The following is a 244,475-nucleotide window of genomic DNA, read 5'->3' on the forward strand; positions in this document are numbered from 1 at the left end:
AAGCGTTTGTAAAACAGTGGACTAACTGGTCGCCACGTCCAGCTCCGATATAACAAAAAATATACTGGACATCATATACGTGTTTCAATAATACCACAAACCGGTGTAAACCACGTGTACCTTTAAAGGGATGGACAGAAGCCACTCTGATTGGTTGACACTACGTTTGGACAAAAAAAAACACCCACATGGTAAGTGCAACCTTTTTTGCACAGTGCCATGCATTGCACTCAGATCCACCCAAGGTGGCGTTGCATCCTTTGCGTAAGTCCTTTGTGTGTCCACCATCTTAATATGGTGTTTCAGGTGTTGGACACAGTAGTTTGTTTGGGTATTTTGTTGGGATTTGGGATGACTGCATATCAGCACATCTGGAAAGCTCTGAATAGTTATGCAGGAACTTTCACATGTCCTTGGAAAGACAAATTGTTTGTGAAAGTTGTTGATCCCGCAGGGAGAGTGCTGGAGCACCACCTTACTGAAGGTAAAACAAAAACCTGGAAGAATTACTACTCAATTGATTTGTATTATAACCTGGCAAGAACAGGTCACATGTGAATACCCAGCAAGGGTCAGTGCAAACACGCTCGCCATACAGGAGAATCCCCGAGGAGAAAAGTTGAAAGTAACGACAGAGACGCAAAAAGGAAGGCAACGACAGAGATAACACATATATATAAAGAGGCACAATTAACATGGAAATCTCCCAGGATGCAACACAAAGTCACCTCCTTTGTATCGTCTCTGAGGCCTTAAGGGTCGACTGAGACGTACGAGTCTCGTGGGGATCCAGTATGATGCCTGAGCTCGAGAAAGGACGGCGGAGAGATGCAGTCAACCTTATGTGGTGACTTAATAATCACACACACATATATAGTTTCTCACGCTGGCCCGTCTTGCTCCAGTTGTGTGTCTTCATCATATTTTGCTGACCTGTATGTGGAAGAGTTGACAGAGGTGAGCGCACAATCTCCCGGCGCCCAAGCACAGAGAATTGAATCACCTCTGAGCTGACCTGCTCATGGTGACGGCGTGCCTATCTGCACCCCGTGCTGTCAAGGCGACCGCTCAAGGCAGACAGTGCCCATGAGTGGCCCCCGGGTCTGCAGCTTCTCCGCTTCATCTGCCGGGCAACATGACAACCTATACAAGGCCCTGTCAAACACATGATTGACATCTCCCCGCCCACCGCAAGCAGGATTCACCCCCGGCCTGTCAAATTACCCCAGAAGCCAGGCAGGCGACCGTATCTGGGCTCACCATTTGCTCACACATCACCCTCTGCACATAAATACTACTCTTGTTTAAATGTGAAAAAAGTTGTCTGTGTACACGTACGATTTAGTATCCAGGCCAAAGTTGGTGAAAAATATTTTGAGAGTAAAATCCAATATTTGGAGATGAGAAAACTAGTGTAGCTGCAAAAAAGTAATGTCCTCTTGATAACAGTGCATTTTATATTGTATATATACAACCCCTGGCAAAAATTATGGAATCACCGGCCTCTGAGGATGTTCATTCAGTTGTTTAATTTTGTAGAAAAAAAGCAGATCACAGACATGACACAAAACTAAAGTCATTTCAAATGGCAACTTTCTGGCTTTAAGAAACACTATAAGAAATCAAGAAAAAAAGATTGTGGCAGTCAGTAACAGTTACTTTTTTAGACCAAGCAGAGGGAAAAAATATGGAATCACTCAATTCTGAGGAAAAAATTATGGAATCACCCTGTAAATTTTCATCCCCAAAACTAACACCTGCATCATATCAGATCTGCTCGTTAGTTTGCATCTAAAAAGGAGTGAACACACCTTGGAGAGCTGTTGCACCAAGTGGACTGACATGAATCATGGCTCCAACACGAGAGATGTCAATTGACACAAAGGAGAGGATTATCAAACTCTTAAAAGAGAGTAAATCATCACGCAATGTTGCAAAAGATGTTGGTTGTTCACAGTCAGCTGTGTCTAAACTCTGGACCAAATACAAACAACAAGGGAAGGTTGTTAAAGGCAAACATACTGGTAGACCAAGGAAGACAAAGCGTCAAGACAGAAAACTTAAAGCAATATGTCTCAAAAATCGAAAAATGTACAACAAAACAAATGAGGAACGAATGGGAGGAAACTGGAGTCAACGTCTGTGACCGAACTGTAAGAAACCGCCTAAAGGAAATGGGATTTACATACAGAAAAGCTAAACGAAAGGCATCATTAACACCTAAACAGAAAAAACAAGGTTACAATGGGCTAAGGAAAAGCAATTGTGGACTGTGGATGACTGGATGAAAGTCATATTCAGTGATGAATCTCGAATCTGCATTGGGCAAGGTGATGATGCTGGAACTTTTGTTTGGTGCCTTTCCAATGAGATTTATAAAGATGACTGCCTGAAGAGAACATGTAAATTTCCACAGTCATTGATGATATGGGGCTGCATGTCAGGTAAAGGCACTGGGGAGATGGCTGTCATTACATCATCAATAAATGCACAAGTTTATGTTGATATTTTGGACAATTGAAAGGATGTTTGGGGATGATGAAATCATTTTTCAAGATGATAATGCATCTTGCCATAGAGCAAAAACTGCAAAAACATTCCTTGCAAAAAGACACATAGGGTCAATGTCATGGCATAGGGTCAATGTCAATGAGCAGATCTGATTTGATGCAGGTGTTAATTTGGGGGATGAAAATTTACAGGGTGATTCCATAATTTTTTCCTCAGAATTGAGTGATTCCATATTTTTTTCCTCTGCTTGGTCTAAAAAAGTAACCGTTACTGACTGCCACAATCTTTTTTTCTTGATTTCTTATAGTGTTTCTTAAAGCCAGAAAGTTGCCATTTGAAATTACTTTAGTTTTGTGTCATGTCTGTGATCTGCTTTTTTTCTACAAAATTAAACAACTGAATGAACATCCTCTGAGGCCGGTGATTCCATAATTTTTGCCAGGGGTTGTATATATATATATATATATATATATATTGTTATCAAACACTTGTGTCAAACAAATGTAATCACGGCTTGATGTTTTACAGTTTAAAGATAAGCTTTATTATAAAAAACTATAAACATAACCAACAACCAACTAGCACACACCTGCCAACATCTGAACATACCAATGTGGGACACCCACACGTGGCCGCAAGCACCAAGGGCGCAAAGCATAACTAGGGATGTCTGGGGGCATTCCCAGACCCACACAACTGTAGGACTAATGGGCATCCTGCATACACCCATGCAGGACGCGGGACACGGGTAAATACCTGGATTGTCCTGCCCCAATGTGGGAGGGTTGGCTCACGCTGCCTTCACTTTCATTGGCAGTCACCATTTTGCAGTGCTTAGCATTTTCGTAAAACATATTTCTCATCTATTCGTGTCTTTTTTTTTTTATGTAAAACACCCACCCTGATTAAACATATGAACTCAGCTGGTTGACTAGCAAATATGGATGAAATGAAAGGCTCATATTATCGTATCATACTGGTTGATATTATTGGTTAATCGATGTGCAGTAGTGGTTGGACTCTACTTTCGACGTATATACACATAGCGGTGGTTGTTTAGCATGAAAACAAAACTGCATTTAACTGTAAAAGGTAGCTATTAAATGATTTCACACTATATGATCCTTTATGGTTGTACTTTAATCTCTTTAATCTGCCCCTAATTGTCATATTGCGGGTCATAAAAAGTAAGACTGGTAGCTTATTGTGCAGTGTCTAAATAATGTCATATTCTTTAGTGACTTGTGCTTTTTTCTCCATCCTTTTGTGAGTGATTTTGTTGCCGCTGCAGGGCGGTCTGATCACGCACCGCTCCTCATGATACGTAGCGTCTCCCACGTTGTTGCCTTACCTGCAGCGGACAGACATTACTGCACAAACATGCACACAAATGCACATACAGAAAGCCACAAGCACACAAAAAGAGGGTCCCCGCTGTGAGAAAAAGAGCTACAGTACTCCCTACATCAACAGTGGCCTAGATAAACACAATACGCACAAAAGAGTCGCCCCATGAAAATAACCCTCCATCTAAGCATCACTGCACTTATCTACTCATAAACATAGGGATAAATCAATTCAGACAGAAACACTTTTTTTCTCTCCCTCACTCTCGTTTGAAATTACAGCTGTGGGACCAAAGCTAGCATGATAGCATAGGTCAAATTCACTAACCTCCTCTCTCCATGGCAACAGTCGAGCTCTTAGAAAAAAGAAAAAAAAGAAAGAAAGAAAAAAAACCTTGCTGTGGTTTGTTGAAGTAAATGTGACATGTTTTTCTATGACCTGTGAATATGTGTGTCAAGTGTGTGTCTTTGCGCGTGTTTCACAGCAACACGAGAATGCGCTCAGGCATGTGCACGAGATCTCCGCTACCTATCGCAGCGTCTCTATTAGCATTACAGCATCTCGGAGCTTTGTTTTACTCTGACCTGTATAATCAGTGTCACATTAACAACACAACAAATCAAATGCTGCATTCTGGCCTCTCAAACCATACATGTGCACGCACACGTGCACTCTCCCTGTGTCCTTGTTCTTGCCCCCAGATGGCCACCATACTCTAACAAATAGATGCTAATTAATATGACAACTAATGATGACACGACACAGAAAAGCGCATAAATTGTATTATTATTATTATTATTATTATTATTCATAAAGGAGAAATTAATTAAGAAGAATTCTTTTTGCTCTTGGTGTCACGGTGAAAACAGAAAGATTTATTATTATAAAAAAAATATGTATCTCTTAAAATTAACATTTTTAAAAATGGCTTTAATTTGAAATTGTCTCAAAATACTACCTAACACATCCTTATTTTTCTTTTAGATGAAGGTTTCCGCTGCATTTGCAGAATACGGCTCCAGATAATCAGTGAATGTTTCAATTATTTGTACAATCAATTGATCATTTCTTATCCAATAAAATATAGAGTAGAAATAAATTCATCCAATTAACAGTGTAAAACTTAAAAATATTTACACAGCGTCAGAAATGAGGTGAAAGCATAAACTCTTCATATTGTGTAAAAGTGGAACCAGTGAAATGAGGTTTTCATTTCCCTTCAGGAATGATTTAAATCAATGATTTAGATGAATTCTTATAATTTGCAGTTGATTCTTTGTTGATAAACAAAGCAGTCAGCTAATCATTTCAGTGCTATGTAACAAAAAAACTTACATAATTAATGACCGTTTTAACAGAACATATAACTCATCTTGAAAGAGGTAAAAGGTACCAAGATGTATATGTGTATATACAGTAGGGACAGTAACCAGTAAATAATTAAGTGATCAACATTATATTATTCGAAAAACAGTGGGATTGCCCACCCAAAAGGATTTAGTTTTAAAGGTAAATAGCAGTCGCACATGATGTTTATTTTGTTTGTTTTTATTGTTGTTTTTTTTTTTTTACATTGCTTAATTTTTATTATGTTATTTGATATGTACACATTTTTCAGCATTTTTACAGCATCATTCCTTTATGGCTGTTTTCTTTTAAATCATGCGTAATTTTTTTTTCACAGTTCTGTAAATAAAATACAATTTAAATCACATTTAATACTGTGCCACATCAAGATGCAAGTCCATACCCAATCCACTGAAACCCAATCCACTGAAACTAAGAGTGAACAGGAGCACCTGTATATATATATATATACATACAATTTTTTTTTAATTTGTACAAAATTAGAAATTAACTTTTTCAGGATAATCTTTTAAGCAAAAAAAGATGGATGAAGACAAAGCCAAACCAAGGTTTTAAATATTACTTTAACATTAGATATTGCCAATCAATGGCTCACTGTAAATTTTTAATCATGTAGTGATAAAAAAAATTCAAAGGAAAGTTTCAGTTGTCATTTGACCAATACACAATAAAAAACAGCTATGAATCACTTAAACATGTTGCATTTTACTTGCATGAAATTTATTTTACTAGATTTAAGTAAAAAAAAAAAATATAAATTACAAGATTTAATTTAATTTGAATTTAGTTCAGTTATTAAATTTATAGCTACTGTGATTGGTGCATCAAAAGTTACTTGAAGAGAAGAAAGCAACCACTAAAAATTTAAAACGTGAATCAACATGCACATATTTGCTGCGAGATAAGCAGCAGTGTCGGATAAAACTAAGTAAATTTAAAATAATAAAACATCTCCAATCTACCTCCTGTTTGTGATGTGGAAGAAGTCAACATTCGCTGAGCTCCTTCCACTTTAAACACTTTGGTGTTTTGAAAAAAAAAGTGTAGGGGGGTGGAAGAGATGAACGGAAGGAAGAAATTGAGAAGAAGGAGAGGAAGGAAGGGATAAAAGACAGATGGAGACAGATGGGCAAAAAGACAAGTGCGGAAAAGACAGACGGAAAGAAAGAGCTGAGAAATAGCAGGAGAGGAGACGGAGGGCTAGATGGAGTGAGGAGAAGGAGGCGTGCTGTAGGAGATCCAGCTGACATTAGCGGGCGAGTTTATGAGATGTGATGATTAGCCAAATCCTGCTAATCAATGACGCATTCACACGGGTTCCTGCTCTGATGCTAACGCCCTGCTACACACTAATTGGTCTATTCTGCCGCAAATATAGAGCTGCTGTTTCCCACTTCACCGTAAGCAATGTGAGCTGACACGGGGGCACACACTCAAACACGTGTCATACATACTCACATACTTTACATCTGTGGCCCCGCAGTACGGAGCAGATTCTGGTACATAAAAGGTCAAATTGAGCCTGATTCAATTTGAGCGAGGATGAGAAGCAGAGGATCCTGCTCTTCCCGCTCTAACAATAAGGAGAGAATGGGACCCCAGAGTGGGCCAATCGAAACACGGGGGGGTGGGTAGGCAAAGTGAGAGAGAGAGAGGGAGTCCTAAATTCAATTTCATTTTGTCGAGCATTTAGATAATGTCTTCTAATGTAATGCCACGGCCGTGGGTGGATCCACAGAATGCGCTGCAGTCGCTAATGACAATGTAGCTGCAGCGCGACCAACATCTAAAGCCAGGTGCTGCCCTGAACGTAACATCAGGAGATCCAGAACCTGCACTGAAAACAGAGATTGTTGGACCAACCTAATAAAGTGCAATGCTCAAATTAATTAAATTAATCCAATTTAACTCAAGTCATATTTATACCAACTTGTTAACTTACATTTGCCAAACTTAATTCATTTGAATTTTACTAATTAAAAGCAACTTAATTGTGTTTTCTATTTTTTCCACTGTGAACCTATATTAAAACTAATGCATGGTACAGTATAGGCTTGGTGCACACAAAGAAGTACAAACAAACAAAACAAATTTTCACCCTTTTGAATTTTACCATTTTAAACTAATTACCATTTACAGCAAAATCAGACCGTAAAAGTTAACTCCCTTCCCTAATTCCAACAGTATTACTTTGCTAGAACTGGCTATTTACCTGACATCAAAGTGTCCTTTACCAAACCTGTCTTGAAGAACAGATGTTTTGAAAATTTCTTATTACCCGAGGACAAAATATGGCCATCAGGTATTGCAAAGACTTTGCGTCCGTCCATCCGTACATCCGTCTGACTGTGCTCAGCATAACTTCATTCATATTACTGCCAGGATTTTCAAATTCACGGGCAACATTCTTGGGACACAGACCTTGGACAAGTTCAAAGATGGTTAACCTTGACCTATTCTAATGGGTCAAAAGGTCACATTCTTTCTACACAGTCTTTCATTGATTAGACATTCATACGGCCGAGGGTATATTAGCATTGTGTTATATTTTTATTATTTTATTTGCAAAGCATTGAGCAGTAGAAATCAGTTCAAGTCCTCCAGGCAGAAACGTATTTTGGTGCTGTGGAGCTTTGAAAACCATGACCTTGTGCCCATGGCATCCGACAACAGCGACCAGACACAGGATCAAACTGCCGAGGCAGACCTGCAGGACACTGCCCGTGACACTGTTGCGGTGTCCACAGAGGGGTCACAAGGGTCCCCTCCAATCATCCGAACCAGGTCAGGCAGACCTGTCATTAAGCCAGATAGACTGGAGTTGTGAAGCTTGAGTGTTGAAAACAAACCAATGTGAAAAAAAAAGAAAAAAAAAGAAATGTTGTATGATTGTATGTTGAATGTTATACTAAGTGATCTGGTGATGTAATAGGGGGAAGTTTAAAAGAACCAGAAATTGGTTGTATGTTGATTTCAGTGGCCTACAGTTAAAGTTAAAGATGGCCTAAATATATATGTGGGACTAATAAGGTTACCTTCTTAAAGCCCCGGTCACAACCCACCGTGCGTTTTTTTTTTTCGCCGTACGTTTTCTGCAGATGCCACAGCCACTACGTTTTTGTGAAAACGAACGGAGGCAGTAGCAAGAGGAGGGAGGGAGTACGTTCAATGCACATCTCTAGGAGTGTAACGATAAAGAGAGTTGATAATAAAGCAGTGTGTGTGTGTGTGTGTGTGGGGGTCGCTTTTCTTTTTTATGAGCGGGAACGGAGCAGCAGGTGTTTTTCGGCGTCGGCAATGCATGAGCATGTCCAGCCTGCAGCGGTCAGTTGTACGAGTGTTTACTTACCTCGAAAAGTTACAGCTAGTTATCAGACTGAAGCTGTGGAGTGTGTGTGGCTGACGTTTGGAAATAAAGTCCAAGTTCAAGCGAGAAGCTGCGTCGTGCATGCAAGTCTGTCGGCCTCCATAGTATGTGGCGAATGCCGTAATCCGTACTGCCTACGTATGGATTTGGTTAATTCAACAGTAATTGAATGAAAATGTGCTGCTCTGAATCTGTACTGAGGCAGTACTCGCAACGTGTGTCATCTGTACTGCTGATGAATCCGCAGGCTGACCGCAGCGAAAGTTCTGCATGCACTAAAACCTTTACGGCGTATCTGCGTGTGTCTGCGTGCTCCTAAATTCGTACTGAGGCAGTACTTACGATGTACGGATCTCCAAATTTAGCCCACGTTTTTGCAAGTAGACTGCACGCACGTGCAAGTATGGTGGGTTGTGACCACGGCTTAACTGTAAGAATGTGTTTCACAGTGGTCAGCATATTGTGTAAGCATCCAGAACAGAATCTTATAGGAAGTAAACTCAAGGGTGATAACTGTAAGGTTAACAGGTTAATACAAATGAAGTTATAGTCCAATGTTCAGTTAAAACAGTTCTCAGAAGGGGAGATGTGGTGTGATCTATGTGTAAACATATGCCAGGACACTAGGGGGCGGACTTACGGGGGTAATTCCTGTATGTTGCATAGAGATGCATGGGTGTTTTATGTTCAGCTGAATAGTGTGGCAGTAAAGTGCAAGGTGAAAACCCAGTCTCATCATTCTTCATGTTTTATAAAGGAACCCAACTCGACATTTGCATGGCCGTGCGCAACCGGGTTATTGCTAATATTCCGGTTATGAAAAGGTTATGAAAGGGTTATTGGCTGCATCTAATAGTCTGCTGGACTATTGTAATTCATTATTATCAGGTTGTCCTAAAAGTTCCCTAAAAAGCCTTCAGTTAGTTCAAAATGCTGCAGCTAGAGTACTGACGGGGACTGGCAGGAGAGAGCATATCTCACCCGTGTTGGCCTCTCTTCATTGGCTTCCTGTTAATTCTAGAATAGAATTTAAAATTCTTCTTCTTACTTATAAGGTTTTGAATAATCAGGTCCCATCTTATCTTAGGGACCTCGTAGTACCATATTACCCCATTAGAGCGCTTCGCTCTCAGACTGCAGGCTTACTTGTAGTTCCTAGGATTTGTAAGAGTAGAATGGGAGGCAGAGCCTTCAGCTTTCAGGCTCCTCTCCTGTGGAACCAGCTCCCAATTCAGATCAGGGAGACAGATACCCTCTCTACTTTTAAGATTAGGCTTAAAACGTTCCTTTTCGCTAAGGCTTATAGTTAGGGCTGGATCAGGTGACCCTGGACTATCCCTTGGTTATGCTGCTTTAGACGTAGACTGTGGGGGGGTTCCCATGATGCACTGTTTCTTTCTCTTTTTGCTCTGTATGCATCACTCCGCATTTAATCATTAGTGATTGATCTCTGCTCCCCTCCACAGCATGTCTTTTTCCTGGTTCTTTCCCTCAGCCTCAACCAGTCTCAGCAGAAGACTGCCCCTCCCTGAGCCTGGTTCTGCTGGAGGTTTCTTCCTGTTAAAAGGGAGTTTTTCCTTCCCACTGTAGCCAAGTGCTTGCTCACAGGGGGTCGTTTTGACCGTTGGGGTTTTTCATAATTATTGTATGGCCTTGCCTTACAGTGTAAAGCGCCTTGGGGCAACTGTTTGTTGTGATTTGGCGCTATATAAAAAAAAAGTTGATTGATTGATTGATTGATCTAAACGTACTCAGTGTAAAATAGATTAATCAGTTCTTGGCCCTAAAAAGAACAGTGTTTTCATTTTTTAAACAGCATTTCATGCATAAAAGGCAGACAAAATGCAAAGAATGGGCATAGTTAGGGTGACCAAACGTCCTGTTTTCCCAGGACATGTCCTGTTTTTACATCCTGTCCTGGCCATCCTGGTTTTTTTTTTAGAAAGTGATGTAAACGTCCTGGTTTTCATTATTTTTCATCTTTGGACATTGTTGATGAAACGTCTAGTATTATTTGAGTATGGGAGCTACTAATTGCCAGAACTATAGGCGGAATGGAACTGGAACAACTGGTAAGTTGGCAGAGTGGGTAATTTTTGCTTACATTACATGGTGCGTCAAAGCTAACAATCATCTTAACAGTTTATCCTCATAATATGTGCTTTTAATTTGGTGAGTTACAAGATGATAGCATTTGTTTTTGAGTTGTTGAATTTGTTTTTGAGTTGTTGTATTGTTGTGTTAACAATGTTGAAGCGATCGATGGACTAATTTAGTCACTCGCTGCATTACATGGAAAGGCTTTTTCAATGATTATGACAACATGCTCTGAAAAACTTCCACAAATTTGCTACTAATGATATAACCTTCTTCTTTCTCAAGAATAATCTTCTTCTCTCTCAACATCTTTATCCATCTCTGTTCACCGAGGTCGAGCACTTCATTAATGGTTGAGCACTGCTCAGGGACTTGTTCAAGGACACCTCCACGGTCAACTGGGAATCAAACCCACAGCCCTTCAGTTAATGGCCCACCCACTCTACATTTGGAGCTTCAATTGCCTCTGTATCATAGAATAAAACTAAATATTAACCCTATGAAATGTACGTGAAGGCCTCGCTGTGGAGGCTGGTTGGTAGTCATAATATTGTCAGAGCGTTCTCAAGCTATCTTACACATGTCGCGTCCACGCCAACAAACATGATGAGTGGAGGTCACTGCACTGACAGAACGGTTCACTCACACACGACTACTTAAATATTAGCATACAGAGCCTGTGTCTTTTTGTGTCGGTGTGATGCGATCGTGTTTATGGATGTAATTATGCGCAGAGCGACTGTTTGGGGTAAACACAGTCGCAATTATTCGTTTAACCTGCGAGACTGTCAATCCCGCTAAAACGTGGTGCCAGTGCCGGAGGAGAGAAAGCGACACAAACACACAACCGTGGCATTCAACAACAAGAAGGTGTACATTTAACTCAAATGAGTCAAATTCTCAATGCTGTCCATTAGGACATACTGAAGGAATCTGATTGCGCGTATCACAAAAAAATGAGAGTTAATGACTAAAGCCGACAAAGGAGGCAGGAGACGACTCAAACGTACAGTCTGCAAAGAAATAATGACAATTAGGAAATGGTCTCACAATATATATTAGGTGTCTCAAAGTGAAATTGCATGTGCATGGTGGGGGGGGGAGGGGGGGGGGGTTTGCATATCAGATACTTTGACAACATATTAGACAAAACATACTTGTGGAAAATTTCATATTTTTGCAGTAAATAAATACAATAAATTTCCATCTTTCTCCATGTCTGGTCTGGGAGCATGTGGGTCAACACATTCACCACACTATGCAACCGCCTTGGGTCCTGGATGGCAACCACCCAGGCAAACAACAGGCCCATCCCCACTTCTCGAAACTAACCATGTGTCTCCTGCAGCCAAATAAAACTTGGGCGTGTCCCGGGCCTTCTCCAGCCGCTACACGCCGGATCGTGCACACAGAAATGCGCCACGTGCAAAACGCTGTAGCTGACGTTCCCTCACAATGCAAGTGATACTCCTCAATAAAGTCTCCTTAAGGAACAGTTCATTTGACGAAAAGTCATTCCAGCAGTACCCAAGGATCCACAGAAGAGACCGAGTACGTTGATCATAAATACAGTAGATATCAATCTCTCTTTTACGAGTACACACAGTAGACCAATATTTTTACACAGTACTGCTGCATTTACATGTGCATCAATACAGTCTGTTGTTTTCACTGCTGCTTAAGTTAAGATACTTGATAGAAGCTTGTGGAAAACACTTGAATTCAGCACTAGTTTATTCATGCTGATCCACACAAGTGAGCATTAAAGAGCTACAGTGAGCACGCTTATATGAGACACTGAAATTTCCAGAACTTTCAGAATATTCTAGTCAGCATATGCACAACACAAGGAGCATTCTAGAACATTGCAAGAAGTTCACAACACTGTAGAAACTTGCAGAATAGCCGATAATACAAAGAACTTCAATAACTGTTGAGTCCCTATTTTTTTTTAGCATTGTCATTATAGCCAGGAAACAGTAGTGTACAAATTAAGAAAAAAATTAAAAATATGTCAAATGTGTGACCGCTTTTAAGCTTTAAAAATATTTTCAAAATATTAATGAAAATTAGATAGCAAAATTACTAAAATTTACAAAATAAATTCTCAAAACTACATAGGGTGTGCAACAGTAATGTAAAATCAAATACTTTGGTACCTACGGGCACATTTTTGTCACTTTCTTTCTGTTATCTTAACTCTGGAACTGAGCTCTGTGATGGACTGGAACCCGGTGCGCCCTGCCTGCACGCCAACATAACCTCCAGTCCCTCCACAAATCTGCACAAAGTAGAAGAAAACCCAATTAATGGAACTCCATATGCATTCAACATATTTTTTTTTATTAATTAGATGTGACATTATCGTGCAACACAGTATATTATTGTACAATGTTATATTCCATTCAAATCCTCAGATGTATTTACTAAACATCACAGTACTGCAGTTTTACGTTGATATAGAGATTATAGATTTATACATCAAAAAGTGATGAGATCTTAAAGCGTAAACTACATCTCACAATAGTTTGCGAGGCACGTTAGGCCTTCGCCTTAAGCCCTATTCTCACATTCACAGATGCCAGACAGTCACAATTTGAGACCTTGCCCTTGAAGAGTCCTGGAGGTTGTCTGTGATGTTCCGTCACTGTGTCATGGTCTTGTTTTAACCATCTAAGGATTTTCAAGGTGTCTGAAAATGTCTGACTGTGTCATAGCTATAGCTGTCAAATGTCATAGCTAACATCATTTTCGGTTCTATTTGGGAAGCTAACGTTAATACACACTTTTGTTTGCATTTGTTGTTATATGTATTTGTTGTTACGACCGTTATTGTAGGGTGAAGCAACGCTATTGTGCTTCATACGCCAGTTACCAGCTTTGTTCAGCTTTTGGCTAGCAAGGTGCGCTAGGCTAGTTAACGGCTAAATTAACGGTAGCTCATCTGGCTATAGTTAGCCTACTTTCGGGATTTGCACTTTTATTTTACATGGTGTAGATTTTTAATGGTTCTTCCATTTAAACGTTTTTTAATAGATAGTATCTAAGTTTGGGGTTTCCATTAGAAAGCATGAAAGTATGGAATTTGTCTTCCTATAGTAGCAATCCATAACCTAGCTAGCCAGATGAACTTTAGATAGAAACCTAAAACATATTACATCATAGCTTCTGTTTCTATAATAACATAACCAGATTTATATCTTAGCCTACTAGCTATAATTTAGTTTTACAACAAGTCTACAGACTAGGTAGATGTATACTTCAATTTCTCCTGTATGAACACTTAGGATTCAGGAGCTAACCGCTATAATATTATGTAGTAACCATATTTCTTATATATGTTGTTTACTGCCCTCATTGTGTTATAGCTTTTAAACCTACCATCCCTGGTTCTCAACACCAAGCACCTAAGTGGCTCAGTTCTGCTAGATATGGTATACTACGGGCGTGTTACGGTTGTTTTTGCACATGGCATGGAAGTTGGATGTGTTACATCATCAAGCTAAGTGCATGATCACATGCGCAGGCAACCGTAATCTTAACACGCTGGCTTCTGAAGGGTATTGACAATGTGAAAACAAGGCTATATCTTTTTATCATCTGATTGCTTTTATCATACTGTATAAACACCTGATTGGCTGCCACCACTGGGTAACAGATCATGCTAAATTCAGAGCTGCAAAAACCTGAAAAAAAATGAAATAACAACAAACATAAATAGCAGCTTATGGCTGCCCCCAGAGATATTTATTGAAAGATTCTAAGATCACTGAAAAAGCCCATTTAAATCACAAATCCTGAAGATCCTAGTGGTAACAGCAAAGCCTCATAATGCAAAATGCACCAAAATATTGCAGCATGCTCTCAATCACTCTCTCTCTCTCTCTTGCTGTATTTCCAGTCACAGACAGGTAAATAATGTTATCAGCACAGATCACCAACTCAGCAGATCTCAACCGCCATGTCACCGATGATAACTCAGCGCGCGGACAGAGTGAGGGAGTTCTGTGGCCCTTGTCAATAGGACATTAAGGGTTTTGGCACTAATGACCAGTGTCGAGATAAGAGAGAAGAGGTTAATGTGTTGCTGTGGGTGATCAAGATAAGACCAATTCTTCCAAGCCTGCGGACAATGAGACTGTGAGAGAGAAAGAATATATTTTTTAACAAAAAAACTACTGGAGGGGAAAAAATGTTTTCTTGTGTCTTCACTTTACCTTCCTAAAGTACATTTCCATCAAACAACTTCAAAATGTTCACGGGAGACTCACGCTCATCATCCTATCAGGCTTGGTGATGGAACAAGTGCATGCATGCACATCCAGCCTCATTCCCACAATGTGCTCACGCACACGTGCAAGTTACAGTCAATACCCAGGCAGTCTGGTCTTTCTCTGTGCTGTGGAGTGAATGGGTTATCAGAGCAGCTCTAAAGAAGAAGTGAATATACGACCCTGTCTTCCAAACAAAAGCCTTTTGTTTGGAAGTGCTCTTTGTGCAGGTCAGTATATGTGTGAGTACATATGGATGCAACACCCACAGTATGTGTGTGTGTGTGTGCACGCTTCGATGCATGCTGTGCATCAGGAGTTACTTTCAGTTTGTTGTGATTACCGTTTCAGCTTGAGTAGATAATTACCGACTACTTGTTTGAGTCATTTATTAAGCAAAAATGAAAAGGTTTGACTGCTTATAACTTCTCAAACATAAGCGTGTGATCCTTTCGTCTCCTTGATGTCACTGTAAGTTAAATATTTTGGGGGTTATTGTAAAGGCGTAAGCAGACTGATGGGGGGGGGGGGGGGGTGTGCAGATGTAGCATCATGCAGCGTCGTGACGACACCAAGTTGATGCAACATAGCGCCGAGTTGATGCAGCCTAACGCTGCAATACCGTGAGGGATGCAAAGGGCAAAACAAAAAATTAAACCAGTGGGTCAGTTCTTGCAAGTTAGAAGAAATTGTAGTTCTATCACGGACTTCATGTCAAAAGCAGCCTGTCTAGCAACTCTGTTTGAACAACGTGGTTATAGTAAAATTGATATTGGTAAAGCATGGGACAGAGCTCTAAATACTGATCGTGCCTCTTTACTTAAGAAAAAATCTAAGTCTTCTTCAACATCTAAATTGTTTTTTTCTACCTGCTATACTCCATTTGTGGGAAGAATAAAAAACATAATTTATAAATATTGGCACATTTTGAAGAGTGATCCCACACTTGAAGACATCTGTGTTGAACCGCCTAAATTTATATTTAGGCGTGCCCGAAATATTCGTGATAGACTTGTTCATTCAGATATGATCATTCCCGTCTCAACTGCCTGGCCCTGCAGCCCACCAAAGGGTTTCTTCAGATGTGGTAATTGTGCACATTGTTCAAATTCCACTAATGCTTCATGTTTCTCTCATCCTCGCACTGGTAAGCAATATCCTATTTCTTTATTTATCAATTGTAATACTACTCATGTAGTATATATTTTAAAATGCCCTTGTGGATTGGCATATATTGGCCAAACAAAACGTCAACTCAAATTATGGATAGCTGAACATAAAACAGCAATCCGTACTCAGAATTTAACCTATGCCATGGCAAGGCACTATAAACAGGCCGGTCATGGCTCTCCAGCATCTTTAAAATTTGGGGGGATTGAGAGAATCATAGCTCCACCCAGAGGTGGCGATATTATTAAAAAACTCTTATGTAGAGAAGCATTTTGGATTTACATGTTAGGCACTTTGGAACCTTTTGGTCTAAATGAAGATCTAAAATTTACTTGTTTTCTTTAATAATTGTTTTTTAGTCTGGTTTTAGTTTCGTGCGTTTTGGGACAGTGTGATTCTAATCATGAATCGATTACTAATTGAGTGAGTGTTGTGTCTGACGGATGGGCATGCCCCTTTGGAAGCATCAGGGCACCTGCTTCTTATTAGTATTTAAGCTGTACCATCTCTGTCTTTGCAGGACTCTGAGGAAGATGTGACTCTCACATCAAAACTTTAGTCCCATGTACATTTTTGCTTTCAGCGCCTTATTAAATTCTCTGGCACTTATTTCTGTGTTGCACCAGTTATTTTTTTCTTTTAAAAAATTAAACGTTAGATTTTTTTTCTACGTCGAGCACAGGATGCAGAAAGGAAGTAGTTTTCACGCAAGTTGAGGCAATGTAACGGTACGTAACGTGTCTGGATGCCACAACCATACAATATAACACTACCTGACGGCAATTTATGATTCCTGCTGTGCTCCATTGCTGCCGAGCTATAAAATATGCAGGATTGTTGACAAACTTTTTATACCGTGTACACAATGCAGTAAAACTATACGGCTCAAAGAGCACATGTGAACAATTAAAGGAAAAAAAATACTCATTACAGCCTGGCTGCAGCTCCTCACACTCACCTCCTCAAGTTCTCTCACGATTGTGTTAAATAAAGTCCATTAAGTCCTGCTCACAGACTGATTGCCAGCGACAGGACATGTCCACATCCAGTATACTCCTCACGGAGGACATCTCCACGTCCACTCACGGATGGCCCCGTGTGTGCGAACACCGGCTGCAGCTCCGTGGCCAAAGGAAGAATGATAAACTTTAACAGAAATCAAAGCGCACACCTGCAGCGCTGCACAAGAAGGAATCTAAACTATAAGAGAAATCAATCAATCAATCAATCAATTTTTTTTTATATAGCGCCAAATCACAACAAACAGTTGCCCCAAGGCGCTTTATATTGTAAGGCAAGGCCATACAATAATTATGTAAAACCCCAACGGTCAAAACGACCCCCTGTGAGCAAGCACTTGGCTACAGTGGGAAGGAAAAACTCCCTTTTAACAGGAAGAAAACCTCCAGCCGAACCAGGCTCAGGGAGGGGCAGTCTTCTGCTGGGACTGGTTGGGGCTGAGGGAGAGAACCAGGAAAAAGACATGCTGTGGAGGGGAGCAGAGATCGATCACTAATGATTAAATGCAGAGTGGTGCATACAGAGCAAAAAGAGAAAGAAACAGTGCATCATGGGAACCCCCAGCAGTCTACGTCTATAGCAGCATAACTAAGGGATGGTTCAGGGTCACCTGATCCAGCCCTAACTATAAGCTTTAGCAAAAAGGAAAGTTTTAAGCCTAATCTTAAAAGTAGAGAGGGTGTCTGTCTCCCTGATCTGAATTGGGAGCTGGTTCCACAGGAGAGGAGCCTGAAAGCTGAAGGCTCTGCCTCCCATTCTACTCTTACAAACCCTAGGAACTACAAGTAAGCCTGCAGTCTGAGAGCAAAGCGCTCTATTGGGGTGATATGGTACTACGAGGTCCCTAAGATAAGATGGGACCTGATTATTCAAAACCTTATAAGTAAGAAGAAGAATTTTAATTCTATTCTAGAATTAACAGGAAGCCAATGAAGAGAGGCCAATATGGGTGAGATATGCTCTCTCCTTCTAGTCCCCGTCAGTACTCTAGCTGCAGCATTTTGAATTAACTGAAGGCTTTTTAGGGAACTTTTAGGACAACCTGATAATAATGAATTACAATAGTCCAGCCTAGAGGAAATAAATACATGAATTAGTTTTTCAGCATCACTCTGAGACAAGACCTTTCTGATTTTAGAGATATTGCGTAAATGCAAAAAAGCAGTCCTACATATTTGTTTAATATGCGCTTTGAATGACATATCCTGATCAAAAATGACTCCAAGATTTCTCACAGTATTACTAGAGGTCAGGGTAATGCCATCCAGAGTAAGGATCTGGTTAGACACCATGTTTCTAAGATTTGTGGGGCCAAGTACAATAACTTCAGTTTTATCTGAGTTTAAAAGCAGGAAATTAGAGGTCATCCATGTCTTTATGTCTGTAAGACAATCCTGCAGTTTAGCTAATTGGTGTGTGTCCTCTGGCTTCATGGATAGATAAAGCTGGGTATCATCTGCGTAACAATGAAAATTTAAGCAATACCGTCTAATAATACTGCCTAAGGGAAGCATATATAAAGTGAATAAAATTGGTCCTAGCACAGAACCTTGTGGAACTCCATAATTAACTTTAGTCTGTGAAGAAGATTCCCCATTTACATGAACAAATTGTAATCTATTAGACAAATATGATTCAAACCACCGCAGCGCAGTGCCTTTAATACCTATGGCATGCTCTAATCTCTGTAATAAAATTTTATGGTCAACAGTATCAAAAGCAGCACTGAGGTCTAACAGAACAAGCACAGAGATGAGTCCACTGTCCGAGGCCATAAGAAGATCATTTGTAACCTTCACTAATGCTGTTTCTGTACTATGATGAATTCTAAAACCTGACTGAAACTCTTCAAATAGACCATTCCTCTGCAGATGATCAGTTAGCTGTTTTACAACTACCCTTTCAAGAATTTTTGAGAGAAAAGGAAGGTTGGAGATTGGCCTATAATTAGCTAAGATAGCTGGGTCAAGTGATGGCTTTTTAAGTAATGGTTTAATTACTGCCACCTTAAAAGCCTGTGGTACATAGCCAACTAACAAGATAGATTGATCATATTTAAGATCGAAGCATTAAATAATGGTAGGGCTTCCTTGAGCAGCCTGGTAGGAATGGGGTCTAATAAACATGTTGATGGTTTGGATGAAGTAACTAATGAAAATAACTCAGACAGAACAATCGGAGAGAAAGAGTCTAACCAAATACCGGCATCACTGAAAGCAGCCAAAGATAACGATACGTCTTTGGGATGGTTATGAGTAATTTTTTCTCTAATAGTTAAAATTTTGTTAGCAAAGAAAGTCATGAAGTCATTACTAGTTAAAGTTAATGGAATACTCAGCTCAATAGAGCTCTGACTCTGTCAGCCTGGCTACAGTGCTGAAAAGAAACCTGGGGTTGTTCTTATTTTCTTCAATTAGTGATGAGTAGAAAGATGTCCTAGCTTTACGGAGGGCTTTTTTATAGAGCAACAGACTCTTTTTCCAGGCTAAGTGAAGATCTTCTAAATTAGTGAGACGCCATTTCCTCTCCAACTTACGGGTTATCTGCTTTAAGCTACGAGTTTGTGAGTTATACCATGGAGTCAGACACTTCTGATTTAAAGCTCTCTTTTTCAGAGGAGCTACAGCATCCAAAGTTGTCTTCAATGAGGATGTAAAACTATTGACGAGATACTCTATCTCCCTTACCGAGTTTAGGTAGCTACTCTGCACTGTGTTGTTATATGGCATTAGAGAACATAAAGAAGGAATCATATCCTTAAACCTAGTTACAGCGCTTTCTGAAAGACTTCTAGTGTAATGAAACTTATTCCCTACTGCTGGGTAGTCCATCAGAGTAAATGTAAATGTTATTAAGAAATGATCAGACAGAAGGGAGTTTTCAGGGAATACTGTTAAGTGTTCTATTTCCATACCATAAGTCAGAACAAGATCTAAGATATGATTAAAGTGGTGGGTGGACTCATTTACTTTTTGAGCAAAGCCAATAGAGTCTAATAATAGATTAAATGCAGTGTTGAGGCTGTCATTCTCAGCATCTGTGTGGATGTTAAAATCGCCCACTATAATTATCTTATCTGAGCTAAGCACTAAGTCAGACAAAAGGTCTGAAAATTCACAGAGAAACTCACAGTAACGACCAGGTGGACGATAGATAATAACAAATAAAACTGTTTTTTGGGACTTCCAATTTGGATGGACAAGACTAAGAGACAAGCTTTCAAATGAATTAAAGCTCTGTCTGGGTTTTTGATTAATTAATAAGCTGGAATGGAAGATTGCTGCTAATCCTCCGCCCCGGCCCGTGCTATGAGCATTCTGACAGTTAGTGTGACTCGGGGGTGTTGACTCATTTAAACTAACATATTCATCCTGCTGTAACCAGGTTTCTGTTAGGCAGAATAAATCAATATGTTGATCAATTATTATATCATTTACCAACAGGGACTTAGAAGAGAGAGACCTAATGTTTAATAGACCACATTTAACTGTTTTAGTCTGTGGTGCAGTTGAAGGTGCTATATTATTTTTTCTTTTTGAATTTTTATGCTTAAATAGATTTTTGCTGGTTATTGGTAGTCTGGGAGCAGGCACCGTCTCTACGGGGATGGGGTAATGAGGGGATGGCAGGGGGAGAGAAGCTGCAGAGAGGTGTGTAAGACTACAACTCTGCTTCCTGGTCCCAACCCTGGATAGTCACGGTTTGGAGGATTTAAGAAAATTGGCCAGATTTCTAGAAATGAGAGCTGCTCCATCCAAAGTGGGATGGATGCCGTCTCTCCTAACAAGACCAGGTTTTCCCCAGAAGCTTTGCCAATTATCTATGAAGCCCACCTCATTTTTTGGACACCACTCAGACAGCCAGCAATTCAAGGAGAACATGCGGCTAAACATGTCACTCCCGGTCCGATTGGGAGGGGCCCAGAGAAAACTACAGAGTCCGACATTGTTTTTTGCAAAGTTACACACCGATTTAATGTTAATTTTAGTGACCTCCAATTGGCGTAACCGGGTGTCATTACTGCCGACGTGAATTACAATCTTACCAAATTTACGCTTAGCCTTAGCCAGCAGTTTCAAATTTCCTTCAATGTCACCTGCTCTGGCCCCCGGAAGACAATTGACTATGGTTGCTGGTGTCGCTAACTTCACATTTCTCAAAACAGAGTCGCCAATAACCAGAGTTTGATCCTCGGCGGGTGTGTCGTCGAGTGGGGAAAAACGGTTAGAGATGTGAACGGGTTGGCGGTGTACACGGGGCTTCTGTTTAGGGCTACGCTTCCTCCTCACAGTCACCCAGTCGGCCTGCTTTCCCGGCTGCTCGGGATCTGCCAGGGGGGAACTAACGGCGGCTAAGCTACCTTGGTCCGCACCGACTACAGGGGCCTGGCTAACTGTAGAATTTTCCACGGTGCGGAGCCGAGTCTCCAATTCGCCCAGCCTGGCCTCCAAAGCTACGAATAAGCTACACTTATTACAAGTACCGTTACTGCTAAAGGAGGCCGAGGAATAACTAAACATTTCACACCCAGAGCAGAAAAGTGCGGGAGAGACAGGAGAAGCTGCCATGCTAAATCGGCTAAGAGCTAGTAGCTACGCTAAGCTAGCGGATTCCTAAAAACACGCAAAGTGAATAATGTGTAAATAATTTAGAGGTGATTCAGCAGGAGTGCTTTAGTTAAGGCACGTAAAGATTACACTGGAAAACAAATCGTAATCTAGATAACTAGATCAATCTAACTGCGCAGATTAAACAGCTAACAGATACAGAAAAACACCGCTGTGCTCCGGAACAGGAAGTGATACAATACCGCAGTGAGAGCCAACCACCAGTAGAGGCAATCAGAGGGCACACTTGCAGCGCTGCACAAGAAGAAATATAAATTATAAGAGAAATCAGAGCGCACACCTGCAGCGCTGCACAAGAAGAAATCTAAACTATAAGAGAAACCAGAGCGCACACCTGCAGCACTGCACAAGAAGAAATCTAAATTATAAGAGAAATCAGAACACACACCTGCAGCGCTGCACAAGAAGGAATCTAAACTATAAGAGAAATCAGAGGGCACACCTGCAGCGCTGCACAAGAAGGAATCTAAACTATAAGAGAAGCACACACCTGCAGCGCTGCACAAGAAGGAATCTAGACTATAAGAGAAATCAGAGGGCACACCTGCAGCGCTGCACAAGAAGGAATCTAAACTATAAGAGAAATCAGAGGGCACACCTGCAGCGCTGCACAAGAAGGAATCTAAACTATAAGAGAAATCACAGTGTACACCTGCAGTGCTGTACAAGAAGAAATATAAGCTAGGACACACATCTGAGCGCACACCTGCAGCGCGGAACAGGAAAAACGATAAACCAGAAGAGAAATCAGATAAGACAAATCAGTATTAAAGAATATTAACTCCTGGAAATAACATATTCTGGCTTTTTCTAATGTATAAACTCCAACTGCATGTCCAGGCAGTCTGCTCTCAAAGTAGTCTATTGCACAGGTCGCATAAGCTTTTTGGCAGTTTTTTAAAATTCATTTGAAGTATGCCTCAATCACTGGCCCAAGCAGAGGGTCACTCCCTTGAGTCTGGTCTGTTTGAGGTTTCTTCCTCAGAGGGAGTTTTTCCTTACCACTGTTGCTCTAGGGGTTAGTAAGGTTAGACCTTACTTGTGTGAAGCGCCTTGAGGCAACCTTGTTGTGATTTGGTGCTATATACAAGATCTATTAGAAAAGTATCCAACCTTATTATTTTTTTCAAAAACCATATGGATTTGAATCACGTGTGATTACATCAGACATGCTTGAACCCTCGTGGGCATGCGAGAGTTTTTTCACACCTGTCGGTTACGTCATTCGCCTGTGGGCAGTCTTTGAGTGAGGAGTGGCCCACCCTCTCGTCGTTTTTTCATTGTTTAGGAATGGCTCAGACTGCTGCTTTGTTTGATAAAATTTTTTTTAAAAACTGTAAGGCACAACTGAGTGGACACCATTCGATAAATTCAGCTGGTTTTCGGTAAAAATTTTAACGGCTGATGAGAGATTTTGGTCTGGTAGTGTCGCCGTAAGGACAGCCCACGGCGCCTGACGGCGATCTGCGCTTCGAGGCGGCAGCGTCATCTCGCCGTTTCAAGTTAGAAAACTTCCACATTTCAGGCTCTGTTGACCCAGTAAGTCGTCAGAGAACAGAGAACTTTCAGAATAAGTCGGCATGAGGAGTTTATTCGGACATTCCATTGTTAACGGACATTTTGTAATGAAAGAACGTGCAGGCAGAGTCGCATGTCGGGCCAGACCCGACCGCGGGGGGTCGCGACAGGAAAAACACCTCCGTGTTGGAAACCTTAACGGTCAAGTTGGAACATGCCCAAGCTGTTAAACAATTTCTCAGTTACTCACTTGTTGAAAGCCATCAAAAGCCGCCTGAATTTTACAAATGGTTTTCAACACGGAGGTGTTTTTCCTGTCGCAGCGCACACAGATTTGCCAAGTCATCACGGAAATGACTCTGCGAATTTGCGCGCACGTCTTTCATTAAAAAATGTCCTTAAACAGTGGAATGTCCGCATAAAGTCCTCATGCCGGCCTCTTCTGAATCTTCTCTGTTCTCTCACGACGTCCTGGGTGAATTAAGCCTTAAATTAGGATGTTTTCAGGTCAAAACAGGTCGACGACGGCGCCTGGAAGCGCTGCACGACGTCCCGCTCCGTGGGAAGTCCTTACACCGACAGAAACACCCCATAATCTCTCATCAGCCGTTAAACTTTTCACCGAAAACCAGCTTAATTTCTCGAATAGTGTCCACTCGGATATTCCTCACAGGTCCAGAAAAAATTTTGATAAAGCAACGCACGCCGTCTCGAGCAGCGTGTGAAACAAAGGAATTCAGCCGAGAGGGCGGGACCACATCTCACTCAAGGCCTGCCCACAGGGGAAAAAACTCACGCATGCGCACGAGGGTTCAAGCATGATTGGTGTAATTGCACGTCATTCAAATCCATATAGTTAAAAAAAAAAATGAAAGGGTCGGTTTATTATCTAATAGACCTCGTAAATGAAAATAAATTGAAATTGAAATCACTGGATTTGCTTGTTTTCACCCAAGGAGATGTTTTTGCTTGAGTAAAGTATGTAGGATTGTATATATACAAAATATAAGTAAGTATGCTTGAGTTCTGTGAGGATATTATAGTGAAATTTGGCACATGAAACTCTGGTGCCACCTAATCACAAACCACATCGGCTGCCAAAATTTTAGTTGAAGGAAAAAAAAAATGGTGTCTAAAGTGGAGTCTACTAGCGTGCAAGAGAGTCATCTAGTTTGATAAAATCCTGCTTGACATTGGAACATTTGGAACATCAACTGTTCCAAAAGAATCAAAAACCTATAATGTGATGAATGGTAAAAATATGTTCCATTCAAAGAGTTAACTTGTAGTAACTTCTAGTTAGCATGCAACAAGCTCAAAACTGAATTGTTGTAGCTCATAAGGAAGACAGTATTTTTTGGTACATGTTCAGCTGATGTACAATGATTTTTCTCCAAATGGAACTTTGAATGATGCTTCATTTAAATGTACAGTCCACAGGTTTTTCTAAACCGTGTGCCCTTTTACCAAAATGCCGATTTATCCTTAGAGGTCATTCAGAATATACTAAAACAAAATTACCAATACTAATACTATCTTGCCAAATGTGTGTTTGACAAAAATGAGGGTTCTCAAGCTTGCTGGCCTGCACTAACAACTAATAGACAGTGTTGAGTAGACAGTGTCTACAAGGGCAATCACAGATTCCAAGTGTCTAGTAGACAGTGGCTACAGGAGCAATAACTGATTCCCAATGTCTAGTAGACAGTGGCTACAGGGCCAATAACTGATTCCCAATGTCTAGTAGACAGTGGCTACAGGAGCAATAACTGATTCCCAATGTCTAGTAGACAGTGGCTACAGGGCCAATAACTGATTCCCAGTGTTTGGTAGACAGTCGCTACAGGAGCAATAACAGATTCCCAGTGTCTAGTAGACAGTGGCTACAGGAGCAATAACTGATTCCCAGTCTCCAGTAGACAGTGGCTACAGGAGCAATAACTGATTCCCAGTCTCCAGTAGACAGTGGCTACAGGAGCAATCACATATTCCCAATGTCTAGTAGACAGTGGCTACAGGAGCAATAACTGATTCCCAATGTCTAGTAGACAGTGGCTACAGAAGCAATAACCGATTCCCAGTGTTTGGTAAACAGTGGCTACAGGAGCAATAACTGATTCCCAGGGTCTGGTAGACAGTGGCTACAGGAGCAATCACAGATTCCTAGTGTCCAGTAGACAGTGGCTACATGAGCAATCACAGATTCCCAGTGTCTAGTAGACAGTGGCTACAGGAGCAATAACTGATTCCCAGTGTTTGGTAGACAGTGGCTACAGGAGCAGTAACTGATTCCTAGTGTCCGGTAGACAGTGGCTACAGGAGCAATCACAGATTCCCAGTGTCTAGTAGACAGTGACTACAGGAGCAATCACAGATTCCCAGTGTCTAGTAGACAGTGGCTACAGGAGCAATCACATATTCCCAGTATCTAGTAGACAGTGGCTACGGGAGCAATAACTGATTCCCAGTGTCCAGTAGACAGTGGCTACAGGAGCAATAACTGATTCCCAGTCTCCAGTAGACAGTGGCTACAGGAGCAATCACATATTCCCAATGTCTAGTAGACAGTGGCTACAGGAGCAATCACATATTCCCAATGTCTAGTAGACAGTGGCTACAGGAGCAATAACTGATTCCCAATGTCTAGTAGACAGTGGCTACAGAGCCAATAACTGATTCCCAGTGTCCAGTAGACAGTGGCTACAGGAGCAATCACAGATTCCCAGTGTCTAGTAGACAGTGGCTACAGGAGCAATAACTGATTCCCAGTCTCCAGTAGACAGTGGCTACAGGAGCAATCACATATTCCCAATGTCTAGTAGACAGTGGCTACAGGAGCAATAACTGATTCCCAGTCTCCATTAGACAGTGGCTACAGGAGCAATCACAGATTCCCAGTGTCTAGTAGACAGTGGCTACAGGAGCAATAACTGATTCCCAGTCTCCAGTAGACAGTGGCTACAGGAGCAATCACTGATTCCTAGTGTCTAGTAGACAGTGGCTACAGGAGCAATAACTGCTTCCCAGTGTCTGGTAGACAGTGGCTACAGGAGCAATAACTGCTTCCCAGTGTCTGGTAGACAGTGGCTACAGGAGCAATCACAGATTCCTAGTGTCCAGTAGACAGTGGCTACAGGAGCAATCACAGATTCCCAGTGTCTAGTAGACAGTGGCTAAAGGAGCAATAACTGATTCCCAATCTCCAGTAGACAGTGGCTACAGGAGCAATCACATATTCCCAGTGTCTAGTAGACAGTGGCTACAGGAACAATAACTGATTCCCAGTGTCTAGTAGACAGTGGCTACAGGAACAATAACTGATTCCCAGTGTCTAGTAGACAGTGGCTACAGGAGCAATCACATATTCCCAGTGTCTAGTAGACAGTGGCTACAGGAGCAATCACATATTCCCAGTGTCTAGTAGACAGTGGCTACAGGAGCAATAACTGCTTCCCAGTGTCTGGTAGACAGTGGCTACAGGAGCAATAACTGCTTCCCAGTGTCTGGTAGACAGTGGCTACAGGAGCAATCACAGATTCCTAGTGTCCAGTAGACAGTGGCTACATGAGCAATCACAGATTCCCAGTGTCTAGTAGACAGTGGCTAAAGGAGCAATAACTGATTCCCAATCTCCAGTAGACAGTGGCTACAGGAGCAATCACATATTCCCAGTGTCTAGTAGACAGTGGCTACAGGAACAATAACTGATTCCCAGTGTCTAGTAGACAGTGGCTACAGGAACAATAACTGATTCCCAGTGTCTAGTAGACAGTGGCTACAGGAGCAATAACTGCTTCCCAGTGTCTGGTAGACAGTGGCTACAGGAGCAATCACAGATTCCTAGTGTCTAGTAGACAGTGGCTACAGGAGCAATCACATATTCCCAGTGTCTAGTAGACAGTGGCTACAGGAGCAATCACATATTCCCAGTGTCTAGTAGACAGTGGCTACGGGAGCAATAACTGATTCCCAGTGTCAAGTAGACAGTGGCTACGGGAGCAATAACTGATTCCCAGTCTCCAGTAGACAGTGGCTACAGGAGCAATCATATATTCCCAGTGTCTAGTAGACAGTGGCTACAAGAGCAATAACTGATTCCCAGTGTCTAGGAGACAGTGGCTACAGGAGCAATAACTGATTCCCAGTCTCCAATAGACAGTGGCTACAGGAGCAATCACAGACTCCAAGTGTCTATTAGACAGTGGCTACGGGAGCAATAACTGATTTCTAGTGTCTGGTAGACAGTGGCTACAGGAGCAATAACTGATTCCTAGTGTCTAGTAGACAGTGGCTACAGGAGCAATCACAGATTCCCAGTCTCCAGTAGACAGTGGCTACAGGAGCAATCACAGATTCCCAGTGTATAGTAGACAGTGGCTACAGGAGCAATAACTGCTTCCCAGTGTCTGGTAGACAGTGGCTACAGGAGCAATCACAGATTCCTAGTGTTTGGTAGAGAGTGGCTACAGGAGCAATAACTGATTCCCAGTGTTTTGTAGACAGTGGCTACAGGAGCAATAACTGATTCCCAGTCTCCAGTAGACAGTGGCTACAGGAGCAATAACTGATTTCCAGTGTCTAGTAGACAGTGGCTACAGGAGCAATCACATATGCCCAGTGTCTAGTAGACAGTGGCTACTGGAGCAATAACTGATTCCCAGTCTCCAGTAGACAATGGCTACAGGAGCAATAACTGATTCCCAGTCTCCAGTAGACAGTGGCTACAGGAGCAATCACAGATTCCTAGTGTCTAGTAGACAGTGGCTACAGGAGCAATAACTGATTCCTAGTGTCTAGTCGACAGTGGCTATGAGAGCAATAACCAATTTCCAGTGTTTGGTAGACAGTGGCTACAGGAGCAATCACATATTCCCAGTGTCTAGTAGACAGTGGCTACAGGAGCAATAACTGATTCCCAGTGTCTAGTAGACAGTGGCTACAGGAGCAATAACTGATTCCCAGTGTTTTGTAGACAGGGGCTACAGGAGCAATCACAGATTCCCAGTGTCTAGTAGACAGTGGCTACAGGAGCAATAACTGATTCCCAGTGTCTAGTAGACAGTGGCTACAAGAGCAATAACTGATTCCCAGTGTCTAGTAGACAGTGGCTACAGGAGCAATAGCTGATTCCCAGTCTCCAATAGACAGTGGCTACAGGAGCAATCACAGATTCCTAGTGTCTAGTAGACAGTGGCTACAGGAGCAATAACTGATTCCCAGTCTCCAATAGACAGTGGCTACAGGAGCAATCACAGATTCCTAGTGTCTAGTAGACAGTGGCTACAGGAGCAATCACATATTCCCAGTGTCTATTAGACAGTGGCTATGGGAGCAATAACTGATTCCTAGTGTCTAGTAGACAGTGGCTACAGGAGCAATAACTGATTCCTAGTGTCTAGTAGACAGTGGCTACAGGAGCAATCACAGATTCCCAGTCTCCAGTTGACAGTGGCTACAGGAGCAATCACAGATTCCCAGTCTCCAGTAGACAGTGGCTACAGGAGCAATAACCGATTCCTCTTCTCTTTCCGTCAGTCTGTGCTGCAACATGGCGGCCTCCGGGGGGGGGGGGGGGGGGGGGGGGTGCTGCTCCCATGGAGATATGAAGATCTCATTCTAAGCTCATGAAAACAATTTGTTGTTGCAGGTAATTATACACTAATGAACAAATGGTTATGAATGCTATTAAATGGGTACAAATGGAATACCATTTGTAATAATAACACCCCGAAAATCCTACACACTGTGGCTTTATTCCATTAAACATGGTTGTCATTTGGGTATTGGAAAAAAGTGTAAACCTCTAACTTTAACAAATAATAGTTTTTAATCCTTATTTTGCACTATTAAAACTTAGGTGGGTGATCATAGCAACCCCCCCACCCCACCCCACCCTGCACTCCCAAATGCTTGCTTCAGAAAATCCTGGCTACACACAAGTCACTGACTTTAGATCTAAGACTATATTTTTTAATGTGTTCTGACATTTTAAGAAATAAATGATTATTAAAGCGTTAAGTGTTTACACCAATTCAGGCGTGCCCACATGTACCAACACACAAACATGTACACAAAGTGTCACACTGACACACAAACCACATGCACACACACACCTTCCTCCCTTTGAGTGAAAGTAACATAAAATGGTTGCCCCCCCCCCCCCCCCCCCCCCCGCCTATCTTTGTGGCCGGCTGGGTCGGCTGACATTTGGACACTTGTCAATCATCTCTTTCAATAGGCAAACGGCAGGAAAAATGGAGTCAGGGGGTCAGCAACTCAGTGTATCGCCATGGCAACAACTGCACTGAAGTTCATAGCCTGCTGGGACTGTAGTTCTAAGTGTGCACACGCGTGTGTGAGCGCGAGAAAATGTGCGCGCGCCTCCTTGTGTGTCCAATTGTTCTCCATCAGCCAGAGGCAAATACTCCTCCTCCCCCATTTTAGCTCTTCCACCTCTCACCCTGCACCCTCACATGCAGTTTTAGCCTTTTCTCCTTCCTTCCATCTCACCCCCCCCCCCTTTTTTTTTTCCTTATTACGTTCTTACTCCAGCTGGCAGGTCAAGGAACAAACCTCTGCAGGATGTAGAGCATCCAAAATAAAAGTGCTTAACCTTTCAACACCTTGCCCTCTGTCCTTCACCTTTTTTCCTCTTCCTTGCCTGCACCATCGTCCACTTTCCCCCTGTTCTAAATTGGCTTTCTCTTTTTTAAAATAACCCTCCACCTCTTCGTCACAGCACCCGTTCACATTTGTGCAAAGTGCAAATTATACACTGACAATTGGGGGGTAATTAGCTTTCAGCTAACAGTTAGCCAGTGTTTCATAAGACAAACATTAGCTATACCAAGCTAACGTCAGCGGCCTGATGGAATTTTCAACAACATTTAGTGGTAAGGTTTCACACGGCAGCCCATGCAGTACCCTGCAATTCTGTTCTTGAAAAGGTCATGGGTCAGGTCACCTTGTTTACAAAGGTACCAACATTAATGTGCACTCCCACGTGTCTTTCCCTGTACAGCAGCGCCAGGGAGAACTGTGCAGCTAACAACATGGAGTCGGCTGTACGAAGAGCATTCAGAAGTATAATGAAAAATCGTACTCACCTGGGGGTCTGAAATCCTATTCCCCTTCAAAGTAGTCTCTTCGGGACTGCACACACTTGTCCCAGTAATTCTGCCTTTGTTGGCAGCATTTATGGAAGGCCTTTTTTGGAATAGTGTCCAGCTCAGCCCAGTCACACTTTTATTTTTCATGATACCATCACAAAAAAATGTAATGCATTTCCTGACGGGGTCAAGTTTCGGTCATTATCTTTAACCCTAACCATAACTTGTCACCCCAAATTTCGTGATACTATCACGAAATACTTTTGTGACACCGTCACAAAATGTTACATTTTTGTGACGAAATCACAAACTACTATATGAAAGTCACTTTTCGTGATGTCATCACATTTTTGCCATGTGATTGGGTTGGCCAATTCCATTGCATTCTGCATGATGTCTTCTTGTGAATCAAATACAGTCCCTTTTAGTGTTGTTTTGATCTTGGGGAACAGCCAAAAATCAGAGGGAGCCATGTCAGGAGAGTATTTTCATTTCATTTATATAGCACCAAATCACAACAAAGTTGCCTCAAGGAGCTTCACACAAGTAAGGTCTAACCTTACCAACCCCTAGAGCAAGTGCACAGGTGACAGTGGTAAGAACAAACTTGCTCTGATGATTTGAGGAAGAAACCTCAAGCAGACCAGACTCAAAGGGGTGACCCTCTGCTTGACAAATCACAGAAGTGTTGTATTTGGAAAGGAAAGTCTGAATCAGCTGAGAAGAATGTACAGATGCGTTGTCACACCCACAGATCCAGTTGTTTGCAGCATACATCATCATGAAGGTGAGATCGGGCCTCCCGTTAATACTCGTTATCAATATTTTGGGCTTCTGCTGCATACTGGTAAAGTGTGTCGGTAGCATGTCCCAAGCAGAGGGTTAGCCCTCTGAGTCTGGTCTGCTTGAGGTTTCTCCTCACATCATCAGAGGGAGTTTTTTCTTACCACTCTCGCCTGTGTTCTTGCTCTAGGGGTTGGTAAGGTTAGACCTTACTTGTGTGAAGCACCTTGAGGCAACTTGTTTGTGATTTGGTGCTATATAAATGAAATAAATTGAATTAAATTGTACTCATGATGCGCCACCGCACCTGAGTCAAAGGAAACACCCAATATGACTTTGACCTTGCTGTGCATCTAGTGCACTTTCTTTGTCCTCTGTGATGCTGGATGTTTCCATTGTGATTTTCAACCTATGTCTCATCACTAGTGATAACAGTGTTCAGGAAGTCAGGGTCGCTGTCGGCTCATTCCAGCATGTTGTGCAAGATATACAGACGTAGTTGTTTCTGCTCCACCGTCTGTAGCTGCGGCACAAATTTACCTGGCGTGCCTAAATCCCCATCAAAATGTAGGCTAACACTTACAAACATGACCTCTTCAGTCTCCCTTGTCTTCCCTTCTCCACTGGGAACAAAAAAAAAACTGCACTTTTCACGACTTGCTACAGTGATTGCAGCCGAAAACCAAAACAGTGCACCATTTTTCCGTTAGAAGTGATGCTGTGTTTGTGCAGGCTGTCCCCGGAAGTGGTCAAATCCCGCAATATCACGCAGAGGTTCAAACGAGACTGCGCTCCCCCAATCTATTTCAGAACCTCAGGAAGTTAAAAGAAAACTGTTTAAAACAAGCTAACTAACTACATACGTTAACCTTCTACAATATCCTTTAGATGGCGCCACACATTGGCCTACAGAGTTGAAAACTATTTGAAATCATGGGAGTGAGTCAGGCACACAAGATGTTTAATTAGCATTAAGGAATGCACTTTAGAGGTGCCTGAAATCATATTACAAGGTTTTTCCTGCCCATAATGTGTGAAATACATATCCTAAGTCTGAATTAATTCATTTTTTTTCTTTTTCTTCTTTTTTTACCCACTCACGCCCAGGACCCCATGTAATGCTGTGATGCACATTTAATTTATTATTTATTTATTTATTTATTTATTGCTGTGTACGCTGTGCCCCAGAAAACACCACTAAGGCTGAGCAGAGCTGCAGCAACGTACTGCGCCCCAAAAAGTATTCACAGCGCTTCATGTTTTCCACATTTATGTTACATTCCAAAATGGAGTAAATTCATTTTCCCCTCAAAATTCTACTCACAACACCCCATAATGGCAATATAAAAAGGTTTTTTTGAATTTTTTTGCAAATTGATTAAGAATAAAAAACTATTAAATCATGCGTACATAAGTATTCCAGCCCAGTCTCATAAGTTTTTTGTGTGCTCCCTTCACGAAATGATTCAAATTTTTGTGATGTTTTTTTAAACTTACTATTACTAACCCTACCCCTAACCCCAACCCTAGCCTCAACCATAACCTAAATCTACCCTAACCATAACTCCCCCCCGCATCACTTTTAATTTTGTGCAGCCATCACGGAATGCATTAGAATAAATTTGTGCTGCCATTATGAACATTATGCACTGACAATATCACAAACCAATGTATATTTCATGCTGCAGAATCACTAACTGCCGTGAGACTGGGTTGAGTATTCACACCCTTTGCTCAATACTTTGTTGATGCACCTTTGGCAGCAATTACAGCCTCAAGTCTTTTTGAATATGATGCACAAGCTTGATGCACCTGTCTTTGGTCAGTTTTGCCCTTTCCTCTTTGCAGCACCTCTCAAGCTTCATCAGGTTGGATGTGGAGCGTCGGTGCACAGACATTTTCAGATCTCTCCAGAGATGTTCAGTCAGATTCAGGTCTGGGCTCTGGCTGGGCCACTCAAGGACATTCACAGAGTTGTCCTGAAGACACTCCTTTGATATCTTGACTGTGTGTTTATGGTTATTGTCCTGCTGAAAGATGAACCACTGCTCCAGTCTGTGGTCAAGAGCACTCTGGAGCAGGTTTTCAACAGGGATGTCTCTGCACATTGCTGCATTCATCTTGCCCTCAATCCTGACTAGTCTCCCAGTTCCTACCACTGAAAAACAACCCCACAGCATGATGCTGCCACCACCATGCTTCACTGTAGGGATGGTGCCTGGTTTCCTCCAAACCTGATGCTTGGCATTCACACCAAAGAGTTCAATCTTTGTCTCATCAGACCAGAGAATTTTGTTTCTCATGGTCTGAGAGTCCTTCAGGTGACTTCTGGCAAACTCCAGGCAGGCTGCCATGTGTCTTTTATTAAGGAGTGGCTTCCATCTGGAGCTCTGGCAAAGTGGCCATCGGGTTCTTGGTTACCCCCCTGACTACGGCCCGTCTCCCACCATCACTCAGTTTAGACAGGCGGTCAGCTCTAGGAAGAGTCCTGGTAGATCTGAATCTCTTCCATTTAGGCCACTGTGCTCATTGGGACCTTCAAAGCAGCAGAAATGTTTCTCTGCCCTTCCCCAGATTTGTGCCTCAAGACAATCCTGTCTCCTAGGTTGACAGACTATTCCTGTGACTTCATGCTTGGTTTGTGCTCTGACATCCACTGTCAACTGTGGGACCTTATTTGTAGACAGGTGTGTATCTTTCCAAATCATGTCCTATCAACTGAATTTACCCCAAGTGTACTCCAGTTAAGCTGTAGAAACATCTCATGGATGATCAGTGGAAATAGGAGGCACCTGAGCTCAATTTTGAGCTTCATGGCAAAGGCTGTGAATACTTATGTACATGTCATTTCTTAGGTGTTTTATATATATATATATATATATATATATATATATATATATATATATATATTTGCAAAAATAAAAAAAAAACAAAAAAAAACAAACCTTTTTTCACATAGTCATTATGGAGTATTGTGTGTACAAATTTGAGGGAAAAATTAATTTAATCCATTTTGGAATAAGTTTGTAACATAAAATGTGGAAAAAGTGAAGTCCTGTGAATACTTTCCGGTTGCACTGTATCTGGAGGCTGTGCCGCTGTTGGTCTGTTTATGGAATGAATATGAAGGATAATTTGTGTTCTCAGTCAGGGAAAATAGCTCAGATTGAGGCGACGAGAACAATCCACTGACCTGTTTACTGAACACTTATCACAGAGCGCTTCACCGGCACTATTTGTCCTCCTGGGGATCCAGCAGCCACACACCAACTCCCTCAACACAACTTTAATGACAGAAAGATGAGACACGGCAGCAGCTCCACAAAGAGGAATTTAATAAAATCACCCAAATGGTTTGAAAAACCTGTAGCTGTGGCAATGTACGTCTCTCATGAAATTGTTTACATTATGGCCGCAACTACTCATTATTTTCAAAATTCACTAATCTGTCGGTTATTTTTTTGATAAATTGGTTAGATTATTAAATGGTATAAAATATCTTTTTTAAATGCCCATCAATATTTCTCAGAAGCCAAAAAGACATCTTCAATTTATATGACCAAATTCAACAGATGGATATAGTTGACAGACATTCTGACACAAGAAGCAGTGGCCTTGGTAACCGCCAGACCTCTGCTTTGAAAATGAAAAATCTGATAAACCAGCTCCACATGTATCTTAAAAACCGCACATACATTGAGAGCAGAGCAGCCTAATTTCTTTCCTTTTAAAGTATAAATTATTCTGGATTATTCTGGGGGAGCTAAAGGCCATAAGTACATATTTATAAATTACATCATTACAAATCATATTTGATAAAAAATTGGCATCCTAAAATTAAATTCAAACTAATACATTTACTCCTAGTTAATAGTGCTTACAGTGACTTTTTTCCCCCTCTCAACATAATTTTTCAATTTCCATGGTGGGCCAAAACATAGGGAGCACCGACTAAATGTGGTCCACGTGCCCCACGTTGAGCAGTTTTGATTGAGATACATAGGGAGATATGTAGTTCACTTTGTCTTAAAAAATAAAATTAAAAAAATCCTTCCCTGCAAGTTGTGATGAGTTTTGGAACCATGCTATTTGACTTTAAAACATAACTGATGTTAATCAGGCAATAGTTTACTTCTGGGCTTTAACACACTTTCTCTCTCTCTCTCTCTCACAGGCCCCATTCACTGTGTACCTAGCTCCCCCATCATCTTCAGTGTCTTTTTCTGTAGCTCCTAAATTCTTTCAGAATCCCGTCTGCTGGCTTGTGTGAACTTGCAACCGTGTTATTTGTGTTATAAAATGCCATCAGTGTTAAACAATCTAAAATATTGGTTTGTTGGCCATGTGAGGGCAGATTTCAAGGTTTTGATTTTGACATATAAAACATGAAGTAGTTGTGCTCTTCCTTATCTTGCTAAAGTGGCTTTATGTACCGGCGTGTGCCCTCCAGTCTCAAGGTGCTGCTTTGGTTTGGAACAGGCTATCAGCCAGTAACAAACAGGCAGACATATTTGAAATTTTCAAATCATTTTCTAGTGTTTATAACTGATGAACTAGTTACGCCCACCAAGGACGTAATAAAATCATTGGCATTTATTTGTCAGTCTGTTAGCAGTATTACGTCAAAACTACTGGACGGATTTTGAAGAAATTTTCACCAGACAGAAATTAGGCCATAGAAGACTCCACTGAATTTTGTAGGTGATCCAGATCCAGATCCTGGATCAAGATTTCACTTTATATATGCTTTGAAGGATTACGTCAAAACTACCTCACGGATTTTGATTAAATTTTCACCACATATAGATGTTAGGCCATGGAAGACTCCACTGAATTTTGGAGGTGATCCGGATCCAGATTGGCGGACATAAAAATTCTCAGTTTGCTCTTGTTCCAAGTGCATTGTAATTTATTCTTTATAATGACCAACAGTATGTTGTTGGTTTTATCATCTTGCGCCTCAGTGAAGTAGCAAAAGCAGGACATTGTTTTCACTGGCACGCACGTGCGTGTGTGTGTGTGTGTGTGTGTGTGTGTGTGTGTGTGTGTGTGTGTGTGTGTGTGTGTGTGTGTGTGTGTGTGTGTGTGTGTGTGTGTGTGTGTGTGTGTGTGTGTGTGTGTGTGTGTGTGTGTGTGTGTGTGTGTACAAAATAACTCAAAATGGCATGACAGATTCCCTTTAAACTTGGTGGTGGATATTTAGAGGTGATTAGATTTTGGAGTCTTTTGGTCAAAGGTCAAGGAAAACATGGTCTTAAAAACACCTTTTTTTGTACATCTCAAAAACCAAGACATGTAGATGGGTGATCTAAAACATATATTGATCAGCAAAATAATTGTGATTGATTAGAATGAATGACTTCATAATGAAGTCACACAGAAGTCATATGATGATGTCATGCAGCTTCAAAAACATCATGAGAGACATTTGTGTCATGGCGTGTAGATTGTGTAGGGTATGCAACGGTCTTCTGATGTCTTTTATTTGACTGGTTTTGTTGTTTGTTTACAAATATGTGTTTTAATGTTTATCTAAATTCGGTTTTAATTGTAAAGTACTTTGTATGCGTTTGAAAACGCTTTATAAATATACTTATTTAGTAATAATATGAGCTTCGTGCCGTGCAAATCCGGTGTCACAGACCGAACAGTCCCCCTAAAAATCGCTCCCCCCGATGATGCGGTTCACAGATTAACACCTCGTTTCTGCTTCAAACTGCACTCCAGTCATCATCTGTCTCAGCGACAGATATCTGAAGCTTTTGTACAACAATCATTTCCACATAAATTCAGCATTATTTCATCATAAAAGGCGGCAGAAGCGATCAGAGTGCCACAGCTAAATGAGCTGCTAGCTGATGCGCTCACTGCACGTCAGACATTTCAAAGTGTCAGGGAATTTCATCTCGTTTCTGCTTAAAACAGCCTTGTTTCTGCTTAAAATTGACTTTAGAATGATTTAAGAGGTTTTACCTTTATCATCTGATGGTTAATAATCCCATTAATCCATTTGATCACTTTGGGTGAAGAGACTCCGTCTCAGATGTGCTGCTGCTGGCTGAAATGACACATGCACAGATGCAAAAGGCGGACCAATTTTTTAGGGGCGGACCGTTCGGTCTGCTACACCGGAAATGGCACAAAAAATCTGCCCATAGGGGAAAAAGCCACAAACCGATGGTAGATGAAGCCACAAACCGGAAATGGCACAAAAAAAATCTGCCCATGGCAGATGAAGCTGCAGGGGGTAAAAGCGCTGTAATTAGGGGGTCTGGGGGGTGGAGCCCCCGCAGAAGCTGAAAGGCAAAAAAAGAAAAATGCTTAAAAAGGTGGGGGTCCTGGGGGGGGGGCTCCCCCAGAAGCCAAAGGGGGGAAAATATATATATATATATTTTTTAAGCTGGTGGGGGCACATCCAGAAACTGAAAGGTTTTAGCCATGCTCATACTCCATCGAAGCAATTCCTAAAAAAAAAAAAAAAATGACATGGTGAGATGCTGAAGACCTTCGCTCCTCATGTCAGTGACATATACATATTAATAACAGTCATAAAATATTTATGTGTATAGCACTTTATGATAGCACTTGCCAATATCTTTGCAAAAGAACAACGGTTCAAGTCTTTAGGGTCCCAGTGTCGCAGACCAAACAGTTCCACCCTAAAAATTACCCCCCACCTCCACTGTGCATGCGTCATTTCAGAGCTCAGCCACTTGTCTAAGATAGAGTCTCTTCACCTAAAGCGATCAAATGGATTAATGGGATTATTAACCATCAGTTGACCAAGTAAAACCTCTTAAATCATTCTAAAGTCAATTTTAAGCAGAAAGGAGGCCGTTTTAAGTAGGAACGAGGCGATATTCGCTGACGCTTTGAAATGACCGACGGGCAGTGAACGCATCAGCTAGCAGCTCGTGTAGCCGCGGCGCTCTGATCGCTTCCTCCGCCTTTTATGATGAAATAATGCTGAATTCATGTGGAAATGATTGTTGTACAAAAACTTCAGATATCTGTCGCTGAGATAGATGATGACAGGAGTGCAGTTTGAAGCAGAAACAAGGTGATAATCGGTGATCCGCGGCTAATGACGCATGCGCAGTGAAGGCAGGGCGGACTAATTTTTAGTGGGGGACCATTCAGTCGGCGACACCGGTGCTGCCTGTCTCGCTGTATGGTTGCGAGACTAAAGGGACGACTGGATGTCTTTGGTACTTGGTCTCTTCGGAGGATCCTTGGGTATCGACTTTGTATCAAACGAGTGTGACTAAGAGAGACTATGATAAGTATCACTTGCACTGTGAGGGAGCGTCAGCTGCGACATTTTGGCCATGTGGCCTGTGTCTGTGTGTGTGAGATCCAGTACACAGGTGTTGAGGACCCCAGCAGCTGGAGAAGGCCAAGGGGACACCCATGTTTCACCTGGCTGCAACAAATAGATGACTATTTTAGAGATGTGGTAATGGACCAGTTGTCTGCCTTGGTGGTTGTCATCTGAGATCCAAGGCGGTTACGTGGTGTTGTGGATGGGGCAAAGTGCAGCACAACTGCATGCTCCCAGACTTGACTTGCTCTTTACGGAGACATTTCTGAATGCACTTGCTTGTGCTCTCTCTCTCACGGATCTTATTCAGTGTGTACCTAGCTTATCGCCCTCACTTTCTTTTTCGAGTGCAGCTAAATTCATACAGAATCCATTCTGCTGGCTTATGTGGATGTATGACATGTCATTTGACTTTTAGAATGTAACGATTCGTGACTGTTTTCTTCTCACATTTGATACATTTATGAGCGTGCACTCTCTCTTTCGCGGATCCTGTTCACTGCTTACCGAGATCAACCATTTCAATTAAGTTCAGTTTATTTGTACGAGGTCTATTAGATAATAAAACGACCCTTTTATTTTTTTTTTAACTATATGGATTTGAATGACATGCGATTACACCAATCATGCTTGAACCCTTGTGCGCATGCGTGAGTTTTTTCACGCGTGTCGGTGACGTCATTTCCCTATGGGCAGGCCTTGAGTGAGATGTGGTCCCGCCCTCTCGGCTGAATTGCTTTGTTTCACATGCTGCTCGAGACGGCGCGCGTTGCTTTATCAACATTTTTTCTGGACCTGTGAGGAATATCCGAGTGGACACTATTCGAGAAATTAAGATGGTTTTCGATGAAAAGTTTAACGGCTGATGAGAGATTATGGGGTGTTTCTGTCGGTGTAAGGACTTCCCACAGAGCAGGACGTCGTGCAGCGCTTCCAGGCGCCGTCGTCGGCCTGTTTCGACCTGAAAACATCCTAATCTAAGGCTTAATTCACCCAGGACGTCATGAGAGAACAGAGAAGATTCAGAAGAGGCCGGCATGAGGACTTTATGCGGACATTCCACTGTTTAAGGACATTTTTTAATGAAAGACATTCGGGCAAATTCACCGAGTCGTTTCCGTGACGACTCGGCAAATCTGTGTGCGCCGCGACAGGAAAAACACCTCCGTGTAAAATTCAGGTGGCTTTTGATGGCTTTCAACAAGTGAGTAACTGAGAAATTGTTTAACAGCTTGGGCATGTTCCAACTTGCCCGTTAAGGTTTCCAACAGAGGTGTTTTTCCTGTCGCGACCCCCCGCGATCGGATCCGGCCCGACATGCGACTCTGCCCGCACGTTCTTTCATTACAAAATGTCCGTTAACAATAAACTCATGCCGACTTCTTCTGAAAGTTCTCTGTTCTCTGACGACTTACTGGGTCAACAGAGCCTGAAATGTGAAAGTTTTCAACTTGAAACAGCGAGACGCTGCCGCCTCGAAGTGCAGATCGCCGTCAGGCACCGTGGGCCGTCCTTACGGCGACACTACCAGACCAAAATCTCTCATCAGCCGTTAAAAATGTTACCGAAAACCAGCTGAATTTATCGAATGGTGTCCACTCAGTTGTGCCTTACAGTTTTGAAAAAAGTTTGAACAAACAAAGCAGCAGTCTCTGAGCCATTCCTAAACTATGAAAAAATCGACGAGAGGGTGGACCACTCCTCACTCAAAGACTGCCCACAGGCGAATGACGTAACCGACAGGCGTGAAAAAACTCTTGCATGCCCACAAGGGTTCAAGCATGTCTGATGTAACCACACGTGATTCAAATCCATATGGTTTTTGAAAAAAATAATAAGGTCGGATACTTTTCTAATAGACCTCGTATAGCGCAAAATCACAGCAATGCTGCCTCAAGTCGCTTCACTCGTGTAAGGCCCTTTTCCTTCTCTTTCTTTTTAAGGTATGACTGCCTTATTTGACTTTTAGAATGTAACCACTATGATGGCTTCCTTCTCTGATTTCATACTTTTCTGTGCTGGAAGTGTCTGTCGGTCCTCCTGACAGTCACATTTTCGTGACTTTTTTTTTTTTTTTTTTTTTTTTAACTATTTCTAACCCTCTCCCACTCCTGATCTACTCCATCAAAGTTCATGAGATGTGAACTTAGCTCATTGGCTGCCCTGATAGCACGGTGGAGTGACCTTGTTGCCTCACACCAAGAAGGTCATGGGTTTGATTCCCACCTGTGGCCTTTCTGTGTGGAGTTTGCGTGGGTTTTCGCCGGATGCTCCAGTTGCAGATTAGGTGAACTGAAAGCTTTATATTTGTCCAGGTCTCCCTTGCAAAAGAGGTCTCCATCTCAATGAAACTAACCTGGTTATATATATATATAAATAAAATATTAAAACGATACCTCATGCTTCATGTTAAAAATTAGTCTGATGTAAATGCAAAGCTCCGTTAACTTGGTGAGTTACAACATGATTTTTTTTTAATTATTGCGTTAAAAACCTGGATGCCATCGACTCATTTTAGAGTCACTGTATATTTTTTACAAAGATACATGCCTAGACTTTTCCAAATCTTTTTTGGGGGGCTGTATACTACATTATCAAATTTGAATTCATGTAAAGAACCTTTAAAAAACACATTAAGTCACTATACTGTTGGAATATAACAGTTTTAATCCAGAAACCAAGATTTTTAAACTCTTACAGCTAAACCTGAGACATTTTTGCTCTGTTTGAAAAACGCAATAATGGCGCCTTTAAACTAGTATGAAGCATTGTTAAAATGGGTTAAAACACATCAAACTAGCATATCCTTCATGTAGAAGAGCTTCAAACTTGGATTTTCCCACTTGCACATTCTAAAAAAATATATAAAATAATAATAATTTTAAAATTTGTATTTATTTCCCACTCACGCAACCTTTACTGGGGGACAAGACACGTAATCATGTAATCTGCGTGTAGTCTCAGTCTACCCAGCTGTAAAAATAGGTACCAGCCTTGTCTGGGGAAGCAATGTGAGGCATCATTGTAAAGTGCTTTGAGCATCTGCTGGATGGGAAAAGTGCTACAGAGATGCAGTCTGTCCATCCTTCCTACTTAATTGAGTTCTGTCAACCAGTCCCACAAAAGCCTTTCTGCTGTGATAGTTTAAGACACCTGAAATCTGAAGTTGCATTAGATTTGAGCCCCCCCGGCACCTTTTTTGGCACTCACGAAAATTGTTTAAAAAAAAAAATAAATAAATAAAATTATTGGCTGTCATATTTGAAATGTCTCTTAAACTATATTCTGTTTTTCCTCATCACACTTTTTTATGTGTATAAGCCAATATCTAAAAGTTAAAAAAGAAGAAATTAAGTGATGTATCAGTGCAATTACAAAAAAAAAAAAACAAACACTGGGTGAATGTTAACAGTTTTCTTCCTTCGTAGTGTAACTACTGACTTTTATGAGTCAAATCTACTGCTAATAGCTGTTTGATGTGGATTAACATGCTCCATTACCCTAATGTACCAACACTGCCAGAATCACCATAGCACACATGCATGTGCACACACACGCACACACACACACACACACACACACACACAGACACACACACACACACACACACACACACACACACACACACACACACACACTGCTCCATCCAAATCTCCCCCCTCACAACTTCATCCAGCATTCCCATCAATGGACACGAGGCCTGACTGGAATGGCCTAATTCTGGGGGATAATTCATGGATAATTTTGGGATAATCTCCAGCAAACCATTCGGAGCGCTGCCACCCAGTTTGCCCGCAGCCTGATTACCAGCCTCAGAAAGCCAGACACTTGTACTGACCAGCACAGCCAGCAACCACTTTGCTGCCTGCAAATAAACACAAACAAACAGGCACCTCCAGAAGGGGAGCATGCAGTGTGCAGGTCACTGAAGCACACCATTCTGAAGCATATCAATGCAGACAGAGTTACACTGGCTGTGATTGCCACCTTGTGGCCACATGAAGCTTGTCTTTAATTATTTTATTTTTTTTATGTTTTCCCTCAGAAAAGTCACTTTCTGTATGTAGCTGCTACACTGACTGTTCAAGGTGGAAAAATAATAATAATAAAAATAGTGTCCAAATATTTGCACTTCTGATCAACCTTCAAACAGATGGGTGCTTCTTGTTAAATATGAAATTTAAATGAAATGACTTTTACCTTTTGGAACCACTGACCTAAACAAATCAATATGGCTTGTGAAATATCCTTGCAGGCCAAATAAGCCAGTAGTTTGACCCCATTGCTTTAAATTAGTCTGCTTGCCGTTTAGTCCAAACAGCATTTAAACAGTGTTGCATCTGTGTAACCCTTATGTGCACATAAATGCAATGTTCTCCTTAAGATTTTTGCATTGTTAAGATGTTTAATAGCTGAATGCATGCAAGCTGACAGTATCTGCAAGTTGTTATTTGGTGATCAAAACTACATGTTGGTGAGCAAAATGTCTGAGGTGCAGGAAGAGCTGTAGTCTCCTTTCATCTGCTGATAACTACTGACATCTAGTGGCTGCACCCAAAACACAAAGCTGACATTAATTGAGTTTAAAAAGCAGTATAATCCTCATAGAAAATATTTCCATCTCCTATCATTTGTACCTTAAACAGCATTTTCTGAATCTTTTACTGCACTTCTAAGACATCCTATGACATGTCTACAAAACTGCATAAACATGTATAGAAATGAGTGTGTGAGTTTGATACACAATTGAATTCTTTTTAAATAAAGCCTTAAACTAGCAAAAATGTAATTTGTTTAAACAGAATATGACTTATTTGAAATGAACTATTAAAACATATCTAGCCTGAGAGTTAAATAACTGCTTGTCATTTGGGGAGCACTGAGACATATTTGAAAGTGTTGCTTTGATTAATCACAAAACTAAATGTCCATTACTTATACAATTATTCTGTAAACAAATAACACAAACAGCCTTTAATGTGAATGAGTTGGGGTAGCTAGCTAGTTAGCATTAGCATGGCAACTACACAATAAATTACATATAAAGCAATGTATAAAACATAAACAAACATATATAACATAAAACAGACATGCCAAAGAAACAGAAGAACAAAAAAGGCGCAAGAGGCATATAATAGTACATTAGTTAGATTATTTTTGTTGTTAAATGCTGCATAACATTTACTGCATAAGCCTCTGTGGAATGATGTGAGTAGTCTGAGTGGAAAAACCTTTCCTGAGGTGCAAAGTAGGATTTATTATGGTGGTGGGTTTTTTTGTTTGTTTGTTTTTTCCTTGTTGAAGTTAAAAACTTTATATTTAATGCAGCAGAATGCAAGCATGAGTTACTACTGTGGTGACAGTGTTATGCTAACTTACCGTTTCATGCATGACATGGTGGCAACCCAAAGGTAGATAAACTCACGAAGAAAGTATTTGTACTCTCTCATGAATAAATTGAAATTATAATATGTTCTCAACACATTTTAAACGTTGGAAGGGCATAATTATATTAAACAACTTTAAAAAAAAACAACAAAAAAAAACGATAGCTTCCATAAGCTAGCATAGAGAGCGACTACTTGAACTAGCTAGAAGAGGAGAGTAACTCATCAATAAGAAAGCCTTATTTGTGCTACCAGTATTGTATAACTGAACAAACTGCTAGTTCATTTCTGAGCACTTTAATTGAAGTGAGATGAGGCTTCCTGTGTGGTTAAAATGAACTAACATCTAAGAAGTCTGTGCACCAGTATTTTTGGTGAATGAAAAGTTCACATTAGTTAATTTGCATGTTAGCACTAGTTAGCAGGTAATGATAGCCAAGTAGCTATAGACAACTTTAGCTGCACTGATCGTGTTTTGGTTATTGAGGCTATACAGGAGTCAGTTTTTAGCACCCACACACAGGTCACCAGTGTCAGAGTCATCGCCCAGTCTGCAAAAATATGCATTAATCAGTTTACCGAGCTTGTTAGCCTTAGCTAGCTTGGAAACATGCCGGTCTTGCCAATTCCCCACCACTTTACTCATTTATGGGTTGACTGGGAGTTCGGCGGAGTCACATACTGTCAAGATGGCGATATTTAGAGGTACTCCACGTGAGCTTCAAAGATGCTTTTCAGAAAACCAATGGGTGATGTCACAGAGGGTTTGTCCAGTGTATATACAGACTGTGTGCAACACAGACAGGTGGACAGTGATAACAAATCAATCAGAGGACACCTCCATTCAACTTCATCATATTGTGTATTTACATATTGAACATAGTTGCAGTGTGATGGCATTGGTGCAAGTATGTAAATTGTTAACACTGGTTAAGATCCACTTTTACTGGATTTGTTGGCAATAACACTCACATTGTTTGTACCATAACTGTTGTATTGCTGAGAAAAAGTTGCACATTGTAACCAACTTTGATCGGTATTACGTGATGCAAGCAAATTAAGTGGACGTCATCTCAGACGTGAGATTACATTATTCTTTTACTTTATGTACGTGCAGTCCAAATATTTTTAGTTTTTTCACAGGGTGCATGCAAAAACAGGTGTCTTTGCAGAGGTACTCACCACAAGTTCAAACATCTTGAGCTCCAAATCAAGAAAACCAGAACTGTTTTGAGTTGCATTAAGTTTGTATTGATCATGTCCTCAATACCATCTTCTTTACTCTGTTATCCCAAAAAGCTCTTAAAAGGAAGCAAGTGGAGGAAGTAGAAGAAGAAGAAGAAGAAAAAAAAAAGAAAAAGACTTTCCTGAATTCAGTTTCCAGTGCTCTTGCTGTGGGTAGATGTTAGGATCCCCTCCACACATCCAGCACGTTTGGATCCTCGTTGTGCAGAGAAACTCACTTCTTCAGAGTTACGCTACGGTTAAAGGTCCTCAACTCGTCAAAATAACTTGCAGCGGCAGCGATCAACTGAAGCGTCCGAGAGGCACGACGCCTCACCTGTACTTCCCTCGGCCATCCATCGTGTCTCCAGGCGGTGAAAACCATCCTGTCAGTTTTATACTCCTGCACTGTTCTGCTCTCCCCTCGCCTATGACACACTCAGTGCTCCATCTGCACTTGACCAATCCACTCCATCAGCTCTACCACTTCTCCACTCCACAGATTTGCACAGTGCAACCTATTCCATTTTCACTGCACTCTCCCTCACTTGTCATCCATCGCCGCCGTACCGGTCACCTGTAGTACTCAAAACCATTTGCCAATCTCCTGCTCTCGTCGCCTCGTTCTTATCTGGTCTATCTCTCCTGCTCCCCTCATTTTCACCTCCCTCACTCACATTTAGTCCTTTCACTTCCTCTGCCCAGCCATTACCAATTTTCTCTGACCCGCTATTTACGTTAGCCCCTACTCTTCCTCCTCGTGCTTGCCTCTGCCGATCCTCCTTATATATCCTCAGCCTTCGCATTGCCTTCTCCCCATTCCAGCGGCATGAATATATTATTATCTACACAATGGGTCCTGCTTATTGTTTATGAATTACCAGCCTTGCGGCCAAACAAAGCCTATTTTCATAAGAAACCTCCATTTCATTTCAGCTCCAATTAGATTGGGGGGCTAAAGAATAGGAGTCCTCAGGCCTCAGCCCCTAAGGATGGCAGGTCCATTCAGCTTCATTCAATGGGGCCTTATTGCTTTCCCATACAAAAGAGCACGTGGAGGGGCTTTCAGACTGAAACACCAACCAAAAATGACTGGGAGACAGTACTGTACAATAACAAATCTTTAAAGAAAGGACACTGAGTGCTTATCCTCCCATCCATCAATTCATCCCTCACTCTCTGCTTTCTTTTTCTTCTCCTCCTCTGTTCGTATAATGTAAGACCTGGACATTAATGACAGACAGTTGAAAGAGAAAGGGAGTGAAAGAATGAGGGGAAGAAAGAGGCAAAGCAGCTCAGTTTTTCACAATACATGTCAAGTCTAAATGATCACTGGCTGCTGAATAGACAGAGGGAAGGGGAAAAGAAGTGAGCGTGCGTGTGTGGGTACAGCTGATTGATTCCCTGCTTTGAAAAGAGAAGGGAAAAAAAAGGAGAGAACACAAGAGGGAGAGAGGAAGACCTTGATGCTTTTTCTGAGCTTCACAATAGTCGGCGGAGGAAGCGGGAGGGGGCTGCGTCTGAGTCGTATTGTGGCGGGCCCGCTCTGACGAGCTGTCAGTCTGTCCCGGGAAAAAGAGACTGAGAGACTGAAGACGGGCTGAAGCAGGTCAGACACGTGATAACACACGTCTGCCTCTCTTAAGTCATGAGTTTTTCCATCTGTGAGATACTGAAGAATGTCGCCATAACGCTTCCTGCTCCAAACGCATACCTCAACCTTAAAAATCAGACATTCAGTTTCACGGGGTCAGATTCCGTCCACGCAGTCAGGTCAGAGCCACTTTATCTGCTCAGATCAGCTTCTCAGGACGACGGCGAATTGCACCTTTGTTTCTTGAATATTCATTCAACGAGAAACAAAGGGAAGCTGTTTTCATTGCTAAAGAGCGGATAAGGTGAGAGTCCCAGTGAAAAGGTTGACATCTGCTGTTATTCCTGCAACAACGGCAGCAGAATGGGATCATCGCCCTACAAAGCTCGTTATTACCGTTATCAGAGCCCACAATAGAATTCAATGAGGTGGCGTAACCACGCACACAAACTTGTGTCACATCAAAGACAAGATTGCACAATAAATGAAAAGTTCACATCTGCATTTTCAGATGACTTTCAAATGCATTTTCATTTCTATTGCATGTTCAGATCAAGTAATATAATAGTAATGCACGTTCAGAATAAAAGGAATCTAGTCCAGATTCATTTTTAATTTGGGAGTGTATCTGGATAAAGGGACAGAACTGGGACATTTTTAAAGAATGTGCAGGATAACTTGTTTTACTAATGAATCCAAGTTCAAGTCCGACCACGATAGACATATGATGCAGGACATTAAGAATTCAAGGTTTTCTCTTATTACAATTTCTAAAATGACCATAAATTATCACTTTTAATTACAGCTTTCTGTTACCTGAGGCACCCAAGTGGTAACATAACTAGGGTTGCCACCCGTCCCTTAAAATATAGAATTGCCCTTTATTTGACAATTAATTGTTGTGTTCCGTATTTTCATAAATGTCACACTCACACACACTCATCAAAAGTGAATAATGAACAAGATAAAATACAGGAAATATTAAGGGGCTAAAGTCATCTCTGCACTTTGTGTCAGGTCCTGTAGCGAGAACCCGACACGAGGTACAGCGGATAGATCTGACTTTCACGGCTGCATCTCCATGTGTCCACCTTTCTGGTCCTGTCACAGGTTGCCTGGCATGTCTACACCTGAAACTCCACCACATCCAAAGAAGAAAAAACATTTGCAAATGGGCCGAAGTGAGTGGGAAGAGAACCCCTGGCTTGACAGCGTTAGTGTCAATGGGCACAAGGCAAACAAGTATTTTTATTTTTTTATTTCCTATTAAAGTAAAAACATCCTCACTTTAAAGATTAAAATTATTGGTCTGTTTTCCTTAATATTTGTGTTTATTATTGCAACTTCAGTGACTGCAGTTTACTATTAACAGTTTTGTGTTAATAAAGCACTTAAAGCTTTAAGTATGACAAACTGCATTTTTCAGAATTAAATATACCACACCTTGGGTGGTGGTAGTGGCCCTGAGGAGCCGTGGTGGACATCCTTTATTTTCATTTCTAAAAGGTGGCAACCCTAAACATACCACACGGCAAAAATGTAGTAGCTGGCATTCTCTCACAATGGAAACATCCTCCTTATCAGAGTCTCCTTAACTAACCATTCATTTGACACAAAGTAATTCTAGCAGAGACCAAAGTACCAAAGATGTCCAGTCATCACTTTAGGTCACTGGTTGGTGTCCCAAGACTGACAACTACACAGTAAGACAGAAGCCCCAGGACCTAGAAGACTTGGACCTTTGTTCTCCTGCAAAGATATCAGCATTGCCAAACACCTCTGTCCAGGGACCTCAAGAGTCCCCAAGTTCTTCCCAGACATCTCTTGAGGCTGCGGATTCAGAGACGTGAATGTCTCTCTAAGTTCAACACTTTTATGACACTTCTGATGTTAAGGAATTCATTGAAAGCCTGGATCTTAAGTCTTAATCGAAGATCATTACAAACCCAGACACTCTGATTCCCCACTCAGCTTCTCTAGTAGTGCAATCCTGGAATGATACCATGATCTGTAGAGTCAAGGTTCGAAAACTAGAGGTGGGTGGATCGATCCTAATATCGATACCAACGCTGGTATTGATACTGAACATTCCTCATGTAAAAAGATCGATACTCAGGCTTTTTTCTCTCCCACACGCACTGACTGCTGCACACGCAGATTCATCAAAGTCTACTCTGTAAGAGTAGCGCTGCGCTGTCACACAACATGGAGCAGCACACTCTTGTATTGTGGTTTGTCAGCCCTCTACGTAGGAGATTTTGTTTTAAGTTGTGTTAAGTGATATTTTTTTAAACAAAAATGTTGATGTGATAATAAAGTATTTTGTTGTTACGTGCAATGTTTGGCGAAATTCTATCCTAGGTCTTTTGGATCCTTTGGATCTATGAAGCTTAAATATGAAAAAGTATCGGTATCGGCAATACTGGGCCTGTATTTAATTGGTATCGGATCAATACCAAAATTCCCAGTATCGCCCACCTCTATCGAAAACCTTCACTGCCACAACAAAGCCACCGTTCTCCTCAACCCTACCAAACTCCCCGTCCATGCACATGACTGAGCAGTCGAACGTTAATTACGTTTGACGATATTTCTGAATTTCACTTATTACACATATACTAAGGTGAGACATAATGTTTTTGTTGTGTGTGCATGTTAGACTTAAAAGCAAACAGTTCACAACCAACCTTCTAAAAACAATTTTAATTCTCCTGAAGGTCAAAGGCTCATATTTTAGCAGTATTTACATTATAGAATACATTTTCCCTATCTTTCTTTTGGAATGCCAGAAAGAAGGTCAAACTGTAAAGTGGTCAAACAATGCAATGGTTAAAAATTAATGCAAAAGGTTTGTTTACCTAGCAAAGGCCTTATGACAGGCTAGAAAGACACCAAGCTGGAAGTCAGGGATAACATATCCCCACAATTTAAAAAACATTAAATAAGATTACATAATGGCAAGATTCCAGTTCTCACGCATGCAGTCTAGGTGACGATGAACACGATTAAAGTGCCACATACTAAGTACCACCTGATAGTGTACCTCTCCATGACTGTCAACAAAGTCCTCTAATTGCGGTTTCCGCATTACAGCTAAAATACACTGATGAATATTGGAGGTACCACGCTGAATATTTATGATGTCCATACCTTCTCCGTTTGGTGTTTTAGGAATGTTATTGAGGAATAGAATGTGCAGTTTGTTCCACACCACTTCCCAGTAATTCCCAGCTCTTCCCAGACTGGAGGTAAGAACAAACACATCCGCACACAGATGCACCCTTGCTCGCCCAATCGCGCACACAACCTCAACGTGTGAGCAAAGCCACGTTTCGTTCCTCGACTCCAAGGCACTCCACTTCGTCACAAGTTTGTCTCATCCCACACGGGGTCATTTATGCTCTTCAGCACCCTTCTCACAACCTTCTGGAGATCCTTCCGTGCTCTCTGCTCTTCTTCCATCGATCTTTTCATCTTCTTGTTGTCCTGGGAGAAAACATACTCTTGTCATTTTGGATGTTGGAAGTGGAATCTCTGAAACATCCCATCCTACGCCAGACTCACGAACCATCATTATAAACATTCACCTGTTTTAGCTCTTGAACTTCATCCCTCAGGGCGTACACCACATCCACCAAGCTCCTTCAAGATAAAGACATTGACTGGTTAATACATCAGTGCACATAATTTGAATCTTTGTGAGGATGCATTTTGTTTTGGTAGAGCATTTGGACCAAACTTGATGGAATGACTGCGATTTAGCCAAAGTGATTTGGAGAAAAATTGGTTGTAAGTCAAAATCATAAGCTGAGGTCAAATTTTGGGCTCAGTGACTACACATGCACACTCACAGACACAACACTAATTCTTAACTCAATGAGGAATATTTACTTAGAATGGCTATTACATATGACGAATTATACCTGTGGTCGCACACTAACATCAGAAGTCCTATCTATTACCTTTCTGCTGGTAATAATAAATTTAATTTATAATGCACTTTACATTTACAATAAATCTCAAAGTGCTACAGTAATTAAAAGGAAAGATTGATCAAAACAGAAAAAAAGTAGGCAGATTATTAAAGCAATCATTGAAACATAAAGTAGTATCCATCCATCCATTTTCTTCCGCTTTATCCGGAGTCGGGTCGCGGGGGCAACAGCTCAAGCAAAGCCGCCCAGACCTCCCGATCCACACACACCTCCCCCAGCTCCTCCGGGGGAACCCCAAGGCGTTCCCAAGCCAGCCGAGAGATGTAATCCTTCCAGCGTGTCCTGGGTCTTCCCCGGGGCCTCCTCCCAATGGGACGTGCCTGGAACACCTCTCCAGCGAGGCGTCCAGGGGGCATCCGAAAAAGATGCCCGAGCCACCTCAACTGACTCCTTTCAACGTGGAGGAGCAGCGGCTCAACTCCGAGCTACTCCCGAGTGACCGAGCTCCTCACCCTATCTCTAAGGGAGCGCCCAGCCACCCTGCGGAGGAAACTCATCTCGGCCGCTTGTACCCGCGATCTCGTTCTTTCGGTCATAAGCCAAATCTCTTGACCATAGGTGAGGATCGGAACGTACATCGATCGGTAAATCGAGAGCTTTACCCCCCTACTCAGCTCTCTCTTCACCACGACGGTACGATACAGCGACCGCATCACTGCAGACACTGCACCGATCCGTCTATCGATCTCACGCTCCATCCGTCCCTCACTCGTGAACAAGACCCTGAGATACTTAAACTCCTCCACTTGAGGCAAGGACACTCCACCGACCTGAAGAGGGCAAAGCACCTCTTTCCGGTCGAGAACCATGGCCTCGGATTTGGAGGTGCTGATTTTCATCCCGGACTCTTCACACTTGGCTGCAAACCGCCCCAGTGCACGCTGAAGGTCCTGATTTGACAAAGCCAACAGAACCACATCGTCCGCAAACAGCAGAGACGAGATTCTGTGGTTCCCAAACCAGACCCCCTCTACACCCTGGCTGCACCTAGAAATTCTGTCCATAAAAATAATGAACAGAACCGGTGACAAAGGGCAGCCCTGGCGGAGGCCAACGTGCACTGGAAACAGGTTTGACTTACTACTGGCAATGCGAACCAAGCTCCTGCTGCGGTCGTACAGGGACCGGATAGCCCTTAGCAAAGGACCCCGGACCCCGTACTCCCGGAGCACTCCCCACAGGGTGCGCCGAGGGACACGGTCGAATGCCTTCTCCAGATCCACAAAACACATGTGGACTGGTTGGGCAAACTCCCATGAACCCTCGAGCACCCGATGGAGCGTGTAGAGCTGGTCCAGTGTGCCGCGACCAGGACGAAAACCACACTGCTCCTCCTGAATCTGAGGTTCGACCATCGGTCGAATTCTCCTCTCCAGTACTCTGGAATAGACCTTACCGGGGAGGCTGAGGAGTGTGATCCCCCTATAGTTGGAACACACCCTCCGGTCCCCCTTCTTAAACAGAGGGACCACCACCCCGGTCTGCCAATCCAGAGGCACTGTCCCCGATCGCCACGCAATGTTGCAGAGGCGTGTCAGCCAAGACAGTCCCACAACATCCAGAGACTTAAGGTAGTCAGGATGGACTTCATCCACCCCAGGAACCTTGCCACCGAGGAGCTTTCTAACCACCTCGGTGACTTCTGCCTGGGTAATGGATGAGTCCGCCTCTGGGTCCCCAGTCTCTGCCTCCTCTTCGGAAGACGTGACGATGGAATTGAGGAGATCCTCGAAGTACTCCTTCCACCGCCCAACAACATCCCCAGTCAGGGTCAACAGCTCCCCACCTGCACCGTAAACAGTGCCGGTGGAGAGCTGCTTCCGCCTCCTGAGGCATCGGACGGTTTGCCAGAATCTCTTCGAGGCCGACCGATAGTCCTCCTCCATAGCCTCCCCGAATTCTTCCCAGACCCGAGTTTTTGCCCCTGCGACCGCACGGGCTGCGGCACGCTTGGCCTGCCGGTGCCTGTCAGCTGCCTCTGGGGTCCCACCTACCAACAAAGATAAGTAGGACTCCTTCAGCTTGACGGCATCCCTTACTTCCGGTGTCCACCACCGGGTTCGGGGACTGCCGCCGCGACAGGCATCAGAGACCTTGTGACCACAGCTACGAGCGGCCGCATCAACAATGGAGGTGGACAACATGGTCCACTTGGACTCCATGTCTCCAACCTCCCCCGGGATCTGGTTGAAGCTCTCCCGGAGGTGGGAGTTGAAGACCTCCCTGACAGAGGGTTCCGCCAGTCGTTCTCAGCAGACCCTCACGATACGTTTGGGCCTGCCAGGTCTGACCGGCTTCCTCCCCTCCCAGCAGATCCAACTCACCACCAGGTGGTGATCGGTCGACAGCTCTGCCCCTCTCTTTACTCAAGTGTCCGAGACACGTGGCCGAAGGTCAGATGATACGACTACAAAGTCGATCATCGACCTCTGGCTCAGGGTGTCCTGGTGCCATGTGCACTTATGGACACCCTTGTGCTCGAACATGGTGTTCGTGATGGACAAACTGTGACTAGCACAGAAGTCCAACAACTGAACACCACTCAGGTTCAGATCGGGGAGGCCGTGCTTCCCGATCACCCCCCTCCAGGTCTCACTGTCGCCGCCCACTTGGGCGTTGAAATCAGAACCTCCATGACCAGTGAAAGATCAAGGACCGAGACGTCGCCCGGTATGGCGGAGCCGGGGTCCTACCCTGGAGCCAGGCCCGGGGTTGGGGCTCGCGCGCAAGCGCCTGGTGGTCGGGCCTTAGCCCATGGAGCCCGGCCGGGCTCAGCCCGAAGGAGCAACGTGGGCCCGCCCTCCTGTGGGTTCACCACCTGCAGAGGGGGCCATGGGGGTCGGGTGCAGAGAGGATTGGGTGGCGGTCGAGGGCGGGTGGCCCAGCGGCCCGGTCCATGCTCACAGCCCCTGGCTGTTGGGACGTGGAATGTCACCTCGCTGGGGGGCAAGGAGCCTGAGCTTGTGCGGGAGGTTGAGAGATACTGACTAGAGATAGTCGGGCTCACCTCCACGCACAGCATGGGCTCTGGTACCCAACTCCTGGAGAGGGGCTGGACGCTTCATTTTTCTGGCGTTGCCCACATAAAGTAGTAAAAATTTAAAAATCAATTAAAACATCGGGTAAAAAGAAAAGTTTTAAGGCCCTTCTTGAAAGATTCCACAGTCACATGATCTTTCACCTTAGGTGACCCTGAAAGGTCAAACTCAAAATCAAAACGGTTTAACTCAATCTGTCTGAAGCCAATATGCCTTAAGCATGGTAGGACTGTGTGTTAGGTGAAGACGAAGTAGTTAAATTTTGGATAGACTAAATTTTGGACAAGACCACACGGAACCAAATATTATAACATCACAAAGAATGAATTTGCATTACTTGGTGTCAGACACGTAAGGCACAGGTGTTGCCTTCTTTGAGTCCCCCTTCTTGTTTGTGCACATAATTTGGTTTGGTCAAGAATGATTTGCAATGTTAAAAAATAAATAAATACAACAAAATAAACAAAATTTCTGGTAAAGTAACTGAAAATTAAGGAAAAGGAGGTGAAATATGTGTCATCTTACTTGTCTTCCACTGCACTCTGTCCATTGCGACTGGGATCCTCCAGTAGAACTTTCTCCTCACCGGAGATGATCACATGCAGTCCTGTTTCCTTTAGCTGCCCTGTTTCAAAACAAAAGACTTCTCATCGATTGTCTCATTTGGGGGTATGGTGGCTCAGTGAATCACCACTGGTAACTTTCTCCTTCAGTCCTGAGAGAGTTATTTAAAAGTTCATTCAAAAACAACTGGACAATTCATCACTCATCCAAGTGACCTCTTCGGTTTAAATTTAGAAGAACTTTAAAAGGTAAATGGACTGCATTTCTTATAGAGCACTTTTCCATCTGATGCAGATGATCAAAGGGCTTTACAATGATGTGTTACATTCGGCAGTTCACACATGTGATGTACAGTGCTCAACTGCACACCAGGAGCAACTTGAGAATTAAGGACTTTGCCCAAGAGACCTTACTGATAGGCATTGTCTGACATTCAGAAACTGAGGATCGTCTGGTCTTGAGCCCTCTTTAACTTCTAGACCATCACCTTCCTCAAAAAGTGAAGAAGTCACCTGAACAAGAACAAGAAGAACAAGGCAACAAGAAGTCTAGTTGCTCCTGAGTAAACTTCTAGAAACCCCCTACCTGGTTAACTGAGAACCTTCACCGAAAAGTCTTGATTGGAGAGATTGAGAAGGCAAGAATCCACCACATATGCAAGAAGGAGTGTGTTAGTAATGCACAGATCAAACATCAGGAAAAAAGTAATAGGAAAGTAGGAAAAAAATAGAAATCCATTCACAGTACACATTCCTGGATCATTTCATTTTCTGAACACCTTCAGGTGTCATTTTCACCAAATCATAACAACAGAAGGGCCACAATTCTAACAAATCACCAGGATCCCAGCATTTAACAAAGGACAGATTTATTTAAAACTCATGATACAGTGTTGGGACTTGTTCACTTCAGACGTATAGAACAAATACACTGAAGGCGTCGTTTGCAGATAAGACACGGTCACACGTGTGAACTGAACACAGCATTAGAGCACACAGGACACTGTTGGCAAGCGGCAGTTTCTTCACCCTGCCTGTCCCAAAGTTTGAATTAATTTCATAAACCACAAAATACACCTGTCACAAAGTATATCACATGATATAATGACAGTGATATTCTCAGCTCAAATACTCAAGTTTGTTTTCTTGCTCTGAGACGGCTAGTATTTACAGAAAAGGTTATGTGCTCTTTTTATTTTTAGTTCTGAAGTTAGATGAGCAGTTCAAATAGAAATGACCCTGTTATCTTTTTCCCCACTTCAATGCTCACAAAACACTAAATGTGAGCATTTACACTATGGATGAGCTTTACAGTAACACTGAATACTTAAGTCTACCTTTAGAATTATACCATACACACTATAGGCAACAACAATCAAAAATACAGAATTAACAGATTCTAAACCCACTCACCCATTTGCATGATTGTGCAAAATTACACTCCATGTCATAATTTCAGGGTAAACTTTTATACAGATCAATACAGTTCAAAGGCAAATCTTATTCTTCTTCCAGGGATCATTTTGTAAACACTGCCATACAGAATAAAATATTAATTTAACAATTCCGTATACAAAATAATAAATACCATCAAGAAATCATTTCAGAAACATGTCGTAAATAACACGGACCAATATATCCCATGTGTCGCTCACATTGCTCTAAGAGGAGACCCAAAGTGGAAGCCAACCTGTACTTATTATACCATTGTTGGAAAAATACTTCTTCATAAAAATAGTCATAAATGTACGAGATGTTTGGGAAGCCTCACAAACCTGACAATGCAAAGTTGTGTCTACTTTATGAAGCTGTAGAATCATTGCTAGCTTGTCGTAATATGCTAAAATACTGACAGTAATTTAGGTGGCAGGACATATACTCTGTCCTATTATGGAAAGACATTCAAAACCAGTATATCAGTGCATCTCTCAACCTCCAAGCATACCCAAAGGAAAAACAAACCCAAAATCCCCTGTAAATAAAGATGGACTGCAGGAAGGCTCCTAAAAAAGTGAAACCAAAATACCTCCATCACCCTCTAGTGGCTGGCTGAAGTACAAGGTATTAGCCCTACAACATCCCCCATGTAAATCAAAGACACAAATCATAATAAAAATTTAAAGTACACACACAACAGATTTTTCACCCACAAAAATTTGTGGGCTTTGTTTTTTGTTTTGTTTTTTGTCACTCCAGTCACTCACATTTCTCAATATTCATCTTTCCAATATTTTACATCATTATTTACTAATAATCTGAAGGTGTGACTGGGATATATTCACCACATAAAGCCAGATATGATGGACAGACACTCACAACCAAAGTGTGGGTTCAGCATCTGCTGCTTTCTAAATAAGTAATTTTATCATCGATAGAGAAGTCAGAGGATTAATTTGATCATTTTGTTTTCCACCACAGAGGTTACATTTTCTCTCTTTTGTTTGGTTGTTCGTGTTTCTCTATTTCAGCAGGATTACACAAAAACATTAAACTTTGCAGTGAAATGAGATGGGTTTTTTAAACAAATACATACAATGTGAAAAACTAAAGAATTTCAATTTGTCATAAATTCCATAGCAGTTCAACTGAGAACCAACTATATTTTAATGGGGTGGGCAATATTACGAAAAATTAATATCACTGTACTTTAAATTTTTTGCAACAGTGATGGTTTTTACGTCACAGTATTACCTTTTGTTCACATTTTAGGAGGGGTAGTCTGGCCAGTCCCTTTATGTAAATATAAAAACATTTTGATCATGTATTAAGTACACAGAATGTGTCATTGTCAACTTAGTGCAGCAGATAACAGAATATTTACAGAGGAATCCTTCAAATCTGGAAAGAAGCACCAAAGTTGGCACAAATACTCCTTAGACATTACTCTTTTGAAAAAACTGAGTAGCCACTTGAATTTTCAGTAGGCGGCCAGGTAGAGGTCAATTGAAGAATTACACAGGGGTCAAAATTTAAAAATGTTTCAATCATATTGAAAGCTATACCACATTATTTGTCTGATCACAACGATACAAAAAAGGTATAGTTTGGACTATCTATGACTGAATGTTATGGAGTTATGGGGTAAAAACAGCAAGAATGGTAACAAAGGTCAGCATTAGTTTGTACAGGGGTCAGATGTTAAAGTTGCTCAGGAGAATGTCTGTGAAAAACACTCAGAACTGTGGCACTGTGGCAAGATGCTTTCCGTAAGATTAAACCTCAAGCACATTAAAATTTAAAATGTATACAAAAACAACCGCTTGTGCACTAACTTAAATAATTTTACTTTAATAATTATCTCATTTAAGCAAGGTTAACCTGAACTATTTTCATTTTCAATTCTGCTCCTTCAAAGTTAAAATCTGGAAGAAAATTTTCAAGAATTATAAATATTTTTTGCTTTATGTTTAACAAATCTGTAGCCGTTTAACTAACACTCCTTAAGGTTTAATCGAGGCTGCAGTGCAAAAGCCGAGTGGTTCACACAACATAATCACCGTTTAAACCATATTTCCGTGACCGGGAAGTTATGTCTTCATGTAAAAAATTACGTTATAGCCAGTTACATCTATAAGAAAAGTATTTAACAGCTATTTTGATTCATGTGGAGTTCAGCAAAATGGGTGTGATGACACCTCTGATCATCACATCCTCAGAGTGCTGATCTGCCAAAATAATTATTGATTTTCCAAATTAATGGACATATGTCTTATTTATTTTTTTATTTCATCTGCATTATTTCTGCTGTTGTCACTGAAAAAGTATTTCTGCCTGTTCTGTTGTGGTGCACTATCACACCAGTGATAACTATGATACTGGTGTACCAGATGGTTGACTGCCTCTCTAGTTTGAATCTCCACATTTTAAGTCCACATGGATTATTTTATACTGTTATGTGATGAGTTGTATGGCTTTCAATTGCCAGATGGACTTTTTTTTTTTTTTTTAACAGTTTATTTAATAAAACTACACATGGTCAGACTTTATTTACAGTCTCTGGCTGAACATGAGATGAATGGAAGCCTGTTGTGTTCTGATTTTAATCACACTTTATATTTTGGAGCTAGAGTGAATTATACTTTCAAACTGGGTCTATTTTTGAAATTCACACACATCTGGTTCAGGTATGATTTCTGCCAAATTTTTATTTTTTTAACAAGTGGACACCTCGACTTAAAAATAAATAAATAAATACATACATACATACATTAAATAATCAGATCTTCCTGTAAGCAGCTACATCTTCAGATGGGCAAGCGTTTCACAATCTTTTCAATTTATCAAGCATAAGTCATGTGGTGTGCAATGAAAATTCTACTTAGGACAAGTTTTAGAATGTCAGTATTAAATTAATTCTTCCAGTCATGGGGGAATATGTGTCTGAAAATACATGTGTGTGTATGTATCTGTGCTATGTTTGAGTATAAATACTCCAAAACTAAATACTGAACAGAACTCAAATGGAAAACAGAAGACACTCCTTCCTCAATTACATCTGAATATCAGACAGGAAAAGCTCAGTCCCCATCTCTCCCTCTCCAGGTTCTCTGTCCCATATATTCCACCCAATTACCCCCCATACATCCACTAACAGAGACCCACATTAACGGTCATTGAAGGGGAGTGGGCACATTCAAGATAAATAAACAAATATGCATATTTACTGCATGATAAATATGGAAAGAGAGAGGAGGCACATAAAAGAGGAAAGCGGCGAAGGCATTACGGAGATGCGTAAATCATTTTGTGACTAGCTGTGAAAAAAAATTAAATAAAAACAGATAAGTTAACAAAAAAAAATTAACAAATAGAAAATAAATAAATAAATTTTAAAAAGTTTCTTTAATACACTGAAGAGAGAAGAGGTAAACCCGCTGTACGTTACGTGACAATACAGCGCTGTAATGCTGTACGTTTCTTTGCGGAGGAGTTTAGTTCTGGTGAGAGATGCAGCTCTTACGCGGCACTGTACCCATCCTATAACTGTGGGTGGTCCACACGGAGTCATAGTCAGAGTCCTCCGAAAGGTCAGAGGTCAATTCTGGCCGTGACACGCTGCTACGGCGGCCTGGCGAGTCCACACAGGACCGGTCCACGTCAGCCAACACGTGGTTGTGCATCAGGTCAGTGCCCTGCCAGGCTGAGGTGGGCGGGGCAAGGTATTGGTGACATGTGTTGGAAGCCAGGAAATGATGGATGACAGCATGAAGAAGTGACAGTACAGAAAAGGGAGGAGGAGGAGGCGAACAACGTAACATGATAAAAGTGAAATGTGGGATGATGGATTCAATTAGAACAGATGGAGTAATTCATTGGGGACAACACATGAGGATTTTTTTTTTTTTTTTTTTAGAAATAATAAATTAATGGAATAATGCCAAAGAGTGAGACATGAAGGAGACAGAAGAAGAAGAAGAAGAGGATACTGTTAGCTGAAGTAGGTCAGAAAACCAGTGTTAAAGAAAGGCACTGAATAACAGATTACAGATGCAGAAAGCTCGAATATGAACTTTCAAACACGCATGCACATGTGTAAGTATGACTGCATGTTGTCTTACTGGAGTTGAGAGTCTGCCTGGTTTTGGCGCTGGTACAGTACGCCTCAATAACTTTCAGGATCTGGGCGTCTTCTTCTAGAGCAGCTGTACCTGCAGACATGAGTGGACAAAATAACTTCCCAAAATACTGGCAATGTCGCCACTGAGCTCCCCATTTCTTTTAAAATATACAAACTAAACATCCAACTACAGTTCCAGTATTTTCGAAACATCCTGACAGAAGTAAATTGCATTCGACTGTGTTGCATTTCTGGTGTGAGGTGATTCAGGTGGAAGTTTTGCTGAGCTTTTCTCAAGCATAGTTTTGTTTTAGATTTTCAGGAGAGACTTTGCAGTGTCTTGATGATGCCTTGTCAGATGGTTCTGCAGGCTGCTACAATTTTTCACATCTGTGTTGCAGCTGCTCCCCCTCTAGCTGCCACCTTATTGTGGTGGGGGAGTTTGCGTACCCAGATGATCCTAGGAACTATGTTGTCGGGGGCTTTGTGCCCCTTGTAGGATCTCCCAAGGCAAACAGGTCCTAGGTGATGGGTTAGACTAAGGGCAGTTCAGAACCTCCATGACCAGTAAAAAAATCAAGGACCGAGACGTCGCCGGTATGGCGGAGCCGGGGCCCCACCCTGGAGCCAGGCCCGGGGTTGGGGCTCGCGCGCGAGTGCCTGGTGGTCGGGCCATAGCCCATGGGGCCCGGCCGGGCTCAGCCCGAAAGAGCAACGTGGGCCCGCCCTCCTGTGGGTTCACCACCTGCAGAGGGAGCCATGGGGGTCGGGTGCAGAGAGGATTGGGTGGCGGTCGAGGGCGGGTGGCCCGGCGGCCCGGTCCATGCTCACAGCCCCTGGCTGTTGGGACGTGGAATGTCACCTCGCCGGGGGGGAAGGAGCCTGAGCTTGTGCGGGAGGTTGAGAGATACCAACTAGAGATAGTCGGGCTCACCTCCACGCACAGCTTGGGCTCTGGTACCCAACTCCTGGAGAGGGGCTGGACACTTCATTTTTCTGGCGTTGCCCATGGGGAGAGGCAGAGAGCTGGGGTCACATTGCTTATTGCTCCCCAACTCAGTCGCCATGTGTTGGAGTTCACTCCAGTGAACGAGAGGGTCACGTCCCTACGCTTTTGGGTCGGGGACAGGTCTCTCACCGTTGTCTCGGCCTATGGGCCGAGCGGCAGCGCAGAGTACCCGACCTTCTTGGAGTCCCTGGGAGGGGTACTAGATAGCGCTCCGACTGGGGATTCCATTGTTCTCCTGGGGGATTTCGACGCCCATGTGGGCGGCGACAGTGAGACCTGGATGGGGGTGATCGGGAAGCACGGCCTCCCCGATCTGAACCCGAGTGGTGTTCAGTTGTTGGACTTCTGTGCTAGTCACAGTTTGTCCATCATGAACACCATGTTCGAGCACAAGGGTGTCCATAAGTGCACGTGGCACCAGGACACGCTGAGCTGGAGGTCGATGATCGACTTTGTAGTCGTATCATCTGACCTTCGGCCACATGTCTCGGACGCTCGAGTGAAGAGAGGGGCAGAGCTGTCGACCGATCACCTTTGCCCTCTTCAGGTCGGTGGAGTGTCCTTGCCTCAAGTGGAGGAGTTTAAGTATCTCGGGGTCTTGTTCACGAGTGAGGGACGGATGGAGCATGAGATCGATAGACGGATCTGTGCAGCATCTGCAGTGATGCGGTCGCTGTATCGGACTGTCGTGGTGAAGAGAGAGCTGAGTAGGGGGGCAAAGCTCTCGATTTACCGATCGATCTACGTTCCAATGGTCATGAGATTTGGATCATTACTGAAAGAACGAGATCGCGAGTACAAACGGCCAAGATGAGTTTCCTCCGCAGGGTGGCTGGGTGCTCCCTTAGAGATAGGGTGAGGAGCTCGGTCACTCTGGAGGAGCTCGGAGTCGAGCCGCTGCTCCTCCACGTCGAAAGGAGTCAGTTGAAGTGGCTCGGGCATCTTTTCCGGATGCCCCCTGGACGCCTCGCTGGAGAGGTGTTCCGGGCACGTCCCATTGGGAGGAGGCCCTGGGGAAGACCCAGGACACGCTGGAGGGACTACATCTCTCGGCTGGCTTGGGAATGCCCTGGGGTTTCCCCGGAGGAGCTGGGGGAGGTGTGTGTGGATCGGGAGGTCTGGGCGGCTTTGCTTGAGCTGCTGCCCCCGCGACCGGACTCCGGATAAAGCAGAAGAAAATGGATGGATGGTGTTGCAGCTGACAAACACTCTGACTTTTATCTCGTTCACAGTTTTCCATTTGCAGTTTGAAAACAGACTCAGAGTGTCTGACTTCATCTCAGTAAATTGTAGCCTTTGTCTCAACTGGGTGTCGAGTAGGGTTGTGCATCACTCAACTTAAGTTAAACGGCAATGACAAGTTTGCCGACCTTGACTCTGCGGGTGATGCTGCGATCTTTGTCGATTCAGGGGATACCCATATTGCAGCACTTAAGAAGCTGAGTGAGGAATCTGTGTCTGTTTATGAATATCCGTTCCTATCAGTACTGTGCAAAGCGCTGTGCTTTTTCATTTGTTTTGCAAGTTTTCTTGTGTCCACATGTAGAAAGACATCTCTCCTGCCAATGTGCTGTCTCTATAATACACAAATATACTCTGTGCGTGTGAGTAGGTGCATGCTTTGAAGCAAACCTCAATTTGTTCAGGAGGTTGGGAAGGTTTTGGCCACATTTAAACGCACACTCAAATATGCTCCATGCAGGCACATGTTTTGATGCAAACCTTGATTTTTACAAGAAGGTGGGAGTAATTATTATTTTTTTTTTTGGCTTTGTAGCACCATGGACAGTGACCGGCACATTTCATGCAGTCCACAAACAGTGCCTCATTGTTGCCATCCAGGACGTGGGGAAGTTACGTAGTGTGGTGGATGCAGCAACAACCAGCTGCACATGCTTCCAGACCTGAGCTGACCTGACCTGCTGCTTAACCCCAAAACAAATCTCAGCATTTGATTTTCACTTTCTAGCTGCATGGTTTATAATTGCTTTTCATTTTCTCCTTTGGCTTTGTACATATCAATCAACATGACTGAACAAATGGAACACCCAACTTGACTTTTAGTGCTAATGTACAAATAAGGCCACAATAAACTTGAAAAAACAGGAAGGTATTTTTTTGTTTTTTTCCAATGAGATCAATCACTACAATAACTGCAGTTGATGGGCTATCACACTACAAAAGCTAAAAGATTTCTGTTAAATGAAACAAAAACAACAAAAAAAAAAAAACTGTAAGACGAACTACAGCACAGACTCAATACTGGATCACAACTACAATCGCAATAATCACAATTTTTAAGCCATCCCTATTCATGAGCTCACATCCTTCACATGTGTACCGTTGTCACTCCGTCCAACCCAAGTTCATCCTGAGATGTAAATCTGAAGACTGAGTTTTACTTACTTTTCCTCACAGTAAATTCTTCCTCAGACTGTTTTCTCTCAGGCTTGCGTTTGGGAAGAAGTTTCTTCACACTTTTAGGGCTTTTACTGAGATCCTGCACACAGAGATAAAAAAGAGAATATTCTGAGATAGTACAAAAGTCATGCCATAGTATAACTTGACAAATGTTTGTTTGTGACAATTTCCCCCCAGATGCTTGGGCCAATTTCCATCAACCAAACTTGCTAAGTGCATGAAGGCCAACCCCAAAATTGCCTTTAAGGTGTTTGTTTTGGCAATAATCACAGTCGTTGGGTACAAATTTTGGTTCATCTGTTTGTTGTCCTACTCCTCCCACTTCCTTTAACCAATTTCCAACAAACTTGATATGTGGATAATGGTCAACCTCAGAATTGACAATGAAGGGTCTGTTTTGGCAAAGGTGAAGGTCACTGACAACAAATGTCAAAATTATTATTTTCATTGGCATATAACAAACTTGGCACACATGACATCATGGGAGGGCCAGAAAGTGAGTAAAAGAGGTAGGTTTTGGAATTGCCCAGGTGACATAAAATTTACCAAAGGTCAACTGGGGTCAAGATCATTAGGGTAAAAGGTCCAGATTGAAGTTTTTCCAATGTCATTTGCACCCATCTTAACACACACATCGAGGTGGGTTGTGGAATTGCCCAGGAAAGGTCCAGTTTGCCAATAGTCAATCTCCTTGGGGTCAAAAGTCAACATTTGTCTTTCACTGCAATTGAGATCAAATGTGGCACACAGGGGTGGGTCCCAGAATTCCCCAACATTATCAAATTTACCAAACATGAATTACTTGGGTCAAGGTCACATCAACCTCTCTGTTAGCCAACTCATCCCACATCATTTTGCTGATTTCACGAAAGTTGGTACATCAACGAAGTTTGACCTTAAAATTGCCGTAAAAAAAATTAATTTTGGCAAAGGTCAAGGTCAATTTCATTGTCAACCCAATCTGAAACAATGTAACACATACTTATGTGGATTTCAGAACTGCCATAGCAAAGACAACCAGAGGTCAATCAATTGATTGGCAAACCTTTTACTGTCTTCATGCCCATGGGTACATACAGGAATATTCCCTCACCTCCTTGTAGCAGAGGGCAGCAGAGGGCCGTAAAGGGGGTGCAGGCCGCAGGCAACTCAGGCTCCAAGGTTTGGGGGTGTTGGGAGGTTCCAGAGGGCCCCACATCATGGTGCTGAGAGAAGTTCCGTGAGACGAAGGATGCGGAAGGGTATGGTACGTGGGGGTCACGGTCATGCCCCGTCCCTCCGCATGCCGGGATGGGGTAAGGGGGTGAGATGGCAGCTGAGGAACAAGACAACAGGGCCTATGTTATTTATATTATTACAATGGATGACTCTACTCCTCGAGTGATTTTAAGGGGTCTCTTTGTGCAAAATTCAGTAATCTACAGTATGAACATGGCATAAATGACATTTCAATCCTATCTGTACTGTAAGTGGTCATTGGATGCTGACTGTGTGGCAGGGCACGGTCAGTGCTTTGTGGCTGGGTGCTGTGGCAGCAGTGTGTTTGATCTGTCTGGTCAGGTGTTCCATCCAGTCCTGCAGGTCCTGTTCGTTGCTACACACCACGTGAATACGGTCAAACATTGTTCCTGCAGAGACAGATACAAATTCAGTTAAAGTGTTATACGCAAATGAATGAATGAACAGAATAAAGCAGAACATCTTATCCAAGCTAATGAAACCTTACCAGTGAGTTCAAAGGCATTTTTGTGAGCTTCACAATCTTCTAATTTGGTTACAGTCATGCTGGCCAGCGGCAACTTTCCCTGAAGATTGAAATCAATACACAACCATGACCTTGCACTAGCTAAGGACTAAGAGGGAGGGGGGCAGTGGGGGGGGATCTGAATATAATTTCATCTCTCAGTTGTGAGTGAAAGTATTCTGACCTGGAATATAAAGCCACTCATCCTGGGGCTAGCAGATAGTATGAGGAGTACGTGAGGGAAGAGCATGAGGTAACGCTCGCTTTTTTCCTGAACAATCAAAGAGATGTGAAGAAACAAAGCTGTTCAAGGAATAGAACAATAGAACAAATAAAACAGGAATAAAAGGAATCAAACAGAACAAAAGTCATGTATTTAAGGTCATAAATCCATCCACTTTCCATAAATCCATCTATTTTCTACCAATTTGAGAGATCAAAACTGGTCAAAGAGGCACAACAGGGAAAAGTTTTCTTTGTTTAAATGTGACCTTTAGTTGAAATATTTAAGAAAAACATTTGTACAAACTAACTAGAAGCATGTTTCTACTACATAAATTCGTGGTAGTACGGGAGTGTAGGGAGTACAGCAAGCCAAATCCCTGCTCCGGGGTAGGTACTTCTGAGAGGCCCACATTTAGTGGGGCTTGATGCTGATTGGTTGTTAACTAACATGGAAGAAGACAATGATAAGTGTCAAGCCAGACTAGCTAAACAAGCGCAAGAGCAGAAGAATTGAAAGTGACTGATGGAACAAAGAGGAAATACAGATGTTGGCGGACAAGGATCACCAAGGACTTGGACACAAGGAAGAATGAGAAAATTTAGATTTTTGGCTGAAACTATGACAGAGTTACATGTAGCTACAGGAGCCTGGTGAGTCTTCTCCACACTGGAGACACAACAGCTGAGAAGGCCAATTACAGGACATTCCCGATCACCATAGTATTTCTTCTGTTTTTCTTGTTGCTTAATGCTGACAAATTACACTGTATTTGTTGTCTTTCTGATGCCTGATTGTTTTTTTTGTTTGTTTTTTTTCTTTCTGTTTGAAGTGCGGCTCCATCCAGAGATGGGTGTGGTGTCTGTTTTCTGTAACCCTCCTGTCCTGTGCACCAGCAACATTTCCTGTATATTTGCTTTGTAAATTGTTTTGTAAATAGTGTCTGTGGCATGGCCCAAGCAGAAGGTCGCCCTTTGAGTCTGGTCTGCTTGAGGTTTCTTCCTCAAATCATCAGAGGGAGTTTTTCCTTACCATGGTCACCTGTGTGCTTGCTCTGGTGGTTGGTAAGGTTAGACCTTACTTGTGTGAAGCACCTTGAGACAACTTTGTTGTGATTTGGTGCTATATAAATGAAGATAAATTGAAACTGAAAATTCCAGTAAACATTCCCCACATCCAGAAGTAGGTCCATCGGTGGAAATGCACAGTTTTATCAAATCTAATAAAGTTCTGGTCATCATTTAGAAAAATAAAATATAAATCTCTTTGTAGTTTTGATGAATCTTGCAACCTTTAGATAAACGGGGACTAAAACATAGCCGCCCTGGTAATTTGATGAACTGGCACATTCACAACTTTTTGTTAGCGGATTAGCTTTTCAGCTAACTCCAAAAACCATCAGCGGACCAATTAGTTTCCGATAAATTTAGTACCAATAACTTTTAGACCACTAATGCGTTTTTACATAGTAATGGTGAAACACATTTATCAACCCTGCTGGCTCCTGTCTGCTATGTATTTTGCAGTAGTGAGGCACCTAAAAGGAGCTGAGCTCAACTATACCCCAGCAGAAGGGGCCTGGCTGCCAGGCTGCCACAAAAAACAAAAGTCATTACTCTTTACATCATGCTGTGCAAATATAACACATATCTTGTCATTTTAAAATAATGCACCAATTCTGAAGTTTTGAACGTATTAACATACAGAGATCCAAACTGCATGCATTTTCAGTTTTGCAAAAGTCTTTTTAAACAAATGAAAAAAATGACATATTTTATAAATACACATTTATTAGTAGAAACCAACACACACATTAAGTTTTGTGTTGGTTAAATGAATCAACCAATCAGTGATCACAGTCTCAGTTTACCCATAATGTAGTTTGGCATCTGTGTGTTAATATGTTCAAAACTTCAGAATTAGTGCATTATTTTAAAATTAAAAGATATGTGTTATATTTTCACTTTGTACAAATGACAGACTTGACATTAATGTACTTAAATTTCACTTTGTACAAATGACAGACTTGACATTAATGTACTTAAACTATCCGGATTCATTTGGTTTATAAATCAAAACCATAAGTCAAACCTGCTTTCCTTTTCAAGACGTCAGCTGGACCACTGTATGCTGTCAAGGTAAATGACGCTTCCCTACAGCAGTGGGCAGGGTGCACAAAGACAGAAGTGCTGACTCATTGGCTGTGTTTGGGTTTGTGATCGCCTTTGATTCTATCAATCAATCAATCAATTTTTTTATATAGCGCCAAATCACAACAAACAGTTGCCCCAAGGCACTTTATATTGTAAGGCAAGGCCATACAATAATTATGTAAAACCCCAACGGTCAAAACGACCCCCTGTGAGCAAGCACTTGGCTACAGTGGGAAGGAAAAACTCCCTTTTAACAGGAAGAAACCTCCAGAAGCGTTGGCGGTGTTTAAACTCAAAATCGGCTTGTCAGTAGCTGAGAGTGTACCGGAGACAATGCTGAAAGTTATCGGTTACGGTTAGCTGTAGCTTTCAATAAATTTTTTGGTGGTTTATTGGTTAAGCATTATAAAAGATAACTTTTCAGTTAGCTGATTAGCGGTTATCAAAGCTAACTTTTTGGTTAGCTGTGCCCACAACTGATCATTGCCAACTTAACAACATTTTGATTATTGGTGACTTTAACATTCATATAAATAAGCTCTCTGATCCCCTCGGTAAATCATTTATGGAAATCATGGATGCATTAGGATTTCAGCAGTTCATTCATGGTTCAACGCATATCAGTGGTAATACTCTGGATTTGGTTCTTGCACATGGCCTTGCTGTCACAAATATCGACATCCTGCCTCTTGCATCAGCGGTCTCTGACCACTCGCTTATTAGGTTTACAATTACGCTGCCACGTTTAGTGGAGCAACAACCTTGCCTATCATTGCGGCGACAAATTAAACCTTCAACTTTGACGGAACTCGAAGCAAGACTACCTGAAATCCTAACTTCAAGCTTGATGAAATTTCAGTCAGTAGACAGTCTTGCAGATAGCCTGAATTTAGTGCTAAAAACCACACTTGATAAGATTGCGCCTCCTCTATTAAAGCCACGCCTTCCCAAAGCACAGACACCCTGGTTCAATAGTTATTTGCATGACCTTAGGAAGAAGGCTAGAGGGTTGGAACGGAAATGGCATAGTTCCAAACTAGAGGTGTTTCACCTTGCGTGGCGTGAAGCTATTTTAGATTATAAGCATGCTTTATTGGCTACGAAGCAGGCATATTATTCTGAATTGATCAACAAAAACAAGCATAACTCAAAGTTCTTGTTTGATACGGTGGCATTTCTTATTCATGGACAGCCACCTGTTGGTCATTCTCCTTTTTCAGCACAGGACTTTCTGGACTATTTCGAAAAGACAACAGAAGATATTAGGTTGAGCACATCTCAGCATATTTTGGTTGAATCATTGTATCCAGCTACTGAGCTGGGGACTACTACTGAGGTGCTACCTAGATTCACGGAATTTAACAGTATCTCACAAGGTGTGCTGACGAAACTCGTGATGTCTACTAGAAGCACAACTTGTTTATTTGATCCTATACCAACAAAACTGTTTAAGGATCTTTGGCCCATTCTTGGGCCGACTGTGCTGGAAATTGTTAACCTTTCTTTAAACTCTGGATCTGTTCCAAATTGTTTTAAATCTGCCGTGGTTAAACCACTACTCAAGAAATCTAATCTTGATCCTGGTGAATTGAAAAATTATAGGCCGATATCAAATCTATCATTCTGCTCTAAAATTCTGGAAAAGGTGGTTTCACGGCAGCTTGTGGACTATCTTACTGAGAATGACATTTTTGAGCCACTGCAGTCTGCTTTTAGAAGACATCACTCCACAGAAACAGCACTTATTAAAGTAGTTAATGATCTTCTGCGAGCAATGGACTCGGATACTACTACAGCATTGGTGTTGTTGGATCTCAGTGCTGCGTTTGACACAGTTGATCATCATATTCTACTTGATAGGCTAGAAAACTGTTTCGGGATTACTGGAACTGCTCTTGTGTGGCTGACGTCTTATCTGTCTGGTCGTTCCCATTGTGTTTGTGCAATGACACTACCTCTGACTTTAAGGGCATGAAGTTCGGGGTTCCGCAGGGATCCGTTCTGGGTCCCTTGCTTTTTTCCCTGTATATGGCACCCCTTGGGAACATTTTGCGGCGTTTCGGGGTTGCTTTTCATTGTTATGCTGATGATACTCAGTTGTATATGCCGATAGCTGCTGGAAATCCTGTCCACATAAAATCTTTACAGGACTGTCTTGCAGCAGTGAGAAGTTGGATGTCTAGCAACTTTCTACTTTTGAACTCTGATAAGACTGAAATGATGGTTCTTGGCCCAGCAAGACATCGGCACCAATTTGATCAGCTGGCGCTTAGCCTAGGTTCATGTGTTATACATCATACTGACAAAGTGAGGAACCTTGGGGTAATCTTTGATCCTACGTTGTCCTTTGACCTCCACATTAGGGACATTACGAGGACTGCTTTCTTTCATCTGAGAAATATAGCAAAGATTCGCCCCATCCTGTCTATGGCTGATGCTGAGACTCTGATTCACGCATTTGTCTCTTCTAGATTGGATTATTGTAATGCTTTATTTTCTGGTCTGCCGCAGTCTAGCATTCGAGGACTTCAGTTGGTGCAGAATGCTGCTGCCAGAATTTTGACACAAAGTAGAAGGTTTGACCACATTACTCCCATTCTGGCATCCCTTCATTGGCTACCAGTTTCTGCCAGATTGGATTTTAAAGTTTTATTGTTGGTTTATAAAATTGTTCATGGACTGGCGCCTTCCTACTTGGCGGACTTGGTTAAGCCCTACGTACCTGCGAGGCCTTTGCGTTCGCAGGGCGCAGGGCTTCTGTGTGTTCTGAGGATGAACAAAAAGTCTGTGGGGTATAGAGCCTTCTCCTACCGTGGTCCGGCTCTTTGGAATGATCTACCTGCTGTTATTCGGCAGTCTGACACGGTGGAGATTTTTAAATCAAGACTGAAGACCCACTTTTTTAGACTGTCTTAGCATTAATTTTTTAATCTGTTTGTGTTTGCTTTGTAATTTCTTTTTATTCTACTGTGTTTTATCTTTTAACTGTGCTTTTCTTGCTTTTAATTTTGAATTTAGATTAATTTGTGTTGTTGTGAATTATGTGAAGCGCCTTGGTGCGACTTTGTCGTGATTTGGTGCTATATAAATTAATAAATTAAATTAAATTAAGGACTTTAGCACTAAATTTAGCGACTATTCAGACCCATCTTGCGACTGGTTTTTTCCCCCCAGACAGGCTGGTTCCCGCCTCCTCCTTTGGATGTTTATTTTTTGCCACAAAAAATTCTATTCATAAATCATTTTTAGCCCAAGTGTTAAGTGTTTCTTCACTGACACAAAATTAAAGCAGAACAGCACAATAATAAATAAATGTTACAACTGCCTGTGTGTCACGTCACTTCCGGCCAGATTTTTTCTTTGTCTAAAACAAATCACTGCAATAAATACCAGACTTAAGAAAACTAAAGTAAAAATAAACAAACAAACAAGAACGCCAACAACTTACAAAAAACACCTAAGTAACTCTGCTAGTGTCTCTTTTGGGCCACTTTTTTTGGTTCCACGGCAAAGAATCAACAGAAGAAAGTTCATTTGTATTTCTAAACATATTTAGGGTGTCTTTTATTCACTTTCTGGCCCTTCCATGATGTCATTACTCTCTCCTACACCATCAATAACAATTACATGCACATGGCCAATTATGCAAATTTGGTATGACGCCATTTAGCGACTTTTAGAACATAGCGACTTTCCTTACTGAGGAGTTGTCAACAGTGGGCACATTTACATAACACATGTTATGCATGTGAATAGTTACAAGTAAGACTCAAAAGTCAAGATATTATTAGTTTTTGCAAAGTGAAGGAGGTAAATGTTGTTTATACCTCTGATCCAGGACTTTGAAATATAGCCGGCTCATGTAGAGCACAGATCCCAGGGTCCTGATGTCATCCCCCTCCCATAGCCGGATGGACTCTGTGAGGATTTGCAGCTCCAGCTCCTTGCGTTTCCGCACCTCCTGGCACTGCGCCTGGCAATTACAAACAGGACACTGCTTAAAGACCTGCTGATACCATTGACATATATGTCAGGTCACAACCTCAGTGAGACTGTGTGTGTATCTTACAGACAAACTTCTGAAAGATGCCATGCACTTCTGAATGTCTGCCCTGTCTGGATGACTCTCCTGAAATGGAAAGAAACACACATATTTTTTAAAGTAAACATCACAACACAAACATTGACACAGACGTTTACTCAGACGCACACCTCCATGTGTCTCTCCAGCTCTTTCAGTAAGGTGGGATACTTGTCAAGTCTCATAAATGGTTTACTGAGGCCTGTGGTCAGGGTGAGGATCCCAGGACTGACTGCACCCCTCCCCTCCATAAACTCCCCCAGTGGCTCACTACAAGAAAGCAAAAGATACATGAATTTACTTATCAAGCCATGTTTTTTTTGTTGTTTTTTAAAATCAGTCTTAAAACATTCCTCTTTGACAAAGATGCATAAGCACGAATACTGGGCTCACGAACTGGGCTACTCTGAGAATTTGCTGGATCCCCAAGACGTTGCAGGATATCACAGCAAGCCTACACACAGGTACTGCAAGTGCTGGCGCACAGCAGGGGTGGAAACTCTTGACTTCTTTCCAGTGAAGACGTGTTCATCAGCGATGTGTTCTGGCTTTAATGCTGTTCAGTGCTTGCATGGACTAGGTGTTGGACAGAATTGTGGAAACCAGCAGTTTTGGTACCGTTGTTGGCAAGAAACAGTTTACTGACCTTCACTTTGCAGATGATGCTGTGATCTTTGTGGAATCAATGGACATCCTTATTGCAGCACTTGTGAAGATGAGTGAGGAATTAGGCTGTCCAGATTCGTGACTGTTCTGGATTAAGACTAAAATCCAGGCTTTCAATGACTTCCCGGACTTGGTCATCAGAAGTGTCTCTGTATGTAGTGAAGGTGTTGAACTTGTGGAGAAATTCACTTATCTCAGCAGTGACATTCATGTCTGTAGATCTTGATAATTGATATAAGGAGATGCCTGAGACGAGCTTAAGGAGTCATGTAGTCACTAGACAGAGGTTTTTGATGATGCTTGCATTTTTTTTTTTCCCAGGAGAACAATGTCCAAGTCTTTAGGGTCCTGGAACTTTCTCACTTAGTGTTTGGTTGTGATATCTAGACACTAATCAGAGACCTAGGCCGACGACTAGATGTCTTTAACACTAGGTCTCTTTAGAGGATCCTTGGGTACTGCTGGAATAACTTCATATCAAATGAGAATTTAGGGAGGCTAAGATGAGGAATATCACTTGCATTGTGAAGAAACATCGGCTAAGACATTTTGGCCGTGTGGACCACTCCTGTGGACATGAACCAGTATGCAGGTCCCTCAGTGTTGCGAACCCAAGGAGCAGGAGACGGCCACTGAGATGCCCACTTATCACCAGACAGACAGATGGCAACTTTATCAAACGTCAGGTTAATTTGAGCTTCAGTCACGTTCAGCTGACAGCAGATGTTAAAGTTATTTTTCAACACCAATACAAACCCAGTTTAAATGACTATTACAATCTGAAAAAAACAAAAAAACAAAACACACACAACCAACACTCAAACTGAAACACCCATGAGATAGACTTGACAATACTGTAATCTGTTTTTTTTATAAGCACACATAATGAAAATCAATACTTTTGTGCACACTTGTACTGTATGTAATGGCGCATGAAGCCACAGTCACAATAATAAATTCCAATAAACAATTTTAGGAACACAATAAACATGAAGCCCAGTCCAACCAATGTCATGAGAATTCAAATAGATAACACTGCAATTTTGTATTAATTTGCTAACAAATTATGCCTTTTATAATCTTTCTTTGAGATACATTCACCCTAATCCACTTGCTACACACGTGCATGCACATGCATGCACGCACACACACACACACACACACACACGCCAAAAGTGTTTGTTTTGATCAAAAAAATGTATCTGGTCAATAATCCCTTTGTGTCTCAAACAGCTAGCTGCAAATGCATTCACAATTCCAAACAGCAGGTTGCTGCAATTATAAAACTAATATAAAGAACACCATCAGTCACATTTCCTTAAAATAAAATAAATCTATGCCTACGTGATATGAACTGCCTCGTTTATTTTTTGCTGGTGGAAAACAATGAGTGAAAAGTGAAACTGGATGAAGTTGTTACCTGTGCTGAGTGAGCACATTAACAGCACATGGGTGGTTGGAGCAGTAACCAACATAAAGAGCCTTCACCTGTGGCACCAAGTTCAGGAATAACCCGCCAACTCTTTGCTGGCTCTCTGGTAGCCTAAAGAATAAATAACAATAAATAACTAGCGTTGAAATCAAATAATGAACATAGGGCCAAAGAGATCTAATGGCGTTCTTTGAGGTAACCGTTGGCTATTATTGCCCTGGCAGAGGCGTACACACTCAGTGCCTTTGTAGTTGATTTAACTGCTGTCAAAAGCATACAGATTAATTCATTAGTGTTTAGTGCTACATCACCTGCTAACATTCAGCCATAACTCATTCACGGCACATTTGTACAAAGCAGAGGTGTGACAATTGGTTTTCATTTTGACTTGAGACTTGCAGATTCATGTCTTGAGAGTGACTTGATGGTGACTTACCTCTGGTACAAAAAATCTAAACATACTGAAGATGATTTTTAAGGCAAAGAAGTCAAGTGCTTGGTGATTATTAATATTACTAATAAAATCTTCACACCCTTTGGGTTTTAAACATTTTAATGACATCAAAATATTTTAAAAAGCTATTATTATTATTAATGTTATTAATAATAATAATAAAATTAACAATAATTGCAGGCTTCTCTATGTTACAATTTCAAAAGAAGTATTAATTTAAACTCATAGTAACAACAAATCTCTACAACATAAATTAAATAACATCAATCCTAAATAATGGAATGCGGAAGTATGGGCACCCTTTTGTACAATACAAGAAAGCCTCACTTTCAGAGTCATGTTACTTAAGACAAGTCAAGGGATGGATACATTAACATTTCCAAGTCACTGAATATATGTCTTAAGGTGCCGTGACACTTGCATGACTTTGATCCGCGCACTTGCACGCACTCTGCCGTGCAGGACAGTAAACTCGTCTCAAACTCATTGTAAACTGCTCGCGGCTTCGTACACGTGCTCCAAAAAATTTTTTTGAAATGTTCAAACTCTCAATCATGCATTGATAACGTGAACTTCAAGTGAACCCATCCATCCATCCATCCATTTTCTTCCGCTTTATCCGGAGACGGGTCGCGGGGGCAGCAGCTCAAGCAAAGCCGCCCAGACCTCCCGATCCACACACACCTCCCCCAGCTCCTCCGGGGGAACCCCAAGGCGTTCCCAAGCCAGCCGAGAGATGTAATCCTTCCAGCGTGTCCTGGGTCTTCCCCGGGGCCTCCTCCCAATGGGACGTGCCCGGAACACCTCTCCAGTGAGGGATCCTTGGGGCATCCGAAAAAGATGCCCGAGCCACCTCAACTGACTCCTTTCGACGTGGAGGAGCAGCGGCTCAACTCCGAGCTCCTCCTGAGTGACCGAGCTCCTCACCCTATCTCTAAGGGAGCGCCCAGCCACCCTGCAGAGGAAACTCATCTCGGCCGCTTGTACCTGCGATCTCATTCTTTCGGTCATGAGCCAAATCTCATGACCATAGGTGAGGATCGGAACGTACATCGATCGGTAAATCGAGAGCCTTGCCCCCCTACTCAGCTCTCTCTTCACCACGATGGTCCGATACAGCGACCGCATCACTGCAGACGCTGCACCGATCCGTCTATCGATCTCATGCTCCATCCGTCCCTCACTCGTGAACAAGACCCCGAGATACTTAAACTCCTCCACTTGAGGCAAGAGCACTCCACCGACCTGAAGAGGGCAAAGCACCTTTTTCCGGTCGAGAACCATGGCCTCGGATTTGGAGGTGCCGATTTTCATCCCGGACGCGTCACACTCGGCTGCAAACCGCCCCAGTGCACGCTGAAGGTCCTGATTTGATGAAGCCAACAGAACCACATCGTCTGCAAACAGCAGAGACGAGATTCTGTGGTTCCCAAACCGGACCCCCTCTACACCCTGGCTGCGCCTAGAAATTCTGTCCATAAAAATAATGAACAGAATCGGTGCCAAAGGGCAGCCCTGGCGGAGGCCAATGTGCACTGGAAACAGGTTTGACTTACTACCGGCAATGTGAACCAAGCTCCTGCTGCGGTCGTACAGGGACCGGATAGCCCTTACCAAAGGACCCCGGACCCCGTACTCCCGGAGCACTCCCCACAGGGTGCCCCGAGGGACACGGTCAAACGCCTTCTCCAGATCCACAAAACACATGTGGACTGGTTGGGTGACCTCCCACGAACCCTCGAGCACCCGATGGAGCGTGTAGAGCTGGTCCAGTGTGCTGTGACCAGGACGAAAACCACACTGCTCCTCCTGAATCCGAGGTTCGACCATCAGTTGAATTCTCCTCTCCAGTACTCTGGAATAGACCTTACCGGGGAGGCTGAGGAGTGTGATCCCCCTATAGTTGGAACACACCCTCCGGTCCCCCTTCTTAAACAGAGGGACCACCACCCCGGTCTGCCAATCCAGAGGCACTGTCCCCAATCGCCACGCGATGTTGCAGAGGCGTGTCAGCCAAGACAGTCCCACAACATCCAGAGACTTAAGGTACTCAGGATGGATTTCATCCACCCCAGGAGCCTTGCCACCGAGGAGCTTTCTAACCACCTCGGTGACTTCTGCCTGGGTAATGGATGAGTCCGCCTCTGGGTCCCCAGTCTCTGCCTCCTCTTCGGAAGACGTGACGATGGGATTGAGGAGATCCTCGAAGTACTCCTTCCACCGCCCAACAACATCCCCAGTCAGGGTCAACAGCTCCCCACCTGCACCGTAAACAGTGCCGGTGGAGAGCTGCTTCCGCCTCCTGAGGCGTCAGACGGTTTGCCAAAATCTCTTCGAGGCCGACCGATAGTCCTCCTCCATAGCCTCCCCGAACTCCTCCCAGACCCACATTTTTGCCTCTGCGACCGCACGGGCAGCGGCACGCTTGGCCTGCCGGTACCTGTCAGCTGCCTCTGGGGTCCCACCTACCAACAAAGGTAGGACTCCTTCTGAACATATTAACATACAGAGATCCAAACTGCATGCATTTTCAGTTTTGCAAAAGTCTTTTTAAACAAATGAAAAAAATGACATATTTTATAAATACACATTTATTAGTAGAAACCAACACACACATTAAGTTTTGTGTTGGTTAAATGAATCAACCAATCAGTGATCACAGTCTCAGTTTACCCATAATGTAGTTTGGCATCTGTGTGTTAATATGTTCAAAACTTCAGAATTAGTGCATTATTTTAAAATTAAAAGATATGTGTTATATTTTCACTTTGTACAAATGACAGACTTGACATTAATGTACTTAAATTTCACTTTGTACAAATGACAGACTTGACATTAATGTACTTAAACTATCCGGATTCATTTGGTTTATAAATCAAAACCATAAGTCAAACCTGCTTTCCTTTTCAAGACGTCTGCCTCACAGCTGGACCACTGTATGCTGTCAAGGTAAATGACGCTTCCCTACAGCAGTGGGCAGGGTGCACAAAGACAGAAGTGCTGACTCATCGGCTGTGTTTGGGTTTGTGATCGCCTTTGATTCTATCAGAAGCATTGGCGGTGTTTAAACTCAAAATCGGCTTGTCAGTAGCTGAGAGTGTACCGGAGACAATGCTGAAAGTTATCGGTTACCGGTTAGCTGTAGCTTTCAATAACTTTTTTGGTTTATTGGTTTATTGGTTAAGCATTATAAAAGATAACTTTTCAGTTAGCTGATTAGCGGTTATCAAAGCTAACTTTTTGGTTAGCTGTGCCCACCACTGATCATTGCCAACTTAAGGACTTTAGCACTAAATTTAGCGACTATTCAGACCCATCTTGTGACTGGTTTTTCCCCCCAGACAGGCTGGTTCCCGCCTCCTCCTTTGGATGTTTATTTTTTGCCACAAAAAATTCTATTCATAAATCATTTTTAGCCCAAGTGTTAAGTGTTTCTTCACTGACACACAAAATTAAAGCAGAACAGCACAATAATAAATAAATGTTACAACTGCCTGTGTGTCCCTTGTGCTCAAACATGGTGTTCGTGATGGACAAACTGTGACTAGCACAGAAGTCCAACAACTGAACACCACTCGGGTTCCGATCGGGGAGGCCGTGCTTCCCGATCACCCCCCTCCAGGTCTCACTGTCGCCGCCTACGTGGGTGTTGAAATCCCCCAGGAGAACAATGGAATCCCCAGTCGGAGCGTTATCTAGTACCCCTCCCAGGGACTCCAGGAAGGTCGGGTACTCTGCACTGCTGCTCGGCCTGTAGGCCGAGACAACGGTGAGAGACCTGTCCCCAACCCGAAAGGCGTAGAGACGCGACCCTCTCGTTCACCGGAGTGAACTCCAACACATGGCGACTGAGCTGGGGAGCAATAAGCAATGCAACCCCAGCTCTCCGCCTCTCCCCGTGGGCAACGCCAGAAAAATGAAGCGTCCAGCCCCTCTCCAGGAGTTGGGTACCAGAGCCCATGCTATGCGTGGAGGTGAGACCGACTATCTCTAGTCGGTATCTCTCAACCTCCCGCACAAGCTCAGGCTCCTTGCCCCCCCAGTGAGGTGACATTCCACGTCCCAACAGCCAGGGGCTGTGAGCATGGACCGGGCCGCCGGGCCACCTGCCCTCGACCGCCACCCAATCCTCTCTGTACCCGACCCCCATGGCCCACTCTGCAGGTGGTGAACCCACAGGAGCAAGTGAACGTTGCACAAACAATTCAAAAACCTAACCCTAGGGCCTAACCCTATGTTAATCCCGTTACATTTTTTTTCTGATAAAACAGTATGTGCACACAAGCACATGCACACTCCTAAACATCACAGATAAGAATGTTTAATGAAAATATTTCATGGTAACATTCATTTGTGCACCATTCAGCACTGATTCAAAAGTCAATGTAGTTCCACAGTACACCACTAGATGCCCCTATGTTTTATTATAAAGCAGCTACATTAGGAAGCTGTGCATGACGGGAAGGACTAACTTGGTACAATCCTCCAATGACTGGACAATTATCTGCTGAAAGGTGCTGATCTCTTCCAGGTTCCCCAAAATCAGAGCCACATCTGAGCTGCTCAGTCTGGAGGAAAAAGGACAAAGAAAAGAAAGCAAAACCGTAATGAAAAAAATATATACATCATGATCCAAACACCACAGTATTTGTCATTTCATTTCCATCTTTGTCTGCGAGTCCTACTTGTCACTGCTCTGAAGAGGTCGTAGGTAGTTTGTAAGGAGGCTCTGAAGTTCCTTGGAATATTCAGTCTCTGTTTCTAAGATGTTCTGCAACACCTACAGACAAAAAAAACAATGTTTGCTATCATCCCATCCATCATACACGTCCCAGAGAGTTAAGATATGATGACTGCAGAACTGTTCTTACCAAATTGTAATACGTCTTGCTGATTGCAGAGGTGTCAAAGCCTTTGGGTGGACTCTTAAGGGTACCAGATTTAGGGGATACTTGTTTATCTGGAACCAGAGAACTCAGTTAAAGCCCTAATAATCATACTTATGTCTACTTAAAAGACAGCAAGACACAATCTCTCTTCTGTATTGTTATAGGATCAGGAGACAATCACTGATCGAAACATCTCTAGAACCTTCCATGCAGGTACCCACCAGTGCCTTTAACTTCCCGGACATAGTTGCTAGGAAACCAGCCGGTCTTGCCGTTGAGCATCCCTTCCACCAGCCACCCTCCTCCTGGCGAGTCACACTGATAATGTCACCCTTGTTAAAGGTGAGCTCATCCTCGTTGGTTTGCTGGAAGTTGAAACGTGCTTTGACCAGCAGCTGCTGTCCACTGTTTTCTGACATGTCCTGTAAGGAATCAGGAAGACACGTAAGCATTTAGTGGGGGAGTTGTGATGTCATAAGACAGAAGTAAGTCTTTGATAGACAACAGAAAGACAAATGTACGTGAAATCCATCAATTTTAAAAAGTTAAATATTGTTCAATCTTCACCAGTTGTTGGAATCACAGATTTTTCAATCATTGCTTTGCACCAACAAGTTGGAACTAAATTAGGAATTATACTGAACTTAAATTATTTGGTCGTGCAGCAAGTTTCCTGGTTGTATTTAGACTTTGCTTTGAGCATCGTGTAAGTCGTTGTGTAAATTCAGAGTGACACCTGCTCCCTCTGTCGAGGTGTTTTGAATAATGTGAGCTCTAATTTGTAGTTTTATTTTTTAATTTTGTTTTCCTCTCAGCGCTGCTTCACGTTATGTGTTAATTTAATCCCCGAGTTGCTCCCGGTGTGTAGTGAGCGCCTTGCATGGCAGCACCCTGACATCGGTGTGTGTGTCTGTGTGAATGTGAGGCATCATTGTAAAGCGCTTTGAGCATCTGATGCAGATGGAAAAGTGCTGTATCAGTCAGTTTACCATTTGCCTCCTCCGTCTATGGATTTGTTAAGATTTGACATTTCTTTATACAACACTGTTGAACAGAGTGAAGCACAGATACTAAATATTTTTTATTTTTCCCACAATGCACCCAGTGACCTAGATGTCACTGTGTGGGCTGTCACTCAGTCAGCCATGTGACATTTCACTTTTGAGCGAGATAAGTTCAGTTGTAGTGGCTTGACTGAGACAAATCCTGGTATATTTATTATGCATAGTGACCCCAAGAAGCCGATTGATTTTGGTGTCAAAAGGTCAAAGGTCAAGGTAATTGGCCGTGCATTGTAAAAATCTTGTGAGTGCAATAACTTCTTTCCTAATTGCTGGATTGCTACCAAATGTGGTATGTGTGTTAGGCATGGTGGCAGAAGCCTATTGATTTGGGGACAAAAGGTCAAAATCGCTCAACTGCACTTTGTAAAAGTCTTCTGCAGAAAGGCATCACTTGTTAATTGATAATTATCAATGTTTGCCCATGGCACTGAGTTGGTGCAGAACCTGTGCTTTTTCTTAAGTGGCACCTACATGGACAAAATTAAACCTTTGTCCTACCTCAATTTAACCCAGATGCTACATCAACAATGTTTGCATTATGGAATAAAATCAGGGCATTAACCAGTATTAGGGCTGAAAACCTGTGTGATTTGCTAGTCAATCAAACAAAAATTAATAAACATTAAAAAAAATGCACCCCATACGGTACTCGTTTTTGATTTTCTCCAGTGACATTTGGGTACTTTTTAGTGGGTATAGATAAGTGCAATGGTATTTTAACCATTTCCCTGAAGTGGAAACCAAATTATTATTATTATTTTTAAATAGTGTTTATTTTGTGTTCAGTACACTCATCATTTACACTCCTACTCAATTTCTAACACTAAAAATTACATTCTATCCTGTAAGGACAAACCTGCTAAAACAAGAAGCATGAATTCTATTTAAAAATAAATACACAAAGATAGAACCCTTTCTGTGCAAACCCTAATGCTGCATTGACATGTTGGCTGCCAGCAGCAGACGGTAAACCGGATGATCTGTCGTTTTCAATGAAAGGATGAAGGAAGACCGTCACTCATGACTTGCACTGCGACACCACTTGCCCATCAAAAGTTACAATTTTTCAACTTTAACCGCCTGCTGTAGTGATAAGGACAAAGATAAAACAGAATTTGGTTTAATGGCGAGGAAAGACGGCGTATGAATGTTAGAAAAATGTGAATAATTTATGTGATTTACAAAGAGTTGTATAGTCTCACAAAAAGTGGACTTTTTGAGGAACCATCTGAGCCAGCTTTCTGTTTTAACAGGACATTGTGCAAAATGCTAAAACTGTTGGATCTTTCAATTATATAAATTACTGTCAGTCTCATTGACACTGAAGAATGACCACACCTCAAGTCATCACCTAACAGTGATTCCGTTATAACAACCAGTATGACGGTTTTTTTGTACTGTTAAAATGTGAAGGCAGCATATTCATCATAATGCTGTTCACAGTGGAATAATGATCACTGCACTGAACTGATTTTGGATTATTATCCACTATTACAGTGGACACAGTAACAAACACATACTGTGATATAATCCAACAGAAACTCTAATTAAAATATAAGAACTCTCATTTCCTTTAGCTGATTTATTTGTTCTTTGCTTGTTTCAGTTAAAACTTACTTATTTTTGTGCAAATCTAATGATGGAACAAGTTAAAATTCACTTAACTGAGAAAATTCATTTTGAGCTTTTAATATGATGATAATAATAATAATAATAATAATAATAATAATAATAATAATAATAATAATCGTGATGTTGCAGAAGGGGGGAAGCTTTTGAAAATGCAGACTAAAATTGGGCATTCTAGGGGTACCCAAAGGGGAAAAGCCAGGTACGACAGCCCAAGTCCCTTCATCATGTCCAGAAGGCTGGGGAAGTTTGTTGAGTGGGCAATCTCATTCTGGGTTAGCCAGTACATGGCCCTCAGTGAGGCAGTCAGAGTCCGTGGACATTTTTAAGTCGAGACTTAAAACCTATTTTTAATTCTCTTTCTTATGAGTAGTTTTTATTTTGTCATGTTTTATTCTTTTACTTCTGTTTTTAATTAGGTATTTAATTTTTTTTTATTATTTATTTATTTTAATTTTTTATGTTGAACTGTTCTGTGTGAGGCACCTTGAGACGGCTTTTGTTGTAATTTGGCATTTTATAAGCTGATTAAATTGAAACTGAACAACATTTTATTGAGTCTTAAAGTAAATAAATATGAAATTGGTAACTGGATCCTTAAACTCTGGACATAATAAACTCTACATGGTGGATCCTTGATCTCTGGACATAAACAGAAATAAAATCTGTTAGTTTATGTCAAAAGCATTTCCTTTCAGACATTATTACTGGCATGAATGTCTTTCCATACCTATGAGCTGAGCTCTACAGCTCGCTGTGCTGCAGGTCAGGTTTATAAAAGAATGCCGGACATCTCATTTTGGGAGGAAAAAAATGTTTTAGTCGATTGTAGTTTATTGTCTGTATTGCAAAGTTTGTAAGAGGTGTCATTTTATTTAAAGCGGTGATTCGTTTTGAAGTTATTAATTCCGAGCGGACTCTATCTCAGAGAGACAGAGTCAGAGAGCCGCGCAGTGTTTGAAGCTCGTTTCTCGACTGCAACAAGACAAGAGTCCCAGTTAGTGACTTTAATCCACACAAAAGTGACTCATGATATTTTAATGGCTTTCAGAGGGGTTAAGAAGCGGACTTACCGCTTCTGAAGAGCAGTGAATCAAAGAGCCACGAGCCATTGAATCGAAGCATTGCTTCGATTCACGCTTCAAACTGGAGTCGCGCTGCAGAAACGGTTGATTACAGACGCTGTTTTGAAAGTCGTAATGGTCCAAAATAAGTGTAACGGTTCAAAATTATAGTGTAACGGGCCATAAAGCAAGTTTGCGCTAGCTAGAACCCTGATATATTATCTAAAAAAAAAAAGTCCTTACAGCTCACTGAAATTTTGCCTTTCAAGTGATTGTCTTCTCAAGTGTAGCTTAGAGAGTTTGATGACAATACTTATAGATTTTGTGTTTTTGCAGTGTAGAAGTCTATTATTCAACTTTTCCATGGTGTAGTGTTGTAAAAAGCAAACAGAAATTGCAGTAAATCATTACATCATATTTCCAATACTTGAGAAATGTAATGCATATCCAGTCACCCCAAGTATCATGATAGTTTGTATCTAATCAGGAGATACGTGTATCATACCAGCCCTAAACTCTTCCGACATCTACACATCTTTACATTGTAAGCACAACGCTCATGGTTATTGCGTGACTGTTCCTCTCAAGGCTGTGTGTCCACCTGTAGGCCTTACCAGACTGCGGAACTGGTTCTGCACCAGCTTAGAGGATCGGCTCAGTGAAGCCTGGGAGGACAGAGACTCAAACGACTTAATGCGGTGGGCCGAAGAGTAACGGGCACACACGGAATCACTTCCCACGCCGATATCTGTACAAGGAAGACAAGATACTCACAGTCAGAACCCAAATACTGCTCACTTTTATTCCTGATGCAGACACTGTATACGTACCTGCAGTCACTTTGTTCAGAGCAACCAGACTGCTCAGCACCTTTGAGAAGTTTAGCCCCAATAGCAGGTCACTGGCCTCAAACGGCTGAGGGCGAGAGAAAGAGAAACGTGGCAAAATCAGCCTTTTTAAAGCAGGTCTGTGTCATCACTTGGCCACGCTGCCAACGGTGACAATCAATCGATAACTCTCGTTATCTTTACCGAAGCAGTGGAGCAAACACGAGCTCAGCAGACACGCTGATGGCTGGAAGGCACTGAAGCAGCAGTTATATACGCTACTGGCGGATTTAGATTAAAACGGGCTGGAAACATCTCACACAGCACAAGAGCAAATTATTTCTACTAGAATACTGAGGCACCACTTTTAGCTCGAAAGGAAGTGTAAACAGCGTTCTTACTGTTTGCTAACACTTCACAGCGGTAAATAAATGACACAAAGCAACACAAATAAACTGAGTGAGTCCTAATTAAAAGCAGAAGGTGCATTCATAGAGCACCAGCCTGTCATGTTATAATTACTGTATTAGCACTGCCAGCAAACAGACACCAGCTCAGACTGTGATGCCACACTCCAGTGAGAATCACACCTCAGGGCTGGTTTTTACTTCTACCCTGCTGCATGTCTGCACAGAAGAGAATTATGGGTAATCAAACAATGCAGTTGCTTCTAGCTGTGCATGCATGCCAACTTTCAACAGTGTGGCATCTCTGCTGCACGACAAAAGGAGATGATTGGTTGAATTTAGCACTGTGGTCAGGTGATGGGCTTCAAACACAACAAAGCAACAGAGCAGATGGAGGAGCTCAAGATGAAACAGACAAAATCGCACCCCTCCCCCATAACTATAATATTCCACCTAAAATGGACAACAAATTTGAAATATTTAACATTCCCGAATTTGACTTTTCAATCACTTCTAGAATGAAAATGCTTACATATGGTTTTGGAAGCTAATTTGTAAATATCTATAAAGATTTAGGGTTAGGATATGGCTTTGGGTTTAATTTCTCAGAATTTTTTATTTATTTTTTCTGGAAATTTGAATAATACACTTGGAACCACGCAATGGCTTTGTGCACTTCTGGAAGTCTTGCACAGTAGCAGAATTCTAATATGATCCAGGCCCAATCTGGATGTGCTCACTTTGGGCTTCTGCTAACTAGATTTTCTGATAATTTTATGGTAGGATCATGTTGTACTGCCCCCAGTGGTGGCGAACTATTTAGGCAATCAGACAAGCAACCATCTGCATACATTTTAGTCCCACGCCATTCTCTAGGACTGGATGAATCTTTTCCAGTAAGGAGAGAGCAACACTTGCTGCCAAACCCTGTTGGGATGTGAATCCAATGTCCATACTTCAAACAGAGGAAGCCGGACAGCATAGAGGAGACCCACATAAACACGTGAAGAACATGCAAACTCCACATAGGAGGAAGTGTCAGTGAGCACTTTTGGCAGAAGAAGCATTCATGTCTCTGGGTCCTTGGCCTTTGAAATTGAAAGACATTTGGGACGAGCTTATAGCATCATGAGGTCACTGTATTTGGCGATGTTGATATCTTTGCAGCAGAATGAAAGTCAAAGTCTTTCAGGTCTTGGTGCCACCTATCTTGCTGTATGGTTAGAAAACTTGGACACTCACCAGTGACCTAAAGCAGTGCCTAGAGGTATTTGGTAATATTTGTCTTTGGGGGATCAATGGGTGCTGCTGGAATGCCTTTGTATCAAGTGAGAGTCTCTTAGGGAGACTAAGGGGATGGGTATCACTTGTGCTGTGAGGGAGCGTCAGCTTTGATATTTTGGTCATGTGGCGAGTTTCTCTGTGCATGATCCATCGCATAGTGTGCTGGGGTGTTGAGGACCCCAGTGGCTGGAGAAGGCCAAGGAGACTTCCACGCTTCACCTGGCTACAGCAGACAGTAGGCATGGGCCGGTATGAGATTTGGACGGTATGATAACCGTGGGCAAAAATACTGCGGTTTCACAGTACTATGTATAGTTTTAAAATGTGCTTTAACAACATTATGGCTATTTGCATATGAAGCGCATGTGATTCAGGTGCACTAATTGACGCGATGTCTACAGCTGTGAGCACTATACCACTGATAACATTAGAAAAAATACCAAAATAATAGTCACTCTTTTAGACATGTAGCATCTGCCCCGTAGGAAACATGGCTTACTTGCTTAGGGAGAAACGTGACTGGAATAAGGTCCGGAACTGTGGATGCTCAATACTTGGCCCAGCTTCACCAACAAAGTGCTTGGAATAGATGTATTTGTCCTTCTTGACATGTTTTTGGGAGAAATTTGGTCGACCACAAGCAAGACTCGAGTCCACCACTTGTACTTCTCAGTGGTTTCAAAGATGGGATAAAGTTTACTCCTTCCATGAAAATTCAGTATGGTATGTCTTCTATAATATATTCTAATTCTAAAGTAGAACTCTACTAGTGTATACTAAGGTGTATCTAAATATCTAAAAAAAAAAGAAGAGTATAATAGAAGAGTAAAATAGAGTAATCCATGTAATCAAGCAAAGTAAATTAACTAAAGTAAGTAAACCATGTAATCCTTTGCGGGTATCTTGAATCGCACTTTCGTCCGACACAGGCCATAGCTATGGTGCTTTGTTGCCACCGTTTTTGGCTTGAAGGGCTATTCTGCAGAAAATAAAACGAAAAAGCCAACTTGGTCCTTTTAGACGGAGGGAAAAGTTCAGTGCAGGCTTCGCCTCCTTCAGCCATGATGCAGAGCTAGCTAACGTTAGCTGCCTGTTTGTAAACAGAGACAGAGGTACGCGCCAGAGGTGGTTTTGATACTGTGGCTTTTTCATACCGCGGTATACCGTGAAACTGGTTATCAGCCCATGTCTAGTAGACAGACAGTTATGTTAGAGAGGTGGAATGGACCGGTCGTCTGCCTGGGTGGTTACCCTCCAGGACACAAGGACACAAGGCAGTCCCGAAGCGCAGCGCTACGGCTTGACCCTAGACTTGACTTGAGTGTTGGAACAGTCACACACTGCAAACTTTTCATCGCCACCTTTGCAAACCAGTACTTAAAGAATATATATTACAACTACTATAAGTGCAACAAACCAAAATTCTCACCGACTTCTTGGTTAGTGTGAATTACACAGATTGAACCTCTGTTGGACACAGTCAATGTCTTTTTTTTTTCCTCGCTCACTTCCTGCTTCAGTGATTACTTCCTCTCGGTCCGCTGCTCTTCTGCGTGAGTGACTGTGAGATACGAGTCACTTTCATCTTCTGCTCTGATTCCAGATATGCCTTTGGGTAATGTGCGTTTCACAGTATATGTACTCCTAAGTGTGCGCACACAAGCTTCTGGAAGCCTCACTGCTCTTGATGACCAGCCATGTGAAATCATCCTTTCTGAATGAGCCTATACGCTTAAATGGGATTGAAAGTGCAACTAATCTTGTGCAGTTTTGTTTTCAGTTTTCACAAACCTTCGGCGAACACAAAATTCAGGTTCTTCCACCATATTTACAGCCACCCCGACAGATTTGCAGAAGAAAATTATCCACATTCACAGTGAAACATGATGATTGGTGTGACATTAAACATTCATGACTAAAGACAACAAGCTTCAACACGTCTGCACGAGCTCGGCGTCACTGTCAGGTAATGATGCCTCAGAGCAGGATGAGACAATAACACAACACCCCTCTGTGACTCAGCAAGCTCAAACAAGGCAACATATTGCTGCCACACTTGTCATAATTGAGGAAATCAGTGTTTACCTTCACAGGCGCTACTACTAATGTTCAAAGCGTAAAAACACAGATATGGTTTGGTAGCTGGGCCACATTCATGAATGAAAATGTTTGAATTAGTGCAGCTCAAAACTGGCTGTTAAAAAAAAAAAAAAAATCAGTGGGCTTGTCAAGCCTAACATTAAGGGCCCTATCACACACCTGGGGCAAAGCAGTGCCTAGCGCAACATAAGTGTCAACATAAGCTGGTTTACAACCAAGAAGTTGTCAATTTCATGCCCAGTGCCCCATGTTGTACAAATAGCAAATGCACGTGCTCATCCGTGCACCCACAGGTGTGTTAGTCTTAAGCGCGGTGCTGAAGGTAGCAGAAACTACATCCTTTCAGAGAATCCTTGGATACTGCTGGAAGGATTTTGTATCAAATGAGCGGGTGACGCAGAGAGTATAAGATAAGGAGTATCCCTTGTATTGAGATGGAGCATCAGCTTCAAAAATTTGGCCATGTGGCACTTTTCTTTGTGTATTATCTAGCACATAGGTGCCTGAGCGTTGAAGACCCCAGTGACTGGAGAAGGCCTAGGCAATGCCAACGCTTCACCTTGCTGCTGCAGATAGATCGTTATTTTACAGAGCTGGGCTGGCTTTTGGGTTCCATCTTATGGTTTCAACTCAGGCTTCTGAGCGTAGAACCCACCCATTTGTAATTTCTGTACACTTGCATACATACTCACACATGGACAGAGACTGAAAACATGTTCCCATCTCCCCCGTACCCCTTCCCGTCCTCATCCCACACCCCATCCCGGCCCCCACTCACGCCACTCCCTTCCCCCTCTGGGGTGCTGCACAGTTTTAGCTGCTGTAGGTCCCCGTTCTACCCCAAGCTGGCGGTGGGGCGACTACATGTTGCTGCGGCTCCCCCCACACTCACATCGCCTCAATTCGGAAAACGGACTGTTTCAAGTTTAGTGCACATAAACTATGTCAAATGTATATGTGCTGTCTTAATTCTGATGTGTGCCATTATTACGGTAAACAAGCAATAATTGTGGATTAATTGCTGTATCTTGTCTGTGGTAATTTGAGTGTGGACGTAATCTCATTGTTGTTGCACTCGTGTAATGACAATGACAATAAATCTCATCCATCCATCCAGATTTGCTGTGTTCTCTCTATTGGAAAGAAATGTAAATATGAATGAACTCGGTGTCAAACTATAATGCAGCTCTCTCAAACCTTGAAGTATAATAAATTAAAAACAAAGAAGTGACACTTTAAGTACATAATCATTGTTACAACTCAAATCCATTGGGCAATGAGCATAACTAAAAACAAAACCACATTTTCCACTGCAGCAGCTGTGTGGAGCAAATGCCTTCATTGTGTAATGTTCACACTCTCACATTGCTCAATGCATGTATGAATCTGTGACTGATTCCACACATAAATAAACGTCAAGTTTCAAGAGATCTAGAGGAGTCATCGGAAGTCACGTCCTCTGTATCACTTCCTGTGCCAGAAGATATCAGGTATTAAGAGTCAGTAGTAGCAGCTGAGTGTCGCACTTTGTCAAAAGCGCCCCAATTGGTAAATGTATCAAAATTAAATGTGGAACTCTCTATCTGTACATGTAAACACAGCAAGGATAACTTCTGGAGAGTCGGTCAACAGTTAATCTTCAACCCGTCAAAAAGATGTAGGTTAGGACTGTATTAACACATGATCCGTCTTTCTCAAATAGACAGTTGTCTATCAGAACTCAAATTTGCATAGTGCAGTTATTAACACATTCATGCATTTTATAATTACTTCTGACATACAATTCTGGTGAAATTATTAAATTAATATAAGGACTAATTAATATGTGTCACATCCACCCAAACCAAAATGACCAGTGCTAACTTCTAATACAGAAGCAGCACTGAAGATAATAACAACAAGAACTTTATTTATGTCACATGTTCAATGCCTGTAGCCTCAGTAGAGAGAGACACTGACAACAAAAAAAAAGAAAAAAGAAAACACTGAGCTGTATTGTTGGACTCGGTTGGTTCAATGACACCTCTATGCACTGGTTAATACTTAGCCTTAAACTGCACGCTGTCCTCATTTTGCTTTAGAATGTGGAGGCATTCTCACAGCCATGACTAGAATATGTTCAGCACTTCTGGAAGAACATGTATTAACAGATGAGTCCATCCACAATAGCTACTATTGCCCTAACTTAGGCAGTTAAAGTGTTCTCCAATTTGTTTTGTCAGAAACATTACGTAGATATTTTTTTTTTTTGGGGGGGGGGGGGGGGGGGGGGTCCTTAAGGCACTTTTTATTGACAAATAACAGACCTGCAGTTCCTGAATGTTTTATCAGTAGGGATGGGTATCGAGAACCAGTTCCTTTCGGGTATCGTTAAGAAATGATTTCATCCACCGACATCAATAACCTTTTTACTTAACGATTCCCTTATCGGTCCTTCAGAGTGGCTGTTGTTTTTGGGGGTGTTTGTCAGGAAAATTATAATTTCTCTACATTGATTACAGATCCTGCAGCGGGTCTGTAATCAACTTTTCTGCAGCGTGGCTTTGCTTTGAACCTTGAACCAATAGAAGCAGTGATTCGCAGATTGAAGCAGTGCTTTGATCATTGCTTCGTTGATTAATTTTTTTCTTTCGCTTTCCCCCGCTAAAACCCTAAAGAGCATATGACTGTGTGTATTATTTACCTTTTTTATGTTAAACCGACCTGTTATGGTTTTCTGAAACAGTTGATAGATGTATTTTATAACTTAATAACGGGACCGATGCTAACACATTAGCATGTCTATGGCAATTTCAATGTTAAAGTTAGCATTAAGCAGTTGCAGCTGTCAAGTGTTTGTTGTCGTAAACGAGGCAAATGTATTACAAATTGTAATATTTTTTTAATTTATTTTTGCTTATATATTAATAATAATAGCAAGCACAACAATAATAGTAATAATAACTAATCTAATGATTATATACAATTTTAGAGAAAGAGACAAAAAGAACCTGAATAAAAACACAACAGAAAATATAAAACCAACTAACAATGAACATACATAAATAAATAAATACATACATACAGAAATAAATAAGTGTTTCCTGTGAACACCTAGTGACTCTTACACCTGTATTTCATCCTTGTCTTATTTAAGTTTAATGACAGTTGTTTCGGTCAAACCGTATTTCAATGTGTTAATTTCTTCGGTGATTTCCTCCAGAACTATCTGCCAAGCTAGAAAACTGCTGCATCCTAGTAAGAGCAAAATACTAGTGGAATGAATATGAATAAGGAAAGTTTTGCTTTTTTTTCTCACCAAAATGGATGCTGCACTCACTGCAGTTTATTGTCTGGAATAGTCCCAGATTGCATTTCAGAGCTTCTAGAATTCAAACATTTTCGTGCAGGTGGTGTTGGGGGTAATTTTGGGTTTCAGCTTTTTTTGTTTTTCACCACTTTCACCCCGATAAGAGAATAAGGAGTGTTACTGTCGCTTTAAGGACGGCCCCCAGCGGCTGTGGGGCGCGCTACGCTCCGAAACCGCCATCGACAGGCTGAACGACCATTTCTTTTCTAAACGGATGGCTGTCTGGATCCGTGACCATCGTGTGCCATTTCTCTGGTTATCACAAGAGCTGGACATCAACCATTTTCCGGCAGATTTCACTTTTAACAAGAGATTTTGTCATGGAAAGCCGAGCGGAGGCTTCGCGCATCACGATGGATTCGCTACTGGAGCGAGACAAAACCACCTCCGTTTTGGTCTCAGAGGATGGCTTTGAGATGGCGTTCAGACAGCTGTTTTTCCATCGAGTGATTATCCGAGAAATTGTGGATGTGCCTGGACATGCCAGAACATGTCCCGTGAGGCTTCATCACGGCGCTGCTGTGCGCCATGCGGCACCGCCGCGACACGCGAAGCCTCCGCTCCTCTTTCCATGACAAAAACTCCTGTAACAGTGGAATGTGCCGTTCATTTCCAAACTGGACGCTGTGTTTTATCCAGGACGTCGTCTGACTAGCACAGGAATTGTGAAAAGATGTGGACATCAGCACATTTTCGGCACATTGAGACAGACGTGCGGAGGAATTCCGCGCGTCGCGGCGGTGTCGCATGGCGCACAGCAACGCCGTGATGAAGCCTCACGGGACATGTTCTGGCATGTCCAGGCACATCCACAATTTCTCGGATAATCACTCGATGGAAAAACCACCGACAGCTGTCTGAACACCATCTCAAAGCCGTCCTGTGAGACCAAAACGGAGGTGGTTTTGTCTCGCTCCAGTAGAGAATCCATCGTGATGCGTGAAGCCTCCGCTCGGCTTTCCATGACAAAATCTCTTGTTAAAAGTGAAATCTGCCGGAAAATGGTTGATGTCCAGCTCTTGTGATAAACAGAGAAATGGCACACGATGGTCACGGATCCAGACAGCCATCCGTTTAGAAATGAAATGGTCGTTCAGCCTGTCGATGGCGGCTTCGGAGCGCGGAGCGTCCCACAGCCGCTGGTGGCCATCCTTAAAGTGACAGTAACACTCCTTATTCTCTACCAAGCCCGTAACATTTTCACCGAAAGCCAGATAAATTTTTCTAATGGTTTCCAGCTGCCAGTCTCTAACAGTTTCTGAAAAAATTCTGATGGGAAAAAAGCCCAAATCATTCTGCCATTTCCTGACAATGAAAATCCGACGAGGGGCTGGACCACTCCTCACTCAAAGCCTGCTCACAAGCGAATGACGCAACCGAAAGGCATGGAAAAACTCACGCATGCGCACGAGGGTTCAAGCTTGTCTGATGCAATCACACGTGATTCAAATCCATATGGTTTTTGAAAAAAATAATAAGGTCAGATACTTTTCTAATAGACCTCGTATGGTAAGAAAAACCTCCATCTGGCATTTTTTGATGATGAGAAGAGGGTGACCATCTGCTTTGAATATACTACTAATAACAAAACAAAGAACAACAAAGAAATGTTACACATGCAACCAAATACTTAGTCCAGTGGTCGCATGAACCAACTGTCCAGACAATCAAAATATCATGCAACCATGAAGTGGAACACAATTTGGATTATGATAGTCAGCTGGCAGTTCGGTTCCTTAGAAACATTCCCTAAAGATCCATATAATTCCCCAAAGTCCTCCATATGTCCACATGCAGTCCCCTGACCTCTAGTATTGCTGGTCCTCTCACAGTCCAATGAAGGTATGGCCAAACCATACGAACAGTAGATCCTAGCATCCACGCCTTTCTCAACATCCCAGCAATGGTCGGTAAGGCGATCCACACTCACAGACAGCAAACTGACAGAAGCGCCCATTCACCCTATTGAGGTTTCAAATCCCACAAAATCTCAGAGTTTGACGCTCTGTGAGATGTCATTAACATTGAGAACTGCACTGAGTCGGGCTGTTAAGGCTACAATTTAACCGCTGCACACGGACAACATCATTATCATCGCAATATAAAACTCTTTGTATATTGTGCCTAAAACTCTCGTGAATATATTCTGTGGGTTTATAGATGTTGTTATTGTCTTTGTTTTATGTAAACATGAGAGAAGCTCAGGTTGTTTCTTTGTTATTTACAGTGGGAGTTGATGTGAGCCGCGATCGCTTCCTCTTCATGTCATTTTGGGGGAAAGTGAAGTTTGCTCTTTAACGTCCTGCTTACTGTCCTTTACAACACTGTTTATCCTGTTTTTTCCAGAGTTATATATATGTCTGAAATTCGGTCTGCATTTATGAAGTTCCACGCAGGTTAAACGCAGCAGACAGAATATTTTGAATATTTGTTTTAGCAAGTTTTCAGGCTCTCATGCATGCAGTCTCTTATTAACGTGATGAACGGCATAAAAAAATGACATTTTGGTAGTATAACGTTCATTTGCAATTGTTGTCTTGTGGTTTCTACATGTTGTTTAGACTGCAGCAACTCTCTGGCGCGCAAGGGATTATGGGATATCTTGAATGAATGGTGGTGGTCCTAAGTACATTCTTTGTTATATTATTTATCAAACAGTCAGTTGCATTTTCTGGTTTTCCATTCTACATTATTTTAAACATAATATGCAATCTTTAGGTTTCGAGTTTTGGGACCAAGCCAAAGCTTTGCATTTTGGTGCAGAGCGATGTCATCATGTTCTAACATCTTACAGGCAACTAATCAATAATAGTTAGCTGCAGCCCTTATTGCTTAAACTTTAAATTATTATAACACTGTAATTACCAGGTTAGGATTCACCAACACGGTCATTTGTAGAAACTGGGGAAGCAGTTTGGGGGCCAGTGTGTTCTGGATGAGGACAATAAACCCACTCAGGAGCCTGAGGACAAAGCTGTGCATTAATTAGAAAGCGTAAACATGAGCCAAGCCTTTAAAGCCGTAAAGTTTAGACTTAATGGGAAAGTGGGACACGCTTTGTGTGGGTGATTTTTCTTCCAAAGAGTATGAACGAAAGTGGACAAACGACGGTGGGTGACTCTGTTGTCGGTCAGAACCTTTTGTTTATCGTTTTCCTGACGTCACGCAGACTCGTTGTGTAAAAACCGTTCGGTTTAAACGATAAGAGTTTGAGGCACTTACCTCGACGCGGAACGATGCGCAGCCTTTGAGAAACTCCTTTATGTTGCTCAAACACTCGCCGTCGTTCTTGGGTTCTTGGTAAATCTGAAAAGAACCGAGACGCCGGTTAGACAAACTCCTCCGCCGTTCCGCCTCCCACACTGCGGCTCTCCCGCTGCTTATTTGCGTTTAAACGTGTCCTGTTTGAGACACATTTGTATTGCATTCTCCCTGACACCGGGACCGTGACACTGAAGGACACTGAACAGTTAAAAACAAACAAAAAAAATCTTAAGAGAAGAAGCGGACGAAGCTTTGGTAGTTATTGGGTGGAGGGAAGTGACGTCAGCAAGGAGGAATACTCTACGTTGTGGCGTGTTGGTTCCGGGGTGTCACCAGAGGGGGCGCTGATGAGTTCCTTGCTGCAATCACTGTGGAGCTAAATCAAGGCCAAAAGTTTTGTAATATGAAAATAAAAAAAGATTGAAAAAATAAATTTTGAAACTGAAATTAAAGTTTTGTAATCTGAAAATAAAAAAAGATTGAAAAAATAAATTTTGAAACCGAAAATTCAATGTTTGTTCTTGAATTTTATAATCATTTAAAAAATATCAAAATAAAAATAAGTGTAAGATATATATTTTTCAGTTTAAATACATTTTTGATTCAGCTCTATTTTTTGATCAAGTAATTTATTTTCATTCATATTTCTTTTTTGCACCTTCAGATCTTTTTTTCACTTTCAGATCTTATTTTTTCAGTTTCAAACTTTTGGGCCCGTTCTGGCATGGGAGGGCGTGGCTTCGATTGAGAGGGGCGTGGAATTGTGAGTGACAGCAGAGCAATCAGTCCTCATATGATGATGCTTTCAGGAAAATCACCCTCCCAAACCCTGACAGCAGTTTTGGCTGCAATCAACTGATCACTGATTTTTAAAAAAAACTGATCAATGATTTTTACCTGGAAAAAAAAGAAAGATTTTTACACGAGACCATGTCTGTTCTCAACATAAATCCAGTCCTATTACTGCCAGAGTCTTCAGTATTCAAAGATGGCTAACCTAATTTTAAGAGGTTAAAAAGTTGCGTTCTGTTTCATTGTTCTGTTTTTTGTTTTGAATGGCAGGAGTGACAGCCAATCAATGGCAAGTCTCTGTAAAACCGCTTCATTTATGTGTTTATGTTTCACATATATTCTGTAAAAGCTAGCGAGAAATAAACATTTCAAAAACTGAAAACACTGTTTCTGGAACCTAATAACACCAATGAATTAATTTACAAGACATTTAGCAGATGTTGCATCACAGGCTAGCTGCAACCCATTTTGTTTGTGTCTAAATATAACCTTTTTGTCATATATTATGCAAAAGCTAGCGAGAAATCAACATTTCTAAAACTGAAAATGCTGTTTTTGTGACCTGAAAACACCTCTGGAGTGATTTACAAGACATTTCATGGACGTCAGCGTGCATGCTAACTTCTGCTAACTCAAATCTAGAACTGCCGCTCTTGCCAAAACCTCATAAACATGAATATTGTTTATGATTGATTGATTGATAGAGGGGGTTTATTGAGCATGTACAAATTGTAAGTACGACAATAGGATCTTAATAGTTAATGTAAATTATATATATATATATATATATATATATATATATATATATATATATATATATATATATATATATATATATATATATATATATACTTTGCACTGGGATACCAATTAAACAACTGCAAATTATAAAGAAGACCGTGCTCATATATGGCCAGGGCATTTTAGCATCACATTATATTTACAACTCTTCCAGTCTTCAAACTAACAACAAAATAATGGTAGCAACCTATAAAAAATCAAATATGTGGCAAATGTAGTTCCCCTCATACTAGTAGAGGTACCTGTCTTCGCTCAGGTGAAGAGTAGTTAACAAGTTTTAAGGGTTTTTCATAAAATTAATTAATTAATTAATGCAAGCACGTCACTGGAATCAATATTGTGGTTTTCGGCTATAAATAAACAACAACACTCAAAGTTGAGTCTTTTAAAAGCACTGAATGATTTTTCTAAAACTATCCAAAGTTGTGCTGTTTCCTCATAGTGTTAAGCTATTTAATGTACATTTTTGATTTCATTTTATTGTTTCATGTTCTGTATTGTATTGACTTATAATTATTAATGCCGTGATTCCACAGACTTGTGGTGGCGGTATACGCACCTTTAAAGCTGGTTTGCAATCTGCTGATAAACACACAGAAGAAGAAGATGTTTTATTTGTTTATAAGTTTATTTTCAGACTATGGCTGACGACCTGACCAAGGTGAGCACCTTAAAGCAGTGATTAATGGTTGATGCAACTGTTCATGTCTTGAAAATGATGTCATCTTTTCAAAGTTAATAGCATCACATAGTCCGAAGCTAAAGGCTAACATTAGCATGACCGAATGGCTGCTTTGTGAGTATTTTATTACAAATATCTGTAACAATGGTTTGTTGTGTGGTTAGCTGGCATAATGGATCAATGAAGAAGTATGTGCATGGCTTTTGGTGTCAGCGTAAACAGACAGAAAGCCACTACGCCAAGAACACCACCTTCACTACGGACAAACATACAGACACATAGCCACACACATAAAGCAGTGCTGTCAACCGTCCCATATTGGGCGGGACAGTCCCGGTATTCCTCCCTGTGTCCCGTATGAGTGTGTGCGTGATGGCCATTAGTTCTGCAAGTGTGTGGGTCCGGGCACGCCCCAGACCCCCGTAGTTACACTTTGTGCCCTTGGTGCTCGTGGCCACGTGTGGGTGTCCCACATTGGTAAATTCAAACGTATGAGACGGCTACAGTGTATAGGATTTCGTGCCATCTAGTGGTGAGGTTGCAGAATGCATTATGCCATCATGTGTCATGATATTGCTTCCTTCCACCTTATTGCTTATTTGGCAACATGGATTTGTATGTATGAGCCTCTATTTCACAAAAAAATGAGGGTTCTCAAACTGTTTAGCCTGCACAACCAGCACACAGTGTATATGGGAGCAGCTCCTGATGTAAAGTAAGTCCCTTCGGCTGCTCCCTTGTTTGCACTCAGGGTCGCCACAGCAAATCCAAGGTGGATCTGCATTTTGAATTGGCACAGGTTTTATGCAGGAAGCCCTTCCTGACGAAACTCCACTTCACATGGAGAAATGTGGCAGGGGTGGGATTTGAACCGGGAACCTTCTGCACTGAAACCAAGCGCACTAACCACTTGGCCACCACCCCTGTCTTTTTTTAAATTCAGTCTTCCAGTCATGCAAATTGCAAAACTTAGTCAAAATACAGTGGGGGGAAAAGTATATAGTCAGTCCCTGATTGTGCAAGTTCTTCGACTTAGAAAGATGAGAGAGGTCTGTAATTTTCATCATAGGTAAACTTCAACTATGAGAGACAAAATGAGAAAAAAAATATCCAGGAAATTACATTGTAGGATTTTTAAAGAATTTATTTGTAAATTATGGTGGAAAATAAGTATTGATCCGTGTTAAGGGAAGAATGAACGGGGCCATGTATCATGAGATTTTAAGCCAAAACCTCCTTCCATCAGTGAGAGCATTGAAGATACAACATAGCTGTTATTTCTACCTGGTTCTTTTTATGTAGAATTCTGCCTCTTACCAAAAACCAAACCACTGTATTCCTCATTTTGAGTTTATTCAAGGTCACGTTAGAAACCAGGCCCGGGACCCTCACAGACAGTGTCCATCTTGTGAAAGGCCCCTAAAATGAGTCATACAACACTTTTTATACCTTGTGGGTGTTAACATTGGTGTGGTTTAGTCTCACATTTCTAATGCTACTGGCTCTCACCAACAGGGGGAGCTCTCCCTGTGTCTGAAACTTGGACAGATAATAGAGTAAAACTTAACATATTTCTCAGAACTTCCAGACAAATAACACAAATACTTAATAGCTAACATCAAACAAAGAATTAGCACAGATATTATCTAACAGCAGGGTCTTCCAGCATGACAATGATCCCAAACACACCGCTCGGGCATGAAGGAGTGGCTCTGTAAAAAGCATTTCAAGGTCCTGGAGTGGCCAAGCCAGTCTCCAGACCTCAACCCCATAGAAAATTTGCTGAGGGAGTTGAAAGTCCGTGTTGCCAGGGACATCACTGCTCTAGAGGAGATGTGCATGGAGGAATGGGCCAAAATACCAGCTACAGTGTAGGCAAACCTGGTGAAGACTTACAGGAAACGTTTGACCTCTGTCATTGCCAACAAAGATTATGTTACAAAGTATTGAGTTGAACTTTTGTTATTGACCAAATACTTATTTCTCACCATAATTTACAAATAAATTATTTAAAAATCCTACAGTGTGATTTCCTGGATTTTTTGTTTCTCATTTTGTCTCTCATAGTTGAGTGTACCTGTGATGAAAATTACAGACCTCTCTCATCTTTCTAAGTAGGAGAACTTGCACAATCATGGACTGACTAAATACATTTTTACCCCACTGTATGTCCCTTTGGAGCTACTGTATCAACATGGCGCTGCGGTATAGCGACCTCCATGAGGTAGCCTGCTCCTGCGTATATATTAAGGGTTCATTCTAAGCTTGTGAACCCACATTGATTCATAATTCCCTCTGCATCTGGTCTGCTTGAGGTTTCTTCCTCAGTATCATCAGAGGAAGTTTTTCCTTGCCACTGTTGCCTGTGCGCTTGTAAGGTTGATAAGGTTAGACTTTGCTTGTGTGAAGAGACTTGAGGCAGCTTTGTTGTGATGTTGTGCTATACGATAATATTAACTAAATTGAAATGATGTTGAATTATGCACTAATGAACATCTGTTCATTTGTGCATAATTAGCCATTGATGTTTGTCTACTGCACTCCTCCAAGGAGCGGCTTCTAGCATTATCTTCCCTACACACAAGACAATCCATACTATTCTCGTTTTTGGTCCCCCAATAGGGGAATGAGCTATACTATCAGAGCAGGGGTGTCCCTCCCTACTTTCAAGAAGCACTTCCAAAAGTACCTCCTCTCCTAACATCTCCAACAACCCTAACATGACTAACTCACACTAACCGTGCACTCCTTTTCTCTCTCTACCTTTCACTGCCTTCTCAAATTTGAGTCTCTGGTATCAGCTTACATTTTTGCATGATGACTCCATGGTTTGCATGTTATGTAAAGATGGTATTCACTATTATACTGAAGCCTCCTTTCAACTGTAGCTTGATTGCAATTTTTCACTTGTAAGTTGCTTTGGATAAAAGTATCAGCTAAAGTGAATGTAATGTAATGTGCAAACTGAAACACTCAAATAAATCCGTTTTGGTCACCGCTGAAGAGGCATTCTATGTCATAATCAGTGTCCAGGAGCACGAGGAGGATCTCTTCAGACCTCACTAAATGTAAATAAACTTTTTAAGATGAACATTTTTTTGGACAGTAACTGCAAACAAACTAGAATCATACTTTTTTCTGTTCTTGTTTTGCATGTTTGAAAATTCTTTGTTGTACTTTGTCTATTTGATCTTTCTTATTGTTAGAATGGCCTAAGCAGTGGGTCACCCAACCGAGTCTGGTCTGCTTGAGATTTCTTCCTCAGAGAAGGCTTGAAAGAGCTTTTTCCTTACCACTGCTGTTGCGACCTAATCGCGGATAAACAGTTGACATATATATGTTGCCACATAGGCAACAGTGGTAAGGGGGCTACTCAGGGTGTTTGGTAAGGTTAGACCTGACCCTTGTGAAGGGCCTTCGGGCAACTTATGTTGTGATTTGGTGCTATATAAATAAACTTATTTGCCTGCCTCGCAGCAAAAAGGTTGTGGGATTGCTTCCCACCTGGTCCTTTCTGTGTGGAGTTTGCATGTTCTCCCTGTGTTTGTGTGAGCTGTCTCCAGGGGCTCCAGCATCATGCCAAATTTGTCCCACTGTGAGATCTCGCAAAGCTTTGAACACTGCAAAATAGCTCTGAACATGCCAGATTCGTCCCCCTCACTCCTCTGTCAATCATGAAGCGAAGTAAAAGTTGTAAACGCTGCATTCTTCTTACTTGAGCAAGGAAATGTAAACTCCGTTTCCCAGGCATTGTGTTGCCTCAAAGACAGTCAAATGAATCAAAATGACTGTTCTGGTGACTCTACGTGCACACATGTGAGATTTGGCCGGGCGTGCATGTGCAGTACCAAATATCGGGACAGATTTTGCAAGGGACAGATGTGGCACGATACCGGCTTTCCTCTCACTTCCAAAGACATTGGTGACGTCCGTCGGTGTGCATGCAAGTGTGAATGTGTTTGTCTGTCTATATGTGGCCCTTCGACAGACTAGTGTCATATCCAGGGCGTACCCTGCTTCACACCCTGTGACTGCTGGGATAGATGCGAAAAGCGGCGTGCAAGTTTCCGGTAAAGACGAGAGCAACGGCAGGCACAGAAGGTGCCCATTTTTTGAGTGATTCCCCCAAAATAACTGGTCTGAAAAGAAAGAAAGTGGTTCATACAGGTCATTTTTGTGCTGCTCCATTGTGCAACAGCTTATTTGGGAAGGATATATTGCTTGAGATCAAGAGATTATACTATAGAGTCCCATGCAAAGAACCACAGAGATTACAACAATTCTCAGAGCAAACCGGAAATTGTTCCTTGCGGATCTCTGACAGAAATTGAGTACTCAAGATGTTGCAATATTTCAAAATGCAAAGCCATTAGATATTTATCTCAACATTTTGATTATTGTATCAAAATAGTGAAATAATTAAACCAAACTTGTTTTAAAAATGAAGTATGCAATAACATGTATTACATTAAAATATTAGTGTTCATTGTTTCATTTAAAATTAATTAGGACAATTTTTACATTTATTGACAATTTTTATATTGCTGACAATTTTTGGATTTCTGGGCAATTTTTTATATATTTCTAGGCATGCATGATGCATTTTACGTACTAGTGTACACGTTTTATCACACTAATAAATGAATTATGAATAATTAAATTACTCGCCCGAAATGTCATGGAAAAGTGGGGTGTAAAAATGTATTTTATTTTATTTATTTATTTCAGTCTTAATTTTATGTAGGTATTTGCTGTCATTATGGATCACTAACACAGAATCCGTTATTTTGTGGCAGAAGGACCTGTCTGTCTGCAGCGCGTGGTTGCAGACGCAGGCGCAATTGCTCTTTGCGAGAAGCGTTCTGAGGTTTTAATGTTGACGGACACAAACACTGCGCTGTTTCTTTAAATCAGAACATCGCTGCGCCTTTGCAGTCAATGGCGGCCCAGTCTTATGTTCTGTGTGCACCAGGCATCCTGATGTGCGCTGTCAAAGTCCCACATAAAACCCACTGTACTGGATTAAAGAGCAATTTAACGCCGGGAGGCTGCAGTAAAACATGTCAAACAGGGCCTCCAGTCTGAACACAACAAAGAATATTGATCCATCAACGGAATATCGGATGCTGCGTGTTTTTACGCACTGGAAACGGCAGCAGCTTTTTTTTTTCTGTTCTTATTTTACGCGCTGTGCACTGACATGTGCAGCAGCACGGTGCCGTTTTCGTAGACAATAACCCGGGTTGCAGTTGACCTATAAAAGACGTCGCCTCATGGACTACTGGGCAGAAAGAGAAGCCAGACAGCGAAACGCATCGGTGACACGGTTCCGCGCTGCGCACAGACACGCGGGTTGTTTTTTAAATCTATTTATTTATTTTTATTTATTTATTTATTTTGCTTACTTTTTCCGTGGAGCCCGGGCTGAGACGCTCCAGCAGTCTACATAAAACCACCCCATCCTTGAGGGAGGTCTGCAGAAACGCTTCAGGATCCGAGATGGTCTTCTTTGGCGATTCCAGCACCCCGAGCGTAATCAGCCATGTAACCGTCTGTTCCGCCGAATTCATGTCCAGTCACAGCGGATTCGATGCAACAAAGCGGCTGTTTGCGCGTCAGCGGCCTCGGCGAAGCGTTAAAACAGAAACATGATTAATCCGAGGTGATGCGGGAGGCGCGGACGAGGAGCGGAGGCAGCAGGAGAGCCTCCGCCTCGGTGGATAAGGATGACGGCTGCCTTGTGGAAATTCAGCAGGTCTGGTTTCCTCCCCCCCGTGCGTGTTGTTGGCTTTTTTTTTTTAACCCCCTTAACCTGTCAAGCGCGGTCGGCTGTGATGCGCCAAGGCAGTGCACTGCAAGCGCGTCACAGCTGCCAGCCACGCGCCCTCTGGATGACATCACGCACAGTGACAAGTCAGTCCGACCATTTAAGACATCATTTGATTTTGTGAAAGCTGCTGTCTGTGGCAGCTTCAAAATAATAATAACTAGTAATAATAAAAGCCGTTATTATAATCAAGGTTGGGTAGGATTACTTTGAAATGCAATTATGCCAAATCTTGTGAAATATTCTTATATTTTGAAAGACTTTTTTCTAATTTTTTGGAGCTGTAGGCCATAATTATCAAAAATATATGTAATGAGTCTGTATATATATATATATATATATATATATATATATATATATATATATATATATATATATATATATATATATATATATATATATATATATATATATATATAAACTAACTTAGAATACTGAACTCATGATATTCTAATTTGGTGAGATGCAGTACCCTATATTTTGTGTTTCTTAAATAATTGATGAAGTCCAATATATAATCCATTACTTGGAAATGTTCTTGTTTTTGGAAATCTGCACTCTTCTTATCCTAAATGTGTTGACTGACTAGTAAATTGTGTGCAAACATGTTGTCTTAAACTACGCTGTACTGAAGTTATTCCACATGATGAAAACAGACAAAGATTACATTAACGTAGACCAAGCTTCCCACCTGTGGCCTTTCTGCTTGCATGTTCTCCCTGTGTGCACCTGGGACGTGGAGAAGACCGTCTGGGAGGCCCTGGCACGGAGCCCGGACCCCGGAACTGGGCCGAAGAACAAACTCTACGTCCCACCAGAGGCCAGGGCTGCTGTCTTGGATTTCTGTCACGGTTCTAAGCTCTCCTGTCATCCGGGGGTGCGAAGGACCGTGGCAGTGGTCCGGCAGCGCTTCTGGTGGGCATCCCTGGAGGCCGACGTCCGGGAATATATCCAGGCCTGCACCACCTGTGCCAGGGGCAAGGCAGACCACCTGGTCCACCATGTCGTCCGTCTGCATGGGATACCCACCGACATCGTCTCTGATCGTGGTCCCCAGTTTTCCTCACACGTTTGGAGGAGCTTCTGCCGGGAACTGGGGGCCACCGTGAGCCTCTCGTCCGGGTATCACCCACAGACCAATGAACAGGCGGAACGGGCTAATCAGGAACTGGAGCAAGCCCTGCGCTGTGTGACGTCCGCACACCCGACGGCCTGGAGTGAACATCTGGCCTGGATCGAGTATGCACATAACAGCCAGGTGTCCTCTGCCACTGGCCTCTCCCCATTTGAGGTGTGTTTGGGGTATCAGCCCCCATTGTTCCCCTTGGTGGAGGGAGAGGTCGGTGTGCCCTCGGTCCAGGCCCACCTGCGGAGGTGCCGACGGGTGTGGCGCTCGCCCGTTCTGCCTTGTTGAAGGCCCGGACGAGGGCGAAGACCCATGCAGACCGCCGGTGGTCCCCGGCCCCTGCTTACCGGCCCGCGCAGGAGGTGTGGCTATCCACAAAGGACATCCCTCTCCAGTTGGACTCCCTGAAGCTCAAGGACAGGTACATCGGACCTTACAAGATCCTAAAAATCCTCAGTCCTGCCGCAGTGAAGCTCCGACTCCCAGCTTCACTGCGGATCCACCCGGTTTTTCACGTGTCACGAATCAAACCTCACCACACCTCACCCCTCTGTGCTCCCGGACCGGCGCCGCCTCCTGCCCGGTGCGCCGGCTCCTGGACGTCTGTCGGATGGGCCGCCTGGACTGGGAGGGGTATGGCCCTGAGGAACGCTCCTGGGTGAAGAGGAGCTTCATCCTGGATCCGGCCCTCCTGGCCGATTTCTACCGCCGCCACCCGGACAAGCCTGGTCGGGCGCCAGGAGGCGCCTGTTGAGGGGGGGGTCCTGTTGTGTGGGCCGCCTGAAGAGGAGGTACTGCTGGCCCACCACCAGAGGGCGCCCTGCCTGAAGTGCGGGCTTCAGGTACGAGAGGGCGCTGCTGCCACGGACACAGCCGGGGGTGACAGCTGTCACTCATTATCTCTTGACAGCTGTCACCCATCTACTCTACATCATCTCACTCCATAAAGACCGGACATCATCTCCACCTCGTTGCCGAGATATCATCTACCTGTGAAGGTAATATCCTCAGCCAGAAACTAACTGTGTCCTAGTCTGAATTCATTTTGCAGCTGCTTTCCTGTGGAGTGCCTTATCAGTGAGGTTGGCGTAATCCGCGACGGCTTCGCTTCACACCCCAACCAGATAAGTGTTTGACAGGAGCTGCACAAGTGTGTGTTAGAGGTGGAGGTGACTTTCCACCTTCTGACTGTTTTTGTTACTGGGTGTGCACACACCCACGTCTCATTGTTTGTGCTCCTCGCCAGCAGTACCAGATCCGACAGTCGGGGACGGTGATCACCTGGGAATTCGGGACTTGGCGGCTCCAGTATTCACCGGGTTCTGTGGCGGTGGAAATCGTGTGGTTCCGGCTCTTCTCAGGACAGACGTCTTCTATCCTCAAGCCTGCCCACACGTCACTTTTGTGGATTGACTGCTATTAGATTCTGTGATTGTCTGTATATTCGTTGTGCACATTCACAACATTAAATTGTTACCTTTTGGCTCATCTATTGACCGTTCATTTGCGCCCCCTGTTGTGGGTCCGTGTCACTACACTTTCCCCAACAGCACCTGTTATATTTTGTCTTTATGCGTTTGTAGAGGTTGTGTGCATGTTTATTTTATTTTCAAGATGACTGTTTAACATCTGTCAAGGCACAACAGATAAAAAATCATCATTGGGTTAACTTTGACTCATTTACAGTCATTTTTCTGTTGTTTCATGAATGTTGTCCCTATTAAATCAATAAATGGAAACAATCGTATTGGAGTTTACCATATTGTATGATAACTGCAACACACCACAATTAATTTATTGTCCATTCATTCTGTTTTTTGTTTGTTTGTTTGTTTTGGGGTTTTTTACTCTGCATATTCCTATTAAACGCAAAGGAGACAGGGAAGTCTGTTTAATCTGGTCTGAATTTAAGTTAAAATAAAAATAATCCTATAGACCCACAACGGGGAACTTTGCCATGTTACAGCAGCAAAGGGATAGTTACAGAACAATTACGCAAAGCATGCTAAGTAATAGGTAAGAGAAAATAATTACAAAAAAAAAAAAATGCAAGTCAAGTACTGTGCAGGAATAACAACAATATATAGAGTAAATACACTATTTACAAGCAGAAAAAAACAGTTAAAATTACTGCTTGGTATTATTGCACATGAATTATCAAGTAATATTGTACATGAGTGTCCAAGTATTGTTGCACAACTTGGCGTAAAACATAGGGTGTGTATTAAATCATATCAGTGTATCATAGAGTAAAATAACGTAATCTTACAGTACTAGTCACTGGTTGTGTAATGTAAAGTAAACCTTCACTTCTCCCTCTGGCCACATGGTGGGGCTCTCTGCCCACTCTAAATTCTTTTGAAAGCAATCTGCATTTATGGACTCAGACAAGCTGCTTCCACTTCATGCAAAGTGTGAACACCATCAGGGTATGACGCACCTCTAGGTGACCTAGCTGTACACAAACTGAGCTGCACACTGAGGAAGCAGCAGCAGGTTCGGTCCCACTAACAAACTCTATCATCTACAGCGATGAGCACTCAGGAACAGCGGCGGCTCCAGGAGGTTTTTCTTGGTGGGTCGATGTGACGATATGAGTATTTAGTGGTGGGGCAGCATAATTGGGAGTACATGGACAAATATGTATTTTAATGTGAACTTCAAGTGCCTTGTTCTTAGAAGTTATTTCAAACATACAGTCCAGTCCATAACTATTTGGACAGTTGTGCATGTTTTTAAATGTTTGTTTTTGTAAACCACCACCATGGATATGACATATAACAATCAATATGCACTTATAGTGTAGACTTAGCTTTAAGTCAAGGGGTTTTGTTGTGAAAGTGTAGTGACACGGACCCACAACAGGGGGCGTAAATGAACGGACAATGAAAGGGTCGAATATAAACACTTTACTGTTGTGAATGAGCACAACCACAACACAGAGGAATGTGAAATTTTGCAAACAGTCAATTACAAGGGTGACGTGTGGGCAGGCTCGAGGATAGAAGACGTCTGTCCTGAGATGAACCGGAACCACACGATTTCCTCCGCCACCCAACCCGGAGAATACTGGAGCCGCCAAGTCCCGAGTCCCCAGGTGGCCACCGTCTTCGAAAGTTGGATCTGGTACTGCTGGCAAGGAGCAGAGACAATAAGATATGGGTGTGTGCACACCCAGTAACAACAACGATGGAGAGTCCACCTCCACCTCTAACACACACTTGTGCAGCTCCTGTCTCAACACTTATCTGGGGGGGTAGTAAGACGAAGCTGTCGCCGGTCACACCAATCTCCAGATAACACTCCGCAGGAAAAACAGCTGCAAAAACAAGTTCACTAAACAAAGTCAATATGACACAGATCAAGGCTGAGAACGTTACCTTAACGGGTCGACAATATCTCGGCAATGAGGTGGAGATGACGTCCGGGTTTTATGGAGTGAGATGATGAAGTATGGATGGGTGACAGCTGTCAGGAGATAATGAGTGACAGCTGTCACCCCTGGCTGTGTCCGTGGCGGCAGCGCCCACTCATGCCTGAAGCCCGCACTTCAGGCAGGGCGCCCTCTGGTGGTGGGCCAGCAGTACCTCCTCTTCTGGCAGCCCACACAACAGGACCCCCCCTCAACGGGCGCCCCCTGGCGCCCGACCAGGTTTATCGGGGTGTCGGCGGTAGAAATCGGCCAGGAGGGCCGGATCCAGGATGAAGCTCCTCTTCACCCAGGAGCGTTCTTCGGGTCCGTACCCCTCCCAGTCCACCAGATATTGGAACCCCCGGCCCATTCGACGGACGTCCAGGAGCCGGCGCACTGTCCAGGCCGGCTCCCCGTCAATGATCCAGACAGGAGGCGGCGCCGGACCGGGAGCACAGAGGGGTGAGGTGTGGTGTGGTTTGATCCTGGAGACGTGGAATACCGGGTGGATGCGCAGTGAAGCCGGGAGTTGGAGCTTCACTGCGACAGGGCTGAGGACCTTGAGGATTCTGAATGGTCCGATGAACCTGTCCATCAGTTTCAGGGATTCCACTTGAAGCGGGATGTCCTTCGTCGACAACCACACCTCCTGCCCGGGCTGGTATGCAGGGGCCGGGGACCGAAGGTGGTCTGCATGGGCCTTGGCACTTGTCCGGGCCTTCAACAAGGCAGAACGGGCAGTGCGCCACACCCGACGGCACCTCCGAAGGTGGGCCCGGACCGAGGGCACACCGACCTCTCCCTCCACCACGGGAAATAATGGGGGCTGGTACCCCAAACACACCTCAAATGGGGAGAGGCCGGTGGCAGAAGACACCTGGCTGTTATGTGCATACTCGATCCAGGCCAGGTGGTTACTCCAGGCCATCGGGTGCGCGGATGTCACACAGCAGAGGGTCTGTTCCAACTCCTGGTTGGCCCGTTCTGCCTGTCCGTTCGTCTGTGGGTGGTACCCGGACGAGAGGCTCACGGTGGCCCCCAGTTCTCTGCAGAAACTCCTCCAGACTTGAGAGGAAAACTGGGGACCACGATCCGAGACAACATCAGTAGGTATCCCATGCAGACGGACGACGTGGTGGACCAGGAGGTCTGCCATCTCCTGGGCCGTCGGGAGCTTCGGGAGGGCCACGAAGTGGGCCGCCTTGGAGAATCGGTCCACTATCGTGAGGATGGTGGTGTTGCCCTGGGACGGTGGGAGGCCCGTGACAAAATCCAGGCCGATGTGGGACCAGGGGCAATGAGGCACAGGAAGCGGTTGGAGCAGTCCTTGGGACCTCCTGTGGTCAGCCTTGCCCCTGGCGCAGGTGGTGCAGACCTGGATGTACTCCCAGAAGTCGGTCTCCATAGATGCCCACCAGAAGCGCTGCCGGACAACTGCCACAGTCCTTTGCACCCCTGGATGACAGGAGAGCTTGGAACCGTGACAGAAGTCTAGGACCGCAGCCCTGGCCTCTGGTGGAACGTATAGTCTGTCCTTCGGTCCAGTTCCCGGGTCCGGGCTCCGTGCCAGGGCCTCCCAGACGGTCTTCTCCACGTCCCAGGTGAGGGTGGCCATGATTGTGGACTCCGGAAGGATGGGCTCCGGTGGATCCGACAGCGCAGTTTTGACCTCGTCTTCGTGTACCCGGGACAAGGCATCCGATCTCTGGTTCTTGGTCCCGGGGCAATAGGTGATCCGGAAGTCAAAACGCCCGAAGAACAGTGACCAGCGGGCTTGCCTGGGGTTCAGCCGCTTGGCGGTCCTGATATACTCCAGGTTCCGATGGTCAGTGAAAACCGAGAACGGCACAGACGCTCCCTCCAATAGGTGTCTCCACTCCTCAAGAGCCTCTTTCACCGCAAGGAGTTCTCGATTGCCGACGTCATAGTTCCGTTCAGCCGGGGTCAACCTGCGAGAAAAGTAGGCACACGGGTGAAGAACCTTATCAGTCTCTCCGCTCTGGGATAGCACAGCTCCTATCCCTGAGTCAGAGGCGTCCACTTCAACCACAAACTGGCGGCTAGGGTCGGGCTGCACCAAAACTGGCGCAGTAGAGAATCGTCATTTCAGCTCCTTGAACGCGGCTTCGCACCGATCCAACCAGGTGAAGGGGACTTTTGGAAAAGTCAGGACTGTCAAGGGCTAACTACCTGACTGTAGCCCTTAATGAACCTCCTATAGAAAATTGCAAAGCCGAGGAACTGTTGCAGCTTCCTACGGCTTGTTGGTTGGGGCCAATCTCTCACCGCTGCAACCTTGGCCGGATCAGGGGCGACGGAAGCGATGGAACTCGCACTTCTCGCCCTTCACAAACAACCGGTTCTCCAACAACCGCTGCAGAACCTGACATACATGCTGGACATGAGTCTCAGGATCCAGAGAAAAGATGAGTATGTCGTCCAGCTTGGAACGTCGCGGGGGCATTGGTGAGGCCGAACGGCATGACCAGGTACTCAAAGTGACGTAAGGGGGTGTTAAATGCCGTCTTCCACTCGTCTCCCTTCCGGATCCGAACCAGGTGGTACGCATTCCTAAGATCCAACTTCGTAAAGATTTTGACTCCATGCAGCGGGGTGAACACGGAATCTAACAACGGCAACGGGTATCGGTTGCGAACCGTAATCTCATTCAGCCCCCGTAATCGATGCATGGACGGAGTCCGCCATCTTTCTTGCCCACAAAAAAGAAACCTGCACCCATCGGGGAGGTGGAATTCCGGATCAGCCCAGCAGCTAATGAGTCCCGGATGTAGGTCTCCATTGATTCGCGCTCAGGACGTGAGAGGTTGTACAGCCTGCTGGACGGGTACTCAACGCCCGGGATCAAATCAATGGCACAATCGTACGGACGGTGCGGGGGAAGGGTGAGTGCCAAATCCTTGCTGAAGACGTCAGCGAGATCGTGGTACTCAACCGGCACCGCCGTCAGATTGGGAGGGACTTTGACCTCCTCCTTAGCCTGTAAACCGGGAGGGACCGAGGATCCTAAACACACCCGATGGCAGGTTTCGCTCCACTGAACCACCACCCCAGACGGCCAATCAATCTGGGGATTGTGCTTCAGCAGCCACGGGAAACCCAAGATCACGCGGGAGGTAGAAGGAGTTACAAAAAACTCTATCTCCTCCCGATGATTTCCAGACACCACCAGAGTTACTGGCTGTGTCTTGTGCGTGATTAAAGGGAGAAGGGTGCCATCTAGTGCCCGCACCTGCAGTGGCGAAGGGAGCGCCACCAGAGGGAGCCCTACTTCCCTAGCCCATCTGCTGTCTAGCAGATTCCCTTCCGACCCCGTGTCCACCAGTGCTGGGGCTTGAAGGGTTAAATCCCCGCTCAGGATTGTAACTGGGAGTCGGGTGGCAATATGTGTGTGTCCCACGTGAATGTTATGACCCCCCCCCCCTTATCCCAGTCTCTAAGGGCGAGTGTTGTCGTTTTGGCTGTTTGGGGCAGTTTTTCTGTATGTGCTCTTTTGAGCTGCAGAGAAAACACTCCCCGCGGACCAGCCTCCTCATTCTGTCATCTGTTCTCATTTTGGCCCTGTGCGTATCCCTAGCAATGTCAGCAGGGGGAGCTGTAGCCACACGGAGCGTTGAGGCTGTGGATCGTGGGGAGGGCGGAACCTTTTCGGGCCCAGAAGGGAGAGGGACGGCGCGTACCCGGTCACGTCCTTCTTCTCGCTCCCGACGGTGTTCCTCCAACCGATTGTCTAACCGTATAACGAGATTGACAAGCCCATCTAAATCCCGCGGTTCTTCCTTCGCTACCAGGTGCTCCTTCAGGACCGACGACAGTCCGTTTATGAAGGCGGCGCGGAGCGCAACGTTATTCCAGCCGGACCTCGCAGCCGCGATGCGGAAGTCGACTGCATACTCGGCTGCGCTCCGGCGCCCCTGTCTCATTGACAGCAGCACTGTTGAAGCAGTCTCTCCTCTGTTAGGGTGATCAAACACCGTTCTGAACTCCTCACAAATCCAGTATAAGTGGTAAGGAGCCGTGAACTTTGCTCCCAAAGCGCTGTAGCCCAAGCGCGTGCCTTACCACGAAGCAAGTTAAATACATAAGCCACCTTACTGGCGTCAGACGCGTACATTACGGGACGTTGTGCAAAGACGAGCGAACACTGCATAAGAAAGTCCGCGCACGTCTCCATACAACCCTCGTACGGCTCTGGGGGACTTATGTATGCTTCAGGGGATGGTGGGGGGGTTCGTTGAACGACCAGTGGAACATTTATATCCGGCACCGGGTCGGCAGGAGGAGGAGCCGCAGCAGCGCCCTGATCGCGTGCTTCCACCTGTGCGGTGAGAGCCTCCATCCTGCGATTAAGGATGACGTTTTGCTCGGTCATCAAATCCAGCCGAGCGGTAAAGGCGGTGAGGATTTGCTGCAACTCACCGAGCACGCCTCCTGCAGAAGCCCGTGCACCCTGCTCTTCCATTGGCTGTCCAACAGATGGGTGACGCCCCTCGGGATCCATGACGCTGGCCGAGATATCCTGTTGTGAAAGTGTAGTGACACGGACCCACAACAGGGGGCGTAAATGAACGGACAATGAAAGAGTCGAATATAAACACTTTACTGTTGTGAATGAGCACAACCACAACACAGAGGAATGTGAAATTTTGCAAACAGTCAATTACAAGGGTGACGTGTGGGCAGTCTCGAGGATAGAAGACGTCTGTCCTGAGATGAACCGGAACCACATGATTTCCTCCGCCACCGAACCCGGAGAATACTGGAGCCACCAAGTCCCGAGTCCCCAGGTGGCCACCGTCTTCGAAGGTCGGATCTGGTACTGCTGGCAAGGAACAGAGACAATAAGATATGGGTGTGTGCACACCCAGTAACAACAATGATGGAGAGTCCACCTCCACCTCTAACACACACTCGTGCAGCTCCTGTCTCAACACTTATCTGGTGGAGTAGTAAGACGAAGCTGTCGCCGGTCACACCAATCTCCAGATAACACTGCGCAGGAAAAACAGCTGCAAAAATGAGTTCACTAAACAAAGTCAATATGACACAGATCAAGGCTGAGAACGTTACCTTAACGGGTCGACGATATCTCGGCAATGAGGTGGAGATGACGTCCGGGTTTTATGGAGTGAGATGATGAAGTATGGATGGGTGACAGCTGTCAGGAGATAATGAGTGACAGCTGTCACCCCCGGCTGTGTCCGTGGCGGCAGCGCCCACTCCTGCCTGAAGCCCGCACTTCAGGCAGGGCGCCCTCTGGTGGTGGGCCAGCAGTACCTCCTCTTCTGGCGGCCCACACAACAGGGTTTAATAAAAATATCACATTAACCATGTAGGAATTAGTCATTTGTATACATAGTACCTCCATTTTCAGATCCCATAAGTAATTTGACAAAATAAATATAACAATTATTTTCAATCCAAATTATACATTTTCACAGACAGGTTTCTTTAGAAAAGTCAGGGACTGGATACATAAACATTTTCAAGTCAATGAATAGTTTTGTTTCAACACAAAAGGTTAAGGTAATGATCATTAATTAAACCACTTTTATAGCTTACTTTTTGCACTGAAACACAACTTATTTCGAAGTTGAGTTTACTCATGTTTTAAAGGCAGCAACTGAACTTACATTTTTAAGTGGAACCACCTTGATCATTTTTACAGTGCACCCTATATAGCGATCAGCATTTTAAATTAAATGTGTTTAGTACTGATAATAAAAAGGTCTAATATTGATTACAGAAAGAAATGTCAACTGAAAACTAACTTGGAATTTCCTTCCCTGGTATTAAAATGCAACACACTTATCTCCTTTTACACCCTAAAAAAGGAATACTTTCAACTCAGCCATTTTTGAGTGATAACACAAGAGTTTCATAGTGAGACTAACTCCCTAGTGGGCAAATGACATTGATCCAGCACTGATGCATATTGAAGTCTGATGGTAAATTGTCACTGAAAATACATGGGATTTGAAAATTGAATCAACGTAGAAATCCAAACATTGGCTCAACACAGATATTCACTGTAGAATCTGTTACTATAAGTAAATGGTTTGATGTAGTCTTCCACTGCAGTACTCAAAGTTCTTGAAATGGAGAAATATCTCCACCTGGTGGACATTTACCATTAATGCAGGTGCAATAGAATTTCACCAAGAGCCAATCAAAAAGTAACACATTTGCCGCTACATGTAAATAATGAAATGCATTTCCTATGGGTTTCTGACAGAAATTAAAAATAGAAGTTGCATCAATACCATATTCTAACATCATTACAACGTTGGAGTGCCATTGATACGATGATGATTAATGTCAAAGCATAGTATAATTCCAAAAAATGTTGATACAAAGTTACCATGCATGCTAGATCAAGTGTAGTAAAGCATTTAGTTAAGTGGTTTAATATACAATGCTAGTGTGATTTACGCTATTCTAACGTCTTTATTTTACCGCCATTCTACTCAGAAATGTACATGCAAATTGTTCAACTAATGTTTAGAAAATTTGCAACTTATTCCACTTAAGTCATACTACATGACACGCTGCAATTCTAGTTTTTCAAATTAGTTTAAAATAATTGTTAACTATGTCCAACTTTTTAAAACTGTGCACAATTTGGCACCAATGTCTTGTAAGTTATCAACTTACTAAAACATGTTAAAGTTCATGCTAAAATACTGGTCAGTTTAAGTAATACAAACTCCAATGAAACATTTATTTTTAGAGTGTAAACACTGAGAATGACATGACGGGAATATGGAATAAGAATAGGATCAACAAGGTTGCCAATGCCAAGACATGTGGCTCTGACCACCTACAGCTCTTCCTCTCCATCAGGTCTTGAGGGAGAGAGGAAAAGTGAGTGTACGTGTTGTCAGGAAGATGGACTCTTGAGGCCAGACTTGTTCCAAACAGGCAGTGTCGAGGGATGCCGTTGTGCCTTCAAGGTCCTGTCGCCATGGGTCGGTTACCAAGGGTGCTACTGTGCGCTTGCGGGCATGTCATAACATTCACTCCGCATCATCCCTACGTTTACACAAAACTGTAACACTTATTTTCTACTGCTTTCTGTTTGGGAGCCTGTATGACGTCACCTTAAGAAAGGGGTTGGGGGGTGATCTGTATTATTGTCACCTCCATGCTGGGATCAAGAGGAAGCAACAGACAGCCAGCCACATAAATTATTAAGAAGTGACGAGCTAAAACGCCACAGTGGTACTTCCAAATGGAAATGAATAACAGGTGACAGTCCAATCAGATAGCAGACTTTATACTCTGCCTCTGAATCCTCTTTCCAAATCAGTCAGCATACTGGTGGGAATTTTTCACAGCCTCCAAACTTGATGCTGTCATGGAGCAGGATAGTGCGCGGATATCCTGCACGCACTCGAGGCAATGCAAAGTCTCGCTTTAACTCCCTGCTACATCAAACAGCAAACATCTTCCCCAACTTATCCCAGAAAGCCAGAGCAAACCCCCACAACACCTTTGGTGTTTGGAGGAGCTCAGTCAAAGGTCAAAATCATGCAGAATATGGTCTGAAAAACACCCTTTTTATGGATATCGAAACAACCAAAAGGCCTAGATGGATGATCTAAAGCAGTGGTCTCCAAACTATTCCAGAAAGGGCCAAGAGGGTGCAGGTTTTCTTTGCAGCAACTGACTTCAGCAGGTGATTTCACTGATGAACTCATCCCATCTGTTCAAAGGGATGTTAATCAGTGAAATCACCTGCTGAAGTCAGTGGCTGCAAAGAAAACCTGCACCCTCTCGGTCCTTTCTGGAATAGTTTGGAGACCACTGATCTAAAGCGTACACGTATATTGATCAACAAAATATTTGTGATTGATTGGTGCGATTGAGTTCATAATGAAGTCGCATGATAACATCATGCATAGTCAAAAACCCAACTGCAGACATATGTATATTGTATATTAAGGTGTGTAGAGTGTGCAGATTATGCTTGGGTCAAAGAAAATTCTAATTCTGTTACAGATGCAGATATGCATGTAAAAATGCACGCCAGTATTTATTTTCTGCATTGTTATGGTAGTCTTATTGAATCACTATAGCAGAGTATTTATTGGGCCCACATGTGAAACTCAGTGTTTCACGTAATTAGATTTAGATGGGGTTCCCCTGTTTTTGTTCTCTGACAGGTGCCAGAAACAAATGAGGGACACTGTGGTCTCAAGGGTATTCAACCAAAACCAAATGCACAGTCATTAAATTTAAAAAAAAGCAAACTAATGTCGTTCTAAAAAAACATCTGGCATCATCCTCAAATGAATGCTGCAGATGACCTTACGTGTCACACCCATCGTGTCCATCTCAGACTCATCAAGATCATATTTTATTCTAATAAAGTGAAATTCGTGCAACAGCCCAGAGCTTTTTTGCAGCGAGGGGCGTATTCATCAGAATGATGGAGGCACCAGACAAATACATCAAGACAGTGACAGTGGACGGATCAGATATGTGATTTCTGTAGATCTACAAACAGGCTTTTAAACATTTTCTTCCTACTGAGCCACAAATGGATTTGGCATCAAGCACAGACGTGTTTTACATGAGATATGGTTTACGTATTTTATAGCGGTCTGTGCTGGTTGTGAGTCTTGCGCGCTAAGCAGTGACCTAATGCAAGGACTGGATGTCTTCAGTAGCAGGTATTTTTGGAGGATCCTTGGTGACCTCGAATGACTTTGTATCAGAAGAGCACTTACTGAGGGAGACTCAGATAATGTTGATGACTTGTATTGCAAGAGAACATGTTGGCCTGTGCATGACTGGTGTCTCAGCATCAAGGACCCCACTAGCTGGAGAAGACCAAGGGGGCTCCTGAGTTCCACCTGGCTGAGACAGATACAGTAGATGGTTAGTTTCAGGGAGTTGGGATGGACCAGTTGCCTCCGTGGGTCATTTGTCATCCAGGTTCCAGGGAGGGTGGGTAGTGTGGGGGGACCTGACCTGACCTTACCTGACCTGTGCTCTGTAGGGGTTCAGCACAATACCAGCAGTAAGAAAAATTTGAACAAACTGGTCACAGACGCATGCTCTTGGTCAATGCAACTGGGTGGTGGTTCATACTAGTCGTGGTAGGTGTGTCTGTTTTTCATGGCTGCGATGTCTTGCTACCCCTCATTTCTGATCTATGGTGAGGCTCCCCCTGGACCAGGAGGGGGTGCAGCCTGGTTCCATTGATCAGCATGTCTCCATGTTGCCAATTTATGGGGGCATATTCCCGAGGTGCTCCAGTGAATGGCCTGCCACCTGTGTTTGTTGACCTTCTCCTGTATCCAACGTACTTTCAGTTCATTACATTATTGCAACTTCCTGCTCTTTGGATCAGTCAACTGCTTATTTATACTTCCTGCTCTTGGTTTAGTTAATTACTCTTTGATTTCCTTAATGAGCATTGTGCACCATGCAAATAAATGAAACCGGATGAATGAATCAAACTTTCTCACTATGTGGTGGTCTTCCTTGTGCACTTGTCCTCATGTCCACATGAAGTAAAACCAGCCACAGCCTCCAGGGTTTAGGGGGGTTAATTAGCAGAAAAGGACGACAGCATTCATAACCATCTGTTCGATCTGGTGTAATTACCCGTAACAACGAATTAATATGTTTTCATGAGCATCTCATAAGCCTTTCATATGTACATGAGAGCAGGCCCCCTCACGGAGGACGCCATGTTGATACAGTAGCCCAGAAGGGACATCCTTGCACTAAATTTTGCATTCTAATCCAATTCCATTTGTTCCACAAATCTGATTGGTTAATCGTGTGAGATTTCCGACCATAAAATATTGATTTGACGGTGGCAAAAAATTCAGCCGTTTCACATTTGATGTATTACTCCGCGCCCTGACCACTTTGCTACGCAGATGTCAATCATGGTGCTGGAGCGACGACGCTGTTGCTATGGTAAGCTTCGTCGACCAAATTACTTACATAAAAATAAACCATGCAGTAGAATGGGAATAACCACCTTGTGTCTGATGATTTGTGGACATAATGTCCACAAATCATCAGACACAATCGACCGTAATCCAGCATTAATGTCCGCAAATCATCAGACACAAGCGACCGGAATCCAGCATTAATGTCCGCAAATCATCAGACACAAGCGACCGGAATCCAGCATTAACGTACGCAAATCATCAGACGCAAGCGACCGTAATCCAGCATTAACGTCCGCAAATCACCAGACGCAAGCGACCGTAATCCAGCATTAACGTCCGCAAATCATCAGACGCAAGCGACCGTAATCCAGCATTAACGTCCGTAAATCATCAGACGCAAGCGACCGTAATCCAGCATTAACGTCCGCAATTCACCAGACGCAAGCGACCGTAATCCAGCATTAACGTCCGCAAATCACCAGACGCAAGCGACCGTAATCCAGCATTAACGTCCGCAAATCACCAGACGCAAGCGACCGTAATCCAGCATTAACGTCCGCAAATCATCAGACGCAAGCGACCGTAATCCAGCATTAACGTCCGCAAATCACCAGAAGCAAGCGACCGTAATCCAGCATTAACGTCCGCAAATCATCAGACGCAAGGGAGTTATTTCCTAATTTTACAGCAGGGCTGGAAGCAGTTTGCACTGTCTGCTAGTTGCTACTGTAGGCTAACAAGTTTAAGAACCGTAGCTTTTATGAATTTAGAGGATCATGCATTTTGATTATCACGAGAAGGCAAATGCAATCTGCAGGTTCACCACCAGATGGCCCTAAATCCTACACACTGTAGCTTTAAGGACTTTTCTGCGTTTTCATGCACATTGAGAGAGTCCAAAAAATAATCAGATTGCATTTCCTTCATTTTTATTTTACTTAATTTTTTGAATACTTGGTCAGGTTACCCATCCCATTTGTCAACGGCTAATTAATTAGTAACCCTGCCAACCCTGAAGCTGGGCGGGGCGGGAGGGCACGTTCTGAGTTACGCCCCTGGATGGAAGTCAGTCTTCTGTGGATGCTGATCAGCTGTGACACGAGGCGTCAAACATTTCAAAACTCAAAATCGTTTTGTTGTTTTTTCTTCAGTGACAAAGAAGCGGTGACGAGCCGCGGCGCCGCTCTGAGTCGTGATCCTCCTCCGGTGCGTGAGCAGCCCGCGTGTCATCCGTGACGTTCCCGCCCACATCGCCCTCCGTCTCCGCCGGTGACACGGTGAGACTCCACGGATCCGCCAGTCACCGACGAACCTACATGCGCCCAGCCAGGATCCTGAACGCAAGTCCTCAGTAGCATGGACGCCGGAGGAGAGCGCTGAGCATCAGGAACCATGCCGACGGTCCTCGGCGGCAGAAGGAAACTTTCCATTGTCTGCTTCCTGCTCCGATGCACGTACACTCAGGTGAGACCGTCACCGTGCGTGGTGCCTTCTTATTGAAAATCAAGCACGTTACCAGGAGACTTATTGAAGGTTTGCACGCTGAGACGCACTAAAGTATATTTTATACTAAATCGGCACTCTTTGGAGCGCATGCTTCTGCCAGAGAGGAAAACATATGTAAACGAGCTATATGTTAAAAAAAAAAAGCACATGCATGTATAATTTTAGATTTTAAAGATACAGTGTGTAGGATTTAGTGTAAATTAGTGATGTGGTTGCAGATTGCATCCAAATCAATCTCACAGTAGTTTGTGATGACAAAAGTAAATTAATTAGCAGGTTGTTCGTAAAACAGGTTGTTCTTTTTTTCCGTGCACCTGTCACGAAAAGCACCCCATTTTCATGATGGGACATAAATTCATTGATGATGGGGGGGTATGGTTAGGGTTAGGATAGTAAATGGTAACTGCATTTATACAGCAAATACGATGTGAGGGTGCTGCCATACACCGGGAGCAATAGGGGATTAAAGACCTTGCCCAAGGGCCCTTAGCGATTTTCCAGTCAGGCTGGGATTTGAACTTAGTCTTTTCTGGTCTCAAGCCCAATCCCTTAACCACTAGACCACCTCCCTTAGTGGATAGTGGAAGGAAAACACTAACTTTATGGTTATGGTTAAAGTTAGGAGAAGAGGGAGGATTATAAATAGTAAGAATAACCACATTGTGAAAATGGGGCGCTTTTCATGACGGGTGCACGGAAATAAAGCATGACACTGGGCTGTTGCATTGTATTGATTTTTATCTGTGATTTTGTTTCCCTTCATATTTTTGCTTCTTTGGCGATGAGGATTTACACTCCTTGATGGTGCATTATTTCACAAAAAAATGAGGGTTCTCGAACTGAGCCCTGACCAATATGGATTTTTGTTGGGCTAATACTGATATTAGGCAGTCAAAAATTTATGATACCGACATATCTGCCGATAATGGCAATGATTCCTAATAATTAATTATCAAACCCATATGATAAAGAAATATAATTGAGGCTTGATGTGTTATAGTTTAAACATGAACTTTATAATGAATAACTATAACTATAACCAACAACCAACCAATGTAATATATCACGCTGCTGTCATGCTGCCTTCACTCGAATTGGTAGTCAGTGTGTGGCATCGCTCAACATTTGCATAAAATAGACTTGTTGTCTATTTTGTCTAGCTGGCGACATAGCAACCACTTGTCCCTTGTCGTTGTAAAACGTCCACTGTGATTGAAAATGGTTGTAAGTTGGTCGCTTTGCCTCTGTCACTTCCAGTTAATGTGAACAAGAGGTGATGGGGGTGCCAGCCATGCCTGACAGCACTGTAAATAGTGTTGCTGGAGAGCCATCTGCTGGACAAACTATGTAATGACAACATTTCCTACAGCCAAAGTGTCTTTCTGCATTGTTCATTGGGTAAAAGAAAAGTTTTCACATCAGCAAGAATAACACCCATATGTTGATGAAAGGCTCATATCGGTTGGTATTATCAGACAACTGAAATATCAGTTGGGCTCTACTAGCAACAAGTAGACAGACTGATTTTTCCATTTTTTTAAAACCTGTTATATTCATTTTATTGAATAGCAACACTTTTACTATATTTTAACATCAAATCAGAGGTTTTCATTCCATGTGACCACACAATCAAATATTTCCTTGTCAAATTTTGCTGTTCACCGTTACCTCGCTGAGGTGCAGTGGGCGTGTCCAGATTCATTTGACAGGGGTGGCCCGAGTGGCACACACACAGAAAGGCACACACACATCTCCTTAGGTTATTTGATTAATGTCATGTCTGGGAGCATGCACTGGTTCTGCGTGTCGCCACATCCACCGCATGATAGAACTGCCCCAGGAGCTGGAGACAACCAACAACATGCCCACTTTTCACCTGGCTGCAGCAGATGGATGGTTACTTTTGACGTGCAGCACCAGTGCATCCTCCCAAACCTGACCTGTATTTAAGTTATCCTGCTATAAAACATACATTCAAACAAATCAAACCAACAAAAGGAGCCCAGTTCCTGCTTGACAGATGTAATAAAATGTTTATTGGTTTATGAAAATTCCGTAAGGTGTATCTTCTGTTATACATTCCATATCTAAGGTAGAACTCTACTAGTGTATACTAAGGTATATCTAAATACCTACAAAAAAAAAGAAGAAGAGTAGAGCCACTTAGGTGCCTGGTCTTGAGAACCAGAGATGGTAGGTTTTTAGTATGACCAGGATAATGCTAGTTAAAAAAAAAAACTACTTATCCAGTTATTAGAAGATCATCTTACCTTTAAAATAGAGAGAGACGACCACTAAATTCCATGAAATTTTAAATAATTTCTTACAAAAGTGTATGCTTTGGTACTTAGATGCCATTTTAGATCAATATTCCTCCTCTTATAACATTTCTTTAAAAGTTGGCTCATTATTTATTTATTTTTTTTCACTAAAGGTCACACCCAGGTTTTGTGGTCTTTGCGTGGACCTCGTGTGCAAATGAGATTTTCAATTATCTGCTCTTCTAAGCGGATAAATGTGAGCACAGCTGAAAAAAAAAGCATAACTTCAGTAATTGCTGGTACGTTAAGAATGTAACAAGTGGTAAGAGGACACCTTGTTGGAGTGCATGCTGCTTTGTTGCAGGTGTTATGATAGCTTGTGGTTTGCTTCAGCCCAAGAGGATTGCGTTCCTCAGGGGTATTACACCATAGCTGTACCCGCCGATGCCAGTGGGTACGAACACGTGAAGCGCGTTTCACATGATAATGTTCATGCTAATGGGGCCTGTAAGGGTAAACTGTGGAAGGAAGCAGGTTGTACTCGTACTCGTGGAACGCCACAGGGATGTAAAACGCTGGCTGTCTGTGTTTATGTTTTTCAACGTGTGCCGACGGCCTCATAACTGCCTTGTGGTTTGTAATAATCAGACAGTTTTCACACACACTGTTTTCCGTCCGCAGGCTTAAGGACTCCAGACACCAACTGTAGTGACTCATGCATTCGAGACACTCGCACACAGACACACTCGGGTGCACCCAGCAGCACTCATGCATATTTCACGCCATGCATACTGTATGATCGGGCTGCAAAATACCATTAGTTTCCTTATTGATTAATCTGTTAATCATTTTAATCAGTTACCCATTCAGTCTAGAACTCCAGGTACAACTGGAGTTGCATCAGGAAGGGCAATTATTTTCCTGAGGTAGGGTTATCTTTTTCAACTGAAAAATAACTGATTTTCTAACTACTGCCAGGCCTACTAACAAGAAGGCTCACTAGTTAGTTGCATTAGCTAGAATAGGGGTAGGCAACCTGTTCCAGAAAGAGCCATGAGGGTGCAGGTTTTCTTTGCAGCCACTGACTCCACCAGGTGATTTTACTGATTAATATCACTTTGAGCAGATGGAATCAGTTAATCAGTGAAATCACCTGGTGGAATCAGTGGCTGCAAAGAAAACCTGCACCCTCATGGCTCTTTCTGGAACAGGTTGCCTACCCCTGAGCTAGAAGGTGGAGTGGGGTGTAGTTTTTGGTAGGATTATTGTTAAGTTTTTCTAGTGAAACCTAACACTTTTTGTCAGTAGGCCCATTAATCAGAAGGCACAAAAGTCACAAAGTCCGGTTGTCAGAAGGCTAGAGGTGAGTAACTCCAGCTTCAGTAAGTAAAAGTCCTACCATGCATTGTGTCTACCTGTGCACTTAAAACTATTGATTTCACTGATGCGCTTATCTACCTGTCTGAAGAGTTTTTAGTGGGTGGACAGAAGAAATATGTGGTCGGACCTTTATTCACTGAAGCCGGGTTACCCACATCTGCAGAAGGCCCATTAGTGAGAAGGTCAGGTAGGGTTCGAGTTGGGTTTTTCTACTGAAACCTAACTAATTTTCTAAGTACCGTGCCTTCTTGTCAGAAGACCTGCTAGTCAAAAGGCCCATTAGTTAGAAGACACAATAAATTCCAGAAATAGTAGTCAGATGGCCCATTAGCAAGAAGATTCCTCTATAAAATTTACTCTATATTTGTATTGTCAAGTGTGTCGGTAGCATGGCCCAAGCAGAGGGTCACCCCTTTGAGTCTGGTCTGCTTGAGGTTTCTTCCTCAAATCATCAGAGGGAGTATTTCCTTACCACTGTGTGCTTGCTCTAGGTGTTGGTAAGGTTAGACCTTACTTGTGTGAAGCGCCTTGAGGCAACTTTGTTGTGATTTGCCATTATATAATTGAAATAAATTGAACTGAAATTAAATTGAAGGTCAGGTAATGTTTGAGTTGGGTTTTAACTGATTTTCTAACTACTGGGTCTTCTTATCAGAAGGTCCATTGACTAATCAATGGACCATCTGATAAGAAGACCCAATAGTTAGAAAATCATGAAGGTCAATTAGCAAGAAGATACTGTGGGTTTCGATTTATCAATCAATCAATCAATCAATTTTTTTTATATAGCTTTATGATTAAGATAAAGTTTTTCGACTGAAAGCTTACTCATTTTCTAACTACCAGGTAGTTAGAAGTATACTAGTCAGAAAGCCCAGCGGTTAGGCTTCAGGTTTTTTTTTTTTTCACTGAAACCAAACTGATTTTCTAACTATTATTTAGGTCTTCTGACTAATGGACCTTCTGAAAATCTGTTGTCACCTGGTGGAGCAGTGGTTAGCGTGCTTGCCTCACACGAAAAAGGTCCTGGGTTCAAGCCCACACTCTCCTTGTACATCTGAGGTTGATTCAGGAAGGGCATCTGGGGTAAAACTTACTGTTTGCCAAATCAAGATCTGACTCCATTGTGCACGCTCTGTGTTGGCCCCAAACAAACAGGACCAGTGAAAACAAGCAACCACTGGCATTACAGTTAGTAGGCCACAACAGCAAGCAGTGTATAGCATGTCATCGACCAGAAATATACTAAATTACTTAAAACGCATGTACGTATTTGTTTGTGCACCGTTATATTACAACTGACTGGAAAATGTAGTAATCAGTTTTTAAAAGCGTCTAAGCTTCAAGTGGAAAGAAACTAACCAAATTAATGCTGTGTCATGACTCAGTAATATGCTAGCCACCACCATGTTGGACATGCTAATTACTTCCTACTTAAGCATTCATAAGCATGAAATACGTCCCGGTGAAACAGCATTGTGATCTGGACTGTGAAAAGGGTGACAGGGCAAAGGAAGGGTGAACTGCAGGGTTGGCTAATGTGGACTGAAACAGAAAGTTGCCTACAACCGAATTTGTTTCATCATCTGCAGCTGTGGATTTTTTTTTTTTTTTTTTTAAGATATGAGTCACTGAGCTTCATCAACCTCCACTCGTGACTCCTGACTGCATCTGTACACAAGCGACTGTGAGGTTTACAGTAAAGTCCTACACTGAGATCTGTAGGTTATAGCTAGGAGGCAGGAAACGGCGTGCGGCGGATGGCTGACAACAACTGAAACAAGAAAGGTCACATTTAGACCAGTGAGCTGTGAAAGAAATGTTTCTGCAGGTTGTAGTAAATGTAGCTTTCAGTATAGTTTAAAAGTGATGTTTAAAGGCACACAGGAAGGATGCTTACACATGACTTGTTCTAACGGTTGCCAACTGCATCTCTCCATTTGCAGTCGAAAACTGGTGCAGTGCATGACTTTTATTTAATTTACGCTCCATTCTTCTGTTTGCACAGGTAACAAGAAGCCAACACAGCAACTGTGCCATAGATATTCTGGAGGTAAGAAGTAGCTTTTCTGGCTTGACTGATTTATTTATTTTTTATTCTCTCTGCCAGGAAGGTCATGCAGTTATTAGCATTTGTGTTTTGTTTGACTGGATTGCTCATCTGATCGCCATCAGCCTTTATGGAATGATCACACTTATTAAAGAGAAGAACCTATGAAATTATGGTTTTGCTTGTGATCAAAATACAGAATTTGAATCTTATTTCAGCTGTTTTTAACCCCTTTCTTGTCATGTCTCTGGGTCTTTGGTGTCTGAGATTAGCAGAAGCCTTGGAAGATCTTATGAATTCATTAACGATGCCGAAATCTTTGGAGGAGAATGAAGGTCCAAGTCTTTAGGATCCTGTTACTTCCTGTCGTAATGTATGGTTGCATGATTTGGATGCTAACCAGGGACCTTAGGCACTGTGCCCATGTAGCATTTTTGTCTGGTGGAAAAGTCCTGAGGGAGAGAGTCCACAAATGCTTTATCCCAGAAATTTCGGCATTTTTAGTGGGGGGGGACCTGCACATGGAATTTCTTTCTATGACAAGAACAACACTCTAAAACATTGCAGGTAAAAAGCGGACACAACTAAACGAGGCTGCAATGTTTTAGAGTGAAACAGCTAACATATAGCTTATAATTTATCGCAATAAAAGTACTCACCCTCAGCAAGAACCAAGCGTCTGTCCAATCTACTATCACAGATGCATTTTTATTTATTTTTTTGTTGTTGTTTTTGTCTGTATTGTGACACAGCAAAAATAAACCTCTAGTCTCAGTTGCCTGAAAAGGAGCTGCAGTCACATCACAGTGTGCTTCTGAAAAGTTCAGGGATTTTTAACTTTTAAAGCGCTTGGAGCTGCAAAAAGAAAGAAAGAAAGAAATCGTCAACTCTAAAAATGCAGGATATGGTGTTTTTTCCTGGAGTCCGCTGCATATGTGCCGTTCTTTCCAGGCCACCCAAGATTAAAGCTTATGTAATCAAAACAAAGATCATATATGACTTCATATTAATGTTTAACAGTAACAAGGGTGTTTCTTTAACCAATTCCTTGAGATGGCCACATTAGTTTGACCTTTCAGTATCACCCAATAGCAAAGGTCATGCGGCCAACTGAAGAGTCATGACTTTATGTTTGTGTTTAACAGTAACCATAGATGTATCTTTATCCACTTCTTAGAAATAGCTGTTCTATTATAGCCCTGTATAAACATTGGTGTTAGTTTTGACATTGCCCTGTAACCTTGACATTTTACTTCCCCCCCCAAAAAAATTGGCAAACATCTTCTGAGACAGAGGATCTGAGAACAAGAACGTAGATCCAGAACCTCCTGTGGGAGAAAGATGGTAACACATAAAACAACATGGGAGTCGTTGTTGTTGCAGGATGAGGAGGAGGAGGACGAGGAGGAGAGGGGTGAGGGACAGTGCTGTGTCCTTGGTGACTGAGGGAGGAGAAATAATGAAGTGAAGGGATGAGTGCAGAGAGGAAACATTTTTCCTCCCGGGCTTAGTGTGTAGGAAGAGAGGGAATGAGGAAAAGAAACACTTAGGAGTTACCTGCCAGGTTGACACGGATGAGGAGAGCTGCACGGTGTGTCATGAATGAAACGGAGACCATTAAGGTTTATTTTAGCTCTCCACAGCACCGCTGGAGTTCAGTTTCTCTTTGCACACATCCTGATCTGTACTCCCCCCCACAAACCCTCAGAGCGTTTCAAGCACGACCTTTTCCAAGAGCTTGCTCCTTCCTTCTGCAGCCGTGCGACCTCGTTTCCTCTCTGAGCAAAAATAATTATCACACACATGCACACAGACACCTCCGCCTCCGTGCATCCTCACCGTGAATCAAATCGGGAAGCACTACAGATAAAAAGTCTTCAAATAGTGATCCAAAATCAGGCCTTTTTCTCAGCGTCCACATGGCCTGGCATCATCTGACTGCAGGCAATCTAATCAGCAGAGATTATAATCAAAGCCAGTGTTCTTTGGACGTGCAGTGCTCTGCATGCAGCTTGCTTTACAGATGCAACAAATTCAAGATGGGGGTGTACTTTCGAAAGAGTAGTCCTGAGCAGTGACTCCTGCACACGTACACTAATTTCCTCTAAATATGACAACATGACATGTGATCAAGTAGACAGAAATTTGTCAAACAGTAATAGAATTCCATGTATCAAAGCACACATTATAAACCCTTTATGAGGTCATCACGTAAGATCATTTGGCAGATTGTTATGTGAATAACTGCCAGTCTGAACGGAAGTGGCTGATGTAACCACATCCATCAGAATGAAATGGTTGCATCCCAACAAAATTTAATTCAGAATGAAAAAGGCTGGTGTCGCTCTCTCATAATCCATTTGACAGGAAAGTATTGGATGTGTAAACATTTGATCAAATTGCCTTCGATGTTTTTAGACATTATTCATGAACTGTCTGTTTCCCCGTGCGTGCCCTGTCTCTAATTCCCTGTCCAAGGGCATGAGCTAAAAAATGTCCAAATAATAAAACTTTTGCAGAACAAGATGACATTTTTTAGATCCAGTAAAAATGCGTAAGATCACATCGTCGAAGTCCCCAAAAATCCACTCATGGCCTTTTCAAAATCCAACTCATTTATTTGCATTTCTGTGCTTAAAGGTTAGGACCCTGATTTAAGTGTCTAAATACATGTTAGGGCAAGATATGATCCAGACTAACTGATACCCACGTCAGTGATACGATCACTTTGGCTCTTTGTGTCAGACACACACAAGCTTGTTTGTTTATGCTGGTTAACATAATGTGATCATCATGGTCTTCCTTTCAATTAGTCTTCAGATGTTTCAATGTGTAACCTTCGCTTCCACGTAAATGCTGGGCCATTTGATCCAAGAGTTCCTGTCATGAATACAGACACTCATTGTTATGATTGAGATCTGCACAGCTGATTGAAAGCCTCCTGCCGCTTAGTCTATCTGGCATTTGTCTGTATGAAAGAAGAAAGTTGCATCTATGGCAGGCCTCTCCAACCCAACTCCATTTTGCAGCTCTCTCTTCTCCACCCACAGCTAATTAACTCAGGGTGTGCTCAGCCAATCAAACAGCAATGTTAATTGATCAGGTGTGACTAGAAAATATGCAGGACAGGTGCCCTCCAGGAGCAGGTTGGAAGAGGACAGATCTATGGTGTTCACATCTAAAACCTCGAGATAATCACAGTAAAGAAAAGTTTCTTATGCCTTCAAGTCAATTCAATTCAATTTGTTTACATCCAGGGTTTTCATGTATCCCATAATCCCTTGCTCGCCAGAGAGTCGCTGCAGTCAACACAACATAGAGAATCCACACGATGACAATTGTAAATTAATATTATACTACAAAATGTATTTTTTATGCTTTTCATCACATTAATAAGAGACTGCATGTTACCCTGAAAACTTGCTAAAACAATTATAAGGAATAATCCGTGTCTGCTACGCTTAATCTGCGTGGAATTTAATAAGCGCAAACCGAATTTCAGACATATTATATATATTAGTCTGGAACAAAGAGGACAAACAGTGTTGTAAAGAACAATAATCAAGACGTTAAAGAGCAAACTTCACTTTCCTCCAGAACGACATGATCAGGAAGCGAGCGTAGCTCACAGCAGCTCCCATTGAAAATAATGGAGAGACAGCCTGCGATTCTCGCATGTTTACATAAAACAAACGCAATAACAATGTCTATAAACCCAGAGAATATATTCATGAGAGTTTTAGGCACAATATAAAAATAGTTTTATGTTGCGATGTTAATGGTGTTGTCTGTGTGCAGCGGTTAAAGTGCAGCGTGATCAGAGCATCTCAGTGCAGTTCTCAATGTTACTGAGATTTCGCAGCGCGGCGACCTCTCCGAGGTTTTGCGGGATTTGAAACCTGAAAAGGGTGGATAGCACCAAATCATAACATAAGTCACCTCAAGGCGCTTCACAAGGCTATGGTCTAACCTTACTACAGGCTTCAATACATACATTTAGACATTTAAATTAACCGCTCCAGAAGCAAAGATATAATGACAAAATGATTAAATGAATAAATAAATAAACGGAATGGCAGCCATTTTGGACGCCAATTTAGATTTTGAAAAAGCCATTTTTGAGGACTTAGTATGTGATTCTACACTTTTTTTCTGGACCTATCCTAAAAATTTCAGCTAATTCTGCAAAATTCCCATTTCCATTTCCACTTTGCACCATTAAATGGTGTAACTTCAAAAGCAACTTGACGGTTTGTGCTTAAATTTCCCTTCATTTCTTTGGACTGTTATCCACATGTAGCACGTTTGATGGGCAGTCAGGTGAGCAATACTGGGCCAGGTGTCACGTAGCAGCTCTGAGTTTGAGACGTTGCTTTCCTTACAGGACTTACAGCAGGAATTTTTAGATGAGCCCCCAAAGGAGTTCGCGAGAGTTGTAATTGCTCTGTGTGTGTGTTCTCAGAAACTGCCTACCCAAATTCATTCATACTGCACATGTGAATCACTTGTGACATTGATATGAAGGTCAAAGGTTAGTGTCAATCAAAGTCATTGAGTAGACTGGAAATCACATTTGCAGACTGTCACTCAGTAATAAAAATTACAGTAAAAACCTGATTTAGTGCAGTTGGTTTTTCTTATAAAATATAGGTGACCACCAAAACTGAATAATTTCAAATATTTTTATGACCTACAAGGATTTGTAAAAGTAAAATGTGATCAAAAACTTTGCTCAGTGATAATTGTGAGATAAGTTGCAGTTTTGCATTATTTTATGAATGCGATAGATGCTCTGGATACTGTATGTTGCACCAGGTGAGGTTACAAGCTAATTTTTATCTGTAGTCTCTCTACAAAAAGTACATTTTGGTTCATTTAGTAAATCACAATGACCTCCGTATTTATCTCCCTTTTTCTATTTCTGATGGTGATCAGTGATTTAAAAGTCCAGTGCTGGCGGATCTGCTCACGCTGGTCGTCTTGGAAGCAACTTGCTGTTGCTTAATGCAGCACAGCTGCCCTGCAGGGACATGGCCTTTAATTTTCTGGTCACTGAGTGTACTCAGCAGTGTTCAAATCCACTCTCTAAAAAAAGAACGGTTGTGCAAAGCACAAAAAGATCAACATCTTAAATCATATCAAATCCTTACAGTACCTTAAGTCCATAAATGTTTGGACAACGGTGAGGACTGTGTTGTTGTTACTGTCTACATAGCATATATACAGGGTGACGACCCCCCCCCCCCAAAAAAAAACAGAACCCATAAAACTGTAACAAATCTGACAAAGGTTCAGCAAATTTCTTGAACTTTGCTGGACTTAAACTTCAGTCTACGTTCATTCCCCAACGTTTCAGTTATCTTGGTTACTTCGCATAAAAGTCATGTTCTTTCAAAATGATGCTCCAAATACAACCCCTGGCAAAAATTATGGAATCACCAGCCTCAGAGGATGTTCATTAATTTGTTTAATTTTGTAGAAAAAAAGCAGATCACAGACATGACACAAAACTAAAGTCATTTCAAATGGCAACTTTCTGGCTTTAAGAAACACTATAAGAAATCAGGAAAAAAAATTGTGGCAGTCGGTAACAGTTACTTTTTTAGACCAAGCAGAGGGAAAAAAATATGGACTCACTCAATTCTGAGGAAAAAATTATGGAATCATGAAAAACAAAAGAATGCTCCAACACATCACTAGTATTTTGTTGCACCACCTCTGGCTTTTATAACAGCTTGCAGTCTCTGAGGCATGGACTTAATGAGTGACAAACAGTACTCTTCATCAATCTGGCTCCAACTTTCTCTGATTGCTGTTGCCAGATCAGCTTTGCAGGTTGGAGCCTTGTCATGGACCATTTTCTTCAACTTCCACCAAAGATTTTCAATTGGATTAAGATTCAGACTGTTTGCAGGCCATGAAATTGACCCTGTGTGTCTTTTTGCAAGGAATGTTTTCACAGTTTTTGCTCTATGGCAAGATGCATTATCATCTTGAAAAATGATTTCATCATCCCCAAAACATCCTTTCAATTGATGGGATAAGAAAAGTGTCCAAAATATCAACGTAAACTTGTGCATTTATTGATGATGTAATGACAGCCATCTCCCCAGTGCCTTTACCTGACATGCAGCCCCATATCATCAATGACTGTGGAAATTTACATGTTCTCTTCAGGCAGTCATCTTTATAAATCTCATTGGAACGGCACCAAACAAAAGTTCCAGCATTATCACCTTGCCCAATGCAGATTCGAGATTCATCACTGAATATGACTTTCATCCAGTCATCCACAGTCCACGAATGCTTTTCCTTAGCCCATTGTAACCTTGTTTTTTTCTGTTTAGGTGTTAATGATGGCTTTCGTTTAGCTTTTGTGTATGTAAATCCCATTTCCTTTAGGCGGTTTCTTACAGTTCGGTCACAGACGTTGACTCCAGTTTCCTCCCATTCGTTCCTCATTTGTTTTGTTGTGCATTTTCGATTTTTGAGACATATTGCTTTAAATTTTCTGTCTTGATGCTTTGATGTCTTCCTTGGTCTACCAGTATGTTTGCCTTTAACAACCTTCCCATGTTGTTTGTATTTGGTCCAGAGTTTAGACACAGCTGACTGTGAACAACCAACATCTTTTGCAACATTGCGTGATGATTTACCCTCTTTTAAGAGTTTGATAATCCTCTCCTTTGTTTCAATTGACATCTCTCGTGTTGGAGCCATAATTCATGTCAGTCCATTTGGTGCAACAGCTCTCCAAGGTGTGATCACTCCTTTTTAGATGCAGACTAACGAGCAGATCTGATTTGATGATCCTCAGAATTGAGTGAGTCCATATTTTTTTCCCTCTGCTTGGTCCAAAAAAGTAACCTTTACTGACTGCCACAATTTTTTTTCTTGATTTCTTATAGTGTTTCTTAAAGCCAGAAAGTTGCCATTTGAAATGACTTTAGTTTTGTGTCATGTCTGTGATCTGCTTTTTTTCTACAAAATTAAACAACTGAATGAACATCCTCCGGGGCCGGTGATTCCATAATTTTTGCCAGGGGTTGTAGTATGATTTGTTGGCGAAATAGGCCTCCAGGCAAAATGTGTTTTCCTTGGTTGACCAAGACATGTTGGGGAAGATGATTGGAACAATAGTCTTCCCCAGCATGTCTTTGTAGGATTGTTTACAATTTTTATGGGTTCTGTTTTTTGGGGGGGTCACCCTGTATGATAATGAAATGAGCTCAGTGTGCATCCTTTAAAAGAAGGGGATCCACATCTAAATTGGGTCAACAGAGTAGCTGCACCCATGTAGCCTTAAATACTTCAAACTTCATCAACCAGGAGATTCAATGGCATTACACGTGTTTTGGCCTCCCCGCACTGAACACTGCACTGGTATCCTGTGAAAGCAGATTTTAAGGTTTTGTTGTTGACTTATAGGCCTCTGAATGATTTATGTATTTTGCAGAACTTGTTGAGCCTTATGTTCCTTCTCATGCGGTCTCACGATGTGTGCTTGCTTTGTGCGCCTCGGATTTATGAGAAATCAGCAGACTTTACAGACGTTGCAGTCATGCTTCTACCTTGTGGAATAGTTTTCCATTTTTTGAAATTAGAAAGTCTACTTTAGTTGACACTCTTAAGGTTCATCTGAGTATGTTTTTATTTTATTTTTTTGATGGTAATTACGTATGGTTTTGTCTTACTTGAACTGTATTTGTATTTATGTAGGACCTTTCAGAGTCACAAACTGCTTTACACTATTCTAAACATATCAGTCTAATACAACAAATTTCATACAAAAAAATCCACAACAGTTATACATAAAAACATACAAAAAAGAAAAGATGGAAAGGCTAAGAAGGTTTTTTTTTTAAATAAACTATTCCAAAGTTTTGAAGAGCATGTTCAACACAGGTTTTAAAAAGCATACAGGGAACCTTTGAAAATCTCTGAGGGCCTTAAGGAGTGAAAAAGTCTGCTGATGTACTCAAGTGCCAGACCCTGCAGTACTTTAAATGATAAAAAAAATGTATTATGAATTCTAAAAGACAGGAGGAGTCAGTGAAGTGAGGATGAAGTAGGAATGGTATGGGAAATAATAACATTATTATTACTGTCTTTCTGCTTTGTCAGTGTCAGTCCATTGGCAGCTACACTCCACAACACTACCACCATCACCTTCACACATGAAGTATATTGAAGCACACAACCACTTCCTTCCTTTATTGGTACACCTGACACTTGTCTTATCTACTACTATAAGCAACAGGTTTGTCATTATGTCCCACAGCAGCCTGTACTCAAGGTTCTTGAAATGTAGCAATATCTTCACCTGGTGGATATTTACCATTAATGCAGGTACAATAGAATTTCACCAAGCGCTCTAGTACTATATTATTCTCAATCTGTACAGGCTTTTTTAAAAGCTCACCTCTGGCCTTCCTGTGTTTTTATGCTTGTTGCAGCTGCAAGAGTCGTACAGTAGTAAAGAAAAGAAAATATTCACATTAAAGAAAGGTGACTAAAGTATATTGCAATGTTTGCTCGTGGGTGCATAAATACTGACGTGAATAGATTACTTGAAAAATAGAATTTAAGTGAGTTTGTATATATATATATATATATATATATATATATATATATATATATATTTATATATAAGTATGTATAGATATGGTAAAATTATTCCAAAGGATAAAGTGCACAGTTGTGCATGTAATGAAGCACAAAAGGTGGCTGAAGACGTAGTTAATAATGCAAAATCAGCAGGTGTTTATGGTGCTAAAACATTTTGAGGTATTATACAGTTTGATTGCAGTTGGAATAAATGACCTGTGGAGGTGTTCTGTTTTGCGAGGGTGCAGCAAACTATTACTGAAGGAGCTGCTTAAGGCTACCACAGTCTCATGCAAGGTGTGAGAGGGGTTGTCCATAATTGATGTCAGTTTAGCTAACACCCTCCTCTCACCTACCACCTCTATGGGGTCCAGAGTACATTCCAGGACAGAGATAGCCCAACAATGAATTGGGCCAGATACTGGCCTCCAATGTTGGAGTGAAATTTCCCACTCCTAAATGACCAATAGCAGAGCAGCGCTCACACCCATCAATGTTAGGCTGACGTCAGCGTCTCGGCCGCCAACCAATCACAGGCTAGGAGAGAGAGGCCAGTTGTCCTGGGCCGGTTGTCGGCCTAGGACAGAGACAGAGACATTAACGCCAAGTAACCATAAGATGGCCACGCCCCAGAAACGCCCATCAAGCGACATACAGCTGATGACTGCTTGTTGCCCTTTGCCTCTTCGCTTGTAGCTAATGTGATCATAGGGTTATTTGTAAAAGAAACAACAATGGATAACACACACCAGGTCACGCAACAACTAAGCAAGCAAATGTCCAATTACTTTGCCCCTTTAAAACAGAGAATTACATATGAAATGTTGTGTTTGTTGACATTTTACCCACTTTGAACACAAATAACCTCAAAGAAAAATTGAAAGTCTGGCACTTTGAGCTCATATTCAATGTTTGCTTTCATTTTAAATATCCAGTGATAAGAGGCCAAAATGAAAAAAAAAACACTCCACAATAGCCAGAGGATATTAGAATTACGTCCTTGACGAGACAAAGTGGGTGAAGTAGCTGATAAAAAATGACTGCAGAGACATCTCAACACCACTACAAGGTTCACACTCCCACACTGAGCCACAGTGATTCAGTAACCTTTATTTAAACTCTGGAACACTCCTCCTGGTGGGCAGTAACAGTGTTGCTAACGAGAGTCAGCTGTTAAACAAGGCTCTCTGTGCTGTATGCGTGGCAATGCAAGAGATTAAATGAAAGACTTTTTATGCCCTGGGATTTATGTCCATGGAGACCATCAGAGACCATCTCAATGACCTCTCACATTTGACCTTTGACCCCCGTGTCTTCCACAGGACATGACTCAGTCCTGGCCATCCCAGCAGGCCTTAGGGGGTGAGCAGGCCCAGCGAATCCTCTACAACCCGAAGGTACGTGCGTGTGGATGACGTGAGTGTGCACGCTAAACCGCAGGCAGGAGATTTGTGCTCCGTGTTTATTTGTTGTTTGTGTTTCCTCAGGATGCAAAACATCAGAGCGCACAACCAAGGCAAAGTATGTGCAGCTGCTCCTCTGTTAACATATGATTAGCAGCGGGAGTTTGACTGTGATCCCTCTCGTTCTCTTTCTCTGTCAGCTCGAGGGGACGTTCAGCTGCAAATGACCCGTCACCCTCATGTGGCGCCTCACAAATCGTAAGTGGGACACAAGGAAACACGATCCACCATCAAACCTGAGCTGCAGCTGCATCGTAAAGACACATCGCGCGCACAGTCGACGCGGTTCTCAACATGTTTTGTAAAATTAGACGCAAATCATGTGCAGAAATATGGGGTTCAGTCAGCACGGCTACCAGCTTGAAGCTGCACAACACACACAAGGTTAAAGGTCAGTTAACGTTATGGCGAGCTGTCAGCAGAGATTGCCGTTTTGTCCTGTTGGTTAACTCTTTACATCCTCTTTTTAATGGGACTCACATGTTGAGGGCTGCACGCCAGCTGCGTGTCTGATGTTATCACAGAGCCTTTGTTACGTAACGTTTCATATTTATTACATTCAGCCTTTGTCAACATATTTGGGCAACGGTGTAAGAAGATTCCTGAATTAGTTTTTTTTTTCCCAGGCAGCATTGAGTTACACATATGAGCATGAACAAATCAAACTAGCACTGAAGAACCAAAAATCAAATGAACTGAAACATGTCTGGTTTTGTGGAGTTCACCTGGAGTTCATACACTCAAAAACAACAACATGGGTGTTGTTGGTTTTTATGTTACATGAACCTTAGCCTAAAATGTAGCTTCTACAATATAAAATCAAGTTTTATGGGTGAACACATTCAAATCATGTAGTTTTAACATAACATGCAACAACTTAAAATTTAACTTGCTCAGTGAACATAATAAAATTACGGAGAGTATTTCCACCCAAGTAAAATGCATTAACGTAGCCAGAAACAATTTTGCTGAGTGACCTAAATGTAGGTTTGTTGGGTCAACATGATGAATTTGCATTAGTGTTACTTAATTACCATGGATCAGGCCAACTAGATTTGTAAATGTAACAACAACAAAAAAAAAAACAGTGAGTCTCTTTGGCTGCTCGCTTGTTTACGCTCGGGGTCGCCACAGTAAATCCATGATGGATCTGCATAAAGTGTGCTGATCCAACACAGAAAAGTTAAGTTGACATGTTGTTGGGGAAAGTGTAGTGACACGGACCCACAACAGGGGGCGCAAATGAACGGTCAATAGATGAGCCAAAAGGTAACAATTTAATGTTGTGAATGTGCACAAGGAATATACAGACAATCTCAGAATCTGATAGCAGTCAATACACAAAGGTGACGTGTGGGCAGGCTCGAGGATAGAAGACGTCTGTCCTGAGAAGAGCCGGAACCACACGATTTCCGCCGCCACTGAACCTGGTGAATACTGGAGCCGCCAAGTCCCGAATTCCCAGGTGATCACCGTCCCCGACTGTCGGATCTGGTACTGCTGGCGAGGAGCACAAACAGTGAGATGTGGGTGTGTGCACACCCAGTAACAAAAACAGTCAGAAGGTGGAAAGTCACCTCCACCTCTAATCACACACTCGTGCAGCTCCTGTTAACCACTTATCTGGTTGGGGTATGAAGCGAAGCCGTCGCTGTTCACACCAAACGCCAATCCAGCAGATAAGGCACACAACAGGAAAGCGGCTGCAAAAAGAGTTCAGACTATGACACAGTTTTCAGTACAGCAGAGAATTACCTTCACAGGTAGATGATATCTCGGCAGCGAGGTGGAGATGACATCCGGCTTTTATGGAGTGATGAAATGATGGGTGACAGCTGTCATGAGTTGATGTGTGACAGCTGTCACTCCCGGTTGTGTCTGTGGCGGCAGCGCCCTCTCGTGCCTGAAGCCCGCACTTCAGGCAGGGCGCCCTCTGGTGGTGGGCCAGCAGTACCTCCTCTTCTGGCGGCCCACACAACAGGACCCCCCCCTCAACGGGCGCCTCCTGGCGCCCGACCAGGCTTGTCTGGGTGACGTCGGTAGAAGTCGGCCAGGAGGTCCGGGTCCAGGATGAAGCTCCTCTTCACCCAGGAGCGTTCTTCAGGTCCATACCCCTCCCAGTCCACCAGATACTGAAACCCCCGGCCCTTCCGACGGACGTCCAGGAGCCTGCGAACCGTCCATGCAGGCTCCCCATCGATGATCCGGGCAGGAGGCGATGCCAGTCCGGGAGCACAGAGGGGTGAGGTGTGGTGTGGCTTGATCCGGGAAACATGAAAAACCGGGTGGACCCGCAGTGAAGCTCCAGCTCCCAGCTTCCCGGACTGAGGACTTTGAGGATCTTGAATGGACCAATATACCTGTCCTTGAGTTTGGGTGAGTCCACTACGAGGGGGATGTCCTTCGTTGAAAGCCACACCTCCTGCCCGGGCTGGTAAGCAGGGGCCGGGGAACGCCGGCGGTCTGCATGGGCCTTAGCCCTCGTCTGGGCCTTCACCAAGGCAGAACGGGCAGTGCGCCACACCGACGGCATCTTCGCAGGTGGGCCTGGACCGAGGGCACACCGACCTCTCCCTCCACCACGGGGAACAATGGGGGCTGGTACCACAGACACACCTCAAATGGGGAGAGGCCGGTGGCAGAGGACATCTGGCTGTTATGGGCGTACTCGATCCAGGCCAGATGGTGACTCCAGGTCGACGGGTGCGCGGATGTAACACAGCGGAGGGCCTGTTCAAGTTCTTGGTTGGCCCGCTGTGCCTGTCCATTCATCTGAGGGTGATACCCGGACGAGAGGCTCACGTTGGCCCCCAGTTCTCTGCAGAAACTCCTCCACACCTGTGAGGAGAACTGAGGACCACGGTCCGAGACAATGTCAGTTGGTATCCCATGCAGACGTACGACGTGGTGGACCAGGAGGTCTGCTGTCTCCTGGGCTGTAGGGAGCTTCGGGAGGTCCACGAAGTGGGCCGCCTTGGAGAAACGGTCCACTATCGTGAAGATGGTCGTCATGCCCTGGGACGGCGGGAGGCCCGTGACAAAGTCCAGGCCAATGTGAGACCAGGGGCGACGAGGCACCGGAAGCGGTTGCAGAAGTCCTTGTGTCTTGGAGTGGTCTGCCTTGCCCCTGGCACAGGTGGTGCAGGCCTGGACATACTCCCGGACGTCGGCCTCCATGGACGCCCACCAGAAGCGCTGCCGGACAACTGCCACGGTCCTACGCACCCCTGGATGACAGGAGAGCTTGGAACCGTGACAGAAGTCCAAGACTGCAGCTCTGGCCTCTGGTGGGACGTATAAACGGTTCTTTGGTCCAGTTCCGGGGTCCGGGCTCCATGCCAGGGCCTCCCGGATGGTCTTCTCCACGTCCCAGGTGAGGGTGGCCACGATAGTGGACTCCGGAATGAAGGGCTCCGGTGGATCCGACAGCTCAGTCTTGACCTCATCTTCATGCACCCGGGACAAGGCATCCGATCTCTGGTTCTTGGTCCCGGGGAGGTAGGTGATTCGGAAGTCAAAACGCCCGAAGAACAGTGACCAGCGGGTTTGCCTGGGGTTCAGCCGCTTGGCGGTCCTGATATACTCCAGGTTCCGATGGTCAGTGAAAACCGTGAACGGCACAGACGCTCCCTCCAACAGGTGTCTCCACTCCTCAAGAGCCTCTTTCACCGCAAGGAGTTCTCGATTGCCGACATCATAGTTCCATTCAGCTGGGGTCAACCTGCGAGAAAAGTAGGCACACGGGTGAAGAACCTTATCAGTCTCTCCGCTCTGGGATAGCACGGCTCCTATCCCTGAGTCAGAGGTGTCCACTTCAACCACGAACTGGCGGCTAGGGTCGGGCTGCACCAGAACTGGTGCAGACGAGAACCGGTGTTTCAACTCCTTGAACGCGGCTTCGCACCGATCCGACCAGGTGAAGGGGACTTTTGGAGAGGTCAGGGCTGTCAGGGGGCTAACTACCTGACTGTAGCCCTTAATGAACCTCCTGTAGAAATTTGCGAAGCCGAGGAACTGTTGCAGCTTCCTACGGCTTGTTGGTTGGGGCCAATCTCTCACCGCCGCAACCTTGGCCGGATCAGGGGCGATGGAGTTGGAGGAGATGATGAAGCCCAGGAAGGACAAAGAGGTGCGGTGAAACTCACACTTCTCACCCTTCACAAACAGCCGGTTCTCCAACAACCGCTGCAGGACCTGACGTACATGCTGGACATGAGTCTCAGGGTCCGGGGAAAAGATGAGTATATCGTCCAAATATACGAAGACGAATCGGTGCAGGAAGTCCCACAAGACGTCATTAACCAAAGCTTGGAACGTCGCGGGGGCGTTAGTGAGGCCGAACGGCATGACCAGGTACTCAAAATGACCTAATGGGGTGTTAAATGCCGTCTTCCATTCGTCTCCCTTCCGGATCCGAACCAGGTGATACGCATTCCTAAGGTCCAGTTTGGTGGTGGGCCAGCAGTACCTCCTCTTCTGGCGGCCCACACAACACATGTAACTGTACTATTTTAAAAGTAGTTGTCACTACTTGCAGGGCAGGGATGGTGGCCAAGTGGTTAGTGCACTTGGTTACATTGTGAAAGGTTCCAGGTTCAAACCCCACCCCTGCCACATTTTTACATGTAATGTGGAGTTGTGTCAGGAAGGACATCTGGTGTAAAACCTGTGCCAAATAAACATGCAGATCCACCTCAGATTTGCTGTAGCGACTCCGAGAGCAAACAAGGGAGAAGGGACCTAGTTTGTTATTTTTGTTACATTTACCCCTACAAATCTAGTTGGCCTGAATCATGGTAATTGAGTAACAGTAACACAAATACATGTTGCCCCAACAAATTTACATTTAGGTCTACATTTACCTTTTCAAATCTAGTTGGCCTGAACCATGGTAATTAAGTAACAGTAATGCAAATTCATCATGATGACTCAACAAATTTACACTTAGGTCACTCAGCAAAATTGTTTCTGGCTACGTTAATGCATTACATAATTTTTTTTATGTTCACTGAGCAAGTTATTTTTTGAGTGTATAAAGTGCGTTTTGAAATGGATTGGTTGTGCATAAAGACGACAGCTTTTTGGATTTTGATCATAGAGGCACTTAGAAGAACCAGAGATTCCCTGTTTTATGTATGTGTCACAAACATGCCCCTGGGGGGAACCGTCCTCCATCACCAAATGGGGCTAGAAGTGCTTGTGAATGTATTACTCGCTGCGCTGCTACGTAGATGTCAGTAATGGCGCTGTTAGCTGAGAGCGAGAAAAAGTCGCGTGCCGACGACGATGCCGAAATGGATGAATTTAAGATACCATACGAAAGTATTTATGTGGATTCTGAGACAGAATTCCCATTTCACATTTGATGGATTTTCACATTTGATGGATTACTCTGTGCCCTGACCGCTGTTGGAGCGACGCTGCCTCAATGGTAAGCCTTGCCGACCAAATTACCTACAGAAAAATAAACCGTGCAAACAATGGAATTGGATTAGAATAGGAATAACACCCTTGTGTCTGATGATTTGCGGACATTCATGTTGGATTACAGTCGCAAATATCCGTTTCACCAGCTTTGCTAACGCGTTGCAGGTAAAGCTCAATTTGCGACCGTATAACCAGCATGAACTTCTGCAAATCATCAGACACAACAGGGTTATTCCCTAAATGCTTGCTATGAATTAGGGTTGCAATGCTTCGTGGTTTTTAGCAACAGATTGGCTCATTTTGCAGATCAGGAAAAAACAAAACAAAAAGACAAATATAACTTTACATTTCATTTACTAATTAACTTACAGTTGAAACTATGAACTTTGGCCAAAGTCCTGAATGAAAACAAAGTGTCCATGTATTAATTACATGTGACATTGTGATTCTTTTATAACAGGATGCTTGCAGATGACCTGAAGCTGAGCAGTGACGAAGACGACACTCAAGGAGTAAGTGACACTTCATGAAGAAAACTAATCACTACTTTCCACATTGCTTTGAGTATAATATTCCCATAAATCCTTTTCATTGCTTATTGAAGAGTCTTACATTAGTGAAGATCCTGGAAGGGCAACGGAAGTTGACCAACCGTCTATGTGAGCCATTAAGCTCGTTTCCCCATTTCTGTAAGCACCTAGAGGAGGTTTACGACCATGCGCTTTGGGGTATTTTTGGGGGGAGGGGGCCTTATTGGAGCCATTGTTTGAGGTCATCTGATCCTTACTTTAGGATAGTGAGATTCACATCCTTAGTAGAAAGCAAAAATGATCAAACTACGCTGTTCTTCTGAACAATGTCTTGAACGTCCCATTTTCCTCAGGCTTTCAAAGAGAAAAGCATGTTCAACAGGTGCTGGCTTCATCCTTAAATAGGGGACACCTGATTCACACCTGTTTGTTCCACAAAATTGACAAATTCACTGACTGAATGCCACACTACTATTATTGTGAACACCCCCTTTTCTACTTTTTTTTTTATAATAGCCCAATTTCATAGCCTTAAGAGTGTGCATATCATGAATGCTTGGTCTTGTTGGATTTGTGAGACGTTTCCCATGTAACAATAAGAAATATACTCAAAACCTGGATTAATCTTTTTAGTCACATAGCACTACTATTATTCTGAACACTACTGTACTTGTAGGAATTCCTGCAGACTGTCAAGGTAAAGAGATAGCTGAGTGTGACATTCCAATCATCAACTCTCAGTAGTGTCTAAAAGAAGTAGAATCCCTAGCCTGACACCCGGCCCTGGATTGGGCCAGATACTGGCCTCTCTCTCCTAACCTGTGATTTGTTGGCGGCCGAGACGCTGACGTCAGCCCATGCGTCAGCCTCACGTTGATGTGGTGCAAGGGCTGCTCTCCTACTGTTGTTTAGGAGTGGGAAATCTCACTCCCAAGATGGAAGCCAGTATCCGGCCCAATTCATAGCCGGGACGGTTGTCAGGCTATAGAACCCCCTGGCCTTTAAACTGAAAGACACCAGTTGAGGTAGTTGAGTCATCTCATAAGAATGCCTTGTTGAAAGCTCCCTCTGGAGGTTTTCTAGGTACGTGCAAGTGTGCGGCAAACATAGGTTAGACCCAGAACACACCGCAAGGATTATACAATGTCCCATCTGGCTTGGGAATGCCTTGGGATTCCCGGGAGAAGATGTAGGTGGTTGCTGGGGAGAAGGACATCTGGGTTACATTACAAAATGGCATGGCGTAAAGTAGATGGATGTCCGGTCCCTTCCAAAACTGCCCATATCTGGTTTCTATTGTTTCTTCTCACTCAGTAAACCAAACAGACCTTTGATGCACGAGAAGACCAGCAGACAGGAAAACATGGAGACAGAAGCGGAGGAGAAAGCAAACGAGAGCACGACTGAAGTGTTTGCCAAAGTCACAAGTCTGTTTTTTCAGACAAGTTTTAGTGGCATGTGTGCACCCCCAGATACAGTTTGGCAAAACTGACACACAGTTAAGAATAGTTTCCTAATTAGTTTCTAACTGTTAGATGTTGAGACTCAGGGGTGATACATCTACAGAAGGAAATTCAGAAGCAGTTTAAATGCGTACTGCTGTGATAATAAGGTTGTATGTTTTGTGTCCCTAAAGGTCACCAATGAATCTGCTTCTTGGGATGGAAACAGGTATTTGACGCCATACATTTGGAGGCATATTGTAGATGTAACACTGAATGATCATGTATGTGTGCTTGTCTGAGTGCCTAAATGTAGTTGCATATGCATTACAAAAAAGTCTTTGTTACCCTGCTTCCAACTTGGATGACAGATTAAACTGTTAAAAAAATTCTCGGAAAAATTGTCATATGACTGGCAGCAAATGGCTGCCAAACAGAAACTGTAAAATGAATATATCCTAATACTAATGAAGTGGAAAAAATAACAAATTTCCATACATTTACATAAAAGGATTTATAGAAACTTTTTTTTATTATTTTAGAGATTTCCCAAATACTAAAGGTTCAGCAACTTTAAAATTACAATAAAAAATGATAAATTGTTAATATACAGTGCATCCACTTTTTTGTTATGTTACAGCCTTATTCCAAAATGGAGTAAATTAATTTTTTCCCCTCAAAAATGGAGTCACAACATCCCATAATGGCACATGAAAAAGTTTTTTGTTTTTATTTTGAAAACTCATTAAAATGAAAGTATTCACACCCTTTGCTCAATACTTTGTTGATGCACCTTTGGCAGCAATTACAGCATAAATCTTCTTGAATATGATGCCACAAGCTTGGTGCACCTGTCTTTGGGCAGTTTTCTTCATTCCTATTTGCAGCACCTCTCAGGCTCCATCAGGGTTGGATGGGGAGCGTCGGTGCTCAGCCATTTTCAGATCTCTCCAGAGATGTTCAATTGGATTTATGTCTGGGCTCTGGCTGGGCCACTCAAGGACTTTCACAGAGTTGTCCTGAAGACACTCCTTTGATATCTTGGCTGTGTGGTTAGGGTCATTGTCCTGCTGAAAGATGAACTGTCACCCCAGTCTGAAGTCAAGAGTGCTCTGGAGCAGGTTTTCATCCAGGATACCTCTGTACATTGCTGCATTCATCTTTCCCTCAATCTTGCCTAGCCTCCTAGTCCCTGCCATGGAAAAATATCCCCACAGCATGATGCTGCCACCACCATGCTTCAGTGTAGGGATGGTGCCTGGTCTTTTGTCAAACTCCAGGTGGGCTGCCATGTGCCTTTTACTAAGGAGGGCCTTCTGTCTGGCCACTCTACCATACAGGCTGATTGGTGAATTACTGCAGAGACGGTTGTGCTTCTGGAAGGTTCAGGAATACTGGAACTCTAACAGAGTGAGCATCGGGTTCTTGGTCACCTCCCTGACTAAGGCCCTTCTTTCCCGATCACTCAGTTTAGATGGGCGGCCAGCTCTAGAAAGGGTCCTGGTGGATCTGAACTTCTTCCATTTACAGAAGATGGAGGTCACTGTGCTCATTGGGACCTTCAAAGCAGCAGAAATGTTTCTGTACCCTTCCCCCAGATTTGTGCCTTGAGACAATCCTATCTCAGAGGTCTACAGACAATCCCTTTGACTTCATGCTTGGTTTGTGCTCTGACATGCACTGTCATCTGTGGGACCTTATATGTAGGCAGATGTTTGTCTTTCCAAATCACGTCTGTTCAACTGAATTTACCCCAGGTGGACTACAGTTAAGCTGTAGAAACATCTCTAGGATGATCCGTGGAAACAGGAGACACCTGAGCTCAATTGTGAGTTTCATGGCAAAGACTGTGAATACTAATGTTAAGTTGAACCCAGAAAAACAGGAAACAGTGCAGGACTAAATAGTGACACAAATGAACCAATAAGCAACAGGTGTAGAGTTCACAGGTGTAGGGGAGACCGGGTAACAAGACACGCCTACAAACACACAGAAACTGACAAACACAAAGTGACACAAACCTCAAAATAGCCCCGAGGGTGAGTAGAACCAAAACATACCATAATAATATTATCAAACTAAAAGAGAACCACAAAATGACCAAGTACAAACCCAAAGAAAAAAAGGCAGGAAAGTAACATGAACTTAAAGATGTAAATGAGTGCAAACAGGGACACCACATGACTGACAGACAGGACTGAAACACAATGACAGTTAACATAGGAAAACAGACAGAGGACAGACCACAAAGACAACTAATACAGACCACAGACATGGAGAGGGGACAGACCACAACAACTTATATACATATGATTTTTTTTCTTTTTAATACATTTGCAAAAATGTAAAAAATAAGAAGAAGAAGAATACTTTTTTCACATTGTCATTATGGGGTATTGTGTGTAGAATTTTGAGGAAAAAATGAATTTAATCCATTTTGGAATAAAGCTATGACATAAAAAATGTGTGAAAAAGTGAAGGGCTGTGAATACTTTCTGGATGCGCCGTAGACACAAACTATTATATCAGTGGTGTCCAAAGTATTCCAGAAAAGGCTGAGAGGGTGCAGGTTTTCTTTGCAGCCACTGACTTCAGCAGGTGATTTCACTGATGAACTCATTCCACCTGTTCAAAGTGATGTTAATCAGTGAAATCACCTGCTGAAGTCAGTGGCTGCAAAGAAAACCTGCACCCTCTCGACCCTTTCTGGAATACTTTGGACACCACTGCTTTATATAATGAGATTTATATTTAAATGTAAACAAGTAAGCTTTGTGTCTAAGAGCAAGAGATACAACTAAGTTGAAAACACCAAAAATATGACTGAGAATAATCAGAAATGAATGAAACTGATCATGCAGGCCTTTAGGTATACAACATTCCTAATGCAAAAATTGAAATCTCAGACTTTAGTGGTTCTAGACAAGAGTTTTAGGATGCAGAAAGTTGTGCCATACCGATGGATGATGGAATGACGGACAGATGGGCAGCAATTTCTCTTGACAAGCCCACCCTGCAGTTCAATACCTATAGAAATATCAGCTTGCCGCACCCCTAATTTAAACTATTCTGTAAAAGAATAACGACAATTTATTATTTTAAAAATTGGCAGCATGGCCTAAAAGAGGAGGATCGCATTGCTCAGTGATGATGCTCAGGATCATGAGACAGAGTGTGTTTTATCACTGTAGTTGAAATATATTAAAAAATAAATCATTACAGTGGCAGTTATCTCCAACACAAGCATGATTCACATCCACATTTTATTCACAAAATAAATAAACCCTTCAGAAAAGCCTACAAAGGTGATGTGCAGGAGTCATTTTTTTTTTTTTTTTTGCTGTCACCCATGTGTATTTATTATGATTTTGCGTGTAAGTCCAGACTGTGTGTGTCCGTGCACTGACCCTTGTTTTTGCGTGTGTATGTGTGCTGGCTGGCAGCTTGGCGGTGCAGCGTGCACGCACACACGGCAGGCGGGTGAGACATTCCAGCTCTGACTCTTCGGCCTCAGACTCCACTGGCGAGTCTGGGAGCAGCAGCCTTCATTCTCGCAGCCCGAGTCCAGATGTGCACCGTGACCCCGTGTCACCTGTATCGCATGTCAGCGCTCGGCCGCCCTGCACCAGCAAGGAGGTAGGGCTTCTGAGCCGCCGTCTCTCTCCGTGTGCGCTGTCAGTGCGTCTTTTTCTTCTGTTTGTGTGAAAGCCTTGCAGAATGAAGCTCTGTATTTAAAACATTTGCTTTCCTGGAAATGCCAACTTTCTGTTAATGCACACTTTCAAGTCCTTTTTAAAATGTTGCAAGAAAAATTCAAGTTTTGAGTAAAATACTTTATGTGACAAATGAAAACATAGTTAAGTGTGAGGGGCAAAGGTGGGCAAGTAACAGGCTACTACTAACTGTGAGGTTATAACTAGTTAGTAAATGAAAAGCTGAGAAGAGATACATTAATTAAATGAAACAACATAACCTTAATTTTACATTAACATTAAAACCTATTTATTTTATGCTGTCTATAATTATTTTTTTTTATTTTGTATAATTATTTAGGCTGATGTGTACGAGTATATTTTATTTTTTAATTGATGTTCAATTTGAAATGTTCTTATGGATGTAAAAGTTTGTTTTATCATTGTGTCTTTATGTTGTATTATGTAGAACACTATGTAATTCATTTTGAGTTGAAAGTGTTATATAAAAGTAATATTATTATTATTATTATTCCATGAATATCTTTACTTGGCCCAATTAAAAAAAGCTCCATTATAAATAGGTAAATAAAATGTGGATTCCGTTCAGATTTCCCAAATCCTGGATGTGAGGAGAAGTTGTCAGATGAGGTGATAAACTACAGCAGCTACTTGTGTTCATTGCCTTTTGCATTGTTTTCCTTTTGTTTTGTTTGTTGTTGTTGCTGTTGTTTTTATTTGGGGGGGGGGGGGGGGTGTTCAACGCTCAACAAAGTGAATCCCTTGTATGTGAACACATACTTGGCAGTAAACCTGATTGTGATTCTGATTTAACAATTGAAGACAGTTGGTTGTGACCAAAATTAATATCACAACATTTGTTGGCTGATATCTAATAATAATACTACTACTAATAATAATATAGCACTTTCAATTGTACAAACAGTTATACACAAAATATAATACAATAAAATGACTATAAATACTAACCATATACATTGATTACAAATAATAATAAAAAATAAAATAGAAAATGTTAAATAATAAGAACATGAAGATTAAAAAATGTGTAACCATTACAGATTATTGCAGATATTAAAATTGTATCCAAAAAAAACAGCCCAGAGACATTCAGGCGGTGCCTTAAAAAACAAAAAATAAAATAAACAAAAAAATTAAGTCTGTTTCAGTGCCTGTTGCTTTAAAAGGAATGGAGGTGCTGTTTTTTTTGGGGGGGGGGGCTCTTCCTTCTTTCCAGGTTTTGCACAACATGACCTCTTTTAATTACAACATAGTGTGAGTATAGAATCAATTTTCACAAAATCTGGTGGGAAAAAGTTGGTTATTTATTTATTTCTGTTTTTTGCAAGACGGAGTGTGTTTGACCATGATGCTCTGAGGTTTCCACTTCTACTATTAAAATAGCATTGGTAGTAATTGACCTGGGAGCCATAACATCAACCAAGAAATGGCTGAAAACCCCTACAGCCCCCCCCCACCCCCAGAGCGCTGAAGACGCTGCTTGACAGCAGGTGCAGGGATGGTTTTAGGAATGAGGAATGCATGCGAGTCAGAAAGGCAAGCAGAAGGGGGCGTGGGGGAGATGATGTAGTTTTAGGAATTAGTGCCTGAGTGTCACGTCAACAAGCCGAGTCTTAAGAGGAAAGTCATCCTGATGTATCTTATGCTGACATGTCATCTTTTCGGGACAACGTTGGGCGAATGAATGTAGACTAATCGCTCTTCTTTGACTTACATGCTGTCAGATGAAAACGGTGTGGCTCAGTGCTAAGCAGAGGGTAGGCTCCACTTGGAGGTGTGGTGCACTGTGGGGACACCAGACCAGACGTGGTCTGAGATGGTGGATATGTGGGGGGAATGGAGGTCCACCCTGCCCCTTTTTTTATGAATGAAAGCCCCTGTCTGACATTATTGGCTGTATTACTAAACATGTAGTATACTGGGCCCCTATAGAGACGGTGTGTGTGTGTGTGTCGATGGGGGTAAGAGGGGTAGGCAGGGAGGGTATGCACCATATGTTTTTCATTTACGTTGAGTGTCTCCTGAGGAAGAGATGGGGGTTGGACTTATGGAAGCCACGGCTCCAGAGTTCCAGGTAGTAAGAAGGAGGGTGAGAAAGAGGGAGGGTACAGAATCGATGCAGGGAGGGAGGGGAGTTGAGACGGTACAAGAGATGCACTGTCCTCTCTGGAAAGAGGGCGAGGGATATGGAAAGGGGGGGGGGTTCACTATTTGACTTGAGGAGTAGAGGTTTAATTTAGCACTGGTCAGCTGAGAGCGAACGAGAGCACAAAAGAAGTTTGTTCTCCAGCCGTGAGTATCTTCTAACTTTTTAATTTGAACGTTCTGTCTCGGGTTCTTGTCATTTTTGTGGTTACCAAACGTTAAGGGAGTCATTTGGCATAATTGGAATAGGATTCAGCTCCTGTAAGTGCAAGCGTGAACGTCAGAATCAGGAATAAAACCAGGTAGACTCCTAAAATTAAATTATGTCAAATGAATTTTTGGTTGAAGTAACAGTTTTTTGCACGAGTCAGTACCTTTAAACAGATTTTTAAGGGAGTAATGGTTGCCTGGTAGTGATTGTTTTTGATACTTGTAGGGTATATTGTATTCCAGTGTGCAAATATATGGTTCATATGTTATTCTGCAAATGTAATATGAGTCGGTCCTGCATTTCTTGTATGCCCCTCATTATTGTGGGCCACGTGTGTATGATAGTGCCCCACTTCCAGCAATAAGTAACTAATATTTAAATTGTCATAGCTTGTTATTAATACCACCTTTTCCAGTTAGATTTACCCCTTTCCCTCTACATTTGTAGACGATTCAACAGTCTTCTGCTCAGTGGCAGTTGGACAAGTGGCTGAAGGATTCTCGGAAAAAGTCTGGCCGGGGTCAACAGGATTGCACTCAGACCATTCCAGCATGCCCTCCTTCACCACGTACGCAGAAAACTCCATCTCCGGCTAGGTCCTGGGACAGCAATCAGGAATACAGCCCTAGTCAGAGCCCTATTCCCAGCCCACAGTTAAACTACAACCACAACAGCCCACTGCATAGCCCTGGATACAGCTTTTGCCCCAGCCCTAGCCCATTTCCCAGCACCTGCCCAAGTCCCAGCCCTAGTCCAAGACACAGTCCTATCATTAGCCCCGGTCCAAGTATTTGCCCCAGTCCATGTGGAAGTACAAGAGCAAGCCGCAGCCCTAGCCCTATAAATAAACACCCTCCCAGAAGCCATGGTTCTGGGCTTCTTCCTTCAAGGGTTTGCCACTATCCTCAAGTTCAGAGTTGTCAGCAGCTGAACCAAGCACAGCCGAGCCTAAACGTCATCCCTCACAGGACAAAAAATAGGACTGGGCTTGCTCCATTGCCCAACGCTGATATCAAGAGCAAATCACAAACAGTGCTTGTCCCCAGCAACCTCATCAACATAGGTTGAAATGAGACCGCAGAGGACCAAGACCAAACCCAAAGCAAATCCAAAGATGGCTTAATCTCTAACCAGAGTCACAAACACAATCTAGACTCAAATCTAATTTTAATCCAAATACAAACAGCTTGGTGCATCTTCCATCACCAAACACACATCACAACTTGAGCAAATCCATAATAACAAATCCAATCGTGACTTCAACCAGACGAGGCCTGCATTTCAATCTGGATTGCAAAATTCCTCCAGTGGTGAAAAGTACTTAGTGCCAACTGCTCGTGAAACAAATGGTCACTGTAGTTCACATTCTCGGTATACCTCTAAAACTTCTAGTACTTCTGATACTGGGTCTAACACTAAACCCAGTCTGAGTCAGTATCCCAGAGCCAAATCTTGGGAGGCTACAGCCCCAAAGTTGGTGCAAGCTGAGCAAACAAAAACATCACAGAGGAAACCCCAATCAAAGGAGCAGGATTTGGACCACAGAGAAGTTCACCTGACTCCAACAGAAAGTCGAAAGCCAGACAGAAAGAGGGCGCTATAGACAAAAGCAACAAGACAAACAGGAGAGAAAAGAAGACAGGAGACTGGCGGAGGAGCAGCTACTGAGACGTCCCTGGATCCAAAACTCAGAAGGAGAGGAGGGAGGAAGCAATACATGGTCAGAGGAAGAAAGAGGAGACATCGACAGAAGAACAAAGGAGGCAGAGGGAGCGCAGCAGGGATGCGAATGGCCAACAGTCCAGGCCAAACAGAGACCGCATACAAACACCGAGCAACACTGCCCTCAAGAAGAGTCACGCCATCAGGGCAGGACGAAAAAGGGAGGGAAAAGTGAAGAAAACAAAGTGTTGCAGATAGACACATCACCTTCCCATATAATTTCCCCAGACCCTCATAGACAATCGTACTCTCTCTTCTTCTTCTTCAAGTTCAGAATCAGAATCTGAGTATCAGCTTAAGATTGCCAAAGTACCTGCTGATTCTACCTCCAGTAGGACACTCAGAAAGAGAGGACAGCAAGGTCCGGGGAGACCTGAGAGCAACAGGCCAAAGGCGGTACACCCCAAAGGACCTACACCAGGTATTCCGGGTGAGCAGCAGCAAGTGAGGGGAGGCAGAAGCTCTACACCCTGGTCCCGTTTGGGCGAAGTGAACAGGCTACAGCACCATCCCAACGAGGGCTACGAAATCTAGTGGTGCAGTTCGATCTTGTCTGCTAAAACGTGTCCCTGATAGCACCACCAACACGACACCCACAAAAACTCATCTTCCTTGTCATCTTCATCAACTAAGGACAAGCAAAGACACTATGAAGCACCAACACAACCCCGAGACAATGAATAAAGACAGCAAAAGAAAACGCAAGGTACTCAGCGTTCATATATATTACTCGCCGTCTTTGAATGTGATGTGATAAATGTATCTTTAACAACTTTCAGACACAAACTGTGTTTGTGTATTTGTGTTTGTGAGACCAGTTGGAGAATGGTGGGTCACACTGTGAAAGCAAGAGGAGCACGCCGTATGCAAAGGACCTCTCGGGACGCACGGACTCCTCATCCCGCCCATCTGAGACCAACTTTTCTACTGAGACCACACACAACGGGTGAGAACACCACGCACAGAATTTCCTCTTGTCCATCTGTTATCTGCACTCGTTTAGAACCTGTTGAGGATCAGGCCGGGTTTGAACTTGATTCCAGTGAACATGGGGCAACAGCCAAGATACACCCCACTGTTTCAGGTTAAATGTGTCATACACAGTATATGTGTCAACTATTCACATTTGCTGTCGTTTGTGTGTGTACATGCAGGTACTTGGAGTACTTGGACAATAAGAAGCCATTGTCTCCACTGTCTCCCTTGTCTCCTCTGCCCAACACTCCTGAGTCTACCAAATCATCATCCAAAGCAAAGAATTATGAGCACCATTACTCCCACTCCCACAGAATAAAGAAAAAACTAAAGATACTGCTTTAAAGGTAAAATAAAAATGCTTTCTTATCCAACTGAGTGTTATATCTTTGTAGTTTCCAATGGGATACAAACACCAGACTTCTTGCTTATGAGACCAATTCCCTTCCAGGTCAGCTAAAGGGAATCCCCATTAGTCAAGCTTGTAGAAACATTTTTCAATCCAGATTTCACCTTACCACATACCACATTTTACTTCATCCTGAGGTCACAGGTGCAGCTAAGCATTCAGAATCTTCACCTGTAACTGGGACAGACGCCTCTCACATCCTGTCAGCAGTGCCCATTTGTAATTAAGTGGTATATCTGTGTGGCTTCTGGTATAATTCAAACACTAGACTTCTCACTCATGAGACCAATGCTCTACCAGGTCAGCCAATGGGGAATCCCTACTTCCCAAGCCAGTTGGAGCATTTTTCAGTATGGATTTCACATTGCTTGCAAAGTGAATTCATGGGCAGAATGATGTCTTCATTTGTAGCAAGTTGTTGGCTGAAAAACAAGCAGGCAAAAAAACAACAACCATTAGTATCCGAACAGAGGCAGAATGTTTGGATACCATATTTTCTGAAAGCTTTGTATCTCTATAGTTAATTTCAGCATGATGCCAATCATAATTAGCTTCGTGATTTTTACAGGCTTTTAAATTGATCCCCGATCAACCAAAATTTTATTTTTATGAAAAATATTTTTGCCTTTAAAGACATATGCATGATAGAATGCTAAATGCCATTGTAATCACATGCTAAATATCATTTGATGTTCAATTTTACATAAACAAAAAATACTAAATCCAATATGGCCCCCAATATCCAAGCTGGCATCTAAAAATATATCAAATGCATCATTCAAACATTTTCCCAAGAAGATGCTTTTTATGGTCTTAAATACCACATATGTCAACTGTAACTTTTGTTTCATAAAATGTAAATTAGACAATTAAGGAGATGGTTAATACAATTATTTTGGCCTTTTCAACATTTGAGGGTATAATTACTTCTCTCTGAAATTGATTGAATAAAAGAATAATTCTTCAGTTCAGAACATAGGTTTTTGGGGGGGGTTTTTTACCCCTCATATTTAGTACATGGCCAAGTGGTTAGTGCACTTCAGTGCGGAAAGTTCCCGGTTCAAACCCCACCCCTGCCACATTTCTCCATGCAATGGGGAGTTGCGACAGGAAGGGTATCCAGCATAAAACTTGTGCCAAATCAATATGCAAATCCACCTTGGATCTGATGTGGTGACCCTGAGTGAAAACAAGGGAGCAGCCAAAGGGTCTTACTATTTAGTACATGGCTACAAACTACTGAGATGAATTAACACTTAACAACTGCACATTTTTGCATATGTTTGAACATCACCATGATATGTAGTATGATTGATTACAATACAATTTTATATTGTATTTGGCATTTATATGTGTTTACATACAATTTAAAAAAAAAATTCAAAAATTTAAAGTTGTGATCAATAGAGGTCCATTTGAAAGGCTGTAAAATCAAGAAAGCTACTCTTAGAGATATGTAGCCCCCAACCCACCAAATGGTAGTTATGACAGCTCCTGGTACCTACTCTGCTAGTGGTTGCAGTGCATTGTTGAAATTATTATCCTTGTTATTGCTGTTGTTACATCAACAAACCAATCTGTGATGTAAATGTCATGACTGAGTTCTACCTCGACCACAAAAAACAACTTCTAAGGATTTTAATATTTTGATGTTTAGTGACTGCACCCCATCATTGCATTTTATAATCATGTCTTCAGTTCAGACTCATGTTCTGTCACTGCATATTGTCAAACTGGTATTGTGTTTTTATGTTAGAATGGCCAAAACAGATGGTCACCCCACTGGATCGAGTCTGCTTGAGGTTTCTTCCCATAGTCAAAAAAAAAAAAATGCTGAGAGAATTTATTTATCACCGCTGTAGCCGATATACTTGTTCATGGGGCGGGTAAGGTTTAGTTGTTACTAATGTATAGCACTTTGAGATGATGTGTTATAATTTGGTGCTGTATAAATAAATTGAATTGCAGTCTTTGTACATGCGGAATAGTTAGCAGCATTTGCACTGAACTACAATCATAGAGCCGTATATGAGTACTAGGGTCCGCACTTACAATTCTTCCTACATAACGCGAATGTTCCTTCATGGAGAGCGATGTGCCATGTGGCAAAATATTGATGAAGTGCCCAGATGTCAAATGTTTCATGTGCATTTTCAATGCGGATACGCAAGTAAACACATGGAAAAAAGCTTGCAAAATATCGAGCCAGTAAAATTAATTTTTAAATTATGTAAGGAATGTATTAAAATTACCCTGACACCAACACATTCTGAAATATTAGTGTTGAAAGTTCACACGGATCCGATCTGTTCCAGCTACAATCACTTCCTTTGCGGATGATCGTTCATGAGTCACATTTTATTCCAGGCACTGCCGGGCAAAATCAAGGTACAGAAGTTGAAGTTGAACATGTCATAATCCAAACAAGTTAGTGTTGAAAGCTTACACAGGTCCAGCTTCTAAATTCTGCAGACATAACAAGGCACAATGTCACAACACACACAATCCAGACTGGGCATTAATTAATTCCACATGGTAAATCCATTTAAATGTCAGTTCTGCTTCTGTCTTCATATTCCTGCATTGCACAGGCATTACGCTCTGCAAGATACACCAGTTTATCACCCAGAAATCATGGAAAAAGTAACAACAACAACAACCAAAATGACTTACTTATGGAAGGAAATGTCTCCCTTCTTCCTCTGGTTGTGGCGTTACCAACATGCGCAGCTGTCCGGCATTTTCCAGCTGTTTCTTGACCAGATCTATGAGCGTCAATGTGCACTGGCCACTGAGTTGCCCGGTGTTAAAATGGCAACCATGCCCCCTTGCCGGCACAGATCTCAGTGCGAGTGCAGACTCTAGTACTCATATACAGCTCTATGACTACAACCCACATTAGCATGCTAGCATCTCTTATCAACAAGTCAGGACTCATCACTTACCATGTATTTGTGTTATCTGTGGTTAAATCAGCGACAAGAGTGTTAGGTTCTTTTTATTTAAGAATTGGACAGGAAACAGACTTCAAAGTTTAGATGTTTTGAAAAGGCGCCTACACTGATACAGAGAGTCAGCAGCGCTGGGGTCTTTGAACAGATCACATGCAACATCTGGAACAAAAAGCCAAGATTTCCTCCTTGCATTAACTTTTATTCCTGCCGGTGATTCCATAATTTTGCCAGGGGTTGTAGTATGATTTGTTGGCGAAATAGGCCTCCAGGCAAAATGTGTTTTCCTTGGTTGACCAAGACATGTTGGGGAAGATGATTGGAACAATAGTCTTCCCCAGCATGTCTTTGTAGGATTGTTTACAATTTTTATGGGTTCTGTTTTTTGGGGGGGTCACCCTGTATGATAATGAAATGAGCTCATGTGCATCCTTTAAAAAAGGGGATCCACATCTAAATTGGGTCAACAGAGTAGCTGCACCCATGTAGCCTTAAATACTTCAAACTTCATCAACCAGGAGATTCAATGGCATTACACGTGTTTTGGCCTCCCCGCACTGAACACTGCACTGGTATCCTGTGAAAGCAGATTTTAAGGTTTTGTTGTTGACTTATAGGCCTCTGAATGATTTATGTATTTTGCAGAACTTGTTGAGCCTTATGTTCCTTCTCATGCGGTCTCACGATGTGTGCTTGCTTTGTGCGCCTCGGATTTATGAGAATCAGCAGACTTTACAGACGTTGCAGTCATGCTTCTACCTTGTGGAATAGTTTTCCATTTTTTGAAATTAGAAAGTCTACTTTAGTTGACACTCTTAAGGTTCATCTGAGTATGTTTTTATTTTATTTTTTTGATGGTAATTACGTATGGTTTTGTCTTACTTGAACTGTATTTGTATTTATGTAGGACCTTTCAGAGTCACAAACTGCTTTACACTATTCTAAACATATCAGTCTAATACAACAAATTTCATACAAAAAAATCCACAACAGTTATACATAAAAACATACAAAAAAGAAAAGATGGAAAGGCTAAGAAGGTTTTTTTTTTAAATAAACTATTCCAAAGTTTTGAAGAGCATGTTCAACACAGGTTTTAAAAAGCATACAGGGAACCTTTGAAAATCTCTGAGGGCCTTAAGGAGTGAAAAAGTCTGCTGATGTACTCAAGTGCCAGACCCTGCAGTACTTTAAATGATAAAAAAAATGTATTATGAATTCTAAAAGACAGGAGGAGTCAGTGAAGTGAGGATGAAGTAGGAATGGTATGGGAAATAATAACATTATTATTCTGTCTTTCTGCTTTGTCAGTGTCAGTCCATTGGCAGCTACACTCCACAACACTACCACCATCACCTTCACACATGAAGTATATTGAAGCACACAACCACTTCCTTCCTTTATTGGTACACCTGACACTTGTCTTATCTACTACTATAAGCAACAGGTTTGTCATTATGTCCCACAGCAGCCTGTACTCAAGGTTCTTGAAATGTAGCAATATCTTCACCTGGTGGATATTTACCATTAATGCAGGTACAATAGAATTTCACCAAGCGCTCTAGTACTATATTATTCTCAATCTGTACAGGCTTTTTTAAAAGCTCACCTCTGGCCTTCCTGTGTTTTTATGCTTGTTGCAGCTGCAAGAGTCGTACAGTAGTAAAGAAAAGAAAATATTCACATTAAAGAAAGGTGACTAAAGTATATTGCAATGTTTGCTCGTGGGTGCATAAATGACGTGAAGATTACTTGAAAATAGAATTTAAGTGAGTTTGTATATATATATATATATATATATATATATATATTATATATATATTTATATATAAGTATGTATAGATATGGTAAAATTATTCCAAAGGATAAAGTGCACAGTTGTGCATGTAATGAAGCACAAAAGGTGGCTGAAGACGTAGTTAATAATGCAAAATCAGCAGGTGTTTATGGTGCTAAAACATTTTGAGGTATTATACAGTTTGATTGCAGTTGGAATAAATGACCTGTGGAGGTGTTCTGTTTTGCGAGGGTGCAGCAAACTATTACTGAAGGAGCTGCTTAAGGCTACCACAGTCTCATGCAAGGTGTGAGAGGGGTTGTCCATAATTGATGTCAGTTTAGCTAACACCCTCCTCTCACCTACCACCTCTATGGGGTCCAGAGTACATTCCAGGACAGAGATAGCCCAACAATGAATTGGGCCAGATACTGGCCTCCAATGTTGGAGTGAAATTTCCCACTCCTAAATGACCAATAGCAGAGCAGCGCTCACACCCATCAATGTTAGGCTGACGTCAGCGTCTCGGCCGCCAACCAATCACAGGCTAGGAGAGAGAGGCCAGTTGTCCTGGGCCGGTTGTCGGCCTAGGACAGAGACAGAGACATTAACGCCAAGTAACCATAAGATGGCCACGCCCCAGAAACGCCCATCAAGCGACATACAGCTGATGACTGCTTGTTGCCCTTTGCCTCTTCGCTTGTAGCTAATGTGATCATAGGGTTATTTGTAAAAGAAACAACAATGGATAACACACACCAGGTCACGCAACAACTAAGCAAGCAAATGTCCAATTACTTTGCCCCTTTAAAACAGAGAATTACATATGAAATGTTGTGTTTGTTGACATTTTCCCACTTTGAACACAAATAACCTCAAAGAAAAATTGAAAGTCTGGCACTTTGAGCTCATATTCAATGTTTGCTTTCATTTTAAATATCCAGTGATAAGAGGCCAAAATGAAAAAAAAACACTCCACAATAGCCAGAGGATATTAGAATTACGTCCTTGACGAGACAAAGTGGGTGAAGTAGCTGATAAAAAATGACTGCAGAGACATCTCAACACCACTACAAGGTTCACACTCCCACACTGAGCCACAGTGATTCAGTAACCTTTATTTAAACTCTGGAACACTCCTCCTGGTGGGCAGTAACAGTGTTGCTAACGAGAGTCAGCTGTTAAACAAGGCTCTCTGTGCTGTATGCGTGGCAATGCAAGAGATTAAATGAAAGACTTTTTATGCCCTGGGATTTATGTCCATGGAGACCATCAGAGACCATCTCAATGACCTCTCACATTTGACCTTTGACCCCCGTGTCTTCCACAGGACATGACTCAGTCCTGGCCATCCCAGCAGGCCTTAGGGGTGAGCAGGCCCAGCGAATCCTCTACAACCCGAAGGTACGTGCGTGTGGATGACGTGAGTGTGCACGCTAAACCGCAGGCAGGAGATTTGTGCTCCGTGTTTATTTGTTGTTTGTGTTTCCTCAGGATGCAAAACATCAGAGCGCACAACCAAGGCAAAGTATGTGCAGCTGCTCCTCTGTTAACATATGATTAGCAGCGGGAGTTTGACTGTGATCCCTCTCGTTCTCTTTCTCTGTCAGCTCGAGGGGACGTTCAGCTGCAATGACCCGTCACCCTCATGGGCGCCTCACAAATCGTAAGTGGGACACAAGGAAACACGATCCACCATCAAACCTGAGCTGCAGCTGCATCGTAAAGACACATCGCGCGCACAGTCGACGCGGTTCTCAACATGTTTTGTAAAATTAGACGCAAATCATGTGCAGAAATATGGGGTTCAGTCAGCACGGCTACCAGCTTGAAGCTGCACAACACCACAAGGTTAAAGGTCAGTTAACGTTATGGCGAGCTGTCAGCAGAGATTGCCGTTTTGTCCTGTTGGTTAACTCTTTACATCCTCTTTTTAATGGGACTCACATGTTGAGGGCTGCACGCCAGCTGCGTGTCTGATGTTATCACAGAGCCTTTGTTACGTAACGTTTCATATTTATTACATTCAGCCTTTGTCAACATATTTGGGCAACGGTGTAAGAAGATTCCTGAATTAGTTTTTTTTTTCCCAGGCAGCATTGAGTTACACATATGAGCATGAACAAATCAAACTAGCACTGAAGAACCAAAAATCAAATGAACTGAAACATGTCTGGTTTTGTGGAGTTCACCTGGAGTTCATACACTCAAAAACAACAACATGGGTGTTGTTGGTTTTTATGTTACATGAACCTTAGCCTAAAATGTAGCTTCTACAATATAAAATCAAGTTTTATGGGTGAACACATTCAAATCATGTAGTTTTAACATAACATGCAACAACTTAAAATTTAACTTGCTCAGTGAACATAATAAAATTACGGAGAGTATTTCCACCCAAGTAAAATGCATTAACGTAGCCAGAAACAATTTTGCTGAGTGACCTAAATGTAGGTTTGTTGGGTCAACATGATGAATTTGCATTAGTGTTACTTAATTACCATGGATCAGGCCAACTAGATTTGTAAATGTAACAACAACAAAAAAAAAACAGTGAGTCTCTTTGGCTGCTCGCTTGTTTACGCTCGGGGTCGCCACAGTAAATCCATGATGGATCTGCATAAAGTGTGCTGATCCAACACAGAAAAGTTAAGTTGACATGTTGTTGGGGAAAGTGTAGTGACACGGACCCACAACAGGGGGCGCAAATGAACGGTCAATAGATGAGCCAAAAGGTAACAATTTAATGTTGTGAATGTGCACAAGGAATATACAGACAATCTCAGAATCTGATAGCAGTCAATACACAAAGGTGACGTGTGGGCAGGCTCGAGGATAGAAGACGTCTGTCCTGAGAAGAGCCGGAACCACACGATTTCCGCCGCCACTGAACCTGGTGAATACTGGAGCCGCCAAGTCCCGAATTCCCAGGTGATCACCGTCCCCGACTGTCGGATCTGGTACTGCTGGCGAGGAGCACAAACAGTGAGATGTGGGTGTGTGCACACCCAGTAACAAAAACAGTCAGAAGGTGGAAAGTCACCTCCACCTCTAATCACACACTCGTGCAGCTCCTGTTAACCACTTATCTGGTTGGGGTATGAAGCGAAGCCGTCGCTGTTCACACCAAACGCCAATCCAGCAGATAAGGCACACAACAGGAAAGCGGCTGCAAAAAGAGTTCAGACTATGACACAGTTTTCAGTACAGCAGAGAATTACCTTCACAGGTAGAGATATCTCGGCAGCGAGGTGGAGATGACATCCGGCTTTTATGGAGTGATGAAATGATGGGTGACAGCTGTCATGAGTTGATGTGTGACAGCTGTCACTCCCGGTTGTGTCTGTGGCGGCAGCGCCCTCTCGTGCCTGAAGCCCGCACTTCAGGCAGGGCGCCCTCTGGTGGTGGGCCAGCAGTACCTCCTCTTCTGGCGGCCCACACAACAGGACCCCCCCCTCAACGGGCGCCTCCTGGCGCCCGACCAGGCTTGTCTGGGTGACGTCGGTAGAAGTCGGCCAGGAGGTCCGGGTCCAGGATGAAGCTCCTCTTCACCCAGGAGCGTTCTTCAGGTCCATACCCCTCCCAGTCCACCAGATACTGAAACCCCCGGCCCTTCCGACGGACGTCCAGGAGCCTGCGAACCGTCCATGCAGGCTCCCCATCGATGATCCGGGCAGGAGGCGATGCCAGTCCGGGAGCACAGAGGGGTGAGGTGTGGTGTGGCTTGATCCGGGAAACATGAAAAACCGGGTGGACCCGCAGTGAAGCTCCAGCTCCCAGCTTCCCGGACTGAGGACTTTGAGGATCTTGAATGGACCAATATACCTGTCCTTGAGTTTGGGTGAGTCCACTACGAGGGGGATGTCCTTCGTTGAAAGCCACACCTCCTGCCCGGGCTGGTAAGCAGGGGCCGGGGACGCCGGCGGTCTGCATGGGCCTTAGCCCTCGTCTGGGCCTTCACCAAGGCCAGAACGGGCAGTGCGCACACCGACGGCATCTTCGCAGGTGGGCCTGGACCGAGGCACACCGACCTCTCCCTCCACCACGGGGAACAATGGGGCTGGTACCACAGACACACCTCAAATGGGGAGAGGCCGGTGGCAGAGGACATCTGGCTGTTATGGGCGTACTCGATCCAGGCCAGATGGTGACTCCAGGTCGACGGGTGCGCGGATGTAACACAGCGGAGGGCCTGTTCAGTTCTTGGTTGGCCCGCTGTGCCTGTCCATTCATCTGAGGGTGATACCCGGACGAGAGGCTCACGTTGGCCCCCAGTTCTCTGCAGAAACTCCTCCACACCTGTGAGGAGAACTGAGGACCACGGTCCGAGACAATGTCAGTTGGTATCCCATGCAGACGTACGACGTGGTGGACCAGGAGGTCTGCTGTCTCCTGGGCTGTAGGGAGCTTCGGGAGGTCCACGAAGTGGGCCGCCTTGGAGAAACGGTCCACTATCGTGAAGATGGTCCGTCATGCCCTGGGACGGCGGGAGGCCCGTGACAAAGTCCAGGCCAATGTGAGACCAGGGGCGACGAGGCACCGGAAGGCGGTTGCAGAAGTCCTTGTGTCTTGGAGTGGTCTGCCTTGCCCCTGGCACATGTGGTGCAGGCCTGGACATACTCCCGGACCGTCGGCCATCCATGGACGCCCACCAGAAGCGCTGCCGGACAACTGCCACGGTCCTACGCACCCCTGGATGACAGAGAGCTTGGAACCGTGACAGAAGTCCAAGACTGCAGCTCTGGCCTCTGGTGGGACGTATAAACGGTTCTTTGGTCCAGTTCCGGGGTCCGGGCTCCATGCCAGGGCCTCCCGGATGGTCTTCTCCACGTCCCAGGTGAGGGTGGCCACGATAGTGGACTCCGGATGAAGGGCTCCGGTGGATCCGACAGCTCAGTCTTGACCTCATCTTCATGCACCCGGGACAAGGCATCCGATCTCTGGTTCTTGGTCCCGGGGAGGTAGGTGATTCGGAAGTCAAAACGCCCGAAGAACAGTGACCAGCGGGTTTGCCTGGGGTTCAGCCGCTTGGCGGTCCTGATATACTCCAGGTTCCGATGGTCAGTGAAAACCGTGAACGGCACAGACGCTCCCTCCAACAGGTGTCTCCACTCCTCAAGAGCCTCTTTCACCGCAAGGAGTTCTCGATTGCCGACATCATAGTTCCATTCAGCTGGGGTCAACCTGCGAGAAAAGTAGGCACACGGGTGAAGAACCTTATCAGTCTCTCCGCTCTGGGATAGCACGGCTCCTATCCCTGAGTCAGAGGTGTCCACTTCAACCACGAACTGGCGGCTAGGGTCGGGCTGCACCAGAACTGGTGCAGACGAGAACCGGTGTTTCAACTCCTTGAACGCGGCTTCGCACCGATCCGACCAGGTGAAGGGGACTTTGGAGAGGTCAGGGCTGTCAGGGGGCTACTACCTGACTGTAGCCCTTAATGAACCTCCTGTAGAAATTTGCGAAGCCGAGGAACTGTTGCAGCTTCCTACGGCTTGTTGGTTGGGGCCAATCTCTCACCGCCGCAACCTTGGCCGGATCAGGGGCGATGGAGTTGAGGAGATGATGAAGCCCAGGAAGGACAAAGAGGTGCGGTGAAACTCACACTTCTCACCCTTCACAAACAGCCGGTTCTCCAACACCGCTGCAGGACCTGACGTACATGCTGGACATGAGTCCTCAGGGTCCGGGGAAAAGATGAGTATATCGTCCAAATATACGAAGACGAATCGGTGCAGGAAGTCCCACAAGACGTCATTAACCAAAGCTTGGAACGTCGCGGGGGCGTTAGTGAGGCCGAACGGCATGACCAGGTACTCAAAATGACCTAATGGGGTGTTAAATGCCGTCTTCCATTCGTCTCCCTTCCGGATCCGAACCAGGTGATACGCATTCCTAAGGTCCAGTTTGGTGGTGGGCCAGCAGTACCTCCTCTTCTGGCGGCCCACACAACACATGTAACTGTACTATTTTAAAAGTAGTTGTCACTACTTGCAGGGCAGGGATGGTGGCCAAGTGGTTAGTGCACTTGGTTACATTGTGAAAGGTTCCAGGTTCAAACCCCACCCCTGCCACATTTTTACATGTAATGTGGAGTTGTGTCAGGAAGGACATCTGGTGTAAAACCTGTGCCAAATAAACATGCAGATCCACCTCAGATTTGCTGTAGCGACTCCGAGAGCAAACAAGGGAGAAGGGACCTAGTTTGTTATTTTTGTTACATTTACCCTTACAAATCTAGTTGGCCTGAATCATGGTAATTGAGTAACAGTAACACAATACATGTTGCCCCAACAAATTTACATTTAGGTCTACATTTACCTTTTCAAATCTAGTTGGCCTGAACCATGGTAATTAAGTAACAGTAATGCAAATTCATCATGATGACTCAACAAATTTACACTTAGGTCACTCAGCAAAATTGTTTCTGGCTACGTTAATGCATTACATAATTTTTTTTATGTTCACTGAGCAAGTTATTTTTTGAGTGTATAAAGTGCGTTTTGAAATGGATTGGTTGTGCATAAAGACGACAGCTTTTTGGATTTTGATCATAGAGGCACTTAGAAGAACCAGAGATTCCCTGTTTTATGTATGTGTCACAAACATGCCCCTGGGGGGAACCGTCCTCCATCACCAAATGGGGCTAGAAGTGCTTGTGAATGTATTACTCGCTGCGCTGCTACGTAGATGTCCAGTAATGGCGCTGTTAGCTGAGAGCGAGAAAAGTCGCGTGCCGACGACGATGCCGAAATGGATGAATTAAGATACCATACGAAAGTATTTATGTGGATTCTGAGACAGAATTCCCATTTCACATTTGATGGATTTTCACATTTGATGGATTACTCTGTGCCCTGACCGCTGTTGGAGCGACGCTGCCTCAATGGTAAGCCTTGCCGACCAAATTACCTACAGAAAAATAAACCGTGCAAACAATGGAATTGGATTAGAATAGGAATAACACCCTTGTGTCTGATGATTTGCGGACATTCATGTTGGATTACAGTCGCAAATATCCGTTTCACCAGCTTTGCTAACGCGTTGCAGGTAAAGCTCAATTTGCGACCGTATAACCAGCATGAACTTCTGCAAATCATCAGACACAACAGGGTTATTCCCTAAATGCTTGCTATGAATTAGGGTTGCAATGCTTCGTGGTTTTTAGCAACAGATTGGCTCATTTTGCAGATCAGGAAAAACAAAACAAAAAGACAAATATAACTTTACATTTCATTTACTAATTAACTTACAGTTGAAACTATGAACTTTGGCCAAAGTCCTGAATGAAAACAAAGTGTCCATGTATTAATTACATGTGACATTGTGATTCTTTTATAACAGGATGCTTGCAGATGACCTGAAGCTGAGCAGTGACGAAGACGACACTCAAGGAGTAAGTGACACTTCATGAAGAAAACTAATCACTACTTTCCACATTGCTTTGAGTATAATATTCCCATAAATCCTTTTCATTGCTTATTGAAGAGTCTTACATTAGTGAAGATCCTGGAAGGGCAACGGAAGTTGACCAACCGTCTATGTGAGCCATTAAGCTCGTTTCCCATTTCTGTAAGCACCTAGAGGAGGTTTACGACCATGCGCTTTGGGGTATTTTTGGGGGGAGGGGGCCTTATTGGAGCCATTGTTTGAGGTCATCTGATCCTTACTTTAGGATAGTGAGATTCCACATCCTTAGTAGAAAAGCAAAAATGATCAAACTACGCTGTTCTTCTGAACAATGTCTTGAACGTCCCATTTTCCTCAGGCTTTCAAAGAGAAAAGCATGTTCAACAGGTGCTGGCTTCATCCTTAAATAGGGGACACCTGATTCACACCTGTTTGTTCCACAAAATTGACAAATTCACTGACTGAATGCCACACTACTATTATTGTGAACACCCCCTTTTCTACTTTTTTTTTAATAATAGCCCAATTTCATAGCCTTAAGAGTGTGCATATCATGAATGCTTGGTCTTGTTGGATTTGTGAGACGTTTCCCATGTAACAATAAGAAATATACTCAAAACCTGGATTAATCTTTTTAGTCACATAGCACTACTATTATTCTGAACACTACTGTACTTGTAGGAATTCCTGCAGACTGTCAAGGTAAAGAGATAGCTGAGTGTGACATTCCAATCATCAACTCTCAGTAGTGTCTAAAAGAAGTAGAATCCCTAGCCTGACACCCGGCCCTGGATTGGGCCAGATACTGGCCTCTCTCTCCTAACCTGTGATTTGTTGGCGGCCGAGACGCTGACGTCAGCCCATGCGTCAGCCTCACGTTGATGTGGTGCAAGTGCTGCTCTCCTACTGTTGTTTAGGAGTGGGAAATCTCACTCCAAGATGGAAGCCAGTATCCGGCCCAATTCATAGCCGGGACGGTTGTCAGGCTATAGAACCCCCTGGCCTTTAAACTGAAAGACACCAGTTGAGGTAGTTGAGTCATCTCATAAGAATGCCTTGTTGAAAGCTCCCTCTGGAGGTTTTCTAGGTACGTGCAAGTGTGCGGCAAACATAGGTTAGACCCAGAACACACCGCAAGGATTATACATGTCCCATCTGGCTTGGGAATGCCTTGGGATTCCCCGGGAGAAGATGTAGGTGGTTGCTGGGGAGAAGGACATCTGGGTTACATTACAAAATGGCATGGCGTAAAGTAGATGGATGTCCGGTCCTTCCAAAACTGCCCATATCTGGTTTCTATTGTTTCTTCTCACTCAGTAAACCAAACAGACCTTTGATGCACGAGAAGACCAGCAGACAGGAAAACATGGAGACAGAAAGCGGAGGAGAAAGCAAACGAGAGCACGACTGAAGTGTTTGCCAAAGTCACAAGTCTGTTTTTTCAGACAAGTTTTAGTGGCATGTGTGCACCCCCAGATACAGTTTGGCAAAACTGACACACAGTTAAGAATAGTTTCCTAATTAGTTTCTAACTGTTAGATGTTGAGACTCAGGGGTGATACATCTACAGAAGGAAATTCAGAAGCAGTTTAAATGCGTACTGCTGTGATAATAAGGTTGTATGTTTTGTGTCCCTAAAGGTCACCAATGAATCTGCTTCTTGGGATGGAAACAGGTATTTGACGCCATACATTTGGAGGCATATTGTAGATGTAACACTGAATGATCATGTATGTGTGCTTGTCTGAGTGCCTAAATGTAGTTGCATATGCATTACAAAAAAGTCTTTGTTACCCTGCTTCCAACTTGGATGACAGATTAAACTGTTAAAAAAAATTCTCGGAAAAAATTGTCATATGACTGGCAGCAAATGGCTGCCAAACAGAAACTGTAAAATGAATATATCCTAATACTAATGAAGTGGAAAAAATAACAAATTTCCATACATTTACATAAAAGGATTTATAGAAACTTTTTTTTATTATTTTAGAGATTTCCCAAATACTAAAGGTTCAGCAACTTTAAAATTACAATAAAAAATGATAAATTGTTAATATACAGTGCATCCACTTTTTTGTTATGTTACAGCCTTATTCCAAAATGGAGTAAATTAATTTTTTCCCCTCAAAAATGGAGTCACAACATCCCATAATGGCAACATGAAAAAAGTTTTTTGTTTTTATTTTTGAAAACTCATTAAAAATGAAAAGTATTCACACCCTTTGCTCAATACTTTGTTGATGCACCTTTGGCAGCAATTACAGCATAAAATCTTCTTGAATATGATGCCACAAGCTTGGTGCACCTGTCTTTGGGCAGTTTTCTTCATTCCTATTTGCAGCACCTCTCAGGCTCCATCAGGTTGGATGGGGAGCGTCGGTGCTCAGCCATTTTCAGATCTCTCCAGAGATGTTCAATTGGATTTATGTCTGGGCTCTGGCTGGGCCACTCAAGGACTTTCACAGAGTTGTCCTGAAGACACTCCTTTGATATCTTGGCTGTGTGGTTAGGGTCATTGTCCTGCTGAAAGATGAACTGTCACCCCAGTCTGAAGTCAAGAGTGCTCTGGAGCAGGTTTTCATCCAGGATACCTCTGTACATTGCTGCATTCATCTTTCCCTCAATCTTGCCTAGCCTCCTAGTCCCTGCCATGGAAAAATATCCCCACAGCATGATGCTGCCACCACCATGCTTCAGTGTAGGGATGGTGCCTGGTCTTTTGTCAAACTCCAGGTGGGCTGCCATGTGCCTTTTACTAAGGAGGGCCTTCTGTCTGGCCACTCTACCATACAGGCTGATTGGTGAATTACTGCAGAGACGGTTGTGCTTCTGGAAGGTTCAGGAATACTGGAACTCTAACAGAGTGAGCATCGGGTTCTTGGTCACCTCCCTGACTAAGGCCCTTCTTTCCCGATCACTCAGTTTAGATGGGCGGCCAGCTCTAGAAAGGGTCCTGGTGGATCTGAACTTCTTCCATTTACAGAAGATGGAGGTCACTGTGCTCATTGGGACCTTCAAAGCAGCAGAAATGTTTCTGTACCCTTCCCCCAGATTTGTGCCTTGAGACAATCCTATCTCAGAGGTCTACAGACAATCCCTTTGACTTCATGCTTGGTTTGTGCTCTGACATGCACTGTCATCTGTGGGACCTTATATGTAGGCAGATGTTTGTCTTTCCAAATCACGTCTGTTCAACTGAATTTACCCCAGGTGGACTACAGTTAAGCTGTAGAAACATCTCTAGGATGATCCGTGGAAACAGGAGACACCTGAGCTCAATTGTGAGTTTCATGGCAAAGACTGTGAATACTAATGTTAAGTTGAACCCAGAAAAACAGGAAACAGTGCAGGACTAAATAGTGACACAAATGAACCAATAAGCAACAGGTGTAGAGTTCACAGGTGTAGGGGAGACCGGGTAACAAGACACGCCTACAAACACACAGAAACTGACAAACACAAAGTGACACAAACCTCAAAATAGCCCCGAGGGTGAGTAGAACCAAAACATACCATAATAATATTATCAAACTAAAAAGAGAACCACAAAATGACCAAGTACAAACCCAAAGAAAAAAAGGCAGGAAAGTAACATGAACTTAAAGATGTAAATGAGTGCAAACAGGGACACCACATGACTGACAGACAGGACTGAAACACAATGACAGTTAACATAGGAAAACAGACAGAGGACAGACCACAAAGACAACTAATACAGACCACAGACATGGAGAGGGGACAGACCACAACAACTTATATACATATGATTTTTTTTCTTTTTAATACATTTGCAAAAATGTAAAAAATAAGAAGAAGAAGAATACTTTTTTCACATTGTCATTATGGGGTATTGTGTGTAGAATTTTGAGGAAAAATGAATTTAATCCATTTTGGAATAAAGCTATGACATAAAAAATGTGTGAAAAGTGAAGGGCTGTGAATACTTTCTGGATGCGCCGTAGACACAAACTATTATATCAGTGGTGTCCAAAGTATTCCAGAAAAGGCTGAGAGGGTGCAGGTTTTCTTTGCAGCCACTGACTTCAGCAGGTGATTTCACTGATGAACTCATTCCACCTGTTCAAAGTGATGTTAATCAGTGAAATCACCTGCTGAAGTCAGTGGCTGCAAAGAAAACCTGCACCCTCTCGACCCTTTCTGGAATACTTTGGACACCACTGCTTTATATAATGAGATTTATATTTAAATGTAAACAAGTAAGCTTTGTGTCTAAGAGCAAGAGATACAACTAAGTTGAAAACACCAAAATATGACTGAGAATAATCAGAAATGAATGAAACTGATCATGCAGGCCTTTAGGTATACAACAATTCCTAATGCAAAAATTGAAATCTCAGACTTTAGTGGTTCTAGACAAGAGTTTTAGGATGCAGAAAGTTGTGCCATACCGATGGGATGATGGAATGACGGACAGATGGGCAGCAATTTCTCTTGACAAGCCCACCCTGCAGTTCAATACCTATAGAAATATCAGCTTGCCGCACCCCTAATTTAAACTATTCTGTAAAAGAATAACGACAATTTATTATTTTAAAAATTGGCAGCATGGCCTAAAAGAGGAGGATCGCATTGCCTCAGTGATGATGCTCAGGATCATGAGACAGAGTGTGTTTTATCACTGTAGTTGAAATATATTAAAAAATAAATCATTACAGTGGCAGTTATCTCCAACACAAGCATGATTCACATCCACATTTTATTCACAAAATAAATAACCCTTCAGAAAAGCCTACAAAGGTGATGTGCAGGAGTCATTTTTTTTTTTTTTTTTGCTGTCACCCATGTGTATTTATTATGATTTTGCGTGTAAGTCCAGACTGTGTGTGTCCGTGCACTGACCCTTGTTTTTGCGTGTGTATGTGTGCTGGCTGGCAGCTTGGCGGTGCAGCGTGCACGCACACACGGCAGGCGGGTGAGACATTCCAGCTCTGACTCTTCGGCCTCAGACTCCACTGGCGAGTCTGGGAGCAGCAGCCTTCATTCTCGCAGCCCGAGTCCAGATGTGCACCGTGACCCCGTGTCACCTGTATCGCATGTCAGCGCTCGGCCGCCCTGCACCAGCAAGGAGGTAGGGCTTCTGAGCCGCCGTCTCTCTCCGTGTGCGCTGTCAGTGCGTCTTTTTCTTCTGTTTGTGTGAAAGCCTTGCAGAATGAAGCTCTGTATTTAAAACATTTGCTTTCCTGGAAATGCCAACTTTTCTGTTTAATGCACACTTTCAAGTCCTTTTTAAAATGTTGCAAGAAAATTCAAGTTTTGAGTAAAAATACTTTATGTGACAAATGAAAACATAGTTAAGTGTGAGGGGCAAAGGTGGGCAAGTAACAGGCTACTACTAACTGTGAGGTTATAACTAGTTAGTAAATGAAAAGCTGAGAAGAGATACATTAATTAAATGAAACAACATAACCTTAATTTTACATTAACATTAAAACCTATTATTTTATGCTGTCTATAATTATTTTTTTTATTTTGTATAATTATTTAGGCTGATGTGTACGAGTATATTTTATTTTTTAATTGATGTTCAATTTGAAATGTCTTATGGATGTAAAAGTTTGTTTTATCATTGTGTCTTTATGTTGTATTATGTAGAACACTATGTAATTCATTTGAGTTGAAAGTGTTATATAAAAGTAATATATTATTATTATTATTCCATGAATATCTTTACTTGGCCCAATTAAAAAAGCTCCATTATAAATAGGTAAATAAAATGTGGATTCCGTTCAGATTTCCCAAATCCTGGATGTGAGGAGAAGTTGTCAGATGAGGTGATAAACTACAGCAGCTACTTGTGTTCATTGCCTTTTGCATTGTTTTCCTTTTGTTTTGTTTGTTGTTGTTGCTGTTGTTTTTATTTGGGGGGGGGGGGGGTGTTCAACGCTCAACAAAGTGAATCCCTTGTATGTGAACACATACTTGGCAGTAAACCTGATTGTGATTCTGATTTAACAATTGAAGACAGTTGGTTGTGACCAAAATTAATATCACAACATTTGTTGGCTGATATCTAATAATAATACTACTACTAATAATAATATAGCACCTTTCAATTGTACAAACAGTTATACACAAATATAATACAATAAAATGACTATAAATACTAACCATATACATTGATTACAAATAATAATAAAAAATAAAATAGAGAAAATGTTAAATAATAAGAACATGCAGATTAAAAATGTGTAACCATTACAGATTATTGCAGATATTAAAAATTGTATCCAAAAAAAAACAGCCCAGAGACATTCAGGCGGTGCCTAAAAAACAAAAATAAAAATAAACAAAAAAATTAAGTCTGTTTCAGTGCCTGTTGCTTTAAAAGGAATGGAGGTGCTGTTTTTTTTTTGGGGGGGGGGGGCTCTTCCTTCTTTCCAGGTTTTGCACAACATGACCTCTTTTAATTACAACATAGTGTGAGTATAGAATCAATTTTCACAAAATCTGGTGGGAAAAAGTTGGTTATTTATTTATTTCTGTTTTTTGCAAGACGGAGTGTGTTTGACCATGATGCTCTGAGGTTTCCACTTCTACTATTAAAATAGCATTGGTAGTAAATTGACTGGGAGCCATAACATCAACCCAAGAAATGGCTGAAAACCCCTACAGCCCCCCCCACCCCCAGAGCGCTGAAGACGCTGCTTGACAGCAGGTGCAGGGATGGTTTTAGGAATGAGGAATGCATGCGAGTCAGAAAGGCAAGCAGAAGGGGGCGTGGGGGAGATGATGTAGTTTTAGGAATTAGTGCCTGAGTGTCACGTCAACAAGCCGAGTCTTAAAGAGGAAAGTCATCCTGATTGTATCTTATGCTGACATGTCATCTTTTCGGGACAACGTTGGGCGAATGAATGTAGACTAATCGTCTCTTCTTTGACTTACATGCTGTCAGATGAAAACGGTGTGGCTCAGTGCTAAGCAGAGGGTAGGCTCCACTCTTGGAGGTGTGGTGCACTGTGGGGACACCAGACCAGACGTGGTCTGAGATGGTGGATATGTGGGGGGAATGGAGGTCCACCCTGCCCCTTTTTTTATGAATGAAAGCCCCTGTCTGACATTATTGGCTGTATTACTAAACATGTAGTATACTGGGCCCCTATAGAGACGGTGTGTGTGTGTGTGTCGATGGGGGTAAGAGGGGTAGGCAGGGAGGGTATGCACCATATGTTTTTCATTTACGTTGAGTGTCTCCTGAGGAAGAGATGGGGTTGGACTTATGGAAGCCACGGCTCCAGAGTTCCAGGTAGTAAGAAGGAGGGTGAGAAAGAGGGAGGGTACAGAATCGATGCAGGGAGGGAGGGGAGTTGAGACGGTACAAGAGATGCACTGTCCTCTCTGGAAAGAGGGCGAGGGATATGGAAAGGGGGGGGGGTTCACTATTTGACTTGAGGAGTAGAGGTTTAATTTAGCACTGGTCAGCTGAGAGCGAACGAGAGCACAAAAGAAGTTTGTTCTCCAGCCGTGAGTATCTTCTAACTTTTTAATTTGAACGTTCTGTCTCGGGTCTTGTCATTTTTGTGGTTACCAAACGTTAAGGGAGTCATTTGGCATAATTGGAATAGGATTCAGCTCCTGTAAGTGCAAGCGTGAACGTCAGAATCAGGAATAAAACCAGGTAGACTCCTAAAATTAAATTATGTCAAATGAATTTTTGGTTGAAGTAACAGTTTTTTGCACGAGTCAGTACCTTTAAACAGATTTTTAAGGGAGTAATGGTTGCCTGGTAGTGATTGTTTTTGATACTTGTAGGGTATATTGTATTCCAGTGTGCAAATATATGGTTCATATGTTATTCTGCAAATGTAATATGAGTCGGTCCTGCATTTCTTGTATGCCCCTCATTATTGTGGGCCACGTGTGTATGATAGTGCCCCACTTCCAGCAATAAGTAACTAATATTTAAATTGTCATAGCTTGTTATTAATACCACCTTTTCCAGTTAGATTTACCCCTTTCCCTCTACATTTGTAGACGATTCAACAGTCTTCTGCTCAGTGGCAGTTGGACAAGTGGCTGAAGGATTCTCGGAAAAAGTCTGGCCGGGGTCAACAGGATTGCACTCAGACCATTCCAGCATGCCCTCCTTCACCACGTACGCAGAAAACTCCATCTCCGGCTAGGTCCTGGGACAGCAATCAGGAATACAGCCCTAGTCAGAGCCCTATTCCCAGCCCACAGTTAAACTACAACCACAACAGCCCACTGCATAGCCCTGGATACAGCTTTTGCCCCAGCCCTAGCCCATTTCCCAGCACCTGCCCAAGTCCCAGCCCTAGTCCAAGACACAGTCCTATCATTAGCCCCGGTCCAAGTATTTGCCCCAGTCCATGTGGAAGTACAAGAGCAAGCCGCAGCCCTAGCCCTATAAATAAACACCCTCCCAGAAGCCATGGTTCTGGGCTTCTTCCTTCAAGGGTTTGCCACTATCCTCAAGTTCAGAGTTGTCAGCAGCTGAACCAAGCACAGCCGAGCCTAAACGTCATCCCTCACAGGACAAAAAATAGGACTGGGCTTGCTCCATTGCCCAACGCTGATATCAAGAGCAAATCCACAAACAGTGCTTGTCCCCAGCAACCTCATCAACATAGGTTGAAATTGAGACCCGCAGAGGACCAAGACCAAACCCAAAGCAAATCCAAAGATGGCTTAATCTCTAACCAGAGTCACAAACACAAATCTAGACTCAAATCTAATTTTAATCCAAATACAAAACAGCTTGGTGCATCTTCCATCACCAAACACACATCACAACTTGAGCAAATCCATAATAACAAATCCAATCGTGACTTCAACCAGACGAGGCCTGCATTTCAATCTGGATTGCAAAATTCCTCCAGTGGTGAAAAGTACTTAGTGCCAACTGCTCGTGAAACAAATGGTCACTGTAGTTCACATTCTCGGTATACCTCTAAAACTTCTAGTACTTCTGATACTGGGTCTAACACTAAACCCAGTCTGAGTCAGTATCCCAGAGCCAAATCTTGGGAGGCTACAGCCCCAAAGTTGGTGCAAGCTGAGCAAACAAAAACATCACAGAGGAAACCCCAATCAAAGGAGCAGGATTTGGACCACAGAGAAGTTCACCTGACTCCAACAGAAAGTCGAAAGCCAGACAGAAAAGAGGGGCGCTATAGACAAAAGCAACAAGACAAACAGGAGAGAAAAGAAGACAGGAGACTGGCGGAGGAGCAGCTACTGAGACGTCCCTGGATCCAAAACTCAGAAGGAGAGGAGGAAGAGGAAGCAATACATGGTCAGAGGAAGAAAGAGGAGACATCGACAGAAGAACAAAGGAGGCAGAGGGAGCAGCAGCAGGGATGCGAATGGCCAACAGTCCAGGCCAAACAGAGACCGCATACAAACACCGAGCAACACTGCCCTCAAGAAGAGTCACGCCATCAGGGCAGGACGAAAAAGGGAGGGAAAAGTGAAGAAAACAAAGTGTTGCAGATAGACACATCACCTTCCCATATAATTTCCCCAGACCCTCATAGACAATCGTACTCTTCTTCTTCTTCTTCTTCAAGTTCAGAATCAGAATCTGAGTATCAGCTTAAGATTGCCAAAGTACCTGCTGATTCTACCTCCAGTAGGACACTCAGAAAGAGAGGACAGCAAGGTCCGGGGAGACCTGAGAGCAACAGGCCAAAGGCGGTACACCCCAAAGGACCTACACCAGGTATTCCGGGTGAGCAGCAGCAGAGTGAGGGGAGGCAGAAGCTCTACACCCTGGTCCCGTTTGGGCGAAGTGAACAGGCTACAGCACCATCCCAACGAGGGCTACGAAATCTAGTGGTGCAGTTCGATCTGTGTCTGCTAAAACGTGTCCCTGATAGCACCACCAACACGACACCCACAAAAAACTCATCTTCCTTGTCATCTTCATCAACTAAGGACAAGCAAAGAGACACTATGAAGCACCAACACAACCCCGAGACAATGAATAAAGACAGCAAAAGAAAACGCAAGGTACTCAGCGTTCATATATATTACTCGCCGTCTTTGAATGTGATGTGATAAATGTATCTTTAACAACTTTCAGACACAAACTGTGTTTGTGTATTTGTGTTTGTGAGACCAGTTGGAGAATGGTGGGTCACACTGTGAAAGCAAGAGGAGCACGCCGTATGCAAAGGACCTCTCGGGACGCACGGACTCCTCATCCCGCCCATCTGAGACCAACTTTTCTACTGAGACCACACACAACGGGTGAGAACACCACGCACAGAATTTCCTCTTGTCCATCTGTTATCTGCACTCGTTTAGAACCTGTTGAGGATCAGGCCGGGTTTGAACTTGATTCCAGTGAACATGGGGCAACAGCCAAGATACACCCCACTGTTTCAGGTTAAATGTGTCATACACAGTATATGTGTCAACTATTCACATTTGCTGTCGTTTGTGTGTGTACATGCAGGTACTTGGAGGAGTACTTGGACAATAAGAAGCCATTGTCTCCACTGTCTCCCTTGTCTCCTCTGCCCAACACTCCTGAGTCTACCAAATCATCATCCAAAGCAAAGAATTATGAGCACCATTACTCCCACTCCCACAAGAATAAAGAAAAAACTAAAGATACTGCTTTAAAGGTAAAATAAAAATGCTTTCTTATCCAACTGAGTGTTATATCTTTGTAGTTTCCAATGGGATACAAACACCAGACTTCTTGCTTATGAGACCAATTCCCTTCCAGGTCAGCTAAAGGGAATCCCCATTAGTCAAGCTTGTAGAAACATTTTTCAATCCAGATTTCACCTTACCACATACCACATTTTACTTCATCCTGAGGTCACAGGTGCAGCTAAGCATTCAGAATCTTCACCTGTAACTGGGACAGACGCCTCTCACATCCTGTCAGCAGTGCCCATTTGTAATTAAGTGGTATATCTGTGTGGCTTCTGGTATAATTCAAACACTAGACTTCTCACTCATGAGACCAATGCTCTACCAGGTCAGCCAATGGGGAATCCCTACTTCCCAAGCCAGTTGGAGCATTTTTCAGTATGGATTTCACATTGCTTGCAAAGTGAATTCATGGGCAGAATGATGTCTTCATTTGTAGCAAGTTGTTGGCTGAAAAACAAGCAGGCAAAAAACAACAACCATTAGTATCCGAACAGAGGCAGAATGTTTGGATACCATATTTTCTGAAAGCTTTGTATCTCTATAGTTAATTTCAGCATGATGCCAATCATAATTAGCTTCGTGATTTTTACAGGCTTTTAAATTGATCCCCGATCAACCAAAATTTTATTTTTATGAAAAATATTTTTTGCCTTTAAAGACATATGCATGATAGAATGCTAAATGCCATTGTAATCACATGCTAAATATCATTTGATGTTCAATTTTACATAAACAAAAAAATACTAAATCCAATATGGCCCCCAATATCCAAGCTGGCATCTAAAAATATATCAAATGCATCATTCAAACATTTTCCCAAGAAGATGCTTTTTATGGTCTTAAATACCACATATGTCAACTGTAACTTTTGTTTCATAAAATGTAAATTAGACAATTAAGGAGATGGTTAATACAATTATTTTGGCCTTTTCAACATTTGAGGGTATAATTACTTCTGCTCTGAAATTGATTGAATAAAAGAATAATTCTTCAGTTCAGAACATAGGTTTTTGGGGGGGGGTTTTTTACCCCTCATATTTAGTACATGGCCAAGTGGTTAGTGCACTTCAGTGCGGAAAGTTCCCGGTTCAAACCCCACCCCTGCCACATTTCTCCATGCAATGGGGAGTTGCGACAGGAAGGGTATCCAGCATAAAACTTGTGCCAAATCAATATGCAAATCCACCTTGGATCTGATGTGGTGACCCTGAGTGAAAACAAGGGAGCAGCCAAAGGGTCTTACTATTTAGTACATGGCTACAAACTACTGAGATGAATTAACACTTAACAACTGCACATTTTTGCATATGTTTGAACATCACCATGATATGTAGTATGATTGATTACAATACAATTTTATATTGTATTTGGCATTTATATGTGTTTACATACAATTTAAAAAAAAAATTCAAAAATTTAAAGTTGTGATCAATAGAGGTCCATTTGAAAGGCTGTAAAATCAAGAAAGCTACTCTTAGAGATATGTAGCCCCCAACCCACCAAATGGTAGTTATGACAGCTCCTGGTACCTACTCTGCTAGTGGTTGCAGTGCATTGTTGAAATTATTATCCTTGTTATTGCTGTTGTTGTTACATCAACAAACCAATCTGTGATGTAAATGTCATGACTGAGTTCTACCTCGACCACAAAAAACAACTTCTAAGGATTTTAATATTTTGATGTTTAGTGACTGCACCCCATCATTGCATTTTATAATCATGTCTTCAGTTCAGACTCATGTTCTGTCACTGCATATTGTCAAACTGGTATTGTGTTTTTATGTTAGAATGGCCAAAACAGATGGTCACCCCACTGGATCGAGTCTGCTTGAGGTTTCTTCCCATAGTCAAAAAAAAAAAAATGCTGAGAGAATTTATTTATCACCGCTGTAGCCGATATACTTGTTCATGGGGCGGGTAAGGTTTAGTTGTTACTAATGTATAGCACTTTGAGATGATGTGTTATAATTTGGTGCTGTATAAATAAATTGAATTGCAGTCTTTGTACATGCGGAATAGTTAGCAGCATTTGCACTGAACTACAATCATAGAGCCGTATATGAGTACTAGGGTCCGCACTTACAATTCTTCCTACATAACGCGAATGTTCCTTCATGGAGAGCGATGTGCCATGTGGCAAAATATTGATGAAGTGCCCAGATGTCAAATGTTTCATGTGCATTTTCAATGCGGATACGCAAGTAAACACACATGGAAAAAAGCTTGCAAAATATCGAGCCAGTAAAATTAATTTATTAAATTATGTAAGGAATGTATTAAAATTACCCTGACACCAACACATTCTGAAATATTAGTGTTGAAAGTTCACACGGATCCGATCTGTTCCAGCTACAATCACTTCCTTTGCGGATGATCGTTCATGAGTCACATTTTATTCCAGGCACTGCCGGGCAAAATCAAGGTACAGAAGTTGAAGTTGAACATGTCATAATCCAAACAAGTTAGTGTTGAAAGCTTACACAGGTCCAGCTTCTAAATTCTGCAGACATAACAAGGCACAATGTCACAACACACACAATCCAGACTGGGCATTAATTAATTCCACATGGTAAATCCATTTAAATGTCAGTTCTGCTTCTGTCTTCATATTCCTGCATTGCACAGGCATTACGCTCTGCAAGATACACCAGTTTATCACCCAGAAATCATGGAAAAAGTAACAACAACAACAACCAAAATGACTTACTTATGGAAGGAAATGTCTCCCTTCTTCCTCTGGTTGTGGCGTTACCAACATGCGCAGCTGTCCGGCATTTTCCAGCTGTTTCTTGACCAGATCTATGAGCGTCAATGTGCACTGGCCACTGAGTTGCCCGGTGTTAAAATGGCAACCATGCCCCCTTGCCGGCACAGATCTCAGTGCGAGTGCAGACTCTAGTACTCATATACAGCTCTATGACTACAACCCACATTAGCATGCTAGCATCTCTTATCAACAAGTCAGGACTCATCACTTACCATGTATTTGTGTTATCTGTGGTTAAATCAGCGACAAGAGTGTTAGGTTCTTTTTTATTTAAGAATTGGACAGGAAACAGACTTCAAAGTTTAGATGTTTTATTGAAAAGGCGCCTACACTGATACAGAGAGTCAGCAGCGCTGGGGTCTTTGAACAGATCACATGCAACATCTGGAACAAAAAGCCAAGATTTCCTCCTTGCATTAACTTTTATTCCTGAGTCTAGGCCGGCCCCATGTGGGCGGTCCTTAGCCTCTCGTGAATCAGTGGCTATGTGATTGGCTGCAAAGTGAAGTGAAGTAGCCGGTTATAGGCGGGTGTCGTGCTCATGTTGTGTTCAAAACGGTATGTAAAAATTTGACAGTGTGTGTCTGCGTGTCACGCAACAAATCAGTGTTCCATCATGCCGTCCAAATAGATGCGAATACTTTGGTTTTATCAATTAGACAGCTATAAAAAAATCAGATTATTTTATCAATTAGACAGCTATAAAAAGATCAGATGGTTGTGTCAAACACAAGGACATTTTGGATGTGCGTCAGCCATTTTTAAAAGCAGTTAGATAAAGATCAGATAGTTACAAGGACATTTTGGATGTGCATCAGCCATTTTGTAATATGCATCATGGAACACTGACAAGACTTTATTTTTCCCTACACTTCATACACCTGAACTTTGGTTCTCAAAGTTTACTCAGTTCTAAAACAAAAGAGTTTTCCATTTACCACCACAGCAGCTGTAGCATGCTATATATTTAGCTAGCTTGTCATCTATAAAAGTTTGGTCTTCTCACTCTGTGTTCTATCCAACATTAACTATAACCACTTGAGGGTCACAGATCACTTTGAGGGAATATGACCAAAGTATTTTTGTAGAAAGTGATTTTTTTTATGATTTTTGTTTAACATTAAGATATGTATGACCTGTCAATCCAGCCCAAGATGGAGATGGAATGTGTGAAAGTGTTAAAACAGCCCCAGCTACTGTCTGAGACCTGGGGTCCCATAGGACACAAGGGGACCATGCCCAACCATGAACCGTGAGTACATATTTACATCATCCACACAGCTCAGTGCACTGATTGAATCACTCTCGTTGCTGACACATGGGTCTTTGGTCGAGCAAATACGATAAAATACTGTGATTGTATGTTCACTCTTTCCCTTGTTACTCTTTGTAGTCCACACCATGCCGAGTACTACTTACATGAAGCCAAGAGGATAAAGCACCGCGCCGATGCAATGGTAAGTCCGACATCTTTGAAGGAAAATGTGAATGGTTTCATATGATTCCTGTTGTGAAAGTGTAGTGACACCGACCCACAACAGGGGGCGCAAATGAACGGTCAATAGATGAGCCAAAAAATAACAATTTAATGTTGTGAAGGTGCACAACGAACATACAGACAATCTCAGAATATGATTACAGTCAATCCACAAAGGTGACGTGTGGGCAGGCTCGAGGATAGAAGACGTCTGTCCTGAGAAGAGCCGGAACCACACGATTTCCACCGCCACCGAACCTGGTGAATACTGGAGCCGCCAAGTCCCGAATTCCCAGGTGATCACCGTCCCCGACTGTCGGATCTGGTACTGCTGGCGAAGAACAAAGACAGTCAAGTGTGGGTGTGTGTACACCCTGTAACAACAATGGTGGGAATGCCACCTCCACCTCTCACTCAATATTCTGCAGAGTACCGCTGTGATTCCTCAGGGGAAAAGAGTGCCGTCCTGCACTCACTCAGCTTCCACAGAAAAAGGGACCGGTACTCCTGCAAACACTCACAATATACAGATATATTGCAAAACACAAACGGCTGAGTCTGTTACCTCCAAAGAAGTACGATATCTCGGCAACGAGGTGGAGATGACGTCTGGTCTTTATGGAGTGAGATGATGTAGAGTAGATGGGTGACAGCTGTCAAGAGATAATGAGTGACAGCTGTCACCCCCGGCTGTATCTGTGGCGGCAGCGCCCTCTCGTGCCTGAAGCCCGCACTTCAGGCAGGGCGCCCACTGGTGGTGGGCCAGCAGTACCTCCTCTTCTGGCGGCCCACACAACAATTACATGTGTAGATGGTCCGCCTCGCCGCATCCACCACACCACAAAACCTTGTGTCGGCGACAACCCAGGCAACCCTACCTCTGGAATCTAACCATCTATCTGCCGTAGCCAGGTGAAACATGGGTATGACCTTCTCCGGGAAATGGGATCCTTAAACACTGAAGCACTTGAGTACTAGATCACATATAGAGAATCATGCCATCCTCTTGAATCTCCCTAAGCAACCTTTTGTTTGACACAAGTCATTCCAGCAATACCCAACAATCCTCCAAGAGATCTAGTACCAAATACATCTAGTTTTTGATCTCTGGTTAGCATTTTTTCTAATGTATGTTTTTCTGTTTTCCCCTTTTCCAGGTGGACAAGCTTGGAAAAGCGGTGAATTATGTTGATGCTGCTCTGTCCTTCATGGAATGCGGAAAAGCAATGGAAGAAGGGCCACTGGAGGCGAAATCTCCATATACCATGTACTCAGAAACGGTCGAGCTCATTAGGTGAGTTACATCTGGATAAAAAGAAGCAGAAACACAAAGAAGCAAAAATTCATAAAGTGCAGCTCCGCTCTTAATCGTCCTTTTTCTTAAGGTACGCAATGAAGCTTAAGAGCCACTCCGGCCCTGGAGTGAGACAGGAAGACAAACAGCTGGCGGTTTTGTGGTGCGTTTGTGTGCCATCATATCTGTTTGTATTACATTTATCATCGTGCACGACAACCTGTATTCTGAGGATGATTTGTGGTCCCTCTGTGTGCTTTGACTGGTATTTGTGTGTTTGCAGTTTCCGATGCCTTGCTCTCCTTTACTGGCAAATGTTTCGTTTAAAGAAGGACCATGCTCTGAAATACTCCAAAGTGTTGTTGGACTATTTTAAGGTATATAAAAAAGTTAACAAATAGCCAATGTGGGGTGCTTTTATTTGGTAAAATATAATAATCTGGATGACTGTGTGTCCATTACAGAGCTCTCCAAAAGTGCCTACTACACCGCCGTCTTGGAACGACTCTGGGAAGTAGGTGGCAAATAACTTTATGACATCATATTAAAGATCTGTTTAATTCAGATTGTGAGAATTTTTCCAGCCACTTGAACCAGAATGGTCGCAATTGGTTTATTTTGTTTTCATTCCCAGGGGTACAGGGGTACCCCCGTCTTCAATCTCACCCAGTGCCAAGCCCCCTGGAAAGGGGTCACATGGGGGCAGCATCTCCCCCTCCCTCATCAGCATTCCACACCGTATCCACCAGATGGCAGCAAACCACCTGAACATAACTAACAGCGTCTTGTACAGCTACGAGTACTGGGAGGTGGCAGACAACCTTGCAAAGGAGAATAAAGGTAATAACACATTTTAACAGTGGCCTTGACAGTTATTCCATGAGGTCAGAGCCCATTTTGGCCAAATCACTACCTTCCATTTTGCTAAAATGAACCTTTTCAGAGCAATTCTACAGTTGAACTTCATCCACATACCAGGTTTGGTGGAAATCAGGACCTAGGAGGAGCAGGGAAAGAAACAAAAAACAGAAACGTGTTGCTGAAATTGTAGTTTTCCAGTGGACACATACGATTAATGGGCATAACTGTATTTTGGATGCTTATAACAAATGTTTTTTTGTTTGTTGGTTGTTGTTTTTTTAATGAACAATGTCTTTGTTGTTTGTTGCAGAGTTCTTCAACTACTTGAACACTTTATCTGGGCCTTTGACTCTTCACAGTAGCATCTGTCATGCAGTTCAGTACACCAGACAGGCTCTGCAGTGGATACGCATCAGTGCCAAACTCAACTAAGAAAGACGAGGGTTCAGTTTATACCATCGACTGGATCTTCAGAGCTTCACCTAGAAGATACCTGGACCTCCTCTGTGCAGCTGATGGGAAAACACTGGTGGAGAGACTCTCCGGGAGCTTGACATTTTACTCATCATGTGCTTGAGTTGATCATCGCCCAGGATTTTTTCTGTGTTTATCAAACCGAAACAGTGCAGTCTCATGCATCCACTGGACTTGTACGCAGAGTTTATGTGTGCCGTGGGTTTGATGCCTTTAAAGATTTGCCAAATATCCCGTGGTGACATAAACCTAACTCCCAAAGCACGTGTGACACCTCTTTTTCTGAGTTCGGATTCAGTCAAGTGAACCCTTTGTTTTGGGCCAAAGAGGGGAAAAAAATAATAAAAATGACACTGTGTTGTCCAGACTACCAGACATTTGCTAATGAAGCCTTTATAATTGTTTAGATTTGTCAAATCTCTGTGACGTTTTCAAATATTTTTGTTTTTACTGTGCAATATTGGGTGTATTATGTTTTTTATTTAAAAAAGAGAAAGAAATATACAACAACATTATGTGTCTGATGTATCAATACCCCTTCTATGCAACATTCATTGTTTCTATTTGTGTTTTGGATTTTGTAACAGTGTGTAGGATTTACGGGTGTTTATTATCAGAAAAAGAGAAGAGTTGTATGAGAAAGTCGGGAGTGGCACAGAAGTATGCGAGAGTGGCGCAGGATATGTATGAGGACAGTGTAATAGTGGTGTGAGAGGAATGATGGATGCATTGACGGCGGAGCTGAGATTACATCAAGGATCGGCTCTGAGCAATTTTCTTTTTTGCAGTAATGATGGACGGGTTGATGGATGAGATCACACAGTCTCCATGAACTTACTATGTTGTATGCAGATAACATTTTGATCTGTAGTGAGAGTAGAGAGGCAATTGAGATGAGCAGAGATGTGGTGATATGCTCTGGAGAGAAGGGGAATGAAACTCAGGAGCCAGACATAGGACATATTTGAATGAGTTGAATATTGAGGTTGCAAAGATTAGATGAGGTGAAGATAGATGAGTGTAAATACGTGGGGTCAACTGTCCAAAGTAAAGGAGAATATGGTAGAGAGGTGAAGAAGATAGTGCAGGCAGGGTGGAGTGGGTGGAGAAAAGGTGCAGGAGTGACTTGTGACAGGATATCTGCAAGTGTGAAAGGGAAGGTAGTGAGACCAGGTATGTTGGAGAGACGGTGGTGCTAATAAAAAGACCGCAGGCAGAGCTGAAGATGTGATTTTCCATGGGAATAACAACAGTGGACACAATTAAAGAATGAGCCTCTCAGAGGGACAGCGCAGATTGTTTGGAGATAAAGTCAGATGGTGAGATTGAAATGGTTTGAGCATGTGCAGAGGAGGAACGCAGGGTATATAGGGAGAAGGATGCTGAGGATGGAGTCACCAGGCATTCGGAGAAAAGGACAGACAAAGTGAAGGTTTATGATGTAAGAGCAGAGATGTAGGTAGTTGGTGTGACATTTGATGCAGGGTGAGGTGGGGACCGATGATCAACTGTGCCAACTTCTAATGGGAGCAGCTGGAAGAAGAAGGTCCCAGTCAACACTATTGTGGTTACATCTTTGATCATTTAATCTGAGCAGACATATAACCACACTTTTCACCTAAAATGAGTCATAACCCTGAAAATGAACAGTCAGCCTTTAGCAGAGGAGCTTTTACCCCCCCCCCCCCAAAAAAAATTTGTCCCAAGTACAACACTAGAAGCACTCAGAGAGTGCAAACCTCCGCCAAGGCTGTGGGGTCACTGATGCCATAACATCTCCCACCGTGGAATCATTGAACCTAAAAATGTCTAACAATGATGTTTGCTCAGTAGTAAAAAAAAAAGTTGCATCTGCTGTGACTGGATAGCATGTATCCTTAGCGCTTGGCATCACAGTTTATTGCAACTTGCACCCTTCCCAGAAGCTACTGTCATCTGAGCACTGATATTGATATTGCATGTGCTTATAGACAAAAACAAATAAGAGACAAAATTCAATTTATTATTCAACTAAACTGCAAATATATGAATTTTTTAACATTTATGAAACACTTCTCTAAACAAGGCCATAGGGTCACTGACCCTAAAGAGATTCCCTCCTTGGCACAGTGATCTATTTCTTTTTGTCTCTTTCTCTAAAATTTTATATAATAATCATTAGATTATTAATATATAAACAAAAATAAATTTAAGAAATATTACAATTTGAAAAAATGCACCCAAACGTGATGACAGCTGCAACTGCTTAATGCTAGCTTTTAACATTGAAAATGCCATAGACATGCTAACTCGTTGGCATCGGGATCCGGATCGTGATCCAGATCACCACTAAACTTTAATCACTTGTTCCTCTTGTCATTTCCAACCGCTCCACAAAATTTCAACAAAAATAAATTTAAGAAATATTACAATTTGAAAACAAATGCACCCAAACGTGATGACAGCTGCAACTGCTTAATGCTAGCTTTTAACATTGAAAATGCCATAGACATGCTAACTCGTTGGCATCGGGATCCGGATCGTGATCCAGATCACCACTAAACTTTAATCACTTGTTCCTCTTGTCATTTCCAACCGCTCCACAAAATTTCAACAAAAATAAATTTAAGAAATATTACAATTTGAAAACAAATGCACCCAAACGTGATGACAGCTGCAACTGCTTAATGCTAACTTTTAACATTGAAAATGCCATAGACAAGCTAACGCGTTAGCATCGGGATCCGGATCGTGATCCAGATCACCACTAAAATTTAATCACTTGTTCCTCTTGTCATTTCCAATCGCTCCACAAAATTTCAACAAAAATACATTTAAGAAATATTACAATTTGAAAACAAATGCACCCAAACGTGATGACAGCTGCAACTGCTTAATGCTAACTTTTAACATTGAAAATGCCATAGACATGCTAACGCGTTAGCATCGGGATCCGGATCGTGATCCAGATCACCACTAAAATTGAATCTCTTGTTCCTCTTGTCATTTCCAACCACTCCGCAAAATTTCATCAAAATCCGTTCAAAACGTTTTGGGTTATCCTGCTGACAGACAGACAAACAAACAAACGCGACCGAAAACATAACCTCCTTGGCGGAGGTAATGAATACGAGTACACACACACACACACACACACACACACACACACACACACACACACACACACACACACACACACACACACACACACACACACACAGTCTGACTCCCCATCGTGCTGCACCACCACAGCCGCATGCAACTTCAGCATCCGATGTCTGGTACCATAGCAACAGAGAGCAGCCAATAAGGGGGCTCGTCAGGACAACAGAGTCAATCGCATCCTCCATGTGAGAATTTGCTTTTGTTAATTTAGTCTAGACAGAAAGCAGACGTGTTGGAGCCACTATCCGACTATTACACAGTAATACATCACATGTAACGGCAGGACCGCCCCGCTCACAGCGTGCATGCTACGTGCACGTGCATCACCGCCAGGTCGTCTGAGGACAGCCGCGTTCACAGCCAGAATGCGCGCACATACAGCGTCAAAACTAATCCCGCATCGCTCGGTGGCACCAACACTTCCTCACGAACCCAGTAAGGAAAAATAAAAAAATAAAAAATAGACAAGAAAGACGGCAACATTTATGATAACGTGTACATAGTTCACCACTAGGTGTCAGTATTATAACGCAACTTCAAGCTGAGCCCAAGAAGACGAGGAACGCGGGGCGAGATGTGTCATATTAGTAAAAAAAACTCCGCAAAAATCCCGGAAGCTCTCAATTGTTCTCTGAAATTAAAAGTAGTACACGAAGAGAAAAGTAATCGTCTGAAGTCTTAAAAATGAAGTGTGTGTGCGTGCGTGTGTGTAGATAGACAGATAGATAAAATTCGAATAAAATAAAATTACAAGAACAAATCAGTCATGACATTTTAAGGAATGAAATACATAATGAAAATCGAATTATCATTATTATTGTTATTGTTATTACTGTTGTTATTTATAAATTGGAGAGAAATTATGTATCAATTAGTTAACTGACAGAAAATTAGTCTATAACAAAGCAAGTCCCTACTGCTGGTTCCTTGTTTTCACTTTTAATAATTGATCTTTAGCGATTTCTCTCTCTAATAAATAAATAAATAAATAAAATAAAATGATGATCCTTCTCCATGCATTCTCAAACGTCAACGTTTCCTGTATTTGATGTCACCGAAAGCACTACATACTAAAAATAAAACTTCTTGATGGTGACAAGTTGAGATATTTTTCCTACATTTTGTAAATGATTAATGGGAAACTGGAAATTAATTAAGAATAGAAATAAATAAATAAAGTCTCAGTCGTATTGTGCATTGTTATTAAGAATTCCATCTGAAAGAAATGAATATCGATGCAGTTTATTTTTATATTTTGATGATTTGCTGCCGCCACTTATCGACTCGTGCTTTATTTTGAAAATCCTTTCCCCCGCATACCGTCTGTTCTCGTGTGTAACTTGACGCTGGCTGAGAAAAGACAAAATCGAAGGGCTCAGGCGTTACAAAAGGAGCGCAGAAGGACTGTGGAGGTGTATGAAAACACGAAGGGGACATGGCGTGGCAGCAGGGTAACATAAGAAGATTTCAACCCACCACAGGCTGTGTTCTTGCGGTGAAAGTCGAAGAGTCGAGTTAACCGTCTGCTCGAGCTTCATTCCGCCCGCTTGGTTCTGCGTTTGTGCTTCTTGTGGTTCTCTGTGGAGTCTGCGGCTAACCGTGTGACAGCAGAAACGGTAACAAGACTTCACTTACCGACAAAACACTTGGTTTTCCACCGCACACAGGCACACTGCTGAAGTTACACACAGGCATGTAGTAAGTGTTGGTGTGGCTGACTGAGGGACACGTTTGGTGTTGTTTGGGTCGTGTCCTGTCGCAGTGACTTACATGATTAACCAGCTAGGCTAATGTTAGCGCTGAGCTGTTTACATCAGTGGTATCAAACTGAAGTTACACCAGAGAGGCTTTGGTTCTTTCCCTTCACGGTGAGCAACTTGAACAGCCAGCGAAATAAATGAATAAATTCTGAGAAGATCCAAAGTATCGGTAAGAATCCGAATTTTCTCAGTCTAAAACTCTCTCTGCCCTCTGATTGGCTGTACAAAAACAAACAGGTCTCTCTGAGGGTATGTGTTCACAGTCACGTGATTTACCTAGCAACTCCACTGTGCTCTTTTTTTTTTTTAGAAAAGATAAAACAATGGGACATCAGGATCTCTTTTGTAGCAGTGGCACCCTTGGCAGCATGTGGCACCTTGTCGGCACTCTGATGACACCTCTGTGGCGTTCTCCTGGCACTTTATTGCTACCTCTGCGGCATTCCTGTGGCGCCTCTGTGCCCTAACAACTGCTTAATGTCTTTTTAAACTGGGGGGATGACAATTTGGTAATTCTTGAGATGTACACGAAAACCAGCCTGTTGGTGTTTGTTTAAAGTCTTGCAAAACTAGTTACCTTAAAGTTTGCACTTCATGATTTGGCAGGAATAGTGTTTTGCTGCATTATCCTGTGTATAAGTGTGTACCAACTCCCCCAATTTCCTGTGCAGAGGGCAAAGGTTGAGGGCTGTATTTAACCTCTTAAACCCTAGAGTCCCCAAATTTGGGGACTTGCCCTGTTTTGGAACATTTGAACACTCATAACTAACCAATGCTGACACCAAAATACAATGACACCAACATACACTACAACATCCCCTAGGACCTGTGTTTTAGCTGATCCAAACTTTTGTATTTTTGACCTTGTACAAGCTGAAAAATAAATCATATGTATGGGTATGTGATTTTGGTGAAATAGGCTCTAGGGCTTAAGGGGTTAATATTGCCAAAGCTTGCTGTTGGATGTCAACTGTTGTCTCTTGGACCTTATCTGGCTCTCGGTCCACCACTTTGAAACCACTGGTTTCAACAAAGTGTCACATGTGGCTCTGTGCCAAACTCTGTGTCACAGCAGGCTGCTTGCTCGGGCATGCCCGTAAGCACAATCGACCCACTCCCACAGAATCATTGTGTTGAAGCAAACATACAGTTCATTGTTTGATTAAATTCATAAGTGGGTACAACTTCATCAGGTTTGGTTACCAAACTGCTGGGTGTAAATGTACAAGATGGAGAGATTTTTGTCAGATGGGATTAATTAATGGGTGCTGTTCATCAAGAAAACGTCCAAAAATAACATTGTGCGCGCGTGTTCAATAAGCAGTGGTTGAAAGAAAACTGTCGATTGTGAATAACATTCAGTAATATTTTCAAGGGTGTACTGATGCTGTTATATTTTTTGGGGGGTGGGGGTACACTTGGAACCACTGTAATGTGGGTTTGCTAGTTAAAAATCCTGACCTAACTGGCTAAACCTGGATTGGGGGTGGGGGGGTACTTACATGCTTAATCTCACAGCCACCGCTGAGGTGTCCTTGAGCAATGCGCTGACATCTAAAACGGTTTACACAGAATTGCTAATTGGCTCTTAGCATATATTGTGGTTACATTTTGTAGAACTGCAACAACTGACATTTTGTAATTAAATCAGTTACACATGTTGATAATTGATTTGCTGTTTGGAGTCTTTTTTTTTTTATGTCCGTATTTCTGGTCTCCTTACTAGTTTGTGTTGTGGACAAAACAAGGCATTAGAAGATGTCTCTTGGTGTTCAGGAAACACCAGTTAGCATTTTGTGAATTTTATGAACCAAAGAACAAATTGATTATTTGGGAAAATAATCAAGAAAATAATTGTAAATAAATAAATAAGATGTATGTGTGTTTTTTAAATAAATGGCCATTTAATTTTCTCAGATACCAAGGGACTCATTCAAATGGTTTATTTTGCCCACTTTTCCAAAACTGAAATATATGGAATTTAGAAGGATTAAAAAAAAGTAGGGGGAGACCAAACAGACATGTGAGAAGTGCTAAATAACCTAATTAATAATAATAATTTTGTATATTTAAGTGACTTGATCTGACCACAGTCTAAAACCCAAATGTAAATGGTCAGTGGACCTCATTTATATAGCACTTTTCTATCTGCATCAGATGCTCACAGCGCTTTACAATAATGCCTCACATTCACCTCAGTGTCAAGGTGCTGCCATACAAGGTGCTCACTACACACTGGGAGTAACTCAGGGATTAAGGACCTTGCCCAAGGGCCCTTAGTGATTTTCCCATCAGGTTGGGATTTGAACCGAGGATCCTCTGGTCTCAAGCCCAATGCTTAACCACAAGACCATCACCTCCCCTATTCATAACACAAGGAAAAGGAGTTCATCTTCATATTTGAGTAGCTGGAACCAGTTAAATTAGCATTTGTTAATTTTATTTGTGAACATGTACAAAGTGTTTGGTTTGCTATCAGTTAATTAATTGATTATCAACGACTCGTTTCAGTGCCACTCAGTATGAGTCGAGATGCATGGGCGAAGAAGAGAGCCAATGCCAGTGATGACAACGGTTGGGCTGAGAGGGTGAGTTTGTGTGACGTCACAGTGCACATACACCCTAAATATAACAACAGGGTCGGGGTTTGTGTAACAAGCAGCTAAATGAGAAGATGTGACATGGTTCCTGTTTAGTTGTGGCTGTGGGTAAAGTACCTTCTCATAGATGGCTTGATGATGGCGGTTCTCCAGTGTAACTCTGAAAGTGCTCTAAAACTAATTTAATTGTTGTTCTCTGTAGGGAGGCTACATGGCTGCCAAGGTCTCTAAGCTGGACAAACAGTTTAAACTTGATGCTCCCAGAGAAAAACAGAAGGAAGGCACTTGCTCCAGTATCTTCAGTGGAGTGGCCATTTTTGTCAATGGATACACAGGTAGTTCTGCAACACAGGTGGATTTTCACATGCATGGCAAAGGAAGAAACTGGCACATGTTCTCAGATTTGACCTGGTTTTCTATTTCATATTTAAAACCTGCTGTCATATTGAGATTGGGCAGCACAGTGGCTTTTAGTAGTTAGCACTGTTGCTTTGCAGCAAGAAGGTCATAGGATGGATTCCCACCTGTGGAGTTTGCATGTTCTCCGCGTGTTTGCGTGGGTTCCCTCCGGGTGCTCTGGCTTCCTCCCACATCCAAAGACATGCAGGTTAGGTGAATTGGAAACTTAAAAAATTGTCCAGGTCTGCCTTGTAAAAGAAATCTTGATCTCAATGGGACTAGTAAGTCCCTTCGGCTGCTCCTTTGTTTGCATTCGGGGTCGCCACAGCAAATCCAAGGTGGATCTGCAAGTTGATTTGGCACAGGTTTTACGCCGGATGCCCTTCCTGACGCAACTCCACCTTACATGGAGAAATGTGGCAGGGGTGGGATTTGAACCCGGAACCTTCTGCACTGAAACCAAGCGCATTAACCACTTGGCCACCAATGGGACTAACCTGGTTAAATTAAATTAAGATTAAAATGCTTTTATTGCATTCAAGAGATGCATTAGTGTGTTGAACTGCACATAATTAAAGTTACTGCTTGCAGGGGTGCCAGTTTTCTGCAGATCTGCAGTTTCCTGCGTGCTTTGCTTTTTTTTTTTTTTTTTTTGTCTCCTTCGGAAATGTTTTCGAGATCAGAGTAAAGCCGGTGTGTAATGGGGTTGTTCTTGGAACCCCAAGATGATGTGTTGTAATTTAAAAAAAAAAAAAAATAAATCAATGTCTATTAGCCATCTGTGATTAAATAATAGCAAATCTGTAATGGAACAACAAAATATAAGTAGTCTTCATGCAGTGATGGGAGTTTTCCAGGAATTTCCAGAAATCTGGGTTTTTACTTCCATGTCATATGTTTCCGGGTTATTTTTGTTTTCCTGGCGTGCATTGGACTTAAATTGTAGTCTGATTTCATGATGATCATTTTTGTAAAATCATTTGGAAACATCTCTGATGAGACACTTAAGTCTCACGTTTTCACTTCCTGATCCAAGACTGAAAGTTAAGTGTAACGTGGTGCCGCTCGACCACACAGCAGCAAATAAGAGACGCTGTTACAGATTGTCCCATTCTGCTGGAGTGAGATGATTGAAAGTTCACCAAAACACTAACCCGATTATCATTGTTTATATGGAAAAGCTAACACTCCTTGTAAGTCTTTATATCATGTTTTTGACAATTTCTTGTCCATTGATGTGATTCAAGGTATTTCACACAAATCAATCTCTGTCTTTGGGATGAATTTACTACAAACTGTGTCCATGCAAACTCTAGCTTTTATAGATTCTTCTGTTAAATATTCATGTGGAGGGAAAATCTGTATCCCCCCCCCCCCCCCCAATCGCTGTTTATGATATTTCTGATATTATTATTGCCATAACACCACAAACTCCAATTGAAATTGACCCTTTCTGCCAGCATTTTGTTTGTATCGGCAAGATTTGCTCCTAGAACCTTGTATTTTATAAAATGCCGTTGGTGACGTCACGGCCCTATGGGCCATTCCGGATTTTCCCATCATGACCTGTTGGCACCCCTGTGCTTGACACCACTGCAGTGCTGAAAATAAAGTTATCATCTGTCCACCAGTCACACGCGTGCACAAAGTTTTGTCACAGCTCAGACACGCTGTTACCCAAAATTTACAACAATTTCAGTATTAACCAGGAATGGGTTGGATTCCAGGTTCAGGGTTTGAAAATGCAGTGGATCCAAATCTACTCATGTAAATAAAACCCACGTGGGGAGGGAAAAAATAGACTGCAGCTTGGAGAAATTAACTAACTCATGTGCAAAATATGCTTCTGAAGAGAGACTGTAAGAGGACAGCAATATATCACACTTAAGCCACTTAACTGTGACTATCCAGGGTTGGGACCAGGAAGCAGAGTTGTAGTCTTACACACCTCTCTGCAGCTTCTCTCCCCCTGCCATCCCCTCATTACCCCATCCCCGTAGAGACGGTGTCTGCTCCCAGACCACCAATAACCAGCAAAAATCTATTTAAGCATAAAAATTCCAAAAAAAAAAATAATATAGCACCTTCAACTGCACCACAGACTAAAACAGTTAAATGTGGTCTATTAAACATTAGGTCTCTCTCTTTTAAGTCCCTGTTGTTAAATGATATAATAATTGATCAACATATTGATTTATTCTGCCTTACAGAAACCTGGTTACAGCAGGATGAATATGTTAGTTTAAATGAGTCAACACCCCCGAGTCACACTAACTGTCAGAATGCTCGTAGCACGGGCCGGGGCGGAGGATTAGCAGCAATCTTCCATTCCAGCTTATTAATTAATCAAAAACCCAGACAGAGCTTTAATTCATTTGAAAGCTTGACTTAGTCTTGTCCATCCAAATTGGAAGTCCCAAAAACCAGTTTTATTTGTTATTATCTATCGTCCACCTGGTCGTTACTGTGAGTTTCTCTGTGAATTTTCAGACCTTTTGTCTGACTTAGTGCTTAGCTCAGATAAGATAATTATAGTGGGCGATTTTAACATCCACACAGATGCTGAGAATGACAGCCTCAACACTGCATTTAATCTATTATTAGACTCTATTGGCTTTGCTCAAAAAGTAAATGAGTCCACCCACCACTTTAATCATATCTTAGATATTGTTCTGACTTATGGTATGGAAATAGAAGACTTAACAGTATTCCCTGAAAACTCCCTTCTGTCTGATCATTTCTTAATAACATTTACATTTACTCTGATGGACTACCCAGCAGTGGGGAATAAGTTTCATTACACTAGAAGTCTTTCAGAAAGCGCTGTAACTAGGTTTAAGGATATGATTCCTTCTTTATGTTCTCTAATGCCATATACCAACACAGTGCAGAGTAGCTACCTAAACTCTGTAAGTGAGAGAGATTATCTCGTCAGTAGTTTTACATCCTCATTGAAGACAACTTTGGATGCTGTAGCTCCTCTGAAAAAGAGAGCTTTAAATCAGAAGTGCCTGACTCCGTGGTATAACTCACAAACTCGTAGATTAAAGCAGATAACCCGTAAGTTGGAGAGGAAATGGCGTCTCACTAATTTAGAAGATCTTCACTTAGCCTGGAAAAAGAGTCTGTTGCTCTATAAAAAAGCCCTCCGTAAAGCTAGGACATCTTTCTACTCATCACTAATTGAAGAAAATAAGAACAACCCCAGGTTTCTTTTCAGCACTGTAGCCAGGCTGACAAAGAGTCAGAGCTCTATTGAGCTGAGTATTCCATTAACTTTAACTAGTAATGACTTCATGACTTTCTTTGCTAACAAAATTTTAACTATTAGAGAAAAAATTACTCATAACCATCCCAAAGACGTATCGTTATCTTTGGCTGCTTTCAGTGATGCCGGTATTTGGTTAGACTCTTTCTCTCCGATTGTTCTGTCTGAGTTATTTTCATTAGTTACTTCATCCAAACCATCAACATGTTTATTAGACCCCATTCCTACCAGGCTGCTCAAGGAAGCCCTACCATTATTTAATGCTTCGATCTTAAATATGATCAATCTATCTTTGTTAGTTGGCTATGTACCACAGGCTTTTAAGGTGGCAGTAATTAAACCATTACTTAAAAAGCCATCACTTGACCCAGCTATCTTAGCTAATTATAGGCCAATCTCCAACCTTCCTTTTCTCTCAAAAATTCTTGAAAGGGTAGTTGTAAAACAGCTAACTGATCATCTGCAGAGGAATGGTCTATTTGAAGAGTTTCAGTCAGGTTTTAGAATTCATCATAGTACAGAAACAGCATTAGTGAAGGTTACAAATGATCTTCTTATGGCCTCGGACAGTGGACTCATCTCTGTGCTTGTTCTGTTAGACCTCAGTGCTGCTTTTGATACTGTTGACCATAAAATTTTATTACAGAGATTAGAGCATGCCATAGGTATTAAAGGCACTGCGCTGCGGTGGTTTGAATCATATTTGTCTAATAGATTACAATTTGTTCATGTAAATGGGGAATCTTCTTCACAGACTAAAGTTAATTATGGAGTTCCACAAGGTTCTGTGCTAGGACCAATTTTATTCACTTTATACATGCTTCCCTTAGGCAGTATTATTAGACGGTATTGCTTAAATTTTCATTGTTACGCAGATGATACCCAGCTTTATCTATCCATGAAGCCAGAGGACACACACCAATTAGCTAAACTGCAGGATTGTCTTACAGACATAAAGACATGGATGACCTCTAATTTCCTGCTTTTAAACTCAGATAAAACTGAAGTTATTGTACTTGGCCCCACAAATCTTAGAAACATGGTGTCTAACCAGATCCTTACTCTGGATGGCATTACCCTGACCTCTAGTAATACTGTGAGAAATCTTGGAGTCATTTTTGATCAGGATATGTCATTCAAAGCACATATTAAACAAATATGTAGGACTGCTTTTTTTGCATTTACGCAATATCTCTAAAATCAGAAAGGTCTTGTCTCAGGGTGATGCTGAAAAACTAATTCATGCATTTATTTCCTCTAGGCTGGACTATTGTAATTCATTATTATCAGGTTGTCCTAAAAGTTCCCTAAAAAGCCTTCAGTTAATTCAGAATGCTGCAGCTAGAGTACTAACGGGGACTAGAAGGAGAGAGCATATCTCACCCATATTGGCCTCTCTTCATTGGCTTCCTGTTAATTCTAGAATAGAATTTAAAATTCTTCTTCTTACTTATAAGGTTTTGAATAATCAGGTCCCATCTTATCTTAGGGACCTTGTAGTACCATATCACCCCAATAGAGCGCTTCGCTCTCAGACTGCAGGCTTACTTGTAGTTCCTAGGGTTTGTAAGAGTAGAATGGGAGGCAGAGCCTTCAGCTTTCAGGCTCCTCTCCTGTGGAACCAGCTCCCAATTCAGATCAGGAGACAGACACCCTCTCTACTTTTAAGATTAGGCTTAAAACTTTCCTTTTTGCTAAAGCTTATAGTTAGGGCTGGATCAGGTGACCCTGAACCATCCCTTAGTTATGCTGCTATAGACGTAGACTGCTGGGGGGTTCCCATGATGCACTGTTTCTTTCTCTTTTTGCTCTGTATGCACCACTCTGCATTTAATCATTAGTGATCGATCTCTGCTCCCCTCCACAGCATGTCTTTTCCTGGTTCTCTCCCTCAGCCCCAACCAGTCCCAGCAGAAGACTGCCCCTCCCTGAGCCTGGTTCTGCTGGAGGTTTCTTCCTGTTAAAAGGGAGTTTTTCCTTCCCACTGTAGCCAAGTGCTTGCTCACAGGGGGTCGTTTTGACCGTTGGGGTTTTACATAATTATTGTATGGCCTTGCCTTACAATATAAAGCGCCTTGGGGCAACTGTTGTGATTTGGCGCTATATAAAAAAATTGATTGATTGATTAAGGGACAAACGTGACGTCTTGTTCTTTTTCAGAGCCAAGTTCAGATGAGCTACGCAGATTAATGATGCTGCATGGGGGCCAGTTCCACATGTACTACTCTCGCTCCAAGACCACCCACATTATTGCCAGTAACTTGCCCAACAGCAAAATTCAGGAGCTGAAAGGAGAAAAGGTTGTCAGGCCAGACTGGATCACTGACAGGTTTGTTCTGTGGGAGCATGTGTGAGATTGTTTGCACATTTAGATTGTACAAAATTAGCTAAATATTTTGTTTCCCTCTTTTATGTTTTTTTTGTTGTTGTTGTTAAACAGCATCAAGGCTGGGCATCTCCTGCCTTACCTGCAGTACCAACTATATGTTAAACAAAGAGGACTAACTTTCACTTCAGCAAATGTTCTTCAAGCCTCGGCTATTGCAGGACCCAGCCATGGCCAGTCTCATCAAGGTGTCCAACAAAACCATCAGCCGCTAAAGGACAGCATTCAGGACTCTGGGCTTATCCAGTCCTCATCCACTTCCCGTCCATGCACTTATCCACGCCCTCTTTATACAAATCCCAAGCATTGGAGTCCTTTACACGCCCATCCAAACACCAAGTCGAGCTCCACCATGCAGCCTCTCATAACACCTCGTGCTAGTCTCCAGCCTGAGTCTGTTAGCTCTCCGCAACCTCAGCTCACCCTGTCCTGCAACAGCCTCGAAAGGAGCAGAAAAGATCTGGAATTAAAATTGTGAGTCTTTTGTTTTAGAACTGTTAAATGCATTTTGCATAGATTTTTTTTTTGTAACCTGATTGTTGGGTAATTTGCTTGATGAACTGTTGGACTCTGAGTATTTGTGTCTTTGTTTGACAGAAGTGGATCGCTGCAGACCTCCCTGGATCTGATGAGCCATTCAGTAACAAATGAAATGCAAGAGTGTGAAAGGGAGGATGAGGATGATCCCCGTCTGTTTGGAGCCACGCAGATGCTGCATGAAGCACCTCTGACCAACGGACATTCTCACTTTAATGGTGCCTTAATGCCGGAGGACCTCTCACCTGTTAGTGATGACACAGACCTGCCCCAGTTCAGACGGGTCAGTCCAGAGTGTAAACCTGCAAGTTCTGTAATAGAGGTTGAGAAGGGCCCCGATCCATACGAGTTTCCTCACAGCCCCCCAAAGGAATCCAGTGTGTCCTCTGGTTTGGTGCACAATTGTAACTCACAAGTGACCAGTGAGCAGTGTCCAAAACGTGAATCGCCCTCTTCTTTGGTGGCTGGAAATGCAGCCAAAACCCTTGCGGCACTGCCACAGATACAGCTGCCCTGTCTGGTTGACTCAAATCCAGAAAAGACTCCAGTTTCTCCTTCACCCTGTTCTCTTTCGCGCTCTTCTGTCCGACTGAATGGGAGTCATCACACTGCCTTTCTGTCTGACCCTGTTTTGTTCGATACAGACAACGTAACAGCCAATCCAGACTCCCACACTGACCAAACGGTGTCATCCAAGTCTTCAGCACAGCTGCTGGCACAGACTGGCGGTTTGATCTCTGAGTTCTATTCTCACTCTCGCTATCACCAGATCTCCACATGGAGGACTGGTTTTTCTGATTATGTTAACGAACTGCACAGCAGAAGGAGGACAGCAGGAGGTGCTTCTTTTCCAGGGAAAGAGTGGCTGAAGAAATGTGCAGCCCAGCGTTCTGCAAGAGCTCCAGGTAAGGAGGGAGGAATGGGAAATTCCATGAGACTGTCACCCGTTCCTACTTTCAGTGGTCCTACTGTGATGTAGCCGTCCCAGACAATTGTGGTTTGTCCATTATTGCTTCAACCTGTTGAGAATAGAAAGTCTCTGGGATGGCTAGTTCACAATGGGTCCATTGAAAGTTGTGACAGTCTCATGGAATTGCTCTGTTCAGTTTTGTATAGTACTTTTGAGACAAGCAACGCTGCATTAAAGGCCCCCTGACACAAGCATGTCTTTGATTCACGCAATAGCACGCATGCTGTCGTGACGATCCCACCCGCTGTGTTCCCAGCTGGACGCCGTTCTTTGTTCTACTGGCTGCCACGCGCTCTGAGCTGGATGCTGTGTATATAAAATAAGTATTTAGTGTCTGATTAATCATTTTCTCTGCAAATTGACTGTTGAAAATGGCTGTAATCACTTCCTGAATCACAGAGGAATGCTTCAGCCTTTCGCACGCATGCACGTGCCTAACAACCTGCAGAAAGCATTTTGAGCTGTCCAAAAAGGTAATTATTTGTCATGTTTACATTGTCGTGGATTGGTAAAACAGTTGTGTGTTCTTTCCTTCTTGTGTGCAGCTGTTAAAGCATGTTCATAACAGATTTAACTTCTTGTTATAATCCTTTAGACGACCTGCGCTCTAATGCGATCCGCTGACGACACCACTCGCTCTGTTCACTTCTTTACTCCACTTGACGAGCTGCACATAGTGTTGGAGATTAGATCGTGCCACGTAGCACAACATTTGTACGTGAAAGATGTTTTTGAACATTTCAAAATTCTATTTGCACAATAGCACGCACCGGCGCCCATTAAAGACAAATTTACTCTCCAGCATGACAGAGTTCATGCTAGTGTGTGAGTCAAAGGTGTGCTCGTGTCAGTGCACCTTTAGTCACCACCAGAACCTGGCGATTAGCAGGTTCACTAATTGCCATGTTAGCTTGATTGCTGCAGACTTTTTGTGAGAAAAGAATGACAGTTTACAAACAGTTAAAAAAAAAAAAAAAGTGATTATTAACCTCGCAGACCTCAAATTTCAACAGCATAATACACAAAGTTATGAGTGACAAGTTTTTGCAGCATTAATGTGGAATCTAAAAGACTATAAGGTATTCGGGCTCCTTTTATTATATATATATATATATATATATATATATATATATATATATATATATATATATATATATATATATATATATATATATATATATATATATATATATATATATATATATATATATATATATATATATATATATATATATATATATATATGCGGGCTGTCAATAAAGTATAGGTCCTTTCTATTTTTTTCAAAAACTATATGGATTTCATTCATATGTTTTTACGTCAGACATGCTTGAACCCTCGTGCGCATGCGTGAGTTTTTCCACGCTGGCGGTGACGTCATCCGCCTGTGAGCACTCCTTGTGGGAGGAGTCGTCCAGCCCCTCGTCGGAATTCCTTTGTCTGAGAAGTTGCTGAGAGACTGGCACTTTGTTTGATCAAAATTTTTTCTAAACCTGTGAGGCACATCGAAGTGGACACGGTTCGAAAAATTAAGCTGGTTTTCGGTGAAAATTTTAACGGCTGATGACAGATTTTGAGGTGATACTGTCGCTTTAAGGACTTCCCACGCAGTGGGACGTCGCGCAGCGCTCCCAGGCGCCGTCGTCAGCCTGTTTCAAGCTGAAAACCTCCACATTTCAGGCTCTATTGATCCAGGACGTCATGAGAGAACAGAGAAGTTTCAGAAGAAGTCGGTTTCAGCATTTTATCCGGATATTCCACTGTTAAAGGAGATTTTTATTAATGAAAGACGTGCGGACGGGTCCGCGCGTCGGGACGCAGCCGACGCGGTGCGGAGGCACAGGAAAAACACCTCCGTGTTGATAACCATTTGTAAAATCCAGGCGGCTTTTGATGGCTTTCAGTGGAGTGAGTATCTGAGAAATTGTTTAACAGTTGGCATGTTCCAACTTGTCCTTAAGGCTTCCAACAGAGGTGTTTTTCCTGTGGCGGAGCGTCGCGGCGGTTGCGAGCGACGCTGTAATCCGTCCACACGTCTTTCATTAAAAAAAAATCTCCTTTAACATTGGAATATCCGGATAAAATGCTGAAACAGACTTCTTCTGAAACTTCTGTTCTCTCACGACGTCCTGGATCAATAGAGCCTGAAATGTGGAGGCTTTCAGCTTGAAACAGGCTGACGACGGCGCCTGGGAGCGCTGCGTGACGTCCCACTGCGTGGGAAGTCCTTAAAGCGACAGTATCACCTCAAAATCTCTCATCAGCCGTTAAAATTTTCACAGAAAACCAGCTTAATTTTTCGAACCGTGTCCACTTCGATGTGCCTCACAGGTTTAGAAAAAATTTTGATCAAACAAAGCGCCAGTCTCTCAGCAACTTCTCAGACAAAGGAATTCCGACGAGGGGCTGGACGACTCCTCCCACAAGGAGTGCTCACAGGCGGATGACGTCACCGACAGGCGTGGAAAAACTAACGCATGCGAACGAGGGTTCAAGCATGTCTGACGTAAAAACATATGAATGAAATCCATATAGTTTTTGAAAAAAATAAAAAGGACCTATACTTTATTGACAGACCTCATACATATATATATATATATATATATATATATATATATATATATATATATATATATATATATATATATACTCAACAAAAATATAAACGCAACACTTTTGGTTTTGCTCCCATTTTGCATGAGATGAACTCAAAGATCTAAAACTTTTTCCACATACACAATATCACCATTTCCCTCAAATATTCTTCACAAACCAGGCTAAATCTGTGATAGTGAGCAATTCTCCTTTGCTGAGATAATCCATCCCACCTCACAGGTGTGCCATACCAAGATGCTGATTAGACACCATGATTAGTGCACAGGTGTGCCTTAGACTGTCCACAATAAAAGGCCACTCTGAAAGGTGCAGTTTTGTTTTATTGGGGGGGGATACCAGTCAGTATCTGGTGTGACCACCATTTGTCTCATGCAGTGCAACACATCTCCTTTGCATAGAGTTGATCAGGTTGTCAGTTGTGGCCTGTGGAATGTTGGTCCACTCCTCTTCAATGGCTGTGCGAAGTTGCTGGATATTGGCAGGAACTGGTACACGCTGTCGTATACGCCGGTCCAGAGCATCCCAAACATGCTTAATGGGTGACATGTCCAGTGAGTATGCCGGCCATGCAAGAAGTGGGACATTTTCAGCTTCCAAGAATTGTGTACAGATCCTTGCAACATGGGGCCGTGCATTATCCTGCTGCAACATGAGGTGATGTTCTTGGATGTATGGCACAACAATGGGCCTCAGGATCTCGTCACGGTATCTCTGTGCATTCAAAATGCCATCAATAAAATGCACCTGTGTTCTTCGTCCATAACAGACGCCTGCCCATACCATAACCCCAACGCCACCATGGGCCACTCGATCCACAACATTGACATCAGAAAACCGCTCACCCACACAACGCCACACACGCTGTCTGCCATCTGCCCTGAACAGTGTGAACCCGGATTCATCCATGAAGAGAACACCTCTCCAACGTGCCAAACGCCAGCGAATGTGAGCATTTGCCCACTGAAGTCAGTTACGACGACGAACTGGAGTCAGGTCGAGACCCCGATGAGGACGACGATCATGCAGATGAGCTTCCCTGAGACAGTTTCTGACAGTTTGTGCAGAAATTATTAGAAAGTATTATTAGACGGTATTGCTTAAATTTTCATTGTTACGCAGATGATACCCAGCTTTATCTATCCATGAAGCCAGAGGATACGCACCAATTAGCTAAACTGCAGGATTGTCTTACAGACATAAAGACATGGATGACCTCTAATTTCCTGCTTTTAAACTCAGATAAAACTGAAGTTATTGTACTTGGCCCCACAAATCTTAGAAGCATGGTGTCTAACCAGATCGTTACTCTGGATGGCATTTCCCTGATCTCTAGTAATACTGTGAGAAATCTTGGAGTTATTTTTGATCAGGATATGTCATTCAAAGCGCATATTAAACAAATATGTAGGACTGCCTTTTTGCATTTACGCAATATCTCTAAAATCAGAAAGGTCTTGTCTCAGAGTGATGCTGAAAAACTAATTCATGCATTTATTTCCTCTAGGCTGGACTATTGTAATTCATTATTATCAGGTTGTCCTAAAAGTTCCCTAAAAAGCCTTCAGTTGGTTCAGAATGCTGCAGCTAGAGTACTGACGGGGACTAGCAGGAGAGAGCATATCTCACCCGTGTTGGCCTCCCTTCATTGGCTTCCTGTTAATGCTAGAATAGAATTTAAAATTCTTCTTCTTACTTATAAGGTTTTGAATAATCAGGTCCCATCTTATCTTAGGGACCTCGTAGTACCATATTACCCCATTAGAGCGCTTCGCTCTCAGACTGCGGGCTTACTTGTAGTTCCTAGGGTTTGTAAGAGTAGAATGGGAGGCAGAGCCTTCAGCTTTCAGGCTCCTCTCCTGTGGAACCAGCTCCCAATTCAGATCAGGGAGACAGATACCCTCTCTACTTTTAAGATTAGGCTTAAAACTTTCCTTTTCGCTAAGGCTTATAGTTAGGGCTGGATCGGGTGACCCTGGACCATCCCTTGGTTATGTTGCTTTAGACGTAGACTGTGTTTCATAATTATTGTATGGCCTTGCCTTGCAATGTGGAGCGCCTTGGGGCAACTGTTTGTTGTGATTTGGCGCTATACAAGAAAAAAGTTGATTGATTGATTGAAATTCTTTGGTTATGCAAACCGATTGTTTCAGCAGCTGTCCGAGTGGCTGGTCTCAGACGATCTTGGAGGTGAACATGCTGGATGTGGAGGTCCTGGGCTGGTGTGGTTACACGTGGTCTGCGGTTGTGAGGCTGGTTGGATGTACTGCCAAATTCTCTGAAACGCCTTTGGAGACGGCTTATGGTAGAGAAATGAACATTCAATACACGAGTAACAGCTCTGGTTGACATTCCTGCTGTCAGCATGCCAATTGCACGTTCCCTCAAATCTTGCGACATCTGTGGCATTGTGCTGTGTGATAAAACTGCGCCTTTCAGAGTGGCCTTTTATTGTGGGCAGTCTAAGGCACACCTGTGCAGTAATCATGGTGTCTAATCAGCATCTTGATATGGCACACCTGTGAGGTGGGATGGATTATCTCAGCAAAGGAGAAGTGCTCACTATCACAGATTTAGACTGGTTTGTGAACACTATTTGAGGGAAATGGTGATATTGTGTATGTGGAAAAAGTTTTAGATCTTTGAGTTCATCTCATACAAAATGGGAGCAAAACCAAAAGTGTTGACAGACTAGTAAATGAATGAACTGGTGATCATTTAGTTATGTTGCATTGTAAAACATGCTAACTTGGCCCAAAAGAGGAGGCTTGCTGGTCCTCACCTGTCTCTATTAAAACCTAGATTTTCAAGCTGAATATCTTACTTTTTCTGGAGTTATTGTCGAAACCTTTGTAGACTCACTCACTCACTCACTGTCTGACTCTATTAATCCTGTGGTTGCTGTGCTAAACACATTGATGGTCGGCAACATGTCTCATCTAAACTGGGGTGGACTAGGATGCTGCATAGGTATGAGGGTACAGCTGCAGTGACTTTGTATTAAGTGAGTAGTAGGCTCCTTCCATCTCGTGAGACGTCGTCTCGTGTGTGCCTAGGTGATGAGAGTCTCCTTTCGCCTCTTCCGTCTCTCCTCATTGCTAGCTCTCCTTTGTTGCTCTGGCAGCTTGCCACCGTCATTAACAGTTTGCCTCCAGATGGTGCGATTGGGGGCAAGCTTTTCCCAGTTTTCAGAATCGATGCTGGTGGACTTCATGTCTCTTTTGCAGACACCCTTGTGTCGCCCCAGATAAGGTCGCCCCAGCTTTCTCTTACCTCGGGCTAGTTTGCCGTAGAGAAGGTCTTTTGGAATGCGGCTATCTTGCATCCTGTTCACATGCCCAAGCCATCGTAATCTGCGCTTGGTGAGCTGCGTCTGGATGCTGTTCAGCTTGGTCCGTCTCAGCACTTCATTGTTGGTAATCTTATCCTGCCATGTGATGCCACTAATGCGTCTAAGACAGCAGAGGTGGAAGCTGTTCAAGTGTTGTTCCTGACTGGCATAGATTGTCCAGGACTCACTCCGATACAGGAGTGTGCTCACCACACATGATTCATAGATGCGAACTTTTGTGTTGACGGTCAGTTTTTTGTTTGTCCACACTCTTGGTGAGCCTTGCCATGGTGGCAGTAGCTTTCGCAATGCAAGTATTTACTTCAGCATCAAGGGAGTTGGTGGCTGTGACAGTTGAGTCAAGGTAGGTGAAGCTGTCGACAACTTCTAGGGGTAAGCCATCGATGAGGATAGACGGTGGTGTTTCTACTCCTTGACAGAGAACTTTTGTCTTTTTGACGCTCATGATCAGCCCAAACTCTTTGCAGGCTTTCGAGAACTGATCCATAAGAATCTGAAGATCCTGTTCATTGTGGGTCACTAGTGCTGCATCATCAGCAAACAGCTTCCCACAGATCAACACACAGCGTACCTTGGTCTTGGCTCTCAATCTAGCAAGGTTGAATAGCTTACCATCTGACTTGGTGTGCAGATAATGCCCTCAGGACGATCGTGGAAGGCATAGTGTAAGACACAGGAGAAGAAGATACTGAAGAGTGTCGGAGCTAGAAGACACCCTTGTTTGACTCCACTTGTGATGGTGAAGGGCTCAGATTTGTCACCATCTGTGATGATTGTACATTGCTGGTTTTCATGAAAGGATCTGAGGATGCTCAGAAGAGGTGGTGGACAGCCTATCCTGTGCAGGATTTTGAAGAGGCCGTCTCTGCTGACCATGTCAAATGCCTTTTGAGATCAATGAAGGCAATGTATGCCTATACATTGCGTTCAAGATAGCAGACATGGGTAACTTTCCAGATATTCCTCCATTCAAGAAACTACATTTAGAAGCTAAAAACACCTCTGACAAAGAATGTCATTAAACTAGACTCAAGGGTTTGGGGTTGAACCGTTTACCGATTCGCAGTGCAGACGCACACCAACAGGTGTATCCTTCCGTTATATGTGGACGAGTATCCAAAGAAGGAAGGCTGTGTTTTGGTCCTGAGATGCTGGTGCTTTTGTGACATCTAGTGGCACTAAACTGTTGATGGCAACTTTTAAACAGAGACAGATGAGGTGTGCTACTTGCAGGATTAAGGAGTGTTAACTGTCAGATCAACATGCATGTGCCTCATTGCTAGGGATCTGAATAAATGTGATTTTTAGTTTAGTTTTTTCAGATCTATCGGTTAGATTCTGTATCGATTTCTGATCAGTGTACTGTGTAGAAAAATGTAGATCTACAAGTGTTCAGTATCATTGCAGCAGTTTTCTTTGTTGGTAGATTGAGTTAGATGTTATGACAGATGTTATCAATTATCAATGTTATGACATTGATAATGTCATGCGATTCCAGTAGATTGAAAAAACTGGAACCAGATCTCATATGGTTCCCATTCTCAATTCCGCATCCACACTCACTGCTGAGGACCCTGGTGGTGATATGAGGCAGTGGCAGATAGGTGCTCACTTCCTGGAGTCGACCAGTCTGCTTGGGTGGTCCCATTCATGATCCAGTGTAGGTTTGAGGTAGTTGAAGAAGATCCTAGATGAGATGCTAATCTGAGATACATTGGAATTGCAGCTTTTCTGTTGTAAAAAAAAAAACTGGTTTAGCACCTTTTTTGCATGTCATAAATTTCTGTCACTGTGTGCTTTAAAAAGAAATGAAGCAGGGTTTTCTATTATTATTTTTATTATGTTTTATAGGTAAGATTGTTCATTGGCAAAAGAACTGAATGATTTCTCTGGACGATAAAATAGCGTAATAATAATTTCAGAGGAAATGATAGTTGCAAGACTTTTAATTACTGTAGTTTTGCACTCATCGCTGATATTCTGGTGTACATTTGTATGCATCAGGTATGTCAGCCCCATCCAGTGTTAAATCGTGTATTCTGCACGTGGACATGGACTGTTTCTTTGTGTCTGTGGGGATCCGACATCAGCCAGAACTCAAAGGTAAAAAAAAAACAACAAAACTCTTGTCTGTTACATAAGAGAATGTTCATGCATTTAGTCCCTAGTGGGAATGCAGTACCTTTTCATGGTTTTCAGGGAAGCCTGTAGCTGTGACCAGTAACCGCGGTCATGGACGTGTTCCCCTGAGACCCGGAGCCAGTCCTCAGGTGGAGCAGCAGTACTACCACAGGAAATTCACTCATGCTCAGCCAGGTCAGCTTGGCATATCAAATTATTTTCATGCAGAGATTCCTGATCTTGAGTAATAGTGCAGCAGATAAGAGAATATTTAGAGTGGAATCCTGCAAATGGTGATACAAGCATCAAATTCTGCACAAATTTTATTTAACTTTTGATCCCTGTACAAACTGAAATTGATCTTTGTCATAATTCTTGCTGTTTTTACCCCATAACTCTATAACATTCAGTCATAGGTAGTCCAAACTGTACCTTTTTTGGAATCTTTATGATCAGACAAATAATGTAGTGTAGTTTTCAGTTTGATTGGAGCATCTTTAAATTTTGACCCCTTTATAATTCTTCAACTGACCCCTACCTGCCTGCCTGTTGAAAATTCAAGTGGCCAGTTGGTGTATTTCTGCCAAATTTGGTGCTTGTATCACCATTTGAAGGATTGTTTCAGTTAATCTGCTGCACTGTAACACAAGCCTGATTCAGTGTTTTCCTGTGTCTGCCTTAATAGCAGAGGTGGGACAAAGTCACTGTCAAGTCATTCTCAAGTCATCAATCAGCAAGTCCCAAGTCAAGTCTGAAGTCAGCTTGCCAGCAGTTGGTGGTCATTAGGACTGCAATCTTGACTTGGGACTTGCTGATTTGTGACTTTATGGTGACTTTGTCCCACCTCTGCTTAATAGTCACTTGGTATTGCTAAAAGTACCAGTCCTGAAAGTTGAACTGCTATTTGAGATACTGAAGTGCCCTCACTAGGAATCTCCTTTAGTAATTGGATCCTTGTCCTGCATCTCAGAGAGGGAGGGCGAGGATTTACACAGAACTTCTTCCCAAGAGAGTTCTGACTCACCTACCAATGGGGTGGACCAGGACACTGCTGCTCTCTCAATGGCTGAGATTGCTTCTTGCAGTTATGAAGCTCGGTAGGTTAAATATCGTTGTGACTTCAAACAATGTCCATGTGTGCATCTTGTCCTGTTTTGCATATGAATTGGTTTTCTCCCGCAGGCAAGCTGGTGTAAAGAACGGGATGTTTTTCGGCAAAGCAAAACAGTTGTGTCCCTCTCTGCAATCTGTTCCATATGACTTTGAAGCCTATAAAGATGTGGCTCTCACAATGTATGAGGTTCTGGCTAGGTGGGAAAGCACTGGTCTTCCTTTAACTTGCATGTTGCGCCTTATATATGCAAAATAACAATTAGAATTGGTTTTTTTTGCAGTTATACTCATAATATTGAGGCTCTGAGCTGTGATGAAGTGTTGATAGACGCCTCTGCTGTGCTCACTGAGCTGGGTATTAGCCCAGAAGACTTGGCTACAGCGATCAGAACAGACATCAAGGAGAAAACAGGATGCTCCGCTTCTGTGGGCATGGGTGAGTTTATTTCCTCTACTGTAAACTGCATCAAACTCGCGTTGTTTTTCTGTGAACTCGACCGCTCGACTTTTCAGGGTCAAACATCCTATTGGCTCGTCTGGCGACACGGAAGGCCAAGCCTGATGGCCAGCACTTGCTGAAGTCTGAGGAAGTGGATGATTTCATCAGGGACCTCTCTGTGACCAGCTTACCAGGTAGATACAGTGCCACCTGCTGGTGTAACATTGGAAAAATCACTTTCAGATCAATATTTGAATGCACATATGTTCTGTTTTTTTTTGTTCCCCTTTGAATACTAAAACTCACAGTATTAGTATCTTTGATGCTGACCCACTCCCACACCACCCCAAAGTTTCTGTGTACACACTGTTCACATTTTTGCGAAGATACATCCTGGAAGGTTGAGGTTTGAACCCTTGTCTGTACCTTGGACAACCTTACTAGATTCCAGGAATGTCAATGATGAATCGGGATATTCCATTATTGTGCTTTGGTCTTGTTTTCAACTGTTTGAAAATTCCTTTTTCTGTCCCTAACTTTACCTGTATTCCCGTGGAGCCCGTAACGTTGTTGTACATGCTATAACACTTTTGCAATTGCCAAGATGCCAAGATTACATGTGAGATTTGACACCATAAACACGTCAATATTTATTTTTTTTAACTTGTGTATTGAGACCAGCATGCTGACAATGTTTTCACTTTACAGACTCAATGTTTGGGGGCCACATGGTGGCACAAGCAGTTAGTGTACTTATTTCCCAAACAGAAGGTCCCCTGTTCAAGCCCACCTTTGCACCATTCTCTGACTATATCTGGAGGTGTGGCCAGATCACTCCATACCGGATCGATTGTGTCAAGTGGAATAAAGAGAATAACTAAACTTTCAATGGCACGTCTACATTTCTAGTTTGATGGTAAAGACCGGCTGCCTTCAGAACACCACTCACCTTGGGATCAAGTGGCCTTTCATCCTGCTTGTCTGGTTGATACCTCGTGTAAAACCAGATACGGATTGTGCCAACACCTGTGACCTCGCTATATCTGTACAAATGTTAGATGATTGGCTATCATTTCTGTTTTCTAGGCGTGGGGCCTGTTATGGGGCACAAGCTGGCTGCTATGGGTGTGAGGTCCTGTGGGGACCTTCAGCAGGTGTCTCTCTCTCAGCTGCAGAAGAAGTTTGGACCCCGCACCGGACAAACTCTATTCCGCTTCTGCAGGGGCCTTGATGACCGACTGGTTCAGTACGAGAAAGAAAGGAAGTCTGTCTCAGCCGAGATGAACTACAACATTCGTTTTACAAGTGTAAACTCTACTTTCTAAAGACTTTTTTTAAGTTCTCTCTTTTTTTCCCTGTTCTTCTCTTCATCCTTGCTCATATGGCATTTCTCTCTTTGTGACAGGTTGATGAAGCAGAATCTTTCATGACCAATTTGTCTATGGAGGTGCAAAGACGTCTGCAGGAAGCAGGTTTGCGGGGTCGGAGAGTGACCCTTAAGGTCATGGTTCGCAAGGTGGGGGCTCCACTGGAGTCGGCTAAGTACGGCGGTCACGGCATATGCGATAACATAGCGAGGTAAGAGAGAGGAGGTCAGCTCGAAGTGCGTGACTCTACTCCATGCTCTTGTCTCTGTAGATTCTTACTTTTCTTTTTTTTATCCATATCTTCTGTCAGGACTGTCATGCTTGCGCAGTCCACTGACAGCGGCCAGCTGATTGCCTCTGCAGTCATCAAGCTGTTCCATGCTATGAAGTTGCAAGTTCAGGACCTGAGAGGAGTGGGCATTCAGGTGCAGCTTCTGGACAAAAAACACACTGTTGACAAGGACTCCACCGGCCCACGAACACGCTCCATCAAAGAGATGTTGCTGGATCACACGCTCACAGCTCGATCCAGGAACAGAGGTTTGTGTCCTGCCTGTTTTCTGTACGTCTTTTTTTTTATTTTTTTTATTGTTGTTATCTATGATTTTGATGGAGCTAAAAGTCACTGTTACAGTTGACGATGACAAACATCAGGAAAAGACCTCCTCCACCACGGCCTCATCATGTGGCTCATCTCCACGCCCGCTGTCCCCAGCTGAGCCCATCCCTGGGACAAGCAAAGAAGCCAGAGCATACAGCCACACTCCAAAACACGCTCAAACAAGGCTCAACCTGAGTATTGAGGTTCCCTCTCCTTCACAGGTAGACATTTGGAGGATGTGTGATTGAACTGAAAGTGGATTAGTGATACAGTTTGAACAGGTGGCTTCTCTTTATGATTTCTCAGGTGGATCGTTCCGTATTGGAGGCCTTACCTCCAGAATTGAGAGAGCAAGTAGAGCAGACTTGGACTTACAGAGACGGGAGACCCAACTACTGTGATTCAAACAGTCTGCAGCCAACATCAGGCCCTCCCTCTCCTCCTCCTGGCCCTCCATCTGTAGGCAGATTGGTACTACAAATTCCAAACCAGCCAGACTGTGCGAGCATTGTACTGGAACTGCCTAGCTTCTCGGAGGTAGGGATGCAGGTACCAGGCATGAAGAACTAACCTACGAGTGGCGATTGGGAAGTTTTCAGCCTGACCCAGAAAAAGTAGGGTGTGGTTCTTCATCTTTTGCATTCTGAGAAACCAACATTTCTCAACATTTTGCACCCAGTCAGTCAAAACTTCCCACATTTTCAAGAAATGTTGGTTTCTCAGAATGCAGAAGATGAAGAACCACAAACTACTTTTTCTGGGTCAGGCTAAAAACCTTTTAGTTGCCCCTTGTACAGTGGAGCGGCGTCTTGTCTAGGGGAGTCGTACACTATCATCTTAATGTTACAGCATCTGAGGATGAGCACATTGGCCTCAGGGCCTGTAATCTACTTACTTACACTTTGACCTCCAGAAAAGCCTCTTGTCCATGAGGCCGAAGCCAGTTTTGACCTAATCTGTGCCACTTAAGGTAGAAAGACAACACACTCCATATACTATGGCCTACACAAAAATATATGTAGCTGTCCCACGATGGCAGCTATAGCCAGGTAGCAGACAATGCAGGATTACACAGGGGTCAAGAAAAAAACAAAACTCCAGTCACGTTGAAAAGAATACCATATTTGTCTGATCATAAAGGTTCCAAAAACTTATGGTTTGTCGTCTAAACTGAGCCATCGGGGGAGAAGGGCCTTAGTCAGGGAGGTGACCAAGAACCTGAAGGTCACTCTGTTTCTCAGTGGCAGGATCTGAGAGACTAGTCAGGATTGAGGGAAAGATGAATGCATCAATGTACAGAAACATCCAGGATGAAAACCTGCTGCAGAGCGCTCTTGACCTCAGACTGGAGCGACTGTTCATCTTTCAGCAGGACAGTGACCCTAAGCACACAGCCAGGATATCAAAGGAGTGGCTTCAGGACAACTCTGTGAATGTCCTTGAGTGGCCCAGCCAGAGCCCAGACCTCAATCTGATTGAACATTTCTGGAGAGATCTGAAAATGGCTGTGCACTGACGCTTCCCATCTAATACAATAGAGCTTGAGAGGTGCTGCAAAGAGGAATGGGTTAAACTGCCCAAAGATAAGTGCACCAAGCTTGTGGCATCATATACAAGAAGACTTGAAACTGTAATTGCTGCCAAATGAATGTGCATCAACAAAGTATTGAGGAAAGGGTGTGAATACTTACGTATGTGTTTTTTATTTTTTTTAAGTAAATTTATAAAAATTAAAAACTTTTTTCATGGGGTGTTGTGAGTAGAATTTTGAAGGAAAAAAAATTACTTTACTCCCTTTTAGGAATATGTCTGTAGCATAACAAAATGTGGATAAAGTGAAGTGTGAATACTTTCCGGATGCACTGCAGCTCTTTGTAGTTCTACCCAATGAGGGGCCAGTTTACGTATATGTGACTTTAATTTAAGAAATGAGGGGAAACTAAAAGTAGAGATGTGCAAATTCCCTTTTGTTTGTCATTTATGTGACGGTAGGTTGATCCAGATGTATTTGCTGCCCTTCCCAAAGAGCTCCAGGATGAACTGAGATCTGCTTACGGCCATGTCAAAAGTGTCCAGCATCAAGAAAAACCACGTAAGTCTGAAAGTGAAGGGTTTGTAAAGGACTGTACTACACATCTATCTTTGATTTAAATGACGCATTTTTCATAACCAATTCTCTCCAGTGGAGCAAAAGAATCCACTCCTGCAGCTAAAACAGCCAGGAGCCGCAATCGGCATCGGACGGGTAAAACGGAGCTGCAAAAGGAAGAACGCCGTGAGCCCATCTAAAAAAGGACCTTCTCCACGGAAGAGGCCTCACACGGGAAGCAGCCCGGCCAAAACCATGCTGGCCTGTGTCAGAGCACGGGAACAGATGAATGTACTGAAGGTGAGCCTGTCAACAGTTTGATGCACAAAGGCTGATCATTAATAGGAGAGTTCATCACGCTCACTCCTTCTACCTTCAGACTGAAAACGGTCCCTCTGCCTCGACCTCACACCAGGACCTCCCAGAGCCCGTGTCCAAGTTCACCCCTCGCCCCGCACCGACATTAGCCGGAGCTTGCGACTTAAACGACATAAAAACACTCCTGCGGGAGTGGGTCACCACCATTACAGGTTGAGAGCAAATCAGAATCGAAGTAACAAATGGCATGTAATGTGTGTCTGTGCTATTTAAGCGTTTTGTCCCTTTTTTTTTTTTTTTTTTGGTAGATCCTATGGAGGAGGACATCCTGCAGGTGGTGAAGTATTGTACTGATCTGATCGAGGATAAAGATCTGGAGAAGTTGGATTTGATTATTAAATATATGAAGAGGTAGGTCCTCTGTTTTTAGCTGCCCCAGATGCATTGTTTTTGTCTCTTCTACATTGATTTATTTATTTATTTTTTATTTTTGTCCATGCATAGGCTCATGCAGCAGTCAGTGGACTCTGTTTGGAGTATGGCTTTCGACTTCATCCTCGACAACGTGCAGGTAGTGGTGCAGCAAACGTACGGCAGCATCCTGAAGGTCACATGAGGCAGCAAAATCTGACAAGGTCAAGGTCTAACAAGAAATTGCAGCATTAAAAGGACAGAAAAAGGTTAAAAAGAGCCGCGGCAGTATTAAAGTGCACCACTCATTGCGCTGTCTAAGGGACAAAAAACACAAATAAGTATTGCTGACATGATTATGAGCCAACTGTTTATATATAAAAAAAATCTAATTGTAGCAGGATTTGTGACAGATGTCACACTACATCATAGTCTTCTCTAAATTAGGCATTTTCACTCAGTATAACACCATATCGCATTAAAATGCTGTTGGCCTGGAAAGCATTTACATTCTGTTTGAAAATTGAATTTTTTTATTTTTTAAACAAATTGTATTTTATGCAAGTACTCAGTCTGTGAGACTGTTTGCTTAAACATGCATCCTGGTTTTAAAGGTCCTATAAATGATTCAGAGCCACTAGAAATCAAAGAAAAGCACCAGCTTCCTTTTGGCCACCCCCCAGCAACGTTTTGCAAACTCAGAGACACAAGCACAACTGACCGCGGTCACTACTCTCAGTAAATGTTGGGAGGGGCAACAATCTCACAAGGCGGAACTCGCATGCACTGTGGCTGATCCAACTATGTAAAACAGAAAAGCTCCGATCACAAGACACACACAGGGAGCATTGCTTCACTCTCTGCGCTGGACGCCGTTACGCCACTACATCTTTATGAAGAAAATAGTTGTTGGCTGCCATATTAATGTTTAAAATGTCATTTATAGGACCTTTTTAAAGATTTGAGGTTTATTGGTTTTATCAGTGTTCAACAGTACAACAAAGAGCATTGAACACAGCTGCATTCAAAGTCACCCCCTCCCCACCCTCGGTCCCTTACCAGTGAAAGTGCCAATGTTTGTTATTATAGCATGTAAATAATGTTTTGAAAGATCCTTGTTCCAGGATTTAAAAGAAAAATTGTGTTGAGGCTTTACCTCTTTTACTGTTTACATGTACTGTACTCTTAGTAATTGTCTTAAACTTTACATGTTTGTAATTGGTAGAAATTTGAAGTTGGCCAAAGCACTTCACATATAACCAAGAGGTTAACCTTTGCTTCCCAGTAGCATTCTGATTTGGAAGGATAGTGACAGGTGTTGAGACAGTCAATGAGTTTTCCTATGCATTTTCTCTTTTTGGCTCACGAGATGTCCTTTAGTGACATGTTAACTTTTCAGTACGTGCACCTGCTATTCTTAATACTTCCAGCCTAGTTACGTGTTTGACGTACCTCAACAAGGACGCAGTGGAGGATTTGCATAGGGAACGGGTCTGATTTTTAAACATCCATCTTGCGTACTTGATATTTCACACGGCTAGATCGCTGGACACACGTCTGCCGGGTTAGTGTTTATTAAAAAACAAAAGTTCTTGGAAGCAGCAGGCAGTCTTGGTGATTTCTTACCACCAGGCATCATGCATGTGGTTGAAAACTTTGCTCAGTATGGCAACCAATATGCAATTTAGTCACTGTACATCATTCTTTTTGCCTATTGAATGTAGTTTTAAAATCAGTCTCTGTTCTCACGTGGCTGCCTCACATCACCTGTCATATCTGTCCTGAAGGGAATGGCCATGAGTAAAAAACTAAAGGGACAGTCTTTTTCAAACTGGCCTGTGCCTAAAGACCTGAAGCTGTGAAATTGTTTGTAAGTTTTCTAAATCTTGTTAATAAACTGTAAAATATGATTTCTCACATTGAGTCTGTGTTTGTGTACTTCAATATGGATTTGGTACAAGGCCTTCTTCTACACCTATCTTACACTTCTTCTTAAATAGTTTTGCAACTATTCATTGAGTAAAGTGGCTGATAACCAGCCCATTCCCACATCTTCTTAGAGAAATTAGTAATGGCAAACTTGAAGCGTTCAGAAAATACATGTATGTATATCCCTCCTCATCTTTTCTGACTGATTTTCAGTAGTTTTGCCACTACTGGTAGCATGCGTACCTGGACCCTACAGACGTACAGGTAGTCCAACTCCTCTAGGATAGCACATCAGTAGTAGATGCCATTGCCAGAAGGTTTGCTGTGTCTCCCAGCACAGTCTCAAGAGCATGGAGTAGATTCCTGGAGACAGGCAGTTACTCTAGGAGTGCTGGACAGGACCGTATAAAGTTCTTAACCCATCAGTAGGACCAGCATCTGCTCCTTTGTGTAAGGAGGAACAGGATGAGCACTGCCAGAACCCTACAAAATGACCTCCAACAGGCCACTGGTGTGAATGTGTCTGAAGAGACTCAGACTTCATGAGGGTGGCCTGATGCCCTGTGGTGGAACATCTGTCCTTTTCAAAGATAAGAGCGGATTCAACCTGAGCATGTGAAAGCGTCTGGAGACACCGTGGAGAATGTTATGCTACCTGCAACATAAGCATGACCAGTTTGGTGGTGGGTCAGTAATGTTCTGGGGAGGCATATCCCTGGAAGGACGCACAGGCCTCTACAGGCTAGACAATGGCACCCTGACTGCTATTAGGTGAAATCCTTGGACCCATTGTCATATGGCTAATGTATGCGGGCAGTTCCTGGAGCCATTGACTGGCCCCACAGGTCACTTGTCCTATTTCCAGTAGAATACCTCTGGGACATTATGTTTCAGTCCATCCAATGCACCTCAGACTGTCCAGGAGCTGAGTGATGACTGGGGCGAGATCTGCCAGGACACCATCCAGTGTCTCACTGGGATCATCCTGACATTGTCAATGAGCATAGAAGCACCTTACAGACTGCTGAATACCATTTTGAGTTGCTGTAATAAAATTTGGGGGAAAGTGACAAGACTGCTGCATCTTTTTTTTTTTTTTCTTTTTTTTTTTTTAAAACTTTGATTTTCGAGGTGTCTGAATTCACCCTTTGTTGGTTGACAATTTTTATTTCCATTAAATGATGTGGCATCCTTTTATTGCTAATACCCAGTCCATATCACGAAAGATATCTACTATGATCCCCCAGTGAGATCTGATGTATTTTCAAAGTGTGTATTTTTCTTTTTTTTAGTTTATGTATAATGTGTGGGTGTAGAATGTCTAAAGTTGCTTATAATAAGCAGATTTGGCAACACCGGTGGCCTTGAAATTCAAAATAAAATTGCACAAATGGTGTTCGTTATGTATTTTATCGGTTTATTTGTTGCAAAAAAATATATCTGCTTATTCTAATTAATAACATAATGTAGGAAGTTTTAGTTATACTAAAAAGTCGGCATCAGTTAAATTTGATTCTTGTTTTGGGACGGAGATATTTTTGTGCTGCACCCGGCAAGTTAGCAGGAAGTTCCAGAAGAGACTAATCTGGGACCAGAATTTAAGGTTTTTGTTTTTGTTTTGTTTTTTTTGGTGGCGGAGAATCGACCAAAATGACACAGAGTCATTTGTCAGGCGTCGAGACATCTGCTGTGTCCGTCCTCAAGCGGGCGGTGGAACTGGACCAGAGCTGCCGCTTCCAGGCGTCTCTGGTCTGCTACCAGGAGGGAATCCAGCTGCTGATGGACGTCCTGAAAGGTCCTCCCGTCTGTCTGTGTCCCCAAAACCAAGAAGACACGGCCTATTTATGTCTCCTCTGTCTTTGTTTGCTGTAGGGGTCAAAGATGACTCCAAGAAAGAGCACTACAGATCGAAGATCAAAGGCTACATGGACAGAGCGGAGCAGATCAAAGCTCATGTCAACCGGATGAAAGAAGGTCCGTGAACGCAACATGATCAAACTGGTAGTTCCAGGCATTAAAGGGGTCGAAATACTTACTTAAATCTACCTTTTAGACATTAAACATAAAAGTCCCACAGCTCTATTTGTGTGTAGAGAAAATCTGTTGCAGCTCGTGCCAGGTTGTGTATGGCGTCATAAAATACTAGACAGTTCCCTGCTGTATGACATCACAGTGACTATTACTAATGGTTACTCTATAATTACTTTGTAGTTTGAGCAATTCTGCAATTACAGTAAAGGGGTGATAATAATCAATGAAAAATAACTCCATAACTCATAAGGTATTCTTGTAAAATCATGAGATATTAAATGAAAATAATTCCTTTTATAGGTTGTGGGGAGACATGCATCATATTTGTCTTTTGCATGTTTACAGTCCATCCAGAAATAAATGGTAAATGGACTCCATTTATATAGCTCTTTTCCATCTGCATCACGCTCAAAGTGCTTTACGCATCAAATGCCTCACATTCACCCCGATGTGAGGCTGCTGCCATACAAGGCGCTCACTACACACTGGGAGCAACTAGGGGATTAAGGACCTTGCCCAAGGGCTCTTAGTGATTTTCCAGTCAGGGATTTGAACCGAGGGTCCTCTGGTCTCAAGCCCAATGCTTTAACCACTTTAACCACTTCCCCCAGAAAGTATTCACAACACTTGACTTTTTCCACATTTTATGTTACAGCCTTATTCCAGAATGGAGTAAATTCATTTTCCCCTTAAAATTCTACTTACAATACCCCATGATGATGACATAATTTTTTTTTTTTAATTTTTGCAAGTTTATTTAAAAAAAAAATCATGTGTACACAAATCATATTCACACCCTTGCGCAATACTTTGTCGATGCACCTTTGGCAGCAATTACAGCCTCAAGTCTTTTTGAATATGATGCCACAAGCTTGGTGCACCTACCTTTGTGCAGTTTTCACCTCTCAAGCTCCATCAGGTTGGATGTGGAGCGTCGGTGCACAGCCATTTTCAGATCTATCCAGAGATGTTCAATCAGATTCAGGTCTGGGCTCTGGCTGGGCCGCTCAAGGACATTCACAGAGTTGTCCTGAAGCCATTCCTTTGATATCTTGGCTGTGTGTTTAGGGTCATTGTGCTGCTGGAAGATGAAGCGTCGCCCCAGTCTGAGGTCCAGAGCGCTCTGGAGCAGGTTTTCATTCAGGATGTCTCTGTACATTGCTGCATTCATCTTTCTCTCAATCCTGACTAGTCTCCCAGTTCCTGCTGGTGAAAAATATCCCCACAGCATGATGCTGCCACCACCATGCTTCACTGTTGGGATGGTGCCTGGTTTCCTCCGAACATCACGCCTGGCATTCACGCCGAAGAGTTTAATCTTTCTCTCATCAGACTAGAGAATTTTCTCTCTCATGGTCTGAGAATCCTTCAGGTGCCTTTTGGTAAACTCCATGTGGGCTGCTATGTGCCTTTTACTAAGGAGTGACTTCCATTTGGCCATTCTACCATACAGGCCTGATTGGTGGATTGCAGCAGAGATGATTGTCCTTCTGGAAGGTTCTCCTCTCTCCACAGAGGAATGCCGGAGCTCTGACAGTGTTCATCAGGTTTTTGGTCACCTCCCTGACTAAGGGCCTTCTCTCCCAATCACTCAGTTTAGACAGGCGGCCAGCTCTAGTAAGAGTCCCAGTGGATCTGAACTTCCTCCATTTACAGATGGCGGTCACTGTGCTCATTGGGACCTTCAAAGTAGCAGAAATGTTTCTGTATCTTTTCCCAGATTTGTACCTCGAGACAATCCTGTCTCAGATGTCCATAGACAATTCCTTTGACTTCATGCTTGGTTTGTGCTCTGACTGTCAACTGTGAGACCTTATATGTAGACAGGTGTGTGTCTTTCCAAATGTTGTCCAATCAACTGAATTTACCCCAGGTGGACTCCAGTTAAGCTGTAGAAACATATCAATGATGATCAGTGGAAACAGGATGCACCTGAGCTCAATTTTGAGCTTCATAGCAAAGGCTGTGAATACTTATGTACATGTGATTTCTTAGCTTTTTTATTTTGAATAAATTTGCAAAAGTGAAAAAACCCTTTGACACATTGTCATTATGGGGTATTGTGTGTAGAATTTTGAAGGGGGAAAAATGAATTTCATCCATTTCGGGAATAAGGCTGTGACATAACATGTGGAAAAAGTGAAGCGCTGTGAATACTTTCTGGATGGACCGTATGTTGAAGCTATTCATGATTTTTTTACAACATCTTTATGATGCTTTTGTTTTTAAAATCATGTCCACATTTTTTTTTTTTTTTGCATGTTTATGGAGAGTTACATACCCCAGTCCCAGTATTTGTCTTTGGTGTGAAAGTGCATGTTCCTCTGTACCTCTTTTGTCAGAGGGCAAGTACCACGAGCAGATCAGAATATCCGACGATGCTACAGGCTACAGCTACGAGAATCTGTTCCGGCCGTACATCAGCGACGAGCTGACAGAGGTTTGGGTGGAAGACGCGTATATACGGCACATCCACCAGGCAAGAGCCTTTTGTTTCTGTTTGTCCACCAAGGACCTGAGGACTTTGTTTCAGTTTTTCTGTCAAAGCTTCATTTCAAAGTCTGCATATACAATGAATATAAGTAGTAAAATACAAGGCACTTATAGAATGTGTACCTCCGCCAAGGCCACATACTGCTTAAAACATCTTCTTGTTCCTGGATCCAAAATATGTTCCAGATCAATTTCAAAATAAAATCCCTCTTTTTTGAAGCCTTTGTCCATCTGATAACGAAATTTCAGCAGCACTCTCTCACAGATGTTTGATTTAAATGCTGCTGTGTTGCCAAACTTTCTTCTGGATCTCACTGCATTGGTCGTCACAGCTGAGCTGGACGTTATCTTTGATAACCGCTAATCTGTGAGCTGAAACATTTAACACGGAGAAAAGGCATGGCTGAGCAAATTAAAAATAAACGGTAGTTTCCATTAAACATACATTTTTATTCACAGTACAGAAAGTATGAAACGAATAAGAATTTAATAGTGGAACCTGATTGGTCAGCTACTGGTTTTCAATGTTAGCTGAAAATCCAATGAACTAACAAAAATGCTTTCTTTGCTAATTAGCTGAGCGTGCCCACCACTGCTTCACCTCACCATTACACAAATACCAAATAAGTGCAAACCACAGGTGTTTGGTCAGTTGTACTTGCTCCAGTGGTTAATTGCATTATGCATAGTGACCTCAAGAAGCCTGTTGGTTCTTGTGAGTCCAATAACTTGTTTCCGAATTGCACGATTGTCAGCAAACCTGGTGTGTGTGTTAGGCATGCTGACTCCAAGAAGCCCTTTGATTTGGGGGTCAAAAGGTCAAAATTCCTGAATTATAATTTGTAAAAGCTTTCTGCAGAAAACCATCACTTTTCAATGTTAAGCTTGTCCACATTTGTCCAGGGCACTGTGGGTTACTGCAGACACTTGTGATTAATATCTTAACACTTGCCTGTTCTGATTTGTCCAACATCCCTCCCCTGCAGTTGTACAACTTCCTGCGTTTCTGTGAGATGCTGCTAAAAGCTTCCTGTGGACTGAAAAGGATCCACCTCCTGACGTCACAGGATGAAGTAAGTTCCTTTTTCTTTATCAGGTCACACAGTGTTCTGCACGCACGCTGACTGCTGTGCTGTTTTGCCACTGTTCATTCTGCTCCGCAGGCAGACAGCGGGCGACAGAGTAGTGCTCTGACCGAGCTCAAGGACAGTCTCAGTGAACGGGGCGTGGATCTGGAGCTGCAGTTCTCTTCCAGCCTTCATGACAGAGAGATCAGGTACCGTCAGGTTTTTGTTTAACTTTGGTGTGGGATTGACGTCCTCTCTGGTTTTGTTCAGGAATTTTGCCACCTCCTTGTTTTTTATCTGCGCTTTGGTGTTTTACTCTAAAGGAGAGACACTCCTAAATATACAGTTGAAGCAGGGATCGAACTGCTGAACTTTCAGTTACTGGCTGCTTCCTGGGCTATGAAATAAACTTACAATTTTGCACTAGATTAATGTTGGAATTTCTTTTTTGTTGTTTGTTTTTAACTTCCCGTCATGAGTGCAACACAGGGAACATCTTGTGTTGGTTCTTTACTGCAGCATTTGAACACACCATCATTAAATCGCCATTAAAGCAGCTAATTTTACACTGTAAAAATATCTGAAGTTTAAAAAAATAGTTTGGTATCTTGTTTACAGTCAAGAGTGTTTCATATATCAGGAATACAACTTTAAACCACACCAGAATAAACAGAAACTAGTGGCGCCGAGGACAGGCAGAGAAAAACAGTTTAAATTTACTGTGTCTCCTGTACTGTGTGTATATTTAAATGTCCACTGTGATCCTTTATAATCTACAACAAAAACGTGGCTGATTATGTTTTGCTGATGCACATCACCAAACATATTTTTATTAATTTCTAAGATGATTTTTACTGTTTATTTGTCCGGTAACTCTCTCTATACCTATTTTTGATATTGCCATGGTGATGCAAAGATAATAATCAGAATTCTGCTTTTAGGTTTGATAATGGTTGGATCATCAAGATAGGAAGAGGACTTGATTACTTTAAGAAACCAAAGGTAAGGCGATCGCACTTCATTAACTGGGCACTGCAGTCTCGTTTGAGGGCGGGCGCTAAAGGAGCAAAATATGACACGTATGACGTAATTTCTCGACTTCCGGGGTACAAACCACTGCATTTTCAATGGTTTTTTTGGCAAATTACATGCAAACAAAGTGAAAATGCAAAGAAAAAGTGACAATGTTGTGGGAAAGTGGACATGTGTTGCAGTTTGTTTATGATCCAGAGCACGAACATGTCAAGATGGTTTTGCAGGCGACAGAACAGAGTTACTCTGGTTAGCTGTGTAGGCTAACACCGACACGACATGTCCCATCTGCCTCATCGTTTCTTGTCTACTGGGAACCGAAAAAAAAAAACTTTTCACGAGTGCTTCGGTGATTGCAGCCGAAAACAAACCAATACGCCATGTATCCATTTGAAGTTATGCTGTGTGTGTGTATATGTGTATATATATATATATATATATATACCGTATTTTCCGGACTATAAGTCGCACCGGAGTATAAGTCGCACCAGCCATTTTATCCATTATAAAGAAAAATAAACCATAAATAAGTTGCACTGGACTATAAGTCCCATGGACATACAGGTATGTTAACTTAACATGAAAAGTTCAGATGATAATATTGTGACGGCTACCGTTTTCAGATGCATATTTCACCAGTCGTAACTTACAATCTGCAGAGTATGATTTTCTTTTTGGTGGCATTTTTTCGGGCCTTCTCCGTTGTCTTGTTAAGTTATCAGTAACGTTGAAATTTTTATTTTTCTATGGTAGTCAGAAGTCGCAGGAACAGTCACACAAGCCTCGAGTGCCCTCTCGTGAGCTGCATTTTACCTACGGATATGTTTGTATTTTGCGGACCACATTGCGAGCCGAACCATGCAGCACCTACCTGCGCAGCTCATGACCACCCAGCGTTGTCGATCCAGCTCCTTCCAAGTGGAGACGCTAATCCTCCGCCGTCGCTCAGTGCTCCCATGCAGCTCTCAGCGTCAACTCTGCTCACACTGATATCCAAGGGTTGAAGCTGTTTTGTTAGCCGTCCCGGAATAAACACCATGTTCGTCTGCTTCAAACGCTATTCACAATCTTCGACGCCAGCTCCTTCCAAGTGCACACACTAATCCTCCGCCGTCGCTCACCCAGTGCTCCCACGCAGCTCTCAGCGTCAACTTAAACACTCTGCTCACACTGATATCCAAGGGTTGAAGCTGTTTTGTTAGCCGTCCCGGAATAAACACCATGTTCGTCTGCTTCACACGCTGTGGGTGAGGTGAGGAATACGCGTCCAACGTTCTGTTCTCTGATTGGTTATCGCGACCAGCGTGACTTATAGGACGGCCGCCATACTACAGTGTCCATGATGCATTGCATTTCCTTTTCTGGTGGCCATTTTAAAACATAGATCGACTCTGTCACGTAAAATTGTTTTGTTACAGTAAATTAATTGAGATCCTACCGTTATATTTTTCATTTATAAGTCGCACCGGAGTATAGGTCGCACCCCCGGCCAAAACATGGAAAAAAGTGCGACTTATAGTCCGGAAAATACGGTATGTATATATATATATATATGTGTATTGCACAACGGCAGCGGAGGTCCTCGTAAGTGGTCAAATCCCACGATATCACACAGGGCTCAAGCGAGACTGCATTGTCCTATTAGTACTCCACTCACTGTGCCCTTGTTATGTCAGACATGGAAGAAAATAATATCATAATAATGCAATTATTATTTTTTATTCCACATCTGTGAATCTGTTGTTGTTGTCCAACAGGGCCAGTTCTCCATTGGATATTGTGACTATCACTTCAGGCATTGCCACGAGACAACTGTAGATATTTTTCACTCCAAACACACAAAAATATTATGAAATACACATTTTTTTCCCTCATTTTAAAACAAATATCTGTCATTTTCTTGGATGTGCCTTCAGATGCAACAGCACTGTTAGAAATATAATAACTGTGAATAGTTTTTGCTGTACAGCTGAATTTTTTACACACACACACACACACAGGTCCATAATTATTTGGACAGTTGCGCACCTTTCTATCAAAAATTAACTTGTACCTGTCATGGTGCTGTGCAGCAGAGAAGGATTTAAATACAAGAACACATCTAGGCTCTAATGTTTCATGTTTCTTCAGGCAAACCTTAGCTGAAATTTTTCATGTCTTTCTTGAAAGAAAGTCCTTCTCTGGTCCACTCCACCAGGAAGCGATGCAGCTGACAGAAGTTGTGCTGTGCGCGGTTTCTCCAGTCACAGAAGCCTGCAACTACTTGCGAGTTGTTTTGGTGACTTCCCTCACTACTCTCCTTCTTGCACGATCACTCAGCTTTTAAAAACTGCATGCTCCAGATAGATTTACCATTCAGTATGATTGTGTTTGTATGACTTAATGACTGAGTCATAGAAATATTCAGAGACTTGGAAATGTTCATGTGTCCATCTCCCGATGTGTAGCGAGAAATCTGGCTGTAAAATTGATGATGTGTATTAAAACAATCCTTATATTTAGTTTCTCCAGTTACTTATGGCCTCTGAAAATGGAGGGATGGTGTATAAAAACAGCTCACACACACACCTTATAGATATAGCAGGAAATATGGTTTTCGCACCTTTTTTTGTTGACTATGATCTTGACCTTTGTCTGATCCTCTCCAAAAGTTAATCTTGTCAAGATACCCGCCCAAGTATATCCACACCACGTTTGGTGGAAATCCATCCAGCTGGTTTTTAGTTATCTTGTTCAGAGACAGACAGACACACCCACAAGGTACCCTGCTTAGCTGATTTGCCAGTGCGCAGGGGAAAATTGTGACACTGTCCAAATACTTATCGGCCTGACTGTACCTTAAGAAAAAACAACGAATTTTAGAATGCTTTCATTTCTTTTTAATATTGTTTTGTTAATAATCTTTTTAATTTACCAAGTGGCTTGTGTATATTGTTTGTACTTGTTAAATATTCCTGTGATGTCCCATATTAATGCACTTTTTTTTTAATCTCTTTTGGAATGTCATTTGTTTTCTGAAAAGTACCATGTAAATAAAATATTCTTAACACAATAAAAGACTGCAGCAGAATTCCTGCAGCTTCAGCATACATATTTCAGAGGGGACACTTATTTAATTTAGCCAACATCTGAATTCAAGGAAATATTGCTGAACTGGAGTCGTCCACACTTTGGAACCAACTCCGGATATCTTAAAATAAATCTGAGATCTCTGTGAAAACATGCAAAAAATGCTTGCGATCGTCTGATCGTAACCCCGGAGCTGAAGGTGCGATAGTGTGCCAATACGTTGTGAAGACAACCGCGAAGAAGAAGTCGCTGCCCGTCACGCTTAACAAAGAAGTGATATTTTGGAATTAACACTCATTTTAAGGGGGGGAAAAAAAAGCACTACCTTAACTGCCTACTGAGCAGGTATTGTACGTTATATAATAAACATACTTACGTTAACTTATTAGGAATACTAATAACATGTTTTACCGTTGCTGTGCTAAAACGACATCTAACCGTGTTAAGCTAACCTTATCTTGACGAAGATTAGCGGTTTATACAGATAGATCTTTTTACTAAAGCGACGCTAATGTTAGCAATGAAACTACGTAAAGCCAAAAGTAAAAACGGCAGTTCGAATAACTGCAATTAAATAAAGGTGTAGCCTAGCCCCCCCCCCCCCCCCCCCCCCCCAAAATTAAGGAAAAGTGATACATTCAGTGTTGTGGGTTTGGGCAAAAAATTAGCTTTCACACATAATTAATTATAGTTAACCCTCTCTTCTCTTTAGTTCCTCCACAGAAAAACTATCTCAATTAATTTTGATTGTCCATTAAGTGAGTTATGACTATGTAGCAGGTTCTCTTGTAATTTTGACAATACAGGAGCCGACAAACTTTTTGCACACCCCCCCCCCCCCCCATTGGGAAAGCCGCAGTCACACCATGATGGATCAAGGAAACTTACGAGGAGCTGATACTGTCAGTTTGTTCATTTTTGTCCTTTTTGCATCTGTAAAATGAGATCCTTGTCAGCCAGGTCTGTTCAAAAGTTTTGAGTATGTTCAAAACTTTAAGCAGCGATCAGGCGGAGAGCTTTCCTGCTCCCTGCGTGTTTTACCTTTTTGTCCTCTGCCTTTATGATACTCATGAGTTTATATCCTGCGGTGACTTGATGGCTTATTCTGGGCTTCTGATTGGCCAAAGCTCCAGCACAGGGTGTGAGTTCTGCACAAGCCAAAAGAGGACCAGATGCAGCTGTTCCAGGTCAGACTGAAGAAAAAGACAGCGCTGTGTGGTTTTTAATCTTTTTTCTTTTTTTTTGGACCTCAGTGCACTTAGGAGATTCTCTTGGCGAAGAGGCGCAGCAGAGTTGTTTGATGTCCCCGCTGTGAGGACAGTGAGAAAATATGATGTCATGCTTTCAGACCACACCAAACTCTGCTCAAATTCAGTTTCTCCCTGTGCACATATGTGTCTTTAAACTGAGAAAATCCTGCTGCTAAATGTCGATCTCTGTGTTGCCTGTGGAAATGTGACATCAGCTGTCCACCAGGGACCCAAATCTACAGAACGGCAAATTTGCCAATGGACAGAATATTTAAATACTTAACGGACAGAATATTTAAATACTTAACTATTGTTTTTGCTCTATCCGGGGGTATCAAAACTGATCAAAAACTGAGGTTTGTTCTGCTCTGCTCAGTTTGTGGCAGTACAGATGCAAATTAGGGAAATGGGAATTTCATCATGTCTTTTTTTTTTTGTTCCTGCAATTTAACACTGTGTTAATTGGCATTGTCTTTTCTCTGCACCCCCCCCCCCCCCCCCCCCCCAAAAAAAAAAAAAAACTCTCAGAAGGACCAACCATGGCCAACCCAGTGATGGAATATGTAGCTAAGGTGGTAGAAGAGTCAGTCAAGGTGATTGAAGAACAGGTGGATGGAGAGTTGAGCAAGTTGGACGATGACATGGACAGACTGAGGGAGAAGCGGCTGCAGGCACTTAAAGCGGCACAGAAACAGAAGCAGGTATGTGGTGTGGTGATCGGCAGAGCAGTCAGTTTGGACAACATGCTTTTTGGAGTTGCAGCAATCATCTGTCCAGAAAGAGTGAAGAAGGAGAATATTGTAATGGATTCTGTGTTCATATAGGACAAGCTACAACATAACCTTCTTCATGCAATGCAAGCAATATTATACCGCATGTTTGTTTTTAAGCATAGCCACAATTCATTGTCTACAGTTGTGTTATAATGTAATTTGCATGGCATACAATCATTCTGATTTGCACACTGTTTAGTTTGAGCTATTTTTAACATTTTTCTTATGTTTTACTGATAAAGAGGTTTCTGCTAAAGATAAACTGAATGAGTTTCTTAAGCGCTAAAAAAAGATTATGCTTGGATTAATGTATTCTTCAAAGTCTGACTGTTGAGATTTTAGTCAGTTATAGAGCAGGTGTACTGCAAAAAGACATGATGCTAACGGGAACATAATTATTTCATATGTAGCTCAGACACAAACCCTGAACTGACAGTTTCTGAATGTATGTAAATTTATCCCCCACCCACTCCCTGTTTGTTTATATTTTTTAAAATGTAGATAAACTTGAGCAAAGATTACATAACTTCATTGTATGGTTGTGACGGTTTCCACGACTGCACTTTATTTTGCTTTGGAGTATCTTTTGCATTGTGAGGGAGCGTCAGCGTCAACATTTTGGTCATGTGGCACACTTCTGTACATGATCCAGCACCATATACTGGACAAAGCTTGTGTGATGTCACCCATAGGTTTTCTATGGAGACCCGGAGCAGCTGATAGAAAGCCTGTATCTGGGCCATAGGCTGGATGTCACCATGTTGACAGCAGCTGCATGATGAAGTCATGGCTCTGTGTGAGACGAAAGAAGCCTGAACACACCCCTCTGTTCAAGACCGAACCACCTAAGCTAACAGGCTAACCTTGGTTCAGGTTTTTGTTAAATCACATTTTGGGGGACTGCGTGGTGATTCTCCTGATTTGCTTTGGTGTGGGCATTAATTTTTGAGTCGCTGACTTTCTCAATAATCATACATTAACAGGGCTGAATAGATCAGGCTAATGACAGCTGCTAAAAGTGCTAACATTGTTAGCATACAACATTAAATAAGTCGAGAGTTTCATTCAACGCGAATATTGCAGCAGGAATGTCTTAGATAGTTCATCACATAAGCTGTACAATTCAGGCATTTTTGTTATAAAATAGTGGTACTCCAAATGACAGACACAGCAGCAACAGCTAGCAACCACATCGAGTGGCCTCTGAGCTAAAGACCCTGCGAGAGGTAGAGACTTTCTGCCAAACTGCTCTCTCTCAAAGCGACTACGCCCCCATTTTTTTGGGCCAGGCTGCTATGGGAATGTGCTTTGTTTTGGAGCCAGCCTCAAGTGGCCAGTCAAGGAACTGCAAGTTTTTCTACCTCCAGCAGGGTTTCATCTGAGGCCATCGAAGCTTACTGCTTATCCAGTTTATCTTTGTTGATGACCCCAGTGGCTGGAGATCGCCAAGGGATTGTCCACATTTCACCTGGCTGCAGCACATAGATGTTTGCTTTAGAGAAGTGGGAATGGACCAATTGTCTGCCTGGGTGGTTGCCATCCAGGATTCGTGGTGATGTGCGTGTAGCAAAGTGTGGCACCAGTGCATGCTGCCAGACTTGACTCTGAGCTCATTCCAGTTCTTTCTTGTTCAGGACTGGTTGTCTAAAGGCCACGGAGAGTACAGAGAAATTCCCAGCGAGAAAGACTTCTTCGGCGAAGTCAAAGAGAGCAAGAACGTAGTGTGTCATTTCTACAGAAACTCCACTTTCAGGTAAAGCAACCGGCAATGAAAATACACATTTACATATTTGTTTGGTTCATTTGAGCTGATATTAATACAGTAAACAGTGTCTGTAAAGAATAAATAAACTCACCCCCCACCCCACCCCCTCACAATGTCACCAGTGACACTTGTCATGTGTGTTGTTTTCCTACATGTAGGTGTAAAATTCTGGACAAACACTTGGCTATCTTGGCCAAAAAGCACATCGAGACCAAATTTATCACACTGGATGTGGAGAAGGCCCCGTTCCTGTCAGAGCGGCTGAGGATTAAAGTCATTCCAACCCTGGCTCTGCTCATCGACGGTAAAACTAAGGACTACGTAGTTGGTTTCACTGACCTAGGAAACACGGACGAGTTTTCCACAGAGATGCTCGAATGGAGGCTCGGCTGCGCCGGTGTCATTAACTACAGGTGAGAGACCGACTTTCAGCATTTGACGCATTTTAACTGTTAAATATTGAGCTGCTAACACTTTCTCCCCCTCCCTTAGTGGGAACCTGATGGAGCCCCCCACACAGACACACACATCTGCCAAAAAGTTCACAAAAGTGGAGAAGAAAACCATCAGAGGACGAGGTTATGACTCAGACTCAGATTCTGAGGTCGACTGAAAAGTACCACCATCACCGTGGTTTGTTTGTTGTTTTTTTTTTTGTTTTGTTTTTTTTCCCTCTCCTCGGGGCTGCCTCATTACAGCAGGACGGCCCACTGTGCATTTGTATCTTTATGGGACTTGCCCCCACTGCTTTTAATAGGTTTCCCTTTTTCTTTTTTAATTTATTGTCATCTCAAATGTAATGATTAGTCTTTAATGCCTTTTGGCAGTGTTATCTAAAATCACCTGCAAAATCTCCATCTACAGTAACATACAGGCTGCAGGCGATGCTTCCAACAGTAAAGGATTAAATTCGTACCTGTTTAGATTCAGATATTGTGTTTTAATCAACTCAGACCAGTTTGTAATGAAAGGACTGCCATCATCTCGCCTTTTGTGGAAGAGACCGTTGCAGTGGCAAAGTTTGGAACTATGAATAACAATAACTCAGTGGTAAGACTGGGACAAGGGAATCGGAAGGAGTTGCACCGTCTCTCCACCATCTTATTTGTCGTGGGAATGAAACTGCTTAAGAATCATCCGCTAACCTCCAGTAAGAGCCTTTATGGATGACCGAACCATAACAGCATCTCGCATACAGGCAAGGTTGGAAAGTGGCCAGCAACTTCCAGATCCAAGGGGAGGTTATACCATCAATTGGAGAACACAATAAAATGTCAGGAGGTGGTTTGATGCTCCTGACACACAGACACCATACATTTGGGATGGAGAAGCAGGTTGACTGCTGGCTGGCTGGCTAAGAAAGATTGAGGGATCAGGCCTGCAGGAAAGCTTAAAGACCAACAAACTGACTTCGATTCAGTGAGTCAGAGATTTTAGGCTGTCTGAGACTGAAGATAACCAGTCAAGGTATAGATCCCCCACTAACACAAACTTACCAGAGTTTGTGTTAGATAGTTAAAGAACTTGGAGCCTCACAACGGACTGAGGGGGGCCTATAACAGCCCGTGGCTGTAAGGGACTGTCTGTTGAAATTCAAGTTTCATTGCCAAAAATTTAAACTGTTTGCTAACACATCAGTATATATAACACCTTAAGTATACTGACTTAGTCTGAGCATGCAGGAGTAAAGGGTGGCAGGCCTGGTTGATCCCACTGGAGGACGTGTGTAGCAGAGTTTAGGGATTTGTGTGTAAGACTCTTAACAGCTCCGGGAAGGGAGAGGAGGTCTGGCTGACGGGTTGTGGGAGGCAGCGGAAGGCGCCTCTTGGTGACTCTAAATCAAGTGGGAGGAATTGAGCTGGAAGCCAGAAGATGGGCAGCAACTAGACATCGCTGCCGACCCGCCAGGTGGAGGACATTGTGGTTCAGGATGGAAGTATCTGGTAAAGGTTGGATGCATCCTGATGGCGTCATCTCCTGATTCTATTCTGGATTGGAATCCCAATTTAGTTGAAGGCCTGCTAAGATTCACACTCATCAGTTAGATCCCAATTCACTCTGCAACTCTTATTTTTTACATTTGCCACTGTAATGAATTGTACAGAGTGCCAAAAATCTGATTTACAGATCTTTCATTTAGCAAGATAACTGATCCTGATTTAATAAAGACTTTAAAGGAATTTTGTCCTCTTAATGATTGTTTCAGGTCTGTGCATCATTTTGTGAAAAAAAAGAGGCAATTAGTAACAAAACTGCCAAATTTGCTAATTAAGGTTACAAAGGGCAGAAATATACAACCTCTGGCAATAATTATGGAATTACCGGCCTCGGAGGATGTTCATTCAGTTGTTTAATTTTGTAGAAAAAAAGCAGATCAGACATGACACAAAACTAAAGTCATTTCAAATGGTAACTTTCTGGCTTTAAGAAACACTATAAGAAATCAGGAAAAAAAATTGTGGCAGTCAGTAACGGTTACTTTTTTAGACCAAGCAGAGGGAAAAAATATGGAATCATTGGATTCTGAGGAAAAAATTATGGAATCATGAAAAACAAAACGCTCCAACACATCACTAGTATTTTGTTGCACCACCTCTGGTTTTTATAACAAGCTTGCAGTCTCTGAGGCATGGACTTGAGTGACAAACAGTACTCTTCATCAATGTGGCTCCAACTTTCTCTGATTGCTGTTGCCAGATCAGCTTTGCAGGTTGGAGCCTTGTCATGGACCATTTTCTTCAACTTCCACCAAAGATTTTCAATTGGATGTAATGACAGCCATCTCCCCAGTGCCTTTACCTGACATGTAGCCCCATATCGTCAATGACTGTGGAAATTTACATGTTCTCTTCAGGCAGTCATCTTTATAAATCTCATTGGAACGGCACCAAACAAAAGTTCCAGCATCATCACCTTGCCCAATGCAGATTCGAAATTCATCACTGAATATGACTTTCATCCAGTCATCCACAGTCCACGATTGCTTTTCCTTGGCCCATTGTAACCTTGTTTTTTTCTGTTTGGGTGTTAATGATGGCTTTCGTTTAGCTTTTCTGTATGTAAATCTCATTTCCTTTAGGCGGTTTCTTACAGTTCGTTCAGGCATTGACTGCAGTTTCCTCCCATTCGTTCATTTGTTTTGTTGTGCATTTTTGATTTTTGAGACATATTGCTTTGTTTTCTGTCTTGACGCTTTGTCTTTGTTGGTCTACCAGTATGTTTGCCTTTACCAACCTTCCCATGTTGTATTTGGTCCAGAGTTTAGACACAGCTGTGAACAACCAACATCTCTTACAACACTGTGTGATGATTTACCCTCTTTTGATAATCCTCTCCTTTGTTTCAATTGACATCTCTCATGTTGGAGCCATGATTCATGTCAGTCCACTTGGTGCAACAGCTCTCCAAGATGTGATCACTCCTTTTTAGATGCAGACTAATGAGCAGATCTGATTTGATGCAGGTGTTAATTTGGGGGATGAAAATTTACAGGGTGATTCCATAATTTTTTCCTCAGAATTGAGTGATTCCATATTTTTTTCCTCTGCTTGGTCTAAAAAAAGTAACCGTTACTGACTGCCACAATTATTTTTCCTGATTTCTTATAGTGTTTCTTAAAGCCAGAAAGTTGCCATTTGAAATGACCTTAGTTTGGTGTCATGTCTGTGATCTGCTTTTTTCTACAAAATTAAACAACTGAAGGAACATCCTCTGAGGCCGGTGATTCCATAATTTTTGCCAGGGGTTGTACAATCATATACTGACTTTTTTGTCATAAGCAGGCACGTATGCAAACACTTCTACTACAAATTAAGACATTTTTTGCTTTATCTGGGTAGAACTTTGAGGGATCTAGAGTGTGGGGTAGAAATTCAACTTAATTTGGCTGATTTAATTAAGATGGTAGCAAGAAAGTTCTTTGTTATAAGCTAACCTGCACTTTTGTAAATTCCCAGGTTATTCCTATGAATTCCCTTTAATGCACATGGAAAAATTCATGTTTTGCAACCCCCTCAATGGCTGTAGCTGTGTACAATCACATCCTGCAACTACACAAAAAAAAAAAAACCCTGTAGACCAGCGTTGTAATTCATTTAAGTCTTATTTTTAAATAAATAAATCTGAGGTACTGGTTGAACTGTTGTGGAACAAATGACTGCAACTTCCGAATGACAGCTCATTGAACTTTGAAGAGCAACACAATTGTCCGATAGGCTGGAAAATGAATTTCCTCTTCCAAAAATCATTTTTTTAATCAACTTTATTCAAATCAAAGTTTCATGGGAAGGAGAACCCTGGTCGGGACTAGTGACGTACAACATCAAATCTAAACATTGCACACACACAAAAAAAAAAAAACGCACTGGTTCTCAGCACACTCAGAACTGGAACAGAAAATTCCACTGTGCAGAAATGAAGCGCTGATGCGACCGCAGAACTACGACTCGATGGCTTTGGGTTCAATGGGCTGGATGAGGCGACGTATTATCAGCTCTCCTTTACTGTTGATGTAGCTGTCGGCCATGTCCTGTTCAGTGGGGAGGCCATATGGCGTCTTTAGTGGCTGGATACTTAAAAAAAACAAATGAAAAAAGGTAAACTTCTTGTGTACGTCAGACATGCTTTGGAGAATTAAAGTTGAGATTACTGATCTTACTGCACAAGGTGCTTGATAAATTTTAGCTGGCTGTTGACTGAGGGTATGTTCTTATGGATTACAGGCGTCCGTGCCTACAGACAGACGAGAGCAACTCAGTTCTGAAAATCAAGAGACTTATTGCTGGATATTAACAGCACAAAGGACCTCACTTTTTCCAGACCGAAGTGTTTCACCATTTCTTTTTCCCAGTATGGTCGTCCTATCACACATTTAACACGCATCACTATGTGCAGTTTGTGTACTTGGTTTGGATCTCCACCGAACCGCTCATGTTCTTTTGCTCTTTCAGTAAAAATCTGTAGAGACAAAAACAAAACCTTAAAACACTAAAAGCACAGTAAATTAGTCGAGCTAACTTTAAAAATTTGCAATAAAGGGGGTGGGGTTTGCGTCACAAACTGCACACACCTCTTTTGGGATTCTGGCTTTAACGAATTTGCTGCGAATGGAGTAGAACCAAGGAGACGGTCCTAGCGTGGTGCCCGTTAGGACCTGCAAGCAAGTAGTGATGACAGAAATTAAAAATGGTAAAGATCTGCATATTTATCCAGAAGGGTGTACTATCAATCAATCAATTTTTTTATATAGCGCCAAATCACAACAAACAGTTGCCCCAAGGCGCTTTATATTGTAAGGCAAGGCCATACAATAATTATGTAAAACCCCAACAGTCAAAACGACCCCCTGTGAGCAAGCACTTGGCTACAGTGGGAAGGAAAAACTCCCTTTTAACAGGAAGAAACCTCCAGCAGAACCAGGCTCAGGGAGGGGCAGTCTTCTGCTGGGACTGGTTGGGGCTGAGGGAGAGAACCAGGAAAAAGACATGCTGTGGAGGTGAGCAGAGATCGATCACTAATGATTAAATGCAGAGTGGTGCATACAGAGCAAAAAGAGAAAGAAACAGTGCATCATGGGAACCCCCCAGCAGTCTACGTCTATAGCAGCATAACTAAGGGATGGTTCAGGGTCACCTGATCCAGCCCTAACTATAAGCTTTAGCAAAAAGGAAAGTTTTAAGCCTAATCTTAAAAGTAGAGAGGGTGTCTGTCTCCCTGATCTGAATTGGGAGCTGGTTCCACAGGAGAGGAGCCTGAAAGCTGAAGGCTCTGCCTCCCATTCTACTCTTACAAACCCTAGGAACTACAAGTAAGCCTGCAGTCTGAGAGCGAAGCGCTCTATTGGGGTGATATGGTACTACGAGGTCCCTAAGATAAGATGGGACCTGATTATTCAAAACCTTATAAGTAAGAAGAAGAATTTTAAATTCTATTCTAGAATTAACAGGAAGCCAATGAAGAGAGGCCAATATGGGTGAGATATGCTCTCTCCTTCTAGTCCCTGTCAGTACTCTAGCTGCAGCATTTTGAATTAACTGAAGGCTTTTTAGGGAACTTTTAGGACAACCTGATAATAATGAATTCCAATAGTCTAGCCTAGAGGAAATAAATGCATGAATTAGTTTTTCAGCATCACTCTGAGACAAGACCTTTCTGATTTTAGAGATATTGCATAAATGCAAAAAAGCAGTCCTACATAAGATCAGCATAAGATCAACAAACTCAGGCTTTCTTTGTGTGGGCTGACTCGACAAAACCTAAAAAGGTGCTACCACAGCTAACTGGTCCCACATTTTATGTATTATAAGAGAGCATATAACACACCATTTGAAGTTTCTTGAATTTTAGCCAGGAGCAACAAGTTTTTATGCAGAGATAGCTGTGGCTGTGAGCTGCATGCTTTCAGTGTCAGACTGATGCTCTACACCCAGTGTCTTAGCTGTCAAGCAAATTATTACATGGTTTAGGGTTATGATTAGGGTTTACTGGTACTTTTTCTAACACGCTTACAAAGTTTGGAAATTTTAGCCACACTTCTCCTTCCAAACCAAGGCTCTACACGCTTCCAGAAACTCTGCACAGGAGCACAATTAGGATTTGGTCCAGGTCCCATTTAGGAATAGATCGGATTCACAAAATGTGCAGAATGCAAAAAAATGTTGGCAAATATATATATATATATAAAAAATATTTTTACAAAGTGTTCTGTAAGGCATAAAACACATACCCTTTTTTTTAACATCCATGAGGGTTGGCAACTTATGTTGTGATATATAAATAAACTGAATAATAATGATTTACAATGAATAAACAAAGTACAAATAAAACATGCACACCAGCAGATGAAATTAAACAGCAGAAAATAAGTTTTCATATTGCCTTCAAAGATTTAACTGAAGTGGACATTCTAATGTCAACAAGCAAACTGCTGCACAAGGTGTGAGCAGAGTAGACAAAAGGCCCTGAAGCCTGCTGACCTCTTTAACACTGAGGGCACAGTGTTATCTTGCCACCGATTCATATTTCACAATTCTGTAACACCTGGACCCTTAAATATCAGAAAAGCCTGAAATATGCTCTTAGAAGGAGCCGTTAAGAGTTCTTAAACTTTACAAATGATGGGGCAGATGTTGAAATTATACTCTACGGTAACACAAGTAGAAATCATTTTCTTCCTCAAACTGATGCTTAGGTCTGAAGTTCATCGGATCCTCCCGATCGCCTCAGACAGCATAAAAAAAAAGTGCTTTAACGCGCTGTTTACAAAGGTGTACCTCAGGGGTGGCCAAGTTCGGTCCTCGAGAGCCACATTCCTGACACTCTTAGTTGTCTCCCTGCTCCAACACACCTGAATCCAATGAAAGGCTCATTAAAAGTCTGCTAACGAGTCTTTCATTGGATTCAGGTTCATTCAAGAGTGTCAGGAATGTGGCTCTCGAGGACCGAATGAAGTGGTTAGTCACTGCACGATGACCATGTGAGACACACCAAAAATAAATAAAACCACAAAAGACGTCTTTAATGTCAGCAAAATGAAAACAATACTTGATACATTAGAACTAGTCTGACTCTTACCTTGACTGGTGCAGCGCAGAGACTTTTACACAGAAAAGACATCATTTACTTTTGTTTTTTGCTAAAGACGCCGCAAGGTTACAGCAGCGAGCGTATTAACTCATAAAACGCTGGTTTCCAGAAACCTTAAGCGTGAAATTACACACTTAAAACCCATTCACTAAATGTACAAAGATAACACCAAAAAGTATTTTTAACGCTACTGTCAGGACTTTTTTTTTTTAACCGGATGTGACGACAGTTAAATTGTTCCGCCAGACACAGGTGATTTGATCAAAGGTTCCGCCTGTGAATTAGTTTAACAAAGACATTCAGAAACGTGTTCCTACGACATATTAATATGTTTCATTATTTTTTTTGTGTGTGTGTGTGTTAGACAGATATATTTGACATATGTCTATTGCACTCGGTCTATCTGATACAGTCATTTTTTTATCAACCTGTCTTTTAAAAGTGCTTGCACTTTTTAGTGTTAGCTATTTTTCTTATTATGTTGTTATATTAAATTTTTTTTTTTGGTGTATATATAAGAACAAATAACTCAAGCTCAGAAAAGTGAGATGGAGCCACTTGTCAACAAAATCGTTGGCGCCACTTGTGCTCGTGCGCAGACTGGCGCGTGACATCCTGCGATAGGCGTTTGTTTGTTTATATATTTAAATGAAGACAAAGTGACAGCATCTTTTAAAAGTTTGTTGTTTCTGTTAATAAAATGATGAACAGGTCTTAAAAATACTTTCGTGTTTTTTTTTTCACCAGGGGTGTGTATTTGTTTATTTATTTATTTATGACATCATGGCTAAATATATATAGTCCTCCGCACACCTTCCACACGGAGACCACAAGGGGACGCTCTACCCTTAAGGGTAATATAATAATACATTTATCAATCAATCAATTCAATCAATTTTATTTATATAGCGCCAAATCACAACAAACAGTTGCCCCAAGGCGCTTTATATTGTAAGGCAAGGCCATACAATAATTACGGAAAAACCCCAACGGTCAAAACGACCCTCTGTGAGCAAGCACTTGGCGACAGTGGGAAGGAAAAACTCCCTTTTAACTTTTAATTTATGACGTCATTTAGGAAACACTTTAAAGTGGAGTGTGTCAGAGATGATGTTTGGTACGTTTGCAACAATTAAATTCTATTTTTGTTCATCTATTTTGAACATAACAGGCTCCGAAATGACTCAAATTTACTGAAAAATGCTCAATCATAAAGCATTTGAAAAACATAATTTGAGTTGTTGTTTTTTTTTATAAAGATGTTGCTGTAACTTTTTTGGGTGACCTTTGACCTCATAAAAAAAGTGGGTCAAATATAGGAGCACAATGTTGCCCTTCAAAATATTCCTAAATTATTTTCTGGTTCTTCAGTTAGAGCAGTGAGAAAAGTGTTCAAGGGATATTTAATGTTGATTGCAGCAATACAGCCACTGGGACCCATTTACAGCAGAGAGATAAGGAAGAGCAGCACATTGAGAAGATTGTTAAATTACAAATATTCTACCATTATATAAACAGAGCCAGCTGTAGGCAACATAGGCTGTATGCGATATATATATATATATATATATATATATATATATATATATATATATATATATATATATATATATATATATATATATATATATATATATATATATATATATATATATATATATATATATATATATATATGAAAACCTGCATGCGCTCAAACAGCTCAGATGTATTGTCTTTAATCTGACTATATGCACTGTGCTCATGTGAGCTGTCAGAGAAATCAACTGTAATCCATCTGAAAACCACATGAACCACAGACAGTCATAAAGATAAAGCCTCACTGCTTCTCAAATCCACTGATATGAGAAAAGGAAGGTTACAAAGGCAATTCAGTGTTAGATATTTATAGCAATACAGCAGACAGGAAATCAGATTAAAATGAGGGAATAATCTTGCATGTCCTTGTGCTTTATTTTTATATATGGATTATAGACATGAATGGGGTTGGGGTGGGGAGTGGAGATTAAATAAAACTGGCTGTGGTGCAGTCGTGTCACTGCCATCTCTTACACTGTGCATCTGGATTGTTGCGTGTAATCCAGATGACAGCGGCTGGATTTATATTCTGATGGAAGTGAGAAGGATTTGTGTAGTTCATCATTCAGACACAAGAATACAGATGCAGAGCTCTCCACCAGTCACTGGCTGCAGCCCAGTGGCCTACATTACTCCTCCTAACATCCTGTGTGCATGGTTTTCGTTATTGGCTGCAACATGAGCAGTTTGACTGATCATAAAATATGTGAACAGTGTCAGCAGGCACGAGAGGGTGCATGATGTTTCATGCATGAACATGGTGACATGCTGATGGCAAAATCCTCTATTTCTAAAACCTTCTTCATATTTCTGGTTACATAAAGCAGCATCCCGTCCAACCATATTAGTGTATGTTCTTCATTGGTTAAAAAAAAAAAAAAAACTGGAAGGGAACTCATCTTCCCAGGCTCAAAGCACTCCATCTTGCAATGCAAGTTTTTGTGTTCCTCTTTTATGCACATCATCTCACCAAATCTCATTGATTTCTTTCCCAATTTAGACTCACCACTTTCCAGCAACTTTTGAGAAAATCATCTCAGTGGTGCAAGGCATATGTTGCAAACAGTGCTTTACAATCTCAGGATGTAGGTTTGCTTCTTGTCCCCAGGGTGAAAAAGAAGTCAGCAGGCTACACAGCTTTTTCAGTATTGTCTGGAGCAGCATGCCTGTAGCTGTTAGGGGGTCCACTTCTGTTGAATCATTTAAAGTCAACCTCAAAACATATCTGTATTCTCACTCACTCATCACTCATCTTCAACCGCTTACTCCAGTTAAGGGTCGTGGGGGGCTGGAGCCTATCATTTATAAATATATATGTTTTTAATAAATTTTAAATTATTTTGTTATTATTTATATATATATATACACTCAACAAAAATATAAACGCAACACTTTTGTTTTTGCTCCCATTTTGTATGAGATGAACTCAAAGAGCTAAAACTTTTTCCACATACACAATATCACCATTTCCCTCAAATATTGTTCACAAACCAGTCTAAATCTGTGATAGTGAGCACTTCTCCTTTGCTGAGATAATCCATCCCACCTCACAGGTGTGCCATACCAAGATGCTGATTAGACACCATGATTAGTGCACAGGTGTGCCTTAGACTGTCCACAATAAAAGGCCACTCTGAAAGGTGCAATTTTGTTTTATTGGGGGGGGATATCAGTCAGTATCTGGTGTGACCACCATTTGCCTCATGCAGTGCAACACATCTCCTTCGCATCATCCGTGAAGAGAACACCTCTCCAACGTGCCAAACGCCAGCGAATGTGAGTATTTTCCCACTCAAGTCGGTTATGATGACGAATTGGAGTCAGGTCGAGACCCCAATGAGGACGACGGGCATGCAGATTAGCTTCCCTGAGACGGTTTCTGACAGTTTGTGCAGAAATTCTTTGGTTATGCAAACCGATTGTTTCAGCAGCTGTCCGAGTGGCTGGTCTCAGACGATCTTGGAGGTGAACATGCTGGATGTGGAGGTCCTGGGCTGGTGTGGTTACACGTGATCTGCGGTTGTGAGGCTGGTTGGATGTACTGCCAAATTCTCTGAAACGCCTTTGGAGACAGCTTATGGTAGAGAAATGAACATTCAATACACGAGCAACAGCTCTGGTTGACATTCCTGCTGTCAGCATGCCAACTGCACGCTCCCTCAAATCTTGCGACATCTGTGGCATTGTGCTGTGTGATAAAACTGCACCTTTCAGAGTGGCCTTTTATTGTAGGCAGTCTAAGGCACACCTGTGCACTAATCATGGTGTCTAATCAGCATCTTGGTATGGCACACCTGTGAGGTGGGATGGATTATCTCAGCAAAGGAGAAGTGCTCACTATCACAGATTTAGACTGGTTTGTGAACAATATTTGAGGGAAATGGTGATATTGTGTATGTGGAAAAAGTTTTAGATCTTTGAGTTCATCTCATACAAAATGGGAGCAAAACCAAAAGTGTTGCGTTTATATTTTTGTTGAGTATATATATAATAAACTGTATCAAATGTAGTGCTAAGGGGGCCGTATGTATAAAATATTGTGTATGGTTAATAATAAAAGTATAAATGCAAACAAAAGGCAAAAATAGTGTATGAAAAAAATCAGACTTGTCTGTTTGTACACATTTCTGTATGCAAAGTTGCTTTTATAAGTCACTCACTACTTTTTTGAGCATACATTGATCTGCCTCATATCCTGCCCTTGATATGCCCACATTCAACTACAGTTGGTCATTTTAAAATACCACACGAACATTCAAGTATACACATGAAGCCTGGAATGTGTACTCACCATAGCAATGGCAAGAAAAAGCAGGAAAAAAATTCTATAAGAGAAAAGGTGCTTGTTTTTGATTACACCACTGAGTTGACAAAAAACAAATTAAGCAAGTGGCAACATTTAGGTGCTACTGACACACCCACAAGTACTTTTGAGTGCGACTATTCGTAACAACCATTCACTCACTCACAGCACTGAATGCTTCTTTTTAATTTAAACATCACAATCAGTTCTGGGTATAAGTTGAACAAACTTTAAGAAGGTTTAACATGCTGTTAAAAGCTCATCACAAAAGTTAGAATGAGACCTTTCAAACAACAGATTATTTAGACAATTATTTATCCTTACAGTTGTCCCAGAATCCTTTTTATGTGAGCAGAGAAAATAGTGTGCACCCAATTTTAAAATAAAATTGCATGAAAAACATGGTTTGTATTTGTTTCATGCCAATGTATCAGGCAGGACTATGTCCAAATTATGTCATGTCAACCACTAATATATGTATATTACAACAATCGAGCAGTCGCTGTGGAGTAATTATGGCTCACACATCTAACAATACAATTTTTTAAATTTTATGATCAAGTACATGTATATGCGATGTGTGTTATTAAAGGGGAGGGGGCGCTGTTGTGCACCTGAAGGCTCAATGAGTGTGCCTTTAAACACCTTCAGCAGTGACCTGCAGTCGCCACTGCTCGCGGTGCTGCATCATGAAGGCTCCTTTTATCTTTACCATTCACAGGATTGGAATTTTGTTTGTGGGTTTGACATGATGCAGTTGTAAGAGCAACTTCATCTCAGGGACGATTGACTCCTGTAATTTTTTACTTCTACACACACCTATATGCAGACTGTGATTGTCTCAGCTACCTGCTGTCATGTGTAAACAGTTCTCAGAACTGGAATTCCTGAATGCTTTGTCCTCTTTCTAACTTTAGCTTCATTTTTTTCCCTCTACTCTCATTTCTGGGCCTAAAATCAGGTTAGCGTTTTATAAGGAGCTTAGCGCAGAGGGCCACAGTGTGCCACTAATGTAACAGAGTCAGTCTCGCTCTCGCTCTCTGTCTCTCTCTCAATCTATCCTGCCCTCTTTTCTCTTTGTGCATTTGCTTACTCCGTATGGCGTGACCTTCTCTCTCTCTCTCTCTCACCGCCTCCCTCTTTGTTTGTCTCTCCTTCCAGTTGCCTTACTTCCTTCCTTTTTGCAGATGTGCATGGCACATGCCTGAGTGACGTGATGCTGGCGAGACACAAGAACGCCGTCAAAGACCCGGCCCATGCCCCCAGACCTTCGGTGAGTAAATGTCTGTTTGTGTCTCTAAGGTTTTTAGGACACCTGTCAGGTGAACCCTGCGGGTCATTTGTGCTTGACCTCCTCCTGTGGATTGTGTATCTCTCTTTAATGTTAAAATCCATTGTGTGTTATTGTTTGAGTTATACATTACATTAAATGCAAAAGTCATGTTTTCCTTCCCACTTTTTCATGCATTGAAGTTAAAGGATCTAAGATTTCTTCTTTCTACATAAAAGGCTTATTTTCTCTTGAATTGTGTTCGCAAATTTGTTAAAATCAGTGTTAGTAAGTGCTTTTACCTTTGCTGAGGTAACCCATCCACCTGGCCGGTGTGGCATTTCACGATGCTGATTACACAGCATGCCTATTGCACAAGTGTTCCTAGAACTGCTCACAATAAAGGCACACTCTAAAATTTGCGGTTTTATCACATAACACAACACCACAGATGTCACAAGTTTTGAGAGAGCTGTTGCCTGTGAACTGGGCGTTCATCATCTCACTCCATCACCTGCCTCCAGTGTTGTTTGAATCCAGTCTCACAGCTGCAGACTATGTGAAACCCAACCAATCCAGGCTCAGCATATCTGGCTTCCTCACCGAAGTGCATAAAACTCTGAGCATTGAAACTCAAGGTTTCAATGGTCACTACAAGACATAATGATGTCCTATGATGACATCACGCTTATATTTGAAAATGACATCCAATTATCTAATTTATATGCACTCTAGTTCATCCTTCTAACTCTTCTAGTTTCAGGTTGTGGAGAAAAATGCGTTTGTTTATACTGTCACATGATGACAAATAGTGATGATGTTATCACAAGGTCACGTACAAATCATCATATGGCAGTCTGTTTACTGATTCATATGCATTTGCACATCATTGTTCTAGCTCTCTTTGTTTTGAAGTGAATGCGGAAAATATGATTTTTTTTTTTGATAATTTAATGTCACATGATGTTGTTTGGTGACATCATCATCATATGACACCTCATATAGATAAGCATGTGGCATTGTTTTTGCACTGTGTGAAAAAGTTTGTGCTACTTTGAGCTTTTACATGTTTGAAATTTTTTAGGACATCAAAAAAAAAAACAAAACAAACAAAAAAAAAACCAAGAAAAAAATCAGGCTCTTTAGATTAAAATTTAAAAAAAAAAAAAAAAAAAAGCCCTTTAAACTCAGTGAAAAGTAATCTTTACATCATGAATGAAAGGAAATAAAAATCTAAAAGTCAAAATGATGGTGTAAATAAGTAAGTGCACCTTTTAGTATAACATATATAAACCATCACTTTTCAATCAATCAATCAATCAACTTTTTTTTATGTAGCGCCAAATCACAACAAACAGTTGCCTCAAGGCGCTCTATATTGTAAGGCAAGGCCATACAATAATTATGAAAAACCCCAACGGTCAAAACGACCCCCTATGAGCAAGCACTTGGCTACAGTGGGAAGGAAAAACTCCCTTTTAACAGGAAGACATCCGGTTTTCTTCAGACAAGTCAGGGGATGGATACATGAACATTTCAAGTCACTGGTTATGTTTTGGACTTTATTTACATGTTTTGAAGAAATACAAACAGTATGGTACTCTGTGATAAACCCATGTGGAGCAGACAGTTCTTAACAACTTAGGGACCGTGCAAGAGGGAGACGAGTGAGGAAAGCCACCAAGATACCCAGACAACACAGTAGAACTTCTAGGCTTCTGTGTCTCCGACTGGAGAAATTGTGCCCAGTGCCAGTTTTGCATTTCGCGTCAGCAGTTACACATCTTCATCGTGGAGTGGAGCAGAGAATTTTCTTTCAACTAAACAGATCAAATCTGTAGTTGCAACCTCTATACCATGATGAAGCTGCATAACAGACATAGTTAGTGTCTTGGAAATGTTCATGTATCCATCCCCTGACTTGTGTGGAAAAGACTGGATGTAAAAGTGGTGGTTTATATGTGTTATACTAAAGCCGACACTTATTCACACCATCATTTTGGCTTTTAGATTTTTATTTCTTCTAATTCATGATGTAGAAATTACTTTTCTCTGAGTTTAAAAGACATAATTTTAATGATTTCATATTAAGAAATTTTAATATGAAACGCCTGATTGTTTTTTTATGCCCTAAACATTTCAAACATGTAAAAGCTCAAGACTGCACAAACCTTTCCACAGCACTGCATATGCACTTGAAATTATTCTTACAGCTCACTTGTTTTCAAAGTTACTGTGAAAAATGTGATTTTCAGACTAATTAGTTACCTTGATTGACGTTGACCTATGGCCATTATGTTATTGTTACAGTGAAACGCTATCAGGAGCAATTCACATGTGCAATATCACACGCGCACACACATACACACACACACACACACGCACAGATTACAATAGTCTCTCAAACCCCTGCCCTGTGACTAATCCAAGGCATATCTGTGCAACAATAATCATGATGTTTAATCATCTTCTTGATTTGTCAAACCAACCAGGCAGATATTTTACTCCAACTCATTTATATGTTTGTTGCACATACTAAATGATTCCATTCTTGACCAGTTTTGTTTTGCAGTGACCAACACTATGTAGCTAGGAGTTAACTTCAGGGGATCCTACTCTGCATTAGAATTTGCTAATATTAAATGTTTTGCAGCACTGCATCATCTTCTGAAGCAGTTGTTTAATTTGTTGGTCTCAGTGTTTCAAAGCACTAGATTAACTGTTTTGGAACACTGAATCATTTCTGATTCAATCCAGTGGATTCACAACAGTGTGCTGCAAGGAGCTGATCTTGATTGACGCTTAAGGTGTCGATGTTAACATTAATGGGGTGGAAAAATGGCAGAGAGGGTGCAGTGAATGGGGTATTGTAGTGATTCATTAAAGAAAACTTTCATGATATTGATCAAAAAGTCAATTGTTTTATTTGCTATCTACTGATACGTGATTTTCAACTGAAACTTGTTTGAAGTAATTGTATAATTCAGTGTTTTGAGTGCTTCAGAATACTCATTTGTTTCATTGATTGTTTTGAATCAGTGATTCGTTTGGAGCAGGGCACAGTAAAATAACTAAGGGGTTGTCCTCCATCTAAAGGTGACTAAATCCTTATTAATCATTTTTGTGCGTTGAAGTGTCCATGAGCAGGACATTGAATGCCAAATGGCTCTATTCTACCTGTGATGTTAATCTGCATCCGGCTCTGCAGGGTGTCCCCATGCAGCCTCTATGACATCACACTACACTGGGAACTGGTGTGTCAATAAGGTGTCATGAGGATGCAGCAGCATGTAATTTGTTTATGCTCCTAAAAAAAAAAGAAAAAAAAAAAAAAAAATATATATATATATATATATATATATATATATATATATATATATATATATATATATATATATATACCTTAAATCTTTCAAACATTTAAAAATTATTCATTTTTGACTGACTCTTTTTCTGAAGCAGTTGTTTCATTAAATGCTTCAATAGTTTTTTAATGAGTAAATCTTTTTCTAAAGCAAAAACTTTATTTCATCTTTCAATTTTAGAAGCAGTGAATTGTTTTGTAAAACATGTTTCATTTCATGCTCCAGTTTTAAGATACAGTAAATTATTTTCTGGAGCAGTTATTTCATTCAGTGTTTCAATAGTTTAAAATTAGTTTAAATCTTTTTCTTAAAGCAAAAGTTTCAAATAGCCTTTCACTTTTAGAAGTTGTGAATTATTTTCTGAAGCTTATGTTTCATTTAGTCCCCCCCCCCCACACACACCTTTTTTTTTTAGCAGCAGTGAATTATTTTCTGAAGGAGTTTGCTCATCCAGTGTTTCAGTAGTTAAAATTAGTAAATCTTTTTTGAAAGCAAAAGTTTCATTTAGTCCACTTTTAGAAGGACTGAACTGTTTTCTGAAGCACATGTTTTATTTAGTGTTCTGGTTTTTAGAAGCAGTGAATTCACTGTTTCATGTGCTTCAACACAGTGACTTTTTTTGAGACATTTGGCTCTTTTCGTGCAAAGTTTCAATAAGCCATGTTTCTACCATCACTGTGGATGAAATATTGCAGCAGGAGGTTAAACCCAAAACAAGAAGCCATACACAGGAAAATGCCCCGCCCAGCTCTGGGCAAAATTTTGCACTGGATGACCTCATGGTACAGAACCAGTGCCTTTGGATCAGTTTTGTGTAATGAGCTCAAGTTATATAGTCTCCATTGACCAAGGTATGTTTTTGCACTCAGTGACCCTGTGACCTCATTAATATGCAAATCAGGGTGCTGTCACTATAGTGAGTGTTCACCCGCTGGGTCTACACATGTGCCAAGTTTGACTAGTTTGGGCCCAAGGGCCTTGGAGATACATAGGTGTGTGCGTTCTATCAGATATCCCCCACACTCTAAGAAATGAAACACAGGGGTTTTTAAATGTAATTAATACTATTATTTTCAATGTACTTGCAAGTGTTAATTTTAAGTAAAAATGTTTCATTTGATTTAATTAATTTCAACTACCATATTGTTTTGCACTTAATTGACAGTGTTGTATGGAAAAAGTTACCTTAACTTTATCAGTTAAATTCAACATTTCATTTCTTAGAGTGCAGCGGTACTTTGTTTGGATGGGTGATAATAAACCTTGCTTGCTAAGCCTTTGTTTTGACTTCCTTCCAGTGTGAAAGGCGGTTGCTGGTGCAGTACGGACTTTGCACCTTTATCTATACCTGAGCACATCTTGTCTTATCAGAAATCCAGGCTGTACATGATTATACTCTGTTACTAACAGTCCTCAGCTCTTGCAGGGAGAACTGCAGGATTCACAGAAAATGCAAAGACACGTATATAATAAAAGAGATTGCTCAGCGAAGGCCAAAGCAATCACATCTGACTATCTTTTAAGCGAGGTCCAATGTCTTACGCAGTCTTAGCAACATATTTACAACATAGATTAATGCCTCGACCTGGTTTGAGTGCAAAATGATTATGTTGAGAAAAATCTGTTGATGAAAGTTAAAATGTGCCCGTCCATGTGTATTAGCACGTTTTACTGCTTAAATTATATTTTTAATCTATTTTACATTTCCGTGCATTCATTTTCTGCTGCTTATCTGGATCTAGACCAAGTGGCTCAGTCCACACTTTCCTATCAATTCTCGAACTCTTCCCTGGGGGGATGCGGAGGCATTCCCAAGCCAGCTGGGAAATATAATCCCTGGAGCATGTCATGGATCTTCCCTGGGCCCTCATCCCAGCTGGATATGCCTGTAAGACCTCACTAGGAAGATGACCAGGGAGCATCATCACCAGATTTCCAAACCACCTCAGATGGCTGATTTTGATGTGAGGAAGCAGCAGCTCTGCACAGAGTACCTCGAGGAAAAACGAGCTTCTCAACCTGTCCCTGAGTGGAAGCCCAGATACCCGATGGAGGAATCTAATTTTCGCTGCTTTTATTAGTGACCTTGTTCTTTTGGTTATTACCCAAAGTACATGGCCATAAACGAGAATAGGAGAGTAAATTGATTGGTAAATCGAGCGTCTCATCTTCTGGCTCAGCTCTTTCTTTATCGCGGTGGTCCAGTACAGCGTTCTTAAGCCCCAATCCATCTGTTGATCTCATACTCCAACTTACCCCCACTCACGAGGTACTTTGTGTTGTCCACCTGGGGCAAAATCTCTGTCCTGACCCAAAGGGGACAATCCACCCTTTTTCCGACAGAGGACCATGGTCTCAGATATGGAGGTGCTGAGCCTCGTCCCAGCTGCTTCACACTCGGCATCAAACCTGCCCAGTGTGCAGCGGAGGGCACCCTATGATGAAGCCAACAGAACCACATCATCTGCATAATGCAGAGATATAATTCTGAGGTCACCAAACTGGACGCACACCAATCCCTGACTGCTCCTTGAAATCCAGTCCACGAACAACACAAACAGGATTGGTGACAATCGCATCGGTGTCACATTTCCTTGTGCGGCCTCTAATTGAAGATCAGCCCCAAAATTACTCATTATTTTTTGTTATTGTTGTTGGAGGTAAACTAACATTTTCAAAGCTCAGTTAAGTAGTTTTTGAAAATTCTGCTTCTAATAATAATTTGACTGACAAAAACACACACAGTTGAAGTCGTAACATCCATCCACCGCACATCGAATTCAGTGGGTTGAATGGAATTCTTTATCTGGTAACATGTTGACCAAGTCTGAATTCTTTTCAGGGATTTTTTTTTTTAAATCATCATCATTATTATTAATATATTATTATTATGTCTGGCACAGATGCCTGTTAGCAGGATTACGTCAAAATTACTACATGGATTTTGACTAAATTTTG

General features: G+C 42.5%; 6 protein-coding genes, 1 long non-coding RNA gene and 1 pseudogene across 7 annotated transcripts; 5 read left to right on the top strand and 3 right to left on the bottom strand.

The window, feature by feature from the left end:
• Positions 1-49,399: 49,399 nt before the first annotated feature.
• On the bottom strand, positions 49,400-101,996 carry arhgef7a (Rho guanine nucleotide exchange factor (GEF) 7a). The gene is given in 24 exon segments (XM_034185874.1): positions 49,400-50,201; positions 50,303-50,357; positions 54,274-54,373; positions 59,272-59,451; positions 59,870-59,959; positions 63,284-63,377; positions 64,392-64,613; positions 64,787-64,926; positions 65,025-65,103; positions 65,227-65,313; positions 67,547-67,561; positions 71,260-71,391; positions 71,488-71,547; positions 71,631-71,769; positions 73,586-73,708; positions 78,524-78,619; positions 78,737-78,831; positions 78,923-79,011; positions 79,162-79,221; positions 79,224-79,362; positions 83,312-83,445; positions 83,528-83,612; positions 93,887-93,970; positions 101,609-101,996. Coding segments are annotated over 24 exon segments (2,586 nt in total). The 5' UTR covers positions 101,774-101,996; the 3' UTR covers positions 49,400-50,078.
• A 15,585-nt stretch (positions 101,997-117,581) lies between these two features.
• Positions 117,582-156,643, top strand: LOC117525335 (annotated as a pseudogene).
• LOC117524670 (AF4/FMR2 family member 3-like) lies at positions 156,627-180,119 on the top strand. Its single transcript, XM_034186485.1, has 15 exons — positions 156,627-156,756; positions 162,435-162,486; positions 164,141-164,175; positions 167,397-167,589; positions 170,493-172,490; positions 172,603-172,730; positions 172,939-173,110; positions 177,063-177,166; positions 177,308-177,371; positions 178,549-178,685; positions 178,777-178,848; positions 178,969-179,062; positions 179,150-179,199; positions 179,320-179,525; positions 179,857-180,119. Exons 1-15 carry the CDS (start codon positions 156,647-156,649, stop codon positions 179,976-179,978), a joined length of 3,537 nt encoding a protein of 1,178 aa, XP_034042376.1. The 5' UTR covers positions 156,627-156,646; the 3' UTR covers positions 179,979-180,119.
• On the bottom strand, positions 161,157-174,408 carry LOC117524671. Its single transcript, XR_004564825.1, has 2 exons — positions 174,334-174,408; positions 161,157-161,243 (listed from the first exon to the last, which is right to left on the bottom strand). It is a non-coding gene; the product is annotated as an uncharacterized LOC117524671 (long non-coding RNA).
• A 4,392-nt stretch (positions 180,120-184,511) lies between the features above and the next one.
• Positions 184,512-211,425, top strand: rev1 (REV1 DNA directed polymerase). The gene is made up of 22 exons (XM_034185797.1): positions 184,512-184,780; positions 187,436-187,512; positions 187,727-187,859; positions 193,352-193,520; positions 193,632-194,051; positions 194,175-195,019; positions 203,054-203,152; positions 203,249-203,365; positions 204,141-204,267; positions 204,353-204,481; positions 204,565-204,719; positions 204,797-204,916; positions 205,809-206,029; positions 206,128-206,300; positions 206,400-206,629; positions 206,724-206,911; positions 206,997-207,227; positions 208,683-208,782; positions 208,874-209,079; positions 209,159-209,309; positions 209,406-209,508; positions 209,602-211,425. Exons 2-22 carry the CDS (start codon positions 187,447-187,449, stop codon positions 209,711-209,713), a joined length of 4,095 nt encoding a protein of 1,364 aa, XP_034041688.1. The 5' UTR covers positions 184,512-184,780; positions 187,436-187,446; the 3' UTR covers positions 209,714-211,425.
• Positions 211,426-212,977: 1,552 nt separating this feature from the next.
• Positions 212,978-220,606, top strand: mitd1 (MIT, microtubule interacting and transport, domain containing 1). The gene is made up of 7 exons (XM_034185798.1): positions 212,978-213,232; positions 213,310-213,411; positions 215,811-215,947; positions 216,948-217,034; positions 217,125-217,237; positions 217,970-218,030; positions 219,818-220,606. The coding sequence occupies exons 1-7, from the start codon at positions 213,088-213,090 to the stop codon at positions 219,911-219,913; spliced, it is 741 nt and encodes a 246-aa protein (XP_034041689.1). The 5' UTR covers positions 212,978-213,087; the 3' UTR covers positions 219,914-220,606.
• A 747-nt stretch (positions 220,607-221,353) lies between these two features.
• txndc9 (thioredoxin domain containing 9) lies at positions 221,354-227,089 on the top strand. The gene is made up of 5 exons (XM_034185799.1): positions 221,354-221,474; positions 222,908-223,080; positions 224,787-224,905; positions 225,076-225,330; positions 225,410-227,089. The coding sequence occupies exons 2-5, from the start codon at positions 222,919-222,921 to the stop codon at positions 225,528-225,530; spliced, it is 657 nt and encodes a 218-aa protein (XP_034041690.1). The 5' UTR covers positions 221,354-221,474; positions 222,908-222,918; the 3' UTR covers positions 225,531-227,089.
• Positions 227,090-229,318: 2,229 nt separating this feature from the next.
• Positions 229,319-232,677, bottom strand: mrpl30 (mitochondrial ribosomal protein L30). The gene is made up of 5 exons (XM_034187098.1): positions 232,490-232,677; positions 229,986-230,069; positions 229,727-229,873; positions 229,575-229,648; positions 229,319-229,488 (listed from the first exon to the last, which is right to left on the bottom strand). Exons 1-5 carry the CDS (start codon positions 232,532-232,534, stop codon positions 229,356-229,358), a joined length of 483 nt encoding a protein of 160 aa, XP_034042989.1. The 5' UTR covers positions 232,535-232,677; the 3' UTR covers positions 229,319-229,355.
• Between the last annotated feature and the right edge of the window lie 11,798 nt (positions 232,678-244,475).

This window comes from Thalassophryne amazonica, chromosome 14, assembly GCF_902500255.1.
Source record: "Thalassophryne amazonica chromosome 14, fThaAma1.1, whole genome shotgun sequence".
Classification (NCBI taxonomy): domain Eukaryota; kingdom Metazoa; phylum Chordata; class Actinopteri; order Batrachoidiformes; family Batrachoididae; genus Thalassophryne; species Thalassophryne amazonica.

What these genes read in the sequence shown, in the direction of transcription:
- LOC117524670 (XM_034186485.1), top strand. Translation starts at nt 156,647, where the DNA reads ATGATTAGCAGCGGGAGTTTGACTGTGATCCCTCTCGTTCTCTTTCTC. An exon ending in ACAGCAAAAGAAAACGCAAG is followed by an intron (nt 172,491 to 172,602) that starts GTACTCAGCGTT and finishes TTGTGAGACCAG; the next exon opens with TTGGAGAATGGTGGGTCACA. An exon ending in ACCATGCCCAACCATGAACC is followed by an intron (nt 177,167 to 177,307) that starts GTGAGTACATAT and finishes TACTCTTTGTAG; the next exon opens with TCCACACCATGCCGAGTACT.
- rev1 (XM_034185797.1), top strand. Translation starts at nt 187,447, where the DNA reads ATGAGTCGAGATGCATGGGCGAAGAAGAGAGCCAATGCCAGTGATGAC. An exon ending in AAAGATCTGGAATTAAAATT is followed by an intron (nt 194,052 to 194,174) that starts GTGAGTCTTTTG and finishes TTTGTTTGACAG; the next exon opens with AAGTGGATCGCTGCAGACCT. An exon ending in AACTGCCTAGCTTCTCGGAG is followed by an intron (nt 207,228 to 208,682) that starts GTAGGGATGCAG and finishes ATGTGACGGTAG; the next exon opens with GTTGATCCAGATGTATTTGC.
- txndc9 (XM_034185799.1), top strand. Translation starts at nt 222,919, where the DNA reads ATGGCCAACCCAGTGATGGAATATGTAGCTAAGGTGGTAGAAGAGTCA. An exon ending in CGGCACAGAAACAGAAGCAG is followed by an intron (nt 223,081 to 224,786) that starts GTATGTGGTGTG and finishes TTTCTTGTTCAG; the next exon opens with GACTGGTTGTCTAAAGGCCA. An exon ending in GCCGGTGTCATTAACTACAG is followed by an intron (nt 225,331 to 225,409) that starts GTGAGAGACCGA and finishes CCCCTCCCTTAG; the next exon opens with TGGGAACCTGATGGAGCCCC.
- mrpl30 (XM_034187098.1), bottom strand. Translation starts at nt 232,534, where the DNA reads ATGATGTCTTTTCTGTGTAAAAGTCTCTGCGCTGCACCAGTCAAG. An exon ending in AAGCCAGAATCCCAAAAGAG is followed by an intron (nt 229,874 to 229,985) that starts GTGTGTGCAGTT and finishes TTGTCTCTACAG; the next exon opens with ATTTTTACTGAAAGAGCAAA. An exon ending in TTTATCAAGCACCTTGTGCA is followed by an intron (nt 229,489 to 229,574) that starts GTAAGATCAGTA and finishes GTTTTTTTTAAG; the next exon opens with TATCCAGCCACTAAAGACGC.
- mitd1 (XM_034185798.1), top strand. Translation starts at nt 213,088, where the DNA reads ATGACACAGAGTCATTTGTCAGGCGTCGAGACATCTGCTGTGTCCGTC. An exon ending in TGTCAACCGGATGAAAGAAG is followed by an intron (nt 213,412 to 215,810) that starts GTCCGTGAACGC and finishes CTCTTTTGTCAG; the next exon opens with AGGGCAAGTACCACGAGCAG. An exon ending in CTTCATGACAGAGAGATCAG is followed by an intron (nt 217,238 to 217,969) that starts GTACCGTCAGGT and finishes TTCTGCTTTTAG; the next exon opens with GTTTGATAATGGTTGGATCA.